The sequence below is a fragment of the Haliotis rubra genome, unplaced genomic scaffold (assembly GCF_003918875.1).
Source record: "Haliotis rubra isolate DU_JTF1 unplaced genomic scaffold, ASM391887v1 Scf90, whole genome shotgun sequence".
NCBI lineage: Eukaryota > Metazoa > Mollusca > Gastropoda > Lepetellida > Haliotidae > Haliotis > Haliotis rubra.
In genome coordinates this window covers 109,497-397,854 of record NW_025767635.1, presented here as the reverse complement: position 1 = coordinate 397,854, position 288,358 = coordinate 109,497, and the positions used below count along the sequence as shown (strand labels likewise).

General features: G+C 43.0%; 8 protein-coding genes and 3 long non-coding RNA genes across 13 annotated transcripts; 5 read left to right on the top strand and 6 right to left on the bottom strand.

The window, feature by feature from the left end:
- Nucleotides 1-27,206: 27,206 nt before the first annotated feature.
- LOC124263946 (insoluble matrix shell protein 4-like) lies at nucleotides 27,207-27,749 on the bottom strand. The gene has a single exon (XM_046698673.1). The coding sequence runs from the start codon at nucleotides 27,747-27,749 to the stop codon at nucleotides 27,207-27,209; it is 543 nt and encodes a 180-aa protein (XP_046554629.1).
- A 23,477-nt stretch (nucleotides 27,750-51,226) lies between these two features.
- On the top strand, nucleotides 51,227-88,221 carry LOC124263971. 2 transcript variants are annotated; one of them, XM_046698701.1, is made up of 13 exons: nucleotides 51,227-51,337; nucleotides 53,388-53,599; nucleotides 53,728-53,903; nucleotides 55,424-55,782; nucleotides 56,880-56,983; nucleotides 57,300-57,437; nucleotides 61,988-62,127; nucleotides 70,228-73,561; nucleotides 74,294-74,540; nucleotides 79,463-79,641; nucleotides 80,559-80,772; nucleotides 84,101-84,178; nucleotides 88,104-88,221. In XM_046698701.1, exons 2-13 carry the CDS (start codon nucleotides 53,417-53,419, stop codon nucleotides 88,151-88,153), a joined length of 5,202 nt encoding a protein of 1,733 aa, XP_046554657.1. In that variant the 5' UTR covers nucleotides 51,227-51,337; nucleotides 53,388-53,416; the 3' UTR covers nucleotides 88,154-88,221. The 2 variants fall into 2 exon arrangements, 1 of the variants encoding a protein (XP_046554657.1); XR_006895004.1 differs by lacking the exons at nucleotides 80,559-80,772; nucleotides 84,101-84,178; nucleotides 88,104-88,221 and having other exon boundaries at nucleotides 70,228-73,569.
- Nucleotides 88,222-94,683: 6,462 nt separating this feature from the next.
- On the top strand, nucleotides 94,684-110,884 carry LOC124263975 (lysine-specific demethylase 4A-like). The gene is made up of 5 exons (XM_046698705.1): nucleotides 94,684-94,857; nucleotides 97,994-98,164; nucleotides 107,375-107,494; nucleotides 107,886-107,978; nucleotides 110,079-110,884. Exons 1-5 carry the CDS (start codon nucleotides 94,684-94,686, stop codon nucleotides 110,178-110,180), a joined length of 660 nt encoding a protein of 219 aa, XP_046554661.1. The 3' UTR covers nucleotides 110,181-110,884.
- Nucleotides 110,298-113,150, top strand: LOC124263945. The gene is made up of 3 exons (XM_046698671.1): nucleotides 110,298-110,318; nucleotides 110,493-111,186; nucleotides 111,385-113,150. The coding sequence occupies exons 1-3, from the start codon at nucleotides 110,298-110,300 to the stop codon at nucleotides 111,468-111,470; spliced, it is 801 nt and encodes a 266-aa protein (XP_046554627.1). The 3' UTR covers nucleotides 111,471-113,150.
- Nucleotides 113,151-117,692: 4,542 nt separating this feature from the next.
- LOC124263944 (phosphatase and actin regulator 1-like) lies at nucleotides 117,693-136,820 on the bottom strand. Its single transcript, XM_046698670.1, has 5 exons — nucleotides 136,743-136,820; nucleotides 123,838-123,975; nucleotides 120,187-120,257; nucleotides 120,028-120,105; nucleotides 117,693-117,708 (listed from the first exon to the last, which is right to left on the bottom strand). The coding sequence occupies exons 1-5, from the start codon at nucleotides 136,818-136,820 to the stop codon at nucleotides 117,693-117,695; spliced, it is 381 nt and encodes a 126-aa protein (XP_046554626.1).
- On the bottom strand, nucleotides 123,939-233,166 carry LOC124263972 (phosphatase and actin regulator 4-like). The gene is made up of 12 exons (XM_046698702.1): nucleotides 233,009-233,166; nucleotides 221,606-221,647; nucleotides 186,455-186,613; nucleotides 183,384-183,488; nucleotides 155,192-155,416; nucleotides 142,433-142,597; nucleotides 140,427-140,733; nucleotides 139,038-139,219; nucleotides 137,974-138,127; nucleotides 137,666-137,722; nucleotides 136,743-136,804; nucleotides 123,939-123,975 (listed from the first exon to the last, which is right to left on the bottom strand). The coding sequence occupies exons 1-9, from the start codon at nucleotides 233,154-233,156 to the stop codon at nucleotides 138,048-138,050; spliced, it is 1,413 nt and encodes a 470-aa protein (XP_046554658.1). The 5' UTR covers nucleotides 233,157-233,166; the 3' UTR covers nucleotides 123,939-123,975; nucleotides 136,743-136,804; nucleotides 137,666-137,722; nucleotides 137,974-138,047.
- LOC124263974 (syntenin-1-like) lies at nucleotides 221,654-245,216 on the top strand. 2 transcript variants are annotated; one of them, XM_046698703.1, is made up of 7 exons: nucleotides 221,654-221,742; nucleotides 235,664-235,739; nucleotides 236,332-236,550; nucleotides 236,801-236,962; nucleotides 238,100-238,275; nucleotides 238,406-238,669; nucleotides 243,776-245,216. In XM_046698703.1, the coding sequence occupies exons 1-7, from the start codon at nucleotides 221,684-221,686 to the stop codon at nucleotides 243,825-243,827; spliced, it is 1,008 nt and encodes a 335-aa protein (XP_046554659.1). In that variant the 5' UTR covers nucleotides 221,654-221,683; the 3' UTR covers nucleotides 243,828-245,216. The 2 variants fall into 2 exon arrangements, with proteins under 2 accessions (XP_046554659.1, XP_046554660.1); XM_046698704.1 differs by lacking the exon at nucleotides 221,654-221,742 and adding an exon at nucleotides 234,162-234,296.
- On the bottom strand, nucleotides 229,180-230,721 carry LOC124263976. Its single transcript, XR_006895005.1, has 3 exons — nucleotides 230,587-230,721; nucleotides 229,733-230,194; nucleotides 229,180-229,630 (listed from the first exon to the last, which is right to left on the bottom strand). It is a non-coding gene; the product is annotated as an uncharacterized LOC124263976 (long non-coding RNA).
- Nucleotides 245,217-250,495: 5,279 nt separating the features above from the next.
- LOC124263943 (ankyrin repeat domain-containing protein 29-like) lies at nucleotides 250,496-288,052 on the bottom strand. The gene is made up of 8 exons (XM_046698669.1): nucleotides 287,963-288,052; nucleotides 287,543-287,641; nucleotides 285,155-285,253; nucleotides 281,970-282,167; nucleotides 279,366-279,464; nucleotides 266,786-266,881; nucleotides 265,431-265,529; nucleotides 250,496-252,214 (listed from the first exon to the last, which is right to left on the bottom strand). The coding sequence occupies exons 1-8, from the start codon at nucleotides 288,050-288,052 to the stop codon at nucleotides 252,050-252,052; spliced, it is 945 nt and encodes a 314-aa protein (XP_046554625.1). The 3' UTR covers nucleotides 250,496-252,049.
- On the bottom strand, nucleotides 267,222-269,310 carry LOC124263915. The gene is made up of 3 exons (XR_006894984.1): nucleotides 268,923-269,310; nucleotides 268,792-268,793; nucleotides 267,222-267,429 (listed from the first exon to the last, which is right to left on the bottom strand). It is a non-coding gene; the product is annotated as an uncharacterized LOC124263915 (long non-coding RNA).
- LOC124263914 lies at nucleotides 285,746-286,301 on the top strand. The gene is made up of 3 exons (XR_006894983.1): nucleotides 285,746-286,074; nucleotides 286,119-286,185; nucleotides 286,225-286,301. It is a non-coding gene; the product is annotated as an uncharacterized LOC124263914 (long non-coding RNA).
- Nucleotides 288,053-288,358: the final 306 nt, after the last annotated feature.

Below are 288,358 nucleotides of genomic sequence, written 5' to 3'. Positions count from 1 at the left end.
ACGTGTGATAGGGACGTGTGATGGGGGATGATGATGGGGACATGTGATGGGGACGTGTGATAGACAGACGTGTGATAAAGGACGTGATATAGGGACGTGTGATGGGGGACTGTGATAGGGACATGTGATGGGGACGTTTTGTGGGGAACTGTGATTGGGGATTTAGATAGGGAAGTGTGATAGGAACGTGTGATTGGGACGTGTAATAGGGACATGTAAGGGGGACATGTGATAGGGATGTGTGATGGGGACGTGTGATAGGGACGTGTGATGGTGACGTGTGATGGAGGACTGTGAGTGAGGACGTGTGATAGGGGACTGTGATGGGGGATGTGTGATGGTGACGTGTGATAGTGACGTGTAATGGGGACGTGTGATAGGGACGTGTGATGGAGGACTGTGAGTGGGGACGTGTGATGGAGGACTGTGAATGAGGACGTGTGATAGGGGACTGTGATGGAGGGGATGTGTGATGGGTGACGTGTGATAATGACGTGATAGGGTCGTGTGATTGAGGACTGCGAAGTGGGGACGTGGATGGGGACGGCGGATGTGTGATGTGGGACGGGATGTGATAGTGACGTGATAGGGACGCGTGATTGGGACTGTGATGGGGACGTGAGAGAGAGTGACGTGTGATAGTGACGTGTGATGGGGACGTGTGATGGGGGATGCATGATGGGGACATGTGATAGGGACGTGTGATAGAGACATGTGATAGGGACGTGTGATGGGGACGTGTGATAGTGACGTGTGATGGGGACGTGTGATGCAGGACTGTGAGTGGGGACGTGTGATGGGGACGTATGATAGTGACGTGTGATAGGGGCGTGTGATGGAGGACTGTGAGTGGGGATGTGTGATGGGCATGTGATGGGAACGTGTGATATGTGAGTGGGGACGTGTGATGGGGATGTGATGGGGACGTGTGATAGTGACGTGTGATGGGGACGTGTGATAGTGACGTGTGATGGGGACGTGTGATGAAGATATCTGATGGGGACGTGTGATGGGGACGTGTGACAGGGACGTGTGGTAGGGACGTGTGATGGAGGACTGTGAGTGGGGACGTGTGATGGGGATGTGATGGGGACGTGTGATGGGGACGTGTTATGGGGGAAAGAAACTGTGCATTGTCAAAATATTATCCCAATTGATAAGTACGATAACAATGTCAAAGGTACATATAAACTTTAATGGAGGGATCATGAGACCATAACAAGTCGGGAGAATTTCAATTGAAAAGTCAATCACAATGACGTCACGAGTCCACAAGCGGGACAGGGGTCAAACGACCATGTCACAAGCTCAATAACGGGTATGTCCACCATCGGCATTGAGAACAGCAGTGCATCGACGACGCATAGAGCCTATCAAACGTGCAAGGAAGGCTTGTGGGATGTCACGCCAGATTCTCTCAAGTTCTGTTGCAAGGTCAAGGACGTTATCTGGCGGATGAGGAAGACGGCGTAGACGTCGATCCATCTCGTCCCAAACATGCTCTATCGGGGAGAGATCCGGTGAATTTGCAGACCAAGGCAGTAAGTCAACGTTGTGGTGTTGCAAGAAATCCATAGCAACCCTTGCCGTATGAGGGCGGGCATTGTCCTGTTGGAATGTTAACCCAGGGCCATGACGTTGAAGAAAAGGAATTGCCACAGGTCGAAGAGTCTGATCCCTGTAGCCCACACCAGTTAAGTTGCCCTGAACAGTCACCAAAGGAGTTCTTTGGCGTGCTGATATTCCACCCCAAATCATCACGGAACCACCACCAAAGCGATTCCTCTCCAAGACACAGGCCTGTGCATAACGTTCTCCCACGCGTCTATAGGCACGTTGACGTCCATCACTATGGGAAATGTTAAACCTGGACTCATCTGTAAAAATAACATTTCTCCACCAAAACAAGGGTCTGCGGACATGATTTCAGCACCACATTCGGCGAGTTTGTCGATGACGTTGTGTCAGGATAGGCCGTATGGCGGGACGTCGTGGTCTGATCCCGTGATGACGTAAACGTTGTCGAACTGTGTTGGGGTGGATACGGCGAAGTCCTGGGATAGTTCGGGCAGTCATCACTGCAGTCTGAAACCTGTGGCGAAGATGGGTCACCCTTATCCATATGTCCTGTCTTGGCGTTGTTACACGTGGACGTCCAGAACGTGGCCGATCGATGACGTCATTTGTGGTCTGGTAGCGTCTCACCAGTGCAGGAATGGTGTTCCAGTGGCAGTGGAAATGTGCAGCCACTTGTCGTTGAGACATTCCCCCACGAACCATACCAATGGCCTCATGACGTTGTGCAGACGTGAGCCTTGGCATGCTATGCGTTTCAATAGCCGTTTAATTTTTTGAACGATTGCAAGGGCAGGGGTTGAGCTTGCCAAAGTGACAGTATTGTGTGGCATTCATTTGCTCTGTTTCTCTTTCCCGGAATGCATGTGCAGCAACGTATTGCACGTCTCAAGGACGAACCCGCTGACGTCACGGAACGTGGCACGTGCATGCATGTTGGATACATGTCACTTATCTCTGAGTTTAAATCCTTATGTGTCTACACAGGTTTGATAAATTTAGATTTTAAATTTTTGTATGCACAGTTTCTTTATGTGCCTAGTATATATTCCTCCATGTAAAGTGAACCAATGTAATGTCACACACAGAAATGTTCCAACTATATTCCACCATGTAAAGTGAACGAATGCAATGTCACACACAGAAATGTTCCAACTATATTCCACCATGTAAAGTGAACGAATGCAATGTCACACAGAGAAATGTTCCAACTATATTCACCATGTAAAGTGAACGAATGCAATGTCACACACAGAAATGTTCCAACCATATTATATAATCTTTGTATGCAAAGTTTCTTTATGTGCCTAGTATATATACCTCCATGTAAAGTGAACCAATCCAATGTCACACACAGTAATGTTCCAACTATATTCCACCAAGTTAGGTGAACCAATGTAATGTCACATACAGAAATGTTCCAACTATATTCCACCATGTAAAGTGAACGAATGCAATGTAACACACAGAAATGTTCCAACTATATTCCACCATGTAAAGTGAACCAATGCAATGTCACATACAGAAATGTTCCAACTATACTCCACCATGTAAAGTGAACGAATGCAATGTCACACACAGAAATGTTACAACTATATTATATAATTTTTGTATGCACAGTTTCTTTATGTGCCTAGTATATATGCCTCCATATAAAGTGAACCAATGCAATGTCACACACAGAAATGTTCCAACTATATTCCACCATGTAAAGTGAACGAATGCAATGTCACACACAGAAATGTTCCAACTATATTCCACCATGTAAAGTGAACCAATGTAATGTCACACACAGAAATGTTCCAACTATATTATATAATCTTTGTATGCACAGTTTCTTTATGTGCCTAGTATATATTCCTCCATATAAAGTGAACCAATGTAATGAGCATGTATATTCCAACATGCAGAATGCTTTGTTAATGTCGGTTCATAGTCTTTTTGTGGTTCAGCTGATGGGGAATGTGTGATCCAGTAATCAAAGTGTTGTGAGAGAAGAATACTAACTTGTTAGTTAAGGATATGTGTTAGTGTCAACTTCCTACCCCCACACATAACACAGAAGCAACATCCTTCCCATACATATAACAGCAGCAACATCCTTCCCCCACACGTTACACAGCAGCAACATCCTCCCCACACATATCACAGCACGTAACATAGCAGCAACATCCTTCCCCCACACATTACACAGCAGCAACATCCTTCCTCCACACATAACACAGCAGCAACATCCTTCCCCACACGTAACACAACAGCAACATCCTTCCCAACACCTACCACAGCAGCAACATCCTTCCCCCACACGTAACACAGCAGCAACATCCTTCCCTCACACCTAACACAGCAGCAACATCCTTCCCATACATATATCACAACAGAAACATCCTTCCCCCACACCTAACACAGCAGCAACATCCTTCCCCTACACCTAACACAGCAGCAACACCCTTCCCATACATATATCACAACAGCAATATCCTTCCCCCACACGCAACAGAGCAGCAACATCCTTCCCCCACCCGTAACACAACAGCAACATCCTTCCCCAACCCCTAAATAAGCAGCAACATCCTTCCAATACATATATCACAACAGCAACATCCTTCCCCCACACCTAACACAGCAGTAAGTGGGGGAACCACACCTAACACAGCAGCAACATCCTTCCCCCACACCTGACACAGCAGCAACACCCTTCCCACACACGTAACACAGCAGCAACATCCTTCCCCCACACCTATCACAGCAGCAACATCCTTCCCACACACATATCACAACAGTAACATCGTTCCCTCACACATATCACAACAGCAACATCCTTCCCACACACATATCACAACAGCAACATCCTTCCCACACACATATCACAACAGCAACATCCTTCCACCACACCTAACACAGCAGCAACATCCTTCCCTCACACATATCACAGCAGCAACATCCTTCCCCCACACATACACAGCATTTCCCACAACAGCAACATCCTTCCCACACACTTATCACAACAGCAACATCCTATTCCACACACACAGCAACATAACACAGCAGCAACATCCTTCCCCACACATAACACAGCAGCAACATCCTTCCCATTCAAATATCGCAACACAGCAGCAACATCCTTCCCCACATATCAAAGCAGGAACCCTAACACAGCAGTAAGATCCTTCCCTCACACCTAACACAGCAGCAACATCCTACCCCCACACATATCACAGCACGTAACACAGCAGCAACATCCTTCTCCACACATATCAAAGCAGGAACATCCTTCCCCACACATATCACAACTGCAACATCCTTCCCTTACACATCACAGCACGTAACACAGCAGCAACATCCTTCCCCCACACATATCACAACAGCAACATCCTTCCCCCACACGTAACACATCAGCAATATCCTTCCCCACACGCAACACATCAGCAACTTCCTTCCCCACGCATAACGCATCAGCAACTTCCTTTCCCCACACATAACACATCAGCAACATCGTTCCCCCACACATATCACAGCGGCAACATCCTTCCCCCACACGTAACACAGCAGCAACATCCTTCCCCAACCCATATCACAGCAGCAACATCCTTCCCCCACACATATCACAACAGCAACATCCTCCTCCAACACGTAACACATCAGCAACATCCTTCCCCCACACTAATAACAGAATGGAACGAAAATTTACCTCCATCTTACAGTCAATGAGGAGGTTTAGGGATGTGACTGCAGCTGGAATTTTATTTTTTTCATGGTTTATCCAGGCAGTTCGTTACAGTGAGATTTGGATAAGTTCCTATGCCATGGTTAAAGGTAACATATTGATACTTTGGAATCTAGTTCCATTGTTATGAGGATGTGTTTTTGTTGGTTATAATGTCACATTGACTAACGTTTGGTTGTTATGGGTCACAAAAGTTTGAATCGCTGAATGTGGATTTGAACTCGCACCTTGAACTTAGGCTGTGTATTTACACCTGTTAAGAGTGGGCTGGGGAGTTACCTCCCCTTTGTTTTGCTTCCGGTCGGATTATGGAAGCTGTGAGTAATTTCAAGATGGTTGTAGTATGGCAGGGTTTTTGTTAGAATTCACTAGAAGTGTATAATAGGTATATAAGGGATGGTGGCTGAGATGTATGAGGGGACTGCTACTTTGGAGTTACGCTCATCTATTTGCTAACATCAACGTTTCAAGACGATCTCTCAAGAGGCCTCCTCTACATTAAACATTTAACTAGTACATGTTTAATATATAGTGAAAGATTTAATACATAAGATTCGTTCTTACTCGTTAAAATATGGACGAAAGCTTTCAATGGTGGCATCCCTATCAAATACTTTTTCTTTTTTTTCTTCGAAGGTCACTATAAAATTGACACGAACACAAATTTTCATTTCATTTCCTATTTCTACATCGCATAATGGACAGATTCGTTTCGATTTTTCAATGGATTTTTCTTCGTTCATTTAGAAAAATGTCTAATAAACCTAGAAGATATTTAATACAATGTTTCCTTAAGTCATAGGTCGTGAGTATTGAGTATTGAAAGTTTTGTAATAAACATGTCGTGACCTATCCTCGAAAGTGGAATGCCATCACTGGTAAAACGTATTTACAGACCGAGTTCTAACTTCTTTAAGAAACATACCTACACTTCCAACTGACTTACATAACAACATAAAACCATAACCATGGTTAAATACAAGATTCCGTATATACAATCTCCATGTCATTTTCCCCATGTTGTCTGAATGTAAAAGACTGTACATAAGCTAATTGGGGAGACGTGGTTGGGGAATTTTGAACAAGTATTTTAAACATCTAATTTGGGAATTAATACATAATGGGTGTCTAGGGCTTTCACCATACACCATACAATTTGGTGTAGAGGATCCAACACAAAGGATTGTTTTACATGCTAATAATTGAACCTTTTCCAAACAGTGACACTGCTGAAATGCCCATACTTCCGAGCCATATAATAAAATTGGTTGTATCTAGGTATTAAAGAGCTAAAAGAATATATTAGGTGCCATGGTTCCAATTTTGTGGATAATAGACATTACACTTATTAAAGCTTTCTTTCCACGCAATGATAAATCTTGGGCACATTTTTTCAAGTTCATTGTGCATGAAAACTAGATTCATAAATATGAATAATGACCCACTACACTGACTTACTGGCCAGCAAATAACCTTTTTTTATTCAGTGCTATATAGCACCACCTTTTCTAAAAATGACAATCTTAGTCTTCTCTAGATTCACTGATAATTTCCATTCTTTTATGTATGTATTTAGAATAGTTAGTTGTCTTTGAAGAGTATCTGAAACTAAAATGACTTTGTCTGCAAACTGTAACAAAACTTCTGTTGGGTCTGGAAACATTTTGATACCAAATTTACAATTTACAGCTATATCAATATTTAATTCATTGACGAAAAATGAAAAACAATAGCACTCAAAATACAGCCTTAACCCAAAGGACAATCAAAGAAATCTGTTTCACAACCTTGCTACTAACACACCACTTCACATTCACATTACAGTATATTGCTTATATAATAGCCAACATTTACCCTCGTAGTCCAACTACCCCAGTGTTAGGTGTGTTCTATATATCTGTGTTGGGGGAGGGAGGGTGTGGTATTAGGTGTGGTCCCCCATCTCCAACTTCTTCACTAAATGTTGAAATATCGAGCGTGTGCTCAGAGGGTCTTGTTTCCGAGCGAAGATGGACTTCCACACCTCGGAGACCTCATTAACGTGTAAAATACATCTCAGCCGTGGTCCTGGGTTCGATAGTTGTTTACAGCACAACCCGAATTTCAATTGAATGACTGCACAGATAACTGAGTGCTCGTTTTTACGTTCCGGTCTAAAACTGAACTTGTGTAGTTTCTGCCTACACGGGACGACTAATATGGGTTAGAAACATTCTTTGAAGTTTGAGATGATGAACCGCCATAGAAGACAACATGGCGTTTCCTGGACAGCAATATCAATTACAACTTACATGACGGGGAAACATCTTCTAAGGGAAGAATACAATGAAAGAGCTAATAACAAACTAATAAAGATGATTAATTGTTTTAGATAAAGTACATCCGCTTTTAAATCGAATATTTTCATTTCAGTGTAAGGTCCGATGTAGGGGTGTGATGGAGATGGGTGAGTGAGTGAGTTTAGTTTTTACGCCGCCATCAGCAATGTTCCAGCTGTATGGCGGCGGTCTGTAAATAATCGAGTCTGGACCAGACAATCCAGTGATTAACAGCGTGAACATCGATCTACGCAATTGGTGTGACGGAGATGGCAGTATCAAGTACTTGATGGGTGTGAAATACAATCTTCTAAACACTGCCTAGTTGTCCCGAAGAATTGGTACCTATTTCTATTAAACCTGAAAATACTGAGTGATTTTCCACTAGTGCAGATATCACTATGTACAGTGTATGATTCAAGTATTCGCGTCATTGGGATATTCTTGTGGTGTTAGGTCGGAAAGATGTCACACTCAAACCGACATCTTAGCTAATGACCTTTGACACTGGAAACTTGTGTTGTTTCTGTGTTGGGTGTATGATCCGGGCAGGAGACATCAAAAGTATTCTGCATAAGAAATGATATCACGTATATGTGTCACACTCACAAAACTAAGAATTCATGTATTATTCTTGAACGACAAGTTTCACAGGCCATCATCAATATGCAATATCTTCGGTAAATGCAAACATGCTGGTAATGTCGTAAAACCACGATGACACACACGTTAGTCTACACACACGTTAATCTACACACACGTTAATCTACACACACGTTACACGTTAATCTACACACGTTAATCTACACACACGCACACAGACACGCCATCATCACTCCGCCCGAACCCCTTCACCACCTCCCCTCTACCGCCTCCCACTGAATCAATCGGGGTGTTCTTCGAAATTCAAATTATTTCACTCCAAATTCTTCCCCAAACCTCTCAAAGCCGAACACGTCAGAGGTATTTTACATCCGCCTCGGCTACATTCTCAAAGAACTGGATCGACTAACGCTAAATCTCTGAATAATTGTATATTATTTCAACAAGAACAAAATACTCCACTTAGTTGAAAAGGAGAACCAGTGAGCTCGGAGATTCGGATCCTGGAGAAGGAAATCTAGACTTCCTTCATCATGAGCTTTTGCGTCGCAGACAGGACTTGGCAGCCAGTACGTCAAACAGTAATCATATGGCAGTCAATCATCTAGCAAAATCAACACCAATGCCTGTATTTGCTGTGTACTGTGATCTCCATAGTCCTTACTATTGTTATCAAAAAGAAAGTATTAGACATATATTTTTATAGGAATGGTCTATTGCGCCGGTTTATATAAATGTTTATGAGATCTCCGTCAAGTTGCTGATATAAATGCCTGTAGCGTCTGTCTGTATCTGGTATGGACCACACAGTGTACGTTGTTGATATAGATGCCTGAAGCGTCTGTCTGTATCTGGAGTGGACCACACAGTGTACGTTGTTGGTATAGATGCCTGAAGCGTCTGTCTGTATCTGGTGTGGACCACACAGTGTACGGTGTTGGTATAGATGACTGAAGTGTCTGTCTGTATCTGGTGTGGACCACACAGTGTACGGTGTTGGTATAGATGCCTGAATCATCTGTCTGGTGTGGACCACACAGTGTACGTTGTTGGTATAGATTCCTGAAGCGTCTGTCTGTATCTGGTGTTGACCACACAGTGTACGTTGTTGGTATAGATGCCTGAAGCGTCTGTCTGTATCTGGTGTGGACCACACAGTGTACGTTGTTGGTATAGATGCCTGAAGCGTCTGTCTGTATCTGGTATGGACCACACAGTGTACGTTGTTGGTATAGATGCCTGAAGCGTCTGTCTGTATCTGGTGTGGACCACACAGTGTACGGTGTTGGTATAGATGCCTGAAGCGTCTGTCTGTATCTGGTGTGGACCACACAGTGTACGTTGTTGGTATAGATGCCTGAAGCATCTGTCTGTATCTGGTGTGGACCACAAAGTGTACGTTGTTGGTATAGATGCCTGAAGCGTCTGTCTGTATCTGGTGTGGACCACACAGTGTACGTTGTTGGTATAGATGCCTGAAGCGTCTGTCTGTATCTGGTGTGGACCACACAGTGTACGTTGTTGGTATAGATGCCTGAAGCGTCTGTCTGTATCTGGAGTGGACCACACAGTGTACGTTGTTGGTATAGATGCCTGAAGCGTCTGTCTGTATCTGGTGTGGACCACACAGTGTACGTTGTTGGTATAGATGCCTGAAGCGTCTGTCTGTATCTGGTGTGGACCACACAGTGTACGTTGTTGGTATAGATGCCTGAAGCGTCTGTCTGTATCTGGTGTGGACCACAAAGTGTACGTTGTTGGTATAGATGCCTGAAGCGTCTGTCTGTATCTGGTGTGGACCACAAAGTGTACGTTGTTGGTATAGATGCCTGAAGCGTCTGTCTGTATCTGGTGTGGACCACACAGTGTACGTTGTTGGTATAGATGCCTGAAGCGTCTGTCTGTATCTGGTGTGGACCACACAGTGTACGTTGTTGGTATAGATGCCTGAAGCGTCTGTCTGTATCTGGTGTGGACCACAAAGTGTACGGTGTTGGTATAGATGCCTGAAGCGTCTGTCTGTATCTGGTGTGGACCACACAGTGTACGGTGTTGGTATAGATGCCTGAAGCGTCTGTCTGTATCTGGAGTGGACCACACAGTGTACGTTGTTGGTATAGATGCCTGAAGCGTCTGTCTGTATCTGGTGTGGACCACATAGTGTACGTTGTTGGTATAGATGCCTGAAGCGTCTGTCTGTATCTGGTGTGGACCACAAAGTGTACGTTGTTGGTATAGATGCCTGAAGCGTCTGTCTGTATCTGGAGTGGACCACAAAGTGTACGTTGTTGGTATAGATGCCTGAAGCGTCTGTCTGTATCTGGTGTGGACCACACAGTGTACGGTGTTGGTATAGATGCCTGAAGCGTCTGTCTGTATCTGGTGTGGACCACACAGTGTACGTTGTTGGTATAGATGCCTGAAGCGTCTGTCTGTATCTGGTGTGGACCACACAGTGTACGTTGTTGGTATAGATGCCTGAAGCGTCTGTCTGTATCTGGTGTGGACCACAAAGTGTACGTTGTTGATATAGATGCCTGAAGCGTCTGTCTGTATCTGGTGTGGACCACACAGTGTGTACGTTGTTGGTATAGATGCCTGAAGCGTCTGTCTGTATCTGGTGTGGACCACAAAGTGTACGTTGTTGGTATAGATGCCTGAAGCGTCTGTCTGTATCTGGTGTGGACCACACAGTGTACGTTGTTGGTATAGATGCCTGAAGCGTCTGTCTGTATCTGGAGTGGACCACAAAGTGTACGTTGTTGGTATAGAGATGCCTGAAGCGTCTGTCTGTATCTGGTGTGGACCACACAGTGTACGTTGTTGGTATAGATGCCTGAAGCGTCTGTCTGTATCTGGTGTGGACCACACAGTGTACGTTGTTGGTATAGATGCCTGAAGCGTCTGTCTGTATCTGGTGTGGACCACACAGTGTACGTTGTTGGTATAGATGCCTGAAGCGTCTGTCTGTATCTGGTGTGGACCACACAGTGTACGTTGTTGGTATAGATGCCTGAAGCGTCTGTCTGTATCTGGTGTGGACCACAAAGTGTACGTTGTTGGTATAGATGCCTGAAGCGTCTGTCTGTATCTGGTGTGGACCACACAGTGTACGTTGTTGGTATAGATGCCTGAAGCGTCTGTCTGTATCTGGTGTGGACCACACAGTGTACGTTGTTGGTATAGATGCCTGAAGCGTCTGTCTGTATCTGGTGGACCACAAAGTGTACGTTGTTGGTATAGATGCCTGAAGCGTCTGTCTGTATCTGGTGTGGACCACACAGTGTACGTTGTTGGTATAGATGCCTGAAGCGTCTGTCTGTATCTGGTGTGGACCACACAGTGTACGTTGTTGGTATAGATGCCTGAAGCGTCTGTCTGTATCTGGTGTGGACCACACAGTGTACGTTGTTGGTATAGATGCCTGAAGCGTCTGTCTGTATCTGGTGTGGACCACACAGTGTACGTTGTTGGTATAGATGCCTGAAGCGTCTGTCTGTATCTGGTGTGGACCACACAGTGTACGTTGTTGGTATAGATGCCTGAAGCGTCTGTCTGTATCTGGAGTGGACCACACAGTGTACGTTGTTGGTATAGATGCCTGAAGCGTCTGTCTGTATCTGGTGTGGACCACACAGTGTACGTTGTTGGTATAGATGCCTGAAGCGTCTGTCTGTATCTGGTGTGGACCACACAGTGTACGTTGTTGGTATAGATGCCTGAAGCGTCTGTCTGTATCTGGTGTGGACCACACAGTGTACGTTGTTGGTATAGATGCCTGAAGCGTCTGTCTGTATCTGGTGTGGACCACAAAGTGTACGTTGTTGGTATAGATGCCTGAAGCGTCTGTCTGTATCTGGTGTGGACCACACAGTGTACGTTGTTGGTATAGATGCCTGAAGCGTCTGTCTGTATCTGGTGTGGACCACACAGTGTACGTTGTTGGTATAGATGCCTGAAGCGTCTGTCTGTATCTGGTGTGGACCACACAGTGTACGTTGTTGGTATAGATGCCTGAAGCGTCTGTCTGTATCTGGTGTGGACCACACAGTGTACGTTGTTGGTATAGATGCCTGAAGCGTCTGTCTGTATCTGGTGTGGACCACACAGTGTACGTTGTTGGTATAGATGCCTGAAGCGTCTGTCTGTATCTGGTGTGGACCACAAAGTGTACGTTGTTGGTATAGATGCCTGAAGCGTCTGTCTGTATCTGGTGTGGACCACACAGTGTACGGTGTTGGTATAGATGCCTGAAGCGTCTGTCTGTATCTGGTGTGGACCACACAGTGTACGTTGTTGGTATAGATGCCTGAAGCGTCTGTCTGTATCTGGTGTGGACCACACAGTGTACGTTGTTGGTATAGATGCCTGAAGCGTCTGTCTGTATCTGGTGTGGACCACACAGTGTACGTTGTTGGTATAGATGCCTGAAGCGTCTGTCTGTATCTGGTGTGGACCACACAGTGTACGTTGTTGGTATAGATGCCTGAAGCGTCTGTCTGTATCTGGTGTGGACCACACAGTGTACGTTGTTGGTATAGATGCCTGAAGCGTCTGTCTGTATCTGGTGTGGACCACACAGTGTACGTTGTTGGTATAGATGCCTGAAGCGTCTGTCTGTATCTGGTGTGGACCACACAGTGTACGTTGTTGGTATAGATGCCTGAAGCGTCTGTCTGTATCTGGTGTGGACCACACAGTGTACGTTGTTGGTATAGATGCCTGAAGCGTCTGTCTGTATCTGGAGTGGACCACACAGTGTACGTTGTTGGTATAGATGCCTGAAGTGTCTGTCTGTATCTGGTGTGGACCACACAAGTGTACGTTGTTGGTATAGATGCCTGAAGCGTCTGTCTGTATCTGGTGTGGACCACACAGTGTACGTTGTTGGTATAGATGCCTGAAGCGTCTGTCTGTATCTGGTGTGGACCACACAGTGTACGTTGTTGGTATAGATGCCTGAAGCGTCTGTCTGTATCTGGTGTGGACCACACAGTGTACGTTGTTGGTATAGATGCCTGAAGCGTCTGTCTGTATCTGGTGTGGACCACAAAGTGTACGTTGTTGGTATAGATGCCTGAAGCGTCTGTCTGTATCTGGTGTGGACCACACAGTGTACGGTGTTGGTATAGATGCCTGAAGCGTCTGTCTGTATCTGGTGTGGACCACACAGTGTACGTTGTTGGTATAGATGCCTGAAGCGTCTGTCTGTATCTGGTGTGGACCACACAGTGTACGTTGTTGGTATAGATGCCTGAAGCGTCTGTCTGTATCTGGAGTGGACCACACAGTGTACGTTGTTGGTATAGATGCCTGAAGCGTCTGTCTGTATCTGGTGTGGACCACACAGTGTACGGTGTTGGTATAGATGCCTGAAGCGTCTGTCTGTATCTGGTGTGGACCACACAGTGTACGTTGTTGGTATAGATGCCTGAAGCGTCTGTCTGTATCTGGTGTGGACCACACAGTGTACGTTGTTGGTATAGATGCCTGAAGCGTCTGTCTGTATCTGGTGTGGACCACACAGTGTACGTTGTTGGTATAGATGCCTGAAGCGTCTGTCTGTATCTGGTGTGGACCACAAAGTGTACGTTGTTGGTATAGATGCCTGAAGCGTCTGTCTGTATCTGGTGTGGACCACACAGTGTACGTTGTTGGTATAGATGCCTGAAGCGTCTGTCTGTATCTGGTGTGGACCACACAGTGTACGTTGTTGGTATAGATGCCTGAAGCGTCTGTCTGTATCTGGTGTGGACCACACAGTGTACGTTGTTGGTATAGATGCCTGAAGCGTCTGTCTGTATCTGGTGTGGACCACACAGTGTACGTTGTTGGTATAGATGCCTGAAGCGTCTGTCTGTATCTGGTGTGGACCACAAAGTGTACGTTGTTGGTATAGATGCCTGAAGCGTCTGTCTGTATCTGGTGTGGACCACACAGTGTACGTTGTTGGTATAGATGCCTGAAGCGTCTGTCTGTATCTGGTGTGGACCACACAGTGTACGTTGTTGGTATAGATGCCTGAAGCGTCTGTCTGTATCTGGTGTGGACCACACAGTGTACGTTGTTGGTATAGATGCCTGAAGCGTCTGTCTGTATCTGGTGTGGACCACACAGTGTACGTTGTTGGTATAGATGCCTGAAGCGTCTGTCTGTATCTGGTGTGGACCACACAGTGTACGTTGTTGGTATAGATGCCTGAAGCGTCTGTCTGTATCTGGTGTGGACCACACAGTGTACGTTGTTGGTATAGATGCCTGAAGCGTCTGTCTGTATCTGGTGTGGACCACACAGTGTACGTTGTTGGTATAGATGCCTGAAGCGTCTGTCTGTATCTGGTGTGGACCACACAGTGTACGGTGTTGGTATAGATGCCTGAAGCGTCTGTCTGTATCTGGTGTGGACCACACAGTGTACGTTGTTGGTATAGATGCCTGAAGCGTCTGTCTGTATCTGGTGTGGACCACACAGTGTACGTTGTTGGTATAGATGCCTGAAGCGTCTGTCTGTATCTGGTGTGGACCACAAAGTGTACGGTGTTGGTATAGATGCCTGAAGCGTCTGTCTGTATCTGGTGTGGACCACAAAGTGTACGTTGTTGGTATAGATGCCTGAAGCGTCTGTCTGTATCTGGTGTGGACCACACAGTGTACGTTGTTGGTATAGATGCCTGAAGCGTCTCTGTCTGTATCTGGTGTGGACCACACAGTGTACGTTGTTGGTATAGATGCCTGAAGCGTCTGTCTGTATCTGGTGTGGACCACACAGTGTACGTTGTTGGTATAGATGCCTGAAGCGTCTGTCTGTATCTGGTGTGGACCACACAGTGTACGTTGTTGGTATAGATGCCTGAAGCGTCTGTCTGTATCTGGTGTGGACCACACAGTGTACGTTGTTGGTATAGATGCCTGAAGCGTCTGTCTGTATCTGGTGTGGACCACAAAGTGTACGTTGTTGGTATAGATGCCTGAAGCGTCTGTCTGTATCTGGTGTGGACCACACAGTGTACGTTGTTGGTATAGATGATGCCTGAAGCGTCTGTCTGTATCTGGTGTGGACCACAAAGTGTACGTTGTTGATATAGATGCCTGAAGCGTCTGTCTGTATCTGGTGTGGACCACACAGTGTACGTTGTTGGTATAGATGCCTGAAGCGTCTGTCTGTATCTGGTGTGGACCACACAGTGTACGTTGTTGGTATAGATGCCTGAAGCGTCTGTCTGTATCTGGTGTGGACCACACAGTGTACGTTGTTGGTATAGATGCCTGAAGCGTCTGTCTGTATCTGGTGTGGACCACACAGTGTACGTTGTTGGTATAGATGCCTGAAGCGTCTGTCTGTATCTGGTGTGGACCACACAGTGTACGGTGTTGGTATAGATGCCTGAAGCGTCTGTCTGTATCTGGTGTGGACCACACAGTGTACGTTGTTGGTATAGATGCCTGAAGCGTCTGTCTGTATCTGGTGTGGACCCACACAGTGTACGTTGTTGGTATAGATGCCTGAAGCGTCTGTCTGTATCTGGTGTGGACCACACAACGTTGTTGTATAGATGCCTGTCTGTCTGTATCTGGTGTGGACCACACAGTGTACGTATAGATGCCTGAAGCGTCTGTCTGTATCTGGTGTGGACCACACAGTGTACGTTGTTGGTATAGATGCCTGAAGCGTCTGTCTGTATCTGGTGTGGACCACACAGTGTACGTTGTTGGTATAGATGCCTGAAGCGTCTGTCTGTATCTGGTGTGGACCACACAGTGTACGTTGTTGGTATAGATGCCTGAAGCGTCTGTCTGTATCTGGTGTGGACACAGTGTACGTTGTTGGTATAGATGCCTGAAGCGTCTGTCTGTATCTGGTGTGGACCACAAAGTGTACGTTGTTGGTATAGATGCCTGAAGCGTCTGTCTGTATCTGGTGTGGACCACACAGTGTACGTTGTTGGTATAGATGCCTGAAGCGTCTGTCTGTATCTGGTGTGGACCACACAGTGTACGTTGTTGGTATAGATGCCTGAAGCGTCTGTCTGTATCTGGTGTGGACCACACAGTGTACGTTGTTGGTATAGATGCCTGAAGCGTCTGTCTGTATCTGGAGTGGACCACAAAGTGTACGTTGTTGGTATAGATGCCTGAAGCGTCTGTCTGTATCTGGTGTGGACCACACAGTGTACGTTGTTGGTATAGATGCCTGAAGCGTCTGTCTGTATCTGGTGTGGACCACACAGTGTACGTTGTTGGTATAGATGCCTGAAGCGTCTGTCTGTATCTGGTGTGGACCACACAGTGTACGTTGTTGGTATAGATGCCTGAAGCGTCTGTCTGTATCTGGTGTGGACCACACAGTGTACGTTGTTGGTATAGATGCCTGAAGCGTCTGTCTGTATCTGGTGTGGACCACACAGTGTACGTTGTTGGTATAGATGCCTGAAGCGTCTGTCTGTATCTGGTGTGGACCACACAGTGTACGTTGTTGGTATAGATGCCTGAAGCGTCTGTCTGTATCTGGTGTGGACCACACAGTGTACGTTGTTGATATAGATGCCTGAAGCGTCTGTCTGTATCTGGTGTGGACCACAAAGTGTACGTTGTTGATATAGATGCCTGAAAGCGTCTGTCTGTATCTGGTGTGGACCACACAGTGTACGTTGTTGGTATAGATGCCTGAAGCGTCTGTCTGTATCTGGTGTGGACCACAAAGTGTACGTTGTTGGTATAGATGCCTGAAGCGTCTGTCTGTATCTGGTGTGGACCACACAGTGTACGTTGTTGGTATAGATGCCTGAAGCGTCTGTCTGTATCTGGTGTGGACCACACAGTGTACGTTGTTGGTATAGATGCCTGAAGCGTCTGTCTGTATCTGGTGTGGACCACACAGTGTACGTTGTTGGTATAGATGCCTGAAGCGTCTGTCTGTATCTGGAGTGGACCACACAGTGTACGTTGTTGGTATAGATGCCTGAAGCGTCTGTCTGTATCTGGTGTGGACCACACAGTGTACGTTGTTGGTATAGATGCCTGAAGCGTCTGTCTGTATCTGGTGTGGACCACACAGTGTACGTTGTTGGTATAGATGCCTGAAGCGTCTGTCTGTATCTGGTGTGGACCACACAGTGTACGTTGTTGATATAGATGCCTGAAGCGTCTGTCTGTATCTGGTGTGGACCACAAAGTGTACGTTGTTGGTATAGATGCCTGAAGCGTCTGTCTGTATCTGGTGTGGACCACACAGTGTACGTTGTTGGTATAGATGCCTGAAGCGTCTGTCTGTATCTGGAGTGGACCACACAGTGTACGTTGTTGGTATAGATGCCTGAAGTGTCTGTCTGTATCTGGTGTGGACCACACAGTGTACGTTGTTGATATAGATGCCTGAAGCGTCTGTCTGTATCTGGTGTGGACCACACAGTGTACGTTGTTGGTATAGATGCCTGAAGCGTCTGTCTGTATCTGGTGTGGACCACACAGTGTACGTTGTTGGTATAGATGCCTGAAGCGTCTGTCTGTATCTGGTGTGGACCACACAGTGTACGTTGTTGGTATAGATGCCTGAAGCGTCTGTCTGTATCTGGTGTGGACCACACAGTGTACGTTGTTGGTATAGATGCCTGAAAGCGTCTGTCTGTATCTGGTGTGGACCACACAGTGTACGTTGTTGGTATAGATGCCTGAAGCGTCTGTCTGTATCTGGTGTGGACCACACAGTGTACGTTGTTGGTATAGATGCCTGAAGGTCTCTGTCTGTATCTGGTGTGGACCACAAAGTGTACGTTGTTGGTATAGATGCCTGAAGCGTCTGTCTGTATCTGGTGTGGACCACACAGTGTACGGTGTTGGTATAGATGCCTGAAGCGTCTGTCTGTATCTGGTGTGGACCACACAGTGTACGTTGTTGGTATAGATGCCTGAAGCGTCTGTCTGTATCTGGTGTGGACCACACAGTGTACGTTGTTGGTATAGATGCCTGAAGCGTCTGTCTGTATCTGGTGTGGACCACACAGTGTACGGTTGTTGGTATAGATGCCTGAAGCGTCTGTCTGTATCTGGTGTGGACCACACAGTGTACGTTGTTGGTATAGATGCCTGAAGCGTCTGTCTGTATCTGGTGTGGACCACACAGTGTACGTTGTTGGTATAGATGCCTGAAGCGTCTGTCTGTATCTGGTGTGGACCACACAGTGTACGTTGTTGGTATAGATGCCTGAAGCGTCTGTCTGTATCTCTGGTGTGGACCACAAAGTGTACGTTGTTGGTATAGATGCCTGAAGTGTCTGTCTGTATCTGGTGTGGACCACACAGTGTACGTTGTTGGTATAGATGCCTGAAGCGTCTGTCTGTATCTGGAGTGGACCACACAGTGTACGTTGTTGGTATAGATGCCTGAAGCGTCTGTCTGTATCTGGAGTGGACCACACAGTGTACGTTGTTGGTATAGATGCCTGAAGCGTCTGTCTGTATCTGGTGTGGGCCACCACACAGTGTACGTTGTTGGTATAGATGTCTGAAGCGTCTGTCTGTATCTGGTGTGGGCCACACAGTGTACGTTGTTGGTATAGATGCCTGAAGCGTCTGTCTGTATCTGGTGTGGACCACAAAGTGTACGTTGTTGATAGATGATCCTGAAGCGTCTGTCTGTATCTGGTGTGGACCACACAGTGTACGTTGTTGGTATAGATGCCTGAAGCGTCTGTCTGTATCTGGTGTGGACCACACAGTGTACGGTGTTGGTATAGATGCCTGAAGTGTCTGTCTGTATCTGGTGTGGACCACACAGTATACGTTGTTGGTATAGATGCCTGAAGCGTCTGTCTGTATCTGGTGTGGACCACACAGTGTACGTTGTTGGTATAGATGCCTGAAGCGTCTGTCTGTATCTGGTGTGGACCACAAAGTGTAATCGTTGTTACGGTGTTGATATTGATGCCTGAAGCGTCTGTCTGTATCTGGTGTGGACCACACAGTGTACGGTGTTGGTATAGATGCCTGAAGTGTCTGTCTGTATCTGGTGTGGACCACACAGTGTACGTTGTTGATATAGATGCCTGAAGCGTCTGTCTGTATCTGGTGTGGACCACACAGTGTACGTTGTTGGTATAGATGCCTGAAGCGTCTGTCTGTATCTGGTGTGGACCACACAGTGTACGTTGTTGGTATAGATGCCTGAAGCGTCTGTCTGTATCTGGTGTGGACCACACAGTGTACGTTGTTGGTATAGATGCCTGAAGCGTCTGTCTGTATCTGGAGTGGACCACACAGTGTACGTTGTTGGTATAGATGCCTGAAGCGTCTGTCTGTATCTGGTGTGGACCACACAGTGTACGTTGTTGGTATAGATGCCTGAAGTGTCTGTCTGTATCTGGTATGGACCACACAGTGTACGTTGTTGGTATAGATGCCTGAAGCGTCTGTCTGTATCTGGTGTGGACCACACAGTGTACGTTGTTGGTATAGATGCCTGAAGCGTCTGTCTGTATCTGGTGTGGACCACACAGTGTACGGTGTTGGTATAGATGCCTGAAGCATCTGTCTGGTGTGGACCACACAGTGTACGTTGTTGGTATAGATGCCTGAAGCGTCTGTCTGTATCTGGTGTGGACCACACAGTGTACGTTGTTGGTATAGATGCCTGAAGCGTCTGTCTGTATCTGGAGTGGACCACACAGTGTACGTTGTTGGTATAGATGCCTGAAGCGTCTGTCTGTATCTGGTGTGGACCACACAGTGTACGTTGTTGGTATAGATGCCTGAAGCGTCTGTCTGTATCTGGTGTGGACCACACAGTGTACGGTGTTGGTATAGATGCCTGAAGCGTCTGTCTGTATCTGGTGTGGACCACACACTGTACGTTGTTGGTATAGATGCCTGAAGCGTCTGTCTGTATCTGGTGTGGACCACACAGTGTACGTTGTTGGTATAGATGCCTGAAGCGTCTGTCTGTATCTGGTGTGGACCACATTTACAGTGTACAGTGTACGGTGTTGATATAGATGCCTGAAGGGTCTGTCTGTATCTGGTGTGGACCACACAGTGTACGTTGTTGGTATAGATGCCTGAAGCGTCTGTCTGTATCTGGTGTGGACCACACAGTGTACGTTGTTGATATAGATGCCTGAAGCGTCTGTCTGTATCTGGTGTGGACCACACAGTGTACGTTGTTGATATAGATGCCTGAAGCGTCTGTCTGTATCTGGTGTGGACCACACAGTGTACGTTGTTGATATAGATGCCTGAAGCGTCTGTCTGTATCTGGTGTGGACCACACAGTGTACGTTGTTGATATAGATGCCTGAAGCGTCTGTCTGTATCTGGAGTGGACCACACAGTGTACGTTGTTGGTATAGATGCCTGAAGCGTCTGTCTCTATCTGGAGTGGACCACACAGTGTACGTTGTTGATATAGATGCCTGAAGCGTCTGTCTGTATCTGGTGTGGACCACACAGTGTACGTTGTTGGTATAGATGCCTGAAGCGTCTGTCTGTATCTGGTGTGGACCACACAGTGTACGTTGTTGGTATAGATGCCTGAAGCGTCTGTCTGTATCTGGTGTGGACCACAAAGTGTACGTTGTTGATATAGATGCCTGAAGGGTCTGTCTGTATCTGGTGTGGACCACACAGTGTACGTTGTTGGTATAGATGCCTGAAGCTTCTGTCTGTATCTGGTGTGGACCGCACAGTGTACGGTGTTGGAATAGATTCCTGAAGTGTCTGTCTGTATCTGGTGTGGACCATACACTATATGTTGTTGGTATACATGCCTGAAGTGTCTGTCTGTATCTGGTGTGGACCACACAGTGTACGTTGTTGGTATAGATGCCTGAAGCGTCTGTCTGTATCTGGTGTGGACCACGCTTCAGGCATCTATGCCAACAGTGTACGGTGTTGATATAGATGCCTGAAGCGTCTGTCTGTATCTGGTGTGGACCACACAGTGTACGGTGTTGGTATAGATGCCTGAAGTGTCTGTCTGTATCTGGTGTGGACCACACAGTGTACGTTGTTGATATAGATTCCTGAAGCGTCTGTCTGTATCTGGTGTGGACCACACAGTGTACGGTGTTGATATAGATGCCTGAAGCGTCTGTCTGTATCTGGAGTGGACCACACAGTGTACGTTGTTGGTATAGATGCCTGAAGCGTCTGTCTGTATCTGGTGTGGACCACAAAGCGTACGTTGTTGGTATAGATGCCTGAAGCTTCTGTCTGTATCTGGTGTGGACCACACAGTGTACGTTGTTGGAATAGATTCCTGAAGTGTCTGTCTGTATCTGGTGTGGACCATACACTGTATGTTGTTGGTTTACATTCCTGAAGTGTCTCTCTGTATCTGGTATGGACCACACAGTGTACTTTGTTGGTATAGATGCCTGAAGCGTCTGTCTGTATCTGGTGTGGTCCACACAGTGTACGTTGTTGGTATAGATGCCTGAAGTGTCTGTCTGTATCTGGTGTGGACCACACAGTGTACGGTGTTGGTATAGATGCCTGAAGCGTCTGTCTGTATCTGGAGTGGACCACACAGTGTACGTTGTTGGTATAGATGCCTGAAGCGTCTGTCTGTATCTGGTGTGACCACACAGTGTACGTTGTTGGTATAGATGCCTGAAGTGTCTGTCTGTATCTGGAGTGGACCACACAGTGTACGTTGTTGGTATAGATGCCTGAAGCGTCTGTCTGTATCTGGTGTGGACCACACAGTGTACGTTGTTGGTATAGATGCCTGAAGCGTCTGTCTGTATCTGGTGTGGACCACACAGTGTACGTTGTTGGTATAGATGCCTGAAGCGTCTGTCTGTATCTGGTGTGGACCACAAAGTGTACGTTGTTGGTATAGATGCCTGAAGCGTCTGTCTGTATCTGGTGTGGACCACAAAGTGTACGTTGTTGGTATAGATGCCTGAAGCGTCTGTCTGTATCTGGTGTGGACCACACTGTACGGTGTTGGTATAGATGCCTGAAGCGTCTGTATCTGTATCTGGTGTGGACCACACAGTGTACGGTGTTGGTATAGATGCCTGAAGCATCTGTCTGTATCTGGTGTGGACCACACAGTGTACGGTGTTGGTATAGATGCCTGAAGCGTCTGTCTGTATCTGGTGTGGACCACACAGTGTACGGTGTTGGTATAGATGCCTGAAGCGTCTGTCTGTATCTGGAGTGGACCACACAGTGTACGTTGTTGGTATAGATGCCTGAAGCGTCTGTCTGTATCTGGAGTGGACCACACAGTGTACGTTGTTGGTATAGATGCCTGAAGCGTCTGTCTGTATCTGGAGTGGACCACACAGTGTACGTTGTTGATATAGATGCCTGAAGCGTCTGTCTGTATCTGGAGTGGACCACACAGTGTACGTTGTTGATATAGATGCCTGAAGCGTCTGTCTGTATCTGGTGTGGACCACACAGTGTACGTTGTTGGTATAGATGCCTGAAGCGCGTCTGTCTCTGTATCTGGTGTGGACCACATAGTGTACGTTGTTGATATAGATGCCTGAAGCGTCTGTCTGTATCTGGTGTGGACCACACTGTGTACGTTGTTGGTATAGATGCCTGAAGCGTCTGTCTGTATCTGGAGTGGACCACAAAGTGTACGTTGTTGGTATAGATGCCTGAAGCGTCTGTCTGTATCTGGAGTGGACCACACAGTGTACGTTGTTGATATAGATGCCTGAAGCGTCTGTCTGTATCTGGTGTGGACCACACAGTGTACGTTGTTGATATAGATGCCTGAAGCGTCTGTCTGTATCTGGTGTGGACCACACAGTGTACGTTGTTGGTATAGATGCCTGAAGCGTCTGTCTGTATCTGGTGTGGACCACACAGTGTACGTTGTTGATATAGATGCCTGAAGCGTCTGTCTGTATCTGGTGTGGACCACAAAGTGTACGGTGTTGGTATAGATTCCTGAAGTGTCTGTCTGTATCTGGAGTGGACCACACAGTGTACGTTGTTGGTATAGATGCCTGAAGCGTCTGTCTGTATCTGGTGTGGACCACACAGTGTACGTTGTTGGTATAGATGCCTGAAGGGTCTGTCTGTATCTGGTGTGGACCACAAAGTGTACGTTGTTGATATAGATGCCTGAAGGGTCTGTCTGTATCTGGTGTGGACCACACACTGTACGTTGTTGGTATAGATAATTCTGAAGCGTCTGTCTGTCTATCTGGTGTGGACCACACAGTGTACGTTGTTGGTATAGATGCCTGAAGCGTCTGTCTGTATCTGGTGTGGACCACACAGTGTACGTTGTTGGTATAGATCCCTGAAGGGTCTGTCTGTCTGTATCTGGTGTGGACCACAAAGTGTACGTTGTTGGTATAGATGCCTGAAGGGTCTGTCTGTATCTGGTGTGGGCCACACAGTGTACGGTGTTGATATAGATGCCTGAAGCGTCTGTCTGTATCTGGTGTGGACCACACAGTGTACGTTGTTGATATAGATGCCTGAAGCGTCTGTCTGTATCTGGTGTGGGCCACACAGTGTACGTTGTTGATATAGATGCCTGAAGTGTCTGTCTGTATCTGGAGTGGACCACACAGTGTACGTTGTTGGTATAGATGCCTGAAGCGTCTGTCTGTATCTGGAGTGGACCACACAGTGTACGTTGTTGATATAGATGCCTGAAGCGTCTGTCTGTATCTGGAGTGGACCACAAAGTGTACGTTGTTGATATAGATGCCTGAAGCGTCTGTCTGTATCTGGTGTGGACCACAAAGTGTACGTTGTTGGTATAGATGCCTGAAGCGTCTGTCTGTATCTGGAGTGGACCACAAAGTGTACGTTGTTGATATAGATGCCTGAAGCGTCTGTCTGTATCTGGAGTGGACCACAAAGTGTACGTTGTTGGTATAGATGCCTGAAGCGTCTGTCTGTATCTGGTGTGGACCACAAAGTGTACGTTGTTGGTATAGATGCCTGAAGCGTCTGTCTGTATCTGGTGTGGACCACACAGTGTACGTTGTTGATATAGATGCCTGAAGCGTCTGTCTGTATCTGGTGTGGACCACACAGTGTACGTTGTTGATATAGATGCCTGAAGCGTCTGTCTGTATCTGGAGTGGACCACAAAGTGTACGTTGTTGATATAGATGCCTGAAGCGTCTGTCTGTATCTGGAGTGGACCACACAGTGTACGTTGTTGGTATAGATGTCTGAAGCGTCTGTCTGTATCTGGAGTGGACCACACAGTGTACGTTGTTGATATAGATGCCTGAAGCGTCTGTCTGTATCTGGTGTGGACCACACAGTGTACGTTGTTGGTATAGATGCCTGAAGTGTCTGTCTGTATCTGGTGTGGACCACACAGTGTACGTTGTTGATATAGATGTCTGAAGCGTCTGTCTGTATCTGGAGTGGACCACACAGTGTACGTTGTTGATATAGATGCCTGAAGCGTCTGTCTGTATCTGGTGTGGACCACACAGTGTACGTTGTTGATATAGATGCCTGAAGCGTCTGTCTGTATCTGGTGTGGACCACAGTGTACGTTGTTGGTATAGATGCCTGAAGCGTCTGTCTGTATCTGGTGTGGACCACACAGTGTACGTTGTTGGTATAGATGCCTGAAGCGTCTGTCTGTATCTGGTGTGGACCACACAGTGTACGTTGTTGGTATAGATGTGAAGGGTCTGTCTGTATCTGGTGTGGACCACAAAGTGTACGTTGTTGGTATAGATGCCTGAAGCTTCTGTCTGTATCTGGTGTGGACCACACAGTGTACGTTGTTGGAATAGATTCCTGAAGTGTCTGTCTGTATCTGGTGTGGACCATACACTATATGTTGTTGGTATACATGGCTCAAGTGTCTGTCTGTATCTGGTGTGGACCACACAGTGTACGTTATTGGTATAGATTCCTGAAGCGTGTGTCTGTATCTGGTGAGGACGATACACTGTACGGTGTTGGTATAGATGTCTGAAGTGTCTGTCTGTATCTGGTGTGTACGTTGTTACCTGAAGTGTCTAGCGTGTCTGTATCTGGTGTGGACCACACAGTGTACGGTGTTGGTATAGATGCCTGAAGTGTCTGTCTGTATCTGGTGTGGACCACACAGTGTACGTTGTTGGTATAGATGCCTGAAGCGTCTGTCTGTATCTGGTGTGGACCACACAGTGTACGTGTTGATATAGATGCCTGAAGCGTGTCTGTATCGGTGTTGTACGTTGTTGGTATAGATGCCTGAAGCGTCTGTCTGTATCTGGTGTGGACCACACAGTGTACGTTGTTGGTATAGATGCCTGAAGCGTCTGTCTGTATCTGGAGTGGACCACACAGTGTACGTTGTTGGTATAGATTCCTGAAGCGTCTGTCTGTATCTGGTGTGGACCATACACTGTATGTTGTTGGTTTACATTCCTGAAGTTGGTTTACATTCCTGAAGTGTCTCTCTGTATCTGGTATGGACCACACAGTGTACTTTGTTGGTATAGATGCCTGAAGCGTCTGTCTGTATCTGGTGTGGTCCACACAGTGTACCTTGTTGGTATAGATGCCTGAAGTGTCTGTCTGTATCTGGTGTGGACCACAAAGTGTACGTTGTTGATATAGATGCCTGAAGTGTCTGTCTGTATCTGGAGTGAACCACAAAGTGTACGTTGTTGGTATAGATCCCTGAAGTGTTTTCTGTATCTGGTGTTTACCATACACTGTAAGTTGTTGGTATAGAGGCCAGCGGCCCCTTTTCACAAAGCTCTCGTAGGCATAAGATCTCGTAATTTTTCTCGTATCATTCCTACTTCGTATGTTACAGTATAGGAGGTACGAATGCTTCGAGAAAAGTTACGAGATATAAGGCTAACGAGAGCTTTGTAAAACGGGGCCCTGAAGCGTATGTTTGTGTTTGGTATGTCTGGTGTCTAGTATAAATGCCTAGTATGTCTGTGTCTGGTATGTCTGGTATCTAGTATAAATGCCTAGTATGTCTGTGTCTGGTATGTCTGGTATCTAATATCAATGCCTAGTATAACTGTGTCTGGTATGTCTGGTGTCTGGTATAAATGCCTAGTATATCTGTGTCTGGTATGTCTGGTATCTAGTATAAATGCCAAGTATATCGGTGTCTGGTATGTCTGGTATCTAGTATAGATGCCTAGTATATCTGTGTCTGGTATGTCTGGTATCTAGTATAGATACCTAGTATATCTGTGTCTGGTATGTCTGGTATCTAGTATAGATGCCTAGTATATCGGTGTCTGGTATGTCTGGTATCTAGTTTAAATGCCTAGTATATCTGTTTCTGGTATGTCTGGTATCTAGTATAAATGCCTAGTATGTCAGTGTCTGGTATGTCTGGTATCTAGTATAAGTGCCTAGTATGTCTGTGTCTGGTATGTCTTGGATCTAGTATAATTGCATAGTATGTCTGTGTCTGGTATGTCTGGTATGTCTGGTATCTAGTATAAATGCCTAGTATGTCTGTGTCTGGTATGTCTGGTATCTAGTATAAATGCCTAGTATGTCTGTGTCTGGTATGTCTGGTGTCAAGTATAAATGCCTAATATGTCTGTGTCTGGTATGTCTGGTATCTAGTATAAATGCCTAGTATATCTGTGTCTGGTATGTCTGGTATCTAGCATAAGTGCTTAGTATGTCTGTGTCTGGTATGTCTGGTATCTAGTATAAATGCCTAGTATGTCTGTGTCTGGTATGTCTGGTATCTAGTAAAGATGCCTAGTATTTCTGTGTCTGGTATGTCTGGTATCTAGTATAAGTGCCTAGTATATCTGTGTCTGGTATGTCTGGTGTCTAGTATAGATGCCTAGTATATCTGTGTCTGGTATGTCTGGTGTCTAGTATAGATGCCTAGTATATCTGTGTTTAGTATGTCTGGTGTCTAGTATAAATTCCTAGTATATCTGTGTATGGTCAGGACTAAATTGATAGCCGAGGTAGGAAGAATTGAGTCACCTGTTCAATTAAGGCTGCACGAGTTCTGTCCCTTCTCACCTGTTCGTGCTGCCTCGAATCTGTCACAAACCTGAACCATCAATCCCTAACAATACATCGGTGGCTGCTGCCATTGTCGTGTTTGTTGGTACTGCTGCCATTGTCGTGTTTGTTGTTACTGCTGCCATTGTCGTGTTTGTTGGTACTGCTGCCATTGTCGTGTTTGTTGTTACTGCTGCCATTGTCGTGTTTGTTGGTACTGCTGCCATTGTCGTGTTTGTTGGTACTGCTGCCATTGTCGTGTTTGTTGGTACTGCTGCCATTGTCGTGTTTGTTGGTACTGCTGCCATTGTCGTGTTTGTTGGTACTGCTGCCATTGTCGTGTTTGTTGTTACTGCTGCCATTGTCGTGTTTGTTGGTACTGCTGCCATTGTCGTGTTTGTTGGTACTGCTGCCATTGTCGTGTTTGTTGGTACTGCTGCCATTGTCGTGTTTGTTTCTAGTCCTTGTGGTTGTGTTCCTGTTCTTGCTGCTGCTTACGATGATGTTTCTAGTCCTTGTGGTGGTGTTCTTGTTGTTACTGCAGATTACGATGATGCCTCTAGTGCATAAGGTGGTGTTCCTGTTGTTAATACTGCACATGATGATGCTTCTAGTGCTTAAGGTGGTGTTCTTGTTGTTACTGCTGGACATGATGATGCTTCTAGTGCTTGTGGTGGTGTTCTTGTTGTTAATACTGCACATGATGATGCTTCTAGTGCTTGTGGTGGTGTTCTTGTTGTTAATGCTGGACATGATGATGCTTCTAGTGCTTAAGGTGGTGTTCTTGTTGTTACTGCTGGACATGATGATGCTTCTAGTGCTTGTGGTGGTGTTCTTGTTGTTAATGCTGCACATGATGATGCTTCTAGTGCTTGTGGTGGTGTTCTTGTTGTTAATGCTGCACATGATGATGCTTCTAGTGCTTGTGGTGGTGTTCTTGTTGTTAATGCTGGACATGATGATGCTTCTAGTGCTTGTGGTGGTGTTATTGTTGTTAATGCTGGACATGATGATGCTTCTTAGATGCTTGTGGTGGTGGTTTCTTGTTGTTAATGCTGGACATGACGATGCTTCTAGTGCTTGTGGTAGTGTTCTTGATGCTACTGCTGGACATGATGATGCTTCTAGTGCTTGTGGTAGTGTTCTTGTTGTTAATGCTGCACATGATGATGCTTCTAGTGCTTGTGGTGGTGTTCTTGTTGTTAATGCTGCTGGACATGATGATGCTTCTAGTGCTTAAGGTGGTGTTCTTGTTGTTACTGCTGGACATGATGATGCTTCTAGTGCTTGTGGTGGTGTTCTTGTTGTTAATGCTGGACATGATGATGCTTCTAGTGCTTGTGGTAGTGTTCTTGTTGTTAATGCTGCACATGATGATGCTTCTAGTGCTTGTGGTGGTGTTCTTGTTGTTAATGCTGGACATGATGATGCTTCTAGTGCTTGTGGTGGTGTTATTGTTGTTAATGCTGGACATGATGATGCTTCTAGTGCTTGTGGTGGTGTTCTTGTTGTTAATGCTGGACATGACGATGCTTCTAGTGCTTGTGGTAGTGTTCTTGATGCTACTGCTGGACACGATGATGCTTCTAGTGCTTGTGGTAGTGTTCTTGTTACTGCAGATTACGATGATGCTTCTAGTGCTTGTGGTGGTGTTCTTGTTGTTAATGCTGGACATGATGATGCTTCTAGTGCTTGTGGTGGTGTTCTTGTTGTTAATGCTGGACATGACGATGCTTCTAGTGCTTGTGGTGTTCTTGATGCTACTGCTGGCTGTGACACATGATGCTTCTAGTGCTTGTGGTGGTGTTCTTGTTGTTAATGCTGGACATGATGATGCTTCTAGTGCTTGTGGTGGTGTTCTTGTTGTTAATGCTCGACATGATGATGCTTCTAGTGCTTGTGGTGGTGTTCTTGTTGTTAATGCTGGACATGATGATGCTTCTAGTGCTTGTGGTGGTGTTCTTGTTGTTAATGCTGGACATGATGATGCTTCTAGTGCTTGTGGTGGTGTTCTTGTTGTTAATGCTGGACATGATGATGCTTCTAGTGCTTGTGGTGGTGTTCTTGTTGTTAATGCTGGACACGATGATGCTTCTAGTGCTTGTGGTAGTGTTCTTGTTACTAATGCTGGACATGATGATGCTTCTAGTGCTTGTGGTGGTGTTCTTGTTGTTAATGCTGGACATGATGATGCTTCTAGTGCTTGTGGTGGTCACTGATGATCTTGTTTGTTATTGCTGGACACGATGATGCTTCTAGTGCTTGTGGTGGTGTTCTTGTTACTGCAGATTACGATGATGCTTCTAGTGCTTGTGGTGGTGTTCTTGTTGTTAATGCTGGACATGATGATGCTTCTAGTGCTTGTGGTGGTGTTCTTGTTGTTAATGCTGGACACGATGATGCTTCTAGTGCTTGTGGTGGTGTTCTTGTTACTGCAGCTTACGGTGATGCTTCTAGTGCTTGTGGTGGTGTTCTTGTTGTTATTGCTGGACATGATGATGCTTCTAGTGCTTGTGGTGGTGTTCTTGTTGTTACTGCTGGACATGATGATGCTTCTAGTGCTTGTGGTGGTGTTCTTGTTGTTACCGGAGCTTACGATGATGCTTCTAGTGCTTGTGGTGGTGTTCTTCTGCAGATGATGCTTCTAGTGTGGTGGTGTTCTTGTTGTTAATGCTGGACATGATGATGCTTCTAGTGCTTGTGGTGGTGTTCTTGTTGTTAATGCTCGACATGATGATGCTTCTAGTGCTTGTGGTGGTGTTATTGTTGTTAATGCTGGACACGATGATGCTTCTAGTGCTTGTGGTGGTGTTCTTGTTGTTAATGCGCGACACGATGATGCTTCTAGTGCTTGTGGTGGTGTTCTTGTTGTTAATGCTCGACATGATGATGCTTCTAGTGGTGGTGTTCTTGTGCTGTGATGATGCTTCTAGTGCTTGTGGTGGTGTTCTTGCTTATTGCTGCACATGATGATGCTTCTAGTGCTTGTGGTGAGTGTTCTTGTTACTGCAGCTTACGATGATGCTTCTAGTGCTTGTGGTGTGTTCCTGTTGTTAATGCTGGAAACGATGATGCTTCTAGTGCTTGTGGTGGTGTTCTTGTTGTTAATGCTGCACACGATGATGCTTCTAGTGCTTGTGGTGGTGTTCTTGTTGTTAATGCTGCTCGACATGATGATGCTTCTAGTGCTTGTGGTGGTGTTCTTGTTGTTAATGCTGGACACGATGATGCTTCTAGTGCTTGTGGTGGTGTTCTTGTTGTTAATGCTGCACATGATGATGCTTCTAGTGCTTCTGTGGTGGTGTTCTTGTTGTTAATGCTGCTCATGATGATGCTTCTAGTGCTCGGGGTGATGATGCTTCTAGTGCTTGTGGTGGTGTTCTTGTTGTTAATGCTGCACATGATGATGCTTCTAGTGCTCGTCGTAGTGTTCTTGTTACTGCAGCTTACGGTGATGCTTCTAGTGCTTGTGGTGGTGTTCTTGTTGTTAATGCTGGACACGATGATGCTTCTAGTGCTTGTGGTGGTGTTCTTGTTGTTAATGCTGGACACGATGATGCTTCTAGTGCTCGTGGTGGTGTTCTTGTTGTTAATGCTGGACATGATGATGCTTCTAGTGCTTGTGGTGGTGTTCTAGTTATTACCGGAGATTACGATGATGCTTCTAGTGCTTCTGGTTGTGTTCTTGTTGTTATTGCTGCACATGATGACGCTTCTAGTACTTGTGGTGGTGTTCCTGTTCCTATTGCTGCACCTGATGATGCTTCTAGTGCTTGTGGTGGTGTTCTTGTTGTAAATGCTGGACACGATGATGCTTCTAGTACTTGTGGTGGTGTTCTTGTTGTTAATGCTGCACACGATGATGCTTCTAGTGCTTGTGGTGTGTTCTTGTTGTTATTGCTGAACACGATGATGCTTCTAGTGCTTGTGGTGGTGTTCTTGTTGTTAATGCTGGACACGATGATGCTTCTAGTGCTTGTGGTGGTGTTCTTGTTGTTAATGCTGGACATGATGATGCTTCTAGTGCTTGTGGTAGTGTTCTTGTTACTGCAGATTACGATGATGCTTCTAGTGCTTGTGGTGGTGTTCTTGTTGTTAATGCTGGACACGATGATGCTTCTAGTGCTTGTGGTGGTGTTCTTGTTGTTAATGCTGCACATGATGATGCTTCTAGTGCTTGTGGTGGTGTTCTTGTTGTTAATGCTGGACATGATGATGCTTCTAGTGCTTGTGGTGGTGTTCTTGTTGTTATTGCTGCCATGATGATGCTTCTAGTGCTTGTGGTGGTGTTCTTGTTGTTAATGCTGGACACGATGATGCTTCTAGTGCTTGTGGTGGTGTTCTTGTTGTTACTGCTGGACATGATGATGCTTCTAGTGCTTGTGGTGGTGTTCTTGTTGTTAATGCTGGACATGATGATGCTTCTAGTGCTTGTGGTGGTGTTCTTGTTGTTAATGCTGGACATGATGATGCTTCTAGTGCTTGTGGTGGTGTTCTTGTTGTTAATGCTGCACCTGATGATGCTTCTAGTGCTTGTGGTGGTGTTCTTGTTGTTAATGCTGGACATGATGATGCTTCTAGTGCTTGTGGTGGTGTTCTTGTTGTTAATGCTGCACATGATGATGCTTCTAGTGCTTGTGGTGGTGTTCTTGTTGTTAATGCTTGACATGATGATGCTTCTACTGCTTGTGGTGGTGTTCTTGTTGTTATTGCTGCACATGATGATGCTTCTAGTGCTTGTGGTGGTGTTCTTGTTGTTATTGCTGGACATGGTGATGCTTCTAGTGCTTGTGGTTGTGTTCTTGTTGTTAATGCTGCACATGATGATGCTTCTAGTGCTTGTGGTAGTGTTCTTGTTACTGCATCTTACGGTGATGCTTCTAGTGCTTGTGGTGGTTTTCTTGTTGTTATCGCTAAAATAACCTTGTTCGCAGATCTGTAGCCAACACGCAACAACAACTTATAGAACTTTGAATGTACCTTTTCAGTATTCTTGTTTTTGATAATACCCCATATTTCAGAACCGTACAACAAAATTGGTTGAATTTTTCCATCAAACAGTTTAAATGGTGCATGGATCGGTAATTCTTTATATTTACATATGAATTTCTTTATGACATGTAGGGCTCGTTCAGCCTGCATAGATAATGTTTCACAGGCTCTGGAAAATATATTTCTACAAGAAAATACAATGCCTAAATATTTGTAATATGATACCACCTCCAATTTTTGGCCATTAACGAACCTTTTTTCACTTTTAGAAAAATGTTCCCCATTTTTAAAAACCGTTACTTTAGTTTCATTAATAGTCACCTGAAGACCCCATTTCAAACAATATCTGAGTACCAAGCGGGATTTCGAGAAGAATACTCAACTACGGACCATATATTTACCCTCAATAGTATTATCCATAAATATCTGCGGAAGAAAGGTTCCATCGTTCACACATGTAAGAAGGGATTACATGGTTCACACAGAAGAGAAGGCGTTCCGTAGTTCACACATGTAAGAAGGGATTCCATGGTTCACAGAGGTAAGAAGGATTCCATAGTTCACACATGTAAGAAGGGATTACATACTTCACACATGTAAGAAGGGTTTACATAGTTCACACAGGTAAGAAGGGATTACGTGGTTCACAGAGGTAAGAAGGGGTTCCATAGTTCACACATGTAAGAAGGGATTACATACTTCACACATGTAAGAAGGGTTTACATAGTTCGCACAGGTAAGAAGGGGTTACATGGTTTACACAAGTAAGAAGGGTTCCATAGTTCACACATGTAAGAAGGGTTTACATAGTTCACACAGGTAAGAAGGGGTTACATGGTTCACACAGGTAAGAAGGGTTCCATAGTTCACACATGTAAGAAGGGATTACATCGTTCACACATGTAAGAAGGGATTACATACTTCACACAGGTAAGAAGGGTTTACATAGTTCACACAGGTAAGAAGGGGTTACATGGTTCACACAGGTAAGAAGGGGTTCCATCGTTCACACATGTAAGGAGGGATTACATGATTCACACATGTAAGAAGGGACTACATGGTTCACTCAGGTAAGAAGGGGTTCCATCGTTCACACATGTAAGGAGGGATTACATGATTCACACATGTAAGAAGGGACTACATGGTTCACTCAGGTAAGAAGGGGTTTCATCGTTCACACATGTAAGAAGGCGTTCCATCGTTCACACATGTAAGGATGGATTACATGATTCACACATGTAAGAAGGGATTACATGATTCACACAGGTAAGAAGGGACTACATGGTTCACACATGTAAGAAGGCATTACATACTTCACACATGTAAGAAGGGACTACATGGTTCACACAGGTAGGAAGGGGTTTCATCGTTCACACATGTAAGAAGGCGTTCCATCGTTCACACACGTAACAAGGGTTTACATCGTTCACACAGGTAAGTAAGGGTTCTATCGTTCATACATGTAAGAAGGGTTTAATATCGTTCACACAGGTAAGTAAGGGCGCCATCGTTCACACAGGTAAGAAAGGGTTCCATAGTTCACACAGGTAAGAACGGTTTACATGGTTCACACAGGTAAGATGGGGTTACATAAACAAGCCAGGGTCCCGTTTCACAAAGCTCACAGATCTCGTAACTTTCCTCGAAGCATTCCTACCTCCTATACTGTAACATTGACTTACGGTAGTCGTAGCGTTATGAGAGCTTTATGAAACAGGGCCCAGGGCCTAGATTTTCGAAGCTCTCTTAGCACTAAGATAGCCGTAAGTCCCATACATTAACATTAACTTACGACTATCTTAGCGCTAAGAGAGCTTCGAAAATCTGGGCCAAAGCCTCTACATATTGTTCTCTCTAGTTTCGGGCCACATATTTCGGTTAAATGCCTCTGAGTTGAGTTTTTGTCCTTTAATTCCAATATAGAGCCCTCCACACCTAACAAGCATATACATATTATACAAGGTTATGGATAGTAATACTTTCTTGTAAGAGTATGTTTGTTTCACCTATATGTCGGCATGGGATTAATCACAACCTTCTGATGAATCAGTTCCCCGCCGGAATCAGGCGAGGTTTCATTTAACTTGTATCTGGTTCTGTCTGAATTGTAGGATCTAATATTTAGTTCTAGCTAAATAGTTATACGGAGAAGTTATATTTACAAACAATTTTGATGTCCAGTCAAGGCGATCAACAAAAAACATTTACGTACGAGAAGAACATGATCTCTTATTGGAAACAATTAGGGATAGCTGAAAATAAAAACTGATAGATCAAACATAACAAAACATAATAATGATATTGTATTGTCACTCCATAAACAGTCTAAGATAGGGAAAAACAAAGCGCCTTTGAGCAGCTGAGCTGAGCTGGATATCGGCGCTATACAAATGTTAGTATGTATGTAAGATGCTGCATGCAAAACTCCCCGGGGGACGGGCTAACAGGCCTGCTTGATATAGACAATAACCTTTCAGGGTGGCGAAGAAGTACATAACAAGGCTCGGACATTGTGTATTAAGGTGTATACAGGTGTATACAGGTGTCAGTCAATATTAGCACTCTTGCAATGTCAAATGTCCACAGATTTGTAACTATTTACTTGTCACTGTACATCCATTCACCATGCTTTAGTACAGTAGGAGCTGACCGATGATACAGGCTAGTAACTGTCTGCCTGTCACTGTACATCCAGACAGTAAGAAGAGACCCAAGACACAGACCGCTATATCATCACGAGCCCGTGCCTCCCTCTTCCGCCTCCTTTCGAGATTTAAGGGGAGACTTCAAAGTCAAGAAGAAATCCAATGTGCTTTGGACCGACATGTCGGTCAGATCGTTTGTTGCAAGTGTCGAGTTGTCTGCCTTACGTCTGTTTGTGGAAGACTGTTGCTGGAGGCTCTGATTGAACAGTCGTGTCTTCGCACCCGAGTTGCTGGTAGGGGACGGGACGTGTCCAGTAGTGCCGGGAAGTTTACAGGACCCAACTAGCCCTGATAATGTGACATCGTGGTGCGTCTGTTCACCTGACAAAAAGTTTAATTGTCGCCTACGGGACTGCCTGTGAACGTCTGGGTGACACGAATCCACGTCAGCTTGATTATCGGGCCTATGTCTGACATGTACAGTCGACACATGTAAGTCCCCGCGGCCACAATGACAGTCCTCCAGAAGATCAGGAGCCTGTTGATCCATCTCAAAGAGATGCTTAACATCCCACTCTTGCGTCATGGTACTCGGCAAACATCTACTCGGAGACATGCCACTGTGGAAAGACATCGACAGTTCTTCCTCATTGAAATGATCGTCGGACTCTTCTTGACCATCCACTGAAATCAAATCAGAAAGCCAAACTGTTGCCCCGATAGGCGTGTACATAGAGTGTTGCCGTTTGTTGTATGATACAACTTTCACGTGATTGGCTCCACTGATGATGGCCTCGTCGGAGCTGTAGAGATTGGAAACACTGAGACTGGAGTGTATGTTGGAGCTTTCACAGCTACGGGTCTCGTCACCACAAAATCTGCACGGGTCAACATTCCCACAGCTACGGGTCTCGTCACCACAAAATCTGCACTGGTCAACATTCCCACAGCTACGGGTCTCGTCACCACAAGATCTGCACGGGTCAACATTCCCACAGCTACGGGTCTCGTCACCACAAGATCTGCACGGGTCAACATTCCCACAGCTACGGGCCTCGTCACCACAAGATCTGCACGGGTCAACATTCCCACAGCTACGGGTCTCGTCACCACAAAATCTGCACGGGTCAACATTCCCACAGCTACGGGTCTCGTCACCACAAGATCTGCACGGGTCAACATTCCCACAGCTACGGGTCTCGTCACCACAAGATCTGCACGGGTCAACATTCCCACAGCTACGGGTCTCGTCACCACAAGATCTGCACGGGTCAACATTCCCACAGCTACACAGCTCATCAGAATGACGGATATCGGCTTCATGCAGAACAAAGCTTGGGTCAGTAGCGCCTAAAACGTTGAAGTCATTCAGTTTCCAGTTACACGTCCTGTTGCCAAGCAACATATTGTCTACATCTGGACTGCACCACTCTTCCCCCAAATTATGAACGTGCTTACAGTCGGGGGAAGAACAGTCCAAGTTGTTTCTTACATCAGACCAGGTGTCAAAACTCCTGAGTTCGGCCCATTGTGGCAAAATATCTGCCATCTTTGTCAGAAAATTCTGATCCTGATGTGTTTCAGTTCTGCCAACTGGAGACTGTTGGACAACGTCGTGAGTACTGACATACGATTCACCTACACTAGGATTGTGGGATGTTAGCCCTATCTCATCAGCAATCCCACACTGCCCTGCACCTTCTGTGTCAACACAAGGCAGAGCGGGAGCCGAAAAACGGCCGATCTTAGAAAGAGTTCCTTTAATAACCTTCTCACAGTAGTCAGTAAAAACATCGATATCATCACAACTACCCACGTCGTCCTTCTCTTTGCCATCCACGTTGTCGAAGCCAAAGGAGAGTTGAAGATTATGATGATAATTAAAATAGAAATCATCATCAACATCGTCAAGACCAGTATTGGCGTCGTCGTCTTCTGCGGGGCATTCTACCAAAGGATGCCCGCGTGTGTTCAAGGCTGGGAGGTCATCTGCTGTGTCGTCGGAAATGTACTGGGCAAGAAGCCCAACAACAGCGGTCGCTATTCGGTCTTTGGACTGAAGATGCCCACTCTGACATGTCGTCGAGTCATGTGTTGTGCTCCGGAGGTGTAATGATGACTTCGTTCCCTTCGATACATTTAGCCCTTTCTTCCTTACACTTGACGAATCACGTTCCTCAAATATTCCTATGGACAAATCAGGCTCCTTTACCTTAACTGGCGACGAATCAGGCACGTTATAACATTTGAGATTTTGCTTTGGTTCTTGATCCTCTCTGATTGATGAATCTTGTACCTGGAAACAAATGACAGAGGGAGTCGGTTCCTCACCATCGGCGCTGTTCGAAACTGGTTCCTCTTTAACAAGCAATGTGTCACTCTTGATCACAGCATCTTCTGGCTCAGCAGGTACAGCTGGTTCATCATCTGACCTCCCAGTGAGCACATTGTTTATGGTACGTTGTTTCCCACCAGCCTGGCAGTGTATACCTGCCCACTGATGTGCGCTTTCCCTGGGCTTCCTCTGTGTGCCTACACTGGGACTGTGTTCACTTGTCGATATAATCCTGCATCCCTCATGATCAATCATTGTTCCCCAATACTGTCTATATGACCTCAACATTTCCCTTGCTTTGTCCTTCACTGAAACACCATCAAGTTGCCTAGTGTCCTCGTCCTTGGGCCGAACAGATAGTGCTGGACAAATGTTACTATGTATATGTGTTGCCGCCACTGGGGCTCCTGCTGTTGTTGTCGCTGTTAAAGCTGTTGTTGAAGTTCGTGTTGCTGCCGATGTGATTTCAACTGGTAAGAGGTCTTTTATCGTCCTACTATTGGGGTTTGCGTCTCTATAGTCATAGGCATAGCCTGGTCTGTTGGAGTCTCGTTTTGCTGCTTCCAGTTGAAACTGTGTTTGTGCAATTGCCCGTTCTCGCGCTGTCGCTCTGGTGTTGTGCATACTTTTGCACAGAGAATCACATGGTGTCTTCCCTCTCATCGCTGGATCCAAATAGGATTCTGTGAGTTGTCCAGGTGTGAATTTATCAACCTTAGCAAAAGCATCCCGAGACATTTGTTTTTGTGATGACGATCGTGTGGTCAGAGGTCTTCGTGTCGCTGAAAATGTTTTTAGAGTATCTCTCTGGTTGGTTATCACGGGTCTCCTGCAGGAACTTTCTACTTTCATTACTCGATTTCTTGTGCATGTAGCTGAGGCTGTACCTGTAGCTGAGGATGTAGCTGTAGCTGTGGATGTAGCTGTAGCTGTGGATGTAGCTGAGGATGTAGCTGTAGCTGAGGATGTAGCTGTAGCTGAGGATGTAGCTGTAGCTGTGGATGTAGCTGTAGCTGTGGATGTAGCTGAGGATGTAGCTGTAGCTGAGGCTGCAGCTGTAGCTGAGGATGTAGCTGTAGCTGTGGATGTAGCTGTAGCTGTGGATGTAGCTGTAGCTGTGGATGTAGCTGTAGCTGAGGCTGAGGATGTAGATGTAGCTGTAGCTGTGGATGTAGCTGTAGCTGTAGCTGAGGCTGCAGCTGTAGCTGAGGCTGAGGCTGTGGATGTAGCTGTGGATGTAGCTGTAGCTGTCGATATAGCACATTTCCGTCCACACGCATGTTTTTTTCGTATCCCTTGAGTACTTTCTACTTTTTCATTTGAATCTTCTTGTAACCAGTGGACACAGTGTTCTGTGCTACCATCTTTGTAACATTGTCGCCCATTCTTACCTGCTGTTTTGAGGCGTTCTTTTGTGCTGGTCATTTTGTCAGTGTGCCCTTCCTTCTTGTTGCTCCTGTCACGAGTTTCCATATTTATAAATTTTTTCATTGATAAACTCTCGCAAAAAGTATTATCCGAAGGAATATGTTCTCTTGTTTATAGGCAGCCATATTTGTGAAACGATGATCTGACGTCAAGGAAAATTTACAATTGTCCGGTGACGTCATGGTTTCATTTTAGAACGTGGTGACGTCATTATACAAAAGGTGCCTTTCTCATAAGCTGGTTTTCGGCTCCCTTTGCGCGCGCTAACCATTGCGATATGCGAGACGAGGCCCAGCTTACCTTTCTCACTACTTGGGAAATCACAGATCGTGTCATCCTGACCCACTCGTGTTATTCCGGGACAAGCCGAATACCGTATTCTTGGAGGTTACGGAAACGGGCGAGTGGTGACGAATGGGAAAGGGGCGAGTGGTGACGAATGAGATCGTGTACGGCATGCCATAGTTTCACAGGGGAAGTGAACTTTTTCCTGTGTAAGGGGTAAGTCTGCAAACATATCATTTTCCTGTATTTCTTACGTACAACACGTTTTTGACGCTGAAAACAACATAAAACACAAAAAAATAAAACTAACGGAAGCCGCGGAAGCTGACTTTGTGTGCGATTTTAGATAAGATAATTCTATCACTGCTTTTCAACTTTTCCTCCTACACTTTCTGGCCAGTTTGCATTCATTATTGAACCATGGTTTACGAATATGTGGAGCTGCCGAGGACTGTGGAATTGTTTTGTCAGCAGTGTTGTTATGTATATCCGACAACGGCTGTACAGGAGCCTCACTGTTGATGAAAAGGTCATGATGCAAGTGGTCACTACACTGGATAGCTGGATGTATTTGATTCATCGTTAAATTTACAGATGTTATTCTCTGAAATAGATTCCTCAAGGATTTTACCTTCATTGTTAGTATGGACACTTCCCCAAAGCGGGTTGTGTCCGTTCAGATCGCCCATGATGAGACATGGTTTGGGAAGTTCATCACACAGATCCTAACCAAGTACCTGAAATAAGTACATTAATCTGCATATTTTCCCATTTTGGTGACCGTATTTTGGCGGAAAGTTGAGTATGTATAAAACGCAAAACAATTGTATTTTGTTTTTCTATTTGTATAACGAAAAACACATTCTAATGAACTTACGTCGTCAAAATTGGGACCAAGAAAAAAAATCATCTGACCTCGCACTTCGCCGAATTGGCAGGGGAGCTGCCTTACCACTGGAGGTCGCCATAATTAAAAGGACGTGACTTTACAAGTAATGTGAATGATTCAACCACTAAACCATTTACTCAGCTTCATTCACTTCTATACTGCAAGTCTCTATCTTGAACAATAAGAGAGATTTTTTTTTTTTAAGTACCCGTCCCCAAAAAGGGACAATATGCATAAATGGGTTAATTACCAGTTGTTCAACAACGAAGTTGATAATGGTACAAAAGACATTCTATATCGCTTGGATTTGGTATCAAACGAGCGAAAGCGAGTTTGATACTAAATCTTTCATAAGTTTACTAAAAATGGTATTTCACGGAAGTGTTTAGTTAGTTTTTATTTATTTATTTATTTATTTATTCTTTGTGTACTCATTGTCAAAGAGTAGATTGATGATGGCTGTTTCATCGGGGAACTTGAATCTAGAACAGTTAGTTTAAGAAGTGACACAATCATTAGTATACAAAGTGAAAGGTACTGGAGACAACACCCATCCTTGTGGAGCACCGGTATGAGAAGTGACACAATCATTAGTATACAAAGTGAAAGGTACTGGAGACAACACCCATCCTTGTGGAGCACCGGTATGAGAAGTGACACAATCATTAGTATACAAAGTGAAAGGTACTGGAGACAACACCCATCCTTGTGGAGCACCGGTATGAGAAGTGACACAATCATTAGTATACAAAGTGAAAGGTACTGGAGACAACACCCATCCTTGTGGAGCACCGGTATGAGAAGTTACACAATCATTAGTATACAAAGTGAAAGGTACTGGAGACAACACCCATCTTTGTGGAGCACCGGTATTAACACATACAGTCTGAGATGCCTCGTCTCGCTCTATACGCGAAGGATCTACGCGAGTATTGTCATGATTTAGGAGCACAAACAGCACAATACGTTCAAAACACTTCCTTGCAACTGAAGTGAAAGCAACTGGTCTAAAGTCATTACTAACTGTAGGTTTGTTCTCCTGGGTAGAGGTATTATTTCGGGTAACTTCCAGGATCTGGACATGATATGAGTGGCCAAAGAGAGCTGATAACTTTTACAAACAATCGATGATAATTGTTCTCTGCATTATCACACCAGAACACCACTCAAACAATCCGGGCCTGATGATTTCCTTATCACACCAGAATACCACTGAGGTTAATGACAGCCACGACTAGTGTATGTATAGAGAGGTGAATAAAAGCCACGACTAGTGTATGTATAGAGAGGTGAATGACAGCCACGACTAGTGTATGTATAGAGAGGTGAATGACAGCCACGACTAGTGTATGTATAGAGAGGTTAATGACAGCCACGACTAGTGTATGTATAGAGAGGTTAATGTCTGCCACGACTAGTGTATGTATAGAGAGGTGAATGACAGCCACCACTAGTGTATGTATAGAGAGGTGAATGACAGCCACGACTAGTGTATGTATAGAGAGGTTAATGTCAGCCACGACTAGTGTATGTATAGAGAGGTTAATGACAGCCACGACTAGTGTATGTATAGAGAGGTGAATGTCAGCCACCACTAGTGTATGTATACAGAGGTTAATGTCAGCCACGACTAGTGTATGTATAGAGAGACGTTAATGTCAGCCACGACTAGTGTATGTATAGAGAGGTTAATGTCGGCCACGACTAGTGTATGTATAGAGAGGTGAATGACAGCCACGACTAGTGTATGTATAGAGAGGTTAATGTCAGCCACGACTAGTGTATGTATAGAGAGAGGTTAATGTCAGCCACGACTAGTGTATGTATAGAGAGGTGAATGACAGCAACGACTAGTGTTTATATAGAGAGGTTAATGACAGCCACGACTAGTGTATGTATAGAGAGGTGAATGACAGCCACGACTAGTGTATAGGTATAGAGAGATTTTAATGTCAGACACGACTAGTGTATAGAGAGAGGTGAATGTCAGCCACAACTAGTGTATGTATAGAGAGAGGTTAATGTCAGCCACGACTAGTGTATGTATAGAGAGAGGTGAATGTCAGCCACGACTAGTGTATGTATAGAGAGAGGTGAATGACAGCCACGACTAGTGTATGGATAGAGAGATGTTAATGTCAGCCACCACTAGTGTATGTATAGAGAGGTGAATGACAGCCACGACTAGTGTATATGTATAGAGAGACGTTAATGTCAGCCACGACTAATGTATAGAGAGAGGTTAATGTCAGCCACGACTAGTGTATAGAGAGGTAAATGTCAGCCACGACTAGTGTATGTATAAAGACGTCAATGACAGCCACGACTAGTGTATGTATAGAGAGGTTTATGTCAGCCACGACTAGTGTATATGTATAGAGAGAGGTTAATGATAGCCACGACTAGTGTATGTATAGAGAGGTTAATGACAGCCACGACTAGTGTATATGTATAGAAAGGTGAATGACAGCCACGACTAGTGTATATGTAGAGAGAGAGAGGTTAATGTCTGCCACGACTAGTGTATGTATTGAGAGGTGAATGACAGCCACGACTAGTGTATGTATAGAGAGGTTAATGTCAGCCACGACTAGTGTATGTATAGAGAGGTTAATGACAGCCACGACTAGTGTATGTATAGAGAGGTGAATGACAGCCACGACTAGTGTATGTATAGAGAGGTTAATGACAGCCACGACTAGTGTATGTATAGAGAGGTACACGCCACTAGTGTGTATGTATAGAGAGGTTAATGACAGCCACGACTAGTGTATGTATAGAGAGGTTAATGACAGCCACGACTAGTGTATGTATAGAGAGGTGAATGACAGCCACGACTAGTGTATGTATAGAGAGGTTAATGTCAGCCACGACTAGTGTATGTATAGAGAGAGGTTAATGTCAGCCACGACTAGTGTATGTATAGAGAGGTAAATGTCAGCCACGACTAGTGTATAGAGAGAGGTTAATGACGGCCACGACTAGTGTATGTATAGAGAGGTTAATGTCAGCCACGACTAGTGTATGTATAGAGAGGTGAATGACAGCCACGACTAGTGTATGTATAGAGAGGTTAATGTCAGCCACGACTAGTGTATGTATATAGAGAGGTTAATGTCAGCCACGACTAGTGTATGTATAGAGAGGTGAATGACAGCAACGACTAGTGTTTATATAGAGAGGTTACTGACAGCCACGACTAGTGTATGTATAGAGAGGTGAATGACAGCCACGACTAGTGTATAGGTATAGAGAGATTTTAATGTCAGACACGACTAGTGTATAGAGAGAGGTGAATGTCAGCCACAACTAGTGTATGTATAGAGAGAGGTTAATGTCAGCCACGACTAGTGTATGTATAGAGAGAGGTGAATGACAGCCACCACTAGTGTATATGTAGAGAGGTGAATGACAGCCACGACTAGTGTATATGTAGAGAGAGAGGTTAATGTCAGCCACGACTAGTGTATGTATTGAGAGGTGAATGACAGCCACGACTAGTGTATAGGTATAGAGAGATTTTAATGTCAGACACGACTAGTGTATACAGAGAGGTGAATGTCAGCCACGACTAGTGTATGTATAGAGAGGTTAATGTCAGCCACGACTAGTGTATGTATAGAGAGAGGTGAATGACAGCCACGACTAGTGTATGTATAGAGAGGTTAATGTCAGCCACGACTAGTGTATGTATAGAGAGAGGTTAATGTCAGCCACGACTAGTGTATGTATAGAGAGGTGAATGACAGCAACGACTAGTGTTTATATAGAGAGAGTTACCGACAGCCACGACTAGTGTATGTATAGAGAGGTGAATGACAGCCACGACTAGTGTATATGTATAGAGAGGTTTAATGTCCAACGACTAGTGTATGTATTGAGAGGTGAATGTCAGCCACAACTAGTGTATGTATAGAGAGAGGTTAATGTCAGCCACGACTAGTGTATGTATAGAGAGGTGAATGACAGCCACCACTAGTGTATATGTAGAGAGGTGAATGACAGCCACGACTAGTGTATATGTAGAGAGAGGTTAATGTCAGCCACGACTAGTGTATGTATTGAGAGGTGAATGACAGCCACGACTAGTGTATATGTATAGAGAGATTTTAATGTCAGACACGACTAGTGTATACAGAGAGGTGAATGTCAGCCACAACTAGTGTATGTATAGAGAGAGGTTAATGTCAGCCACGACTAGTGTATGTATAGAGAGAGGTGAATGTCAGCCACGACTAGTGTATGTATAGAGAGAAGTGAATGACAGCCAAGACTAGTGTATGGATAGAGAGATGTTAATGTCAGCCACGACTAGTGTATGTATAGAGAGGTTTATGTCAGCCACGACTAGTGTATGTATAGAGAGAGGTTAATGATAGCCACGACTAGTGTATGTATAGAGAGGTCAATGACAGCCACGACTAGTGTATATGTATAGAGAGGTGAATGACAGCCACGACTAGTGTATATGTAGAGAGAGAGGTGAATGACAGCCACGACTAGTGTATGTATTGAGAGGTGAATGACAGCCACGACTAGTGTATATGTAGAGAGAGAGGTTAATGTCTGCCACGACTAGTGTATGTATAGAGAGGTGAATGACAGCCACGACTAGTGTAGAGGTAATGACAGCCACGACTAGTGTATGTATAGAGAGGTGACAGCCACGACTAGTGTATGTATAGAGAGGTTAATGTCTGCCACGACTAGTGTATGTATAGAGAGGTGAATGACAGCCACGACTAGTGTATGTATAGAGAGGTTAATGTCTGCCACGACTAGTGTATGTATAGAGAGGTGAATGACAGCCACGACTAGTGTATGTATAGAGAGGTTAATGTCAGCCACGACTAGTGTATGTATAGAGAGGTTAATGACAGCCACGACTAGTGTATGTATTGAGAGGTGAATGACAGCCACGACTAGTGTATATGTAGAGAGAGAGGTTAATGTCTGCCACGACTAGTGTATGTATAGAGAGGTGAATGACAGCCACGACTAGTGTATGTATAGAGAGGTGAATGACAGCCACGACTAGTGTATATGTATGAGAGAGGTTAATGTCAGCCACGACTAGTGTATGTATAGAGAGGTGAATGACAGCCACGACTAGTGTATATGTGGAGAGAGAGGTTAATGTCTGCCACGACTAGTGTATGTATTGAGAGGTGAATGACAGCCACGACTAGTGTATATGTAGAGAGAGAGGTTAATGTCAGCCACGACTAGTGTATGTATAGAGAGGTTAATGTCTGCCACGACTAGTGTATGTATTGAGAGGTGAATGACAGCCACGACTAGTGTATATGTAGAGAGAGAGGTTAATGACAGCCACGACTAGTGTATGTATAGAGAGGTGAATGACAGCCACGACTAGTGTATATGTAGAGAGAGGTTAATGTCAGCCACGACTAGTGTATGTATTGAGAGGAGGTGAATGACAGCCACGACTAGTGCACATGTATGTAGAGAAAGAGTGTATGTATTGAGAGAGGTGAATGACAGCCACGACTAGTGTATATAGTAGAGAGAGGTTAATGTCTGCCACGACTAGTGTATGTATTGAGAGGTGAATGACAGCCACGACTAGTGTATATGTAGAGAGAGAGGTTAATGTCTGCCACGACTAGTGTATGTATAGAGAGGTGAATGACAGCCACGACTAGTGTATGTATAGAGAGGTTAATGTCTGCCACGACTAGTGTATGTATGGAGAGGTTACTGACAGCCACGACTAGTGTATGTATAGAGAGGTGAATGACAGCCACGACTAGTGTATGTATAGAGAGGTGAATGACAGCCACGACTAGTGTATATGTAGAGAGAGGGGTTAATGTCTGCCACGACTAGTGTATGTATTGAGAGGTGAATGACAGCCACGACTAGTGCATATGTAGAGAGAGAGGTTAATGTCTGCCACGACTAGTGTATGTATTGAGAGGTGAATGACAGCCACGACTAGTGTATGTATTGAGAGGTGAATGACAGCCACGACTAGTGTATATGTAGAGAGAGGTTAATGTCTGCCACGACTAGTGTATGTATTGAGAGGTGAATGACAGCCACGACTAGTGTATATGTAGAGAGAGGGTTAATGTCTGCCACGACTAGTGTATGTATTGAGAGGTGAATGACAGCCACGACTAGTGTATGTATAGAGAGGTGAATGACAGCCACCACTAGTGTATATGTAGAGAGGTGAATGACAGCCACGACTAGTGTATATGTAGAGAGGTGAATGACAGCCACGACTAGTGTATGTATAGAGAGGTGAATGACAGCCACGACTAGTGTATGTATAGAGACGTGAATGACAGCCACGACTAGTGTATATGTAGAGAGAGGGGTTAATGTCTGCCACGACTAGTGTATGTATTGAGAGGTGCATGACAGCCACGACTAGTGTATGTATAGAGAGGTTACTGACAGCCACGACTAGTGTATGTATAGAGAGGTTAATGACAGCCACGACTAGTGTATGTATAGAGAGGTTACTGACAGCCACGACTAGTGTATGTATAGAGAGGTTAATGACAGCCACGACTAGTGTATATGTAGAGAGAGAGGTTAATGTCTGCCACGACTAGTGTATGTATTGAGAGGTTAATGTCAGCCACGACTAGTGTATGTATAGAGAGAGGTTAATGTCAGCCACGACTAGTGTATATATAGAGAGGTGAATGACAGCCACCACTAGTGTATATGTAGAGAGGTGAATGACAGCCACGACTAGTGTATGTGTAGAGAGAGAGGTTAATGTCAGCCACGACTAGTGTATGTATAGAGAGGTGAATGACAGCAACGACTAGTGTATATGTAGAGAGAGAGGTTAATGTCTGCCACGACTAGTGTATGTATAGAGAGAGGTTAATGTCAGCCACGACTAGTGTATATAAAGAGAGGTGAATGACAGCCACCACTAGTGTATATGTAGAGATGTGAATGACAGCCACGACTAGTGTATGTGTAGAGAGAGAGGTTAATGTCAGCCACGACTAGTGTATGTATAGAGAGGTGAATGACAGCAACGACTAGTGTATGTGTAGAGAGAGAGGTTAATGTCAGCCACGACTAGTGTATGTATAGAGAGGTGAATGTCAGCCACGACTAGTGTATGTATAGAGAGAGGTTAATGTCAGCCACGACTAGTGTATGTATAGAGAGGTGAATGATAGCCACGACTAGTGTATGTATAGAGAGGTTAATGACAGCCACGACTAGTGTATATGTAGAGAGAGAGGTTAATGTCTGCCACGACTAGTGTATGTATTGAGAGGTTAATGTCAGCCACGACTAGTGTATGTATAGAGAGAGGTTAATGTCAGCCACGACTAGTGTATATATAGAGAGGTGAATGACAGCCACCACTAGTGTATATGTAGAGAGGTGAATGACAGCCACGACTAGTGTATGTGTAGAGAGAGAGGTTAATGTCAGCCACGACTAGTGTATGTATTGAGAGGTGAATGACAGCCACGACTAGTGTATGTATAGAGAGGTGAATGACAGCCACGACTAGTGTATGTATAGAGAGAGAGGATAATGACAGCCACATCTAGTGTATGTATAGAGAGGTGAATGACAGCCACGACTAGTGTATGTATAGAGAGGTTAATGACAGCCACGACTAGTGTTTAGAGAGGTTACTGACAGCCACGACTAGTGTATATGTAGAGAGAGAGGTTTATGTAGGCGAAGACTAGTGTATAGAGACCGGTTTATTTGAGTCACGACTAGTGTATATGTACAGAGAGGTTAATGTCAGCCACGACTAGTGTATGTATAGAGAGGTTTATTTGAGTCACGAATGGTGCATGTATAGAGACGCCAATGTCAGCCACGATTAGTGTATGTAGAGTGAGGCTTATTTGAGTCACGAATGGTGTTCCTGTAGATTGTTTCCTGTCAGGCATGAAGGCAGTGTATGTAGAGAGGTGAATGGCAACTACGAATGGGGGCTACGTGCCTTTGTTTGCAGTGGAACAGTTATAAGCATTTATCAATATTCATTGGAAGCCAAGATCTATAGTTAGTTGAGTATGTTCCATACGCTCTTCAATATTGGCAATATTACACTCATGCAGCTGCGGCAAAAACAATACAAATATACTAAATTGCTTTGTGAACGGCTTCAAAGCCAAACCGCTTGTCCCCTTGTTTGAGAAACGTTTGAAGAAATATTCGCCAAATCGTCACCAAATAAAACATGCAAAATACACGTGTAAGTAAGCGCAAAAGCTTTTGGTATCGATCACTATAAAAAGGCAAACGTTGTGTTTAATTTTGTCATTCGTTTTTGCCTGGAAATCATCATGCCACGACCCAGTGCTGCCAATCGAGACATCGCCATAGGCCGCCTTGAAGCTGGGGAGTCGCAGTATGCAGTTGCCCGACATTTCATCAGAGCGCCAAAACTCGCCTTTGGGGTCGTTTCCTGCAGACCAATTACGTCCAAGCTGGCAAGAGAAGAGGCCGTCCAAGCAAGTCAGCGAGCCTGACCACCCGATCCCGTTAGTCGCCTCCACACGCCTCCTACGACAAGCAAGTTACTGAAGACCAATTCTAACCCGGATCCCCACGGGTGGAACATCTATAAGATGCAATCGATCGATGTGTACGTCAACGTCAAAACACGCCTCCTACACTTCCACGACTGGCCACCGTATTGCAGGAGGAGTAGGGAAGAATTCCGCGACTTCAGGCATCCAGTCTGTGCTGAGACGCTGCCGGTCAGTAATTGCTGCCAATGGTGGTCATACAAAGTACTGACTTTGACGCCATCTTGTGGACTCAAGTAAACGGAAACACAACAATAAAGGCAGTTGTTGTGTTGGCGAACTCTTTGGCTTTTTACCATTGAAATTACATGTAATAATTACTCTTAAACTACCGCCATAAATTCGTCTAAAAATGGCGTATATTTATTTATTTATTTATTTATTTATTTATTTATTATTTATTTTTGAAGGGTGTATTTCATAAATCACTGTTTCGTGGATCGAGTTGTGAAATCAATGTGTTTGCGCAGATCTGCCGTATTTCAGTTGCAGCAGAGAGGGATGAGGGCCCACTTGAATACAGCGATGTCATCAGCACTGTCACTGTGTATGGGAGATGCAGTGTCGGCTGGCTTATTGGTGTCTTAGTCTTCAAACGTTACGTGAGAGATGTTTAAAAAATGACAACAAACCCCAAAGTGTATGTATCCCTGTAAACAAATGGCTGAGTGAATATTGCTCAGAGCCTCGTCACCAAAAGCCCACAGCTCTCAGCAGAGGACTGAAGATACGTTGTTTGTCTCGTTCACTTCTCGGCATCCTCGAACGGGGTAGCATCTTGCCTTGTCCAGTGTATCTACGCTCTGCTGTGGCCAAGTCAGGTTTAAAGCATTATTAGCCTGACAGTTTTTAAGTTTCACTTTTAAGTATTTGTATATAGCGATTGAATAGTTTATAGGTGTCAGCTTTTATCTTTACAGATAAAATATAACAAACCTGCTGAGTTAAATGTATCCCTGCACTTATGTAATTACTCATTAACAAGAGCCACCCTACTGGGTCAGGCCAGCTTCTGACCCATGCGCATACACCCTGCACAGGTTATAGATCGGGAAAGCCACATTTAAGAAAAATAGAGTTGAAAGTAGTGTGGCTCAACCGGCAATGGGCATGGTTGAGTGATCGTATGAATGTGGCTCTCCCGGCAATGCGCTATTAGCTAATCCATGTTACCGTAAATAATGGGTATCAAATAAGGATATATTCATTATGTAAAATCAAGAAATCTAATTGAATTGTTCGTGAAGAAAAGTCCAGATCACGCAAACTAGCTGCCTCACGTAGGTACTCAAACACCTTTTATGATTATATTTATGATCTAGGATTAACGCCGCGAAAGCCACAAGGTCCTTTTGTCCTTCTGCCTCAGTTTGTCTGGTCAGCTTGCTTTCACACATAACTTGTGGACAGTAATATAGATGACTTCTGGAGGATCACTACGATTTATCTAGTTGTGTGGCACTTTTGGATGTGATGAGGGTTTCATTATCCAGAATAACCGATGATCCTTGACCGCATAAGTGAATGCTAAATTCATTGCCACACAGCGGGTTACTGAACATTCCTATTGAATGGTTGTTATCAATGTACAAAACATACTTGGCTGTCATGTGTAAACACTAGTAGCGCTGTGTGTGCGCCACCCACCAACATTCACCCCACATCCGATACTACATTATAACGCATTTATCTTGCTCTGCGTCAGTAATGAGACTTGGGTTCGAAGCCCCGAATGTTCATGGGTTGAGTATCTCGATCAGGATGAAAGTGAAACACATATTGGACCCAGGTACGCTTAATAACAGTGTATGAAATAAGGCCCGTCCGACTGCCCGAGACGGGCTACATCTCTGAAGGACGGTCTAAATTTACAGCCAGCCAGCCCGATGATCTGGTAAAACTTTTAGATGTTCCATACATATCTTGGTGTCTGGTCTGGTTAAATCCATATTGGGCTGGTAACATTTTGAAGTTACCAGCCCTGATGTCTGACTGGGTTTTTTGGTTTATTTCATACACTGTTAATAATCATCGATTATAAGAACATCCTCAGATTAGAGGAATAGTCGATTTTATATGTGTATATACAACTGGTATGTAAACCCTTAATACTTAATAAACCGCTTACACATCATATTTATCAATTAAATATTGCAATAAATTTTACGAACATTAGCAAACGTTTACGACGTCGATTGTGACGTCGTAAGTTTCACACAATGTGGTGACATAACGAAATAAACCATGAGGTCACCTATGACCGATATGTATTTAATAAAATAGCTTATACTTGAAAAATATCTCCTGCAATATGTGTCCCTGACAATATTATCTTCAGCTTGGAAATCCCCTATCCCATAAGGCAGTATTGACCCACTGCCAAATGACATGGAAGCTGCTTGTAAATCTGATTCACATGCATATAACCCAGAACATGTGGATAAGATACACGATTAACAATTCCTTGTTTTAATTAGTATCTTCATCGCTTTTAGTCTGCATTTTACAATACCTGTTCAGTTTAGAAACTTTTATGTACACAATATACGTGTGTGACCTATTTGCTACGGGATGCACGCTCTTAAACGCTCTTAACATGCATAAGACTTAAATTTGCTTTCAGGAAGACATGTAAGGAACGTATTTGTCATACTGACTAATTTATCCCAATTTCAGGACTTTAGATTCAAACGTTTTTTTCCACACATATTGTTTACTAAGCAGACAGTTATGATATTTTCGGAACAGACTATAGAAATAGCTGAGCATAATGATATGCGATTTGTGTTTTTTTCCCACTGAAGATTCCTGCGCAGTTTGCGATTATGAAAGTGCATTTTATCCTTACACTGTATACTGCAAAGGTGGGGTTTTAGCGTTCTACATGAAAATACACTTTCAAATCAACTACTCAGAGCACTTCCCCTATCCAAAAATCAAGGGACTATTTCTCAAAGCGGAAGGATAAATATCATTGCAACATTGCGGTCAAAACATGCAAACTGCACGTAGCAAACAAAGTGTGGAAGAAAATCTAGTGTTTTGAAACGTTTGAGGTAGGTTTCATTAATTAGAGGATAAAGACAATTTTCTCCATGTCTATACTTGGTGATAGTGTATTCAAAGGCGCTGTTAAGGGCTTGTTGTTTGTGCCTGCAGAGGTAGTGTCTCCGTCACCCTCCTCTGACAGTCACTTCTTCTCATGTGAACCGATAAGTAACCCAACAAATTTTGTGATTCGGTGAATGTCTGATTCTATCTGTATGGTTTATTTCCTTTTTTGGATTCTATGTCAATTAATTGCAACGTTTTAAAATCTGACATTGCTTGATTTTTGTCAGAGATGTGTAATATCTCAGTTAGTATATTTTTGGAAGTCAACACCATCTTGTCGGCACCTGACGCCATATTGTTGTCCGTGAGACGGAAGTCGAAATTGGGTGATGATAATAGCTGTTCATTTGTGTTTTTGTTGATTTTTGATATTTAAAACGTGACTATGGTGAGCAACTTCAATAGAGACGTGTTGATTTCATAAGATTCTGTCATTTAAACAGATTTTGACTTGGTTTACCGCTTTTCTCAATAGTTTGAAACACGGCATAATCATCGGCTCTCGCGAGTGGAACTACTTTCTTACTACCATAAGCGTTGGGCAGTACGCGTATAGTAGTAGATGTGAAAGATACGACTGCAAGGTGTTTATTGACTGTTGGTAATTGACATTGAAATGTCTAAACTTTAGTTACTTTGTCATGAATAAATGTATCATGTGGAATGACTCTCTACAAGTCTTGTAAGCGTTAATATGACATTTACGGGATTCATAGAATGTTATATGCATATGAGTCGTCGGCACAAGGGGTACTGGACATTTTGTACACCCGGAGATCCGTATCCAACCTGTTCAGGTAGAATCGTACACATATGGTGAATAACGGGGGGATTTCAATTTGCAAGGTAGATGACCGAACTCGGACAGTTTGAAGCTTAGCTTGACTAATGAGTTCGTCTAAGTAACCTACACCAGAGCAAGTCATCAACACCTGATTGTTTACTTTTCATGTCAACTTTAGCCAAGTTATTGAAGTAGCTACCGTTGCCAATATACTGCACGCAGCATTTTATTCCACATTACAACATTTGCAATAACTCGTATAGGTGTCCTTGACTCAAGGATAATGTACTCACAATAATCAGGCTAATCAGTGGTGTATAATGTCAGGTCTCGCTTCTGTGATATCCTAAACTTATCTGTTTCTCACAAAGGTCATTGCATTGCCTTATACAGATTGAAAATTTATATATTTCGATTATAATCAACAATCATTCTTCACAAGTCCTCCGATAATCGATAGTGGATTTGGTTTCCGATTCTCCACACTAAACCCTGCTGAGCAGGGCTTCAGTGTCCTATACAGAATACACACAGCAAGGTGTAATAGATTTTACAAGAAAAGACTGAATAACATGATGCTTTTGAACTTATATGCTCGTGATACAGCAAACATTCGATTTCTGGAAGAGTATCAGCACCTTCCGCAATAGAAAGAGGAAGATTTAATGGTATGATTTTTTTTTTTTGGAAATTACATTGTGTCAGTGTCACAGGCTGATCGCGCTGCTCATGTGTGTCACCAAGTTTGTTGTGGAAGAAAATTGCACGACAAATATCATTACATTTGACATTCAACCAATATAACTTGTTGAAATTTTCAAGACAAGTCTCTACCATTATGGTGGATATGAGTGACTTTGTCCTTGTTGGTCCAGCTACCTTCACATGCTCCCATTTGCTGTTTGTTTTGGAGCTGAGGCTTCATACTGCCCGTTACAGTGTCTCAACAATTTCTCATAGAAATTCATTCTGATTTATAACTTGACAAAAAATAATTCTTCTTAAGTAAGGTGAACTATGGAGCCTTGTATCTATTTACTCACTCATCATTACAGACCGCCACCATATAGCTGGAATATTGCTGAGTGCGTCGTAAAACTCGCTCACTCCTCGCTTATCGTATATGCCATCAACATAGATATATTGAATGTGCACATGCTAATTTGTTAGTAATAATGTTTTGATTGAGCTGTTGCATTCTGTTTCAGGACGAGTTTTGTTTGTGTTTGATGGCAACATGGAGTCGTCAAGTGGAGGATCGAGTGCAACGAGTGGAACGTCTAGTGGAGGATCCAGTGGCGGATCTAGCAGTATTCCCAAGATCATGGTGTTCAGACCCACCATGGAGGAGTTCAGCAACTTCCCAAAATACATGGAATACATTGAGTCACAGGGGGCTCACAAGGCGGGCCTGGCCAAGGTAACATGCTACTGTTGTAGACAACATTTTGCAGGGTTGACCTAACATTAATGATTATTTTGTAATTACCACAGGAAAGAGGTACATTCTGTTTGTGTTAAGAAAAGTCTTACCTCACTGTGTAACAGGTGATTCCTCCCCCGGAGTGGAAGCCACGGAGGAATGGCTATGATGATGTCAACATCACCATCCCTGCCCCCATCACACAGATGGTGACCGGCTGTCAAGGGCTGTATACACAGTTCAACATTCAGAAGAAATCACTGACTGTCAGAGAATTCGAGAAACTTGCAAATAGTGACAGGTACAGTGACATCATCATCTTTTATACTCTTATCTTTTGCCTTGTCCAGTGTTTACAGACAGGGATGACACTGACGTGGCTGTCCCTTTTGTCCAGTGTTTATAGATAGGGATAACACTGACATGGCTCTTCCTTGTCCATGGTTTCTACCATATCTTGCCCTGAAGGAGAGACAAGTGAATAGTACAAATCAGGACAAGTATAAAAATAATATTTTTACTTTTTGTGACTATTGATATGAAAATGATGTCATCGCTAAATTCTAACAGTAAATACTTTGATAAAATATAATTTTATTTTGTCATCAAAACTTACAAAGTTAATCTTTTTTAATGGGCCAATGGATAGCCCTAGTTCTTTTAGAGTCGTTGGCTGTGCATCTACAATATACCACCTCTTTTCTCTTTCTAAGCATAGAGATGAAACCACCATCACCCAAATATCTGCCATTACCGAGATTTCAGTTAGGTAAATGAAGTTCAGAAATAGTTCTTAATGACCACTGTATAAGTGCACTGTGATTCACCAACTGCTAATGCCTATAACTAAAGGTCTTGACGACAAGGTTCTGCAAGGGATTTTCTCTGATATGGTCCGCTAGACTGTCTGCTAGGATTTGGGTTTCTATTTTTGAAAAGATTCTATTTTTCAATGACGTTGAGCTTGACTTGAACTGAAAATGATGTTTGATTGAGTTTCTGGAGTAAGATCTCCAGAGCCGTTGGTAACCAGATCAATCTTGGGATGGACTAGTGCCTCTTGATAAAGCATTCAACAGTACTATTCTTTATTCACTGAAGGTATCCTAAGGCACTCAGGCCTGAGTGTGCTTCCTGTATATTTAGTAAGGCTGTAACGATTCACTCGCATATTCGAAGAATCGAACCGTAGCCCTTCATGAATTCAATTCGTTATTCGTGGTCATAAGAACCGAATATTCATGAATATTTACAATTTTTATAAGGGAGTGTGTTTTACTTGAACCCTATGTCCTTTTTCAAAACGAGATATGCAAGAATGCAATATGTACTAGCCTTGTAGTAGCCCAAGTCATGTTAGTTTGCCAAGGGCGGACATGTTACTGTCAACTATAACTATTACATACAAAATGTAGGTGTCATGAGATGACTGGTTATTGATGAGACAAATTAACACTGTCAACATTGGCATTCAATATTGTGCATCAATCATTTAACTACAATATTGTATTCATGAATAATTATTCGTATTCGTTACCTAATATTCGTGATACGTATCATATTCGCAACATAGTGTATTCGTTACAGCCCTAATATTTAGTGTTTACTTGGTGATGATACCATCTCCCTACGGGAGTCTGTTTTATATCATAAGAAGTACATAACGTATCACGTAACAAACATAGAATTTAAACATTACTAAAACATACTTAACAGGTTACAGAACGAGTCACAGATATGCACAGTCATGAAAAATGTCACATTCTACTACTAGTACTAGTCCTGATAGCAGAAGCTGACAGGTGTAGTGTTTGTTGCCAGGTACAAGACTCCTAATCACTTTGACTATGAGGAACTAGAGAGGAAGTACTGGAAGAATGTCACGTTTGGATCACCAATATATGGCTCCGACATTTCGGGTTCTCTCTATGACGAAGATCAAAAGCTGTGGAACATTAATAAACTTGGCACCATCCTGGACTATGTAGCTGGTGACTATGGAATCCACATTGAGGGAGTCAACACTGCATATCTCTATTTCGGCATGTGGAAGACCACATTTGCCTGGCATACAGAGGATATGGATCTGTACAGTATAAACTATGTACACTTTGGGGCCCCCAAGTCATGGTATTGCATCCCACCTGAGCATGGCCGCAGACTTGAGCGATTGGCTCAAGGTAAGAAATGAAGGCGGAATGTGATAGCTAATGTCCTGTGTCATGAATTTATCTTTTGGTAGTGAAAATATTTCGTATAAAGAACTGGCTAATTCAGTCAGATAGAATTCATTCTTTTCACTGGAAAATGGAAATTCAGTCATATTCAGTTTCTGCAGTGGCTTACACTTTCCAGGGGTCATTTGGACCCCCTTAACCCTAAAATTTGGGATCCTTCAAGACATTAAGGTGTTCATTTACAGTATTATAATATAGCTTGAAATAAAAGAATACTACGGGTCTGAAAAGTCAGGAACATCCACAATTAGGGAAAGTGAGAGAAGAGAGACATATCCTTCTAGGGTGCAATTTCACAATTTGCAGCTTGCACTGGTATATGTTAATAATGGCTGGTACAGGTTACCTTTAGTAACAGGTTGCACAACAAATCCTCCAACGTCTTACAGCTGTCATCGTGTGGTTTAATTGGGAAGGAAGTGACTGGAAGTAATATGCTTCTCTCTAAGTGACTTGTTACAAGCAGAAATATTTGTGTACTCATTAATCAGTTACGTAGCAGATTATTTTGTGTGTTTGTTGTCATGGTAGTAAGTGCGGAACACTGAAGTGACCTTTAATGGCAGTTCAGGGTTTACTGTGCTATACATCATCAATAATGGTTACCTGACTTTTCAACTGCAGAAATGATAAGGTGATAAGTAGTCCGGTGTTAGAAATAATCCATTGAGTTATTCTTTTGATAACATTGTCAGTATTCCATATAGTACTGGTTCATTCGTGGCGTTACCAAGACCTCACGTGTTATGTTGGCGTGTTCCAAGTAATATTGGATGGTGGGGTAGTCTTAGTGGTCTAAGTGTTCGCTCGTCACAGTGAAGACCCAGGTTTGATTCCCCACATAGGTACAATGTGTGAAGCCCATTTCTTGTGACCCCGCATGATATTGTTGGAATATTGCTAAAAGCCATGTAAAACCATACTCATCCACCCTCTCCAAGTAATATCAGTTTTGTGCAGTATTGTTATTCTTTTTGATTAGTACCAAGTCTCAGTGGCCATACTAGGACATGTATTGACTTCCAGGTTTTCTATTCCAGGATTCTTCCCAAGCAGCTTCCAGGCCTGTCCAGCCTTTCTACGTCACAAGATGACACTAATTTCCCCGCACATTCTCAAGCAGTACTCCATACCATATAACAAGGTCAGTCTCATCACAACATGACCCTCATGTTCCTGCATACAGTTGTGTCTTACAGTAGGTCGGTCTTACAAGATGACCCTCTTTCTTGTACATTCTCAAACAGTTTTGTAAACTGTAATACACCATATCATGTAAAAAGGTTGGTGACACCACAAGAAGACCGTCATATCTCTACACACAAACAGTACTCCATACCATGTAATATGGTCTGTGGATAACTACTCTAATTTTTCTGACTGATGTCTTAAGTGATGATGGTATTCTTTGTTTGCTAACTCAGTGTACTGTTAATGGATGATGGTCTTCCTTCTGTTAGATTACACAAGAAGCAGGGGAGTTCATGATCACCTTTCCATATGGATACCACTCGGGATACAACCACGGCTTTAACTGTGCAGAGTCCACAAACTTTGCTACAGAGAGATGGGTTGAATATGGAAAGAGATGCTTGCAGGTGAGACACAGCAGGGATTGACATTAGGGCACGTCCGAACGACATTGTCTAGCAAATAGCTGGTCCGTTAAAATCGTATCTGGCTAGCCTGACTAGTAGGGTAGATATTGAATGAATGCTGTTTCAAATCCCCGTATTTGTTTATTTTCAATTTTAAAATGTTTTGCACAGCATCATCTTTTTTCAATATCGAGTAGGAAATCCAAAATCTGTTATTAGACGTGATGTTGTATGCAGTAAGCGATCCGATTGGTGCAGTCATCCCTCGGCAAAACACAGGTATTGGGGTCCATGGATGACCCCCTGAGTTATGAGACATCCGCTTCATACATAACATGGAACAAAGGCCAAGTAAAACCATATTTTCCATGGTCATAGCAGAACTGCAATTTTGTGTATTGTCAAAACTATGTCATGTTGTCGGTGGTGAAAAAAGACTTTTAAATGAAAATAGATATATGTATAGGAAGTAGAGCTGTGTATCGGTGCCTAAGTGGCGAGACGATATATCCTGATACCAGTTTAATGAGGCGAGACGATATATCATGAAAGCAGTGGCAAGGAACCTGTGAGACGATTATCATCACGATACAGTGATACGATACGTATCCCGATACTTTACAATTCTAAAAACAGGACATATATGATAGATAATATGACTGAATCTTTATTTGTTATACAGCAGAATACGTGTTACATTCACATACACACTTAAAAGGCTGTTCATGTGATAAAGTTTCAACATTTAATGCTTAAAGTACAATCAAACATATGCAGTATATCTTGATCTAAGTTTCCCTTGGAAAGTTGTGTTTCTGCACCAATGCTTTCACAGACAATGCAATGTAATTTATACCAGAATCACTGAAAAAAAACTTAAGTATGCTTTCTAAATTTTATCTTCTCTTTCTTAACAAAGCTAAGACTTATAGTTGTTAATAAATGGTGTTATTTGTCAAACAACTAAAACATGTTTCAATTACTTAAAGACAAGTCTTTTACAGTTCACAGAGATTGAAAAATGTTCAAGAACCACTAAACTTTGTTTGATGGTGTCACCATGCACAGATTTCCACAGGATCCCCGCAGTTCGTAAGGCTAAATGGGTTATGTTTGTAAGCGTGTTTAGGCGTTGTGGAAGCCTGAAACGATATCTTACTTGTGTTCAGATCGCTTCACGGAAGTTAAAAGAATCAAGACTACTTACTACTAGTTATAGTAAAATATGTATATGATTGATGACCATAAAGATTTTCCATAACACAACTTGTAACATAACGATTTCTTCCCGGAAGTGAGGTTGTGGTCAAGTAACAATAATATTGTAAGTAGTATTATATTGACATCCACCTCGCGCTGCCAGGAGAGAAATTGTTATGTTATATATGTCATGCAAAAAAATCCTATTGGCCATCAATAAAATACATATTTTACTAATTAGTAGAAAGTAGTTTTGATTTTGTAACTGCGTGAAAACAAACCTAAATAGCATTTATCCACAGACTGGCGGATGTTCTCGACCAGGGCCTTCATTTTGAAAATCGCAGAAAGTCTGTTAGAATTAATGAGATTATAGTTTGTTTTCATCAAGTTAGAAAATCAAAACTACTTTCTACCAGAAGTTAAATATGTATTGGAATCATAACCAAAAGGGTTTTGCATGACACAACTTATAACATAACGATTTCTTCCACGGAAGCGAGGTGGGGGTCGAAGTCACAATACTATACGATAAATTTCTTTGCTACATTCACATGGTTAATGTCCACTCACCAGTATGTAGATACTAGTCAATGTATAAAGCCTTTAAATTTGGTCTTATAATCCCAATTAGTTTATTATCATACTTTTTTATGCATTTTGAAACTAAATAAAAAGCTGACGCCATCTGCTGATACTTATAGTGAATTTATAACAGAACTGTAATATCTAGACATTTTATAGTTTGCCAATGTGAATCATAATTCGCGACACACACCTAGTGTATGTTGTCTGTCTCATTACACTTCACGGCGAAAACAATGATTCTGTTGAATGCTACGACAAATGATTAAAAACAAAATGCAAATATTAAAATTAAAACAGATTAAAGTTATAGGAACAATATCAGGCCATTACCTTGTTTGAGGAATGTATCCATCAATATCCACAAAACTGTTCCAAAATGATGTGTCTTTTAACAGTTTAATATACTCTAAAAAGTGATAAATCTTTTCAGGTATTGGTGTATAGTCTCTCATTGGTCACCCAAGATAGCACAATCGGGCAACTAATTGCATAATGTCCGCCTTTCATTAAAAACAGTAATTTAGTTAGCCAATAATGGGCAATCAATCAATGTATTGCCGGTTAATCCTTTGAAAGAAGGACGCTTGTTTTTACGCGAGACACCGATTAACGGCAGAGTGTATTCAGTATAGATTAGTAAATCTACATACATAAACACTACCTTTTGACAATTCCGCTGTAAGATAAAAGTAATTAATCAATCAGCGCGTTATCGGGTTAATCCTTTGATCGATGTTCATAATGTTGAATATTTACTCCAGACACAAGAAATGCCAAATGGGAACCTTTGTCGGGTAATCTAAGTGTTACCACTAATTATACCTGTTATAAATTCATTAACTGACCATCAAGTGAATGATGATGCAAATAACATGTGTAGGTTTATACCACCTAACACGGGTTACAAACAAGGAGTATTAATTGCTGTATTGCATGTGAAAACTTACGGGCCGACACTGTTTTGAGAATACAAACAGATTTTTGGCATTACATGATTAAATATCGAGGTAAAACAACACAGAAATGGGATCAATTTGATCAGTCATTATACAAATAGGGCCTAACTAATACCAATCAATTGTGACAGAAGCGCCTATGAAAACAAGTTGTAACTCGAAACTAGGCAAAGCAGGAGACAAAATTAATGACAGTAGATTGTGAGAACATATAGCTTTCTTATTTTCCACAACAATTGTCACGATTTCAGGTTTATACAAGCCTGTAAACAAGATAATTTTACCCCCCTAAAATGTAGATGAATTCTGCATCGCCCTCAAAGCTATTCCTCATATGACGCCACAGAGTTCGCTACCGCTTGATTGGTTGAAATTTCGTCGGCGGGTGAGAATTGTGCACTGTTGTCAAAAAGGTCGATTTAAGTCAATTAAAGGTCGAAATGAGTAGTTTTCTTTCACATTCTTTCACTGATACACCAACTCCTTTGCTCATGTAACAAAGATGGCAGACACAAACAAATTCCCATAAGGTTCAGTTTGTTTTTAAAATTTAGAAGTATTTCAAAGAGATTCCCTTCCTAATCCTAATGCAATACTCCTTACAACTTTAAGTAGTATTTAAGTAATACCGGGATATATCGTCTCTTGTGGCGATACATCGATGTATCATGGACCCTTGCAATATACATATCCTGATATATTGCCTAAATGTGTTTTGCATTGATGCCAGGGGTGGAAATACCTTTAAAATTGATAGTGTACTCTAGTACAGTGGCACATGTAAAGTCACTTGCCCTGATAATTTGTCCACTATACCGACCGTTTTCTTGCTGATTATTTAAATAAACAACATAATTAACATTGGAAGGTCAACTGGACACCGGTACAGTGTGATATACAAATTTGCTTGCCCGACAGAAAAAAACACTGGATTCGGACGTCGGCCAATGGGTTATTTCCACCCCTGGATGCACTTGTATTGCGTAGTTGACGATGCAAACATCGATACTATCGATGAATCGCTACACCACTAATACGAAACTTGCAATCAATTATCACAAGACATAATTCAATTGTCCTTTTGTGATTGATGTATGCTTATACATTGAATGAATATTAGAGAAAGATTACTGTACTGCAGTGTGAATCATTACTAGTGTGTACTCTACTGCAGTGTGTGTCAGATGACGTCTTCTGTGCACTGTACTGCGGTGTGTCAGATGGCATCTTGTGTGTACTGTACTGCAGTGTGTCTGACGTCTTGTGTGTACTGTACTGCAGTGTGTATCAGATGACGTCTTGTGTGTACTGTACTGCTATGTGTATCAGATGACGTCTTGTGTGCTCTCTAGTGCAGTGTGTGTCGGATGATGTCTTGTGTGTACTGTACTGCAGTGTGTGTCAGGTGATGTCTTGTGTGTACTGTACTGCAGTGTGTGTCATATGATGTCTTGTGTGTACTCTAGTGCAGTATGTGTCTGATGATGTCTTGTGTGTGATACTGCAGTGTGTGTCGGATGATGTCTTGTGTGTCGGATGATGTCTTGTGTGTACTGTACTGCTATGTGTGTCAGATGACTTCTTGTGTGTACTATACAGCAGTGTGTGTCAGTTGATGTCGTGTGTACTGCAGTGTGTTGGATAACGTTTTGTGTGTACTGTTCTGCAGTGTCGGATGATGTCTTTTGTGTACTGTACTGCAGTGTGTGGCAGATAACGTTTCGTGTGCACTGTACTGCAGTGTGTGGCAGATGATGACTACTGCCTTGTGTGTTTAGGGAACTTATTCTGTGTACTCTGCTCCAGTGTGTGTGTCGGAAGGATGGGGTCAAAATCAGCATGGACACATTTGTGAAGCGGTTTCAGCCAGATCGATATGACCTGTGGAAGGCTGGCAAGGACATTGCCCCACATCCAGAGGAGGACAAGAGCAGGCTTTCCAAATAGTGAGTATCTGTGGAGATATGACTGGCAGGGTATGATTTTGTTGTTTTTCCAGGACCTGCACCGAGTGCAACCTGGCTTAAAGGTTTGACTGCGCCATCAAACTTTTGGTTGCACCATAAAATTATGTCACTGGTTCTAAAAAGTAACATGAATAATTGTTTAGATTTTCATAGTATCAGATACATTCAACAGAACCAGACCCCATGATGATAAATGATGAATGATTCTGTTTCAATTTTGCTTTGTTTATTTGTCAGTCTAAGTAAACTTAGGCTCAGTATTATTCGTTACACTGCTATACTGAGTCTAACAAAACCTAGTAGGAGGTCGCGTCAGATAACCTTTTCAATTGACCAATCAGAACACAGCTTACCAAATCGCGAAAGTTGACATTCACACATACCTTTTAAATTTTTACCTCAAAAAAGTTTGTACCCGAATGATTCAGAATGCTATTTTCTGTACGATCGCTTCTGAGTGATGCACATGGAGCATGTCAAAACAGTGAGTAAACAGTCGCTGAAAATAGCATTTTGTCAGTATTCAAGGATGTCAGCTTGTGGGAATATTAGCTACTGATAACCATGACAACAGAAACCCCAAAGCGTATATACTGCAGGTCAAATATCTGTGTTTTATGGGGTGTTTCGTTTGTTGGGAGATCAGTGTTGGACGGTCATAGGTTGCTGAAAGGTTAGCTGACGCGACCTTCAACAAGGTTTTGTTAGACTCAGTATAGTAGTGTAACGATTAATAATGAGCTTAAGTTTATTTAGACTGATTTATATGTAAATCTTAAATTTTCCTTATCCTGACTCATACGTTATTGCTTATCTTCCTTTTCTTCCGAGGTATAGATTAAACCTCTGTCCTATTGTTCCCAAATGAACAGTCTAAAAATAGCTCACCCCAAACGTGCCTCTAACCTTCCCGCGCCAGTGTCCTGAGTGATCACTGGCTATGTGTCACTCTCTCCATTTTCGCCCTACCTGATGGATGGGTGGAACCGCAGAGGCCCAGATAAGCTGCGTATCTGGGTAAAATACACATAGAAAATTTCCAATTACACATTGAAATATAATTGTTGCGTAGCAATTACGCATTTAAAATGTTAGATACGCAAAAAGTTTAAAACAAATGTGTACGGAATATATTTATAAAAATCGCTTGCGTGATGAAAAAGACATCGATTGCTATCAAGTTGTACTGTTAGTATAGGACAAGTGTTGTACTGTCAGTATAGGATGAGTGATTTTTTTATGAAATCATTTCCATTATATTTAAGTTGGTTTTGATTAGGTATGACATAAGGCAGAACATATCTGCTTAGTAAACTTACTCAATGACATATACTTATGTGAGTAAAATGACTGAAATATGCACATATTTGAAAGCAGTGGGTAACAGAAAATGAAATACCCACTCAACATTCATAATACCCACTCCAAAAAAATACAGTGGGTACAGTACCCACATGAGCTAAATCTTATCTGGAGCTCTGATGCCTCTTGTCCGTTTTTCAACTACTACTCTTACATTTCGGCATATATAATAAAATTATTGTGTACACAGGTATCCTAGGTCCCTTGGTCATCATATTCATGGGTTATATTTGTTGATCACTAGCTAAGCTACGAAAATTTTCTGAATTTTGGATTCAGATCGATGTTGTGTATGCAGATGCAGGTTATCCAAACACGATCAACACCCTGTGTGCTTCACTTGCTGTTCTTCTTCCTGCAGTCTTACTGCTAGGTGTAACGGTTGTGCTCATTTATCAAACACTGAGTTTGATAATTGTTTTGTCCTTTTGAGTAAAAAGATACAAGATCAGCTGGTGACAAGTCCCATATGCAACCGGAACGTGAGTTCGTTCCTTTACTTTCTCTTGGGGATAAAGTTATCCCTTTGATTATTAATGATACTTCATTCCAGTCCTCTATGGAGGTTCTCTCACAGGATTTTCAGGTGTTAGCAGAGAACACCGAACCCCCTGCGCAGTCAGTCTGTGTTAAGAGAAAGTCCCTGGCAGGGGCAGGGGCCTGGGCAGGGGCCTATCTCCTTAAGCTGGTGAGGCTGGAGAAAGCCCCCCTTAAAAAGGTGGTGTAGACCTCTTCTAAGATAGCCGGCGCGCAGTCTCCTCAGCAGTCGATCGACTACAAGGCTGAAGACAAAGAGTTCGCGCTACCTCCACCGGTCCTGGAGCCAGATGTCATTGTGAGGCAGATGCCATCAGCGCTGAGGATCCAACAGGCGCCTGGATCATCTAAGCTGACGGTGTCTGCAGGCGCAGATGATCCCGCAGAAGCAGACCTTCGTGCAGTTGATGACCCAGACGCCGGCCTTCATGTAGGGGACAGCCAGTCAGATTATCCGAGCGTTGTCGCAGATTCCTGCCTTCGCGCAAACGAGGTTCCAGCTACCCTCTTTTGGTCTTCAACAGCCGCAGATGCAGCACGAATGTTTGCGCAAATGCAGAATACTCTGTTCGCGCAGGCTCAACACATTGCTCAGCAACCGATGATTGCAGACACAGATGCAAGGGTTTGTGCAAGCAGAGAACCCCATACAGCAGTTGGATTTGGTGGTTTCCATTACACAGCAAGTTCTTATGGCCATGCAGCAGCAGCAGTTACTTGCATCTATGGAGATGGGTAGACTGATCAGCCAGTCTTTTCTTTCACCTTTGGTTGACAGGGATTTCCAGCAGGACAATCTTAGCAGCTTTGCAGCTTATGAAGTAGATGATTTCTCCTTCACGTAGCTGTCTTTGGGTTTAGAATCTGAAGTAGTAGGGTTGCAGTCTCTGTCAGCTCCAGAAGACGACCTGAGCGCAGATGCAGATCTTTCTTCAACCACAGTCGGGCAGACATCAACCCAGACTCCAGCCTTTGCACAGGGTATCGCCAGTCAGATCATCCGGACTTCAACACAGATAGACGTTCCAGCAACCCTCTTCTGGTCACCTGCAGCCCCGGGTGCAGACGTTTGCACATGCACAGCCTTCTCCTTTAATGCTTTGTGCAACAGTCGTGATGCAGACGTAGATACAAACTTTTGTGCAAACTTCACGCAGCAGCCGAACTGGGTGGCATTTATCACCAAGCAAGGCGTTGACGTGCAGCAACATGTATGGATGTAGACAGAGTGCAATGCCCTTGTGCAGACGTGATTTACATATCATGTGTCAGCAAGCTCCAGGGGCTACAAGCAACTCGTTGTGTGCGAAGTGACTTAGACTACAGCCCGAAGATAATGTGCAACTTTAATTTATCATCATCATGGGAATCCTAAGAGCTCCCACAGCCTTGACAGTGATTAGACGACAGTATGTCTTACTGTGCAGATCAATGGAAGTTTACACAAGTGGTCTGCCCTGATTGAACAGACATTGAGGGCAAACGAAAAGAGAAGAATGGTGTATTACCATTGCATATGTTGACATCCCATGCATGGTTTCATCAGCTCTTCATTGAGTTTATACATCAACAGTGGGCAACTGTACTTACGAAGAGAGCAGCGAAGCGGGAGCCAGGCAGCATTATAGCGAGACAGTAACCCTGCCTTAGCACGTGTTGCTCTACGGCGGAAGGGCAACACCTGATAAACTGATTTCCCGTCAATTACAGAAGAATTTTAAGAATTCTGAAGTGGTCCACCAGCATGAGAGACGCTATTGGCAGGGATCGTATGGCAAGCATAGTTCTACAAGATGCGTATCTACACATACCCATTCATCAGAGCCGAACTACAATCTGCATTTGTTTGTAGACACTTCGTATCAAGGTTGGGGAGTTTTCTTCAACTCACAAGTAACAGCAAGGACCTGGTTTAGAGAAGAAGAATTTCTTCACATCAACTAACTAGAGTGCAAGAATGTCAGAAGTCCAGATACCATCAAGTACCAGAAGATTGATGACTGAAGATCCAAGTTTGCCTCCCTCAAGTGCTCAGTTTCGAATATGGCAGGAGATCCTTTGTCTACTTATGTCAGCGAAGGCTAATACTCAGAGAGGCAGACTTCAGCTGAGGCTCATTCAGAGGTTCCTGATACCATACCTAGATCGCCAGGATATTACAGTAACATTACCTCTACACCTGAAGAGGTACACGAAGAGGTACCTCCAGTGGTGAATGGTCGAAGGTTCGCAAAGGCACCTATTAGCAAGAACCAGTCTACAATCTACATCTTTATGTAGACACCTCACTCCAAGGCTGGGGAACCCACTTCGGTGCAGAAGTAGCTGCAGGTTCCTGGTCCAGGGAAGAATGAGATCTTCACATCAACCAGCTGGAATTCGAGGCAGTCATCAGAGCTATCCGGCACTGGTCCTGTCTCCCCAGTAACCCATTCCTGATGATATCAACGGACAATGCAGCAGAAGCATTTTACATCAACCTGCAAGGCACGACAGGATCGGCACACCTGCTAGAACTAACCTTCCTACTCTTCGAGCTAACACTCTCAACGTGGAGGTCAGGGCTGCCCACTTGAAGACCTCTTTGTGACAAGATTAAGCAAACAGATAAAGACCTTTCGTCTCACTGGTTCCAGATCCACTAGCCTGGTCACTAGACGTCCTGGCCATATCTTGAGAAGGTTTCCTACTCATTCCCACCTACTGTACTACTACCATGAGTCATAAGGAAGATCGTCCAGACGAAGATCTCGTTACTGACTTTGGTAGCGCCTTCGAGAACGCGCCTTCCATACCTCATCAGACCTCTCGGAGAGCCAAGTCTACGACTTCCGAACTGGCCCAGTCTACTGATTCATCCGCACACAAGACATGTTCACGCCAATCCCAAAGGTTTCCAGCTATGCGCATGGAACGTATTGCGAGCTGCCTCACAAGAAGAGGGTATTCTACTAGAGCAGCCATGGCTGTCACCCTAGTTCTCAGACGCTCTACCAGAAATCTCTATGATGACAAGTGGAAGAGCTTTTACCAGTTTGCAACATGCAAAGGTGTTCTCACCAATCAGGGCTATGCATCCTCCAGTTGCAGAATGCTTGGTACCTAGCGGCCATCAGTTCAATCCTCACCACGAATTTGTGAACTCGTACACTGCTCAGATCTTTTAAACTGGAAGATCAGCAGAGGACGTTTAAGGCAGTAGCATGGGACTTGAACATAGTCATTCAACACCTAACCAGCTATGATTATGAGCCATTGCATCAAGCAGACTATGAGTTGCTAACGCAGAAGACGCTGTGCCTCCCCACACTTGCTACAGCTGCCAGGATGTCAGAAATCCATGCTATAGACTACAGCCGAACTATGTTTGATACACGTGACCAGCCAGCAGTTCATCTTAGGCTTAGATGGGACTTCATCGCAAAGAACCAGCTACCAGGACAACCAGATAGACATCCACATCCCGGTGTTATCATCCATCCTCTGATCAGACGACACTCAGGATTAGTCCTTATGCCCAGTGAGAGCCTTGAGAATGTACCTGCAGAGAACTGCTGTGAGGAGAAGATTCAAGTGACTCTTCATCCTGCTATCACCCGCTACGTGTACTGAAGTCTCCAGAACAACAATCTCCTTCTGGCTGGTGGGGGTAATCCTGAGGGTTTACAAGGTAGCAGGACTGGGCCATTTACAAGGCAGCAGGACTGGATCTGCTTGGAGTCTCCAATCCCCATGAGGTTAGAGCCATTGTGTCCACTTTAGCTCTACACGGCAACTGCTCCATCTCGCCAAACACTATCTCAGGGACATTGCCACTGAAGATGTTCCCGGTATCCACTAGTTTGGCACTCAAGTTGTGGCACAGCAGTTGACAGTCCCAGCCAGGCAATAATTACAAATAATCACGTAGACTCCTAGACGTCAGGTTACTGTTCCATAACCACCGACAGAGTCCATGCCCTTCTGCTTTACTAGATAAAGCAGCGCATGAGTGATATGATTCAGTTAAGTTTACGACCTATTCTTAACATATGGATTGGATCAAGACAAGCAAGAATCTAAAGTACTGTCGGAAATAGAAAAAAACTGTTTTTAGTCTGTTACTCTGTATCTCTAAAATTTACACAACTGCAAATAGCATATGTCGGAATAACCCACTTCGGCCTTACTGGTCGTTCAGTGGGATGCGTAATAGGATATCCAGAAAAGCATGTTTACTCGTAAAATCGGGCAATACTTAGACAAAATACGAATAGCTGCTGAAAACAACAGATTAGACTATAGATCGCAATTAGGTCGCTCAGCCAGGTATGACGACAGACCGTCGACTCACCTGGCATGAAATGCATGTGCTGCCTACAGGCACAAGGGGTCATCTCAAAGATATTTTGTGCTTTTTCATATGGATGCCTCATCTATTGATTAACATCTTACGTGTCATTCTTTCATAAAGTTTATGTTGAGATATGTAAAAGAGTATGATACCTGATAACCATAGAAAGGCATCGTATTAAATGTTCAAAATATATAGGTGGCATGACCACCTGATCGCTAAGATCGGCAGGACGGGATATTATTTGTAAATTGTTATGACATGCCCAGTATAATTGTCCTAAAGGAATATCTTATCTTAGCTGATATCGCTATCCCTCAGCCCGACCCCAACGATCGTCTGTGACACCCATCCAGGTTTTGCTTTTGAGACGAACCCTCCTATCTGTTTCTTTTTATAGTGACAGTGAAACTCCATGGTAGCTACATCCTTAATAGTTTCAGCATGAAAGTTATTATTTTTTACGCCAGCTATCGTTTATAATGAAGCTACGTCTAATTTCAAATTGGGCATTTAAAAAGTGTCCTTTGTAATACAATATCGTTGCACACTAATTTGCATAAAGCCATGGTCTGTTCCAAATAAATTGTTTTGGACTTAGAAAAACCCTGCATTGCTCATTTCTGCACTAATGTCTCCTCAGTAAAGTCCTTTTTCTACGTTTCCTATTTCCCAACCACTGAGACTGTCGTTAGGCCGAACTTATTTTAACAGATATTTCACACTTGCACATATCAACTACATAAATTGTAGAGATAAATGAGAAAATACTTTTTTTCTATTTCGGACAGTACTTTAATACTCTGCGACTTTTTGCGAGTCTTAAAAATCCAAAGAATCTTATGATTCACTTCTTTTACCCAAAAGAAGGTGGTCCCCTTTGTATAGCTGCAGTGTCAGAAGATTGAAGAGATGCCAGGGGGTGGATCAAACAGTATCAGAATCCAAATAGATGGCTGACCCACCACCTGTCTGTCAGATTCAAGCAATAACATGTTAGTCAGGATTAAGAAAAATATGTAATTTTTATGATAAAATTGATATATCTGAGGGCCCTCCCATCTGTCCCCTCTGATACACTATTTGGCTTCGGTCATGATAGTTGGGCGTTATTGGAGACAGTCACACATAGCCAGTGATCACGTGGACGCTGGCGCGGGAAGGGAACAGGCCCGTTTAGGGTGAGCTATGTTTAGACTGTTCGTTAGAGAACAATAGAACAGAGGTTTCCACTTTAACGCAGAAGTTAAGGGAGATAAGCAATAACGTACGGGTCAGGATAATCATAAAATATCAATTTTATCATTAAAATTACATTTATATGATTACTTATACACAACTGATTTATGAGTACACAAATGTTTATGCTTGTTACAAGTCATGCGGAGTGAAACAAATTACTTACAGTCGCTTACTTCCCAAGTGAAACACATGATGACTGCTATAAGATGCACCGAGTGCAACTGTTACCGAAGGTAACCTGCACCAGCCATTTTTAACATGCTCCAGTGCAGGTTGTAAATAGCGAAATTGCTTTGATTGGATGACATAGGTAGAAGATGGATGTTACACAGTGCACTGTGTAGGTAGAAGTGTAAGATATTGCACTGTAAGATATTGAGCTGGTGTAAATATGAGTGTTAAACTGAGCAAGTGCTAAGCAGGGGGAAGATAGGAGTTTCAGAGGGCACTCATCAGGCAGAAATACAGGTGTTGTTGGGGTCACTATGTAGAAAGATAGCTTAATCTTTACAATTCACATAACTGAACTTGAAATGGTTTTGATAAGCTAATTTTATGTTGACAGGTTTCATATACAATGTCTAATCATCACATGTTGCTTTCAGTGATTCAAGGAAAATACAAGCTAACAGAGCAGGAACTGTTTGCACAAAACGTCACCCTGTATCTAAACTGGATGATGTGAACAAACGTGGACGGAAGAAAAAGACTAACCCGGAGAAGGAAGAACAGGCTGAAGAGAAGTCTGGAATTGTTGATGTCAAGGTAGAAGAGAAGCCTGCCACCGTGGACGAAGAAGAAAAGAAGAAGAAAAAGAAGAGAAAGAAAAAAGACCCTCAGGATCAAAAGAATAAGTTCCTGGGTTTGTGGGGAGATGAGGATATGACAGAAGAAATGAAGGAGGAGTTAAATAAACAGGAAAGAAAAATGGAGGCTGAAGCTGCTGCTCGAAGGAAGATAGAGTTTTATCTTAAAGATGTGAAGAAGCAAGAGGGTGAAGCCGAGGCACAGGCTGTCAAGAAAGGACCTACTTCGTTCCAGGCTGCATTTGAGCAGTTATTGAATGAACCACCGAGTAGTATGCCAGAAAGCCCGGAGCCAATCACTAAGAAGATGAAGAAACCAAGCCAGTCTCCAAGTTCGGATGGAGAACCGCCAGCTAAAAAAAAGAAAGCTGGGCAGGCTGTTCATTCTGTGATTCCACTGGATCAGATCAAAGCTCTAACAGCTGCTGGTGACAAGATAGGATTCCTACAACAACTCAATGACATGGAGAGGAAGAAACTGCCCAAAAGTCAACTCCAGTCGTACCTTCAACAAGGAAATAACATAACAGAGCTCAGACACAAAATAGAACAAATAGCAGCTACTAACGAACAGTTCAACAAGACAATTTCTGCTAGCTCCTCCTCCTCATCACTACATCAGGGATCCTTAATTCAGAACGGTCATGATGCATACTCACTACCACATCACACAGGTGCTTCCAACTGGTCAAGTCCTCCATCTACAACTGGCAATGTTGGGTCTGCTGGACTTGGCAGTCAGCAAACCCATAATGGGGTGCCGTCTGGAATAAGGCCTATAGAGGCTGTCTATAAGAAATCACAACAGAAACGAACACTTTCCAATATACACAAAAAGCCGGCCAAAGTTATTCCACTTGCTAATATCTCACATATACTTGGTTGTCGAAGTATTTCAGAAGTTGTTGGTAGTGGGGTTTCTGTACAAGCTGATGTCCCCGACTTGAAGACTGTATCTGTTTGTCAGACGTCAGTCCACAGCAGTGACATGGTGTTTTCGTCCTCGCCCAGTAACAACATGCATTCATCTCACCTTCAGCAACAGCTGCAACAACATCATGCACAGTCATCACCACAACCACCTAAACTGCAACCAGTACAGAACCAACAGTGTCCACAAGACACCATTCATGAGCATCCCCCTCAACTGTCACCCTCACAGCCACCGGTTCTGTCTCAGCAAGCTGGCTTATCCCACCTATCTCAGCAGCTCCTGCTGCAAAAGATGAACCCTGAGGAACTTCTTCAGCAGTACCAGCTTAAGCAGCAGAAGAGCAAGTCTCAGCTGGAAAGGCAGCAGCAGCTTTTGCAGAGGATCCAGGAACAGCAGCAGTCACCTTTGCTCAAGTCCCCAGCGTACAAAGATTCCAATAAAACATATCACCACCAGTCAGCTGTACAGATGACAGCCAGTCAGTTGTTGGCTTCCAATGGACAGACAATGAAGTCTAGTGTTACATCTCCAAATCAGCAATATCCAGTCCTTCACAAGGCAGTGTCGCCTCAGCAGCAGAGTAGTACATACACCGTCCAGAATGTCAGTCCATCACTGGCCTCACAGTACCACCCTCAGACCACTTTGTCTGATGGTAATATGTATCCCACTCAATCTGCTGGAGTCACTGTGTCGGTACCTGTCATGAATCACTCACCTCCTAGAACCGCCATGCAAACAACACAAGTAACACCTGTGTCCTTCTCTCCACAGCAGCTGTTGAAAGCATTGTCTGCCCAGGCAGCACAACAGCAACAGGCAAATGTTGTAAATGTCCCTAATATGGGTGGACAACAAGGTCAGAAATCGGTTCAAAGAAATATTGTCAGCCAGTCGCAACAAATGTCAGGTGTTCAGCCAGTGACTAATGTGCTTCGCGTTTTATCTGGTGTCTCACAGCCACAAATAGTGGCCAAATCAGGCAAACAGCAGAAGTCCCTGCTGTCTCCATCTCAAGCAGCTGCCATCAAGCAGCAGCAGGCTCAGTTCATACTCCAGGGAGTTTCGCAGATTCACCCTACAGGTACTGCTGTGACAACCAAACACAGGACTGTTGTGGGGACTTCAAGCACAGTGCCACAGGCAACTATGTTAAGGACACCTAATCCACCAATACTTGCTACCTCTCATACTTCCAATGTGAAATCTGTGCCAGGAGTACACACTCAAGTGTCCTTGAACAATAAAGCTGGTACCACATTAAATATTCCCAGTGTGATCCCCAGCATCAGTGCTCAGCAGAGTGTCCATCAGTCCTCAGCCCAGCAGCAGCATGGAGCAAAGCAGGGCTCATCATTTACCACCAGCTACATATCTGCTAGCTCCACTCCTGGAACTACTGTGCTGTCTCCTGTCCAGATCCAGATACCTCAAGCTGAGGCAGTTTTACCAGGATCATATGAGTCCCCTGCTGCATTCCTTGCTAGTGCTAATCCTGTACTCCCAAATGATGGAGGGAGTCTCTCCCTGCTTGCAGGAGCATCCATGCGGTCTACCTCAGATGCCATGTATAACATGCAACATGATGGATCAACACTTAGCTTGCATTCTGCTTCTCAAAGAGACATATCAAATGTGAACTCTATGTTAAATGTTAGTAGTATCCATCAAACCAACTCCTCGATGAGTTCAAGATTCCCTTCTCAGCAGACTGGCGGTGTCGGTAGTTCCATGTCCTCTTTCCTCTCATCATCGAACAGTGACTTCCAGTCACCTCCGAAACTAACTTGTGTCAATAACCAATTATCGAATATATCTCATGGAGTTTCAGTGTCTGAGCTCTCTAGTAGAAGTTCCATGCATCAGCTCGTTCCCCAGCCTATTGTCCCCGCAACACAGGTTTCACCAACCACCCACTCCTCAGAGCCTGTCATGCCCACCCTGTCACCTCAGCTCCACAGCTATGCTTTACCACCTTCCTCCACTAACACTGTAGCGAAGAGGAGCCTCCACTCAAGCTTGTCTCAGATGCAGCCGTCTTCACTTGCTGGTTACAGTGGTGTTGGAGACCACATGTATATGTCCCAGTTGCCCATTGCTCGGTCAAGTGATGAGTACACTTCTGGTGATGACAGCCTGCTTGGGCGTGGTTTTTTTTGGATGGACGAGGCGATGGTATTATGCAGTCCCCATTCTCAGGTAACAAGGTATATGTTGCAACTTTCTTCAGCATTTTTGCAGAATTTGTCAACTGGGAGGTAAGAGAGCTTTATCAGGTTACAGAAATTTTCATATTTTGCCAAATTCCATATCTTGGCATGCTTACTGGAGGGTTTTTCAGAATTATCAATTTGGTCACTCACTCACATCTGATAACGGAAACAAAGATGTGACATTGATAGTTATTCCTGATCGTAATATGAGCAATGGAAAGAACAGGTACTGATAAACATTCTGTGGTAGTGTCTCCACTGCTAGGCCTGATACAGCGTCTTCCCAGTTATACTGTGTTTTCATATCTCATGCTCACAATGCACTGATCATGTTGATAAAGAAGGAACAGTTTATTTGCTGTGATATAGGTGATGAGTTCAATGCAAACCTCTGCAGAAATGCTTTCTCTATTAATGTTGGTGTGTCAAGTGTGGACATTAATCCTCAGTTTTTGTGGGAGTACAGCAGCATGCTGGTCAACTACAGTGATGTTCAGTGCATGATGAGAAAGCAGATTTAATCATTGTACATGCATGCAAATGATTAACATGAGTTATTTTGTGGCTTTAAGTTACTTTTCATAATCACAATAATAATAATGTTTAGTGTTTGAGAATATTGTGCGTGGTCAGTGTGTTGTGTAGTGTTGCATGTATTGTGTGATTCTGATCCCTGTGACTGTCCAACTACTTCAGGTTGCTGTTACCTCTGTTTCAGGATTCTTCCAGTGGTACTAATGGTACTGATTCCATCGCATCGTCTGACAGCTCGGATACAACCATTTGTACAAAGAAAACTAATAAACATAAAGCTAGTAAACCTAACAATAAGCTAGAATCACAGAATGACACTCCACTATCACTTACATCGTTACTTTCATCCAAGAAAGAGTCTGATATCAGTAAACCAACAAGAAAGAAGAACTCTTCTGTTCCTAAAACAGCCAACCCAGAAGAATGTTCAGGTAAATAGTTTTGTCTGTATTAAGTTGTTTAATGTTTAGTTAACTTTTTCTGGAAAAGCTAGTTATGTACACTGATCTTTTCACAAGTTGGTCTGTCACTATTCTGTAGGTGTAAGTCACAGTAGTGCTTACGAATACGTCCCTCTAACGTTTGATTGCCTTATTTCCTTAAACTTGTTTCTGATCTACAGGTTTAACTTACATTGAATTTTTAAACATCCCTCATCTTGTGTTGTCTTACCTGAGCATATCCCTCGAACCCTCTGAACTGAACTCAGCCACATACTCTTTCGAAGAAATAGTCATAGCCCTAAGTTTTGTTTCCGGATTCAATGCCGATGATGTCAGATCATGAGGAAATTGCGTCTGTTCAAGACCCAGGAGAAACTAAACCTTCACAATCATCATTTCAAACCAGTATGCTCAAGGACTTAAATGAAGACATTAATTGATTGACGAATCTAGATCGACTTTAAAGTCGGCGTTAAAAGGATCAGACTTGTGTGCGTCTGTTCAAGTCGAGCACCTTGTGATTTGAGATAAGCAACATACAGGGACTCAACTACTAGAGTACTTGCTCCCTAACATGCAGCTGATGACCCTTCATCTGTGAAGTCGGAGACACATCCCTGATGCTTCCTGGGTATCTAGACAGCATGGCTAAGGTAGTGTTCTACTCTCAAGCCTCGTTACTCCCAACCACTTGGCGCACTGGAAGTCCTCCGTCTGAGGAAAGTTTCACAGTGCCGTAACTTCAGTATCCTCTTTGCACAGAGTTGATTTATGGCAAGACAATATGAGCAAGCCCAAGATCCCAGCCAGAGGTTACGGCAAGAGTTTCATAGCCAGGGCCCCTATTCTTGAAAGGATCCTAGCCCTAGGATATCCTAACTTTGATCCTACGGTCTATGATAGGTGTCCTACCTTATTCTCGAAAAGTATCCTAGTGCTAGGATATCCTAACTTAAAACAAATACTAGGACAGGTTCTGACTTACCCTCAGTCTATCTTGGTGGAAATCAGCATGGTGTGGTACTTGTTTGTTCACCAATTTTGACATTGTCAAACAAAATGACAATGTCAAAATTACATTTGAATTTACAAGAACACACAGTTTTGATGATCTAAGAAGCGTTTTTAGTTTATATTATCAATTTATCGGCAATGAATAGACATACTTGTTTCAATACACATATTCTTTAGATCTTCAAAAGAGATTTGTTCAATTCGTACCTATTCTATCCCTTTTTTCCACAACATTGCTCTTTTCTGACACATTGCTGTGAAATGTAAATGTCAAGGCCAACTTGACAAGGGAAATAACTGTGAATTTTCACTTTTGAGATGGACGCATAATGAGAGTTCAAGTCATGATTTTCATAAAAAACAAAATTAAGATGTTGTTTGCACATATCTTACTGCATTTTTTTGCAGACTTTCAAACTCTGAAGTAAAATTTATACCTCCTTGCTAAATAAATAATTCTTTTTTAGAAGAAGTCCTCCTTGGGGTACATACAAGCATTAAAATGTCCATTTTAAAATCCTACGACAGTTGTAACAATATTTTAATACAAAATAACAAGTTTTTGTCTTGTGAGACCACCCCTACATTCCCACCCAGGGCCCCCTACAGCCAAGAGCAGGTAACTCTCGCCATCTACCTCGTACCTCACTTTTCATGCTGAATGTGATCAAACAGAATGTGGGGAGGTGGGTGGCCTTACCCCAAAGAGGGCTTTCTTCCAAGAATCAGAAACCTCTACAGGTTTGTTCGATTCGTTTTCAGAAGAAGTCCTCCTTGGGTTACACATAAGCATAAGACAGACTCCCATGGCATAGATAGTGAGTCGAGAGTGGCATTCTGTCTTTTGGTCTCCTTTTCCGATTTCTGGTTACCAGGAAGGATTCAACAGAACTTAGAATTATCATCTACCTGAAGATCCTTAACTGAGAATAAGTGAGAAGAAAACTGAAGTTTCAGATGGAATCTATGTGGAATCTCAGACAGACCTATTTCCATAATGGACCCAATGATCTCCATAGATCTACATGAACCTATGCATCTTCTGGACTCACATGGGCACAATGTGTGAAGCCCATTTCTGGTGTCCCCAGCCGTGATGTTGCTGGAATATTGCTAAAAGCGGCGTAAAACCAAACTCAGTCAGTCAGTCAGTCTGGACTCACAGAAATATCTATGCTATGCTTTCAATGGGAGACTATTCCAGGGTAGAGTTCTACTGTTTTGAAAATCAGTGTCTCCCTGGCTATCCATGATGATAAGATCCCCGGTACTGGTGTATTTAATAATAATAGTAGTAGTTCATTTATATAGCGCCTAGTATCCATCTGACTTGTTGCTCACTGGACACTGTAATCAGAATCTAATTATTTTTACCCTGGATAATCCAAGCTGCCTGTGAGGCGCTAGAAGGTTTATATTCACATGACTTATCTCACCGGGTACCCATTTTCTGCTGGGTGAACAGAGGCAATTTTGAATAAACTCACTTGCTTAAGGTGAGATCACATGTGCTTCTTTCTGGAGCAGGACTGAAGTCTTCGAAACTCTCAGGAGACAAGCTGCCAAACACGGTCACCCATCCAAGGACTTTCAGCGCTCGACCTTGCATAACTTCAACTGATTCATAACCTGAGCTTTACGCACAGGAGCACACACCACCAGAATTTGTTAGATGACTCCCTATATCAGAGCGATTTCTTATGGGGTTCCTATTGCATCCAGAAAAATCAGAACATCAGCCCAAGAATGTACAGAAGTACATAGGGGCTGTATTTGACACTCTGCAAGTAATTGTTTACCCACCGTTGGAATGCTATAAGGATGTCACAACCCTTATCAGTTCTCCACATGTTCACAGCAATGGATGTCGCTATTAGAAGCACTTGCATGTATGCAGGTTATAACATTCTGCATCTCAGATTCATTCAGAATTGGATCAGTCAACATCTAGGGAAACAACTAGACTCTGTCATGATACCCTTGGATCTTGTGTTCAAGAACCTTGCATGACGCATGAATCCCAGCAACAGCATCCGTCAGATTTCAATCAGGATGCTGTTACCAGATCTCTTCACTCACTCATAGGATGGTAATCTCGAAGACAAGATGGCATCATGTCTTTGGGAGTTAGATATGATCAGTCCATATCATCATTTTGGAGAATAGAGTGGTCTTACTAGCCATCCAGCACTGTGCATCAATCCTCAGGAAGTCTTCACTACAGAATGCCAAGGTAACATGCCCTTGCCATACTAAGAGGTATCCATTCTCAAGTCTTCATGTAACTTATGAGAGAACTTTACAACCTAGTGGACAGTCTGGATTGCAACCTCACATAGACTTGTTCGCAGCATTACTCAACAATCAGTTGGCAGCTTATATCAGTTCTGTCCCAGGTCCTCAAGCATACGCAGGGGATGCCATGTTAACATCTTGGGAGTGAATGATTGAAACAATTTACATGGTCTTTTGAAGGTTATTGCTCAGCTATTTGAACTAAAGGAAATCTAAAAACAACATAACTACGATTTCAGAACTGCATGCCCTGGATGTTAGATAGCTTTCATTCCTGAAAAATCCTTCCAGAGTTATAATAAGGGCATAACCAGAATTCCTTGTCAAGAATCAAAACTTTGCAATGGGATCTCTTGGACAATGGGTTTTCACTATCCTTTCTCTGGCTCCTACATTGGATAGTGATCTTCTGGACAGACTCTCATGCCCAATAAGACCTCAAGCCATACTTACACAGGACTGAGGCACTTCATATAGTGATCTTCTGGACAGACTCTCATGCCCAATAAGACCTCAAGCCATACTTACACAGGACTGAGGCACTTCATATAGTGATCTTCTGGACAGACTCTCATGCCCAATAAGACCTCAAGCCATACTTACACAGGACTGAGGCACTTCATATAGTGATCTTCTGGACAGACTCTCATGCTCAATAAGACCTCAAGCCTCACTCCTGCAAAATAAGATAACACAACATTTTACTTGAGGTATGTGACCCAAGACATTCCGGGATTTGGGAAGGGGGCAGAGAAAATTGTATATGCCAAATGTGTTTGTCACTTTGAGAAGTGATATCAGGGATGTTATTCAAGTTCAACCTGTGGATCAGAAACAAGTTTCAGGAAATAAGGCAATCAAGTGTTAAAGATAGTATTCTCAGAATTGTTATCATTTTGATAAAACTTCAAGTTTGTTATTCGTGGCAGGTTCACTCGCTAACTCTCTTTGTTATCCCCTGCCTTGAAGTGGATATGGGGACGTCAGAACAATCTTTATTCATCTATGTTTCCCTTGGTCTGTCCATCCATGTTTGTGTTTCCAACCTTGCATCTGTTTGCTTATCATTGCACATGAATTTCAAGAAGTGAAAATTTGCATAATGGTGTAACTGGCTACGATCTATAATGGGTTTAAAATTTTGTATTAAATTAATGTTTTGCAGATTGATGGCATTTGCAACCTAGTGCATGAAAGTGATAGTTACGCAAATGAAAATTTGTATGCTTAAGGCAAAGATAATAGTGAAACCTTAGAAAGTGCGGCCTAAAACAATATCTTTCTGAGATTCTTCTTTTTCTGTATGTTTCTTAATCTTGAAAATACACAATGACAGACATTGTGTCTGAATTGGAACAAGTATTCTCAGAAACTACACAAGACTCTGAGAAGTGGCCTTTTGTATGTATATATTTTGCATTCAATATTTTAATATGATGTGAAACTATAGGTTATCACCCAAGTTTCTTCTTAGGACTTTTTATGACTCCATTGTGTATAGTTAACAAGTACTTCCTTATTATTCTTTACTATATGAACAAACATAATGTTTTAAGTGCCCGCTGAGGGGGATAACATTGTTTTCATTTTCATATGTACAGAGAGTTCAAGCGATTCCAAGCCCCAAGCTACTGTGGCACTCACAGAGCCATGGGCTGCACCCATTCGAGCACTTTGGCATGAACAACCCCTCAATTTTGAAGCTGAGAAGAACTTCAACAAGTTTCTGTCCCACAGAACCCCACACTGTGCAATATGTGCAGTCTTCAATCCTGTAGAGGTGAGTCATGCTTCTGTGTATTCTTCACCCCTGTCTTTACCTCTCTATAAGCTGGGGTGGTCGGGTAGCCTAGTGGCTAAAGCGTTGGTTTGTCACGCCGAAGACCCGGGTTCGAATCCCCACATGGGTACAATGTGTGAAGATTTTCCCCGCCGTTGATGTTGCTGGAATATTGCTAAAAGCAACGTAAGACCAAACTCAGTCAGTCAGTCTGTATAAGCTAGTGTTGTTTCAGTGTAGTCTTTACCCCCTTATAAGCTAGTGTTGTTCAGTGTAGTCTTTACCCCAGTGTAGACTAGTGTTGTTCAGTGTAGTCTTTGCCCAAGGATAGACTAGTGTTGTTCAGTGTAGTCTTTACCCCAGTGTAGACTAGTGTTGTTCAGTGTAGTCTTTACCCAAGGATAGACTAGTGTTGTTCAGTGTAGTCTTTACCCCAGTGTAGACTAGTGTTGTTCAGTGTAGTCTTTGCCCAAGGATAGACTAGTGTTGTTCAGTGTAGTCTTTACCCCAGTGTAGACTAGTGTTGTTCAGTGTAGTCTTTACCCAAGGATAGACTAGTGTTGTTCAGTGTAGTCTTTACCCAAGGATAGACTAGTGTTGTTCAGTGTAGTCTTTACCCCAGTGTAGACTAGTCATTCAGTGTGGTCTTTACCCAAGGATAGACTAGAGTTTTTCAGTGTAGTCCTTAATGCAGGTGAGTTTGGCCTCTCTGTAGTCCTCAACACAGCACTTACGGGGTACAGTGAAGCTGACTTTACAGTCAGACCAACTATTTGCCATTATGATCCATTTATGCAAACTGTTACATGTATATTATTGTGTACGTTTGTCACTCCTAGTTGACATCAATAAATGACCCTGTTCCTGTTATTATATATTTTGTCTTGATCTGTATATGTGAATTCTTCTCATTACAGAACGAATTCCAAGGACTAGATTTTGCTGATGTGTCCACTTTGAACAACAAAGTTATGACCACGATCCCTAACAGGTCCAAACCCCTTGTACCTGAGATCTGTTTCTCAGCCAGCAGTAATGACCCTAGTCCATTTGCTAGCAACCCAATCCTGGAGGCTGATGGTCAAAGCCCTCTCCTTGTGTGTCACAAGTGCAACATCTGTGTCCATGCCAGTAAGTATGGTGTGTGATCAGTGCTACATCTGTGTCCATGTCAGTAAGTATGGTGAGTGATCAGTGCTACATCTGTGTCCATGTCAGTAAGTATAGTGAGTGATCAGTGCTACATCTATGTCCATGTCAGTAAGTATATAGTGAGTGATCAGTGCTACATCTGTGTTCATGTCAGTAAGTATAGTGAGTGATCAGTGCTACATCTGTGTCCATGTCAGTAAGTATAGTGAGTGATCAGTGCTACATCTGTGTCCATGTCAGTAAGTATAGTGAGTGATCAGTGCTACATCTATGTCCATGTCAGTAAGTATAGTGTGTGATCAGTGCTACATCTGTGTCCATGTCAGTAAGTATAGTGTGTGATCAGTGCTACATCTGTGTCCATGCCAGTAAGTATGGTGTGTGATCAGTGCTACATCTGTGTCCATGTCAGTAAGTATATAGTGTGTGATCAGTGCTACATCTGTGATAAGTGCTACATCTGTGTCCATGCCAGTAAGTATATTGTGTGTGATCAGTGCTACATCTGTGTCCATGTCAGTAAGTATATTGTGTGATCAGTGCTACATCTGTGTCCATGCCAGTAAGTATGGTGTGTGATCAGTGCTACATCTGTGTCCATGCCAGTAAGTATGGTGTGTGATCAGTGCTACATCTGTGTCCATGTCAGTAAGTACATTGTGTGTGATCAGTGCTACATCTGTGTCCATGCCAGTAAGTATGGTGTGTGATCAGTGCTACATCTGTGTCCATGTCAGTAAGTATGTTGTGTGTGATCAGTGCTACATCTGTGATCAGTACTACATCTGTGTCCATGCCAGTAAGTATGGTGTGTGGATCAGTGCTACATCTGTGTCCATGTCAGTAAGTATATAGTGAGTGATCAGTGCTACATTTGTGTCCATGTCAGTAAGGTGATCAGTGCTACATCTGTGTCCATGCCAGTAAGTATGGTGTGTGATCAGTGCTACATCTGTGTCCATGCCAGTAAGTATGGTGTGTGATCAGTGCTACATCTGTGTCCATGTCAGTAAGTACTTTTGTGTGATCAGTGCTACATCTGTGTCCATGCCAGTAAGTATATAGTGAGTGATCAGTGCTACATCTGTGTCCATGTCAGTAAGTATATTGTGTGTGATCAGTGCTACATCTGTGTCCATGCCAGTAAGTATGGTGTGTGATCAGTGCTACATCTGTGTCCATGCCAGTAAGTATGGTGTGTGATCAGTGCTACATCTGTGTCCATGTCAGTAAGTACATTGTGTGTGATCAGTGCTACATCTGTGTCCATGCCAGTAAGTATGGTGTGTGATCAGTGCTACATCTGTGTCCATGTCAGTAAGTATATTGTGTGTGATCAGTGCTACATCTGTGATCAGTACTACATCTGTGTCCATGCCAGTAAGTATGGTGTGTGATCAGTGCTACATCTGTGTCCATGTCAGTAAGTATATAGTGTGTGATCAGTGCTACATCTGTGATAAGTGCTACATCTGTGTCCATGCCAGTAAGTATATTGTGTGTGATCAGTGCTACATCTGTGTCCATGTCAGTAAGTATATTGTGTGTGATCAGTGCTACATCTGTGTCCATGCCAGTAAGTATGGTGTGTGATCAGTGCTACATCTGTGTCCATGTCAGTAAGTACATTGTGTGTGATCAGTGCTACATCTGTGTCCATGCCAGTAAGTATAGTGTGTGATCAGTGCTACATCTGTGTCCATGTCAGTAAGTACATTGTGTGTGATCAGTGCTACATCTGTGTCCATGCCAGTAAGTATGGTGTGTGATCAGTGCTACATCTGTGTCCATGTCAGTAAGTACATTGTGTGTGATCAGTGCTACATCTGTGTCCATGCCAGTAAGTATGGTGTGTGATCAGTGCTACATCTGTGTCCATGTCAGTAAGTATATTGTGTGTGATCAGTGCTACATCTGTGATCAGTACTACATCTGTGTCCATGCCAGTAAGTATGGTGTGTGATCAGTGCTACATCTGTGTCCATGTCAGTAAGTATATAGTGAGTGATCAGTGCTACATTTGTGTCCATGTCAGTAAGTATTGTGTGTGTGATCAGTGCTACATCTGTGTCCATGCCAGTAAGTATAGTGTGTGATCAGTGCTACATCTGTGTCCATGTCAGTAAGTATGGTGTGTGATCAGTGCTACATCTGTGTCCATGTCAGTAAGTATAGTGAGTGATCAGTGCTACATCTGTGTCCATGTCAGTAAGTATGGTGTGTGATCAGTGCTACATCTGTGTCCATGTCAGTAAGTATAGTGTGTGATCAGTGCTACATCTGTGTCCATGTCAGTAAGTATAGTGTGTGATCAGTGCTACATCTGTGTCCATGTCAGTAAGTATAGTGTGTGATCAGTCAGTAAGTATTTTGTGCTGTGGTTATGGCTGTGCAAGTGAGTGAGTGAGTTTTACACTGCACTCAGCAATATTCCAGCTATATGGCGGTGGTCATCCAGTGATCAACAGCATGAACATCGATATGCACAATTGGGAACCGACGACATGTGTCAACCAAGTCAGCGAGCCCGACCATCCGATCCTGTTAGTCGCCGTCTTACGTCAAGCATAGTCGCCTTTTGTGGCAAGCATGGGTTGCTGAAGACCTATTCTACCCCGGATCTTCACGGGTCGGCTATGCCAGTAATTATGGGGAGCTATGTTTTTGTTGATACCCAAAGTATATTGTGAATGGTATGTTAGTGCCCATGCCAGTTAGTGTACTCTGCTGTAAGGGTTATTATCGTATCGTGTGCTGTTTGTGCTATGTTTGTGTCAATACCAGCAAGTATGGTGTGCTATTTTTTTCTGGATTTGGGGTAAGTGCTATATAATTGTCACCATATCAGAAAGAAGGTAGTATGATTTCAGAATTACTTGAAGAATTGGCTTCAACTCTTTAGTTAGGTTGTTGTTTTGGATGGTCCCAGTTGTTGGATGGTGCACTAACTAGTTGGGCAGAAGTTTGATTCTTCCCTGGCAGCAAAATAGTGATGTCACTTAGTGTTTCTCTTTTTTATGTTTCTTTGTTAAAGGGCCGGTGTGGTAGCCTAGTGGTTAAAGCCTTTGCTTGTCACGCCAAAGGTCCGGGTTCGATTCCCAACATGTACAATGTGTGAAGCCTATTTCTGGTGTTCCCCGTCGTGATATTGCTGGGATACTGCTAAAAGTGGTGTCAAACCCAATTCACTCACTCACTCACTCACTCTATGTTAAAATCAATGAAAGAAGAATGCAAAACATGTCAGTCAGAGTGGAACTTTTATGAATTGCAACTGAAACTAAATTCTACCTTTGTTTTTCATCAGGCTGTTATGGCGTTATTGAAGTGAATGCCGAGGAAGTTTGGCGTTGTTCACGATTGTGTCAACCACATAACACAGGCGGTAAGTAAGCAAATCTTTCAGCCAATAACACAGAAAGAAAGTAAATCATTCAGCCAATAACACAGAAAGTAAGTAAATCATTCAGCCAAATAACACAGAAAGTAAGTAAATCATTCAGCCAAATAACACAGAAAGTAAGTAAATCATTCAGGCAAATAACACAGAAAGTAAGTAAATCATTCAGCCAAATAACACAGAAAGTAAGTAAATCATTCAGGCAAATAACACAGAAAGTAAGTAAAAATAACACAGAAAGTAAGTAAATCATTCAGGCAATGCAAAGAAAGTAAGTAAATCATTCAGCCAAATAACACAGAAAGTAAGTTAATCATTCAGGCAAATAACACAGAAAGTAAGTAAATCATTCAGGCAAATAACACAGAAAGTAAGTAAATCATTCAGCCAAATAACACAGAAAGTAAGTAAAATCATTCAGTAACACAGAAAACAAGAAAGTAATCATTCAGCCAAATAACACAGAAAGTAAGTAAATCATTCAGGCAAATAACACAGAAAGTAAGTAAATCATTCAGGCAAATAACACAGAAAGTAAGTAAATCATTCAGCCAAATAACACAGAAAGTAAGTAAATCATTCAGGCAAATAACACAGAAAGTAAGTAAATCATTCAGCCAAATAACACAGAAAGTAAGTAAATCATTCAGGCAAATAACACAGAAAGTAAGTAAATCATTCAGCCAAATAAATAAGCACAGAAAGTAAGTAAGCACATCATTCAGGCAGTATAAGTAAGCATATCTCATTCAAATCATTCAGCCACATGACATGGGTAGTCAGTCAGTCAACCACATTACACAGACATCATGTAAGCTGGTATTCGAACACTTTGTGGACCAGGTTTGAAGCCGTGTGGTTCGTCTATAGATACACAAGCAGACATTGATGACCCGAGGCAGGGCGGTACGGTGTCTCCGTCTTCCCTGCAGGTTGCGTGGCAGTTTCTGCTCTGGTGAGACCAGTTCGCCATATGCTCTCCTAGGTTCTGTAGGATAGCCTAGTGGTTACAGCGTCCGCTCTTCACGCATAACCCGGGTTCGATTCCCCACATGGGTACCATGTATGAAACCCATTTCTGGTGCCCCCTGCTGTGATGTTACTGGTACATTGCTTAAAGCGGCGTAAAATCAAACTCACTGTTTATCTGCTGGGCACAAACAACGTTCATGCAGATCCACTTTCACGGTGTGTACTAGCCCTACACGAGTGGATGCTTGATCAGGGAATATTCAGGTTTGCTTCCCAGTTGTACGGGTCGTTACGGGTGGATCTGTTTGCCTCTGGGGTGACAAACCACATCCGGTGTTTGCTCCTGGATTCCGGATCCGAAGCTCGATTGGATAGACAGGGTTCTGTGGGTGTTTCCACCGACACACCTGGTTCCCAGGGTTCTCTCGCAGCTTGTCACCCAACCAGCTCGACTACTTGTACTTCTTTGGTCAGCGCAAGACCGGTTTACGGTAATCATCAGGTTGCTGCCTCAGCCTCCTGTTCCATTACCCTTTCAACCGGAACTGCTATCCCATGCGGAGCGCCCCATATGAATCCCAGGATTCAGTGGGTGGCTTGGCCTCTGTCCGGAATCGCCTCTAAGCAAGCAGAATTCCTGCACTAGTTGCAGACAAATTCTGGCTTCGCGGTGGGATTCGATTTAGACAGAGTATTGTTTTCCCCCGCAACGCGTTTTGCGGGGGGTATTAAAATGGACTCCGTCCGTGCGTCCGTCCGTCCATGCCCATTTGTCTTTTCCGGAAGCAGAAGTCTAAAACCGTTCAATGTTTCTTCACCAAAGTTGGCACATAGATAGATCTGGTGGTGTACTGGTGCCTTTTGGTAGTTTTGGAATTCTGAATAAAATATTTTTGGCGTTTCCATGGCAACAAGTTTCACTTAGACTGAAATTGGTGATAGTGCTCTTTTCTGGAGCAGAACTCTAAAACGTTTCAATACTCTCCTTCCACTTTTCTATATACACACCTAAATATTTGACATAATCATAACTCGTAGACATAATCATGAAGAGTATTTTGCCATGGGGATATTGATGAATTTGTCTTCTTGGTTTTTTTGCAATCTAGATGAGAAGCCGGCTTCGCCACTTCTTCTATCAGAGGCTACTCCACGGCTATTTCTGCTTTTCACACACCTGCCGATGGTGTACTGTCGGGGCACCACCTTCATTGTGCAGTGTGAGAATCCGACCGGCTGTCTGGCGGATTAGTCCCCAGTGGGACTTGTCAATTGTTCTTGACTGGATGTCCAGTCCTCTCTTTTTCGATTTGTCAGCTTTCTCTCCAGCTGTTAAGTTGGAAGGCAGCTTTCCTTGTGACGGTTTTGTCTGGCAGATGGGTCGGCGACATTCATGCATGCAATGTCAGCGGATCCTGAGCTGACCTTCTTTCACAGGGATAGGGTCAGCATTAGATTGCCAGACTCTTGTAGCCCCTCTTTCACGTAACGGCGCCTATCGATCTGTGGCTTTTACTCAGCCTCCTTTGTCCAGTACCTCTCTACGACGTGATGCACCTCTCTACGACATGATGCATTTCGGCGAGCAAGCAAACCAGGTCTCTCGTCTCTGCCATGGTTTGGTCTATATTCCCATGGGTTTAATTCCCCAGATGGGTTTTAAACTCATTCGGATAGTGCAGTGACCATATCAAAGGCGTATGACGCGGCACTGCCCATTGTGAAGATCTGCTCAGCTGCTATTTAGAGCCGTCCAAACATGTTCATCCTTGCCTATCAGCTGGACAAACACTCACGTGCACGTGCTCGATTTGGCCAGACTGTTCTCCACACAGTGGGCGGAGTTGTAACTCTTTAGCTGTTTGAGCTCTCGAGATTACATCATTCTGCACTTTCTGGTGTTGGGTTATGTCATTTCTCATTTTATCGGTTATGGTATTTGGTGGTGATATTTTCCTGAACTTTAATTTGGCTTTTACGGAGTTGTAATGGCTTCACTCGTAATTTCCACCCCACCACGCTTCGCTGGCTGGGTGTATGTTACTGTAAATATTGTTGTTAAGTCCCCCATACTGTTCCAAATTGTTGGTTGGGAGGTGGGGTTGATTGATATGCTTCTAAGCCAATCAGCGTATGAGCTTGGCATTTCTACTCCCTGCCCTAAACCAATTGACATTGGCGGTCAGGTGAGTTTAAGTGTATCTCCTCCGGTCGGTGGTAGATTCCATTGGAAAATGGGTTTAGTTTTGTCAGACAGAATGCCACTCCCGACTCACTATCTATGGAAGTCTGTCTTATGCTTATATGTACCCCAAGGAGGACCTCTTCTAAATAAAAGAATCTAACAAACCTGTAGAGGTTTCTGATTCTTGGAAGTAAAGTCCTCCTTAGGGTAAGGCCACCCGCCTCCCCACATTCTGTCTGATCACGTTCAGCATGAAAAGTGAGTGAGAGGTAGATGGCGAGAGTTACCTGCTCTTGGCTGTAGGGGGCCCTGGGTGGGCCTGTAGGGGTGGTCTCACAAGACAAAAACGAGTTTTTTGTTTTGTAAATATTTTTTATAAAAATATTGTTACAACTGGTGTAGGATTTTAAAATGGACATTTTAATACTTATATGTACCCCAAGGAGGACTTTCTTCAAAGAATTAGAAACCTCTACAGGTTTGTTCGAATTTATCCACAGTACACAGACAGTAGATGCTATCATCAATAAGAAATAAGTCCACCATGCTACACTGACAGCAAGTAGACACAAATAAGTAAAGTTTTGATTGGGCAAACAAGTCCACAATATTACACAGTACATTACATGAATGTTACATAGACACAAGTTGGCTGAAGGTCCTGTTTTCATACATACAGTGTAAGTAATATATATGTGTCCCTCATAATGTCATATAAGCTTGGTGTCATGCTTGAGGCTTTCCCTTATACAGGACTGTGGCTTGTGTTTCCTGCGAGGTGGTGCACTGAAGCCCACTACTGATGGCCGCTGGGTACACATTGCTTGTGCTCTCACCACCTCCGAGGTCAAGTTCCTTGAAATCGAGAAAAGAGAACCTGTTGATATTTCAAAGATACCTCTGCAAGATTCAAACTGGTAAGAAGACAATGTACAAGTATTCCGATTGAAACTTTGTGAACTCACAGAAATCTGTCTTGATAAATTAAAATTATTTTCTCATCCTGACTCATACATTATTGCTTATCACTGGTTAGATGGATTTCCCCTCATCCTACAAGCTACCGCTCTGTTATTTCAACCCATATTTCCAAATTTATGCTTGTCTCCTGTTTTAATCTTATATCCTGTTTACACGATGGGTTATATTTGTTAAAGTGCGGCTATTTAATTAATAATTTCTGACTTGTCAGAACGTTGTTTACATATGAAAACGTGCTGTGTGTGCAGATACAGAATCTCAGTTCATGATTCACTTCCTGTGTGCTCTTCATGCCGTAATTATACCTGTAACTTAAATTCAAGGTGTAATTTTTGTGCCCATTTAGAAGAGTCCTTTCAATTGTTATTTTGTGTCATTACTGAGAATAAAGATGGACCTAAAAGGCGGGAAAATCCCAGATTGTCGACCAATGCTGTGTCACCGAAAGATAAGGCTTACAAGCAATCTGCAGAATGTGTGTTCATTCCTTTACAGTCCCCTTGGGGCAGTATTATGTCTGATACTATATAGATTCCTTTCAGTCGGCTGGTGAGTTTCCTGCGCAAGGATTCTCAGGTTGATATAGTATACTCAGATACTATTACGCAGTTTAGCCGATCTAAGAGAAAGTCCCCAGTGGAGCACAGGCCCTCGTGTCTTTGCGAAGATAAAAGATTAAAAAAAATTATTTTTTTTAGATGACTCCCGACTCTAAATGCTACACAGTACAATATATTATAACAAGGCCGGACACTAATGTGTAACCTACCCGCCTGCTTTGCCGATCGCTACGCTACCATCGCATGCAATTGATTAAAATGTAATGTGAACATAACGATGGATGATTGGCCTATTGATCTCCACTCATGACACCTACCAATTCCTTATTGTTATTTCTGCAAGTTGATTGAAACCCGATTTTGACTCTCAACTAAACAATCTTGCCCATAATCACATACTAGTAGACATCAGGTTACTGTTCCATAACCACCGACAGAGTCCATGCCCCTCTGCTTTACTAGATAAAGCAGCGCATGAGTGATACGATTCAGTTAAATTTACGATCGACCAAGATAAGCAGAAATGTAATTCCTTGAGAGTCTTAAAAATCCACTAAATCTTATGATTTACTTCTTTTATCCCCCTGGCATGTAATGTGGGGGGATATAGTCCACGCCTCGTCCGTCCGTAATCATTTTGTTTCTGGAGCATAACTCAAAAACCGTTTAATATTTTTCAACAAAAATTGGTAGATATATCAAACAGAACCTAAGATGGTGCCTTTTGCTATTTACAGATTTTTGTCATTTATCTTTTTCTCGGGTTTCCATGGAAACGATTCGGACTTAGTCTCAAAAGGGAGGGGTGGGTTTCGTTTCTGGAGCACAACTGGAAAACTTCTTAATATCTTTCAGCAAAACTTGGCAGATATGTGAGGCAGATCCCAAAGTGGTGCCTTTTGCTATTTGGCATATTTTTGGCATATTTATTTTTCCCAGTTTCCATGGAAACGATTAGGACTTAGTCCCAAAAGGGAGGGGTGGGCTTCATTTCCGGTGCACAAGTAGAAAACCATTCAGTATCTGTCAACAGAACTTGGCAGATATATTAGGCAAATTTTGAAATGGTGCCTTTTTGCTAATTACAAATTTTTGGCATTTCTCATGATGTCCATTGAAACGATTTGGACTTGGTTTAAAAATAAGTCAAGCTGGACTTTAAGTAAATGTCATATGATTTGTTCTTTCACATATGTAGGGGCCGGGGGGATATTTCATCTTGTGATGACTCTTGTTTAAATAAAGGAGGTGGTCCCCAAATTTGTCCGCAGTAATCTGAAGAGTGAAGAGTTCCTAGCAGGTGGATTGAACAGTTATTGTATCCAAATAGATGGCTGACCCACCACCTATCCATTGGATGCAAGCAATGTCAGGATAAGGAAAAAATATGTATTTTTCATGATAACAATGATATATTGTAGACTCATAGTCTAGGTGACCACTCAAATGTCCCCACCTCTCCACTGTTTGGCACATGTCAAAAATACCTTCGGCCCATTTGGTTAGAGCTATTTTTATCCCCCCCCCCGCAGCAAGTTTTGCAGGGAGTATTAAAATGGACTCCGTCCGTAATCATTTTGTTTCCGGAGCATAACTTCAAAAAAAAAAAAAAATCAATATTTTCAACAACAATTGGTAGATATATCAAACAGAACCTAAAGTGGTGGTGCCTTTTGCTATTTACAGATTTTTGGCATGTTTATTTTTCTTGGTTTCCATGGAAACGATTTGAACTTAGTCTTAGAATGAGGGTGACCTTGTTTCCGGAGGACAACTCGAAAACCGTTCAATATCTTTCTTCAAGACTTGGTAGATATATCAAACATAAGCTAAAGTGGTGCCTTTTGCTATTTGCAGATTTTTTTGTATTTTATTTTCTTGGTTTCCATGGAAACGATTCGGACTTAGTCTACAAAAGGAGGGATTGGTTTCATTTCCGGAGCACAACTCGAAAATCTTTCAATATCTTTCAACAAAGCATGGTAGATATATCAAACAGAATCTATTTTTATTTTTATTGGTTTCCATGGAAATGTTTTGGACTTAGTCTCAAAAGGGAGGGGTGGTTTTCCTGTTTCATCACGAAATTTCATACATAGGTAGGTCTAGTGGTGAACTGGTGCCTTTTGCTAGTTTTGTATTTCTAAATAAAATGTTTTTGGTGGGTTTTTTTCATTTCCATGGCACTAATTTTGTCTTCAACTGAATTTAGTGGTAGTGCTCCTTTCTGGAGCAGAACTTAAAAACCTTTTAATACTCTCCTTCCACTTTGCCATATACACACCAAAATATTTGACATAACCATAACTAGTAGACATATTCATGAAGAGTATTTTGCCATTGCGGGGGATATTGATGACTTTGTCTTCTTGTTGACTGTTCATTAGGGAACAGTGGGACAGAGGTTTCCACCTCGGAAGGAAAGGGAAATAAGCAAAAACGTATGAGTCAGGATAAGTATAAACTACCATTTTTATCATAAAAAATACATTTCCTTGTCCTGACTCATACTGCTTGTCTTTGATTTATGATGGAAACGCTGTGTTATGCTCCCTAAGAACATCTAACTCAAACGTACCTCTCCCCTGCTTGTGTGCACTGGCTCCCAACACAACCAGCTGGGGACTCATCACTCTCAAGCTTCATCCAAAGGGAAAGTTTGGGGAAGATGGCTGTGTTTTTCATCCAAGCCACCTTATCAAAATTGATATGTTTTTAAACAATTTGGTTTGGATTATCTTTTGTTAAGGTTTAGTTCATCATTTCTACAAGCGGTGATTAATTAGTTTGTGATAATATGTTTGACTTCATTACAACAGCCTCATCTTCTTAGCTCTGTTAATTTTATACACACTAGTAAGGCTGTAACGATTCACTCTCATATTCGGTGAATCAAACCGTAGCCCTTCATGAATTCAAATTGTTATTCGTGGTCACCAGTTCCGAATATTAATGAATATTTACGATTTTTTTAAGGGAGCATGTTTTACTTGAACCCTTGTGTACTTTTGGAAAGTGAGATATGCAAGGATTGAATATGTACTAGCCTTGCAGTACCGCAAGTCATGTTAGTTTGCCAAGGCCGCACATGGTACTGTCGATTATAACTATTACATACCAAATTTGAGTGTCATGAGATCACTGGTTATTGCTGTGACAAATCAAAACTGTCAACATGGGCGTACCATATTGTACATCAATAACTTAACTACAATACTGTATTCGTGAATAACTATTCGTATTCGTTACCCAATATTCATGATACGTATCATATTCGCCACATAGTGTTTTCGTTGCAGCCCTACACACTAGTGCGTCATGGCAACTGATATATCTGTTCCATCAAGGATTGATGTTTCTGGAAGTCTGATACACTCACTCACTCACTCGTCACAAAGAAATAAATTACGATGTAATTCAGAGTGAAGCGATTCATTTAAATGTATGACCTATTCTTAGCATGGATCATCCTAAAACGAGCAAGATTATAAGTTCCCTAGGAGTTATATGAACAGTACATGAATTTAAATTTATGTAGCAGATTCAAGCAAAGAATATGAGTCAGGATGCGGGAAAAGCTGTGTATTGTCTAGAGTAAAAGGATTACTTTATACTTATCCCTACACATGCGCTAAAGTACCCTCCCAGCATTTTTCTTGAGGTTAAGTGCTGCCTTTGGATGTCTATGGATTTTATATTTTTACACTTTTGTGTGTTGGTTTTGATAATGACAAGATGGGCTTTCTGAAAGTTCCTATATATTTGTTATACAAATCAGTCTTGTGGTGATGTGGCCCTTTTGAATGGGTTGGAATATATTTTCAAGGTCACCACGACCGTTTGACCACTTTTGAAACTATGTAAGTGCGATATCTCAAAAAACTTTACACCCAATGTCTTCAATTAGGTCAACAACATACATTGAGTGATTACGCAGACACCAGTCATTTCAGGGTGCCTTAACCTTATTTTCAAGGTCACATGACACTTCAAAATCTCTCCCATCTCAATATCCGGACCGTCATGATCATGTGACTAATAGATTAAACAATGTAGTGTGTTATTCTTTTATGATTAAAAGGTTGTATTGTCTTTGAAGATTTAGACATAATTTACAGTCAACTGTTTTGATTATAATATATGGTTATGGTATTGAAAAACTCCAAATTTTAGCCTCCTAGCTGAAGAATATATTGCCATTTCTTACAAATTTGATGTCAGGAATGAACGTAACGGGTATCAGGGTAGTGTAGGGTAATAGGGGTGGGGTACCTGGGTTGAAACTTAGAACGTGTCTCAGCTCTAATACACATTGATACTGACAATGGATATGTCCATCTGCATCTATACATTCAAATGTACTATATTCCTGAAATATTTTCAGAATTAGACTGACTGACTGACTGAGTTTGGTTTTACGCCGCTTTTAGCCAACTTTCCAGCAACATGACGGCGGGGGACACCAGACATTCAGAATTAGACTGACTGACTGACTGACTGAGTTTGGTTTTACGCCGCTTTTAGCCAACTTTCCAGCAACATGACGGCGGGCGGGGGACACCAGACATTCAGAATTAGACTGACTGACTGAGTTTGGTTTTACGCCGCTTTTAGCCAACTTTCCAGCAACATGACGGCGGGCGGGGGACACCAGACATTCAGAATTAGACTGACTGACTGACTGACTGAGTTTGGTTTTACGCGCTTTTAGCCAACTTTCCAGCAACATGACGGCGGGCGGGGGACACCAGACATTCAGAATTAGACTGACTGACTGACTGACTGAGTTTGGTTTTACGCCGCTTTTAGCCAACTTTCCAGCAACATGACGGCGGGGGACACCAGACATTCAGAATTAGACTGACTGACTGACTGACTGAGTTTGGTTTTACGCCGCTTTTAGCCAACTTTCCAGCAACATGGCGGCGGGGGACACCAGACATTCAGAATTAGAAGATTCTGAGAAGTGACCATGACTAAAAACTACATCACACCAAAGATAATCTTCTTTGTGACCAAAAGTTACAAACTAGTAAATATTTATTGTTTCATTCTTCTATAGCGGCAAGGGATATTGCCATGTTAGTGGCAAACACTTGTTTGTATTTGTGTTTGTCCTCATGACAAGTTTCACTTGCTTGTCTCCAGAGCATAACTCAAACAGTATGAAATATTTCCTGATGATTCTTGCTATCAAGATCACACTTGTGAATCAGTGCCCTTCGATGATTTGGGGTATTGAAAAGTACTGAATAGCATCATTTTATTCATTGAACTGAAGGTTTCAAATGCCACTAAACAAACTTTCAGACAACTTCTATTAATGTTCATCCTCCTGACTGATATAGCACCTGTAACCCTGCATATTAATGTCTGATGCCATCGACTGTAACCTAGATCAATGTCTGATATCACTTGTAACTCTGCATATTAATGTCTGATGCCATCGACTGTAACCTATCAATGTCTGATATCACTTGTAACCCTGCATATTGATGTCTGATGCCATCGACTGTAACCTAGATCAATGTCTGATATCACCTGTAACTCTGCATATTGATGTCTGATGCCATCGACTGTAACCTATATCAGTGTCTGATAGCACCTGTAACCCTGCACATTATGCCTGATGCCATCGACTGTAACCTATATCAATGTCTGATAGCACCTGTAACCCTGCACATTATGCCTGAAGCCATTGACTGTAACCCTGCACTTCATATACCTCTTTTATCATCTCCAGTAAACCTGTATTTCAATGTATGTTTCAGAAATGTGTGTACTGTTCACCTATGACAAAGAGCTGGAGTCGAGAAAACACTTGTGTCCAGTGTTCCAATGGTCGCTGCACCACAGCTTTCCATACAACATGTGCCTTCATTGCTGGAGTAGTGTTCGAGACAAGTGACTGGCCATACCCTGTTTACATAACTTGTCACAAACATGCAGCTGCCCCAAAGGAGAAGGTAGGAATCAGTTAATGACCTGTATCTGTCTGCAACTTTATCCTCTAGAACCTTGAGTCCGGTAAAGTAGGTATGGATAGAAAAATATCAGTTATAAACAATATGTTAAATTCTACTGAAAACACTCCCAAACCACATTTTTGGGCTTGTAGACAAAAATGGAGTAGAATATCTCATGTCTTTGTGGTCTTGACTAGACCACATGCAGTTTCCAACTTTGTAGCCAGATCCTTGACACATCTGAAACACATTGCTTGACCTCAAGCTTTGTCCTGGCAGTGGCCATTTCACAGCCTGCCCACTTTCTCTGCCTAATTTTGGTACTTGCTGAACAAATTGTTATGGTTTGATCCCTTCATTTCTTTGCAGTGTTGGGGCGGTGGGGTAGCCTAGTGGTTAAAGCATATCATGCCGAAGACCCGGGTTGAATTCCCCACATGGGTACAATGTATGAAGCCCTTTCCTGGTGTCCCCGCCTAGACATTGTTGGAATATTGCTAAAAGCGGGATAAAACCATACTCACTCACTCACTCACTCTCTCTTTGCAGTGTCAGCTTATTTCTTGTACAGACATCATTGGCTACTTTCCTTGTTGTTTCTTTTTCCTTTTGCCCTTTTTCAAGCATTTGTATTATGTGTATCCACACTTCAGTGTCCCTATGATGTCTCAAGGATCCATATTTACACCACAATGCCATTGCAGTGTGTATACAGTCGAACCCCGTTTACTCGGACCCCGTATATCCGGAAACCCCACCTTTCTAACGCTTTTTATGTGAAACTTACCTTCAGTAATTGTACTCGCTTAGCCGGACCCTGCGCTTCCGGACCCAGACGGAGAATTTTCAAACCATTCCATAGAATTCCATTGAAAAATGATCCTGTTATCCGGATGGAAAATATCTGTGCGCATGTGTATGTGGATGTTTACCGCACAACTAAGTATATTCTTTGTTAATCTCTCTCGGCAGGCGTTTGATGTGAATTGATTAATTACCCATCAAAACACTAGGGACGCATGTCACTTCAGTTGTTAATTAGGATTTGGCAGGTGTGAGAACATCTCATCAGTAATGAAAACACATGTTAAGTAGGATTAACTACATTGTAATTGTACTGTACATGAATAATGAATAAATTTAACCGGATGCCTCACTATCCTGACGATTTCCGAGTGTAACCAAAATGTCCGGATAAACAGGGTTTGACTGTACTACAAATCCCCACAATGTAGACACACACTACAGTGATCTAGTGACAGTATTAGCTACTGCACACAAAATCAGTTGCATAACCCACTCAGCCACTGTGGCTGCCACAAAATGATAATGAACTTATCAGAGGGGTACGCAAAGTCTGTGGTCTTGACTACTTTGTGGGCTGGCAATTAGGTGCTTGACTCTGAGAGTGTAGCTTCAAATCCCGGATGGGACACACACAAACAAAAGTACTATATCTGTACTTTACTGAGAAAGTGTAATCCCAAATGTAACATATTTACACATTGGGATTGTTATGGCCAAAGGGTTTTCAGAGAATTGCTATTGTTGACATGAGTGCATTAACTGTGGCTTACTGTCAAATGTTTTAACGGGTGGCACTTAAAGGGGAATATTTGCTGGGCAGTGATATGTTTTAAGTTGTGAAATATATGTCTCCTGCTTGCTATTTGAGCAGTTTTTATCCCCTGCAACGCATTTTGCGGGGGGTATTAAAATGCACTCTCTGTGTGCATGCGTCTGTGCGTCTTGGCACATAGATAGGTCTGGTGATGAACTGGTGCCTTTTGGTAGTTTTGACTGAAATTGGTGTTGGTGCTCTTTTCCGGAGCAGAACTTTAAAACCGTTTAATATTTCTTCACCAAACTTGGCAGATTGTTAGGTCTGGTGATGAACTGGTGCTTTTGGTAGTTTTGGATTTCTGATTATTATATTTTTTGCGTTTCCATGGCAACAAGTTTGACTTTGACTGAAATTGGTGTTGGTGCTCTTTTCTGGAGCAGAACTTTAAAACTGTTCAATATTTCTTTACCAAATATTCTTACATAGATAGATCTGGTGATGAACTGGTGCCTTTTGGTAGTTGTGGATTTCTGATTATAATATTTTTGGCATTTCCATGGCAACAAGTTATACTTTGATTTCTTCACCAAACTTGGCACATAGATAGGTCTGGTGGTGAAATGGTGCCTTTTGCTAGTTTTGGATTTCTGAATAAAATATTGTTTGTGTTTCCATGCCAACAAGTTTGGCTTCAACTGAATTTGGTGGTAGTGCTCCTTTCTGGAGCAGAACTTAAAAACCTTTCAATACTCTCCTTCCACTTTGCCATATACACACCAAAATATTTGACATAACCATAACTAGTAGACATATTCATGAAGAGTATTTTGCCATTGCGGGGGATATTGATGACTTTGTCTTCTTGTTTAGTGAGCTTTGACATTTTTTGCTAGTAAGAACTTTGTGTTTGATAGAATCGGCAGATTAGCAGCAGTTCTGGCAATATTCAGTACTGTTATTGGGTCAAGACTGTTTGCTGTATTCAAAAATGGATCACTTTGTAAAGGTTCTAAACATAGAATTTCACAAGTTCATTTCTTAGGGCTTTAAACTTATTAACTTAACACTAATAACAGTAAAAGGTTTTTTAGCTTACGGAAATATTGGTCATGTAAGTTGACTGTACATTTATCATTCTGTAAGGAGAAATATGACTGTATTGATGAAGCTGAATGCTTTAATGTTGTGATGGCATTATCCGCTTTAATGTTGTGATGGCATTATCCAGAACTCAAGATTACCTTATTCCTCTAATTATTGCAGTCAGTCTATAACAAGAAAAACTACATTTAGCTTATATCAAACTGACTTTTGACTTGAATCCAGTAAGAACAAGAGGCATGTCCTGTCAGCTTTATTCCCCACATTTACAGATTTCAAGTATGAAATTGCATGGCTTATGAGGATAAGTACTCAACGTCCCTCATACAGTTGGGATGATACTAAGTTGCAGGACGTAACAGACCAACAGCCATCAACCATAGATCTAGCTCGGGTTCCAACAGATAATTGGGATACACCTCTGCTATTGCTAATTACTGGCTGAAATTGCTGAATGTGCCCTGTTTTCAGAGCCGGATGCGTCCTGTGACTGAAGTCAATGAGGGTGACCGAGTGTTAGCAAAGCACAAGAATGGTCGGTACTATTGGTCTGAAGTGACAGACATAAAGAGACAGACATACTATGAAGTGGACTTTGAGGATGGATCTTTCAGTGACAACCTCTTTCCTGAGGACATTGAGGTAATAAGACAAAGTACTTCAGCAGTTTATTATTATTTTCCAATGTTATTTCCCTATAAATGTGGTAGTGGCCAGCAGGAACTGTTAGTGGGAATGGTGGCTGTATGTGTGTATGACAGGTTACACTGTGTATTGTGTGTCATTGGGTAGGCTGACTTTGTTTCGTGTGTGTGAAGGAGTAGGCTATCTCTGTTTGTTGTATTAGACCTTGCATTTCCGATTGCCTGATCCACCCTATGAAATGCTATGAAACAAGTTTTTTTACTGTTAATCAACTTGATTGACATTTGACTCTTCTTGGCGTGAGAGTTGACAAACAGGATGGGGTTTGGTTCACTCATGTCATCGTATCCCAATTGGGTATATACGACGCTCATGATGTTGATAACTGGATTGTCTGGTCCAGACTCGATTATATACAGACGGACGCCATATAGATGGAATATTGCTAAGTGCAGCATTAAACAACAACCAAACAAAACCATGGTTTTGTCTATGGCAATTTTCTCAGTTGTGGTGAACCTTTCCTTATGTGTCGATGAACATTTTGTTAGATCTATGCAGTGTAGGAGTTTTGAGAAAATGTTCTACTGTGTGCAGTTGATTGAGTTGTCACACATCTGACAAGTGTAGACAGTTCCACCTTACTTGACCATGTCCTTCTAATGTCAATTTCCAATTTCCCTCATATAGAAAGAATTATTGGTGAAAACATGCATGACGATAATGTTAGAACTGATGTCAAATGTTTGGTGCTACTTGTAATATTGGCTTGCCAACTGTGTAAAACGTGTCTCAGTGAGTAGGCTAACTATTTGTGTGTGTCACTAAGTTGGCTATGTACTGCAGGTCACAGAGTAGGCTGTGTACTGCAGGTCACTGAGTTGGCTATGTACTGCAGGTCACAGAGTAGGCTATGTACTGCAGGTCACAGAGTAGGCTATGTACTGCAGGTCACAGAGTAGGCTATGTACTGCAGATCACTGAGTAGGCTATGTACTGCAGGTCACAGAGTTGGCTATGTACTGCGTGTCACTAAGTTGGCTATGTACTGCAGGTCACAGAGTAGGCTATGTACTGCAGATCACTGAGTAGGCTATGTACTGCAGGTCACCGAGTTGGCTATGTACTGCAGGTCACTGAGTTGGCTATGTACTGCAAGTCACAGAGTAGGCTATGTACTACAGGTCACAGAGTTGGCTATGTACTACAGGTCACAGAGTAGGCTATGTACTGCAAGTCACAGAGTAGGCTATGTACTACAGGTCACAGAGTAGGCTATGTACTGCAGGTCACAGAGTTGGCTATGTACTGCAGGTCACAGAGTAGGCTATGTACTGCAGGTCACCGAGTTGGCTATGTACTGCAGGTCACAGAGTAGGCTATGTACTACAGGTCACAGAGTTGGCTATGTACTGCAGGTCACAGAGTAGGCTATGTACTACAGGTCACAGAGTAGGCTATGTACTACAGGTCGAAGAGTAGCCTATGTACTGCAAGTCACAGAGTAGGCTATGTACTGCAAGTCACAGAGTAGGCTATGTACTGCAGGTCACAGAGTAGGCTATGTACTGCAAGTCACAGAGTAGGCTATGTACTACAGGTCACAGAGTTGATTATGTACTACAGGTCACAGAGTTGGCTGTGTACTGCAAGTCACAGAGTAGGCTGTCTGTATTGTGTGTTCATGATTTGGCTAACACTGTGTGTTCATGATTTGGCTAACACTGTATGTTCATGATTAGGCTAACACTGTGTGTGTCGGTTGTTTCCCACAACCCCTACAGCCCAGTACCCCTACAATTAGCTGTTTTAACAAGCGACATTTACCTGTCTGACATCATGAACTGGCCCGAAGGTGAGATTACAGGGTAGAATTTACAGTGTGAGCTGCACAGAGTATACAGATGAGAAGGGAATAAGATTGTGCTGTTGTTATTAGGGTTTTAGTAATTCATTTTTAATAATTGAGATTAATTAAATGTTGAACTAGTTTTTTAGCTTCCTGATGTACATAGTGAGTACAAAGATTTTGCAAATCGTAATAATATCAGTTGTAATAGTGTTGGAGATAGTAAACTGAGATCAATAATTTGAGATGATTTGGTGTGGTATATAAGAGGGGCGTTCAAAAAGTAGTCAGCCTAACTATATTCACAATGTCCAATGTTTGAAAAGCTTCTATTTATTTTGAAGCTATCATATAAAATATGTTCAGTATAGTATTGGATGACTTCACGTCATCAACATTCAAAGCTTTGGACTGTTTGATTTACATTTAGACAGGGGTTGTTTTCCAAGGACACACCCATTTTGGGGTACCAAGATAAAAAGTCAAACAAAATGGGGATCGTGAGGCTGGAACATAGCAAAACCAAGTTGACAGATAATATGTAGAAAAAATACAGCATAAAGAAACATTTAAAGAAGAAAAACTTTGTTAGTTGAATATAAAGTGTGTGTGACAAGCTCGTCATTTTGCTGCTTTCCCGACGTCAACAAAAACATGCCGAATCGTTGCGTTGCAGTCAATTGCTTCCAGGGGTTGGGTGATGGTGTCACCATGCACAGATTTCCACCGGACCCCGCAGTTCGTGCTAAATGGGTTATGTTTGTGAGTGCTAAGTGAATGTTGTGGAAGCCTGGAACAATATCTTACTTGTGTTTAGATCGCTTCACGGAAGCATAAATCAAAACTATGTACTAGTTGTAGTAAAATATGTATTTGATTGAAGACCAACAGGATTTTGCATGACACAACTTGTAACATAATGATTTCTTTCACAGTGTTGTCAGACGGAACGATTCGATTCGAATATATGTGTGGGCGCTGCTTGGCGCGCAGTCGCAAACGCGTTCCGGAATTGTGGGTCAAGGGACGGCTTACGACGCGCAGAAACAGTTCGTGTCGAACGTTGAGGATGCCATCGCCAGACGGGTGGATTTACCGAGTGCCATCCGGCGTTACCAGGACACGTTGGAATACACCTGGTCAAAGTTCGACTACGTGTTCGGCGTGGGACTGTACATGGCTCCGAGCGACATGTGACTGAGCATCCACAAAGTGGTGGGCTACAACAACGAAATCGTCATCGCGACCGCCGATCAAAAGTTGGGCATCAATCACGATGTCAACGTGAGTCGAGTCCCACCACCCACGCATACCGGCGAAATGTCGGCGAAACGGGGATCGTGATGTCGCCACCAGCACCAGAGCCCAGTGTTCAACCATCACCACCACGCGAGGAGGTCAAACATCAGCAACACCTCGGTCTTTGTTGTTACGGAAGGGCATGTACCCGTACAAGTACATGGACGATTGGCCCAAGTCCGAGACCCAACTACCCCCCATCGACCGCTTTTACAGCCATTTGACCGAGTCCCCTATATCGCAGGACGATTATGACCACTCCCAGAACGTGTTGGAGAAACTGGGATGTCGACATTTAGGCGATTATCACGACCTCTACTTGAAAACGGACGTCTTACTGCGGGCTGACGTGTTCGAGACCTTCAGAACGACGTGTTTGAAACAGTATCAACTCAACCCAGAGTTAAACTGGAATTGCTCACAGATTACGACATGCACCTGTTCGTCGAGAAAGGCATGCGCGGTGGGATTTCCATGGTCTCCAAACGCTATGCGAAAGCCAACAACAAATACGTCAAAGGCTACGACTCAAACAAGCCCGCCAATCATCTCCTCTATCTCGACGCCAACCACCTGCACGGCTGGGCCATGAGCCAGTCTCTACCAAACGGGTGGTTCGCATGGTTGGACAATGAGATCCATTTCATGAGCATCGCACCGGATTCGAACAAAGGCTACATCCTCGAAGTGGACTTTGACTATCCCGATGAACTCCACGCTGCTCACAACAGCTATCCGCTGGCTCTCGAACGGTTGACGGTGAACCGAGACTGGATGTTTGACTATCAACTACTGTTGCTCGGGAAAAATAAGCTAGCCAACTTGGAAAAACTCGTCCCTAACTTGATGCACAAGAAAAAGTATGTCGTGCACTATCAGAATCTGCAACTGTACTTATCGCTGGGCATGAAGCTGACTAAAATACATCGGGTGCTCAAATTTAATCAAAGTCCCTGGATGAAACCTTACATTCGGTTGAACACCGAGCTTCAAAAACAAGCCACGAGCGACTTTGAGAAAAATCTCTACAAACTCATGAACAATTCGGTGTTCGGCAAAACCATGGAAAATTTAAGTGACGGTCAAACTCGTTCGATCTCAAGAGGAAGAAAAACTTAGGAAATTGATAGCCAGCCGGCCTTCAATCAAAGCAAGCTATTCGGTAATGACTTGGGGGCTCTCCACATGAACTAAAGCCATATCAAGCTCAACCGACCCATTTATGTGGGGATGAGCATTCTCGACCTGTCCAAACATTTAATAATAATGATAATAATGTCCACTTGTATGGCGCCGTTTCCACACACTAGTGTATGCTCATGGCGCTCTGTGTGTACAGCTAAAACCCCGATTGATGTACGATTTCTACTATAACCAACTCAAGAAGCAATACGGCGATCGATGCGAGCTGCTGTACACGGACACCGAATCCGTGTTGTTGAATATACGCACCGAGGACGTGTACGAGGACATGGCGAAACACATCGATTTGTACGACACCAGCGACTATCCGAAAGACCATCCAATCCACAGCCAAGCCAACAAAAAGGTCCTCGGCAAAATGAAGGACGAATGCGCCGGCACACCGATCGCCGAGTTCATCGGGTTGAGACCTAAGATGTAATGGAAGAAAGCCAATGATGACGAAATCAAAAAAGGGGTGAAGAAATATGTGGTGAAACGACACATCCAACACACCCTCTTCAAACAGGCTCTCTTCGATAAACGCACGTTCAAACACCCCATGAACCGTTGAGAAGCAACAAGCACAACATCTACGGCATCACTATCAACAAGACCTCGCTGTCGCCCATGGATACCGAACCATGGCATCCACACTTATAGCTATGGGTACCAACAGTTGACCTCAACGCGTTGGGAGTTTCCAAGACCCCCAATAAAGGAAACTCCACTCGATGCGTTGAGACAATTGAATGAACGATAGCGTGTATACATCATGGAGAAGGTTTACTACAGACCTCGGGGTTACTGGAAAAGTGTGAACGCCATCCTGAAGCTAGCCAAAGCCGCTCACGTCTCCAAGGATACTGCCAAAGCTTGGCTTAAAAAAACTGGCCATCTGGCAAGTGTACCTGCCAGCTCCCCGATACATCCCGAGAAGAAAGTTTGACATTTCCATACCCAATCGTACCCATCAAGCCGACCTCCTGTTTCTCCCGCATGACAGGGTGAGAAACAAAACGTACAAGTACGCCGTGACCGTCGTGGACGTTGCCAGTCGCTACAAGGAAGCCGTTAACGACCAAAGATTCGGGTCAAGTCGCTAAGGCCTTAGAACGCATCTACAAACACAGTCGCTTGACCTGGCCTGCCGTATTGCAAGTCGATCCCGGACGCAAGTTCATGGGAGCCGTGTCGCAGCTGTTATCGAAGCATAAAGTCCAGGTGAGACGAGGCGTGGCTGGAGCTCACCGAAGCCAAGCCATCGTCAAAAGATTCAACAGGACTTTAGCCGAGCTTTTGTTCGGACATCAGTATGCCCGAGAGATGGTCAACCCAGAAAAACGATCGACGGACTGGGTGGTACGCTTACCGCGAGTGGTGTCGGCGATCAACAACGAATTCACTCGACTCCTCGATAAAAGACCCGTCGAAGCCATTCGAATGAAATCTGTGACGACCAAATCGGCTGCGCCATCGCGTCACGGCCAAGAGAAAAAACTACCGGACCAGGTCGTTGTGAGGTATCTGTACCAGCCTGGTGAACTTGCGAGAGAGAGGGGATAAACGTTGTGCCACAGACCCCGTATGGTCCATGAAAACGTACTGAATCGACCGAGTGGACATCAAAGACGACAAACCGAATCTGTATTACTTGCAAGACGGACCGGGTAGGGGATTCGTCCGAGAGGAATTGATGATCGTCCCTCGTGACACGGTATTGCCCCCTTCTTATTAAAGATTCGTCTTATGTATCTCATTATCAACAAGTGGAGATTGATCAAGAAACGGTTGTTCAGATGTGTCGGGGTGGACGTCAGTGGCCTCGATATTTACGCCGCCCTGCGTCGTGTCATAAGTCGAGGGAAATTCACCAGCCTGTACAATAGTTTAGGTCTCGTGGGCACCTCGTGACAACCAGGGAACGCACCGCCACCGCCCGTACTCCACCTACTCCGTAGCTTACTTGGACGAGTTTATCGTAGACCCCATCCACAAAGTTGTCGCTCGACATTACGGATACCTTGCGTGAACCCTGGATTACGAGTCCAACGCTCTAACCATCACACTGGCGAGCCGGCTGATAACTCAGTGCTCGGAACTTTGGGTCTAGGCTGGAGGCACATCGAAGGATGGTTCTCGCTATTTTTTTAACGGGAGCTGGGAGGCTTAATTCACACAAATAAGCCTCTAAGCCTCATCTGCTGCAAAAACCACTCTAGTACTACTGCAGATAGTGTTTGGCACCTTCTCCTCAGCTCCCTGGTTGTTCGAGCAGATCTACACACTGCATGCTGAGTATCAAGGCCACATGTTCCAGTTTGTCATGTGTTTGCTGTCCTGGACTACACTGATCACGTCGCTGACCTGATCCACCTCCACATGAACCATCAATGTAAAACTCACTCACTCCACTCACTCCATCAATGTGACTTATCGGTGAACAGTCTGTGGCTCAAACATGTATTGTTATTTATTTATTATTTTTTTACCATGACTACGGTATCAGATGACCACTCACATTTCTTTGTTTTTCTTGTGTATTGAGAGTCCCGGGAACATTGAATTCAGTGTTCACTGTAGCTTGACCATTCCCGCGAAAGCGATACCTAAATTGAGGAGGTTTAGTCCAGATTTTGCTTTGCCAGGCCATAACCCCCTAATGTCCCACTGCGATTTGACAGAATCATCCATGAAAACAAGTTGTAACTCAGAAGCCAGGCAAAGCAGGTGACAAGATTAAATGACAGTTGATAGTGAAAACATAAAGCTTTCATTTTTCACAACAATTGTCAAGATTTCAGGTTTAGACAAACCTGTAAACAAGATAATTTACCCTCGGAAATGTACATGAATTCTACATAGCCTCTCTTATGTATACCTCACATTACTTCACGGAGACGCACCCCTCTGATTGGTTGAAATTTCGTTTGCGGGAGAGAATTGTGCACTGTTGTCCAAAACGTCGATTTAAGTTAATTAAATGTTGAAATGAGTAGTTTTAATGACAGTGTTTCATTTATAACGATGAACAATAAATGATTTATGTATTTGTACCCCCCTAGGGTATATGTGATCTTTAATGTTATGACCTTATGATATTAAAATAGGTTAATTAAACCTCAAGTTCAATATTATAGATCTTTTATTAAAAATATTTTTGTTATCATCCATTAAAACCATTCTCTCAAACTCTTAGTTTGCTTATTACTCATTAAAATCATTCTCTCAATTGTTAAGTGTTTGGGGTGGTCCATTGTATGAAATAGGTAACAGGCAGGAGATTAGCAGTGCACCCGACCATGAACTTTGTTGTTATAAGCTGTGGGGGTAATGGGATGTAGGGGTTTCGGGAGGTTTGCTGTGTGTCACTGAGTTGGCTAGGTACTGCAGGTCACAGAGTCTGTGTATTGTGTATGTATGATTAGGCTATCAGTGTGTGTGTGAGTCACTGAGTTGGCTAGGTACTGCAGGTCACAGAGTCTGTGTATTGTGTGTGTATGATTAGGCTAACAGTGTGTGTCACCGAGTTGGCTAGGTACTGCAGGTCACAGAGTCTGTGTATTGTGTGTATATGATTAGGCTAACAGTGTGTGTCACCGAGTTGGCTAGGTACTGCAGGTCACAGAGTCTGTGTATTGTGTGTGTATGATTAGGCTAACAGTGTGTGTCACTGAGTTGGCTAGGTACTGCAGGTCACAGAGTCTGTGTATTGTGTGTGTATGATTAGGCTAACAGTGTGTGTCACTGAGTTGGCTAGGTACTGCAGGTCACAGAGTCTGTGTATTGTGTGTGTATGATTAGGCTATCAGTGTGAGTGTGTATCACTGAGTTGGCTAGGCACTGCAGGTTACAGACTGTGTATACTGTGCCACAACAGGCTGACTGTATACTGTGTCTGGTGTGTCACAACAGGCTGACTGTATACTGTGTCACAACAGGCTGACTGTATACTGTGTCACAACAGGCTGACTGTATACTGTGTGTGGTGTGTCACAACAGGCTGACTGTATACTGTGTCTGGTGTGTCACAACATGCTGACTGTGTATACTGTGCCACAACAGGCTGACTGTATACTGTGTCTGGTGTGTCACAACAGGCTGACTGTATACTGTGTGTACTGTGTCACAACAGGCTGACTGTATACTGTGTCTGGTGTGTCACACAGGATGATGTGTGTACTGTGTCACAACAGGCTGACTGTATACTGTGTCTGGTGTGTCACAACAGAATGACTGTATACTGTGTCACAACAGGCTGACTGTATACTGTGTCTGGTGTGTCACAACAGGCTGACTGTATACTGTGTCACAACAGGTGTGTCACAACAGGCTGACTGTATACTGTGTGGTGAGTCACAACATGCTGACTGTGTATACTGTGCCACAACAGGCTGACTGTCACAACAGGCTGACTGTATACTGTGTGTGGTGTGTCACAACAGGCTGACTGTATACTGTGTGCACAACAGGCTACAGGCTGACTGTGTGTGGTGTGTCACAACAGGCTGACTGTATACTGTGTCTGGTGTGTCACAACAGGCTGACTGTATACTGTGTCACAACAGGCTGACTGTATACTGTGTGTGGTGTGTCACAACAGGCTGACTGTATACTGTGTCTGGTGTGTCACAACAGGCTGACTGTATACTGTGTCACAACAGGCTGACTGTATACTGTGTCTGGTGTGTCACAACAGGCTGACTGTATACTGTGTCTGGTGTGTGACTGTACAGTGTGTCACAACAGGCTGACTGTATACTGCGTGTGGTGTGTCACAACAGGCTGACTGTATACTGTGTCTGGTGTGTTACAACAGGCTGACTGTGTGTGGTGTGTCAGTGTACTCAAAGAGTTTCTATTGTTTTGCAACACAGAGTCGGGACTGCAGGCAGGAGGGTCCCCCGCTGGAGGGGCAGCAGGTTCAGGTGCGCTGGACAGATGGGGAGCTGTATGGGGCCGTCTTCAGGCAGGTCAACTGTCAGGACATGTACACTGTGAGTATTTCCAACACAAGCCGTAATAATTGCTTCTTAGATTTTAAATCTTCCAGAAACCTGTGATTACTGGTTTCACATCTGGTTCCCCTCAGATCATGGTTCAAGGTTTGTCAGCACCAAGCACATGGTTGTGGCTTTCACCAAAGTGATGAACATTTGAGAACTGCATCGCTTTTTGCTTTCCTCCCCTGACATATAACTTGAATACGGTTTGTTCAAGCCAAACCTACTGAATGCTGGATTGTGATGTACATGAAATTTAACTTTTGTTGGAAGAAACTAAAAGTCCTGAAGATGTGAGTATGTTGACATGGCCTTTGACTTGGCATGTAAATAGCCTCACCAGAACAGTTTCCTGTCCTTCCAATCTAATGCTTTGTATTTTCAGATTGAGTTTGAAGATGGATCTTTCATGACATACAAGCGCCAGGACCTGTGGGCCGATGGGGAGGAGCTGCCGAAGTATGTCAAGTCCAGGATGGTATGTACATCCATACAGCCACCTCAACCTCCCCTGTAGTACATGCAACCACGCCAACCTCCCCTGTAGTACATACAACCACCCCAACCTCCCCTGTAGTACATACAACCACCCCAACCTCCCTGTAGTACATACAACCACCCCAACCTCCCCTGTAGTACATACAACCACCCCAACCTCCCCTGTAGTACATACAACCACCACAACCTCCCCTGTAGTACATACAGCCACCACCACAACCTCCCCTGTAGTACATACAGCCACCTTAACCTCCCCTGTAGTACATACAGCCACCACAACCTCCCCTGTAGTACATACAGCCACCCTCAACCTCCCCTGTAGTACATACAGCCACCTTAACCTCCCCTGTAGTACATACACAGCCACCACCACAACCTCCCCTGTAGTACATACAACCACCCAGCCACCACCCTCCCCTGTAGTACATACAGCCACCACCACAACCTCCCTGTAGTACATACAGCCACCACAACCTCCCCTGTAGTACATACAGCCACCTCCAACCTCCCTGTGTACATACAGCCACCACCTCAACCTCCCCTGTAGTACATACAGCCACCTCAACCTCCCCTGTAGTACATACAGCCACCACCTCCCCTGTAACCTCCCCCCTGTAGTACACATACAGCCACCACAACCTCCCCCCTGTAGTACATACAGCCACCCCAACCTCCCCTGTAGTACATACAGCCACCACAACCTCCCTGTAGTACATACAGCCATCTTAACCTCCCCTGTAGTACATACAGCCACCTTAACCACCCCTGTAGTACATACAACCTCCCCTGTAGTACATACCAACTAAACCTCCCCCTGTAGTACATACAGCCACCCCAACCTCCCCTGTGGTACATACAGCCCTTAACCTCCTTGTGCCACCTTAACCACCCCTGTAGTACATACAGCCACCCCAACCTCCCCCTGTACATACATACAGCCATCTTAACCTCCCCTGTAGTACATACAGCCACCTTAACCACCCCTGTAGTACATACAGCCACCTCAACCTCCCCTGTAGTACATACAGCCATCTTAACCTCCCCTGTAGTACATACAGCCACCTCAACCTCCCCTGTGGTACATACAGCCACCTGTAGTACATACAGCCACCTCCCTCCCCTGTAGTACATACATCAAACCAGTACATACAGCTTAGCCATCCCCTGTAGTACATACAGCCACCTGTACTCACCCTGTAGTACATACAAGTACATACCTCCCTCCTGTAGTACATACAGCCACCTCAACCTCCCTGTACATAACACAACCTCCCCTGTAGTACATACAGCCACCTCCCAACCTCCCCTGTAGTACATGCACCACCACAACTCTTAACCTCCCCCTGTAGTACATTACAGCCACCTCTTTAACCACCCCTGTACATACAGCCACCTCAACCACCTCAACCTCCCCCTGTGTAGTACATACAGCCACCTTACATACAGCCACCCCCCCTGTAGTACATACAGCCTCCCCCTGTAGTACATACAGCCACCTTAACCACCCCTGTAGTACATACAACCTCCCCTGTAGTACATACCACCTCAACCTCCCCTGTAGTACATACCACCTCAACCTCCCCTGTAGTACATACAGCCACCACAACCTCCCCTGTAGTACATACAGCCACCACAACCACCCCTGTAGTACATACAGCCACCTTAACCTCCCCTGTAGTACATACAGCCACCTTAACCACCCCTGTAGTACATACCACCTCAACCTCCCCTGTAGTACATACAGCCACCTCACCCTCCCCTGTAGGTTTTCCTATCTTTCCCATGTTTTAAATTTGAGGCCAATATTTACTGTTATGAGGTTTTGTCAGTCTTCTCTACTGAACTAATCTGTACTGCTGTGGGGATTGAAGTGTCTGCTGGTAACACAACATGTAAAATGTAGTAAGGATTAGGTTGTCAGTCTCAGTGTTTGTTGATTACTGGTCATTCACAACTCTTTTGTCCTTGTGTGGAGTCGTATAGTTTTGGTGCCATGATATAACTTGAATATTGCTGATTGCTGAGAGTTTTATTGCTGACTTATATACATGTAAAATTACTGGTAATATTCTCATTTCAGTCGGCAGCCACAGAGAGGAAATATGACTGCTTTTATTCTGAGGTTGTGAAAGACAAGAGACGACCAAAACACAAGATATCTTATCTGAAGATGTTGGGATAACAAGTGACATTTACACATTCAAGTTGAATGGTGGTGATACTGGTTGACAGTATTTAGAATGATATGTTACAAACTGCAACATAGCATACCATGTGGACATCCTTGCAACTTGGGAATATGACTCTCACAAGTAGGAAAGTGATTACTGGTATGTAGTTGTGTTATCAGATCATCCACACAGGAAGCAAGGATTGGGTACCTATGTCGTCACAGCTCTTTATGCAAGTGCAGCTTCTTCTGAAGTCTACAGGTAATAGTGGGAAGTCGTCACACTGAACAAGTCAACTCAACAGGACCCCCCACCAACAATAGCTCATCTCGTATTTAAAGGCAGCATTAAGTATTGAGCTGTATCAGTCTTGCTGGCCCCCCAGCAGGGGGAGTCTGGTCCTCTCCCCTGCAAGACAGGGTGGCACCCAGCAGGGGGAGTCTGGTCCTCACCTGCAAGACAGGGTGGCACCCAGCAGGGGGAGTCTGGTCCTCTCACCTGCAAGACAAGGTGGCACCCAGCAGGGGGAGTCTGGTCCTCTCACCTGCAAGACAGGGTGGCACCCAGCAGGGGGAGTCCGGTCCTCTCACCTGCAAGACAGGGTGGCACCCAGCAGGGGGAGTCTGGTCCTCTCACCTGCAAGACAGGGTGGCACCCAGCAGGGGGAGTCTGGTCCTCTCACCTGCAAGACAAGGTGGCACCCAGCAGGGGGAGTCCTGGTCCTCTCACCTGCAAGACAAGGTGGCACCCAGCAGGGGGAGTCCGGTCCTCTCACCTGCAAGACAAGGTGGCACCCAGCAGGGGGAGTCGGGTCCTCTCACCTGCAAGACAAGGTGGCACCCAGCAGGGGGAGTCTGGTCCTCTCACCTGCAAGACAAGGTGGCACCCAGCAGGGGGAGTCCGGTCCTCTCACCTGCAAGACAGGGTGGCACCCAGCAGGGGGAGTCTGGTCCTCTCACCTGCAAGACAAGGTGGCACCCAGCAGGGGGAGTCCGGTCCTCTCACCTGCAAGACAAGGTGGCACCCAGCAGGGGGAGTCCTCACCTGCAAGACAAGGTGGCACCCAGCAGGGGAGTCCCTCTCACCTGCAAGACAGGGTGGCACCCAGCAGGGGGGAGTCCGTCCTCTCACCTGCAAGACAAGGTGGCACCAGCAGCAGGGGACAGGGTGCTGGTGGCAGTCCGGGGAGTCCGGTCCTCTCACCTGCAAGACAAGGTGGCACCCAGCAGGGGGAGTCGGGTCCTCCCTCACAGAGATTCGCATATGTATCTGAATGTACTCATGAAAACTGTAAGTGGTAAGACTCTTTTGAGGTATATTTTATCTTCTGTTTGATACATTAGGGACGTTGTTGGTGGAAATATGATGCTCAGGATCCAAACACCTGCCATGTTTTTTATTCCAGTCAAAAAGGTGTTGTTGACTTTTACACATTCATTGTTACACTGCTTTCTACTCCATGGCCCAACAGGAAGATGACGAGATGTATTCAGTGATGTTTGTTCAACCACCAAATATTTGTCCTGGGTACTGATAAAAATGTTTCATGCTTCATGTTCCTCTTAAAGGATTGTCTGGTTTTGCAATTTGTTGGATCGTTTTGAAATTCTAAATCCAGACTAACCCAGATTGGACTGACTAGTCTGTTCCAATGTTTCTGACTTAACCTTTCATGTTGATCACTTCCTGGCTGTGTGAAAACCAGTCCTAGTTCATGAACAAATAGTATTGTCCTATGTATACATGTTTAAAAGATATATTTCCAAAACTGTTAAATGTAACATTTCAGGCACTGTACAGACAAACATTGACTCGACTCCAGACATGTCAGATGGAATGTCATGTGACCAATGTTTCAATTTCTTGGGTAAAAGTTGTCAGTTTAGTTATGGTTTATATTAGATTTAGGGTGCAAGTTAGGTAATTGTTTGTAATAACAAACGTTGAAGATCATACTGTCAATATATATGGAAGCTGTGACAGCAGTACTCTGTTGCTGAACCTCATTGAAAAGCATTGTACATATCATTTCTATGATAACATCATTTGTATATAATGTGTTAGTATTTTGGTATATCTGTAGAAGTCCCAGCTTAGAGAGGCTGTTAACTACTCATGTTCCCTGTACATAGGCCAGTTTGTCTGAAAGACAATTCTCAACACACTGCCAAACTTGGAAGGAAATCATGTGTTGTAGTTAGCACCACCTAAATGTTTTTTGCCCAACTTGATACTGGTGTTTTCTTCTTCTTGAACAAACTGATGACACCTTTTTAAATATTTTTAAGAAGTTTTGAATTTGTATTGATTTTTTTGTATTGATGGTAAGGATTGGGAGGGAGAGGGGGAGTGCCAAAATGTTACAAACTTTTAAAAAACTGCTGTTTTGTCAGAAAATGTTTGTTCATCTTGAGTTGCCATGGTTACTAGCTCTATGAATGTTCATCTCCAACATTTAGTCCTCAAGGGAGGTGGTATGTACCCTTACAGCAGCGCTGTACTTACACAGCATAATATGTATCTAGTTACAGGTGGAAAACACCAATATTTCCTTTTGACAAAGAGGTTGAATTTGTCCTTTCATAATTCTACAAATCCAACTTTTCCACAACTAAATTTCTCCATCAAGGGGCAGTGTTCAAAGTATAACACAGCATATGATTTGGTAAGGAATTTTATATAATGTGATATTTATTTAAAAATTTACTGTTGTCCTTTGTAGAAATTCCTAATTTATTGTATGTAATTATGTTTGGAAAACTTGTTGATCAGTATTGTTGATAAATAGAGATTGTAAATGTGAATATAGCCCAGGTGAGATGGGGCACAGCATGTACATAAACCTACTTCATACACCAGAGTGACAACACTTATGTATGTTTCTGCTTCCATGTTGCACACGTTGAAATGGACAATGTTTGCATTTGCAATTCACATAATAATTTATGACCCTTTACCATATTAAATGTTGATTGATTCAATTGCTGTTGTTGGGTGTTTCTGTTTGCAAATTATTTTCCTGTCAATTAGCATGTGATCAAACAGAATGACTTGTATGGCCTCACCTGGATTGATTCTCTTCTTGGTTGGATTCAATTATATGACTTCAGTTCAGTTACCGTATACAGCCTATAGTCATGAAGCCTATGTAAGATTACTTGTAGCAAGTATGAGATCTAGAACAAAAACTGGTGAAGATAATTGTTTGATGTATGCTCAACCAATTGTTGCAATATATCCAAACTACTTAGTTACCCAGTGTGCCACTACTTGGTGCCGGACCAGTCATGTGATATTAGTTTCCGGTGATCAGATCATCGAAACTAATAAGTCAACACTGTTGCTGTTGTAGCTGCATTTTTATTCCACCTTTTTGAGGCACAGCACTTGGCAATCCCAATTCCTATGTACAATGCTCACACAGTACAGTGGCTTTCCCTTACAGCCAGTTGGCAATGCATTATGGGTAAGAGGTTTCCACAGAAATGGTAGAAATGGTTACAACCATACACATCAGGTAGAAAAAAGCTTTCACCATAGTTATAGCATCATACTTACATAGTTTACAATGGTGGCGGTATCCTCTACATACAAAAATATATACATATAGTGTGATCCACCGTGTTATTCATAACATGTACATATGTGCCCATGGGCACGTGATCTACAACAAATGTCTGTAGGAGACTTGCGAAGCACTGCAGCAACAATTTGACTCTCTTTTTCCCATTTCAAACTTGTACTAGACATGTCAACACTTAAAATTTCAACATAGACTTGGCACTAAAATTACAACTGGTAAAAAAAGGTATGAATATAATGAATCCTGCTTTAGGACTTGCATTGGTTTGATGGTAATGAGCCAGAGCTATCTGAAACTGGTCAAGATAATAACTTCAGATTATTGACCCCTCAAAGTCTAAAGTTATTATGTAAGCAGGTTCTGCACTTCCATCTTTGTCAGGACCCTGTTAATAAAGGCTGGAACTGTTTCTAAAGGGTGAAGATGAGCATGCAGTGATCACAGTGTATAAAATTACAAAGTCACACACAACATGGAAACAGGTCACACACTACACATTTTGTGAAATATTTAAGATAAAGACAAGTTTCCTTAATACAGCCAAATAAAAAAAAGTATGAGTGTACTACAGTGGACTGACTATACAAAGGGGCATGCAGGGCCACAGCTGTAGTGTGGAGAGAATAGTTGTGACAGGCACGCAGACAAGTAGCTTATCCACGACACTACACCAGCTATTACAGCAATACAGGAATGATCTGGCCAACCACTCCATTACAACAGTTACTTGACATCAAGGGGAAACAGTTGGAGGACATGATTCAAAACATTTCCTATCTTTCATCCCTTACAAAACCAGGGTGTAGTAGACACATTTTCTCTGCCAAATTCTGCCTCAAACACAGTTCTTATATCTAGGAAAGAAAACTATTGATTGTCATGGCAAACATGTACAGACGCATGAACAATGGGGCTGCCAGATGCACCTTCACCTGGTTACCAGACCAAGTTAAACAAAATAAGTACCTTCTAAAAACATTTAATTCACAGATGTTGCCATTTTATGACATATATTAAACAGTTAAAATAAGTACAGCTATATATATACACATAACAGTTTCCAGTAGAACAAAGAACGTACTAAGTGAGGTTTCTGTAATTGTCATTTCCTGTTTGTTTTAGTTTTGTTTCAACTCTTAAGCAGTACACGTTAGAAAATAAGAGATACAATGGTTATGACTTTTGAAACAGTACACAGTTTTTGTAAAATACAAAACAAAGTTTTTTGCACCTGATCAGGGAAAGCCCCACATTACAGTCCAGAACGTCACATGCTATTCTGGATTAACACTGGTAGCAGACACGAAAAAACATATCTTAAGATTTTCATAAATTATAACTAAATTACTGAACAATATTTTTAAAGAGACGTGAACAAAATCATCTGGTTAGGTATGAGATAATTACACAACCATCATTTCTGTCATCTGTGATATTGGTCAGTGAATACACCAGGGTCAGAACAACAAGACAATGTCCGTACCCCTTTGTTAGTCATAATGGTTTATTATACTAAAGAGCAACATAAGCAAAATTTTGTCAAAATAATATTGTACTACCACAAGACAGACAGGACTACTTTCTTCTTGATGTAATTTGATGAGCAAAGCAAGAAGTCTTGTCAATCAGATGATTACATCCAACTTAGAAAAGTGAAAAAGAAATTCATAAAATATTACGTTTGTTGAACTAGTTCATTCTAAAGGACAGTTCAATATGCACAGCTTTCACTACTGAACTTCAATGTGATATGAAAAATGAGGATTTGGAGCTGAGGCAGCTCAGTACAGTACAGCAAGCAGCATAATGATGATTCGGTTAGTACTGCCTTACAGCAAACAGCACAATGATGATTCGGTTAGTACTGCCTTACAGCAAGAAGCACAATGATGATTCGGTTAGTACTGCCTTACAGCAAGAAGCACAATGATGATTCGGTTTTAGTACTGCCTTACAGGAAGCAGCACAATGATGATTCGGTTAGTACTGCCTTACAGCAAACAGCACAATGATGATTCGGTTAGTACTGCCTTACAGCAAGAAGCACAATGATGATTCGGTTAGTACTGCCTTACAGCAAACAGCACAATGATGATTTGGTTAGTACTGCCTTACAGCAAGCAGCACAATGATGATTCAGTTAGTACTGCCTTACAGCAAGCAACACAATGATGATTCGGTTAGTACTGCCTTACAGCAAGCAACACAATGATGTATCACTTAGAAATGCCTATTAGTGAACTAGTCAGTTTGGTTAAACGTTGCTTTAACCAGTTTCCCAGTGATATCCAGTGTTTAAAACTCCCAAAATTCCAAGCCAAACAGCCGGACTGGTAACTTTAAAAAATTCCCAGTCCAGATACAAACTTGCCTGTCCGGTTTTGAACAATAAAAAACTGTGACTGCCATTTCCAACTCGTGCATGCTCCATTCACTGTTTGTAGGCATCGCAATGAACTACATAGCACTAACAGGCAATGCACCGAGTATAAGTAAACTGAAAGTACATGTGTTGTGATTGGTTATCGTAACAGAAACTGTCCAATCGTAAGTAGTTTAACATAATTTTCATAATACCTTAAACACCTCGAACCGACGACAAGAGAACCTGTCTGATATTATGAAATATTTACTCTTAGGGGTAAAAATATCTACCAGGCCACCGGACATGGCTATATTTGAAATTTGACCATCTGAGATGAAAATAGACCGTTCCGGGCAGGTGGGAATTTTAAACACTGTTATATCTCTGCCTTACAGCCAACAGCATAGTGATGTTCAACTTAGTACTGCCTTACAGCCAACAGCATAGTGATGTTCAATTTAGTACTGCCTTACAGCCAACAGCATAGTGATGTTCAACTTAGTACTGCCTTACAACAAGCCACACAGCACAAAATCAGCACTGTATAATTTTGTAAGGAATTATTTCAAAAGTTGATGACAAGCAACAGCACCACCGATGTGAGCAGGAACACAAACAGTTAATGAATGTTATCAGGGGAGGTAACTCATATCAGAATCATTATGGCCACCGAATTAATAGTATCAAGGGAGGCAACTCTGCAGAACACGAACTGACATAATTACTAAACTGCTGCCCCAACATGGGAATGTGTTGTCATATTCTCAGACAAATTTACATCCAATTATTCAATACAGGCAGCTGCACATACCACTTGGTACAGCAAAGAGCTTCCACTTTTGCCAGACTGTTTCAAACTCTACACAAAACATATATATCCTGTAACATGAGGTAAAAAAAAAAGTAACAATTTTCAAAAAAGTTGAAAAATAAGTCCCATATGATGCTAGTGAGGGTCTGATGTGATTCCTGTCTTCAGTATGGTTACCATGGTTACTGATAAGTTGGGAGTTGATAGCACCTGCGATGCAGGTCACATCAACTTCCAACTCCATGACAGTGGTTTGTGGCTTGAAGTGACATCCACAGCAATGGCCAACATTTTGTGAATAAGATCAGATACAGCGCAAAGCTCTTTTTCAAGTTCCTGTCCATCAGTTGGAGTGAAGATACCTTCCAAGCCCCAACCCTCACATATGTGAACAGTTCAACACACTCCCATCAATGCACCATGTATGAAGCCTCTGGGTCCAGGAAGTGAGTCTTCCAGCACAGGAGCTTCAACCATTAACACTCCCCAACACTGAACATTCTCTAGCACTAGAGATGATACATTTAAAACATTCAAGATCCTAGTAGAAACACACTGATGTAAAAACTCCATTTGTTCTGAAAATCTGTAGACATCTGGTCTCCAAGAAAACATAAGACTCGTATCACATGGGTTTATGGCCTGCAGTTGAGAGAGATGACTCTGACAAGAGTTTTGTGTCTGCAGACAGCTTGCTTATAGGTTAAATATATTGCAAGATCCTGACATTCAGTCTAGTGTAGTCCTGCATAGTGTGTATGGCATCAAGGTCGGTGAAATCTGAAATTGAATAAACATTCATCAATAATGAATCATGACCTGAGAATTGCTCCTTCAAAAGTCTCAAGCAAATTGGGATACAGTGTTAATGCTGATATATATAGTGTTAATGCTGAGATATATAGTGTTAATGCTGAGATATATAGTGTTAATGCTGACATATGCAGTGTTAATGTTGACATATACAGTGTTAATGTTGACACATACAGTGTTGATGCTGAGATATATAGTGTTAATGCTGAGATATATAGTGTTAATGCTGACATATACAGTGTTAATGCTGAGATATATAGTGTAAATGCTGACATATACAGTGTTAATGTTGACATATATAGTGTTAATGTTGACATATACAGTGTTAATGTTGACATATAGTGTTAGTGTTAATGCTGACATATAGTGTTAGTGTTAATGTTGACATATACAGTGTTAATGCTGATATAAACAATGTTGATGCTGATATAAACAATGTTGATGCTGAGATATATAGTGTTAATGCTGATATAAACAATGTTGATGCTGAGATATATAGTGTTAATGCTGAGATATATAGTGTTAATGCTGAGATATATAGTGTTAATGCTGACATATGCAGTGTTAATGTTGACATATACAGTGTTAATGTTGACACATACAGTGTTGATGCTGAGATATATAGTGTTAATGCTGAGATATATAGTGTTAATGCTGACATATACAGTGTTAATGCTGAGATATATAGTGTTAATGCTGACATATACAGTGTTAATGTTGACATATATAGTGTTAATGTTGACATATACAGTGTTAATGTTGACATATATAGTGTTAATGTTGACATATACAGTGTTAATGCTGATATAAACAATGTTGATGCTGATATAAACAATGTTGATGCTGAGATATATAGTGTTAATGCTGATATAAACAATGTTGATGCTGAGATATATAGTGTTAATGCTGAGATATATAGTGTTAATGCTGATATCAACAATGTTGATGCTGAGATATATAGTGTTAATGCTGAGATATATAGTGTTAATGCTGACATATACAGTGTTAATGCTGACATATACAGTGTTAATGTTGACATATACAGTGTTAATGCTGACATATACAGTGTTAATGTTGACATATACAGTGTTAATGCTGACATATACAGTGTTAATGCTGACATATACAGTGTTAATGCTGACACATATATGTTACATATAGTGTTAATGCTGACATAATAGTGTTAATGCTGACATATACAGTGTTAATGCTGAGATATATAATACAATGTTAATGTTGACATATACAGTGTTAATGCTGACATATACAGTGTTAATGCTGACATATACAGTGTTAATGTTGACATATACAGTGTTAATGCTGACATATACAGTGTTAATGCTGACATATACAGTGTTAATGCTGACACATAGTGTTGTTGACATATGATTATATATATACAATGTTAATGCTGACATATACAGTGTTAATGCTGACACATACAGTGTTAATGCTGACATATACAGTGTTAATGCTGACATATACAGTGTTAATGTTGACATATACAGTGTTAATGCTGACATATACAGTGTTAATGCTGACCCATTACAGTGTTAATGCTGACACATACAGTGTTAATGCTGACATATACAGGGTTAATGCTGACATATACAGGGTTAATGCTGACCTATTATACAGTGTTAATGCTGACACATACAGTGTTAATGTTGACACATACAGTGTTAATGCTGACACATACAGTGTTAATGCTGACATATACAGGGTTAAGGCTGACATATACAGTGTTAATGCTGATATATACAGTGTTAATGCTGACATATACAGTGTTAATGCTGACACATACAGTGTTAATGCTGACACATACAGTGTTAATGCTGACATATACAGGGTTAAGGCTGACATATACAGTGTTAATGCTGACATATACAAATGTGACCTACAAAAAAGTAGATATTGACAATTTTCCTACACCTAAAAAATACAACCTGCTCACCTCTCGCGCGATAAATCGTTCATTTCTATGCTATGAAATATTTCCTGCCGTTCACTGCTCCTACGGTGCAGTGACTGCCTGACTGTGTATGGTTTTACCGCTTTTTAGCAATATTCCAGCAATATGACTGACGGGGGGACACCAGAAATAGGCTTCACACATTGTACCCATGTGGGGAATAGAACCCGGTCTTCAACATGACGAAAGTGAACGCTTTAACCACTAGGCTACCCCCACCACCAATGATATGAAAAGGAAACAGAAAGGTTCCCTGTGGTACCCTTGATGATGTGTACAGATACACTGGCTGTGTTCTCACGGAGGAAACTGACCTTGTGAGGTGCTTGCTCTCCTCATGGACCTCCATTTCTTTACTCTTGAACTCATTCAGCTCCTTGCGTGATTGTTGCCTGAAATAGTCAGACACCAGTCAGACATGAGTGTACTACTGTGGGGCAGCGAAGCCTACAGAAATACAAAGCAGATCCTACCTGTCAGCCAGGAGAGCAACAATTGTCAGTATACTGAATGGAGGGCCACAGACAGAATTAAGTCCATCAGTCTTTGGGAAGCAACATTTGAAAGGAGACAGATACTGATGAGCTTCCAACATCACTAGAGCGGGGCCAGATACTGATGAGTTTCCTACATGATGAGCTTCCTACATGACTAGAGAGGGGCCAGATACTGATGAGTTTCCTACATGATGAGCTTCCAACATCACTAGAGCGGGGCCAGATACTGATGAGTTTCCTACATGATGAGCTTCCTACATGACTAGAGAGGGGCCAGATACTGATGAGCCTCCTACATGACTAGAGAGGGGCCAGATACTGATGAGCCTCCTACATGACTAGAGAGGGACAGATACTGATGAGCTTCCTACATCACTAGAGAGGGGCCAGATACTGATGAGCTTCCTACATGACTAGAGAGGGGCCAGATACTGATGAGCTTCCTACATCACTAGAGAGGGGCCAGATACTGATGAGCCTCCTACATCACTAGGGAGGGGCCAGATACTGATGAGCTTCCTACATCACTAGGGAGGGGCCAGATACTGATGAGCCTCCTACATGACTAGGGAGGGGCCAGATACTGATGAGCCTCCTACATCACTAGGGAGGGGCCAGATACTGATGAGCCTCCTACATCACTAGGGAGGGCCAGATACTGATGAGCCTCCTACATCACTAGGAGGGCCAGATACTGATGAGCTTCCTACATCACTAGGGAGGGCCAGATACTGATGAGCCTCCTACAAGGCTAGAGAGGGCCAGATACTGATGAGCTTCCTACATCACTAGGGAGGGGCCAGATACTGATGAGCCTCCTACATCACTAGGGAGGGCCAGATACTGATGAGCCTCCTACATCACTAGAGAGGGACAGATACTGATGAGCTCCCTACAAGGCTAGAGAGGGCCAGATACTGATGAGCTCCTACATCACTAGAGGGGCCAGATACTGATGAGCCTCCCACATGACTAGGAGGGGCCAGATACTGATGAGCTTCCTACATCACTAGGAGGGGCCAGATACTGATGAGCTTCCTACATCACTAGGAGGGCCAGACACTGATGAGCCTCCTACATCACTAGGAGGGACAGATACTGATGAGCCTCCTACATCACTAGGAGGGCCAGATACTGATGAGCTTCCTACATCACTAGGAGGGCCAGATACTGATGAGCCTCCTACAAGGCTAGAGAGGGGGCCAGATACTGATGAGCTTCCTACATCACTAGGAGGGGCCAGATACTGATGAGCCTCCTACATCACTAGGGAGGGGCCAGATACTGATGAGCTCCTACATCACTAGAGAGGGACAGATACTGATGAGCTTCCTACATGACTAGGGAGGGCCAGATACTGATGAGCTTCCTACATCACTAGGGAGGGCCAGATACTGATGAGCCTCCTACATGACTAGGAGGGGCCAGATACTGATGAGCTCCTACATCACTAGGGAGGGCCAGATACTGATGAGCTTCCTACATGACTAGGAGGGGCCAGATACTGATGAGCCTCCTACATGACTAGGAGGGGCCAGATACTGATGAGCTCCTACATCACTAGGGAGGGCCAGATACTGATGAGCCTCCTACATGACTAGGGAGGGCCAGATACTGATGAGCTTCCTACATCACTAGAGAGGCCAGATACTGATGAGCCTCCTACATGACTAGGAGGGGGCCAGATACTGATGAGCTTCCTACATCACTAGGAGAGGGATACTGATGAGCTCCTACATGACTAGGAGGGCCAGATACTGATGAGCCTCCTACATGACTAGGAGGGCCAGATACTGATGAGCCTCCTACATCACTAGGGAGGGCCAGATACTGATGAGCCTCCTACATCACTAGGGAGGGCCAGATACTGATGAGCCTCCTACATCACTAGAGAGGGCCAGATACTGATGAGCCTCCTACATCACTAGAGAGGGGCCAGATACTGATGAGCCTCCTACATCACTAGAGAGGGGCCAGATACTGATGAGCCTCCTGCATCACTAGAGGGGCCAGATACTGATGAGCCTCCCACATCACTAGAGAGGGGCCAGATACTGATGAGCCTCCTACATGACTAGGGAGGCCAGATACTGATGAGCCTCCTTCATGACTAGGAGAGCCAGATACTGATGAGCCTCCTACATCACTAGGAAGGGCCAGATACTGATGAGCTTCCTACATGACTAGGGAGGGGCCAGATACTGATGAGCCTCCCATCACTAGAGAGGGCCAGATACTGATGAGCCTCCTACATCACTAGAGAGGGCCCAGATACTGATGAGCTTCCTACATCACTAGGGAGGCCAGATACTGATGAGCCTCCTACATCACTAGGAGGGCCAGATACTGATGAGCCTCCCTACATCACTAGAGAGGGCCAGATACTGATGAGCTTCCTACATCACTAGGGAGGGGCCAGATACTGATGAGGCCTCCTACATCACTAGGGAGGGCCAGATACTGATGAGCCTCCTTCATGACTAGGGAGGGGCCAGAAACTGATGAGCCTCCTACATGACTAGGAGGGAGCCAGATACTGATGAGCTTCCTACATGACTAGGAGGCCAGATACTGATGAGCCTACTCACATGACTAGGAGGGGCCAGATACTGATGAGCTTCCTACATCACTAGGGAGGGGCCAGATACTGATGAGCCTCCTACATCACTAGGGAGGGGCCAGATACTGATGAGCTTCCTACATCACTAGGGAGGGGCCAGATACTGATGAGCCTCCTACATCACTAGTGAGGGTCAGATACTGATGAGCCTCCTACATCACTAGAGAGGGGCCAGATACTGATGAGCCTCCTACATCACTAGGGAGGGGCCAGATACTGATGAGCCTCCTACATCACTAGGGAGGGGCCAGATACTGATGAGCCTCCTACATCACTAGGGAGGGGCCAGATACTGATGAGCTTCCTACATCACTAGGAGGGGCCAGATACTGATGAGCCTCCTACAAGGGAGGCCAGACACTGATAGAGAGGGGCCAGATACTGATGAGCTTCCTACATCACTAGGGAGGGGCCAGATACTGATGAGCTTCCTACATCACTAGGGAGGGCCAGATACTGATGAGCTTCCTACATCAGTAGAGAGGGGCCAGATACTGATGAGCCTCCTCCATGACTAGGGAGGGGCCAGATACTGATGAGCCTCCTACATCACTAGGGAGGGGCCAGATACTGATGAGCCTCCTACATCACTAGAGAGAGGCCAGATACTGATGAGCTTCCTACATCACTAGAGTGGGGCCAGATACTGATGAGCCTCCTACATCACTAGGCAGGGGCCAGATACTGATGAGCCTCCTCCATGACTAGGGAGGGGCCAGATACTGATGAGCCTCCTACATCACTAGGGAGGGGCCAGATACTGATGAGCTTCCATCATCACTAGAGAGAGGCCAGATACTGATGAGCCTCCTACATCATTAGGGAGGGGCCAGATACTGATGAGCCTCCTACATCACTAGGGAGAGGCCAGATACTGATGAGCCTCCTCCATGACTAGGGAGGGGCCAGACACCAAGATGATGACACACTTACTGACATAATGCTGATGATGGTAAGGGAGTACTGAGAGTGTGAAACATCATCACATCACACTAGGTCAAACCAACCTTATCTTTAGGCGTCAGTCTGGTCCAAGGTTTGTCTGCACGACGATCATACATCTCTGCATCAGTGACTTCAACATAGTCGTTGAACTTTATGATTTTTCTTTCCTTCAACTCCTCAATGCTTGGCCGGAAGCTCAGCTGCAAGACGAAGCGGGTAATTATGTTAGGAATCTGATGAATGTCATGGTTAAAGTTATTCAGTTGCATGTCATTGCCTTCTTTTACATACAACATATACTAGGCACATAAAGAAATTGTGCATACAAAAATTTAAAATCGAAATTGATCAAACCTGTGTAGACACATAAGGATTTAAACTCAGAGATTAGTGACATGTATCAAACATGCATGCACGTGCCTGACGTCAGTGAGTTCGTCCTTGAGACGTGGCAATACGTTGTTGCACGTGCATTCGAGAAAAGAGAAACAGAGCAAATGAATGCCACACAATACTGTCACTTTGGATAGCTCAACCCCTGCCCTTGCGATCGTTCAAAACAAAAAATTAAACGGCTATTGAAACGCATAGCATGCCAAGGCTCAAGTCTGCACAACATTATGAGGCCATTGGGATGGTCCGTGGGGGAATGTCTCAACGACAAGTGGCTGCACATTTCCACTGCCACCGGAACACCATTTCTGCACTGGTGAGGCGCTACCAGACCACAAATGGCGTCATCGATCAATACGTTCTGGGCGTCCACGTGTTAAAACGCCAAGACAGGACATATGGATAAGGGTGACCCATCTTCGCCCAGGTTTCAGACTGCAGTGATGACTGCCCGAACCATCCCAGGACTTCGCCGTATCCACCCCAACACAGTTCAACAACGTTTACGTCATCACGGGATCAGACCACGGCGTCGTCAGCCATATGGCTTATCCTGACAAGCTCGCGAATGTGGTGCGAAATCATGTCCGCAGACCCTTGTTTTGGTGGAGAAATGTTGTTTTACAGATGAGTCCAGGTTTAACATTTCCCATAGTGATGGGCGTCAACGTGCCTATAGGCGTGGGAGAACGTTATGCACAGGCCTGTGTCTTGGAGAGGAATCGCTTTGGTGGTGGTTCCGTGATGATTTGGGGTGGAATAACAGCACACCAAAGAACTCCTTTGGTGATTGTTCAGGGCAACTTAACTGGTGTGGGCTACAGGGATCAGATTCTTCGACCTGTGGCAATTCCTTTTCTGCAACGTCATGGCCCTGGGTTAACATTCCAACAGGACAATGCCCGCCCTCATACGGCAAGGGTTGCTATGGATTCCTTGCAACACCACAACGTTGACTTACTGCCTTGGCCTGCAAATTCACGGATCTCTCCCCGATAGAGCATGTTTGGGACGAGATGGATCGGCGCCTCACGCCGTCTTCCTCATCCATCCAAATAACGTCCTTGACCTTGCAACAGAACTTGAGAGAATCTGGCGTGACATCCCACAAGCCTTCCTTGCATGTTTGATAGGTTCTATCGTCGTTGATGCACTGCTGTTCTCAATGCCGATGGTGGACATACCCGTTATTGAGCTTGTGACATGGTCGTTTGACCCCTGTCCCGCTTGTGGACTCGTGACATCATTGTGATTGACTTTTCAACTGAAATTCTCCCGACTTGTTATGGTCTCATGATCCCTCCATTAAAGTTTATATGTACCTTTGACATTGTTATCGTACTTATCAACTGGGAAAATATTTTGACAATGCACAGTTTCTTTATGTGGCTAGTATATATGGATGTTACAGTACAACCAGAAATTATAGAGAATTTAAGATTGTAATTTTTCATATTTTTTTCACTCATTACTCACGTATTAAATGTGAATATTAGCAGAACATAACTCCAGATTCAAAGACAGGTGAACAGTTAGTATTTTGTCAAGTCACCATAGGCAGCAATGCAGGCTGCAATGCGGCGGGGCATACAACTGATAAAAGAAGTTAGAAAGTCGTGGTCCATGCTGTCCCAGTATCAGACCACCTCTTCTTTCATTTCAGCAATATTTGTCAGATTTTTCTTATTGACACTTTCCTTCATAAGTCCCCAAACATTTTCTATTGGATTTCTATTGGAAAATCCAAACATTTCCATAGAACACGTGAGCAGATGGAAGTAAGTGTCCCTCGAGAATATCTGTGTCCCGCTCACTGTTCATATTCCCTTCAAATACACAGAGGGGCATTGCCCCTAACACAGATATGCCACCCCACACGTTAAATTTCGGACTGTACTTTGGGCGCTGATACAAAGGTTTTTCAGTTTGTTTGGTCCAGAATTTCAGTGTATTAGGAAACAGCCACACAGAACTTTCATCTGAGCAAATCACATTGTCCCAGTTAAAATTTCTATGCTGTAAGCACCAGTTCAACCTTCGCTCCTTTTGTTCAGGTTTCATGATCGGTGATGGAATTCCTCGACTTATCTGCCAACCCAATGCATGCATCTCAGTTCTAATTGTCTCCTTACAGACAACCACAGTTCCTCTATCGATCATATCCAGCCTTAAGTTTTCTAAACTCCTTCGTTTGTTTTTAGAAACAGGAATACCAAGCCACCTGTCACCCGACAGTCAATTTTCTGGGCCTACCTGCGTCTCCTGGTGCTCAATGCCATATCCATTTGTAATATTTTTCAAAACACGATAAACAGTAGACAAAGGGATGCCTGTTATACTTGAAATCACTTTAGCTGATCTGATGTCCTTGTTATAATACTCTAAAATCAACTTCCTCTTCTCTAAATCATCCATACTGAGGATCACTGAAAATGTCGTGTGCTAGCAAGTAAACAAAGGGGGGATAACTCTTCACAAACTAATGAAAAGGGATTAACGGAGTTGTGTCTCTTGAATGAAACCAAGCACTTGATAGCTGGTCAAGGTTGTTTATACTAGAAAAACAATTAAACATATTCCTAAAAGTCTCAATAATTTCTGGTCATACTATAAGTTTCCACAACATGAAATGAAGACATGAGACTGGCAACAGTGTGAAGCCCATGCTATGGACTCTAGATACACCTAGACTCTAGAGCCTATAATCATACAGGGAATATACAGTGTGCTTTCTATAGTAATACTGAATTGTGGAGCCTATAATCATACAGGGAATATACAGTGTGCTTTCTATAGTAATACTGAATTGTGGAGCCTATATATATATACAGGGAATATACAGTGTGCTTTCTATAGTAATACTGAATTGTGGAGCTTATATATATATACAGGGAATATACAGTGTGCTTTCTATAGTAATACTGAATTGTGGAGCTTATATATATACATGGAATATACAGTGTGCTTTCTATAGTAATGCTGAATATGTGGTAATACTGAATTGTGGATATATATACAGGGAATATACAGTGTGCTTTCTATAGTAATACTGAATTGTGGAGCTTATATATATATACAGGAATATACAGTGTGCTTTCTATAGTAATACTGAATTGTGGAGCTTATATATATACAGGAATATACAGTGTGCTTTCTATAGTAATACTGAATTGTGGAGCCCATATATATATACAGGGAATATACAGTGTGCTTTCTATAGTAATACTGAATTGTGGAGCTTATATATATATACAGGGAATATACAGTGTGCTTTCTATAGTAATACTGAATTGTGGAGCTTATATATATACAGGAATATACAGTGTGCTTCTATAGTAATACTGAATTGTGGAGCTTATATATATACAGGAATATACAGTGTGCTTTCTATAGTAATACTGAATTGTGGAGCCTATATATATATACAGGGAATATACAGTGTGCTTTCTATAGTAATACTGAATTGTGGAGCCTATATATATATACAGGGAATATACAGTGTGCTTTCTATAGTAATACTGAATTGTGGAGCCCATATATATATACAGGGGAATATACAGTGTGCTTTCTATAGTAATACTGAATTGTGGAGCTTATATATATACAGGGAATATACTGTGTGCTTTCTATAGTAATACTGAATTGTGGAGCTTATATATATACAGGAATATACAGTGTGCTTTCTATAGTAATACTGCATTGTGGAGCTATATATATACAGGGGAATATACAGTGTGCTTTCTATAGTAATAATGCATTGTGGAGCTATATATATACACAGGGAATATACAGTGTGCTTTCTATAGTAATACTGAATTGTGGAGCTTATATATATACAGGGAATATACAGTGTGCTTTCTATAGTAATACTGAATTGTGGAGCTTATATATATACAGGGGAATATACAGTGTGCTTTCTATAGTAATACTGAATTGTGGAGCTTATATATATACAGGGAATATACAGTGTGCTTTCTATAGTAATACTGAATTGTGGAGCTTATATATATACACAGGAATATACAGTGTGCTTTCTATAGTAATACTGAATTGTGGAGCCTATATATATACAGGAATATATACAGTGTGCTTTCTATAGTAATACTGAATTATTGGAGCCCTTATATATATACAGGGAATATACAGTGTGCTTTCTATAGTAATACTGAATTGTGGAGCTTATATATATATACAGGGAATATACAGTGTGCTTTCTATAGTAATACTGAATTGTGGAGCATATATATATACAGGGAATATACAGTGTGCTTTCTATAGTAATACTGAATTGTGGAGCTTATATATATACAGGGAATATACAGTGTGCTTTCTATAGTAATACTGAATTGTGGAGCTTATATATATACAGGAATATACAGTGTGCTTTCTATAGTAATACTGAATTGTGGAGCCTATATATACAGGGGAATATACAGTGTGTGCTTTCTATAGTAATACTGAATTGTGGAGCTTATATATATACAGGGAATATACAGTGTGCTTTCTATAGTAATACTGAATTGTGGAGCCTATATATATACAGGGAATATACAGTGTGCTTTCTATAGTAATACTGAATTGTGGAGCTTATATATATACAGGGAATATACAGTGTGCTTTCTATAGTAATACTGAATTGTGGAGCTTATATATATATACAGGGAATATACAGTGTGCTTTCTATAGTAATACTGAATTGTGGAGCCTATATATATACAGGGAATATACAGTGTGCTTTCTATAGTAATACTGAATTGTGGAGCTTATATATATATACAGGGAATATACAGTGTGCTTTCTATAGTAATACTGAATTGTGGAGCCTATATTCATACAGGGAATATACAGTGTGCTTTCTATAGTAATACTGAATTGTGGAGCTTATATATATACAGGGAATATACAGTGTGCTTTCTATAGTAATACTGAATTGTGGAGCCTATATATATACAGGGAATATACAGTGTGCTTTCTATAGTAATACTGAATTGTGGAGCCTATATATATACAGGAATATACAGTGTGCTTTCTATAGTAATACTGAATTGTGGAGCATATATATACAGGGGAATATACAGTGTGCTTTCTATAGTAATACTGCATTGTGGAGGACCTATATATATACAGGGGAATATACAGTGTGCTTTCTATAGTAATACTGAATTGTGGAGCTTATATATATATACAGGGAATATACAGTGTGCTTTCTATAGTAATACTGAATTGTGGAGCTTATATATATACAGGGAATATACAGTGTGTTTTCTATAGTAATACTGCATTGTGGAGCCTATATATATACAGGGAATATACAGTGTGTTTTCTATAGTAATACTGCATTGTGGAGCATATATATACAGGGAATATACAGTGTGTTTTCTATAGTAATACTGCATTGTGGAGCCTATATATATACAGGGAATATACAGTGTGTTTTCTATAGTAATACTGCATTGTGGAGCCTATATATATACAGGGAATATACAGTGTGTTTTCTATAGTAATACTGCATTGTGGAGCCTATATATATACAGGGAATATACAGTGTGTTTTCTATAGTAATACTGCATTGTGGAGCCTATATATAGACAGGGGAATATACAGTGTGTTTTCTATAGTAATACTGCATTGTGGAGCCTATATATATAGACAGGGGAATATACAGTGTGTTTTCTATAGTAATACTGCATTGTGGAGCCTATATATACAGGGAATATACAGTGTGTTTTCTATAGTAATACTGCATTGTGGAGCCTATATATAGACAGGGAATATACAGTGTGTTTTCTATAGTAATACTGCATTGTGGAGCCTATATATAGACAGGGAATATACAGTGTGTTTTCTATAGTAATACTGCATTGTGGAGCCTATATATAGACAGGGAATATACAGTGTGTTTTCTATAGTAATACTGCATTGTGGAGCCTATATATATAGACAGGAATATACAGTGTGTTTTTCTATAGTAATACTGCATTGTGGAGCCCTATATATATAGACAGGAATATACAGTGTGTTTTTTCTATAGTAATACTGCATTGTGGAGCCTATATATAGACAGGGAATATACAGTGTGTTTTCTATAGTAATACTGCATTGTGGAGCCTATATATAGACAGGGAATATACAGTGTGTTTTCTATAGTAATACTGCATTGTGGAGCCTATATATAGACAGGGGAATATACAGTGTGTTTTCTATTGTAATACTGCATTGTGGAGCCTATATATAGACAGGGAATATACAGTGTGTTTTCTATAGTAATACTGCATTGTGGAGCCTATATATAGACAGGGAATATACAGTGTGTTTTCTATAGTAATACTGCATTGTGAGCATATATATAGACAGGGAATATACAGTGTGTTTTCTATAGTAATACTGCATTGTGGAGCCTATATATATACAGGGAATATACAGTGTGTTTTCTATAGTAATACATGCATTGTGGAGCCTATATATATACAGGGAATATACAGTGTGTTTTCTATAGTAATACTGCATTGTGGAGCCTATATATAGACAGGGAATATACAGTGTGTTTTCTATAGTAATACTGCATTGTGGAGCCTATATATATACAGGGAATATACAGTGTGTTTTCTATAGTAATACTGCATTGTGGAGCCTATATATATACAGGGAATATACAGTGTGTTTTCTATAGTAATACTGCATTGTGGAGCCTATATATATACAGGGAATATACAGTGTGTTTTCTATAGTAATACTGCATTGTGGAGCATATATAGACAGGGAATATACAGTGTGTTTTCTATAGTAATACTGCATTGTGGAGCCTATATATATACAGGGAATATACAGTGTGTTTTCTATAGTAATACTGCATTGTGGAGCCTATATATATACAGGGAATATACAGTGTGCTTTCTATAGTAATACTGCATTGTGGAGCTTATATATATACAGGGAATATACAGTGTGCTTTCTATTGTAATACTGCATTGTGGAGCCTATATATAGACAGGGAATATACAGTGTGTTTTCTATAGTAATACTGCATTGTGGAGCCTATATATATACAGGGAATATACAGTGTGTTTTCTATAGTAATACTGCATTGTGGAGCCTATATATATACAGGGGAATATACAGTGTGTTTTCTATAGTAATACTGCATTGTGGAGCCTATATATATACAGGGGAATATACAGTGTGTTTTCTATAGTAATACTGCATTGTGGAGCCTATATATACAGGGGAATATACAGTGTGTTTTCTATATAGTAATACTGCATTGTGGAGCCTATATATAGACAGGGAATATACAGTGTGTTTTCTATAGTAATACTGCATTGTGGAGCCTATATATAGACAGGGAATATACAGTGTGTTTCTCTATAGTAATACTGCATTGTGGAGACCTATATATATACAGGGGAATATACAGTGTGTTTTTCTATAGTAATACTGCATTGTGGAGCCCTATATATAGACAGGGGAATATACAGTGTGTTTTCTATAGTAATACTGCATTGTGGAGCCTATATATATAGACAGGGAATATACAGTGTGTTTTCTATAGTAATACTGCATTGTGGAGCCTATATATAGACAGGGAATATACAGTGTGTTTTCTATAGTAATACTGCATTATGGAGCCTATATATATACAGGAATATACAGTGTGTTTTCTATAGTAATACTGCATTGTGGAGCCTATATATATACAGGGAATATACAGTGTGTTTTCTATAGTAATACTGCATTGTGGAGCCTATATATATACAGGAATATACAGTGTGTTTTCTATAGTAATACTGCATTGTGGAGCATATATAGACAGGAATATACAGTGTGTTTTCTATCCTACAGATATGGTCACTTCCAGCCAGGACTGAAATCATTTACAGGGGTCAAGGGATTAACAGTCCTCTGTGTTAATGACGCATTGTCCTAGCAGTGTACTGACCTTGTGTTATGGCTGACCTATCGACATGGTACACGGGGCTGCATGGCACTTTAGTCAAACAATGTTCACCTTGTGTATTACTTTGGCCACTGAGGTTGCTATTCCCACTATGGCCCTAAAGGTATTACAGTAAATACTGCCATGATGCCAGTATGGTATATGTTTGTGGCCATAAGCAACTCATTGTGTGTATGCCAAGTCAATGAAGGAGTTTTCATAAGGAAGTCATTGTGTGTATGCCAAGTAGATGAGGGAGCTCTCATAAGGAACTAATTGTGTGTATGCCAAGTAGATGAAGGAGTTTTCATAAGGAAGTCATTGTGTGTATGCCAAGTAGATGAAGGAGTTTTCATAAGCAAGTCATTGTGTGTATGCCAAGTAGATGAAGGAGTTCTCATAAGCAAGTCATTGTGTGTATGCCAAGTAGATGAAGGGAGTTCTCATAAGCAAGTCATTAGTTATTATGCCAAAATGATGAAGGAGTTCTCATAAGGAACTCATTGTGTGTATGCCAAGTAGATGAGGGAGTTCTCATAAGGAACTAACTGTGTGTATGCTGAAGTAGATGAAGGAGTTCGCAAAGGAAATCATTGTGTGTATGCCAAGTAGATGAAGGAGTTCTCATAAGGAACTCATTATTGTGTATGCTGTAGATGAAGGAGTTCGTGATAAGGAACTAATTGTGTGTATGCCAAGTAGATGAAGGAGTTCGCAAGGAAATCATTGTGTATGCCAAGTAGATGAAGGAGTTCTCATAAAGAACTCATTGTGTGTATGCCAAGTGATAGATGAAAAGAGTGCTTATAAGAAGTCATTGTGTGTATGCCAAGTAGATGAGGAGTTCTCATAAGGAACTAATTGTGTGTATGCCAAGTAGATGAAGGAGTTCGCAAAAGGAAATCATTATTATTGTATGCCAAGTAGATGAAGGAGTTCTCATAAGGAACTCATTGTGTGTATGCCAAGTAGATGAAGGAGTTTTCATAAGCAAGTCATTGTGTCATGCCAGAGCAGATGAAGGAGTTCTCATAAGCAAGTCATTGTGTGTGCCCAAGTAGATGAAGAAGAGAGTTCTCATAAGCAAGTCATTGTGTGTATGCCAAGCAGATGAAGGAGTTCTCATAAGCAAGTCATTGTGTGCATGCCAAGTAGATGAAGGAGTTCTCATAAGGCGAGTCATTGTGTGTATGCCAAGTAGATGAAGGAGTTCTCATAAGCAAGTCATTGTGTGCATGCCAAGTAGATGAAGGAGTTTTCATAAGCAAGTCATTGTGTGTATGCCAAGTAGATGAAGGAGTTCTCATAAGCAAGTCATTGTGTGTATGCCAAGTAGATGAAGGAGTTCTCATAAGCAAGTCATTGTGTGCATGCCAAGTAGATGAAGGAGTTCTCATAAGCAAGTCATTGTGTGTATGCCAAGTAGATGAAGGAGTTCTCATAAGGAAATCATTGTGTGTATGCCAAGTAGATGAAGGAGTTCTCATAAGGAACTCATTGTGTGCATGCCAAGTAGATGAAAGAGTGCTTATAAGAAGTCATTGTGTGTATGCCAAGTAGATGAAGGAGTTCTCATAAGGAAATCATTGTGTGTATGCCAAGTAGATGAAGGAGTTTTCATAAGCAAGTCATTGTGTGTATGCCAAGTAGATGAAGGAGTTCTCATAAGCAAGTCATTGTGTGTATGCCAAGTAGATGAGGAGTTCTCATAAGGAACTCATTGTGTGTATGCCAAGTAGATGAAGGAGTTCTCATAAGCAAGTCATTGTGTGTATGCCAAGTAGATGAAGGAGTTCTCATAAGGAACTAATTGTGTGTATGCCAAGTAGATGAAGGAGTTCTCATAAGGAAATCATTGTGTGTATGCCAAGTAGATGAAAGAGTGCTTATAAGAAGTCATTGTGTGTATGCCAAGTAGATGAAGGAGTTCTCATAAGGAAATCATTGTGTGTATGCCAAGTAGATGAAGGAGTTCTCATAAGCAAGTCATTGTGTGTATGCCAAGTAGATGAAAGAGTGCTTATAAGCAAGTCATTGTGTGTATGCCAAGTAGATGAAGGAGTTCTCATAAGGAACTAATTGTGTGTATGCCAAGTAGATGAAGGAGTTCTCATAAGGAACTCATTGTGTGTATGCCAAGTAGATGAAAGAGTGCTTATAAGAAGTCATTGTGTGTATGCCAAGTAGATGAAGGAGTTCTCATAAGGAACTAATTGTGTGTATGCCAAGTAGATGAAGGAGTTCTCATAAGGAACTCATTGTGTGTATGCCAAGTAGATGAAAGAGTGCTTATAAGAAGTCATTGTGTGTATGCCAAGTAGATGAAGGAGTTCTCATAAGGAAATCATTGTGTGTATGCCAAGTAGATGAAGGAGTTCTCATAAGCAAGTCATTGTGTGTATGCCAAGTAGATGAAGGAGTTCTCATAAGCAAGTCATTGTGTGCATGCCAAGTAGATGAAGGAGTTCTCATAAGCAAGTCATTGTGTGTATGCCAAGTAGATGAAGGAGTTCTCATAAGCAAGTCATTGTGTGTATGCCAAGTAGATGAGGAGTTCTCATAAGGAACTAATTGTGTGTATGCCAAGTAGATGAAGGAGCTCTCATAAGGAAATCATTGTGTGTATGCCAAGTAGATGAAGGAGTTCTCATAAGGAAATCATTGTGTGTATGCCAAGTAGATGAAGGAGTTCTCATAAGCAAGTCATTGTGTGCATGCCAAGTAGATGAAGGAGTTCTCATAAGGAACTTATTGTGTGTATGCCAAGTAGATGAAGGAGTTCTCATAAGCAAGTCATTGTGTGTATGCCAAGTAGATGAAGGAGTTCTCATAAGCAAGTCATTGTGTGTATGCCAAGTAGATGAAGGAGTTCTCATAAGCAAGTCATTGTGTGCATGCCAAGTAGATGAAGGAGTTCTCATAAGGAACTAATTGTGTGTATGCCAAGTAGATGAGGAGTTCTCATAAGCAAGTCATTGTGTGTATGCCAAGTAGATGAGGAGTTCTCATAAGGAAATCATTGTGTGCATGCCAAGTAGATGAAGGAGTTCCCATAAGGAAATCATTGTGTGTATGCCAAGTAGATGAAGGAGTTCTCATAAGCAAGTCATTGTGTGTATGCCAAGTAGATGAAGGAGTTCTGATAAGGAACTCATTGTGTGTATGCCAAGTAGATGAAAGAGTGCTTATAAGAAGTCATTGTGTGTATGCCAAGTAGATGAAGGAGTTCTCATAAGGAAATCATTGTGTGTATGCCAAGTAGATGAAGGAGTTCTCATAAGGAACTAATTGTGTGTATGCCAAGTAGATGAGGAGTTCTCATAAGGAACTAATTGTGTGTATGCCAAGTAGATGAAGGAGTTCCCATAATGAAATCATTGTGTGTATGCCAAGTAGATGAAGGAGTTCTCATAAGGAAATCATTGTGTGTATGCCAAGTAGATGAAGGAGTTCTCATAAGGAAATCATTGTGTGTATGCCAAGTAGATGAAGGAGTTCTCATAAGCAAGTCATTGTGTGTATGCCAAGTAGATGAAGGAGTTTTCATAAGCAAGTCATTGTGTGTATGCCAAGTAGATGAGGAGTTCTCATAAGGAACTAATTGTGTGTATGCCAAGTAGATGAAGGAGTTCTCATAAGGAAATCATTGTGTGTATGCCAAGTAGATGAAGGAGTTCTCATAAGGAACTCATTGTGTGTATGCCAAGTAGATGAAAGAGTGCTTATAAGAAGTCATTGTGTGTATGCCAAGTACATGAAGGAGTTCTCATAAGGAAATCATTGTGTGTATGCCAAGTAGATGAAGGAGTTCTCATAAGCAAGTCATTGTGTGTATGCCAAGTAGATGAAGGAGTTCTCATAAGCAAGTCATTGTGTGCATGCCAAGTAGATGAAGGAGTTCTCATAAGCAAGTTGTTGTGTGTATGCCAAGTAGATGAAGGAGTTCTCATAAGGAACTCATTGTGTGTATGCCAAGTAGATGAAGGAGTTTTCATAAGCAAGTCATTGTGTGTATGCCAAGTAGATGAGGAGTTCTCATAAGGAACTAATTGTGTGTATGCCAAGTAGATGAAGGAGTTCTCATAAGGAACTCATTGTGTGTATGCCAAGTAGATGAAGGAGTTCTCATAAGGAACTCATTGTGTGTATGCCAAGTAGATGAAAGAGTGCTTATAAGAAGTCATTGTGTGTATGCCAAGTAGATGAGGAGTTCTCATAAGCAAGTCATTGTGTGTATGCCAAGTAGATGAAGGAGTTCTCATAAGCAAGTCATTGTGTGTATGCCAAGTAGATGAAGGAGTTCTCATAAGCAAGTCATTATGTGTATTCCAAGTAGATGAAGGAGTTCTCATAAGGAAATCATTGTGTGTATGCCAAGTAGATGAAGGAGTTCTCATAAGCAAGTCATTATGTGTATTCCAAGTAGATGAAGGAGTTCTCATAAGGAAATCATTGTGTGTATGCCAAGTAGATGAAGGAGTTCTCATAAGGAAATCATTGTGTGTATGCCAACTAGACGAAGGCGTTCTCATAAGCAAGTCATTGTGTGTATGCCAAGTGAAGGAGTTTTCAACTCATTGTGTGTATGGGGCCATGCTGAGTGGGGCTGAAGTCAGAGACCCCAGACAAGGTCACACCAACCTTCCTTATGAGGTACCTCTTCTTTTCTTCCTTGTCCAACTCTCGCTCTTCATTTGTCTGATCTGAAGCATAAAACATCGTTGTATCGCTTCATCATTTCACTGACAGTCTCACACATTACATCTAGGACTTATGTAAAGGTTACAATTTCATCAAAAAAAATTATTGTGAAGAAATGGTACCATATCGCTTCATGTAAACAAAGAAATAAAATGACTTGGTCAGTGGAGATTTTACCAAGAGATATGTATTCCAGTATATATGCCATATATATGCCATTTTAATTGCAGGTTTTACTCCATAAACATACAATAATTATAGTCCTACTCTATAAACATACAATAATTATAGTCCAGACTATGGTTATGTGGCACTCTGTCAACTTCAGGTTGTTTCAAGATTTGAGTTGTAATAATGAATGACGTTGTTGCTGTGAATAATGTAGAATAATGTAAAACAGAAATTGTATGTATTGGAGGCACAGAATTTTGCAAATATTGATGTAAACATTACTGTATGAAATTCAGAGTAAAAGAAACGTTAGTCCACATATGCAATGAATATGTTTATTTCCATATAGTGTACCAACAGGATTACCTGGTGTAATTCAATTCAGACCGATGACTGATCACTCTACGATATATGATGTACATAGGTTGGTGGTCCACAAATGCCATTGTGTCACTTCCCACTAATAGCCTGCTGCTTTCTGGTATATCACTGGACATTCTGGAGGCTCCTGCTCCCTCCCCACTCTACACCTAACAGTAGAAGTGCTCTCCCTATCACTACAGCATCCCATGACTGGACTACATTTCCCTAAATATTTTAACAAGACAGCAGCTTGCAGAGCTGATGATTTTTCTTAATCTTGCCACATCAAATAATACTCCTGCAAAACAAGTGAACAGGAAAACACCTACTGTACAAAATATTCCTCTGTTCTAACTCCTCTGGTGTGGGTCGTAAAACTCAACCGCCTGTAAAACAACAAATTCAAAGATGAAGGCAAGTGTTAAACAATGGTCTTGGAGAGTTCTCCTACTGATGATCAGGTCCCTTCTCTCAGCATTTACATTTACATTGTATAAGTCACTGAAACCCCCTGTTTCACATGTTTGAGGTATGGTAACTTCTTGTGAAAGCTGGTAGCTCTCTGCTATGACTGGAGACAATACATCTGATAGCTAGTTGCAGTCCATTCACGCACATCCTTCATGTTTAATCTTACCTTGTCAATTTGGAACCAATGGCTTCCTGTGTCTGTTTGTTTTTCGTTCTCACTCTTGTTCGGTATGATATTTTTCAATGAGCTCTCTCGAGATGGTCTGTTGTTGAGGAGCGAGCCAGGCTGTCTTGTCTTGCCACCTTGGCAGCTAAGCCAGCTGAAACATACAGTACAAGATTAGTATCTAAGAAATGACTACACCAACTATTTAAACAAGTGGTACAGCATTACCCAGAAAGCAACCCTCAGTCATAGTGATGTACACCAAGACCTAGTCTCTGAATATATGTACATATCATTTTGACAGAAACAAATAATTCCATTTAAAATTATAAAGAAGCTCCATTGAGATTCGAACCTTCGGAAATCTAGACTTGCTTCATAAAGGGCTTTACCAATGGAGCATTGCTGGGTGGAAGGGAAAATAATGTGGTTCAGGGACTGTGAGACAGACTAATAATGGAAAGGTGATCCTTCTCTGAATCTTAGAATAAAGGAATATAAAGTATCATGGCATTACAAGAATACAATGTATTGTGGTGTATGAAGAATATAATGTGCAATGGGGTACGAGAAAAAACGTGCCAAGGTATATGGGGAATACAATAGTGTCATGGTGTACAAGGAATACAATAGTGTCATGGTGTACAAAGAATCCAATAGTGTCAAAATGTACAAGGAATACAATAGTCTCATGGTGTATGAGGAATAGAACAGTGGCATGGTGTACATGCAATACAACAGTGGCATGGTGTACAAGGAATACAACAGTGGCATGGTGTATGAGGAATACAATGGTGTCATGGTGTACAAGGAATACAAGAGTGGCATGAAGCATGAGGAATACATTAGTGGCATGGTGTATGAGGAATACAACAGTGGCATGGTGTATGAGGAATACAATAGTGTCATGATGTACAAGGAATAGAATAGTGTCATGAAGCATGAGGAATACAATAGTGGCATGGTGTATGAGGAATACAATAGTGGCATAGTGTATGGGGGATGAGAACTGTGTCATGGCGTATGTTGTACACGTGTTTTCACATGCAGGTATTCCCACTTACTGTTACAATCATCATCTTTATAGTGGATTTCCTCATCAGAAGAATCAGAGTCACCGGGGATGTTGTCATAGTCCCCCTGTTGATGCAACGCTGCCGCTGCTGCCAAAGCTGCTGCCGCTGCTGCTGCTGATGCCGCCTGATGTGACTGTGTCATCATAGGGATGTTTTCCTTATCACTTTCACTGCAACAAGCCACAGTCAGAAGTCGGATATGAACTTCTTTCAAGGATTGGTGGTAAACAGAAGGCAGCAAACTATGTTAGGAAATAACAACGGCACATTTACAACAAATACCCACTTGTAACAAACTGATAGACTGACTGACTGAGTTTGTATTTACGCCGCTTTTAGCAATATTCCAGCAATATCACAGCGGGGGACACCAGAAATGGGCTTCACTCATTGTACCCATGTGGGGATTCGAACCCGGGTCTTTGGCGTGACGAGCCAACGCTTAAACCACTAGACTACCCCACCGCCCCCAAACTGATAGATATACAATATACTTTTTCTTAATGGATATAATGAACAAGCTTATAGCGAACTGACAGATACTGTGAACTAACGTTGAGGAATTGTGTGTCCTCTGTCTGTGCTGAACATGGAAAATATTCTGAGATATTTTTAAACGTTTTGAATTATTCACTGAGTGAATAGATCAAAACGTTTAAACATATTGAGTTGGAATATGTTCCATATTCAATGTCCATGAGTTTTGTGATCTATTTATTACACACAGGACGGGAAGACAGTGTCATCCATGATGACAAATCCAGTAAACAAAAACAAAAGGGAGATAACTCTGTCACGACTACATTATAGATGAAAATAAACAAATATAAATATTCAACTGAAAAATAATACTTATCCTCAGGACACTGAAATAGAATGTTAATTATCCACAAACCTAATGTTTTTTTGGTTGACATTTTGAGCTATAATGTTATTTAAATATATTGAGGTGGCAACAGAAAGTTTGGCATTATGACATCACTATTATTGAATAACCTAGTTTGGTTACACAACACTCGTTGCTGATAACTTTCAACTGGTTACACAACACCTGTTTCAAGTAGCCAATATTATCTCATAAAGATATTCAGAACATGTGTCTAATAACGGTAGCTATCCATTGTCATCCTGTGAGTACTTACCTACACCATGAGGTATGACGAAGACTTTTTAAAGTTTTATCAGAGTTTTCCTTTTTGTTCTAAAAAGAAAGACCTTAAACAGACAGGCAATTAATGCCATGACATAAGTTCTCTTGAAACCTATTGTCTTTTGACAAACAGGAATAGAAAAACAAATATACCATCAAACTGATCTCAAAAAAGAAATGTTAAGCAATTTTAGAACAGGAATGATTTACTGCTCTCCTCCACTCACTCGGCTGCTATGGTGACATGGGCTCTTGGAGGCCCTGGTTTTCCCATTGGTGTAGGGAGTGGTGATATTTTAGGTTCTCCTGAAATGCCTGCAGCAGAAGTGTTCATTGGCCTGGCTAAACTTGACGTTTTTTTATGTGAGATCGGTTTGGGTGCTGGGATTGGTGGAGCCTGGCCATTCTTGAGTTTGAGAGCACTTTTGCTGGGTCTTAGAGAGAGATCAGGTTCTGAGGCTGGGATGGTTTCATACGCTGGTGGGCCACTGTTGGACTCCTCAGAGCGGCCTGCTACTTCCTCCTCATCATAGTCTGAAACAAGAAATGGATACTGGACATAGACAAACTGCAAACACTGACTTTTTCATGATATATGTGACAGTTATTATTCAAACTGGGACACAATGTTTCCACAAAGATGTCCTTCAAAGATTTCACAAAGATACTCTTGAAGATACATATTCTTCAAATTGGACACATCATTATGCTTACCGTTCAAACTGAACACACTGACTAAGACCATCATAAATTCAGACCTACTTACAGAAGGAACTATCTGTGTGACCCTGTGTGCAGTGTTTACCAATAGAGGGAATTATCTGTGTGACCCCGTGTGCAGTGTTTACCAATAGAGGGAATTATCTGTGTGACCCCGCAGCAGTGTTTACCAATAGAGGGAATTATCTGTGTGACCCTGTGTGCAGTGTTTACCAATAGAGGGAATTATCTGTGTGACCCCGTGTGCAGTGTTTACCAATAGAGGGAATTATCTGTGTGACCCTGTGTGCAGTGTTTACCAATAGAGGGAATTATCTGTGTGACCCTGTGTGCAGTGTTTACCAATAGAGGGAATTATCTGTGTGACCCTGTGTGCAGTGTTTACCTATGGAGGGAATTATCTGTGTAAACCTGTGTGCAGTGTTTACCTATAGAGGGAATTATCTGTGTAACCCTGTGTGCAGTGCTTACCTATTGAGGGAATTATCTGTGTGTCCCTGTGTGCAGTGTTTACCTATAGAGGGAATTTTCTGTGCGACCCTGTGCGCAGTGCTTACCAATAGAGGGAATTATCTGTGTAAACCTGAGTGCAGTGTTTACCTATAGAGGGAATTATCTGTGTAACCCCGTGTGCAGTGTTTACCTATTGAGGGAATTATCTGTGTGACCCTGTGTGCAGTGTTTACCTATAGAGGGAATTATCTGTGTGACCCAGTGTGCAGAGTGTTTACCTATAGAGGGAATAATCTGTGACCCAGTGTGCAGTGTTTACCTATAGAGGGAATTATCTGTGTGACCCTGTGCGGAGTGTTTACCTATAGAGGGAATTATCTGTGTGACCCTGTGTGCAGCGTTTACCTTTAGATGGAATTATCTGTGTGACCCTGTGTGCAGTGTTTACCTATAGAGGGAATTATCTGTGTGACCCTGTGCAGAGTGTTTTCCTATTGAGGGAATAATCTCTGTAACCCTGTGTGCAGCGTTTACTTATAGAGGGAATTATCTGTGTGACCCTGTAGACGGAATTATCTGTGTGACCCTGTGTGCAGCGTTTACCTATAGAGGGAACTATCTGTGTGACCCTTTGTGCAGTGCTTACCTATAGAAGATGAAATTATCTGTGTGACCCTGTGCGCAGTGCTTACCTATAGGAGAAGAAATGATCTGTGTGGTGAGGTGCACAGTGCTTACCTATATGAGAAGAAATTATCTGTGTGACCCTGTGTGCAGTGCTTACCTATAGAAGAAGAAATGATCTGTGTGGTGATGTGCGCAGTGCTTACCTATAGGAGAAGAAATTATCTGTGTGACCCTGTGCGCAGTGCTTACCTATAGAAGAAGAAATGATCTGTGTGACCCTGTGCGCAGTGCTTACCTATAGAAGAAGAAATTATTTGTGGGATGAGGTGTACAGTGCTTACCTATAGAAGAAGAAATTATCTGTGGGATGAGGTGCACAGTGCTTACCTATAGGAGATGGAATTATTTGTGTGACCCTGTGCGCAGTGCTTACCTATAGGAGATGGAATTATTTGTGTGACCCTGTCATTGAACTGGACCAAAGAATTTTGTGCTTCTGCGGTAGGGGGATAGCTAGGGGGAGGTGGCTGCATCAACTCCATAGGTGGTACCACCGAAGGGGGCACCACGACTGGCCGCACACTAGCAGAGGACGATACTGCAACAGAACACCATCACGATTAGGAAGCTGACAAATGTACACTAGTATTTTATCACTGCCATACCTTGTATTTGGGCTGCAAACCTAATCTTCAGATTTTTATCAGACATGTACTGGTTGACCCAGAGCAGCGCTTTCATTTGTGGGAAGTATATACACAAGTATATACACAAGTATACAAGTATATACACAAGTATATACACAAGTATATACTCAAGTATACAAGTATATACACAAGTATATACACAAGTATATACACAAGTATACAAGTACATACACAAGTATATACACAAGTATACAAGTATATACACAAGTATATACACAAGTATACAAATATATACACAAGTATATACACAAGTATACAAGTATATACACAAGTATATACACAAGTATACAAGTATATACACAAGTATATACACAAGTATACAAGTATATACACAAGTATACAAGTATGTAATTTTTGGAGTAAAATTGATATTTTATACTTATCCTGACTCATGCTCTTTTGCTTGTCTTCTTCTTCTTCTTGCGAACATAGTGGAACACTTGTATCTCCTTATTTGAAGCTCCCTTCAAAGTAAAATCACTAATTGGTACTCACCACGAGCTGCTCCCCTTTGGTCCCCCTGGCGGGAAAGGTGTCGCCACCCTCTTGCCATGTGCTTCACTCTCTCCTGATTTTGGCGAGCCCAACACTTGGACTTACAGGAAATCCAAAGTGTTATGTGGGGAGGATGGGAGGAGCTAACCTCATGAGTCAGGATAAGTATAAAATATCAATTTTACTCCAAAATTACATATTTTCCTTATCCTGACTCATGCTCTTTGCTTGTAGAATCCCTAATGAAACGGAGGTGGGAGTAACAGAATACTTTGGATTTATAATTAGTGATTTTGTATAGATGTAACTGTAATATCCCCTCACGGGAACTTCATGAAGGCATAGACTTAGGATATTTCCTGTATTAAAACCATGGGTTTGATAATGCCATTAAAAGGGGAATTACATTATTAATATATTGAACAATACATATAATATATATATATATAAGTGACTCTAATAGAGGCACTGAAACTGAACATATCATAGTATAAGCTTAAGGCTGAATAACTTAAGCTGAATATATATACATAGCCCTAATAATTCAGAGTTATAAGCTAGATAAGTATGTATATAATACATATTAATCTTGTGAGGGTACAGTTAACGCCTACGAGGGACTGTCAGTTGCTGAGCGAGGGACCAGTGGTCCGAATGGTGAATGCTAGAGACATCTTCTGTAGTGATGTCTCTCAGGTAGTGATTCATGAAACACTATGTTAGATTTCCAATAGCATCCTTCCATGTCGTGTTCAATGAACAGTTACCATGCAGGGCTGCAGGTGGAGGCCAGTGCCCTGATCTCATGTGGATTTGATGCTGTTGGTGGGTCCAAGCCTGCTGCCTTGTAGGCACGGGAGGATGACAGTCCTTATCCAAATAGATATTGTGGTCCGTGACACTTCTGTTTGATTAAGTGAGGGCGATAAGGGGATGAATAAACGTTTGAGAAATCTTCTCCTTGTTTTGGATAAATCAAGTAAATAAACTTTGAGAGCTCTTACTGGACACAGTGATAAGTCTTGTGTATCTTGTGATCCGAGAATAGAGGATAAGCGCCGGGATGTGGAATAATCTGTCTGGTTGACCTGGCAGTTGATTTTAAGCGATGAAATCCCATCTTAGTCCGAGTGCTGTGTTATGATTGTCATCAAACTGTATCCTCGTAATCTAGAGCGTGAATTTCGGACATTCTTGCTGCCCATGGCTAGAGATATTACAAATAGTGTTTTCTGTGAGAGAAATTCAAAGTTGTCGATTCCAATGGTTCATAAACCTCACTAGTGAGGTGTTGTAACACTATATTCAGATCCCAAGCTGGAAGTGGAACTTCGCTTTTGGTCCTCCAATCGGAAAGCCCGTAGTAAGGCCAGTAACTCTGGAGATCTTGTCAACTTGACCCCGTTCTCATGGTGATTACAGAACTAAGCGCGGCAAGATATGTTGATATCGTTGAACCTTTTCAATGTTTGTTTTGGCGAAGGTAACACAAATAGTCTGCCACTTGAGGTTGTGAAGCCTCTCTCGCTGTAAAACCTTTCTTTGCTGCATAATTTTGAAACTGTGCCACTTGTCGTGCGTACAGAGTTACGAGTTGAGTAACGTAAGGCAAGCGTGACTGCTTTTGCCGCCCTGGCAGAATATCCTCTCTTGTTTAAACACATTTGTATACAGTCCATACGTGTAGTTGGAACACTCCTGGGTTTCATGCACTTGTTTGGTGTGAGGATGAATTAACAGGTTTGGCGCTTGGTAGCTCCAGTGCTGGTTGACCGACTTTCTTGAATTAGTATGGAAACCGTTCTGGCTAGACCAGTAGAGGCGCGACCAAAGTGAGTTGTAGGCTCTTTGTTTGTCTGATTTTCTGTAATACTTGAGGTATTATTGCTGGCGGCGGAAACGCGTACGCATTGAGGCCTTCCCATGATAGACTTAGAGCGTCCGTTGCCCAAGCTTGAGGGTCTGGGACTGATGACACGAATGTCGGTAGTTGATTGTTGAATCGTGTGGCGAATAGATCTATTAGCGGCGCTCCTAATTGCTTGATTATCTGTGCAAATATTTCCCTGTTGATCATCCACTCTGTCGGTGATGGTAGATGAGGCCGAGAGAGAGCGTCTGCTAGTACATTTCTGGCTCCGGGAATGTGAACTGCTCTGACATGTAGATTTAGATCTTGTATTAGATCGAACAGTTGAAAGCTTAGGTTCAAAAGGTTCAGCGATCTCGTTGAGCCTTGCTTGTTTACGTAGAACGCCACTGTCGAATTGTCTGTATGGATCATTAGGTGCGCATTTTGTAGAAATGTGCTCCAATGTAGGATGGCGTTGATTTTGCTTTCTTGCTGATTCCATAATCCTGATATCGTGTGGTTGGCGAGATGAGCTCCCCAACCTTGGAGTGACGCGTCTACATATAGATGGGTTTTGAATTCCTGCTCTGCTAAACAAATCCCTTCGCAGACATTCGATTTCTTGGTCCACCATAGTAGATGAGGTCTGAGATGTTTCGGTAGACTGAATGGTTGTACATCGTTGAGATGTGCGTTGATGAGGACCTGTAGGGGACGTAACTGTAATCTGCCTGTGACAGTCCTAGTAGGCTCTGCCATTGTCGAAGTGGCAACGGAGAGAGTAGAGCTGGTGGAATGGTCTGTTGTATCTTGAGCCAACGGTCTTCTGGTACAACGATACGGTTGCGATTTGTGATGAATCGAATACCTAGGAACTGTAGGTCTTGCGATGGTACTAGGTCCGACTTGCGTAAGTTTACTAACCATCCTAGTTGTGTTAGTAGCTTTATGATGTAATTTAACTGTAGTTTGAGACGCTGTGGATCTTGATCTACTTGTATCCCGTCGTCGAGGTAAAATGCACTGCGTAGCCCTTGACGATGTAGAAAGGTGATAATCGGTTTCGTTATCCTCGTGAATAGCCAGGGGCTGATGATATTCGAATGGGGAGTACTTTCCACTGGTAATGTAGCTCTTCTAGAGTAAACCGTGGGTATTTCCTGGAATCGGGATGAATGGGGATGTGCAGGTAGGCATCCTGTAGATCTATGCTGCCCATGTAGTCCATAGGGATCGAATCATCTGGCGTAACTGAGGTAAATGTATCATCTTGCGAAACCCGATTGGTTTGTGTAGATAATTCTTGTTGAAAAAGCTCATGTTGTAGATGAGTCTGTATTTCTCCGTGGAGTTTTTCTTGGGAACTAGGAAAACTGGGGAGTAGAAACCTGGTTCGATGTTTGCTTGATCTATTACTTCTATGGCCTGTTTGGATAGGAGTGATGAAACAGCCTCTCTTAACTTTGGTAGTTGTTGCGCTTGTAAATCGAACTTGAGGGGTTTGATTGTCAGCGGAGGCTTGGCCTGTAGTGGGATACGAAATCCGTGTTGAAGAATGTTGGAGACGTAAGGGTCTTGCAATATTCCCCAGTTTTCCCAGTGTAGTTGGAGGCGTCCACCCACTTGTGCTGGCTGTACTGGAACGGCTGGGGGTGGAAGACTCCAGTCGTTCCGAACCTGTGTTTCAGCGTCTATAGTTGCGGGAACCTCTGGGTGTCCTGCCTCTTCCTGACCCTCCTCTATAGTTGCCATATGGGCGTCGAAAAGAATCTTTACCTCTAGAGCTGGCTATCTTCCTGTCTCTTGCTCTTTGTAGGCCCGTGAACTTAGATCTGCCTGAGTATCTTTGTGAAGTCTGACGAATGACGCTGGCTAGTGTGTCCATCGATTTAATCATAAGGACTTCCCTGGAATCCTTAGAGACTTCCTTGGCGACTTTGTCAATTTCTCCGTCAAAGATGGATGTTGTCGACCACGGGGCTGTATAAAGTGGGGCTGTAAAGTTCTCACCCCAATTGCAGGAAGCGAGGAGGCCTTGACGACGAGCTAAGGTCAGTGCTGCTGAAACAGATGTAAGATGATCCGTTAAGAACTGCTGATCTTTCTTTTGCATAAGTAAGGCAGAGTAAATCATTCTATCATCTTCAGTCGTGGAATCACGGAATCTAGTAATAAGAGTCTCATTGATCGTCCTAGATCTATTTAGCCCAAAGAACATACGTCTCGTCATGGTTTCTATATGAGCCAACTTGCGATCATCCATCTTGTAAATCTTGTTCTTGACATCGCTGATGATCTTATAGTTCTCATCGATGTCCTGGGCTTTGTAGAAGGGGTCCATGTTATGCGTGGAGAACTTCTTGGCATGAAAGTTTGGCAGATGTGGTGTCTGAACTTTCGTAGCTTTCTGGAAAGCTGCATCTAGATTCTGTGGCACTGCCGCGATCGGGTCGATCGGGGGTAGTGTGATCGCATCTGGATCGTCTTCTTTCATCAAATAAGTCTGCGCTGTATTGCCACTTTTAGATGGTGATGAGAGATCTAGGTTATTGACCATCCAATACCGTATCTCTGCATCGGAGAAAATGATTCCTCCATCATCCTCAATACCATCATCATTAACGAATGGTTGATGCTCTTCGGGACTGCGTGTAGCTGTCTGTATGTCCGATAATGCTTGTGGCGATCTAATTGACTTGTGCGCAGCTCTATGTGGTGACCTGACGGGTGATCGACATGGTGATGAACGAAGCGGAGATCGTCTATGGGATGATCTTCTTGGCGACTTGTGAGGCGAACGTTGATAGCTTCGCGAAGCTCTTCTATAGTCCCTCGATGTCCTTCTAGATGATGAAGATCTGGAATCATGTGCCCTTCGCGAATGCCTTCGCGAAGCTTCATTTGCGTCCGGTCCGGGGGATCGATGATATGACCTTCGCGAAGGCCTCCGTGACGTCTGATGGTCCGAGTCCATATCTAGGGATGAAATCGAAGATGGTGATGATCTGTCCAGCGAAGACCTTAGCGAAGGCTGTACATCTAGGTCCTTCGTCAAAGGTGGTCCGGGACTTCCTTCCAGCGAAGGTGACATCGTCTTAGCTGCTACGTTGACGGGGGTGCCTCTGGGGTGCTGTCTACGTTGGAGCCTTCAGCGAAGGCTTCGGACCCTGCTTCTGCAGTTTGTAGTGGTCCTCCATGATGTTCATAATTTGCCGCATCATGTCTTCTGGGATGATCTGTGGCCGAAGTCGTCGGCGTCTTCTCTGCGATGGGGTCCACATCAATAGCGTCCGGCGTCAGTGTAGAGGCATCAGGCTGCATGGTGATCTCTGCAGAAGTCACAGTCGCTGACACCCGGTCGCTTCTTGTGCCGTAAGTCGGGGATGATTATCGGCTGATCATCGTAGAGGCCCAATTCTGCTGCTGGAGCGATCTCGGCTGAGAAAGTTCTCGCTGTCTTAAATGATTTCCCTTTGGAAGTCTGCGCTGCCCTGGGGTCCTAAGTCTGCGTTGAGAAGGCGTTGAGGCCCTCTTAGACTTGGTCTGCGATGGCCGGGGATGTCTGGGGAGGCGGTCGTTTCTTCGAGGTAACGGACTGCGTCCCGTTCCTCTACCGCAGGGGTCTCTAGCAGCACACCAGGCGGGAGAGAATTCGATCGCTAGCAGCTGACTGGATGGAATATCTGGACTATCTGCCATGTTTTGCCCTTGTTTGCGTGACCTATCTGCAGCACGTCTTAAGGCCTTAAAGATGATATTTATTAAATGCAGAATGAGATAGATTAATGCAGTAACTGCAGCGTGAATCAAAGCGCTGCGGCGTAGAACAACTAGGGCATATTACATGCGGATCAGAGGCGGAAAAAGCGTAATCTACAAATAGTACAGATTTTCATCAGCGTAAAGCTAGCTGAACAATCCGCGAATACCGTGAATAAACAGTAGAAATCACGATAAATAATCAATACAAATTAGTAAAGGATACTAGCTATACCTCTATAGTAGCCTAAGAGAGGTAAAACTAAGAAAATATCAAAGGATATGGTGTGTAAGGAGACACGAGGCTCTCACATCCTGCTCACTGGGCGAAGAAGGAGAGAGTGAAGCACATGGCAAGAGGGTGGCGACACCTTTCCGCCAGGGGACAAAGGGGAGCAACTTCGTGGTGAGTACCAATTAGTGATTTTACTTTGAAGGGAGCTTCAAATAAGGAGATACAAGTGTTCCACTATGTTAGCAAGAAGAAAGAAGACAAGCAAAAGAGCATGAGTCAGGATAAGGAAAAATAAGTTAATGAGGTCAAGAAAACAAAGAAAGACATGCAAACATTATTTAGCAACCATTATTATGAACTTACAAATTTGCACTTCACAAACACAAACAAATGACCCCAAATATGTTTTCAGTAACCTTTCAGCTGAAGCATGAGTGGTGAGATGACCACAGAAGCTACCATGAGGGGCTGGATGCTTCATTTAGCAATATTCCAGCAATATCAATGTTGGGGGACACCAAAATGGGCTTCACACATGATGACAAGTAATATTTTCAACATTTTGGGTAAAAGATAATATTTCATGGAGTTCTTTCACCTAAATCTAGGTATCACAGATGCTAATTTCAGAATTGATCAGCTAGGTGTGGTCCTGTAAAACACATCATCCACAACAAGCAGGAGTTACATGTTGGCTGTGACAGTCGTCTTACTCGGACTATGTCCTTATGGTGGAAACAGCTCCTGGCGGTCATCTGGCTGTCAGCCACTGCAGGGGTTGCCTCCCTTACTTCCCACCAGCCCCTCAAGGCACTCACTATAACAACAACCCCAAAACTCAAACCTCTCTGAACCTTTCCACCTAGCTGAATTACATCTATGGGCTCAGCATTCAGTACAGGCTAGATACAGGCTGGCATTCACTCAAACCTCACAACATTCAGTATAGCCTTGGAGCAAGGCTAGATACAGGCTGGCATTCACTCAAACCTCAAAACATTCAGTACAGCCTTGGAACAAGGCTAGATACAGGCTGGCATTCACTCAAACCTCACAACATTCAGTACAGCTTTGGAGTAAAGGCTAGATACAGCTGGCATTCACTATTCAGTACAGCTTTGGAGCAAGGCTAGATACAGGGCATTCACTCAAACCTCAACATTCAACATTCAGCAAGGCTGCAAACAGGCTGGCATTTACTCAAAACCTCACAACATTCAGAGAGCAAGGCTACATACAGGCTGGCATTCCTCAAACCTCACAATCTGATTCCAGTGATATCTACAGCCTGGAGCAAGGCTAGATACAGGCTGGCATTCAAAACCTCACAACATTCAGTACAGCCTTGGAGCAAGGCTAGATACAGGCTGGCATTCACTCAAACCTCAAAACATCAGTACAGCCTTGGGAGCAAGGCTAGATACAGGCTGCCATTCACTCAAACCTCAAACCTACAGCACAACATTCAGTGGAGCCTTGTACAGCCTTGGAGCAAGGCTAGATACAGGCTGGCATTCACTCAAACCTCACAACATTCAGTACAGCCTTGGAGCAAGGCTAGATACAGGCTGGCATTCACTCAAACCTCAAAACATTCAGTACAGCCTTTGGAGCAAGGCTATACAGGGTGACATTCACTCAAACCTCACAACATTCAGTACAGCCGTGGAGCAAGGCTAGATACAGGCTGGCATTCACTCCACTCAAACCTCAGTACAGCATTCAGGCTACAAACCTCACAACCAGTTTGGAGCAAGGCTAGATACAGGCCTTGGATAAGGCTACATAGCAGGCTGGCATGGCATTCACAGGCTGGCAAACCTCACAACATTCAGTACAGCCTTGGAGCAAGCTAGATAATGGGTGACATTCAGTACAGCTTTGGGAGCAAGGCTAGATACAGGGTGGCACTCACTGACACCTCACAACATTTAGTACAGCCTTGGAGCACTAGATACAAACCTCAAACCTCAACATTCAGTACAGCCTTGGAGCAAGGCTAGATACAGGCTGGCATTCACTCAAACCTCACAACATTCAGTACAGCCTTGGAGCAAGGCTAGATACAGGCTGGCATTACACTGGCAACCTCTAAACCTCACAACATTCAGTACAGCTAGATACAGGGTGGCATTTGGAGCAGCCTTGGAGCAAGGCTAGATACAGGCATCTGACATTCACTCAAACCTACATACAACATTCAGTACAGCCCAGGGAGCAAGGCTAGATACAGGCTGGCATTCACTCAAACCTCACAACATTCAGTACAGCTTTGGAGCAAGGCTACGAAGGCTGGCATTCACTAGATACAGGGAGCAAGGCTGATACAGGGTGACATTCACTCAAACCTCACAACATTCAGTACAGCTTTGGAGCAAGGCTAGATACAGGCTGGCATTCATTCAAACTCAAACCTCACAGTACAGCTTTCAAGTACATACAGGCTGGAGCAAGGCTAGTATACAGGCTGGCTAGATATTAGGGCTGGCATTCACTCAAACCTCACAACATTCAGTACAGACTTGGAGCAAGGCTACATACAGGCTGGCATTCACTCAAACCTCACAACATTCAGTACAGCTTTGGAGCAAGGCTACATACAGGCTGGCATTCACTCAAACCTCACAACATTCAGTACAGCTTTGGAGCAAGGCTAGATACAGGGTGGCATTCACTCAAACCTCACAACATTCAGTACAGCCTTGGAGCAAGGCTAGATACAGGCTGGCATTCACTCAAACCTCACAACATTCAGTACAGCCTTGGAGCAAGCTAGATACGGGGTGACATTCAGTACAGCTTTAGAGCAAGGCTAGATACAGGGTGGCATTCACTGACACCTCACAGCATTTAGTACAGCCTTGGAGCAAGGCTAGATACAGGGTGGCATTCACTCAAACCTCAACATTCAGTACAGCCATGGAGCAAGGCTAGATACAGGCTGGCATTCACTCAAACCTCACAACATTCAGTACAGCCTTGGAACAAGGCTAGATACAGGCTGGCATTCACTCAAACCTCACAACATTCAGTACAGCCTTGGAGTAAGGCTAGATACAGGCTGGCATTCAACTCCCAATCAATCTGTGCAAACCTCAGGGCAGATATTCAGTGATTATTCACTTAAACCTCACAGCCTTGGAGCAAGGCTAGACACAGGTTGGCATTCACTAAAACCTCACAACATTCAGTACAGCCTTGGAGCAAGGCTAGATACAGGCTGGCATTCACTCCAAACCTCACAACATTCAGTACAGCCTTGGAGCAAGGCTAGATACAGGCTGGCATTCACTCAAACCTCACAACATTCAGTACAGCCTTGGAGCAAGGCTAGATACAGGCTGGCATTCACTCAAACCTCACAACATTCAGTACAGCCTTGGAGCAAGGCTACATACAGGCTGGCATTCACTCAAACCTCACAACATTCAGTACAGCCTTGGAACAAGGCTAGATACAGGCTGGCATTCACTCAAACCTCACAACATTCAGTACAGCCTTGGAACATTATCTTCTCACCTGTTGTTAAAGTACATTGGGGACATTATCTTCTCACCTGTGGTTATAGTACATTGGGGACATTATCTTCTCACCTGTGGTTATAGTTCATTGGGACATTATCTTCTCACCTGTGGTTATAGTACATTGGGGACATTATCTTCTCACCTGTGGTTATAGTACATTGGGGACATTATTTTCTCACCTGTTGTTAAAGTACATTGGGGACATTATCTTCTCACCTGTGGTTATAGTACATTGGGGACATTATCTTCTCACCTGTGGTTATAGTACATTGGGGACATTATCTTCTCACCTGTGGTTACAGTACATTGGGGACATTATTTTCTCACCTGTGGTTACAGTACATTGGGGACATTATCTTAACACCTGTGGTTATAGTACATTGGGGACATTATCTTCTCACCTGTGGTTATAGTACATTGGGGACATTATCTTCTCACCTGTGGTTATAGTACATTGGGGACATTATCTTCTCACCTGTGGTTATAGTACATTGGGGACATTATCTTCTCACCTGTGGTTATAGTAAATTGGGGACATTATTTTCTCACCTGTGGTTATAGTACATTGGGGACATTATCTTCTCACCTGTGGTTATAGTACATTGGGGACATTATCTTCTCACCTGTGGTTATAGTACATTGGGGACATTATTTTCTCACCTGTTGTTATAGTACATTGGGGACATTATTTTCTCACCTGTGGTTATAGTACATTGGGGACATTATTTTCTCACCTGTGGTTATAGTACATTGGGGACATTATCTTCTCACCTGTGCTTATAGTATATTGGGGACATTATCTTCTCACCTGTGGTTATAGTACATTGGGGACATTATCTTCTCACCTATGGTTAAAGTACATTGGGGACATTATCTTCTCACCTGTGGTTAAAGTACATTGGGGACATTATTTTCTCACCTGTGGTTATAGTACATTGGGGACATTATCTTCTCACATGTGGTTATAGTACATTGGGGACATTATCTTCTCACCTGTGGTTTATAGTACATTGGGGACATTATCTTCTCACCTGTGGTTATAGTACATTGGGGACATTATCTTCTCACCTGTGGTTATAGTACATTGGGGACATTATCTTTCTCACCTGTGGTTATAGTACATTGGGGACATTATCTTCTCACCTGTGGTTATAGTACATTGGGGACATTATTTTCTCACCTGTGGTTATAGTACATTGGGGACATTATCTTCTCACCTGTGGTTATAGTACATTGGGGACATTATCTTCTCACCTGTGGTTATAGTACATTGGGGACATTATCTTCTCAATGTGTTGTTATAGTACATTGGGGACATTATCTTCTCACCTGTGGTTATAGTACATTGGGGACATTATCTTCTCACCTGTGGTTATAGTACATTGGGGACATTATCTTCTCACCTGTGGTTTATAGTACATTGGGGACATTATCTTCTCACCTGTGGTTATAGTACATTAGGGGACATTATCTTAACACCTGTGGTTATAGTACATTGGGGACATTATTTTCTCACCTGTTGTTATAGTACATTGGGGACATTATCTTAACACCGGTGGTTATAGTACATTGGGGACATTATCTTAACACCTGTGCTTATAGTACATTGGGGACATTATCTTAACACCTGTGGTTATAGTACATTGGGGACATTATCTTAACACCTGTGGTTATAGTACATTGGGGACATTATTTTCTCACCTGTGGTTATAGTACATTGGGGACATTATCTTAACACCTGTGGTTATAGTACATTGGGGACATTATTTTTCACCTGTGGTTATAGTACATTGGGGACATTATCTTCTCACCAGTGGTTATAGTACATTGGGGACATTATTTTTCACCTGTGGTTATAGTACATTGGGGACATTATCTTCTCACCTGTGGTTATAGTACATTGGGGACATTATTTTTCACCAGTGGTTATAGTACATTGGGGACATTATCTTCTCACCTGTGCTTATAGTACATTGGGGACATTATTTTTCACCTGTGGTTATAGTACATTGGGGACATTATCTTCTCACCTGTGGTTATAGTACATTGGGGACATTATTTTTCACCTGTGGTTATAGTACATTGGGGACATTATCTTCTCACCTGTGGTTATAGTTCATTGGGGACATTATCTTCTCACCTGTGGTTATAGTACATTGGGGACATTATCTTCTCACCTGTGGTTATAATACATTGGGGACATTATTTTTCACCTGTGGTTATAGTACATTGGGGACATTATCTTCTCACCTGTGGTTATAGTACATTGGGGACATAATCTTCTCACCTGTGGTTATAGTACATTGGGGACATTATCTTCTCACCTGTGCTTATAGTACATTGGGGACATTATCTTCTCACCTGTTGTTAAAGTACATTGGGGACATTATCTTCTCGCCTGTGGTTATAGTACATTGGGGACATTATTTTAACACCTGTTGTTATAGTTCATTGGGGACATTATCTTCTCACCTGTGGTTATAGTACATTGGGGACATTATCTTCTCACCTGTGGTTATAGTACATTGGGGACATTATTTTCTCACCTGTTGTTATAGTACATTGGGGACATTATCTTCTCACCTGTGGTTATAGTACATTGGGGACATTATCTTCTCACCTGTGGGATTAATACTTGTGGGTGTTATTTCTGCCTGGGTGGTGATGGTGGTAGATGTTGATGATTCTGCTGGCTGTTTTGATGCGACAACTTCTGCAGTTAGTCTACTTATTGTGGTTGTCGTCGTAAAAGCAGGCGGTAAGTCGTCACTGATGTTGGCCAGTTTCGTCCTCTCTGCAGTTTTATCTTCAACCGTTTCCTCTTCGGCAGATTCTTTCACAGACTCTGAAACCATAAACTATTCACATAAAAATCGTGCTCAATCACTGAGATGACCTTGTCTTGGGGATTGCGGCATGTTTGGTAGAAGTTTAATGTTTCAGGTTGGTTTGATCTCTGGGAACAGTCTGATGTTTGCGATAGTTGGGAGTAGTGAAATGGCTGAAAAAATAGGATAATCGGATGGTAGGGAACAGTATAACATCTGGGACAGACAACTGTTAGCGGATAGTTAACAGTAACGGAAAAGTAGAACTGGGATAGTCAGATGTTAGGGACAGCACTGATACTGTCATCATCACCAACTACAGCTCTGATACTGTCATCATCACCAACTACAGCACTGATACTGTCATCATCACCAACTACAGCACTGATACTGTCATCATCACCCACTACAGCTCTGATACAGTCATCATCACCCACTACAGCTCTGATACTGTCATCATCACCCACTACAGCTCTGATACTGACATCATCACTTACTACAGCCCTGATACTGCCATTATCACCCACTACAGCCCTGATACTGTCATCATCACCCACTACAGCCCTGATACTGTCATCATCAGTCACTACAGCCCTGATACTGTCATCATCACTCACTACAGCCCTGATACTGTCATCATCACCCACTACAGCCCTGATACTGTCATCATCAGTCACTACAGCCCTGATACTGTCATCATCACTCACTACAGCCCTGATACTGTCATCATCACCCACTACAGCCCAAATATTGTCATCATCAGTCACTACAGCCCTGATACTGTCATCATCACCCACTACAGCTCTGATACTGTCATCATCACTTACTACAGCCCTGATACTGTCATCATCACCCACTACAGCCCTGATACTGTCATCATCAGTCACTACAGCCCTGAAACTGTCATCATCACTCACTACAACCCTGATACTGTCATCATCACTCACTACAGCCCAAATATTGTCATCATCAGTCACTACAGCCCTGATACTGTCATCATCACCCACTACAGCCCAAATATTGTCATCATCAGTCACTACAGCCCTGAAACTGTCATCATCACTCACTACAACCCTGATACTGTCATCATCACTCACTACAGCCCTGATACTGTCATCATCAGTCACTACAGCCCTGATACTGTCATCACTCACTACAGCCCTGATACTGTCATCATCAGTCACTACAGCCCTGATACTGTCATCATCACTCACTACGACCCTGATACTGTCATCACTCACTACGACCCTGATACTGTCATCATCACTCACTACGACCCTGATACTGTCATCACTCACTACGACCCTGATACTGTCATCATCACTCACTACGACCCTGATACTGTCATCACTTACTACAGCCCTGATACTGCCATTATCACCCACTACAGCCCTGATACTGTCATCATCACCCACTACAGCCCTGATACTGTCATCATCAGTCACTACAGCCCTGATACTGTCATCATCACTCACTACAGCCCTGATACTGTCATCATCACCCACTACAGCCCTGATACTGTCATCATCAGTCACTACAGCCCTGATACTGTCATCATCAGTCACTACAGCCCTGATACTGTCATCATCACCCACTACAGCCCAAATATTGTCATCATCAGTCACCACAGCCCCGGATACTGTCATCATCACCCACTACAGCCCTGATACTGTCATCATCAGTCACTACAGCCCTGATACTGTCATCATCACCCACTACAGCCCTGATACTGTCATCATCACCCACTACAGCTCTGATACTGTCATCATCACTTACTACAGCCCTGATACTGTCATTATCATCACCCACTACAGCCCTGATACTGTCATCATCACCCACTACAGCCCCTGATACCGTCATCATCAGTCACTACAGCCCTGATACTGCTCATCATCACCCACTACACCCAAATATTAAGTCATCATCGTCACTACAGCCCTGAAACTGTCATCATCATCACTACAGCCCCTGAAACTGTCATCATCACTCACTACAGCCCTGATACTCGTCATCATCAGTCACTACAGCCCTGATACTGTCATCGCCTCACTACAGCCCTGATACTGTCATCATCACTCACTCACGCACCCTGATACTGTCATCACCACTACCTAATGCACTCTGATAATGTCATCACTCACTACAGCCCTGATACTCGTCGCCACTCACTACAGCCCTGATACTGTCACTCACCACAGCAGCCTTGATACTGTCAATATCACTCACATAGGCTACATCAACTATAAATGCCATCAGGGTGCGTGTTGTCTCACTGAAAGACCAACCCTGACACCATGCTCCCCATATACGTATCCTCCATCCCCACAGGTTGACATGTTCAAAGTCATATGTGATATCCAACAGTTTCAATCACCAGTATTAAATATTCCTCCATCCCAGACAACAGTTTTATCCCCACAGAAGTACTGTACATTTGACAGCTCTCTACGCTCCCATAACACCTCAAGGACTCAGCATGTTTAGAAATGCGACTCAACATACCTGTAAATGGTAGGATGCAAGAGTTGTGTACACTGCCTGGAATCTGAGGCTGTGAGGGAAGCCTCCAGTAAACATGTGTAAAGCTATATATAGCCCACACTGCAGGGCACAGACAGCAGGATTACTCCACACCCTACAACCACAATTCTCCAGCACCAAACCCTTCCTTCTCCAAAGGCCATGATGAAGTAATTATATCATATTTCATGTCTGACTGTTTGATCTCTTAGCTTGATCTCTTACCTATTTCATAACCTCATCCTTACTTCATTACTCATCTGTCTCACTCCATAACCCCATCACTGTCTCACTCCATAACCCCATCACTGTCTCACTCCATAACCCCTTTCTGTCTCACTCCAAAACCCCTTTCTGTCTCACTCCATAACCCAATCACTGTCTCACTCCATAACCCCTTTCTGTCTCACACTATAACCTCATCACTGTCTCACTCCATAACCTATCACTGTCTCTACCTCCATAACCCCTATCACTGTCTCTCTCACCATAACCCTATCACTGTTCTCACCTCATAACCCCATCACTGTCTCTACCTCCATAACCCTATCACTGTCTCTACCTATCAACATCATCACTGTCTCACTCTATAACCCCTATCACTGTCTCACTCCATAACCTCTCATCACTATCACTGTCTCACCCACTTAACATCATCACTGTCTCTACCTATAACCCAATCACTGTCTCTACCTTCCATAACCTCATCACTATCACTGTCTCACCCATAACATCATCACTGTCTCACTCCATAACCCAATCACTGTCTCACTCCATAACCCGATCACTGTCTCACTCCATAACCTCATCACTGTCTCACTCCATAACCTCATCACTGTCTCACTCCATAACCTCATCACTCTCACTGTCTCACCCATAACATCATCACTGTCTCACTCCATAACCCCATCACTGTCTCACTCCATAACCCCTTTCTGTCTCACTCCAAAACCCCTTTCTGTCTCACTCCATAACCCCATCACTGTCTCACTCCATAACCCCATCACTGTCTCACTCCATAACCTCATCACTGTCTCACTCCATAACCCCATCACTGTCTCACTCCATAACCTCATCACTATCACTGTCTCACCCATAACATCATCAGTCTCACTCCATAACCCCATCACTGTCTCACTCCATAACCTCATCACTGTCTCACTCCATAACCTCATCACTGTCTCACTCTATAACCCCATCACTGTCTCACTCCATAACCCCTTTCTGTCTCACTCCAAAACCCCTTTCTGTCTCACTCCATAACCCAATCACTGTCTCCCACTCCATAACCCCTTTTTGTCTCACACCATAACCTCATCACTGTCTCACTCCATAACCCCATCACTGTCTCACTCCATAACCCCATCACTGTCTCACTCCATAACCCCATCACTGTCTCACTCCATAACCTCATCACTGTCTCACTCCATAACCCCATCACTGTCTCACTCCATAACCTCATCACTATCACTGTCTCACCCATAACATCATCACTGTCTCACTCCATAACCTAATCACTGTCTCACTCCATAACCTCATCACTGTCTCACTCCATAACCTCATCACTATCACTGTCTCACCCATAACATCATCACTGTCTCACTCTATAACCCCATCACTGTCTCACTCCATAACCCCATCACTGTCTCACTCCATAACCCCATCACTGTCTCTATCACCCCATAACCCCACCCACTGTCTCACTCCATAACCCCATCATCTTTATATATACCCCCCACACACACACACACAAACTCTCTATATAACCCCTCTCTGCCTCTCTATATAAACACACACACCCCCACCACCTCTATATAACCCCTCTCTGCCTTTCTAAAACCCTCTCTGCCTCTCTATATAACCCCCTCTCTCTGACTCTCTATCTAACCACATCACCACCCCCCCTCACCTCTCTATAACCCCTCTCTGCTCTCTAATCCACACATATAAACACCACCACACACACACACACACACACACACACCGCTATACCTCTATAACCCTCTCTGCACACACACATATAACACACACACACACACACACTCTCTCTATATAACCCCCTCTGCCTCTATATAACCACCACCACCCCTCACCTCTCTATATAACCCCCTCTCTGCCTCTCTATATAATCCACACACACACAGACACACACACCTCTCTATATAACCCCTCTCTGCCTCTCTATATAAACACCCCACCCCCAGCACCTCTATATAACCCCTCTCTGCCTCTCCATATAACCACTACCACCCCCTCACCTCTATATATAACCCCTCTCTGCCTCTCTATATAATCCACACACACACACTATATAACCCCCTCTCTCCTCTCTATATAAACACCCCACCCTCTGCCTCTCTCTATATAACACCCCACACACACACACCTCTCTATATAACCCCTCTCTGCCTCTCTTTATAAACACCCCACCCCTCAAGACCTCTATATAACCCCCTCTGTGCCTCTCTATATACCCACACACACACACACACACACATCTCTCTATATAACTCCCTCTCTGCCTCTCTATATAAACACACACACCCCCTCACCTCTATATATAACCCCTCTCTCTGCCTCTCTATATAACCCACACACACACACACACAAACCTCTCTATAACCCCTCTCTGCCTCTCTATATAAACACCCCACCCCCTCAAGACCTCTCTATATAACCCCTATCTGCCTCTCTATATCACACACACACACACACACACACACACACACACACCTACCCTCTATATAATCCCTCTCTGCCTCTCTATATAACCACCACCACCCCCTCACCTCTCTATATAACCCCCTCTCTGCCTCTCTATATAATCCACACACACACACACACACACACCTCTATATAACCCCCTCTCTGCACCATAACACCTTTTCTCAATAATATCTGTTAAATGCAACTATATGTTATGAGGTGTCTGTACATGCAGTATGGTTGGAGGTGTGAGATAGCCACACATGACCTCGACATGTGGCTGTTGATAGGAAGGGGTGGGATGGAGTGAGTATACATTCTCCCACCACATCACAGTCAGGTGAGATCAGTTTGTACCTATCAAACAAACCCTCTAGCCTGAACAATCCCTGCACCTTCCTTTCATTAACTGGGTAAACAAGGATACACCTTGTTACAGTCCATGATGCAGTGCACATATAACATGGTATTACAAGAAGACACCTTGTTACAGTCCATGATGCAGTGCACATATAACAAGGTATTACAAGAAGACACCTTTATCAATGAAAGTGTTATAACTGTAACAAGTGATATGATACTGGGGCGGAAACAGAGACAGACAGAGGAGGCTACACAGGTAGACTGCTGCACAATGTCATACAGGTACAAGGCTACACAGGTAGACTGCTGCACAATGTCAAACAGGTGAAACAGAGACAGACAGAGGAGGCTACACAGGTAGACTGCTGCACAATGTCAAACAGGTGAAACAGAGACAGACAGAGGAGGCTACACAGGTAGACTGCTGCACAATGTCAAACAGGTGAAACAGAGACAGACAGAGGAGGCTACACAGGTAGACTGCTGCACAATGTCAAACAGGTACGAGGCTACACAGGTAGACTGCTGCACAATGTCATACAGGTGAAACAGAGACAGACAGAGGAGGCTACACAGGTAGACTGCTGCACAATGTCAAACAAGGTGAAACAGAGACAGACAGAGGAGGCTACACAGGTAGACTGCTGCACAATGTCAACACAGGTGAAACAGAGACAGACAGAGGAGGCTACACAGGTAGACTGCTGCACAATGTCATACAGGTACAAGGCTACACAGGTAGACTGCTGCACAATGTCAAACAGGTGAAACAGAGACAGACAGAGGAGGCTACACAGGTAGACTGCTGCACAATGTCAAACAGGTGAAACAGAGACAGACAGAGGAGGCTACACAGGTAGACTGCTGCACAATGTCAAACAGGTGAAACAGAGACAGACAGAGGAGGCTACACAGGTAGACTGCTGCACAATGTCATACAGGTACAAGGCTACACAGGTAGACTGCTGCACAATGTCAAACAGGTGAAACAGAGACAGACAGAGGAGGCTACACAGGTAGACTGCTGCACAATGTCAAACAGGTGAAACAGAGACAGACAGAGGAGGCTACACAGGTAGACTGCTGCACAATGTCATACAGGTACAAGGCTACACAGGTAGACTGCTGCACAATGTCAAACAGGTGAAACAGAGACAGACAGAGGAGGCTACACAGGTAGACTGCTGCACAATGTCATACAGGTACGAGGCTACACAGGTAGACTGCTGCAAAATGTCATACAGGTGAAACAGAGACAGACAGAGGAGGCTACACAGGTAGACTGCTGCACAATGTCATACAGGTACAAGGCTACACAGGTAGACTGCTGCACAATGTCATACAGGTACGAGGCTACACAGGTAGACTGCTGCACAATGTCAAACAGGTGAAACAGAGACAAACAGAGGAGGCTACATAGACTGCTGCACAATGTCATACAGGTACGGGCTACACAGGTAGACTGCTGCACAATGTCATACAGGTACGAGGCTACACAGGTAGACTGCTGCACAATGTCATACAGGTACAAGGCTACATAGATAGACTGCTGCACAATGTCAAACAGGTGAAACAGAGACAGACAGGGGAGGCTACACAGGTAGACTGCTGCACAATGTCATACAGGTAATGAGGCTACACAGGTAGACTGCTGCAAAATGTCATACAGGTGAAACAGAGACAGACAGAGGAGGCTACACAGGTAGACTGCTGCACAATGTCATACAGGTACAAGGCTACACAGGTAGACTGCTGCACAATGTCATACAGGTACGAGGCTACACAGGTAGACTGCTGCACAATGTCAAACAGGTGAAACAGAGACAAACAGAGGAGGCTACATAGACTGCTGCACAATGTCATACAGGTAACGAGGGCTACACAGGTAGACTGCTGCACAATGTCATACAGGTACGAGGCTACACAGGTAGACTGCTGCGTAATGTCATACAGGTGAAACAGAGACAGACAGAGGAGGCTACACAGGTAGACTGCTGCACAATGTCATACAGGTACGAGGCTACACAGGTAGACTGCTGCACAATGTCATACAGGTACGAGGCTACACAGGTAGACTGCTGCACAATGTCATACAGGTACGAGGCTACACAGGTAGACTGCTGCACAATGTCATACAGGTACGAGGCTACACAGGTAGACTGCTGCACAATGTCATACAGGTACAAGGCTACACAGGTAAGCTGCTGCACAATGTCATACAGGTACGAGGCTACACAGGTAGACTGCTGCACAATGTCATACAGGTACGAGGCTACACAGGTAGACTTCTGCACCACAATGTCATACAGGTACGAGGCTACATAGGTAGACTGCTGCACAATGTCATACAGGTACGAGGCTACACAGGTAGACTGCTGCACAATGTCATACAGGTACGAGGCTACATAGGTAGATTGCTGCACAATGTTATACAGCTATGAGGCTACACAGGTAAACTGCTGCACAATGTCATACAGGTACGAGGCTTCATAGGTAGATTGCTGCACAATGTTATACAGGTATGAGGCTACACAGGTAAACTGCTGCACAATGTCATACAGGTACGAGGCTACACAGGCAGACTGCTGCACAATGTCATACAGGTACGAGGCTACACAGGTAGACTGCTGCACAATGTCAAACAGGTGAAACAGAGACAAACAGAGGAGGCTACATAGACTGCTGCACAATGTCATACAGGTACGGGGCTACACAGGTAGACTGCTGCACAATGTCATACAGGTACGAGGCTACACAGGTAGACTGCTGCACAATGTCATACAGGTACAAGGCTACATAGATAGACTGCTGCACAATGTCAAACAGGTGAAACAGAGACAGACAGGGGAGGCTACACAGGTAGACTGCTGCACAATGTCATACAGGTACGAGGCTACACAGGTAGACTGCTGCAAAATGTCATACAGGTGAAACAGAGACAGACAGAGGAGGCTACACAGGTAGACTGCTGCACAATGTCATACAGGTTCAAGGCTACACAGGTAGACTGCTGCACAATGTCATACAGGTACGAGGCTACACAGCTAGACTGCTGCACAATGTCAAACAGGTGAAACAGAGACAAACAGAGGAGGCTACATAGACTGCTGCACAATGTCATACAGGTACGGGGCTACACAGGTAGACTGCTGCACAATGTCATACAGGTACGAGGCTACACAGGTAGACTGCTGCGTAATGTCATCCAGGTGAAACAGAGACAGACAGAGGAGGCTACACAGGTAGACTGCTGCACAATGTCATACAGGTACGAGGCTACACAGGTAGACTGCTGCACAATGTCATACAGGTACGAGGCTACACAGGTAGACTGCTGCACAATGTCATACAGGTACGAGGAGGCTACAGGTAGACTGCTGCACAATGTCATACAGGTACGAGGCTACACAGGTAGACTGCTGCACAATGTCATACAGGTACAAGGCTACACAGGTAGACTGCTGCACAATGTAATACAGGTACGAGGCTACACAGGTAGACTGCTGCACAATGTCATACAGGTACGAGGCTACACAGGTAGACTGCTGCACAATGTCATACAGGTACGAGGCTACATAGGTAGACTGCTGCACAATGTCATACAGGTACGAGGCTACACAGGTAGACTGCTGCACAATGTCATACAGGTACGAGGCTACACAGGTAGACTGCTGCACAATGTCATACAGGTACGAGGCTACATAGGTAGATTGCTGCACAATGTTATACAGCTATGAGGCTACACAGGTAAACTGCTGCACAATGTCATACAGGTACGAGGCTACATAGGTAGATTGCTGCACAATGTTATACAGGTATGAGGCTACACAGGTAAACTGCTGCACAATGTCATACAGGTACGAGGCTACACAGGTAGACTGCTGCACAATGTCATACAGGTACGAGGCTACACAGGTAAACTGCTGCACAATGTCATACAGGTACGAGGCTACATAGGTAGATTGCTGCACAATGTTATACAGCTATGAGGCTACACAGGTAAACTGCTGCACAATGTCATACAGGTACGAGGCTACATAGGTAGATTGCTGCACAATGTTATACAGGTATGAGGCTACACAGGTAAACTGCTGCACAATGTCATACGGGTACGAGGCTACACAGGCAGACTGCTGCACAATGTCATACAGGTACGAGGCTACACAGGTAGACTGCTGCACAATGTCATACAGGTACGAGGCTACACAGGTAGACTGCTGCACAATGTCATACAGGTACGAGGCTACACAGGTAGACTGCTGCACAATGTCATACAGGTACGAGGCTACACAGGTAGACTGCTGCACAATGTCATACAGGTACGAGGCTACACAGGTAGACTTCTGCACAATGTCATACAGGTACGAGGCTACATAGGTAGACTGCTGCACAATGTCATACAGGTACGAGGCTACACAGGTAGACTGCTGCACAATGTCATACAGGTACGAGGCTACATAGGTAGATTGCTGCACAATGTCATACAGCTATGAGGCTACACAGGTAAACTGCTGCACAATGTCATACAGGTAAGAGGCTACACAGGTAGACTGCTACACAATGTCATACAGGTACGGGGCTACACTGGTAGATTGCTGCACAATGTTATACAGGTATGAGGCTACACAGGTAAACTGCTGCACAATGTCATACGGGTACGATTGTACCCAGTTGCACACAATGATGTCTCACTTTATAACCAACTTTCGTTTTGAAATTACAACACATTCGTTGTCTCACTTCATAACTATCTGACTTCAATTTATTCGGCATACCTTATCTTTCAAGTGCACTATGGGCAACAAAAACAACTTGTGAGACAGAAGACAATTAGTTACTTCCTGCTGCTCTGTAGTGTTTGTGACAGGATTAGAAACAAACCTCTCTTAAAAAATGCAAGCTCTTCTTTGAACGACCAGGTTACAAACACAACCAGGTAACTTTGTCAGCCATTCAGGTAATAATGACAATATGAATAAGCTGTTGAAGCACACCTCACAGAGATTCATGAAAGCCTACTGAAGCCCACCTGTCGTCTCCTACCTTAAACATTCCCATCTGTATGACAACACCAGCAAACTTCCATGTCACTGTCTGAAGGCTTACCAACAGCTAGAAGTATTACCAGAGGTACTGGTGTCAACAGTGGGAAGAAAAGATGCTTTTGCTTCTCACAGTGTGAAACAAAGAGCAGGACCAAGTGGGTATCCGTGGTAACAGAAGATCATATACAGGCCAAATATGTGCCTGCATAGCATGGCACAATGCCAAAGACTCTGGCACAGCTTGCCCTCATTGAAAGTCTCCGCGTATCGTATCAAAATAAGCTGGGATGCTGGCAAAAGCAACGAAACATATAGTTCCCAAGGTCTAGAGAAAAAACAGAAACTTTTAAACAGACACAAAAACAAAAACAAATTCAAATAAACAAATAAAATCTATCTAAACTTTGACATGTCTGAAATGTAAGCCTTGAATCACATCATGTGCTTACATAAACATCATGCCTCCCCACCTGTAGGTAGTTCTGTACACCTCCCCTCCTGTAGGTAGTTCTGTACACCTCCCCTCCTGTAGGTAGTTCTGCACACCTCCCCACCTGAAGGTAGTTCTGTACACCTCCCCACCTGTAGGTAGTTCTGTACACCTCCCCACCTGTAGGTAGTTCTGTACACCTCCCCACCTGTAGGTAGTTCTGTACACCTCCCCACCTGTAGGTAGTTCTGTACACCTCCCCACCTGAAGGTAGTTCTGTACACCTCCCCACCTGTAGGTAGTTCTGTACACCTCCCCACCTGTAGGTAGTTCTGTACACCTCCCTCCTGTAGGTAGTTCTGTACACCTCCCCACCTGTAGGTAGTTCTGTACACCTCCCCACCTGTAGGTAGTTCTGTACACCTCCCTCCTGTAGGTAGTTCTGTACACCTCCCCTCCTGTAGGTAGTTCTGTACACCTCCCACCTGTAGGTAGTTCTGTACACCTCCCCACCTGTAGGTAGTTCTGTACACCTCCCACCTGTAGGTAGTTCTGTACACCTCCCACCTGTAGGTAGTTCTGTACACCTCCCCACCTGTAGGTAGTTCTGTACACCTCCCCACCTGTAGGTAGTTCTGTACACCTCCCTCCTGTAGGTAGTTCTGTACACCTCCCCTCCTGTAGGTAGTTCTGTACACCTCCCCACCTGTAGGTAGTTCTGTACACCTCCCCACCTGTAGGTAGTTCTGTACACCTCCCTCCTGTAGGTAGTTCTGTACACCTCCCCTCCTGTAGGTAGTTCTGTACACCTCCCCTCCTGTAGGTAGTTCTGTACACCTCCACCTGTAGGTAGTTCCTGTAGGTAGTTCTGTACACCTCCCTCCTGTAGGTAGTTCTGTACACCTCCCTCCTGTAGGTAGTTCCTGTACACCTCCCACCTGTAGGTAGTTCTGTACACCTCCCACCTGTAGGTAGTTCTGTACACCTCCCTCCTGTAGGTAGTTCTGTACACCTCCCCACCTGAAGGTTAGTTCTGTACACCTCCCACCTGTAGGTAGTTCTGTACACCTCCCTCACCTGTAGGTAGTTCTGTACACCCCCCACCTGTAGGTAGTTCTGTACACCTCCCCTCCTGTAGGTAGTTCTGTACACCTCCCACCTGTAGGTAGTTCTGTACACCTCCCTCCCTGTAGGTAGTTCTGTACACCTCCCTCCTGTAGGTAGTTCTGTACACCTCCCCACCTGTAGGTAGTTCTTGTACACCTCCCACCTGTAGGTAGTTCTGTACACCTCCCCTCACCTGTAGGTAGTTCTGTACACCTCCCCACCTGTAGGTAGTTCTGTACACCTCCCCACCTGTAGGTAGTTCTGTACACCTCCCACCTGTAGGTAGTTCTGTACACCTCCCCACCTGTAGGTAGTTCTGTACACCTCCCACCTGTAGGTAGTTCTGTACACCTCCCTCCTGTAGGTAGTTCTGTACACCTCCCACATGGTAGGTAGTTCTGTACACCTCCCACCTGTAGTTAGTTCTGTACACCTCCCTCCTGTAGGTGTTCTGCACACCTCCCTCCTGTAGGTAGTTCTGTACACCTCCCACCTGTAGGTTATTCTGTACACCTCCCCACCTGTAGGTAGTTCTGTACACCTCCCCACCTGTAGGTAGTTCTGCACACCTCCCCACCTGTAGGTAGTTCTGTACACCTCCCACCTGTAGGTAGTTCTGTACACCTCCCCCCTGTAGGTAGTTCTGTACACCTCCCCACCTGTAGGTAGTTCTGTACACCTCCCCACCTGTAGGTAGTTCCTGTACACCACCCCCACCCTCCCCACCTGTAGGTAGTTCTGTACACCTCCTCCTGTAGGTAGTTCTGTACACCTCCCACCTCTCCTGTAGGTAGCAGTTCTGTACACCTCCCCTCCTGTAGGTAGTTCTGCACACCTCCTATGAGGCAAGCTACTCCTGTAGGTAGTTCTGTACACCTCCCTCCTGTAGGTAGTTCTGTACACCCCTCCCTCCTGTAGTTCTGTACACCTTCCCCACCTGTAGGTAGTTCTGTACACCTCCCCACCTGTAGGTTATTCTGTACACCTCCCCACCTGTAGGTAGTTCTGTACACCTCCCACCTGTAGGTAGTTCTGTACACCTCCCTCCTGTAGGTAGTTCTGTACACCTCCACCTGTAGGTAGGTCTGCACACCTCCCCACCTGTAGGTAGTTCTGTACACCTCCCTCCTGTAGGTAGTTCTGTACACCTCCCTCCTGTAGGTAGTTCTGTACACCTCCCCTCCTGTAGGTAGTTCTGTACACCTCCCCACCTGTAGGTAGTTCTGTACACCTCCCCTCCTGTAGGTAGTTCTGTACACCTCCCACCTGTAGGTAGTTCTGTACACCTCCCCACCTCCTGTAGGTAGTTCTGTACACCTCCCCACCTGTAGGTAGTTCTGTACACCTCCCCACCTGAAGGTTATTCTGTACACCTCCCCACCTGTAGGTAGTTCTGTACACCTCCCACCTGTAGGTAGTTCTGTACACCTCCCACCTGTAGGTAGTTCTGTACACCTCCCACCTGTAGGTAGTTCTGTACACCTCCCCACCTGAAGGTTATTCTGTACACCTCCCACCTGTAGGTAGTTCTGTACACCTCCCCACCTGAAGGTTATTCTGTACACCTCCCACCTGTAGGTAGTTCTGTACACCTCCCCACCTGAAGGTTAGTTCTGTACACCTCCCACCTGTAGGTAGTTCTGTACACCTCCCCACCTGTAGGTTATTCTGTACACCTCCCACCTGTAGGTAGTTCTGTACACCTCCCCACCTGTAGGTTATTCTGTACACCTCCCCCTGCACCTGTAGGTAGTTCTGTACACCTCCCCACCTGAAGTAGGTAGTATTCTGTACACACTCCCCCACCTGTAGGTAGTTCTGTACACCTCCCCACCTGAAGGTTATTCTGTACACCTCCCACCTGTAGGTAGTTCTGTACACCTCCCCACCTGAAGGTAGTTCTGCACACCTCCCCACCTGTAGGTAGTTCTGTACACCTCCCCACCTGTAGGTTATTCTGTACACCTCCCCACCTGTAGGTAGTTCTGTACACCTCCCCACCTGTAGGTAGTTCTGTACACCTCCCCACCTGTAGGTAGTTCTGTACACCTCCCCACCTGTAGGTTATTCTGTACACCTCCCCACCTGTAGGTAGTTCTGTACATCTCCCCACCTGTAGGTAGTTCTGTACACCTCCCCACCTGTAGGTAGTTCTGTACACCTCCCCACCTGTAGGTAGTTCTGTACACCTCCCCACCTGTAGGTTATTCTGTACACCTTCCCACCTGTAGGTAGTTCTGTACACCTCCCACCTGTAGGTAGTTCTGTACACCTCCCACCTGTAGGTAGTTCTGTACACCTCCCACCTGTAGGTAGTTCTGTACACCTCCCCACCTGTAGGTAGTTCTGTACACCTCCCACCTGTAGGTAGTTCTGTACACCTCCCCACCTGTAGGTAGTTCTGTACACCTCCCCACCTGTAGGTTATTCTGTACACCTCCCCTCCTCCCACCTGTAGGTAGTTCTGTACACCTCACCTCCCCACCTGTAGGTAGTTCTGTACACCTCCCCTGTACCTCCCCACCTGTAGGTAGTTCTGTACACCTCCCCACCTGTAGGTAGTTCTGTACACCTCCCCACCTGTAGGTTGTTCTGTACACCTCCCCACCTGTAGGTAGTTCTGTACACCTCCCCACCTGTAGGTTATTCTGTAGTTCTGTACACACCTCCCACCTGTAGGTAGTTCTGTACACCTCCTCACCTGTAGGTAGTTCTGTACACCTCCCCACCTGTAGGTTATTCTGTACACCTCCCCACCTGTAGGTTATTCTGTACACCTCCCACCTGTAGGTAATTCTGTACACCTCCCCACCTGTAGGTAGTTCTGTACACCTCCCCACCTGTAGGTAGTTCTGTACACCTCCCCACCTGTAGGTAGTTCTGTACACCTCCCCACCTCCCACCTGTAGGTTATTCTGTACACCTCCCCACCTGTAGGTTATTCTGTACACCTCCCACCTGTAGGTAATTCTGTACACCTCCCCACCTGTAGGTAGTTCTGTACACCTCCCCACCTGTAGGTTGTTCTGTACACCTCCCCACCTGTAGGTTGTTCTGTACACCTCCCACCTGTAGGTAGTTCTGTACACCTCCCCACCTGTAGGTAGTTCTGTACACCATTCGGAAAACTTCGTAACACTCGGAAACCTTGATGATTGTGGCAATTAGGGTTGTAACGATGCATCAAACTATCGACGGATTGCAATTGTTGAGTCTCTGATGGCAATTAATCAATGGCAGAAATGAAAAACTATCGATGCATCCATAGCATGTGTGACTGTAGATAGTTTAGTACTTGGCACCTGTTGATAAATGTGCAGAGCAAAATACAGGAAGTACCTGAGATTCATTCACGTTGAAATATTTATGTTGCTTTGCATTTTTTTATCGTTTGGGTTGCAGACTTGCAGCTGATCTGGGTTTCACTTTTCTTGTCAGTTATCAAAAGCGACTGAAACTTGTTTTTATTTCATATAAACTATACATTCATTTGGGAAATGACTTCAAATGAGACAATTCAAGGAGAGAAAAAACTATTGCAATAGTATTGCAATAGTTGGTCGCAATAGACTATCGCTATCACAATAGTATGTTGCAGTAGACTATCGCTATCACAATAGTATGTCGCAGTAGACTATCGCTATCACAATAGTATGTTGCAATAGACTATCGCTATCACAATAGTATGTTGCAATAGACTATCGCTATCACAATAGTATGTTGCAATAGACTATCACTATCACAATAGTATGTTGCAATAGACTATCGCTATCACAATAGTATGTTGCAATAGACTATCGCTATCACAATAGTATGTTGCAATAGACTATCGCTATCACAATAGTATGTTGCAGTAGACTATCGCTATCACAATAGTATGTTGCAGTAGACTATCGCTATCACAATAGTATGTCGCAATAGACTATCGCTATCACAATAGTATGTTGCAGTAGACTATCGCTATCACAATAGTATGTTGCAATAGACTATCGCTATCACAATAGTATGTTGCAATAGACTATCGCTATCACAATAGTATGTCGCTATCACAATAGCAATAGACTATCGCTATCACAATAGTATGTTGCAATAGACTATCGCTATCACAATAGTATGTTGCAATAGACTATCGCTATCACAATAGTATGTTGCAATAGACTATCGCTATCACAATAGTATGTTGCAATAGACTATCGCTATCACAATAGTATGTTGCAATAGACTATCGCTATCACAATAGTATGTTGCAATAGACTATCGCTATCACAATAGTATGTTGCAATAGACTATCGCTATCACAATAGTATGTTGCAATAGACTATCGCTATCACAATAGTATGTTGCAATAGACTATCGCTATCACAATAGTATGTTGCAATAGACTATCGCTATCACAATAGTATGTTGCAATAGACTATCGCTATCACAATAGTATGTTGCAATAGACTATCGCTATCACAATAGTATGTTGCAATAGACTATCGCTATCACAATAGTATGTTGCAATAGACTATCGCTATCACAATAGTATGTTGCAATAGACTATCGCTATCACAATAGTATGTTGCAATAGACTATCGCTATCACAATAGTATGTTGCAATAGACTATCGCTATCACAATAGTATGTCGCAATAGACTATCGCTATCACAATAGTAATAGACTATCGCTATCACAATAGTATGTCGCACAGACTATCACTATCACAATAGTATGTTGCAATAGACTATCGCTATCACAATAGTATGTTGCAATAGACTATCGCTATCACAATAGTATGTTGCAATAGACTATCGCTATCACAATAGTATGTTGCAATAGACTATCGCTATCACAATAGTATGTCGCAATAGACTATCGCTATCACAATAGTATGTTGCAATAGACTATCACTATCACAATAGTATGTTGCAATAGACTATCGCTATCACAATAGTATGTTGCAATAGACCATCGCCATCACAATAGTATGTTGCAATAGACTATCGCCATCACAATAGTATGCCGCAATAGACTATCACTATCACAATAGTATGTTGCAATAGACTATCACTATCACAATAGTATGTATGCAATAGACCATCGCTATCACAATAGTATGTTGCAATAGACCATCGCTATCACAATAGTATGTTGCAATAGACTATCGCCATCACAATAGTATGTTGCAATAGACTATCGCTATCACAATAGTATGTTGCAATAGACTATCGCCATCACAATAGTATGTTGCAATAGACTATCGCTATCACAATAGTATGTTGCAATAGACTATCGCTATCACAATAGTATGTTGCAATAGACTATCGCTATCACAATAGTATGTTGCAATAGACTATCGCTATCACAATAGTATGTTGCAATCGACTATCGCTATCACAATAGTATGTTGCAATAGACTATCGCTATCACAATAGTATGTTGCAATAGACTATCGCTATCACAATAGTATGTTGCAATAGACTATCGCTATCACAATAGTATGTTGCAATAGACTATCGCTATCACAATAGTATGTTGCAATAGACCATCGCTATCACAATAGTATGTTGCAATAGACTATCGCTATCACAATAGTATGTTGCAATAGACTATCGCTATCACAATAGTATGTTGCAATAGACTATCGCTATCACAATAGTATGTTGCAATAGACTATCGCTATCACAATAGTATGTTGCAGCCATATCACAATAGTATAGACCATCGCCATCACAATAGTATGTTGCAATAGACTATCGCTATCACAATAGTATGTTGCAATAGACTATCGCCATCACAATAGTATGTTGCAATAGACTATCGCTATCACAATAGTATGTTGCAATAGACTATCGCTATCACAATAGTATGTTGCAATAGACTATCGCCATCACAATAGTATGTTGCAATAGACTATCGCCATCACAATAGTATGTTGCAATAGACTATCGCCATCACAATAGTATGTTGCAACAGACTATCGCCATCACAATAGTATGTTGCAATAGACTATCGCTATCACAATAGTATGTTGCAATAGACTATCGCTATCACAATAGTATGTTGCAATAGACTATCGCTATCACAATAGTATGTTAGCATGTAGACAATCGACTATCGCATCACAATAGTATGTTGCAATAGACTATCGCTATCACAATAGTATGTTGCAATAGACTATCGCTATCACAATAGTATGTTGCAATAGACCATCGCTATCACAATAGTATGTTGCAATAGACTATCGCTATCACAATAGTATGTTGCAATAGACTATCGCTATCACAATAGTATGTTGCAATAGACTATCGCCATCACAATAGTATGTTGCAATAGACTATCGCTATCACAATAGTATGTTGCAATAGACTATCGCTATCACAATAGTATGTTGCAATAGACTATCGCTATCACAATAGTATGTTGCAATAGACTATCGCTATCACAATAGTATGTTGCAATAGACTATCGCTATCACAATAGTATGTTGCACTAGACTATCGCTATCACAATAGTATGTTGCAATAGACTATCGCTATCACAATAGTATGTTGCACTAGACTATCGCTATCACAATAGTATGTTGCAATAGACTATCGCTATCACAATAGTATGTTGCAATAGACTATCGCCATCACAATAGTATGTTGCAGTAGACTATCGCCATCACAATAGTATGTTGCAATAGACTATCGCTATCACAATAGTATGTTGCAATAGACTATCGCTATCACAATAGTATGTTGCAATAGACTATCGCCATCACAATAGTATGTTGCAATAGACTATCGCTATCACAATAGTATGTTGCAATAGACTATCGCCATCACAATAGTATGTTGCAGTAGACTATCGCTATCACAATAGTATGTTGCAGTAGACTATCGCTATCACAATAGTATGTTGCAATAGACTATCGCTATCACAATAGTATGTTGCAATAGACTATCGCTATCACAATAGTATGTTGCAGTAGACTATCGCTATCACAATAGTATGTTGCAGTAGACTATCACTATCACAATAGTATGTTGCAGTAGACTATCGCTATCACAATAGTATGTTGCAATAGACTATCGCTATCACAATAGTATGTTGCAGTAGACTATCGCTATCACAATAGTATGTTGCAATAGACTATCGCTATCACAATAGTATGTTGCAGTAGACTATCGCTATCACAATAGTATGTTGCAATAGACTATCGCTATCACAATAGTATGTTGCAATAGACTATCGCTATCACAATAGTATGTTGCAATAGACTATCGCTATCACAATAGTATGTTGCAATAGACTATCGCTATCACAATAGTATGTTGCAGTAGACTATCGCTATCACAATAGTATGTTGCAATAGACTATCGCTATCACAATAGTATGTTGCAGTAGACTATCGCTATCACAATAGTATGTTGCAATAGACTATCGCTATCACAATAGTATGTTGCAGTAGACTATCGCTATCACAATAGTATGTTGCAGTAGACTATCGCTATCACAATAGTATGTTGCAATAGACTATCGCTATCACAATAGTATGTTGCAGTAGACTATCGCTATCACAATAGTATGTTGCAGTAGACTATCGCTATCACAATAGTATGTTGCAATAGACTATCACTATCACAATAGTATGTTGCAGTAGACTATCGCTATCACAATAGTATGTTGCAGTAGACTATCGCTATCACAATAGTATGTTGCAGTAGACTATCACTATCACAATAGTTGTTTCCCCCTCAATAATCACCCTTAGTGGTAATGGTGGTGGGAATGATCGTGGTGACAATTACATTTAACTGGATTGTTAAGTTCGGTTTGAAGTGTTTTGCAATGTGTTGGATCTGAACGTTATATATATATTTACTTATTATAATGACCAGTGATCTCTGATATGTCCTGACCAGGTCAAGTTGCTGTCTAAAATCTAAAATTTCTGAGAGTTGAGAAAGTAGTTCAAAGTAGTAACCACTGTGTAGATGTTAAATTGTTCTTTTCCTAGTTTGATTTGTGCCAAATATTATTTACATTTTTTATTTTGTGATGATTACAAGTTTTTATTAAAGCTTAATCAAGCATAGTGATTTTGTTGTGTTTTTGCTTTATAAATCAAGCAAAATCTTAGTTTTTTTGTTGAAAAAAACTTCTGGCAACATATTGCAAAACATATTGCAATATAAACTTTCGCATCGCAATATATTGCAATATGAAAATTCTCTGTGATACCCACCCCTAATTATGACTATGATGATGGTGGCGATTTACCAGAACAATAATGGATGGCAGTATAGAGGGATATTTGAGAAGCCTTTGAATTACTTTGTTAGTAACAGGTATATAGATAACTGCTTGAAAACATTCCTAATTATGTTGCTGGTATAATATAACACTCCCAGTACAACCACTTTGCAGAAACAGTACTCTGTGTACAACTCTCCAAGTGCAACAATTCTGTAAACAACAATTAAACAACAATCCCACAATGTAAGGCTCCATTGCCTTTAACATGAGGTCTGTGTACCTGGTCCATGCAGGTAACACAACATCAGCAGGAACTCTCCACCTTGGGAAGCAGTACCTAAGGATAACTTCCACTGCCTTTAGATGCTAGCACTAAACTCCACTGCCTTGTACATGAGGTCTAAACTCCACTGTGTACCTGGTCCATGCTAACACTAAACTCCACTGCCTTTTACATGAGGATCTGTGTACCTGTTCCATGCTAACACTAAACTCCACTGCCTTTTACATGAGGATCTGTGTACCTGTTCCATGCTAACACTAAACTCCACTGCCTTTTACATGAGGTCTGTATACCTGCTCCATGCTAACACTAAACTCCACTGCCTTTTACATGAGGATCTGTGTACCTGTTCCATGCTAACACTAAACTCCACTGCCTTTTACATGAGGTCTGTGTACCTGCTCCATGCTAACACTAAACTCCACTGCCTTTTACATGAGGATCTGTGTACCTGTTCCATGCTAACACTAAACTCCACTGTCTTTTACATGAGGATCTCATGAGGTCTGTATACCTTACATGAGGTCTGTATACCTGTTCCATGCTAACACTAAACTCCACTGTCTTTTACATGAGGTCTGTGTACCATGAGGTTCGAGTGTTCTTTGTCTTCCCCAATATCAGTGTCGACAAGGGCTAGGTCCAGGCAGAAGTCAGTATCGAGCTCTCAGAGATAGCTCCTCTAATGTAAGATTAAGAACTACCCTCAGCACCTATATTGTAGGATTTAGAACTACTCTCATCACCTATATTGTAGGATTTAGAACTACCCTCATCACCTATATTGTAGGATTTAGAACTACTCTCATCACCTATATTGTAGGAATTAGAACTACCCTCATCACCTATATTGTAGGAATTAGAACTACCCTCAGCACCTATATTGTAGGATTTAGAACTACCCTCAGCACCTATATTGTAGGAATTAGAACTACCCTCATCACCTATATTGTAGGATTTAGAGCAACCATGATAATTTTAGTATTTAAAACTACCCTATTAATTGTCGGATTTAGAAGGCAGTTGTTGTTTAAACTACTCCCATTAATTCTAGTTCTTGAGCATTTAGAAGGCAGCTGTTGTCTAGCCGCCATGTTGTTCTTGAGCAAATACTTGAGGTAATGAAATTTCTTTGTCGTATCCTAGGTTCCAACATTGCTTGTTATTGCTTGATTATCTAGTGGTACCCAGTGAATATCTAGTGTTACTGAGTGGGTGTCTAGTGGTACCAAGTGAATATCTAGTGTTATTGCTTGATTATCTAGTGGTACCCAGTGAATATCTAGTGTTACTGAGTGGGTGCCTAGTGGTACCCAGTGAATATCTTGTGTTATTGCTTGATTATCTAGTTGTACCCAGTGAATATCTTGTGTTATTGCTTGATTATCTAGTGGTACCCAGTGAATATCTAGTGTTACTGAGTGAGTGTCTAGTGGTACCCAGTGAATATCTTGTGTTATTGCTTGATTATCTAGTGGTACCCAGTGAATATCTAGTGTTACTGAGTGGGTGTCTAGTGGTACCCAGTGAATATCTTGTGTTATTGCTTGATTATCTAGTGGTACCCAGTGAATACCTAGTGTTACTGAGTGGGTGTCTAGTGGTACCCAGTGAATATCTTGTGTTATTGCTTGATTATCTAGTGGTACCCAGTGAATATCTAGTGTTACTGAGTGGGTGTCTAGTGGTACTCAGTGAATATCTTGTGTTATTGCTTGATTATCTAGTGGTACCCAGTGAATATCTAGTGTTACTGAGTGAATGCCTAGTGGTACCCAGTGAATATCTTGTGTTATTGCTTGATTATCTAGTGGTACCCAGTGAACATCTAGTGTTACTGAGTGGGTGTCTAGTGGTACCCAGTGAATATTTAGTGTTACTGGAGTAAGTGTCTAGTGAATATCTAGTGTTACTGAGTAAGTGTTATTGCTTGATAGTGGTGGTACCCAGTGAACATCTAGTGTTATTGAGTGAATATCCAGTGTTACTGAGTGAGAGTCTAGTGGTACCCAGTGAATATCTAGTGTTATGGCTTGAATATTTAGAGGTACCCAGTGAATATGTAGCATTATTGGGTGAATATCCAGTGTTGCTGAGTGAATATCTACTGTTACTGAGTGATTGTCTAGTGGTACCCAATGAATATGTAGTGTTATTGCCTGATTATCTATTGGTACCCAGTGAATATGTATTGTTATTGCTTATCTATTGGTACCCAGTGACTATCTAGTGTTATTGAGTGAATATCTAGTGCTACTGAGAGTCTAGTGGTACCCAGTGAATATCTAGTGTTACTGCTTGATTATCTAGTGGTACCCAGTGACTATCTAGTGTTATTGAGTGAATATCTAGTGCTACTGAGTGAATATCTAGTGGTACCCAGTGAGTGTCTAGTGGTACCCAGTGAATATCTAGTGTTATTGCTTGATTATCTAGTTTTACCCAGTGACTATCTAGTGTTATTGAGTGAATATCTAGTGTTACTGAGTGAATATCTAGTGTTACTGAGTGTCTATTGGTACCCAGTGACTATCTAGTGTTATTGAGTGTCTAGTGATACCCAGTGAATATCTAGTGTTATTATGCAAGCATATTTTTCCGGCTACCTGATTGGTCTAGAGGCGGTCACGTGACCGTCGACAGAAAAGCATATTGACTCCAACCCAGGTCCAACCAAAAGTCATATTGACCTGAGTTACTATGACGTCAAGCTATGACGTCATTCACGTCAAGCTATGACGTCATTCTATTGTTTACATGTCACAGTATTGTTGACATAACGTTATTGGTTTGTAGTGAAAATAAAATTACTTTTCTTGACTAAATGGACATGTTTTGGATTTTAGAAGCTTTTTTTCGGTAATTACATAATAAAACAATTATAGACTGAGTGAATTGATTCAATCAATACCTGTTTTATGGATTCCACGAAAAAGCATTATTGACCTCGACTTCGTCCTCTGTCAATACTGCTTTTCGCGGGTCCATAAAAACAGGTATTGACCTCATCACCAGTCTATAATTGTATATTATTGAGTGAATATCCAGTGTTACTCAGTGAGTGTCTAGTGGTACCCAGTGAATATGTAGTGTTATTGAGTGAATATCTAGTCAGAGATTTACATGGAGTCCTGTATTTGAGGGTCCCTGGGACTCATACTCTTAATTTTCAGGGGTCCTGGACACTTAAATATTATTATTAATACTGTTATTGCATTGTGTATCATGATCATCACATTGTTACAGTAATTAAATTGCAAATAATACCATAACCGAGCTAGTAGGAAACTCAGTGATAATTTATTGTCACTTGATTGGAATTTTTACAAAAGGTATTTGGCCTTTTTGAGTCCCTGTGGATGCTCTAATAAATTTTGTTGCGTCCATTGTCAAGTTTATGCGTGTAGGATGCAGGAATTCGAGTCCTGTAAATCCCTGTCTAGTGTACTGAGTGAGTGTCCAGTGTTACCCAGTGAATATCTTGTGTAAAGTAGTACTCCCCGAAGTACGTATCGTTACTTGGGAAGAACCTACTATAACTGTCTGAATACCAACAGTTCCGGTGTTACACGATAAGTCAGTTCTCTACTGAGTTCTTCAGAACACTGGCTATAAGCTGGGTATTGACTATCAAGCACCTGTTAGAGATGATCCTCACAGCTCACCTATGACCACCACATATTACTGAACAGCATGGATTTGAACATTACACAATGGCTGCTAACCTGCCTACCATGTCGACCATTACACCCCCCCAACCTACTGACCACTGGAACCACAAGACAACCAGTATGTTGAGATGTGGGTTACTGCTCCTGAAGATCACAGCCAACAACATGCTGGCTCATCCATTACACCCCCCCAACCCACTGACCACTTGAACCACAAGACAACCAGTATGTTGAGATGTGGGTTACTGCTCCTGAAGCTCACAGCCAACAACATGCTGGCTCATCCATTACATCCCCCCAACCTACTGACCACTTGAACCACAAGACAACCAGTATGTTGAGATGTGGGTTACTGTTCTGAAGCTCACAGCCAACAACATGATCCATTACACACCCCCAACCCACTCCACTTGAACCACAAGACAACAATGTTGAGATGTGGGTTACTGCTCCTGAACCTCACAGCCAACAACATGCTGGCTCATCCATTCCAACTATTTTTAGACACTCAGCATCAGTCAGAGAAGCGTGAGTATAATACTCCTGTTGATATTATACATTTTTGAACACTCAAAACCAAGGAGAGATAACTCTCTTGGCACCACTGCAGTACACGCAGTAATCCTTTAGTTCAGAGTGCATAATACCTTAAGATGTAGTATTCCATCTGCAGCTTACAGACTCTCTAAATATAGTTGCTGGCAGCTGTACACTCCCCCTTTGTTGTGCTGATTTGAAAACAGGTCACTCATAATGTTTCCAGTAGGTTGAAAAATGGAGAAGTTCTAATACAGCGGCATATGACAGTGGGAGAAATTGAAACAATTCAAGTAAATGAATCAATATGGTTGAATACAATCAATCTTCCAAACTGACAGCTATTCAGTTTACTGACTGGTAAAAATGATATTGATATAAGTAAATGAAGTGACATTCGAACAATTTAACCTCTGTTATAGTATTGAAAAATCCACAAAACATCAGTAAACTGGCTTCTCACAGCATGAAACAGACAAATGATACTTGCAGTTGCCATGGTTCAGTTCCCAATGACAGCCACATCAGTAGATAAGACACAAAGTTCAGGTCTTCACCAGAAAATATATAAAAGGTTGTCCCCTTACAGGTCAGGTTAATAGGGTGAACAATTTTCTCATTTTTATGTGCAGACATGTGGAGAATTCATCAATTACTGAACCCAAGAAAAACTACAGCCCTGTGATTACAGTCTGTATGTGGGAGTAGGTATATACACACATTGTGATCCACTACAGCCCAGCGATTACAGTCTGTATGTGGGACTATACACACACACATTGGGATCCACTACAGCCCTGTGATTACAGTCTGTATGTGGGAGTATACACACACACATTGGGATCCACTACAACCTTGTGATTACAGTCTGTATGTGGGAGTATGTACACACACATTGGGAACCACTACAGCCTTGTGATTACAGTCTGTATGTGGGAGTATGTACACACACATTGGGATCCACTACAGCCTTGTGATTACAGTCTGTATGTGGGACTATACACACACACATTGGGAACCACTACAGCCTTGTGATTACAGTCTGTATGTGGGAGTATGTACACACACATTGGGATCCACTACAGCCTTGTGATTACAGTCTGTATGTGGGACTATACACACACACATTGAGAACCACTACAGCCTTGTGATTACAGTCTGTATGTGGGACTATACACACACACATTGGGAACCACTACAGCCTTGTGATTACAGTCTGTATGTTGGACTATACACACACACATTGGGATCCACTACAACCCTGTGATTACAGTCTGTATGTGGGAGTATACACACACACATTGGGATCCACTACAACCTTGTGATTACAGTCTGTATGTTGGAGTATACACACACACATTGGGATCCACTACAACCCTGTGATTACAGTCTGTATGTGGGAGTATACACACACACATTGGGATCCACTACAACCTTGTGATTACAGTCTGTATGTGGGAGTATGTACACACACATTGAGATCCACTACAGCCTTGTGATTACAGTCTGTATGTGGGAGTATACACACATACATTGGGATCCACTACAACCCTGTGATTACAGTCTGTATGTGGGAGTATACACACACACATTGGGATCCACTACAGCCTTGTGATTACAGTCTGTATGTGGGAGTATACACACACACATTGAGATCCACTACAACCCTGTGATTACAGTCTGTATGTGGGAGCATACACACACATACGGTATTGAGATCCACTACAACCCTGTGATTACAGTCTGTATGTGGGGAGTATACACACACACACATGGGGATCCACTACAGCCTTGTGATTACAGTCTGTATGTGGAGTATACACACACATTGGGATCCACTACAGCCTTGTGATTACAGTCTGTATGTGGCATATACACACACATTGGGAACCACTACAGCCCCAGTGATTACAGTCTGTATGTGGGAGCATACACATCACACATTGGGGAACCACTACAGCCTTGTGATTACAGTCTGTATGTGGGAGTATACACATTGGGAACCACTACAGCCCAGGATTACAGTCTGTATGTGGGACTATACACACACATTGGGATCCACTACAACCTTGTGATTACAGTCTGTATGTGGGAGACATACACACACATTGGGATCCACTACAACCCTGTGATTACAGTCTGTATGTGGAGCATACACACACATTGGGATCCACTACAACCCTAGTGATTACAGTCTGTATGTGGGGATACACACACACATTGGGATCCACTACAACCCTAGGATTACAGTCTGTATGTGGGAGATATACACACACATTGAGATCCACTACAACCCTGTGATTACAGTCTGTATGTGGGAGTATACACACACACATTGGGATCCACTACAACCTTAGTGATTACAGTCTGTATGTGGGAGTATAATACACACATTGGGAACCACTACAGCCTTGTGATTACAGTCTGTATGTGGGAGTATACACACACACATTGGGATCCACTACAACCCTCAGATTACAGTCTGTATGTGGGAGTATACACACACATTGGGATCCACTACAACCTTGTGATTACAGTCTGTATGTGGGAGTATACACACACACATTGAGATCCACTACAACCCTGTGATTACAGTCTGTATGTGGGAGTATACACACACACATTGGGATCCACTACAACCTTGTGATTACAGTCTGTATGTGGGAGTATGTACACACACATTGGGAACCACTACAGCCTTGTGATTACAGTCTGTATGTGGGAGTATACACACACATTGTGATCCACTACAGCCCAGCAATTACAGTCTGTATGTGGGAGTATGTACACACACATTGGGATCCACTACAACCCTGTGATTACAGTCTGTATGTGGGACTATACACACACACATTGGGAACCACTACAGCCTTGTGATTACAGTCTGTATGTGGGAGTATGTACACACACATTGAGATCCACTACAACCTTGTGATTACAGTCTGTATGTGGGAGTATACACACATACATTGGGAACCACTACAGCCTTGTGATTACAGTCTGTATGTGGGGAAAACACGCCGCACGCACGCACGCATGCACGCACGCCATTGAGAAGCCCATTGTGGTCAGCCTGTAGTAGACTTCTCAACTCACCTATCTTTGGTACATGGTTCTGCACGTTGTCCTCAGGCTCGCGTAAAACTCCTTTTCGTATTAACTCTTCTCGACTTGTCCGCATAGATATTTTTCTCTCTAAATCTGGAAAATTCAACATGCAGTCATGACAATGCTGCTCACATGCCTGTAGGACATAAACGTTTGATAACAGACAATCCTGATGTGACTACTACACAATTTAACAAAACCTGTCAAATATCAAACTTATTTCACTGTAGTGGCTATAGTATAATATACATACCTTCCATACCAGCCTGTAGTGGCTATAGTACAATATACATACTGTCCATACCAGCCTATAGTGGCTATAGTGTATTATACATATTGTCCATACCAGCCTATAGTGGCTATAGTACAATATACATACTGTCCATACCAGCCTGAAGTGGCTATAGTACAATATACATACTGTCCATACCAGCCTATAGTGGCTATAGTACAATATACATACTGTCCATACCAGCCTATAGTGGCTATAGTGTAATATACATAATGTCCATACCAGCCAATAGCGGCTATAGTACAATATACATACTGTCCATACCAGCCTATAGTGGCTATAGTGTAATATACATAATGTCCATACCAGCCAATAGCGGCTATAGTACAATATACATACCAGCCTATAGTGGCTATAGTACAATATACATACTGTCCATACCAGCCTATAGTGGCTATAGTGTATTATACATACCTTCCATACCAGCCTATAGTGGCTATAGTACAATATACATACTGTCCATACCAGCCTATAGTTGCTATAGTACAAAATACATACTGCCCATACCAGCCTATAGTGGCTATAGTACAATATACATACTGTCCATACCAGCCTGTAGTGGCTATAGTGTATTATACATACTGTCCATACCAGCCTATAGTGGCTATAGTACAATATACATACTGTCCATACCAGCCTATAGTGGCTATAGTGTAATATACATACTGTCCATACCAGCCTATAGTGGCTATAGTACAATATACATACTGTCCATACCAGCCTATAGTGGCTATAGTACAATATACATACTGTCCATACCAGCCAATAGTGGCTATAGTACAATATACATACTGCCCATACCAGCCTATAGTGGCTATAGTACAATATACATACTGTCCATACCAGCCTATAGTGGCTATAGTACAATATACATACTGTCCATACCAGCCTATAGCGGCTATAGTAATAACATACATACTGTCCATACCAGCCAATAGTGGCTATAGTACAATATACATACTGTCCATACCAGCCTATAGTTGCTATAGTACAATATACATACTGTCCATACCAGCCTATAGTTGCTATAGTACAATATACATACTGTCCATACCAGCCTGTAGTGGCTATAGTGTATTATACATACTGTCCATACCAGCCTATAGTGTATTATACATACTGTCCATACCAGCTATAGCGGCTACAGTGTATTATACATACTGTCCATACCAGCCTATAGTGGATATAGTACAATATACATACTGTCCATACCAGCCTGTAGTGGCTATAGTGTATTATACATACTGTCCATACCAGCCTATAGTGTATTATACATACTGTCCATACCAGCTATAGCGGCTACAGTGTATTATACATACTGTCCATACCAGCCTATAGTGGCTACAGTGTAATATACATAGTGTCCATACCAGCCTATAGTGGCTATAGTACAATATACATACTGTCCATACCAGCCTATAGTGGCTATAGTACAATATACATACTGTCCATACCAGCCTATAGTTGCTATAGTACAATATACATACTGTCCATACCAGCCTGTAGTGGCTATAGTACAATATACATACTGCCCATACCAGCCAATAGTGGCTATAGTACAATATACATACTGTCCATACCAGCCTGTAGTGGCTATAGTGTATTATACATACTGTCCATACCAGCCTATAGTGTATTAATACATACATACCGTCCATACCAGCCATAGCTGCTATAGTGTATTATACATACTGTCCATACCAGCCTATAGTGGATATAGTACAATATACATACTGTCCATACCAGCCTATAGTGGCTATAGTGTATTATACATACTGTCCATACCAGCCTATGGTGTATTATACATACTGTCCATACCAGCTATAGTGGCTATAGTGTAATATACATACTGTCCATACCAGCCTATAGTGGCTACAGTGTAATATACATAGTGTCCATACCAGCCTATAGTGGCTATAGTACAATATACATACTGTCCATACCAGCCTATAGTGGCTATAGTGTAATATACATACCGTCCATACCAGCCTATAGTGGCTATAGTGTAATATACATACTATCCATACCAGCCTATAGTTGCTATAGTACAATATACATACTGTCCATACCAGCCTATAGTGGCTATAGTGTATTATACATACTGTCCATACCAGCCTATAGTGGCTATAGTACAATATACATACTGTCCATACCAGCCTATAGTGGCTATAGTACAATATACATACTGTCCATACCAGCCTATAGTGGCTATAGTACAATATACATACTGTCCATACCAGCCTATAGTGGCTATAGTACAATATACATACTGTCCATACCAGCCTATAGTGGCTATAGTGTAATATACATACTGTCCATACCAGCCTATAGTGGCTATAGTACAATATACATACTGTCAATACAAGCCTAAAGTGGCTATGGTGTAATATATACATACTGTCCATACCAGCCTATAGTGGCTATAGTACAATATACATACTGTCCATACCAGCCTATAGTGGCTATAGTGTAATATACATACCGTCCATACCAGCCTATAGTGGCTATAGTGTAATATACATACTGTCCATACCAGCCTATAGTGGCTATAGTGTAATATACATACCGTCCATACCAGCCAATAGTGGCTATAGTGTAATATACATACCGTCCATACCAGCCTATAGTGGCTATAGTTCATATATTTATATTGTCCATACCAGCCTATAGTGGCTATAGTGTAACTATTCATACTGTTCATGTACCAATACCTGTATTGATCTAAACACATAATTCTCATCTATATGGGAGGTCAAAGGTCACTCACCTACTGCTGTCTTTTCTATTTTTTCACTCTTTTTCTTTCGCCTCCATTTCCAAGGCTTGAATATTTTACCTAGAGCTGCAAACTTGCTGCTTTTTCTTTCAGGCGGAGGAGTATTAGTACCTAGTGACCCCGACTTTAGCTCGCCATTTCTTCGTGAATCTGCAAAAGACCACGAAGACATTAGAGTTCTGTTTGTAGTTGAGTTCATCATGGTTGGATCGCTTCGGTGTGGCAGCTGTGCAGCGGCATCCTGGTGACATCTGGACAGATCAAGGTTACCTTTAGTGAATGGATAACAACCTGGCAGGAATACAACCGAGATTGTTGATACACGAACAGACTGCATTATAGGTTGAAGGTTACTTCAGGTTAACCATGTGGCAGTAAGTATTAACTATAAGACCTAACACTGGTGATGCTGTAAGATGTGTGGCAGTAAGTATTAACTATAAGACCTAACACTGGTGATGCTGTAAGATGTGTGGCAGTAAGTATTAACTATAAGACCTAACACTGGTGATGCTGTAAGATGTGTAGCAGTAAGTATTAACTATGGTAAGACCTAACACTGGTGGTGCTGTAAGATGTGTGATGCAGTAAGTATTAACTATAAGACCTAACACTGGTGATGCTGTAAGATGTGTGGCAGTAAGTATTAACTATAAGACCTAACACTGGTGATGCTGTAAGATGTGTGGCAGTAAGTATTAACTATAAGACCTAACACTGGTGATGCTGTAAGATGTGGCAGTAAGTATTAACTATAAGACCTAACACTGGTGATGCTGTAAGATGTGTGCAGTAAGTATTAACTATAAGACCTAACACTGGTGATGCTGTAAGATGTGTGGCAGTAAGTATTAACTATAAGACCTAACACTGGTGATGCTGTAAGATGTGTAGCAGTAAGTATTAACTATAAGACCTAACACTGGTGATGCTGTAAGATGTGTGGCAGTAAGTATTAACTATAAGACCTAACACTGGTGTAAGCTGTAAGATGTGGTGATGCTGTAAGATGTGTGTATTAACTATAAGACCTAACACTGGTGATGCTGTAAGATGTGTGGCAGTAAGTATTAACTATAAGACCTAACACTGGTGATGCTGTAAGATGTGTGGCAGTAAGTATTAACTATAAGACCTAACACTGGTGATGCTGTAAGATGTGTGGCAGTAAGTATTAACTATAAGACCTAACACTGGTGATGCTGTAAGATGTGTGGCAGTAAGTATTAACTATAAGACCTAACACTGGTGATGCTGTAAGATGTGTGGCAGTAAGTATTAACTATAAGACCTAACACTGGTGATGCTGTAAGATGTGTGGCAGTAAGTATTAACTATAAGACCTAACACTGGTGATGCTGTAAGATGTGTGGCAGTAAGTATTAACTATAAGACCTAACACTGGTGATGCTGTAAGATGTGTGGCAGTAAGTATTAACTATAAGACCTAACACTGGTGATGCTGTAAGATGTGTGGCAGTAAGTATTAACTATAAGACCTAACACTGGTGATGCTGTAAGATGTGTAGCAGTAAGTATTAACTATAAGACCTAACACTGGTGATGCTGTAAGATGTGTGGCAGTAAGTATTAACTATAAGACCTAACACTGGTGATGCTGTAAGATGTGTGGCAGTAAGTATTAACTATAAGACCTAACACTGGTGATGCTGTAAGATGTGTAGCAGTAAGAATAAGACCTAAAACCAGAGCTCCAGATAAGATTTAACTCATGTGGGTACTGTACCCACTGTATTTCTTTGGAGTGGGTATTAAGAATGTTGAGTAGGTATTTCATTTTCCGTTACCCACTGCTTTCAAATATGTGCGTATTTCAGTCATTTTATGTATTATGGAATTGAGTAAGTTTACTAAGCAGGTATGTTCTGCCTTATGTCATACCTAATCAAAACCAACTTAAATATAATGGAAATGATTTCATAATGAATCACTGATCCTATACTGACAGTACAACACTTGTCCTATACTAACAGTACAACTTGATAGCAATCGATGTCTTTTTCATTATGCAAGCGATTTTTATAAAAATATTCCGTAAGCATTTGTTTTAAACTTTTTGCGTATCTAACATTTTAAATGCGTAATTGGTATGCAACAATTATTTTTCAATGCGTAATTGGAAATTTGAGTCCTGGCGATATGGAGCCTTACTCTGAAAGAGTGGGTTCAAATCCCAGGTGGGACTCAACCTCCGAAAAAGTACTAGAATCTGTCCTTTCCTGGGAAAGTGGAATCTCAAATACAAAACATAACATATATGTTGCATTTTATACTCTTTCTAAAAGGCATTGTCTATCCTTGGAAAGCTCATTTGACATACATCATGCTCCACAGAAAGTCTATACTTGTTATGCTGCATCAGTCATCTGGTGCGAGGGAGGGATGGGTCTCCACTGGGGGGACCCTATGTGTTGAAGTACTAAGTAAAACAATGACATCAACTTGAGCAGTGGGTAAAAGGCACAAGTGTGACAATATTTGTGTTTAGCATCAGGTGCACGAGACATTCTCCACCACAGTGACTGTGGTACTTGGTGAGGCCGTGTGACCAGGAAGATAATGGCTACTGAGGTTGTAGCCCCAAAAGTGCTACATTCCTCACACTTCAAACAGGCGTTTCCTGCACTCACTACATGAAGCAATGCTAACAAATGCTCAGAATATTCAAAGTAAATATAAAAAAATTATAAATGAAATTGATCCGTATTCGAAATATTCATGAAAAGAAAAACTCTTTGTGTGTGCATGTGTGTGTGTGTGTGTGTGTGTGTGTGTGTGTGTGTGTGTGTGTTCGTGTTCGTATGTGACTGCCTTCATCTTCTGTGTTTTATGCTTTGACTGTATGTGTATGATTGTGACAGGGTGTTTGACACTGTACTCGACAATATTCCAAATGTAATGAAGCTACTCTGTCAAAAGTCTTGGCCATACAACCCAGGGATTAACACCATTAGCATGACTTTACATTGTTGGGATACAAGGATATGCATCAACCAAGTAAGCCTGACCTGTGACCAAACTGGCTTAGTAGCCTCATAACACAAGCATGGCTTCATGAAGAACAATTCTAAACCAGATCTTTCGGGAGGGACTGCATTTATGACTGTCAGTGTTAGTGAAAGAGTGTGTCTTGGAACAAGATCTCACCTGAGACCCTGATTATATGTCACAACTTCAAGATTTGATTACTGACTGACTGAAGTACCTTGGTTATAGTTCGAACACCAGCAAGACGTAACAACAACATTGAATACTAAATATATATCCATGTGTTCATGAGCAAATTTCTGAGTGAACATCCACTGAGGGATTTTAGTCAATATGTATCAACAGCAGTCAGGGTGTGCGACCTTGATTTAACTCAAACACCATGCGAGGCCATGTTCCTGACAGTCACCACAAGGGGAGACAGATATCTACCCACACTACTTATATAATGATGTTTAAACATCTACATTAAATAAAGAATAAAAAGCCTATGCAGAATTGAACTAAAGCATAAAATGTTGAAGTATAAGGAACAAGTAAACACTCTTCAACAAAACTGTTTACCCAAACTGTGAATTTTACAGGGTGACGCTATCTTGGGCATTACGTGACCTTCAGGGCTACCTACTGTTGGATCATCACAAGGTGACTCTCCTCCATTGATTGTTCCCCTCAATAAATACCCGCTCAATCAGAACTGGGTTCAGTGACGTAATGGCAGTCCATATTGACTAATACACCTCCATATACACAGCATAGCAATGCAAGCCTTTATAAGTTATCAATCATTAAAACAATACAAGAACCCTGTGGAATGGTGGGTGGGTATGGAGAGCACGGTCTATATCCTGGATCAACTTTATAGGTATTATTGCTGAAGCTAGGGTCAAGATCTAAACTGTAACATGTTCTTAAACAATACTTTGATCAATACTGGATCAGGATTACTTTCCCAGCCCTTGAGGTCAAGCTGACTTATGGTCAAGTAGGCAGTCAACTTCACCAAACAGTGTTATTGGTGATACGCCAAGGCGGACACCAATATACCTACACCTTCTCACAGTGACATAGCTGGTTGTCACCAATATACCCACATCGTCTCACAGTGATATAGCTGGTTGTCACCAATATACCTACATCATCTCACAGTGATATAGCTGGTTGTCACCAATATACCCACACCGTCTCACAGTGATATAGTTGGTTGTCACCAATATACCCACATCGTCTCACAGTGATATAGTTGGTTGTCGCCAATATACCCACATCATCTCACAGTGATATAGCTGGTTGTCACCAATATACCTACATCATCTCACAGTGATATAGCTGGTTGTCACCAATATACCCACACCGTCTCACAGTGATATAGCTGGTTGTCACCAATATATACCCACATCGTCTCACAGTGATATAGCTGGTTGTCACCAATATACCCACATCGTCTCACAGTGACATAGCTGGTTGTCACCAATATATACCCAAATCGTCTCACAGTGATATAGCTGGTTGTCACCAATATACCCACACGGTCTCACAGTGATATAGCTGGTTGTCACCAATATATACCCACATCGTCTCACAGTGACATAGCTGGTTGTCACCAATATACCCACATCGTCTCACAGTGATATAGCTGGTTGTCACCAATATACCCACATCGTCTCACAGTGATATAGCTGGTTGTCACCAATATACCTACATCATCTCACAGTGATATAGCTGGTTGTCACCAATATACCCACATCATCTCACAGTGATATAGCTGGTTGTCACCAATATACCTACATCATCTCACAGTGATATAGCTGGTTGTCACCAATATACCCACACCGTCTCACAGTGATATAGCTGGTTGTCACCAATATACCCACACCGTCTCACAGTGATATAGCTGGTTGTCACCAATATACCCACACCGTCTCACAGTGACATAGCTGGTTGTCACCAATATACCCACATCGTCTCACAGTGATATAGCTGGTTGTCACCAATATACCCACATCGTCTCACAGTGATATAGCTGGTTGTCACCAATATACCCACATCGTCTCACAGTGATATAGCTGGTTGTCACCAATATACCCACATCACAGATCTCACAGTGATATAGCTGGTTGTCACCAATATACCCACATCGTCTCACAGTGATATAGCTGGTTGTCACCAATATACCCACATCGTCTCACAGTGATATAGCTGGTTGTCACCAATATACCCACACCGTCTCACAGTGATATAGCTGGTTGTCACCAATATATACCCACATCGTCTCACAGTGATATAGCTGGTTGTCACCAATATACCCACACCGTCTCACAGTGATATAGCTGGTTGTCACCAATATACCCACACCATCTCACAGTGATATAGCTGGTTGTCACCAATATACCCACATCATCTCACAGTGACATAGCTGGTTGTCACCAATATATACCCACATCGTCTCACATTGACATAGCTGGTTGTCACCAATATACCCACATCGTCTCACAGTGATATAGCTGGTTGTCACCAATATACCCACATCGTCTCACAGTGACATAGCTGGTTGTCACCAATATACCCACATTATCAGCTGGTTGTCACCAATATCTCACAGTGATATAGCTGGTTGTCACCAATATACCCACACCGTCTCACAGTGATATAGCTGGTTGTCACCAATATAACCACACCGTCTCACAGTGACATAGCTGGTTGTCACCAATATACCCACACCGTCTCACAATGATATAGCTGGTTGTCACCAATATACCCACATCGTCTCACAGTGACATAGCACGTTGTCACCAATATACCATAATCGTCTCACAGTGATATAGCTGGTTGTCACCAATATACCCACACCGTCTCACAGTGATATAGCTGGTTGTCACCAATATACCCACACCGTCTCACAGTGATATAGCTGGTTGTCACCAATATACCCACATCGTCTCACAGTGATATAGCTGGTTGTCACCAATATACCCACACCGTCTCACAGTGATATAGCTGGTTGTCACCAATATACCCACATCCATCTCACAGTGACATAGCTGGTTGTCACCAATATACCCAATACCGTCTCACAGTGATATAGCTGGTTGTCACCAATATACCCACACCGTCTCACAGTGATATAGCTGGTTGTCACCAATATACCCACATCGTCTCACAGTGACATAGCTGGTTGTCACCAATATACCCACATCGTCTCACAGTGATATAGCTGGTTGTCACCAATATACCCAAGTCGTCACACACTCACAGTGATATAGCTGGTTGTCACCAATATATACCCACAACGTCTCACAGTGATATAGCTGGTTGTCACAAATATACCTACATCGTCTCACAGTGACATAGCTGGTTGTCACCAATATATACCCACATCGTCTCACAATGATATAGCTGGTTGTCACCAATATACCCACACCGTCTCACAGTGATATAGCTGGTTGTCACCAATATACCCACACCGTCTCAGTGATATAGCTGGTTGTCACCAATATACCCACACATTGACATCTCACAGTGATATAGCTGGTTGTCACCAATATACCCACACCCGCCTCACAGTGATATAGCTGGTTGTCACCAATATACCCACATCGTCTCACAGTGACATAGCTGGTTGTCACCAATATACCCACACCGTCTCACAGTGATATAGCTGGTTGTCACCAATATACCCACACCGTCTCACAGTGATATAGCTGGTTGTCACCAATATACCCACATCGTCTCACAGTGATATAGCTGGTTGTCACCAATATATACCCACATCGTCTCACAGTGATATAGCTGGTTGTCACCAATATACCCACATCGTCTCACAGTGATATAGCTGGTTGTCACCAATATACCCACACCGTCTCACAGTGATATAGCTGGTTGTCACCAATATACCCACACCGTCTCACAGTGATATAGTTCGTTGTCACCAATATACCCACACCATCTCACAGTGACATAGTTGGTTGTCACCAAGATATACCCACATCATCTCACATTGACATAGCTGGTTGTCACCAATATATACCCACATCGTCTCACAGTGATATAGCTGGTTGTCACCAATATACCCACATCGTCTCACAGTGATATAGCTGGTTGTCACCAATATACCCACATCGTCTCACAGTGATATAGCTGGTTGTCACCAATATACCCAAGTCGTCACACACTCACAGTGATATAGCTGGTTGTCACCAGTATATACCCACAACGTCTCACAGTGATATAGCTGGTTGTCACAAATATACCTACATCGTCTCACAGTGACATAGCTGGTTGTCACCAATATATACCCACATCGTCTCACAATGATATAGCTGGTTGTCACCAATATACCCACACCGTCTCACAGTGATATAACTGGTTGTCACCAATATACCCAAGTCGTCTCACACTCACAGTGATATAGCTGGTTGTCACCAATATACCCACACCATCTCACAGTCATATAGCTGGTTGTCACCAATATACCCACACCGGCTCACAGTGATATAGCTGGTTGTCACCAATATACCCAATTCGTCTCACAGTGATATAGCTGTTTGTCACCAATATACCCACACCATCTCACAGTGACATAGCTGGTTGTCACCAATACACCCACACCGTCTCACAGTGATATAGCTGGTTGTCACCAATATACTCACATCGTCTCACAGTGATATAGCTGGTTGTCACCAATATACCCACACCATCTCACAGTGACATAGCTGGTTGTCACCAATATACCCACATCGTCTCACAGTGATATAGCTGGTTGTCACCAATATACCCACATCGTCTCACAGTGATATAGCTGGTTGTCACCAATATACCCACACCGTCTCAGTGATATAGATGGTTGTCACCAATATACCCACACCATCTCACAGTGAAGACTAGCTTTGATACATGATAAATCTCTATCACAGGGTCTAACTTTGATACATGATAAATCTCTATCACAGGGTCTAGCTTTGATACATGATCAATCTCTATCACAGTGACTAGCTTTGATACATGATCAATCTCTATCACAGGGTCTAGCTTTGATACATGATGAATCTCTATCACAGGGTCTAGCTTTGATACATGATGAATCTCTATCACAGGGTCTAGCTTTGATACATGATGAATCTCTATCACAGGGTATAGCTTTCATAAATGATAAATCTCTATCACAGGGTCTAGCTTTGATACATGATGAATCTCTATCACAGGGTCTAGCTTTGATACATGATCAATCTCACTCACAGGATCTAGCTTTCATACATGATAAATCTCTCTCACAGGGGCTAGCTTTGATACATGATGAATCTCTATCACAGGGTCTAGCTTTGATACATGATACATTTCACTCACAGGGTATAGCTTTGATACATGATAAATCTCTATCACAGGGTCTAGCTTTGATACATGATCAATCTCTATCACAGGGTCTAGCTTTGATACATGATGAATCTCTATCACAGGGTCTAGCTTTGATACATGATCAATCTCACTCACAGGGTCTAGCTTTGATACATGATGAATCTCTATCACAGGGTCTAGCTTTGATACATGATGAATCTCTATCACAGGGTCTAGCTTTGATACATGATAAATCTCTCTATCACAGGGTCTAGCTTTGATACATGATGAATCTCACTCACAGGGTCTAGCTTTGATACATGATGAATCTCTATCACAGGGTCTAGCTTTGATACATGATGAATCTCACTCACAGGGTCTAGCTTTGATACATGATGAATCTCTATCACAGGGTCTAGCTTTGATACATGATGAATCTCTATCACAGGGTCTAGCTTTGATACATGATCAATCTCACTCACAGGGTCTAGCTTTGATACATGATGAATCTCTATCACAGGGTCTAGCTTTGATACATGATGAATCTCTATCACAGGGTCTAGCTTTGATACATGATCAATCTCACTCACAGGGGCTAGCTTTGATACATGATGAATCTCTATCACAGGGGCTAGCTTTGATACATGATGAATCTCTATCACAGGGTCTAGCTTCGATACATGATCAATCTCTATCACAGGGTCTAGCTTTGATACATGATGAATCTCACTCACAGGGTCTAGCTTTGATACATGATAAATCTCTATCACAGGGGCTAGCTTTGATACATGATGAATCTCTATCACAGGGTCTAGCTTCGATACATGATCAATCTCTATCACAGGGTCTAGCTTTGATACATGATAAATATCTCTCACAGGGTCTAGCTTTGATACATGATGAATCTCACTCACAGTGACTAGCTTTGATACATGATAAATATCTCTCACAGGGTCTAGCTTTGATACATGATGAATCTCACTCACAGGGTCTAGCTTCGATACATGATGAATCTCTATCACAGGGTCTAGCTTTGATACATGATGAATCTCTATCACAGGGTCTAGCTTTGATACATGATAAATATCTCTCACAGGGGCTAGCTTTGATACATGATGAATCTCTATCACAGGGTCTAGCTTTGATACATGATGAATCTCTATCACAGTGACTAGCTTCGATACATGATGAATCTCACTCACAGGGACTTGCTTTGATACTTGATAAATCTCTATCACAGGGTCTAGCTTTGATACATGATGAATCTCTATCACAGGGGCTAGCTTTGATACATGATAAATCTCACTCACAGGGGCTAGCCTTGATACATGATGAATCTCTATCACAGGAGCTAGCTTTGTTACATGATAAATCTCTATCACAGGGGTTAGCTTTGATACATGATCAATCTCACTCACAGGGGTTAGCTTTGATACAGGATAAATCTCACTCACAGGGGCTAGCCTTGATACATGATGAATCTCTATCACAGGGTCTAGCTTTGATAAATGATAAATCTCACTCACAGGGGCTAGCTTTGATACATGATCAATCTCACTCACAGGGGCTAGCTTTGATACATGATAAATCTCTCTCACAGGGGCTAGCTTTGATACATGATAAATCTCACTCACAGGGGCTAGCTTTGATAGATGATAAATCTCACTCACAGGGGCTAGCTTTGATACATGATAAATCTCACTCACATGCATTTTATACTCTTTCTAAAAGGCATTGTCTATCCTTGGAAAGCTCATTTGACATACATCATGCTCCACAGAAAGTCTATACTTGTTATGCTGCATCAGTCATCTGGTGCGAGGGAGGGATGGGTCTCCACTGGGGGGACCCTATGTGTTGAAGTACTAAATAAAACAATGACATCAACTTGAGCAGTGGGTAAAAGGCACAAGTGTGACAATATTTGTGTTTAGCATCAGGTGCACGAGACATTCTCCACCACAGTGACTGTGGTACTTGGTGAGGCCGTGTGACCAGGAAGATAATGGCTACTGAGGTTGTAGCCCCAAAGTGCTACATTCCTCACACTTCACACAGGCGTTTCCTGCACTCACTACATGAAGCAATGCTACAAATACTCAGAAATATTCAAAGTAAATATAAAAAAACTATAAATGAAATTGATCCATATTCGAAATATTCATGAAAAGAAAAACTCTTTGTGTGTGTGCATGTGTGTGTGTGTGTGTGCGTGTGGTCGTGCGTATGTGACTGCCTTCATCTTCTGTGTTTTATACTTTGACTGTATGTGTATGATTGTGACAGGGTGTTTGACACTGTACTCGACAATATTCCAAATGTAATGAAGCTACTCTGTCAAAAGTCTGGGCCATACAACTCAGGGATTAACACACTTTACATTGTTGGGATACAAGGATATGCATCAACCAAGTAAGCCTGACCTGTGACCAAACTGGCTTAGTAGCCTCATAGCGTTTGTCGGTCGTGGACTCCAACGTGATCTGAAAAGCCAGTCGAGTCGTGCCGGGGACGATGACGTCGTTCGCGCCTAGGTTGGGGAATCGAACCAGCAGCATTTGGTTTTGATCGAATGTGCTCGGATTGTTGGTGATGGTCACCGACTGACGCTTTGACACTGAGCGGCTCTAGATTTTCGGAAAGGATCTAGCTTTCGTCCATAATGCGACATTGTTTATATTGAAACTATGTATATTATAAGTTTAATATAAAAAAAAAGTGGCGGACGTTATTCTCATGGACGATTTAGACGTACTCCAGCTGAACGATGACGATGATGCAGCAGCCATGGACACCTCGTTCATGGCGGACACTGTGGGCAACGAGCTTTTAAAGCAGGCTGTGGACGAGTATTACGATGCTTTAAAGCATGATAAAAATTAAGTCGAACCATTGGGTCGCGACTATCCGAAGTTCAAATTCGACAACGAAGGGACTCTGCGATTGAAAGCTCATCCGGAGGTCGATCTCATGAACAAACACACGAGAAAAACGCTCGCCCTGTCGACGCTATCCAGTCACCATGGTGGTAGTCAACTGATCAGTGATGAACTAAACCTGCGAGATTACGGCGGCGCACGACCCAAACAACTTCCGCCGAAGGTCGTCCGAGATCTGCAAAACATAAGGACCGAACTCGGTTACGCTAGCGCTGCTGATCCAAGAGAAATGCCCCAGTGCACCAAAGAAACTTCGGACTAAATCGAAAAAATATTGGTCACGTACTCGAACGAACCCTTGCCCGGTTCCGAATTTCCTCTTAGGGAACTTCGGGGTCTAGACGAAGCCTTGAAAAACGAGCACGGAAAACTCATGAACAACATGGGTAAACTGAAAGAAATGAACGAGCACATCGCTCGCGAGAAAGGAAAACTCAGGATGGTGGACGACGACGATGAAGCCACGAAAAACATCATCGAGAAAAGATTGCACGACCTGGAAGACAAGAGACGGACCAGATTGGAAGCCGCTTCCTCCAACCAGGAAGTCTTCCGATCACAAATCATGGACCGAGTCTTGAACGAGGACACCACGTTGGCCAACAGGATCCGAATTCTGTTCCGGGAACAAGGAATAACCATCGCCAGCGTTCTGATGGCTTTGGGCTTCATCATATCGACCCTGGTCGTATCGCTGATGGGCAGTGGTGGTACACCACCACCAAGCCCATCATCATCATCAGGCAACAACGTCAGATACTGGATAAAAAAACATTTGAAATCTCTCCAACATTTGAAATCTCTCGGCAAAGCCCTGGCTAAACTGGCTGGTAAAGCTGCAGAAGCACTTCCTGGCATCTTGGGAAGCATCGTTTCCTGGTTGTTAGGCTTCTTGTCGAAAACCGTCGCTGTGGCAGGTCTGGTGTACGTCGCGGCTAAAGAATTTTTAACTAAATGAGGCACAGTCCAACCGCGATCCCGCCGACCACCATTGCCGTTTTGCACTCAACGTGCCGCTGATTGTTTGCCTGCACGTGTGGGGGTAGCTGCTGCTGCTGTTGTTGTGGTGGTGCTACTTCTACTTCCGGTGTTGGTGCCACGATGCCCGTTGTTGGTGACACGACTCGACTCGCGTTATTGACGTCCTGGTTCAAGCCAAACTTTTGATCAGCGGTAGCGATGACGATTTCATTGTTGTAGCCCACCACACGGTTCACCCTCAGTCGCATGTCAATCGGAGCCATATACAGTCTCGCGCCGAACACGTAGTCGACTTTCAACGGGGCGTATTCTAGTGCGTTTTCATAGCGTTCGATGGCACTCGGTAGATCAACCGGTCTAGCAATGGCATCCTCGACGTTAGTCATGAACTGTTTCTGCGCGTCGTAAGCCGTTCCTTCACGACCCACGATGCTGGAACGCGTGTGCGTCTGAGCGCCCAGCACGGCCCACACGTACATTTGAATCGACTCGTTCAATCTGACGACACCGGCACGAGTAAACCCTTTCGAAGTGTCCAGCATGAACATTTTCCAATCGTCCGTGGGTCCCTGCTCAAACCTCCAAACACGGTAATCCTTGCTGTTGTTGAAAGCCATGTAATTGTCATTCCACTAGTTAGTCTTGACGTAATGATACGACTTGTAACCCCAATCTTTCACTAGCTGTATGCTGGCTTCCGCGAGAGACATGTTGTGAACAATGGGAATGCCAAAACCGTGGTTCGGACCCGGCAAACGCCAATCGACCGTCTTCGGATCTAGTTCGAATTCACTGCAAACGCGTTCGTACGCACGTCGATCGTATGGATTGTTTATGGCATTCCACGCCTTGTCCTGCGGAATCGGGGCGCTGATTTCTTTCAGGATACGTCTGATCTGGTAGTACAAGTGAAACGAGAATACAGACCGACTCAGCTCATCACGACGAGTGTCGTTCAACGTCAGACCGCACCCGGTCGTCGCGCTCAACACAGCGAAATTGAATTGATTCTGCCAGAACTGCATCGGGTTGTGGAACTAAGCGTGCACCGTTTTCTCATTCGTGACCAAAAATCCGTAATTTTTTAAACTAGTCAATGAACCGAACCATCAAATGTAAGCCATCCTTTGCATCGACCACAAAATTCGGTTGCGTGAGATAAGTAGCACTTATATTATCACTTTTAGAATATAACACTCCCAGTTTGTACATATTTGAATTGTTATATATTTTAGTATACTTTTTCAATATGTACGTGACGCTTCCGGGAATCACGAGCGGCGAGTCCATGCAACTGCTGCACGTGATCGATAACACGTCTGGTAAGCTCGAAGTCGCGCTCTGCGATATCACCTAGTACCCGCGATGGACCAACATCAACGGCAAAAACAACAGGCTGTTCGTCAATAACGCCCAGAACCAAATAACGGACGGCTACGACAGCGTGTGCTCACTCAACGAAGAAATCTTTAAACCCGTGGGAGCCGAACTCAAAATGAAAGACTCGAACGTCACGGTCATGTTAGCCAACAACGGAAAAAACGACTTGAGACTCAATCGGTTGTTGGCTAAAACGCTTGGGTTTACGTCAAACGACATACCACCGGAAACCACCGTGACAGGCACGAAATTACCCGATCTCGTTCCGTATCGCGAACTGTGCATTCATCTCGATCAGCTGAGCGGAAAAGTACACGACCGACAATGTTCAAGGCTAATCCAAGAAACATCACGACCTTCCACACTGCTAAGAGCCGTGGTCGGGTGAAAACGACTATCAAATCACACACCACGCTTGTAATAGATGTCTATCTCATGGCGGCAGGAAGTCAGAACGTAACGGTAATACACTGGTTCACCAGAATTGTTTTCGTGACCAGGATCGACACCCTAATAAGCCTGGATGGATTAATCCGAATAAACATCTAAACCTTATCAGCCTCAAATACATCGATTGACAATAACGAAAACCAATTAAATATTATTTTATAAAAAATATATATATACACACACACAGGATGGGACTGTACCCAGTCGTGGATGAAGTAGCAAAAACACAGGAAATCGCAGACTGGTTTCGTTTGCGACAGATATGTGAGATCAAACAACAACTAGAATGTGAAAGCGATACGCGGTCGCGATACAGGGCCGTCAATTCCGTGGACGGTGTTGACAGCGCTCTGGTTTCAGTCAGCATGGGATGAGGCGTAGCAGGCATCAGGGTATCATCCACCATCGCACCCGTGGTGCTAGGCATCGAAATAACAGCCGGAGTGGTAGGGTTGATGGGAATGACCCTTAAGTACGTGTCTCACAGACCGCAACGTAAAGCATTGAAACACGACGAAATTAGAATTCTAGCCGAAGTGAAGTTAAACACGATAGACAATTTCCACCGCGCTCACCGACTCTAAAATCTCCAAAGAAGAGTTTCGTTTGGTGCTATCAGAAATCGCAAAATATCACAGAATGAAACAAGAGATTCGGACCAAGTCTCGTAGCATGTAATTTGCAAAGACTAGAAAAAAAAATCCATAAAACAAGGAAAGCACAGGCCCAACAAGCCTTCATTACGACAACCAAACAAATCATAGAAGGAGATTCACAATAAACTGTTTTGCAGACATCAATATAACGTAGCCAGCCATCTCAGCGAGCTGTGGGTAAATAGCCGAGCCGAGACATACACACTGCGACTCGCCCACAGCGCTCGCTCAATGCTACTGAGACTGCAGCGAGTCACCCCAGGGGAACTGCCGAGAGATGCAGTATGATTTAGTGGAAATCAACATAACGTTGCCAGCCAGCCAGTCGGCTGTACAAGCCGAGCCGAGCCACACACTGCAACTCGCCCACAGCGCTCGCTCGGTGATACCAAGACGACGACCTGGGAGGAAACTGCTGAGAGATGTGTTTCATTCACTTTCAGACATCTGTAGCCGCGCTAGTCAGTCGGCCGTGCATCATCATCATAGCCGAGCCGAGAGACACACACACTTATACTCGTCCACGGCGCTCACTCAAAGCAACCCCCGAGACGGTAGCGAGGTGATGACTTCCGAGACCTGCATTTCATTCAGCTAAAAACACCTCTCGCCTTGATAATATATAACAAGTACGACAATACGCTGGATTGTTAGCCTTTCGCCAGACTGACCCCATGCTCACTAAAAAGTGATTATTTCCTAAACTATTTGACCGATTTTCGTGAAATTTTGCATTGGGAACACTCTCGATGACTTCATTAGATTAATTAAGACTTAATTACGACAAAAAGTTGGACATTTTGCCTTTCCCCGACCGACCCCATGCTCACTTAAAAGTCAATATTTCAGAAACTATTCGACCGATTTTCATCAAATTTTGCTTGCATCTCAGTAGTAGTATACACAATGCATCCAAGCTGCAGATTATACATACAACTTATCTCATGCAGCCTACTTCTCCTCCCCTGCATCCAAGCCACAGATTATCCATACAACTTATCTCATGCAGCCTTCTTCTAATCCCTGCATCCAAGACACAGTTAATACTCTGTGTTCAGTTAACAAGAGTGGTATGGTCTTTGGTCGCTTTTTATCTGGTTAACATAATATTTTGATAATTTCTGTATCCTGGGCTTGTTGCAAATGGATTTTGAAATGATGCACTTCATGCCCCTGGAATTGTAGCAAATCGTATGCAGGTAACCATGCATTGCTACACTGAGTTCTGGCTTCTTACTGCATTTTCACTCTTACTGATGCTGTGTTGGCTCTATCATGATTATTTAAATTTGCTGACATCTCATGAGTTTCTCTCATTTCTTTTCGTAACATTGTTAAATGAATCCAACTCTGTTTATTGACAAAGACAAGACAAGTGTGCCAGGAGTAGATTAGAACAGCCTTTCAATTACCCTGCCCCTCTAGGCAGCAATGAGTTGCCTGGCTGAACTGTCTATGTAACGTCTGTGTCTGTATTTAGCAAGAATGGAATTCCCTGATCATACTCAGCCAGATCTAACTTTCCTTTAAACACTGTTGAATTAAGAACAGATCTTGCCATCTGAAGGGATCAAAGATGCACATACACAAATAGACTTGCAAACACACACACGGGGTATCCCCAGGGGCTGAGGCAATGGAGGTGCTGGGGGTACACCCAAGCCCTGAGTCCACCAAGGCATTGGGTGTGTCTCCTTGTCTAAAGTCAACAGAAGTCTTGGGGGTATCCCCTAGTCCTAAATTCTCAGAGGAGTTGTCCAAGCCAGGATATACCTGGCTGTCGGAATCTCCCTCCACCTCCGTAGTGCCGCCCGTAGTCAGCTGCCTGGTAGACAAGCAATCCAATAATAAACACAGCCCTCCCCCACTTGTTAAACTCCGTACCACACAGTCAGTGTATACCGTGTTATCTCATAGCAGACAGAGAGATCAACAGAACACTGGCCAAATCACTGACAAAACAAACTGTCCTACACCTTGTGCTGTCCACTGTAAGTGAAGTCACTAGCACACCCTCAGGGTAAATGTCATCTTCGAAGGGTTGGTTGAATCAGGTCACATGACCAGTGTTGCTGGCTGTAGCGAGGGTGAATGGCAGAGGGAGAGTCAGACAGAGATAGGAGCATCCACTACAGCTAAGGTAGGTCACACTGTGTGCTGGAATGTAGTGCTGGCCACGCTCAACTGCCTTTGTGGGCTCACAAGTCTAGCTGCCACAGCCCACAGGTCTGTCCATCAGTTACCCCTGCAGGGAATGTGCATGTTCCGGGGCCATGTTTTCCAATGAACAAGAAGTAAGATAAACACCTGAGCACTGACATAGGTAGGTCGCATGTAATCTCCCGACATGTATGTATTGCAGGGGCCATCACATACTGATCAGCCATTGACCCGGTTCTCCTCCCACTGATGGGGAGCACGGATTACTGCCCATGTTGGTGTTACTTCAGTACTTGTCTTCACAATGGGAACAGATCAACGTCTAATGTAGAGGGAGAATCTTTTCATAAGTAGGAAAGTTTGATATTTAAAAGTTTTCAAATTATCCCACATGATGACCATTAATTCCGACGTTATATAATTATAACATTAAGGTAGTTTATCTCATTATGCTGCACAGTTGCAACTGATCTACAGCAAGTGTCCAAGTAGGCCAAGATCTTACATGGATAGGCCAGTAGTCAGGCAGTGATTAGTATATATACTTCCTTCATGTTCAGGATCAGCAGGCAGTATATACTATACTACAAAAAGATCAGCAACTTTATTATTGTTCTACCATGACTCAACAGTGCTGGAATTGTGTTTCGGTGGATCAGCAACTTTATTATTGTTCTACCATGTCTCAACAGTGCTGGAATTGTGCTTCAGTGGTAATGGAAATGCACAGCCACCTGACATGGAGACATTTCCTCTGGATCAAGTTCCCAATACCCTCATGACGCTGTGCAATCGTGATTTGTGGCATGATGTGCAGCTCATTTGCTGTTTTTTGAATGATGAAATATCCAACAATTAAGCTTACATAAACTATGTAGTTTTGGAGATTCATGAATAGCACAAGCATGTTTCAAATGCCCATGCCGAAACAAATGAAACCTAGCACATTCATATGTGTTCAATTCAATTCCCTAATTACTGTGTTTATATCTTTATTTTTACACATGTAGTTCCAATACATATTTTGATTTCCTATGTGAACAGTTTTTTTATTGTACATTGTATACATCATATCCTTGGTGTTCAGAAACTGTAGGCAAGCCACTTCATACTCAGTCCTCGTGTGTTCAGAAACTGTAGGCAAGCCACTTCATACTCAGTCCTTGTGTTCAGAAACTGTAGGCAAGCCACTTCATACTCAGTCCTTGTGTTCAGAAACTGTAGGCAAGCCACTTCATACTCAGTCCTTGTGTTCAGAAACTGTAGGCAAGCCACTTCGCTGTACTCAGTCCTTGTGTTCAGAAACCTGTGGGCGTTTTCCACTTCATACTCAGTCCTTGTGTTCAGAACTGTAGGCAGGCTTCACTTCATACTCAGCCTTGTGTTCAGAAACTGTAGGCAAGTACTTCATACTCAGTCCTCCGTGTTCAGAACTGTGGGCAAGCCCTGTCACTCATACTGAGTCCTCGTGGTTCAGAAACTGTAGGCAAAGCCACTTCATACTCAGTCCTGCGTGTTCAGAAACTGTAGGCCGAAGCCACTTCATACTCAGTCCTGCGTGTTCAGAAACTGTAGGCAAGCCACTTCATACTGAGGTCCTGCACTCAGAAACTGTGGAGGCAAGCCACTTCATACTCAGTCCTTGTGTTCAGAAACCAGGAGCCAAGCCACTTCATACTCAGTCCTTGTGTTCAGAAACTGTAGGCAAGCCACTTCATACTCAGTCCTTGTGTTCAGAACTGTGGCGCCGCACTTCATGCTCAGTCCTTGTGTTCAGAAACTGTAGGCAAGCCACTTCATACTCAGTCCTTGTGTTCAGAAACTGTGTAAGCCACTTCACTTCATACTCAGTCAAGCCGTGTTCAGAAAACTGCAGGCAAGCCACTGTCATACTCAGTCCTCGTGGTTCAGAAACTGTAGGCAAGCCACCTTCACCTGACTGAGTCCTGGCGTGTTCAGAAACTGTAGGCAAGCCACTTCATACTCAGTCCTCGTGTTCAGAAACTGTAGGCAAGCCACTTCATACTCAGTCCTCGTGTTCAGAAACTGTAGGCAAGCCACTTCATACTCAGTCCTCGTGTTCAGAAACTGTAGGCAAGCCACTTCATACTCAGTCCTCGTGTTCAGAAACTGTAGGCAAGCCACTTCATACTGAGTCCTCGTGTTCAGAAACTGTAGGCAAGCCACTTCATACCCAGTCCTCGTGTTCAGAAACTGTAGGCAAGCCACTTCATACCCAGTCCTCGTGTTCAGAAACTGTAGGCAAGCCACTTCATACTCAGTCCTCGTGTTCAGAAACTGTAGGCAAGCCACTTCATACCCAGTCCTCGTGTTCAGAAACTGTAGGCAAGCCACTTCATACCCAGTCCTCGTGTTCAGAAACTGTAGGCAAGCTACTTCATACCAGTCCTCGTGTTCAGAAACTGTAGGCAAGCCACTTCATGCCCAGTCCTCGTGTTCCAGAAACTGTAGGCAAGCCACTTCATACTCAGTCCTCGTGTTCAGAAACTGTAGAGCCAGGCCACTTCATACTCAGTCCTCGTGTTCAGAAACTTCACCTACCAGGCAAGCCGCTTCATACCCAGTCCCTCGTGGTTCAGAACTGTAGGCAAGCCACTCACCAGTCCGCACCAGAAACTTCATACCCAGTCCTCGTGTTTCAGAAACTGTAGGCAAGCCACTTCATACCCAGTCCTCGTGTTCAGAAACTGTAGGCGAAGCCACTTCATACCCAGTCCCTGTTCAGAAACTGTGTAGGCAAGCCAGTCCTTCATTACCCAGTCCCACGTGCTCAGAAACTGTAGGCAAGCCACTTCATGCTGAGTCCTTGTGTTCAGAAACTGTGGGCAAGCCACTTCATACTGAGTCCTCGTGTTCAGAAACTGTAGGCAAGCCACTTCATACTCAGTCCTGGAGTGTTCACAGAAACTGTAGGCAAGCCACTTCCCACTCAGTCCTGTTGGTTCCAGAAAACTGTGGCAGTGCAAGCCACTTCATACCCAGTCCTCGTGTTCAGAAACTGTAGGCAGCCACTTCATACTGAGTCCTGGTGTTCAGAAACTGTAGGCAGCCACTTCATACCTCAGTCCTCGTGTTCTGAAACTGTAGGCAAGCCACTTCATACCCAGTCCTCGTGTTCAGAAACTGTAGGCAAGCCATTTCATACTCGGTCCTCGTGTTCAGAACTGTAGGCAAGCCACTTCATACTCAGTCCTCGTGTTTCAGAAACTGTAGGCAAGCCACTTCATACCAGTCCTCGTGTTTCAGAAACTGTAGGCAAAGCCACTTCATACCCAGTCCTCGTGTTCCAGAAACTGTAGGCAAGCCACTTCACTTCACCCAGTCCTCGTGTTCAGAAACTGTAGGCAAGCCACTTCATACTCAGTCCTTGTGTTCAGAAACTGTAGGCAAGCCGCACTTCATACTGAGTCCTCGTGTGTTCAGAAACTGTAGGCAAGCCGTACTTCATACTCAGTCCTCGCGTGTTCAGAAACTGTAGGCAAGCCATTTTCATACTCAGTCCTCGTGTTCAGAAACTGTAGGCAAAAGCCACTTCATACCCAGTCCTCGTGTTCAAGAACTGTAGGCAAGCCACTTCATACTCAGTCCCTTGTTCAGAAACTGTAGGCAGAGCCACTTCATACTCAGTCCTCGTGTTCAGAAACTGTAGGCAAGCCACTTCATACCCAGTCCTCGTGTTCAGAAACTGTAGGCAAGCCACTTCATACTGAGTCCTTGTGTTCAGAAACTGTAGGCAAGCCACTTCATACTGAGTCCTCGTGTTCAGAAACTGTAGGCAAGCCACTTCATACTCAGTCCTCGTGTTCAGAAACTGTAGGCAAGCCATTTCATACTCAGTCCTCGTGTTCAGAAACTGTAGGCAAGCCATTTCATACTTCATTCTCAGAATCAGAAGGAATTAAAACTCCATATTATACTTTAGGCTCCACTGATTGAATACCTGGCACAATCAAACAACACTGAAGGAATCCAAGGTGCATTGATGCTGCACTGAAGGAATCCTTAGGAGATTTAAGCCACACTGAAAGATCCCTGGGACATTTAGGACACACTGAAGGAATCCCTGGAAGATTCTGGCTACACTAAAGGAATCTAGGACATTCAGGTGACACTAAAGGAATCCCTGGGACATTCAGGCAACACTGAAGTAATCCCTGGAAGATTCAAGCAACACTGAAGGAATCCCTAGGAGATTCAGGCAACACGAAAGGAATCCCTGGAACATTCAGGCTACAGTGAAGGAATCCCTGGGACATTTAGGCCATACTGAAGGAATCCCTGGGAGATTCAGGCTACACTAAAGGAATCTAGGACATTCAGTTGACACTGAAGGAATCCCTGGGACATTCGGGCAACTATGAAGGAATCCCTGGGACATTTGGGCAACTATAAAGGAATCCATGGGACATTCATGCAACACTGAAGGAATCCCTGGGACATTCAGGATTCACTGAAGGAATCCCTGGGACATTCAGGCAACACTGAAGGAATCCCTGGAAGATTCAGGCTACACTGAAGGAATCCCTGGGACATTCAGGCAACACTGAAGGAATCCCTGGGAGATTCAGGCAACACTGAAAGAATCTGGGACATTCAGGTGACACTGAAGAAATCCCTGGGAGATTCAGACAACACTGAAGGATTCCCTGGGAGATTCAGGCTACACCAAAGGAATCTAGGACATTCAGGCTACACTGAAAGAATCTGGGACATTCAGGTGACACTGAAGAAATCCCTGGGAGATTCAGACAACACTGAAGGATTCCCTGGGAGATTCAGGCTACACCAAAGGAATCTAGGAAGGCTACACTGAAGGAATCCCTGGGAAATTCAGGATTCACTGAAGGAATCCCTGAGGAATTCCAACACTGGGGAATTCATGGAGATTCAGGCAACACTGAAAATCCCTGGGAAATTCAGGATTCACTGAAGGAATCCCTGGGAAATTCATGCAACACTGAAGGAATCCCTAGGAGATTCAGGCAACACTGAAGGAATCCCTGGGAAATTCAGGATTCACTGAAGGAATCCCTGGGAAATTCATGCAACACTGAAGGAATCCCTGGGAAATTCATGCAACACTGAAGGAATCCCTAGGAGATTCAGTCAACACTGAAGGAATCCCTGGGAAATTCAGGATTCACTGAAGGAATCCCTGGGAAATTCATGCAACACTGAAGGAATCCCTGGGAGATTCATGCAACACTGAAGGAATCCCTGGGAGATTCAGGCTATACTGAAGGAAGCCCTATTAGATTCACATGACACTGAAGTAATCCCTGGGAGATTCAGGTGACAATGAAGTAATCCCTGGGAGATTCAGACAGCACTGAAGGATTCCCAGGGAGATTCAGGCTAAACCAAAGGAATCTCTGGGAGATTCAGGCAACACTGAAGGAATCCCTGGAAGATTCAGGCTACACTGAAGGAATCCCTATTACATTCAAGGGAGATTCAGGCTACACTGAAGGAATCCCTAGAAGATTCACATGACACTAAAGGAATCCCTAGTAGATTCAGGCTACATTGAAGAAATCCCTAGAAGATTCAGGTGACAATGAAGGAATCCCTAGTAGATTCACGTGACACTAAAGGAATCCCTAGTAGATTCAGGCTATACTGAAGGAATCCCTAGAAGATTCAGGTGACAATGAAGGAATCCCTAGTAGATTCAGGCAACGCTGAAGGAATCAATGGGGATTCCCCTCAGCTAAGACTAACTCTTACATTTCCAACAGTGAATCCTGCATATGTAAACATCACTGCATTTGAACATACCCAAAATTTGTGTAAATAATAAAAATGTGTAATTCTGTGGAAAAAATATGGTATGAAAATCTTTTGTATTGGACAGAATGTAATGTCTTCCCTGGTACTAGAGAGTTATTAGTTAGAGAGTTATTCCAAGCCACTGTTTACTGAGTGGGTGCAAGGATTACACAGGCTAATCTCTGACACAGCAACCTGTCAACAGCATGAGGTCATCTGTACAATAGCTCAGCACTGGCCTTGTACATCAGGCCAATATGAGGTCAGATGTCAGGTGAGACAATCTATGTTACAGTCATAGGGGTGATTTTCACAGCTTGACTGGAATGAACAGTGAGGGTGTATATCAAAATCCCAGAGTGAAAGTGAGGGTGTTGCTGAATGGAGAGTCAGCTGTGTATACCAACTAGATCCCAGGGTGAAATTGAAGGTGTTGCTGAATGGAGAGTCAGCTGTGTATATCAATAAGATCCCAGAGTGAAAGTGAGGTCGTTGCTGAATGGAGAGTCAGCTGTGTATATCAACCAGATCCACGAGTGAAAGTGAAGGTGTTGCTGAATGAATAGTCAGCTGTGTATATCAATAAGATCCCAGAGTGAAAGTGAGGGTGTTGCTGAATGGAGAGTCAGCTGTGTATATCAACCAGATCCCAGAGTGAAAGTGAGGGTGTTGCTGAATGGAGAGTCAGCTGTGTATATCAACCAGATCCCAGAGTGAAAGTGAGGGTGTTGCTGAATGAATAGTCAGCTGTGTATATCAATAAGATCCCAGAGTGAAAGTGAGGGTGTTGCTGAATGGAGAGTCAGCTGTATATCAACCAATCCCAGAGTGAAAGTGAGATCCCAGAGTGAAAGTGAGGGTGTTGCTGAATGAATAGTCAGCTGTGTATATCAACCAGATCCCAGAGTGAAAGTGAGGGTTTTGCTGAATGAACAGTGAGGGTGTATATCAACCAGATCCCAGAGTGAAAGTGAGGGTGTTGCTGAATGAATGTCAATATCAGTCAGCTGTGGGTGTATATCAATAGTCAGCTGTGTAGATCCCAGAGTGAAAGTGAGGGTGTTGCTGAATGAATAGTCAGCTGTGTATATCAACCAGATCCCAGAGTGAAAGTGAGGGTGTTGCTGAATGAACAGTGAGGGTGTATATCAACCAGATCCCAGAGTGAAAGTGAGGGTGTTGCTGAACCAGTATGTTAGGAACATACATTTCTTAGGGTCTTTAAGATAAATTCAATCATGACTTGGACCGAGCTTGTAGTGCTCAAGAAATGTAACAGACAAAACCAACCTTGTGAAAAATATTGTTAATGCAAAGGGTGTTCCAGAATTGTTTGTGTTCGATTATGAGAACACATGATCGATTGCTCGGTCGTTTAGTGACTGCGACCAATCTTCGATTATTTCAATTAATCGGACCACCACTACTGAGCTGATTGGTCTACTACCTGGATTTTATTTTATTTTGTGTTTAGACTCACTGGTATCCAGAAGATTTGTACTTTGAAATGATCCACAGGCTGTTTCAGCAAGTTGGACAGAGTGTGAAAACAACATGATATGTTTACAAAATCAATAGTGAACATACATTAGCAGTGTCCAATATGAACAGGGCTGAGGAGTCGGCTTCCCACCGACTCTGTATTACAGCAGGCAAACAAACAAAACCCTGGTTTGCAACCTGGATTCTTGAGACTACCCTTTGGCAAAGGTCCCTACTCACCCTAACCATACCCTCAGTTGCAACAACAGTCATATCCACTATTTCATCAGTTCCAACAATAGTCATATCCCCCATCTCATCAGTTGCAACAACAGTCATATCCCACATCTCATCAGTTGCAACAACAGTCATATCCCCCATCTCATCAGTTGCAACAACATTCATATCCCCTATCTCATCAGTTGCAACAAGTCATATCCCCGATCTCATCAGTTGCAACAACATTCATATCCCCTATCTCATCAGTTGCAACAAGTCATATCCCCCATCTCATCAGTTGCAACAACATTCATATCCCCGATCTCATCAGTTGCAACAACAGTCATCTCCCCCATCTCATCAGTTGCAAAAACATTCATATCCCTATCTCATAAGTTGCAACAACAGTTATATCCCACATCTCATCAGTTGCAACAACACTTATATATCCCCTATCTCTTCAGTTACAACAAAATTCATATCCCCTATCTCATCAGTTGCAACAATAGTCATATCCCCCATCTCATCAGTTGCAAAAACATTCATATCCCTATCTCATAAGTTGCAACAACAGTTATATCCCACATCTCATCAGTTGCAACAACACTTATATATCCCCTATCTCTTCAGTTACAACAAAATTCATATCCCCTATCTCATCAGTTGCAACAATAGTCATATCCCCTCTCTCATCAGTTGCAACAACATTCATATCCCCTATCTCATCATGTGCAACAACATTCATATCCCCCATCTCATCAGTTGCAACAATAGTCATATCCCCTATCTCATCAGTTGCAACAACAGTCATATTCCCCCATCTCATCAGTTGCAACAACAGTCATATCCCCTATCTCATCAGTTGCAACAACAGTCATATCCCCCATCTCATCAGTTGCAACAATAGTCATATCCCCTATCTCATCAGTTGCAACAAGTCATATCCCCATCTCATCAGTTGCAACAACAGTCATATCCCCATCTCATCAGTTGCAACAACAGTCATATCCCCTATCTCATCAGTTGCAACAACAGTCATATCCCCATCTCATCAGTTGCAACAACAGTCATATCCCCATCTCATCAGTTGCAACAACAGTCATATCCCCTATCTCATCAGTTGCAACAACAGTCATATCCCCATCTCATCAGTTGCAACAACAGTCATATCCCTATCTCATCAGTTGCAACAATAGTCATATCCCCTCATCTTGCAACAACAGTTGCATCCCCATCTCATCAGTTGCATAGTCATATCCCTATCTCATCAGTTGCAACAACAGTCATATCCCCTATCTCATCAGTTGCAACAATAGTCATATCCCCTATCTCATCAGTTGCAACAAATAGTCATATCCCCATCTCATTGCTCATATCCCCCATCTCATCTGTTGCAACAACATTCATATCCCCCATCTCATCAGTTGCAACAATAGTCATATCCCCCATCTCATCAGTTGCAACAACAGTCATATCCCCTATCTCATCAGTTGCAACAACAGTCATATCCCCTATCTCATCAGTTGCAACAACAGTCATATCCCCCATCTCATCAGTTGCAACAACAGTCATATCCCCTATCTCATCAGTTGCAACAACAGTCATATCCCCCATCTCATCAGTTGCAACAACAGTCATATCCCCCATATCTCATCAGTTGCAACAACAGTCATATCCCCTATCTCATCAGTTGCAACAACAGTCATATCCCCCTATCTCATCAGTTGCAACAACAGTCATATCCCCAACAACAGTCATCTCATCAGTTGCAACAACAGTCATATCCCCCATCTCATCAGTTGCAACAACAGTCATATCCCCTATCTCATCAGTTGCAACAACAGTCATATCCCCTTTCTCATCAGTTGTATAAAAAATTAGAAATTTGATATAATACATTGTTGGACCTAATGACTTACCATTTAAATAGCATTTCCTGTGTTGCCAGGTTTTCTGTTCTTGCTATTGTTGTGTATTTCCTTATCAAACTAAGCAGGACATCAGTTGTACACATGTTTACCCAATCTACTGGGTGGCGGGGAAGCCTAGTGGCTTGACTCCTCACATGGATACAATCGAGCACAAGCAGGACATCAGTTGTACACATGTTCTCCCAATCTACTGGGTGAAGGGGTAGCCTAGTGGCTTGACTCCTCACATGGATACAATCGAGCACAAGCAGGACATCAGTTGTACACATGTTCTCCCAATCTACTGGGTGAAGGGGTAGCCTAGTGGCTTGACTCCTCACATGGATACAATCGAGCACAAGCAGGACATCAGTTGTACACATGTTCTCCCAATCTACTGGGTGAAGGGGTAGCCTAGTGGCTTGACTCCTCACATGGATACAATCGAGCACAAGCAGGACATCAGTTGTACACATGTTCTCCCAATCTACTGGGTGAAGGGGTAGCCTAGTGGCTTGACTCCTCACATGGATACAATCGAGCACAAGCAGGACATCAGTTGTACACATGTTCTCCCAATCTACTGGGTGAAGGGGTAGCCTAGTGGCTTGACTCCTCACATGGATACAATCGAGCACAAGCAGGACATCAGTTGTACACATGTTCTCCCAATCTACTGGGTGAAGGGGTAGCCTAGTGGCTGGATTCCCCACATGGATACAATCGAGCACAAGCAGGACATCAGTTGTACACATGTTCTCCCAATCTACTGGGTGAAGGGGTAGCCTAGTGGTTAAAGCATTGGTTCATCACGAGACCCGGGCTCGATTCCCCACATGGATACAATGTGTGGAGCTCATTTTTTGTGACATGCCGTGATATTGCTGGAATATTGCTAAAAGAGGAGTAAATCCATACTCACTCCCAATCTACTTTGGATTCAACAAACAATTCATTAGAATATCTTTTGACTTTTGATGCATAAATTTCATGTGCACTTGTTAGTCTACCAGGAACAATACACTGCAATCTGTGAGCTACAATGTTTACCACATATAACCACAACAATCTCTCTAACACTGTTTTCAAGACATTAACAGCGGTGATCTGTTAGTATATTTAACTGAGATTGTAGATCACTCCTTTGAAGTTAATGTGATCAATAGTGAATGAAACAAAACATTTTTTAAAGTGTACTTCAAACAAAGATATAGATGTCTTACAACCAGTGTGTGTAATAACGTCATCAACACAACCATCAGTGCAGTAAGGGGCCTTGGTAAAATACCAAAGCTTATGCTATTATGGGTGTCCTCCCATTTGTGAGAACTCCCAGTTGTGAGACACATTAATTAATGGTTCAGTGCACATAGGTGGTGTTTCCACATCCCTACAATGAAAGTGGGATCTGCCCAGTTGTTGAAGAGTACCCACAGGAGTCATTGATGACTAGATTAATGAACAAGAGTCATCAGAAGATGACATATCCCCCCGGCCCCCACATCTTTGAAAGAACAAATCATCTGACAGTTACTTAAAGTCCAGCTTGATTTTAGACTAAGTGCAAATCGTTTCCATGGAAATCATGAAAAAAATAAATGACAAAAATCTGCAAATAGCAAAAGGCACCACTTTGGGATCTGCCTCACATATCTGCCAAGTTTTGCTGAAAGATATTAAGAAGTTTTCGCGTTGTGCTCCGGAAACAAAACCTACCCCTCCCTTTTGAGACTAAGTCCAAATTGTTTCCATGGAAACTGAGAAAATAATAAATCACAAATATCTGCAAATAGCAAAAGGCACCACTTTGGCATCTGCCTCACATATCTGCCAAGTTTTGCTGAAAGATATTAAGAAGTTTTCCAGTTGTGTTCCGGGAACGAAACCCATCCCTTCCTTTTTGAGACTAAGTCCGAATCATTTCCATGGAAACCGACAAAATAATAAATCACAAATATCTGCAAATAGCAAAAGGCACCACTTCAAGATCTGCCTCACATATCTGCCAAGTTTTGCTGAAAGATATAGAGAGGTTTTGAGTTATGCTCGAAAGCGAAGCCCACCCCTCACTTTTGGGATTAAGTCCGAATCGTTTCCATGGAAACCGGAAAAATAAAATGACAAAAATCTGCAAATAGCAAAAGGCACAACTTTAGGATCTGTTTGATATATCTACCAAGTTTTGTTGAAAAATATTATACGGTTTTTGAGTTGTGCTCCGGAAACGAAAGCAATCCTTACTTTTTGAGACGAAGTCCAAAATGTTTCCATGGAAACCAAGAAAAATAAAAATGCCAAAAATCTGCAAATAGCAAAAGGCACCACTTAAGGTTCTGTTTCATACATCTACCAAGTTTTGTTGAAAAATATTGAACGGTTCTTGAGTTATGCTCCGGAAACGAAGCCCACCCCTCACACTTGGGATAATGCTGAATCCTTTCCATGGAAACCGGGAAAAATAAAAATACCAAAAATCTGCAAATAGCAAAAGGCACCACTTAAGGTTCTGTTTGATATATCTATCAAGTCTTGTTGAAAAATATTGAACGGTTCTTGAGTTATGCTCCGGAAACGAAGCCCACCCCTCACTTTTGGGATTAAGTCCGAATCGTTTCCATGGAAACCGGGAAAAATAAAAATACAAAAATCTGCAAATAGCAAAAGGCACAACTTTAGGATCTGTTTGGTATATAAACCAAGTTTTGTTGAAAAATATTGAATGGTTCTTGAGTTATGCTCCGGAAACGAAAGCAATCCTTACTTTTTGAGACTAAGTTCAAAATGTTTCCATGGAAACCGGGAAAAATAAAACTGCCAAGTTTTGTTGAAAAATATTGAACGGTTCTTGAGTTATACCGGGAAAAATAAAACTACCAAGTTTTGTTGAAAAATATTGAACGGTTCTTGAGTTATGCACCGGAAACGAAGCCCACCCCTCACTTTTGGGACTAAGTCCGAATCGTTTCCATGGAAACCGGGAAAAATAAAAATGCCAAAAATCTGTGAATAGCAAAAGGCACCACTTTAGGATCTGTTTGATATATCTACCAAGTTTTGTTGAAAAATACTGAACGGTTCTTGAGTTATGCTCCGGAAACGAAGCCCACCCTTCTTTAAGACTAAGTCCAAAATGTTTCCATGGAAACCGAGAAAAATAAATATGACAATAATCTGTAAATAGCAAAAGGCACCACCGTAGGTTATGTTTGACATATCTACCAATTTTGGTTGAAAACTATCGAACGGTCTTTGAGTTATGCTCCGGAAACAAAATGATTACGGACGGACGGACGGACGGACGGACGGCCGGCCGGTGGGATAAAAAGCTTATCAAAGATTCTATTTACACAGAAGAAATAGTTCATTAAATATTTTATGTATTCAGAAGAATATGTAATTATGATAACACACTTTTATTGACTATTATGAAGTTTGAAAGTCATTTTGGTTTAAGCATATTTTATTATTAGAAAAGTATAATACTTTATAGATAACAACTTCTTTATTTCTTATGATGCGACGTTTCAGTATAGCTTCTTATAATGTAAGTACATATAAATATGTGGATGGATTCAACTATTTTCTGGTTTATTAGACAACAGGAGTAAACAACAAACCATTGTTTCAATCATGAGAAGGTTGTTGAAATGGTATCCAGGTTATAATCGTGGATTCAACTAGTGGTTTACACAAGGAGTAAAACAAAGTTTCCGCGGGTAAAAAGTGTGGTTAAAAGGGTTTGGCATATGAGGCAGTTCAACTGTAAACTTGTATTTTAGAGTTATTTCTTAAACTATATCTTGTAGTTTCGGAGACGGATGTAAATCTGAGTAGGTATATTAATTTCTCTTTCAAATGATCACGAAGTTACCTACACAAAGTGTTTCATTTTTAAAGACATTTACCTGAGTATGTTAATCAATTTATCTTATAAAGTTTCATTAAGACTTCCACAAGATTCAGTTACATAGCAAATCAGTAATTAGCTAGGGTTAATCCATTCTATCAGACAGGGGAGTATGGTGTGTTTTCTTTGTTAATTACCTACTCCTCTGTCTCATAACTGGGAGTCTCACAATTGGGAGTTCTCACAAATGGGAGTAGACCGCTATTGCATGGATGGGATATATTCCAGTTTGTGTATTTCACACAGATAAACAACAAACCAACATATGTTACATTTGGGATTACACTTTCTTATCTTAGTTGAATACATGACGTTTTATGGATAACAACTTCTTTTTATTCTTTATACAAAGTTTCAGAGCTAATTCTTTCTCCTTTATCAGGTGAATGATGAAGAAGCCAGAATTAGCTCTGATATGTCATATAAAACATAAAACCAAGTTGTCTTCCATAAAACGTGTCATGTATTCATGTTCATCCAACTTCTAAATACCTTTCAAGAACCACAAACTAGTTTCATGTAAAAAACACTCTCCTAAAAATATTTGGAAATAATTAATTCTAGTGACCCCAAATAATTAATTGAATTCATAAAGGGATATGGTTCAATTCACTGAATACGCAAGTGAATCGAAACAGGAGTAATGATCACAAGTAACCTATTTCCATTTTACAGATGAAGTGGTCACAGAGAGGCATTGAGGTAACTGACAAGTTTCCCCCTTGTTCAACTGTTTTCACTTGTGCTTTGGCATATATATATGTCTATGTATAGTCACACTCCAAACAATGTCACACACGTCTGGGGATTCTATGCACATTTCAGTACCAGATTTTTTACATTTTCAGGCTCCCTTATCAAGAGAAATTTCGTTATGTCTTTATGCGTGTTGGTGAGATCACTTTTTAAGGTAACACCTGTTTTATTACAACACAGACCTTGATCATCAATCAGATCATGCTGACTGGCCATTGATGGGTGAAGCAAGTGATATGAGAGGCCATATTTGTCTGAATCCAGCCTACTTCCACAAGGGTGGAACTGTACTTGTTGTTAACTCCCTGGCCTGGGGAGGATTGAACTTTGAAAATGATTGGCTGATTTTTTGCAGATGATGTTATATGAAAATGACATTGATTGATTAGAGAGAAGACATGTGAAGAATCAGTAGGAGCTGAAATGATTGGAAGAATAAATTAATTCTACTCCTCTAAACACAAAGCACATTCATCCTGCCTGTTGACAAGCATCTTCTGTACATTAATGACGATGAGGCAAATATCTCAGTAAACAACATCTCCATGCAAGATCCTGTGATCCTGCATTTGGCAACCATGGCAGCATGTGGGACCGCTATGAAGCAAAGGCAGGTTACTCATGCTCACTTTATTCAGTAAGTGGTCAATGTATGGGGCAAGGGAGGTTACTCATGCTCACTTTATTCAGTGAGTGGTCAATGTATGGGGCAAGGGAGGTTACTCATGCTCACTTTATTCAGTGAGTGGTCAATGTATGGGGCAAGGGAGGTTACTCATGCTCACTTTATTCAGTAAGTGGTCAATGTATGGGGCAAGGGAGGTTACTCATGCTCACTTTATTCAGTGAGTGGTCAATGTATGGGGCAAGGGAGGTTACTCATGCTCACTTTATTCAGTAAGTGGTCAATGTATGGGGCAAGGGAGGTTACTCATGCTCACTTTATTCAGTGAGTGGTCAATGTATGGGGCAAGGGAGGTTACTCATGCTCACTTTATTCAGTGAGTGGTCAATGTATGGGGCAAGGGAGGTTACTCATGCTCACTTTATTCAGTGAGTGGTCAATGTATGGGGCAAGGGAGGTTACTCATGCTCACTTTATTCAGTGAGTGGTCAATGTATGGGGCAAGGGAGGTTACTCATGCTCACTTTATTCAGTGAGTGGTCAATGTATGGGGCAAGGGAGGTTACTCATGCTCACTTTATTCAGTGAGTGGTCAATGTATGGGGCAAGGGAGGTTACTCATGCTCACTTTATTCAGTGAGTGGTCAATGTATGGGGCAAGGGAGGTTACTCATGCTCACTTTATTCAGTGAGTGGTCAATGTATGGGGCAAGGCAGGTTACTCATGCTCACTTTATTCAGTGAGTGGTCAATGTATGGGGCAAGGGAGGTTACTCATGCTCACTTTATTCAGTGAGTGGTCAATGTATGGGGCAAGGGAGGTTACTCATGCTCACTTTATTCAGTGAGTGGTCAATGTATGGGGCAAGGAGGTTACTCATGCTCACTTTATTCAGTAAGTGGTCAATGTATGGGGCAAGGCAGGTTACTCATGCTCACTTTATTCAGTGAGTGGTCAATGTATGGGACAAGGGAGGTTACTCATGCTCACTTTATTCAGTAAGTGGTCAATGTATGGGGCAAGGCAGGTTACTCATGCTCACTTTATTCAGTGAGTGGTCAATGTATGGGGCAAGGGAGGTTACTCATGCTCACTTTATTCAGTGAGTGGTCAATGTATGGGACAAGGGAGGTTACTCATGCTCACTTTATTCAGTAAAGTGGTCAATGTATGGGGCAAGGCAGGTTACTCATGCTCACTTTATTCAGTGAGTGGTCAATGTATGGGGCAAGGGAGGTTACTCATGCTCACTTTATTCAGTGAGTGGTCAATGTATGGGGCAAGGGAGGTTACTCATGCTCACTTTATTCAGTGAGTGGTCAATGTATGGGGCAAGGGAGGTTACTCATGCTCACTTTATTCAGTGAGTGGTCAATGTATGGGGCAAGGGAGGTTACTCATGCTCACTTTATTCAGTGAGTGGTCAATGTATGGGGCAAGGGAGGTTACTCATGCTCACTTTATTCAGTGAGTGGTCAATGTATGGGGCAAGGGAGGTTACTCATGCTCACTTTATTCAGTGAGTGGTCAATGTATGGGGCAAGGGAGGTTACTCATGCTCACTTTATTCAGTAAGTGGTCAATGTATGGGGCAAGGCAGGTTACTCATGCTCACTTTATTCAGTGAGTGGTCAATGTATGGGGCAAGGCAGGTTACTCATGCTCACTTTATTCAGTGAGTGGTCAATGTATGGGGCAAGGGAGGTTACTCATGCTCACTTTATTCAGTGAGTGGTCAATGTATGGGACAAGGGAGGTTACTCATGCTCACTTTATTCAGTGAGTGGTCAATGTATGGGGCAAGGGAGGTTACTCATGCTCACTTTATTCAGTGAGTGGTCAATGTATGGGGCAAGGGAGGTTACTCATGCTCACTTTATTCAGTGAGTGGTCAATGTATGGGGCAAGGAGAGTTACTCATGCTCACTTTATTCAGTGAGTGGTCAATGTATGGGGCAAGGCAGGTTACTCATGCTCACTTTATTCAGTGAGTGGTCAATGTATGGGGCAAGGGAGGTTACTCATGCTCACTTTATTCAGTGAGTGGTCAATGTATGGGGCAAGGGAGGTTACTCATGCTCACTTTATTCAGTGAGTGGTCAATGTATGGGACAAGGGAGGTTACTCATGCTCACTTTATTCAGTGAGTGGTCAATGTATGGGGCAAGGGAGGTTACTCATGCTCACTTTATTCAGTGAGTGGTCAATGTATGGGGCAAGGGAGGTTACTCATGCTCACTTTATTCAGTGAGTGGTCAATGTATGGGGCAAGGGAGGTTACTCATGCTCACTTTATTCAGTGAGTGGTCAATGTATGGGGCAAGGGGAGGTTACTCATGCTCACTTTATTCAGTGAGTGGTCAATGTATGGGACAAGGGAGGTTACTCATGCTCACTTTATTCAGTGAGTGGTCAATGTATGGGACAAAGGGAGGTTACTCATGCTCACTTTATTCAGTAAGTGGTCAATGTATGGGGCAAGGCAGGTTACTCATGCTCACTTTATTCAGTGAGTGGTCAATGTATGGGGGCAAGGCAGGTTACTCATGCTCACTTTATTCAGTGAGTGGTCAATGTATGGGGCAAGGCAGGTTACTCATGCTCACTTTATTCAGTGAGTGGTCCAATGTATGGGGCAAAGGGAGGTTACTCATGCTCACTTTATTCAGTAAGTGGTCAATGTATGGGGCAAGGCAGGTTACTCATGCTCACTTTATTCAGTGAGTGGTCAATGTATGGGGCAAGGGAGGTTACTCATTGCTCACTTTATTCAGTGAGTGGTCAATGTATGGGGCAAGGGAGGTTACTCATGCTCACTTTATTCAGTGAGTGGTCAATGTATGGGACAAGGGAGGTTACTCATGCTCACTTTATTCAGTGAGTGGTCAATGTATGGGGCAAGGGAGGTTACTCATGCTCACTTTTATTCAGTGAGTGGTCAATGTATGGGGGCAAGGGAGGTTACTCATGCTCACTTTATTCAGTGAGTGGTCAATGTATGGGGCAAGGGAGGTTACTCATGCTCACTTTATTCAGTGAGTGGTCAATGTATGGGGCAAGGAGCAGGTTACTCATGCTCACTTTATTCAGTGAGTGGTCAATGTGTATGGGAGCAAGGCAGGTTACTCATGCTCACTTTATTCAGTGAGTGGTCAATGTATGGGGCAAGGGAGGTTACTCATGCTCACTTTATTCAGTGAGTGGTCAATGTATGGGACAAGGGAGGTTACTCATGCTCACTTTATTCAGTGAGTGGTCAATGTATGGGGCAAGGGAGGTTACTCATGCTCACTTTATTCAGTGAGTGGTCAATGTATGGGGCAAGGGAGGTTACTCATGCTCACTTTATTCAGTGAGTGGTCAATGTATGGGGCAAGGGAGGTTACTCATGCTCACTTTATTCAGTGAGTGGTCAATGTATGGGGCAAGGGAGGTTACTCATGCTCACTTTATTCAGTGAGTGGTCAATGTATGGGACAAGGGAGGTTACTCATGCTCACTTTATTCAGTGAGTGGTCAATGTATGGGACAAGGGAGGTTACTCACTCTCAGTTCGGCCGATTGTGTTGGTACTCCAGCTGGCATCAGCTGCAAAAGACAAAAGAGAAAAACACACAATTTATAATGTACTTTACACCAGGAGTCCAAAACAGGGTTTTAATAAGATCACATTCAAGATTGAGGCAAGTATATAGCAAGTACTTGCACATGTGTTTGTGTTGCTGGAGAGTCTATACAAATGATAACACTAGTAATGAAGATACCTTGTAATAGTTTAATATGAAGAGTCTGGACAAATGAGAATTCTAGCCTGCTGAGATAGCATACAACAGTTTCAGGGTTGGAACTTAACTTTTTAAAGCACAAGCAAAAGACTGCTTGTGACTTTTTAAGCTACTAGCTAAATGAAATTTCAATAAGCAAAAACATAACGATAATTCCAAAATCAATAACCTATATTTTTCACAACCTTAACTTAACATTTTAAAATGACATAAGTCAACAACTATTTTCATAAAAAATTCAAGAATCAAGAAAAACACAGGACTCTAAAATAGTCAGCCTTTACTAGAAAATTGAACGCTTTTATAAATAGTTTGAAGCATTTAGCATATTGTTGTCCGTAAATATCGACCTCTGACATGAATAGTCCGGAAAAATGATAATACTAGCATACCGAAATACCATGCAACAGTTTAACATGAATACCCAATCAACTCAAACAAGTCCTTCTTTCAACCTTTCTTTCTCTGCACCAGGCAGGATCTTTTAATGTCTTTTGGAACGACGGTCTCTCTCTGCACTGTAGGCAGATGCTCTCACCATCGGGCTGGGATCAGTCCATACTCTCAACATCACACTGGGACAGTAATATACACTCAACACCGCACTGGGAAAGTAATATACACTCAACACCGCACTGGGACAGTAATATACACTCAACACTGCACTGGGACAGTAATATACACTCAACACCGCACTGGGACAGTAATATACTCTCAACACTGCACTGGGACAGTAATATACACTCAACACCGCACTGGGACAGTAATATACACTCAACACCGCACTGGGACAGTAATATACTCTCAACATGCACTGGGACAGTAATATACACTCAACATCGCACTGGAACAGTAATATACTCTCAACACCGCACTGGGACAGTAATATACACTCAACACCGCACTGGGACAGTAATATACACTCAACACCGCACTGGGAAAGTAATATACTCTCAACACCGCACTGGGACAGTAATATACACTCAACACTGCACTGGAACAGTAATATACTCTCAACACCGCACTGGGACAGTAATATACACTCAACATCACACTGGGACAGTAATATACACTCAACACCGCGCACACCGGACAGTAATATACTCTCAACACCGCACTGGGACAGTAATATACACTCAACACCGCACTGGGACAGTAATATACACTCAACACCGCACTGGGACAGTAATATACTCTCAACGCCACACTGGGACAGTAATATACACTCAACATCACACTGGGACAGTAATATACACTCAACACCGCACTGGGACAGTAATATACACTCAACACCGCACTGGGACAGAAATATACTCTCAACACTGCACTGGGACAGTAATATACACTCAACACCGCACTGGGACAGTAATATACACTCAACACCGCACTGGGACAGTAATATACTCTCAACACCGCACTGGGACAGTAATATACACTCAACATCGCACTGGAACAGTAATATACTCTCAACACCGCACTGGGACAGTAATATACTCTCAACACCGCACTGGGACAGTAATATACACTCAACACCGCACTGGGACAGTAATATACACTCAACACCGCACTGGGACAGTAATATACTCTCAACACCGCACTGGGACAGTAATATACACTCAACACCGCACTGGGAAAGTAATATACTCTCAACACCGCACTGGGACAGTAATATACACTCAACATCACACTGGGACAGTAATATACACTCAACACCGCACTGGGACAGTAATATACTCTCAACACCGCACTGGGACAGTAATATACACTCAACACCGCACTGGGACAGTAATATACACTCAACACCGCACTGGGACAGTAATATACACTCTCAACGCACGCAATCTGACTGGGACAGTAATATACACTCAACACCACACTGGGACAGTAATATACACTCAACACCGCACTGGGAAAGTAATATACTCTCAACACCGCACTGGGACAGTAATATACACTCAACACTGCACTGGAACAGTAATATACACTCAACACCGCACTGGGACAGTAATATACTCTCAACACCGCACTGGGACAGTAATATACTCTCAACACCGCACTGGGACAGTAACATACACTCAACATCACACTGGGACAGTAATATAAACTCAACATCGCACTGGGACAGTAATATACACTCAACACTGCACTGGGACAGTAATATACACTCAACAACGCACTAGGACCAATCCATACCCTCAGCATGACACTCGGACAATTATATACTCTCAACATCGCACAGGGACAATTATATACAGTCAAGTCTTGTTAATCCGACACCGTCTGTTGCGCAGCAAATTGTCGGATTAATGAGGATGTCAGATTATCGAATTCTGAGTATCGATCACGCTCATGGTAAAAAACAGGACAGTCATGATTCATATTAAGCGTGTGTGTGTAATTAGTGTTGGCAATCGACTTCTTAAACCATAATTGATTATCGACTTTAGATCACAAGTCTTACAGCTAAACTATACGTACGTCAAGATATTTGTGTGTTTGAAAACTGAGAAAGTAGAACTCTAGATCAATGTGTCGACTTTGACGCAGAAATCAGAATAGAATGGCTGTAGATCTAAGAGTAGATGTAACAAGTATCAATATGATAAACCTATGTATTTCCATCCTTGTTCGTGAATTCAATGAGAACTGAGCCTTTAGCAAATACCAAATGTTTTCTTGAAGCGAACATGTGCAGGGAAGCAGGCATTTTGTTGACAGTCTTGTCAGCCAATCAAGCTGCTTGTTTCAATCATGTGTTAATATTCTTAAGGAGTATTCATTGTTTCCAAAACCAATTCATATTTTCATTAACCATTTACGAAATCTTCATCAATGGTTGCATTTAAACATGGGTCTAAAAAATAAAACGACAGAACGGCTACTCTCTTGGCAAGCTATAAATATACTTGACTTCCAGTTTTACGGCAGTTATACGATGTTCAGGGGATGGCAGAATTTGTGTTCATAGCTCCTCACGTATCATAACATCTTGAGTGACACGTGGCAGTGTATTTACGGGTAATTGATCACACGTGTTGCCAATCTCAATGTCGGATTAACAGGACTAATTACTAAGTGATTACGACAGTTGGCTGTAATTGAGGCTGTCGGAGTTGGAATGCGGGACTGTTGGATTAATGAGTCTAAATTACGTTTATTCAATTGTTACCAACAAAAGTGTCAGTTAAAGCCAATTGTCGGATAGACTACAGCGCCCAGGCACTCCCCAGTCAAGGTGATAGTCAAAGACAGTGCTGGCCTAGACTCGTAACAATCACATTTACTGGCAGATAGTGTTGTAATCTTCAAGTCCGGGATGGAGGCTTTAGGTGTTGTCGGATCAGCACAGACAGTCAGGGATGGTGGGTTGAGGTGATGTCGGAACAGCACGGACAGTCAGGGATGGTGGGTTGAGGTGATGTCGGATCAGTACAGACAGTCAGGGATGGTGGGTTGAGGTGTTGTCGGATCAGCACAGACAGTCAGGGATGGTGGGTTGAGGTGATGTCGGATCAGCACAGACAGTCAGGGATGGTGGGTTGAGGTGATGTCGGATCAGCACAGACAGTCAGGGATGGTGGGTTGAGGTGATGTCAGATCAGTACAGACAGTCAGGGATGGTGGGTTGAGGTGTTGTCCGGATCAGCACAGACAGTCCGGGATGGTGGGTTGAGGTGATGTCAGATCAGTACAGACAGTCAGGGATGGTGGGTTGAGGTGATGTCGGATCAGCACAGACAGTCAGGGATGGTGGGTTGAGGTGATGTCAGATCAGTACAGACAGTCAGGGATGGTGGGTTGAGGTGATGTCAGATCAGCACAGACAGTCAGGGATGGTGGGTTGAGGTGATGTCGGATCAGCACAGACAGTCAGGGATGGTGGGTTGAGGTGATGTCAGATCAGTACAGACAGTCAGGGATGGTGGGTTGAGGTGATGTCAGATCAGTACAGACAGTCAGGGATGGTGGGTTGAGGTGTTGTCGGATCAGCACAGACAGTCAGGGATGGTGGGTTGATGATGTCGGATCACGACGGACAGTCAGGGATGGTGGGTTAAGATGATGTCGGATCAGTACAGACAGTCAGGGATGGTGGGTTGAGGTGATGTCGGATCAGCACAGACAGTCAGGGATGGTGGGTTGAGGTGATGTCGGATCAGTACAGACAGTCAGGGATGGTGGGTTGAGGTGTTGTCAGATCAGCACAGACAGTCAGGGATGGTGGGTTGAGGTGATGTCGGTTGACATGTCGCACACAGACAGTCAGGGATGGTGGGTTGAGGTGATGTCGGATCAGTACAGACAGTCAGGGATGGTGGGTTGAGGTGATGTCGGATCAGCACAGACAGTCAGGGATGGTGGGTTGAGGTGATGTCGGATCAGTACAGACAGTCAGGGATGGTGGGTTGAGGTGATGTCGGATCAGCACAGACAGTCAGGGATGGTGGGTTGTGGTGTTGTCGGTTCAGCACAGACAGTCAGGGATGGTGGGTTGAGGTGATGTCGGAACAGCACAGACAGTGAGGGATGGTGGGTTGAGGTGATGTCGGATCACGACGGACAGTCAGGGATGGTGGGTTGAGGTGATGTCGGATCAGCACAGACAGTCAGGGATGGTGGGTTGAGGTGATGTCGGATCAGCACAGACAGTCAGGGATGGTGGGTCGAGGTGATGTCGGATCAGCACAGACAGTCAGGGATGGTGGGTTGAGGTGATGTCGGAACAGCACAGACAGTGAGGGATGGTGGGTTGAGGTGATGTCGGATCACGACGGACAGTCAGGGATGGTGGGTTGAGGTGATGTCGGATCAGCACAGACAGTCAGGGATGGTGGGTTGAGGTGATGTCGGATCAGCACAGACAGTCGGGGATGGTGGATCAGCACAGACAGTCGAGGTGATGTCGGGATCAGCACAGACAGTCAGGGATGGTGGGTCGAGGTGATGTCGGATCAGCACAGACAGTCAGGGATGGTGGGTTGAGGTGTTGTCGGATCAGCACAGACAGTCAGGGATGGTGGGTTCGAGGTGATGTCGGATCAGCACAGACAGTCAGGGATGGTGGGTTGAGGTGTTGTCGGATCAGCACAGACAGTCAGGGATGGTGGGTCGAGGTGACAATTAAACCATACCACCGCACCTTGATGACAAACATACCAGTACCACTACACCCTGATGACAATTATACCAGTACCACTACACCTTGATGACAATTATACCAGTACCACTACACCTGGATGACAATTATACCAGTACCACTACACCCTGATGACAATTATACTATACCACTACACCTGGATGACAATTATACCAGTACCACTACACCCTGATGACAATTAAACAATACCACTACAAATGGTTCACAATTATACCAGTACCACTACACCCTGATGACAATTAAACAATACCACTACACCCGGAAGACAATTATACCAGTACCACTGCACCCTGATGACAATTATACCAGTACCACTACACCTGGTTCACAATTATACCAGTACCACTACACCCTGATGACAATTAAACAATACCACTACACCCAGAAGACAATTATACCAGTACCACTGCATCCTGATGACAATTATACCAGTACCACTACACCTGGTTCACAATTATACCAGTACCACTTCACCCTGATGACAATTAAACAATACCACTACACCCGGAAGACAATTATACCAGTACCACTACACCCTGATGACAATTATACTATACCACTACACCTGGTTGACAATTATACCAGTACCACTACACCCTGATGACAATTAAACAATACCACTACAAATGGTTGACAATTATACCAGTACCACTACACCCTGATGACAATTATACCAGTACCACTACACCTGGTTCACAATTATACCAGTACCACTACACCCTGATGACAATTATACAAGAACCACTACACCTGGATGACAATTATACCATACCACTACACCCGGAAGACAATTATACCATACCACTACACCTGGATGACAATTATACCAGTACCACTACACCTGGATGACAATTATACTATACCATTACACCTGGATGACAATTATATTATACCACTACACCTGGATGACAATTATACCAGTACCACTACACCCGGATGACAATTAAACAATACCACTACACCTGGTTGACAATTATACCAGTACCACTACACCCTGATGACAATTAAACAATACCACTACACCCGGAAGACAATTATACCAGTACCACTACACCTGGATGACAATTATACTATACCACTACACCTGGATGACAATTATACTATACCACTACACCTGGATGACAATTATACCAGTACCACTACACCCGGATGACAATTATACCAGTACCACTACACCTGGATGACAATTATACCAGTACCACTACACCCTGATGACAATTAAACAATACCACTACACCCGGAAGACAATTATACCAGTACCACTGCACCCGGATGACAATTATACCAGTACACCTGGTTCACAATTATACCAGTACCACTACACCCTGATGACAATTATACCAGTAGTACCACCACTACACCTGGATGACAATTATACCATACCACTACACCTGGATGACAATTATACCAGTACCACTACACCTGGATGACAATTATACTATACCATTACACCTGGATGACAATTATATTATACCACTACACCTGGATGACAATTATACCAGTACCACTACACCCGGATGACAATTAAACAATACCACTACACCTGGTTGACAATTATACCAGTACCACTACACCCTGATGACAATTAAACAATACCACTACACCTAGAAGACAATTATACCAGTACCACTACACCTGGATGACAATTATACTATACCACTACACCCTGATGACAATTATACTATACCACTACACCTGGATGACAATTATACCAGTACCACTACACCCGGATGACAATTAAACAATACCACTACACCTGGTTGACAATTATACCAGTACCACTACACCCTGATGACAATTAAACAATACCACTACACCTGGTTGACAATTATACCAGTACCACTACACCCTGATGACAATTAAACAATACCACTACACCCGGAAGACAATTATACCAGTACCACTGCATCCTGATGACAATTATACCTGGTTCACAATTATACCAGTACCACTACACCCTGATGACAATTATACCAGTACCACTACACCTGGATGACAATTATACCAGTACCACTACACCTGGTTCACAATTATACCAGTACCACTACACCCGGAAGACAATTATACCATACCACTACACCTGGATGACAATTATACCAGTACCACAACACCTGGATGACAATTATACCAGTACCACTACACCCGGATGACAATTATAGCATACCACTACACCCGGAAGACAATTATACCAGTACCACTACACCCTGATGACAATTATACCAGTACCACTACACCTGGTTCACAATTATACCAGTACCACTACACCCGGATGACAATTATACCATACCACTACACCCGGATGACAATTATACCATACCACTACACCTGGATGACAATTATACCATACCACTACACCCGGAAGACAATTATACCATACCACTACACCTGGATGATAAATATACCATACCATACTGACAAGTACCTCCATACTCCATCCTGTGTCATACTGTCAAGTACCTCCATACTCCCACCTGTGGCATACTGTCAAGTACCTCCATACTCCCACCTGTGGCATACTGTCAAGTACCTCCATACTCCCACCTGTGTCATACTGTCAAGTACCTCCATACTCCCACCTGTCATACTGTCAAGTACCTCCATACTCCCACCTGTCATACTGTCAAGTACCTCCATGTTCCCACCTGTCACCTGTCATACTGTCATACTGTACCTCCATACTTCCCACCTGTCATACTGTCAAGTACCTACCTGTGTCATACTGTCAAGTACCTCCATACTCCCACCTGTGGCATACTGTCAAGTACCTCCATACTCCCACCTGTGGCATACTGTCAAGTACCTCCATACTCCCACCTGTGGCATACTGTCAAGTACCTCCATACTCCCACCTGTGTCATACTCCCACCTGTCATACTGCATACTGTCAAGTACCTCCATACTCCCACCTGTCATACTGTCAAGTACCTCCATACTCCCACCTGTCATACTGTCAAGTACCTCCATGTGTCATACTGTCAAGTACCTCCATACAGCAAAACAGGATATTCATCAGGATATTCATGGACTCTCCCAGCAATGCAAGACATTTCACCTGTACTTATCTACAGCCAGTGCCTGTAGGGAATTTCATATTTTAGTGACGTGGATGCAAGACATTTCACCTGTACTTATCTACAGCCAGTGCCTGTAGGGAATTTCATATTTTAGTGACGTGGATGCAAGACATTTCACCTGTACTTATCTACAGCCAGTGCCTGTAGGGAATCTCATATTTTAGTGACGTGGATGCAAGACATTTCACCTGTAGGTATCTACAGCCAGTGCCTGTAGGGAATTTCATATTTTAGTGGCGTGAATGCAGGACATTTCACTTGTACTTATCTACAGCCAGTGCCTGTAGGGAATCTCATATTTTAGTGACGTGGATGCAGGACATTTCACCTGTACTTATCTACAGCCAGTGCCTGTAGGGAATTTCATATTTTAGTGACGTGGATGCAGGACATTTCACCTGTACTTATCTACAGCCAGTGCCTGTAGGAGTGACATGGATGCAAGACATTTCACCTGTACTTATCTACAGCCAGTGCCTGTAGGAGTGACGTGGATGCAAGACATTTCACCTGTACTTATCTACAGCCAGTGCCTGTAGGGAATTTCATATTTTAGTGACGTGGATGCAAGACATTTCACCTGTACTTATCTACAGCCAGTGCCTGTAGGGAATTTCATATTTTAGTGACGTGGATGCAAGACATTTCACCTGTAGGTATCTACAGCCAGTGCCTGTAGGGAATTTCATATTTTAGTGGCCAGTGAATGCAGGACATTTCATGCATTTATCTACAGCCAGTGCCTGTAGGGAATCTCATATTTTAGTGTGACATGGATGCAAGACATTTCACCTGTACTTCTATCTACAGCCAGTGCCTGTAGGGAATCTCATATTTTAGTGAGACGTGGATGCAGGACATTTCACCTGTACTTATCTACAGCCAGTGCCTGTAGGAGTGACGTGGATGCAAGACATTTCACCTGTACTGATCTACAGCCAGTGCCTGTAGGGAATCTCATATTTTAGTGACGTGGATGCAAGACATTTCACCTGTACTTATCTACAGCCAGTGCCTGTAGGGAATTTCATATTTTAGTGACGTGGATGCAAGACATTTCACCTGTACTTATCTACAGCCAGTGCCTGTAGGGAATTTCATATTTTAGTGACGTGGATGCAAGACATTTCACCTGTACTTATCTACAGCCAGTGCCTGTAGGGAATTTCATATTTTAGTGACGTGGATGCAGGTTGGTAATGCCAACTGCCCTTCTCCACTAACTAAGCCAGTGTGTGAAATTTTACGCTGGTCCTATGATCCCTGGCTAGTAAAAATTCATTAGGACCACTAAATGATAAGTTTGCAGTGGTCCTGATGGCCAGTGAATTTTGTATTGATAGTTAAGTAAATCTACAAATATTATTTTGGACCAGTGAAGTATAGGCAGGACCACTAATTATTGTCAGCTCACTGGTCCTGTGGTCTAGTGTGAAAGTTTTCTTTCCCTGTAAGCCACTTTGAACCTTCTTGTAATAATCTGGGATTCTTATGGCTGCTTAGACTTAACAATGGCACACATCAACTACATCATGATATATCATGAGTACTAGATACCAGCCAAACTTATTTCACAGCAATATCTGTGACCTCAATAATGCTTCCTTCCTCCTGTGGCATAGCTCTACAACTGAAATGAAATCTACTGAAATGACTCCCACACTAATGTAACTAGCTGCATATTTGTATTTGCTAATGTATAGGGAATACCCACAACTGCTTTGCTTTACCTAGTTTGATCTAATGAGCAAAATCATCCTCTTATCATTTGGCAATAGCCAAGCCCATAAAATGATAAATTATAATGGTTTGCAAATGGTTTCATTCACAGGAAGGCGACGTTTTAGTTTTAGCTTTTTGCACGAGGGCAAAACACGGTACCCCTTGATGTTTAGTGTTGTTGCAGTAATGTTCATGTAAGGGCTTACTTGGAGATTAACAGAGGATTAGCGTAAGGGTTGAGACTAAAATTTGTACTAATTTCTATGTGAACACAGTTTTTGGTGAACTGTTATTTACAGTTGATTGGCAATCATAAGAATTGTGAGTTCATATCAATCGCATCAAACAACAATGTCAACAGTTTTATATAAATATGCCGATAAAAGAGTCATCATAAGTACTCGATTTTCTGAGACATGGCAAATGCACAGCTACAGTACAAGTATCTACCTACAGCTGGTGGTGGAAGGTATTTGGTATTTTTTTTCGTTTCAGGCAGTGCATCTGGAGACGGACACAAAACCTGGGGGCAGAGCTACAGATAGGTTTTTTGGTCATTGAGTTATGTACTCGCTTGTGTTCATCTCAATTTCTCTACGGGCTCCTTTTCATTGTAAATGGGATTATTTGTTCCTTTCAAAACTGTATATATTCAGAGACTAAGCGTTAGTTTAGAGGTGGCAATTACAGAGTGGGATTTCTGAACAATATGATTGTGTCCGATAACAGACTTTAGGAAAACACAGTCTGGAAGAATTTGCGTGGACACAGAATGATACACACGGAATGACACTTGATGTGACTGAGAAAGGTATTCCCATTTCATTATGAAATTACACACAGTTTCCCAACACTCCCCACAGTACTGAACACGGATATCGATGTATTTTACTCGTGCCGCAAGACAGGCACCTGCTCACGAACTTGCTGACCTGATCATTATCTCTCAGCATCAGCAAATTGGTAATAAAATCATCCAATACATCAATACAACACAACAATTGCAGTCTGTAAATGCCCAGACATACATGCACGAAGAATGCGCCAACAGCCAGTTGGTGAGCTGGGTTACCTTTGAACTCCCAACAAAACCTTTCAAACCTGGACATTTTATGAGCGACTGCTTGTAAACAGTTCAACTTTAGGGCGTGGGCTTTTACGGCAGGGTGGGGCGGTTGTTCGAAATTTAAGGGGAGTTTTAGGTAAATACCTTTATCGGTGTTTAGAGCGTTTAGAACATCAACTGCCGGCTGTGGATCGCTGTTACTTCTCTGTCGGTTATAACTCGGTCTTTCAGTCGCTCCGTCTGTTTTGGTGGCCATGATCGAAGTTCCTCTACGAGAAGCTACTTCCGGCATTGGGTCACAGATGTCAGAATGTGTTTTTATTTTATTTATGTTTGCTGTCCATAACTATTGTGTTCATTTTCAATGAAATAAAGATTGTAATTTAAAAGTATTTAACCATTTAAAGGAATATATGTTGTAATAATTACAATTGTTTTCTATTTATACTTTAAACTATTAGCCTAAAGACTATTTAAAGTAACATGGATGTGCAGTCACCCTTTGATTTTTGTCCAGATAACGTGTTGGTAAACGTGAACTTTAACATTTATTTAGAAATATCAAAAGAAAAGACTATATATAAAGATATATTTCAGTAGATATATAATTCATAAAGGAAAACATGTGTATCCTGCATGTGTTACTGTGGTCATGACAATGACAGATACATGTGTTGTTTCACAAGGCATGGGGAATCTCACTGGAAAGTGAGTCTACATGACTGGGAGACATCCCATATATAGCTGTCATATAGCTCAGGAAGCACTTTGAGCATATCCCTGTGACGTGGAAAGGCGCTATATAAATGGCCTATTATTATTATTATTATTATTATTATTATTATAATATACCAGTGTATGAAATAAGCCACATGCCAGACATCAGGGCTGGTAACTTCAAAATGTTACCAGCCAAAAATGGATTTGACAGACCAGACAATCCAAAGAAAATAACTTAATTTTTAGTTACAATGAATAAGTTTATGAAACTGAGACATATGTATTTACTGTCTAACAGTCTATTCACAACAATCCGACTCTGAGCTTGCAGAACCCCGCGCATAGATAGGTGTCGCTGTTGTAGTGATATTATATGTCAACGCAGTGCTTTGAGCTTGCGATACCATAGTTCAATGTTCAAACAGTAATTGTCAACTAATTTCAAGTCTAACTATTTCGAATTTATATATGAGAAAATATATAATTTGATATGTCTCAGGGGATTAGACTATTAGATATTGAATCTCCATGAGAAGTCCATTGAAGGGTCCACGAATGAATATAGTCGTTAGGAAGCCACTCGGTCTCGTATCTTGTGACTGATGTCACAGGCATATGACTTGTGACGTCATTCAATAGTATCCACATAAATATAAGGTGGGATTGTGAAACAACATCGTCAAATATACAATTCTTTACAGGGATATATCTGGTAAGTGAAACTCAACTTCATTAGATTTTAATCGGACAGAAACAAAGACAGATGTGAAGTCAATGGAGACGTATATAGAGATTGTCTAATGGCTGCTAAATGTTGTTATGTTTTCGGAGCCCTAATAACTTGAGCAGGGTTATGGTAACTCCATAAAACACGATCCTCCAAACAAGCCCTTTATGATAAGGCCCAGCAATGTATGTATGCCGATTATATTAACTCGATAAAGAAACACTGATTTTATGACATTGGTCTATAATCCTGCCTGAACCAATCGTGACCTCAGCTGTGACGAATCAAGTTCCCCAAAGAAGAAATGGACACTGTTTCCGTATAATTAATGTGATTTGAATCTAGGTGTATTTTTGATTGAAACATGTCAATATTGTTGAAGCGAGGCATCAGCTGATGACAATCAACTGTTTATCTAATACTGTAGAGAAGTTGCCTCTGTATTGTTGGGAAACAGTGAAAGTAGTTGGGCTGTGAGGTGTTGTGTCATTCATATGAGAGTAAGCAGGATGTGACAACTTAAATCTTTTCCTGATGATTTCACTGTCAGGTGATCTTGGCCAACAAGTCTGACAAAGCAGCTGCAGCAGACACCATTGCCTTCATCCACTCCAAACTACAGTCAATATTATCATGCTCTTGTGACGTCAATTCTTTTTCGTGATAGCGGTGACTCAGTGTTACTCTTGTGAAATAACTAACTGGCATAATAACATGTTTAGTTGGAAATTGACAGAGATTACCAAAGATGCTCATAGTGGTGGCTAAAAGCAGGAATATTATGAATACACCAGTCTTACTTATGACTGTAAACATGACTGTTTCCGAATCCTTAATTGACATTTGAGGATGATCTCATGTAGAATAACTCACTGACAGGGAATTAAGAACTTACAATGATCAAATATTCATCTCATGATAGAATCTTACTTGTAATTATTTGCAGCTAAATAATACTTATTAACTATACATATGCTCTCATTGATCCCATAATACATTGGAGCAGACAAACCTATGTATACTTCAACAGGGTATGCAGTATTCTATACCTGATTGCATTGTGCTTGTTTTGGGGGCCAAAGTAGGTGTAGGTGAAAGTAAACAGAATCAGCAAAGATATCTCCACACAGGCTTAATATCTCTTCTTTGTGTATTTGTCATGGCAAGACACTGATAATGCAAATCATCTGAGATTAGATGAGCATCTGTATACAAATAATTGCATAACATATTAAATTACTGAACTAAGATACAAAGATGCTTTAGTTATGATGTTAATAGTATTAGCAGCTTTTGAAGGATTATTGAAGAATTACTAATCAAACTTGTTTGTGTTTTTTTAATTTTTTCAGAAGAAGAACAAGTCTAAGCACAATGTCTCATATTTACCCATCACTTGAGGACATGAAGGTTGGCCAGATGGCGCAGGTACAATTAACTGTTATCATGCTTCATAATCATTGCTAATATTTGGGAGGAAATATGAAGTTTGGTACCCTTGCCATACTGAATTCAGTCTAGCAGATCTAGATGTCCACAAGTGGCCTTGTCCTTGTCTGGATTGATGTTGTTCCATCTGAGCATGTTCTCTTGATTAGCTGCACCAGGATGGCTGTATAGTTAGTGTTAGTTACCACAGTTCATGTGATGAAAGGGCCAGAAGTTCACCTAAAACAGGGCCGGTAGGGTAGCCTAGTGGTTAAAGAGTTTGCTTGTCACGCAGAAGATCCAGGTTTGATTCCCCACATGGGTACAATGTGTGAAGCCAATTTCTGGTGTCATTACATTACAAAGAATAAAGAAGTTGTTATCTGTGAAAAGGTTCAAGTGTTGCCTTACACCTATACCCTAACCATGTGACGATATGTGACGGGGATACTAAGTACTATTAGTTGATTTGTTGAATGAACCGCTTGGACAACGCATGTTTAAATAAGAAATCATGCTATAAGAAAATGCAGGATTCATTAGTTTATAACTTTCTTCAGGATTGATAAACAGATTCATTATTCTTCTTCAGGCTCAGGCCCAATATGAGCAACAGACGTCAGTTCAGCCAGCTGTTACATACCCCCACCCTCCAGGAGCCTACCCACCCCAGCAGCCACCTGCTTACACTCCACACCCCACCCCCAGTGCAAGCGGCTCCATGTACCCGTCTCTTCAGGAGTACATGGGACTACAGATCACACCCGAGATGACTGCTGCTATGGCTGTTGTACCTGCCAACCCAACACAGGTACAATCAAATAATACACCTAACCGCAAACAATAATCACTTTTGTCCAAGGTAGTGTAGATTTTCTTCACAGTAAGACCTTGGTTCGGTGTAACATTCTCACAAGCAACAAAATTGATTAGATTATGGCCATCTTTGATTTTCTAAATAAAATTTTCCTGAAAACAAGGTGCCAATGGGGCTGAAACTTTGTATTGATGGTGGACTTATTGTGAATCAGCTGTCTTACTGTCATGCAAACCTGTTTCAGGTGGCAGTGCGACAGAGTGGATCGGGCAGCATGCAGGTTGCCCCTGTCACAGGAAACAATCGAGGATTGGCAAGGGCTGAGATCAAGCAGGGCATCCGAGAGGTGGTCATGTGCAAAGATGGCACAGGCAAAGTTGGACTCCGTGTCAGACATGTGAACAACGTAAGTAGGTGCATGTTACCAGGCGCTCCATCACCAGTTTCAGTTGTAAATAGGTTTCTTGATAACACGCTAATATACCTACTTGTTGATGTAAATAAATAGAATTAAGGCATAAAAGTTGTAAACATGTCAAGATCTAGTCAATAAGTCCAATCAAAACTGAAGCCATAGATGTTTGTTTGTTGTTGATGTTTTTTGTTTGTTGGATGTTTTTGGGTATGAGTGTTGGTTTTCATGTTTTTTAGTGTGTCTACTATTCCAAGGTTTGTATGTCTGCTGGAGGTGTGTTTGATCCAAGGTTTGTATGTCTGGTGGATGTGTGTTTGTTCCAAGGTTTGTATGTCTGGTGGAAGTGTATTTGTTCCAAGGTTTGTATGTCTGGTGTGTATGTTCCAAGTTTGTATTTGTTCCAAGGTTTGTATGTCTGGTGGATGTGTATTTGTTCCAAGGTTTGTATGTCTGGTGGATGTATATTTGTTCCAAGGTTTGTATGTCTGGTGGATGTGTATTTGTTCCAAGGTTTGTATGTCTGGTGGAAGTGTATTTGTTCCAAGGTTTGTATGTCTGGTGGATGTGTGTTTGTTCCAAGGTTTGTATGTCTGGTGGATGTGTGTTTGTTCCAAGGTTTGTATGTCTGGTGGATGTGTGTTTGTTCCAAGGTTTGTATGTCTGGTGGATGTGTGTTTGTTCCAAGGTTTGTATGTCTGGTGGATGTGTGTTTGTTCCAAGGTTTGTATGTCTGGTGGATGTGTTTGTTCAAGGTTTGTATGTGGATGGATGTGTTTGTTCCAAGGTTTGTATGTCTGGTGGATGTGTATTTGTTCCAAGGTTTGTATGTCTGGTGGATGTGTGTTTGGTTCAAGGTTTGTATGTCTGGTGGATGTGTGTTTGTTCCAAGGTTTGTATGTCTGGTGGAAGTGTATTTGTTCCAAGGTTTGTATGTCTGGTGGATGTGTGTTTGGTTCAAGGTTTGTATGTCTGGTGGATGTGTGTTTGTTCCAAGGTTTGTATGTCTGGTGGAAGTGTATTTGTTCCAAGGTTTGTATGTCTGGTGGATGTGTTTGTCCAAGGTTTTGTATGTCGATTGGATGTGTTTTTTCATGGGTTTGTTCATATGGTTTTGTGTGTTTGTTTCAGGGTTTGTTTGTTTGTCTGGTGCAAGACAACTCGCCAGCAGCTTTGTCCGGCTTGAGGTTTGGGGATCAGATCCTACAGATCAACGGACAGACTGTGGCAGGCTGGGACACTGACAAGGCCCACAAAGAGTTGAAGAAAGCAGCAGCTGAGAGAATCACCATGGCAGTGAGAGACAGGTGTGACAAATACACTACCCACTTTTGTACCCTGGCTGGGAAATTTGTCTATATATGTATCCATTCCACTGTTAACCTGTGCTGGTTTTTCAGCTGATCTCTTGTTCACTTTCCATCTCTATTGCTGCAGACCGTTTGAGAGGACTATCACTATGCAGAAGGACAGCAATGGCTACATCGGCTTTGTGTTCAAGGATGGGCGTATCAAGTCTATTGTAAAAGACTCATCTGCTGCACGTAATGGAGTGCTGACTGACCATCAACTGACAGAGGTCAACGGTCAGAATGTAATTGGGCTGACAGATAATCGTGTTGGAGATATCATCGACGCTGGTGGCAGGACCGTCACCATCACACTGGTACCCTGTATCATCTATGATCACATCATCAAGTGGTGAGTTGTCTCCTCTTGACTTTCTCAAGTTGTCTTACACTGCTCTTGCATTGATGCTAAATGGATCAGTTAGCAGCCTGACTGATCCGCCACTTTCTTGTTTTGCTGCATTTTGTTGGCCATACAGGAAGTAATTGGGTTAAATGAGGAAGCTCTTGAAATAAATCAAAGCTAAATAAGTGAATTTATGTTTAGTTTTAAGCAAAGTACAGATGGTGAATTCATGAATGCCTATTGTGGGTTATCAGGTGTTACCATAAGAATACATGCATCAAGATACATATGTTGAAAGGCCCTTTTGTTTCGAAGAGATGAAGATGACAATACTTTCTCTTGCATGTGACTAGTTGTTGTAACTAATGTAGATGACTCGTTTTTATAACTAATACAGATCACTAGTTCTTGTAACTCAATATATGACTAGCTCTTGTAACTAGTGTAGATGACTTGTTCTTGTAACTAACGTAGATGACTTGTTCTTGTAACTAAAGTAGATGACTTGTTCTCACAACTAACATGGATGACTAGTTCTTGCAACTGATGTAGATGACTTGTTCTTGTAACTAACATAGATGACTTGTTCTTGTAACTAACATAGATGACTAGTTCTTGCAACTAACGTAGATGACTAGTTCTTGCAACTAACATAGATTACTAGTTCTTGCAACTAACATAGATGACTTGTTCTTGCAACTAACATAGATGACTTGTTCTTGCAACTAACATAGATTACTAGTTCTTGCAACTAATGTAGATGACTAGTTCTTGCAACTAACATAGATGACTTGTTCTTGCAACTAACATAGATGACTTGTTCTTGCAACTAACATAGATTACTAGTTCTTGCAACTAACATAGATGACTTGTTCTTGTAACTAACATAGATGACTAGTTCTTGCAACTAACATAGATGACTTGTTCTTGCAACTAACATAGATGACTTGTTCTTGTAACTAACGTAGATGACTAGTTCTTGCAACTAACATAGATGACTAGTTCTTGTAACTAACATAGATGACTAGTTCTTGTAACTAACATAGATGACTAGTTCTTGCAACTAACATAGATGACTAATTCTTGTAACTAACATAGATGACTAGTTCTTGTAACCAACATAGATTACTAGTTCTTGTAACTAACATAGATGACTTGTTCTTGCAACTAACATAGATGACTAGTTCTTGCAACTAACATAGATGACTTGTTCTTGCAACTAACATAGATGACTAGTTCTTGCAACTAACGTAGATGACTAGTTCTTGCAACTAACATAGATGACTAATTCTTGTAACTAACATAGATGACTAGTTCTTGTAACTAACATAGATTACTAGTTCTTGTAACTAACATAGATGACTTGTTCTTGCAACTAACATAGATGACTAGTTCTTGCAACTAACATAGATGACTTGTTCTTGCAACTAACATAGATGACTAGTTCTTGCAACTAACGTAGATGACTAGTTCTTGCAACTAACATAGATTACTAGTTCTTGCAACTAACATAGATGACTAGCTCTTGCAACTAACATAGATGACTTGTTCTTGCAACTAAGGTAGATGACTAGTTGTTGCAACTAACATAGATGACTTGTTCTTGCATCTAACATAGATGACTTGTTCTTGTAACTAACATAGATGACTAATTCTTGTAACTAACATAGATGACTCGTTCTTGTAACTAACATAGATGACTAGTTCTTGCAACTAACATAGATGACTAATTCTTGTAACTAACATAGATGACTAGTTCTTGTAACTAACATAGATTACTAGTTCTTGTAACTAACATAGATGACTTGTTCTTGCAACTAACATAGATGACTAGTTCTTGCAACTAACATAGATGACTTGTTCTTGCAACTAACATAGATGACTAGTTCTTGCAACTAACGTAGATGACTAGTTCTTGCAACGAACATAGATTACTAGTTCTTGCAACTAACATAGATGACTAGCTCTTGCAACTAACATAGATGACTTGTTCTTGCAACTAAGGTAGATGACTAGTTGTTGCAACTAACATAGATGACTTGTTCTTGCATCTAACATAGATGACTTGTTCTTGTAACTAACATAGATGACTAATTCTTGTAACTAACATAGATGACTAGTTCTTGTAACTAACATAGATTACTAGTTCTTGTAACTAACATAGATGACTTGTTCTTGCAACTAACATAGATGACTAGTTCTTGTAACTAACATAGATGACTAGTTCTTGCAACTAACATAGATGACTAGTTCTTGCAACTAACATAGATGACTAGTTCTTGCAACTAACATAGATGACTAGTTCTTGCAACTAACGTAGATGACTAGTTCTTGCAACTAACGTAGATGACTCGTTCTTGCAACTAACATAGATGACTTGTTCTTGCAACTAACATAGATTACTAGTTCTTGCAAGTAACGTAAATGACTTGTTCTTGCAACTAACATAGATTACTAGTTCTTGTAACTAACATAGATGACTCGTTCTTGCAACTAACATAGATGACTTGTTCTTGCAACTAACATAGATGACTAGTTCTTGCAACTAACGTAGATGACTAGTTCTTGCAACGAACATAGATGACTTGTTCTTGTAACTAACATAGATGACTAGTTCTTGCAACTTACATAGATGACTTGTTCTTGCAACTAACATAGATTACTAGTTCTTGCAACTAACATAGATGACTAGCTCTTGCAACTAAGGTAGATGACTAGTTCTTGCAACTAACATAGATGACTTGTTCTTGCATCTAACATAGATGACTTGTTCTTGTAACTAACATAGATGACTAATTCTTGTAACTAACATAGATGACTAGTTCTTGTAACTAACATAGATTAGTAGTTCTTGTAACTAACATAGATGACTTGTTCTTGCAACTAACATAGATGACTAGTTCTTGTAACTAACACAGATGACTAGTTCTTGCAACTAACATAGATGACTAGTTCTTGCAACTAACATAGATGACTAGTTCTTGCAACTAACGTAGATGACTAGTTCTTGCAACTAACGTAGATGACTAGTTCTTGCAACTAACGTAGATGACTCGTTCTTGCAACTAACATAGATGACTTGTTCTTGCAACTAACATAGATTACTAGTTCTTGCAACTAACGTAAATGACTTGTTCTTGCAACTAACATAGATTACTAGTTCTTGTAACTAACATAGATGACTCGTTCTTGCAACTAACATAGATGACTTGTTCTTGCAACTAACATAGATTACTAGTTCTTGCAACTAACATAGATGACTAGTTCTTGTAACTAACATAGATGACTAGTTCTTGCAACTAACATAGATGACTAGTTCTTGTAACTAACATAGATTACTAGTTCTTGTAACTAACATAGATGACTCGTTCTTGCAACTAACATAGATTACTAGTTCTTGCAACTAACGTAAATGACTCGTTCTTGCAACTAACATAGATTACTAGTTCTTGTAACTAACATAGATGACTCGTTCTTGCAACTAACATAGATGACTTGTTCTTGCAACTAACATAGATGACTAGTTCTTGTAACTAACATAGATGACTCATTCTTGTAACTAACATAGATGACTAGTTCTTGCAACTAACATAGATTACTAGTTCTTGTAACTAACATAGATGACTCGTTCTTGCAACTAACATAGATGACTTGTTTTTGCTTCTAATATATTCCTATAGTCCATTTGGCTCAAAAGGAGAACTCGAAAACTAATACACCTATAATAATCAATGAAACGCTGATCATAATCAAGACATCAGACCAACTCTGATTTTTTTGCAGAATTTATGTCCTAAGCATTAAAAGGTTTTTTAATAAACTGTCAATACGAGGGAGGAGTGCAAAGCGAGGAACAGCTGGGTGTGCGTGAAGCACGTGCACAAATGCCGACAAGTCATTGATTCATTTACCTGTGAAGGTTCTTTCTCAAAACCAGTGAAAATAGAAAAGCTTGATTCATTTAAAAAAGAACTCGTTTGGAATGCTATTTGGAGGTTATATGGCCAAGATGAATTCTTTACTTTGCATGCTTTGACAAAGCTATTGGAGACTGAACCTTCCCTTGTAACATCCAAATGTCAGTTATGGTTATTGCTAAACAAATTTGGGTTACGTTATATAAAGATAAGTGGGGAGACTAGACTTGTTCTCTGTGAATGATCCGACATTTTGCTAACAAAATAGCTTCTTGCGAGCAATTAGTCAAAAACATAATTAAGGTTTCGAACCTGTTTTTCTGGATGAAAAGTGGGTGAATGCCAGTCACACCGTAGGTACTCAGTGGGTTGCCAGTACATCATCAGAAACATACACGAGAAAACTTACAAGCGGCAAGGTTGAACGTGTGATTGTGTTACATGCAGGATGTAGAGGTCAGGGGGTTTGGCCTGGTTGTTTGTTGGTATTTAAGCCAAAGACAATCAAGTGGAGTCTGAAGTGGGAAGTAATAACACTATCTTCAAACTTCGTGATTTACAGAAACATGTACAGCAGTCCGTCAGTAACATATCGCAAGAAACACGCCAGAGGTGTGTTGAAAAAGGATAATGAAACTAAATACTGGCAAGAGAGTGGTTTAGACCATGCCACCATTAGACCAATCATAACCACAATGGACTCTGACAGCAGTTGTTCAGAATCAGAGTTGCATTCAGACGATCTCTCTGATGATGACTTTTGAAACATCCCCCGGCCGTCTACCTCCTTTCTCATACACCTGACTGTTCCTCTCTGTGCAATCCTCCCTCGTAACAAATAGTTATTTTTAGGACATGAATTCTACTAAAAAAAATCCGAGTTGATCTGATGTTATGATTATAATTAGTGTTTCAGTGAGTATTATAGGTTTGTTAGTTTTTGAGTTTGATTGGAATTCATCGGTCCGCTTTTGAGATGAACTGACTTAGATGGACAGCAAAATATACAGGTGTGAATTTACTTCAGATATGTAGGAAACAAAGCTAATAAACACACTTCTGTTGGATAAACACACTTCTGTTGGATAAACACACTTCTGTTGGATAAATACACTTCTGTTGATGATCTTACATCATACATGTGCTGAGGATTTTATGAGTGCTCCCTGCATGTCAACTGTTTTCATTGTTTCAGCATGGGAGGTTCTCTCTTCAAGAAGATGGACCACTCTATCCCCGAGGTATAACCTGTGATGTTGTAAACAGACTGATTGGATGATGCCATGCCCACCTTGGGAAAACAGTCTTGGATTTCTGCCTACATCTGTATATATAACGTGCATGGCGATAGAAGGCAAGGACGACGTCTGTTTCATGGTGGAAAGATGTGAATAGCTGTGTAAATAGGCCTGTCATTTCATAAGGGGCCAAATGCTTAAAACCAAACCTGAGAAAATAAATATACATAGTGTTATGTATAAGCTATATCAAAACAGATTATTTATGAATGTGGTAAAGTTACATGTATTGATTTTGTTACACCTCTTGAAATCGAAACATTGAAATAGTTTAAGATACACATGTATTTGATATGCTTGTCTTTAGTCAGTTGTACATAAATCTGTGATTTTAAACTTAATGTAGTGTTCTGTTTTTTCTCCCATGTTTTAACATTTGTTTTCGAGTTACACTTTGGATATCTGTTTTCCATGTTTCATTTCTATTTTTAGTTCTAGTCACATGAAATAGGATATGGTTTCATCATTTGTATCTCAGTGTGCTAGATTCATTTGTTACTTGGGAAAGATTTCCCTCACAAAATATTTCATCAACAGATCTGATTGGAATTTGCCCCACTTGATGACTTAATACTGAACTTGCAGAGTAATTACAGGCTATTATCTTTGGTAATGTTGAATAACTATTTCACTGTATGACACTACACTCAGCTATTGTTAGAAGAGGATTAATTGCTTATCTTAGTCATTTCAAGTACGTTCAAGCCATCACATTTCTGAGAATAATCTGTGCCTTTTACATTCACCTGTATATTTTGCAAGAGAGAATGGGGGTAAGTTCGTCTACAAGGAACTTGTTTGCATACTTAGAGTACTATGTGTCCATGACTTCCAGCACAACAGATCAATGTCACTTGTGTGTTATGTATGGAGTCAGCACATTATCAGGTCAAAGCTCAATGTGGGAGTTCACCTTCAGTTTGGTCACATTGATCACTGTCTGTTCCAAATCAGTCACTCGAGAGTGTTTGGACCGTCGTTGGTGTTTAGAATCCACCTTGTGATGCACAGTCACAGTTCTAATAACTGCAACTTGTAGAAATCTTGGCACCAACAGAAACATAGGGGAATTTGGGCGATTTGTGATATACATTTTGTTGACATTAGCTTGACCTTGTCTGTGCAGCTTATCACAGTTGTGCAAGTTTTAATTTAAAGTTTTAAATTTTCTTAAGATTTGATGTTCTCTTTTTCGCCAGTGCTATATGTGCTTTTTTTTAAAGAATAATATATAATGTATGGTCATTTTGAAATTGACTTTGTTAAACCATTGCATAACTTTTTCATGCAACATTTTTATGTAGCTATGCTCCAGGAGAGTAAAATTATTAACAGCTGTATCCGTGTTATTGTTATCAGTGTGTGGCTAACAGTGGGGGCAACTGTGTATGGGTGACAGTGCGTAGCTAACAGTGGGGGCAACTGTGTATGGGTGACAGTGCGTGGCTAACAGTGGGGGCAACTGTGCGTGGCTAACAGTGGGGGCAACTGTGTATGGGTGACAGTGCGTAGCTAACAGTGGGGGCAACTGTGTATGGGTGACAGTGCGTGGCTAACAGTGGGGGCAACTGTGCGTGGCTAACAGTGGGGGCAACTGTGTATGGCTGACAGTGCGTAGCTAACAGTGGGGGCAACTGTGTGTGACTAATAGTGGGGGCAACTGTGTATGGGTGACAGTGCGTGGCTAACAGTGGGGGCAACTGTGTATGGGTGACTAACAGTGGGGGCAACTGTGTGTGGCTGACGGTAGGGGCAACAGTGTGGGTGACAGTGGGGGCATCTGTGGGTGAGGTGAGCTGAAATTGGGTTTCGCTCATATGGTGACGTGCATGCGTGTGTTTGTGTATGTGCGGAAGTTTGTACTAGCCCAGACTTAAGCTGGTTTTATAGTGCTAGTCCACTGAGATACCATGCCGCAGTGAAGCATGTTTACCCCACTCAGACACATTATACTGACTCCGAGCCGACCAGTCCTTGTTGTACCCATTAATGCCGAGCGCGGGGCAGAGACCAACAATTACTAATTTTAACGTGTTTTGGTACGACGCAGTCGGTGGTCGAACCCGCGACCTTTCGGCTCTTCGGGTGGAACTGTGTGTGTGTGACAGTGGGGGCAACAGTGTGTGGGTGACATTAGGAGATTAGGAGCAACGGTGTGTGTGGCTGACAGTAGGGACAACGTGTGGGGGTGATAGTAAGGGGCATTGGGGGCAGTGGTGTGTGTGTGGCTGACAGTACAGGCAAAGGCGTGGGGGTGATAGTTGGGGCAGTGGTGTGTGTGGCTGACAGTAGGGGCAACAACAGTGTGTGTGTAGTGGCAGTGGTGTGTGATAGTAGGGGCAGTGGTGTGTAGTGTGTGTGGCTGACAGTAGGGGCAACAGTGTGTGTGTGTGGTAGTAGGGGCAGTGGTGTGTGTGGCTGACAGCAGGGCAACAGTGTGTGTGTGGTAGTAGGGTGGTGTGTGTGGCTGACAGTGGCAACAGTGTGTGTGTGTGGTAGTAGGGGCAGTGGTGTGTGTGGCTGACAGTAGGGGCAACAGTGTGTGTGTGGCTGACTGACAGCAGGGTAGGGGCAGTGTGTGTGTGGCTGACAGTAGGTGTGGTGGCTGAGTGGTGTGTGTGTGGCTGACAGCAGGGGCAACAGTGTGTGTGTGGTAGTAGGGGCAGTGGTGTGTATGGCTGACAGTAGGGGCAACAGTGTGTGTGTGGCTGACAGCAGGGGCAGTGGTGTGTGTCGGTGATAGTAGGGGCAGTGGTGTGTGTGGCTGACAGTAGGGGCAAAGGTGTGTGGCTGACAGTAGGGGCAACAGTGTGTGTGTGGTAGTAGGGGCAGTGGTGTGTGTGGCTGACAGCAGGGGCAACAGTGTGTGTGTGGTAGTAGGGGCAGTGGTGTGTGTGGCTGACAGTAGGGGCAACAGTGTGTGTGTGGCTGACAGCAGAGGCAAAGGTGTGTGGGTGATAGTAGGGGCAGTGGTGTGGGTAGGGGGCTGAGCAGCAGTGGGGCAACGGTGTGTCTTGTCTTCATACTTGTTTTCATAAATATACCTGACAAGTCATGATGGTAGAAGCAGAAAGTAGAAAGGTAAGTGGAAAAGGTGTTGACATTAGAAAGCTTCAATGACAAGTGCATCCATGCTACCTGCATGGCAAACCTGCTACAAATGAAACCAGTTGTGAGATTGCTTCCAGTTAAACAGACCAGCATGCCACACTAAAAAAGACAAAACATTTACAGCTGCACAAATTCAAATTTATTTCATTCTGACCTATCCAAGCAAATTTGTTAGTCCACAAATCAAGAAGGTGAAATATCTTGTGGAATTAAATGTCAGCAATGTTGAGAAGTAGTAATGGAAGCAGAGCATGTGAGACAACTGCCTTGCTGTGAGGTGGCTTCTTCTAGGCAACAATACCAGATAGCGTACAGATATTGACAAGACTGATATATAGTTACGTCAAAGCAGTCTTGTACTTGTATATTTTTGGAAATATACTTTAAGAACAGTGACTTTGACTTTCCTTCAACAAGTCAGAATCTAACATAACATGTTATATTGGGATAACAATTTCTTAGTAAAGTACAAATTCTAGTACTTATTGGGGTTGAGTCCCATCCGGGATTCGAACCCACACCCTTGGAGTCAGGCACCACATTGCCAGCACACAAAGTCAGACACCTAACCCACTCAGCCAACGCTACTTCCACAAAAATGGAAGTGAGACAACTGCTAGTCTAAACTGCTGACTTGGTGTACCCCTCTGATAAGTGTTAGTTGGCACGGCTCCCACGGCTGAAGCTATGAAATACACAATGCCATTTAGAAAGTGGTCAAATGTAACGTTCTATATTTGGGATAACACTTGTCTGACTGTGTGCTGGACAACTTGTGTTATCCCATATATAACATGTTAGATTTGGCCACTTTCTAAGTGGCATTGTGTAATCAAAGTCAGAATCATCTGAGTTTGTAATTTTGGAATCAGGTTGTGGAGTTGGTTGAAGTCCATAAAGAAGACTGCTTCTTCATGGATCAGAAGATGGATATTTCACTACAGCGGCATTTCACTGACAAAGCTGCTATTCAAATTATTTACAGATTTAGACGAAGATGAACAGTGCTATGGCTGTGTGGAGGCAGTAAGATTGACGAGGATATCATTCCAATCCTGATATAAGTGAGCACTTCCCTTCAGTGCCTGTACAGATGTTTTATGGGTAATATGGAACATAATGCTTTGCAACTCCTTCACAATGAATACAAACTACCGAGATGAGTCTGTATCAACATAATGGCTAATAAAAGAAACCTTCTCACCTGTCACCATCTTGCCAACATACCTCACAGCAATAAAATAAATACAGAAAATGTGAATCAAAATAAAGTTTTATAAAACCAATAAAAACAAAGGTAAAGAAGTTGACCTGAAGCTAAACAGAGAGGATGCCAGTTCATGAATTCCAATATTTCTGTGAAACACTGAACCTGTCCCCATTCCTTCATCTTGGCTACTGTTCAGTACTGACCAATGTTTCATTACAAATCATACCAAACCAATCCAGTGTCTTGACACAATCCAACACACAATGTGTCAGCCAATCCAGTGTCTTGACACAATCCAACACATAATGTGTCAGCCAATCCAGTGTCTTGACACAATCCAACACAAAGTGTCAGCCAATCACATACAATGAGGTAGAGCAGCCTGTTTTTTTTTCAAACAGATATTCACAGCACAGTCATATGCATGTTATATTGGAGGGATGCGGATTTTCACAGAACTTGCATTACAACATTCAGACTACATGTGTGGTCCTGCTGGCAAGTTATCTCACCATTAGCAGGCTTCTCAGGTCAGATACAGGATGTGTTTCACTGAATGTTACAACTCTAATCTCAAATGAATATAAAATCTACTCTTTCCTGCTACATAATAATACACTACATAAATCTAAGCAATGGAAATGGTAAGACAAAGCTAATGATATAGCCATGTGTTGTATGGAACTTTCTATTTGTTCATTGTGAGAATGGACCGACCGTATGGTTATTTGCACTGAGGTGACTGGACCAATCATGTCATAGCCAAGTCAACATCACAATGAGCTGGTTACAATCTGCTGGTAACCATTAGTCACTTGGTAACAATGTTCTCAGATGCTTACAATTCTCAGTCTGTAACACTGTACTCCGTTTCAAACAATGTCCTTATTTGGAAATTGTGAATACCTTGTACACTGTGAAAGTAGTACATTAATGTGTGAATTACATCCATTAACAACATAAAGTCTACATCCAAACTCTCGATTCAACACTTGAATATTGCACACATTGCTCAGATTTGGCTATAGAGTACATGCTGATGGTGGTTCATTTAACTCCTGAACAAATAAGATGTCATAGAAATAATACACTGGTTGCACAAGCAAGTAAAATAGCTGACAAGACAAAATTGCCACAACATATTAACCAATCTCAGCCCTATTAGTGTGTTCATTGGGGTAATCTACCTGACTGTGTCAGTCCTGTGTTGGGGGTAGTCTACCTGACTGTGTCAGTCCTGTGTTGGGGTAGTCTACCTGACTGTGTCAGTCCTGTGTTGGGGGTAGTCTTCCTGACTGTGTCAGTCCTGTGTTGGGGGTAGTCTACCTGACTGTGTCAGTCCTGTGTTGGTGGTAGTCTACCTGACTGTGTCAGTCCCGTGTTGGGGGTAGTCTACCTGACTGTGTCAGTCCCGTGTTGGTGGTAGTCTACCTGACTGTGTCAGTCCTGTGTTGGGGGTAGTCTACCTGACTGTGTCAGTCCTATGTTGGTGGTAGTCTACCTGACTGTGTCAGTTCTGTGTTGGTAGTCTACCTGACTGTGTCAATCCTATGTTGGGGGTAGTCTACCTGACTGTGTCAGTCCTGTGTTGGGGGTAGTCTACCTGACTGTGTCAGTCCTGTGTTGGGGGTAGTCTACCTGACTGTGTCAGTTCTGTGTTGGTAGTCTACCTGACTGTGTCAGTCCTATGTTGGGGGTAGTCTACCTGACTGTGTCAGTCCTGTGTTGGGAGTAGTCTACCTGACCGTGTCAGTCCTGTGTTGGGAGTAGTCTACCTGACTGTGTCAGTCCTATGTTGGTGGTAGTCTACCTGACTGTGTCAGTTCTGTGTTGGTAGTCTACCTGACTGTGTCAGTCCTATGTTGGGGGTAGTCTACCTGACTGTGTCAGTCCTGTGTTGGGAGTAGTCTACCTGACTGTGTCAGTCCTGTGTTGGGGGTAGTCTACCTGACTGTGTCAGTCCTGTGTTGGGGGTAGTCTACTCTGACTCATCAGGGCACCCCTCTCTCATCACCTCCAACACAGTCTCATCACCTGCACCCCACCTGCTCGGCTCTCTCATCACCTCTAACATCGTCTTGTCACCTGCACCCCTCTCTCATCACCTCCAACACAGTCTCATCACCTGCACCCCTCTCTCATCACCTCCAACACAGTCTCATCACCTGCACCCCTCTCTCATCACCTGCAACACCGTCTTGTCACCTGCACCCTTTCTCATCACCGAAGCAGTGATTTCCATCAAGTAAACTTAGATTATGGACAAAATCCTTTTGGTTGAGAAAATTCATATGTAAAATAAATCATACATACTGTTTTTATTAATTTACATATGCTTAATCCTATTATGACTCATGACAACAATAATCTTGGCAAGACTCTGATTTGACAAAAAGATACCTTTCATATGACAATAAGAAAATTATCCATTCACATCCTAAAAAGGGACACAACTCTCACAAAAGAAATGATCACAATACTCCATGATGTAGCAACCCTGATGTGGGAGAATCTGGCAGAATGAGAACAGACAGCATTAGAGAAGCATCTAGGATATTTCTGAAGAATATATTAATCAAGCATGGAGAAAGTTTGATTTCACTTCTGATGAACATAATAAACTATTAGCTGGAACCATAGTGATAGAGAACTGCTGGTGTGAGACTGACTGCTGTGTGAAGAGTGAGTGAGTAACTTTAGTTTTACACCGCTTTTGCAATTTTCCAGCAACATCACGGCGGGGGACACCAGAAATGGGCTTCACACATTGTACCCATGAGGGGAATCGAACCCAGGTCTTCGCGTGACAAGTGGACTTTTTAACCATTAGGCTACCCCACTGCGCAGCTGCATGAAGAGCTGTAGAACTGTACCTTACAGCACCACCAAGTCTTCTTCAGTATCTATATTCCAACATGTGTTCCCACCAGCGAATCTTACTAAAAAATCATAGACAATGTAAAAAAAAGTTTAAAACAATCCCTCTTTGAACAACTCACAAGCACAACATGATATTTAAAAGATGGCATGAGATACTATTGTCGTAACATAACACAGGTACTCAAGATAGCATCAGTCATGGTGTCATGGTAACTTCTATGACTCATTAAATAAAGAAAGAAGAATAACCCGAAATCTGGAACAACGCAGGTAACAGAAAACATTCTCTCTGTAGAAATATATTCAGATCTGGGATTTTGAACATTAGGTGAAAATATATTAACAGTTAAGTTAACAGGAAACTTAACTGGCACAGTAAGAAAAGAAATTTAAAATTTAATGTATAATGTTTATAAATAGCACATGTAGTTCATATCAGCATTTGTTACGTTCTGCTCAGTCTTCTTTGTGAGCCAATGTCTTTCCTCCTTCAATAGAAGAACAAGCTGCTGCCCAGTCTGGGTGATGCCTGCCAGTGTCCGGGAATCTCTACAGTAGTGATACAGTTGTGCTTCACTCCGGCTGAACATTGAATAAACAACTTTCCACTGGTGTTCAAAGTATTCACCATTCAGGATATGGGAAATACATGTACTCACAAACATTATCAGTAGTTCATATTTCACAGCAAGTCTGACAAACATCCTCAAAGTAATATTTGTGTTTGTCTAGAACAGGGATGGAGCAACAAGATGCCCACCAAGCTTCCACTTACAGACTTCTTCAACTGTGCGTAGGTTTCTGTTCTGGCAGAGTCGTGAGTACATGTTCATGTGTACACTACACAAAGCAGCAGACTGGTCTGGTTGGACATTAGAACAAGGTCAAGTTCAAGTAAGCAGCTTGAGACAAGTCGGGCTATAATTTGTTCACAACAGTCTGCAACGGTTTTATCTGGTCTGACATGATGCTACATCTGGAGTGTGACAGCTACATCGCTGTTTGAATGTGAGTCATCCATGATGTCAGCTGTCCCATTGTTGGTGATGGCTGTGGAGGAAGTCATACTGTCTATAACCTTGGCAATGTACTCATAACCGGCCTCCTTGGCAAGCTCAGATGCTGTCTGACCCTCCTGTAAACAATCAGAACAATACACTGAGTACATAACGTTCCTGTAAACAATCAGAACAATACACTGAGTACATAACGTTCCTGTAAACAATCAGAACAATACACAGAGTACATAACGTTCCTGTAAACAATCAGAACAATACACAGAGTACATAACGTTCCTGTAAACAATCAGAACAATACACTGAGTACATAACGTTCCTGTAAACAATCAGAACAATACACTGAGTACATAACGTTCCTGTAAACACAATCAGAACAATACACTGAGTACATAACGCTCCTGTAAACAATCAGAACAATACACTGAGTACATAACGCTCCTGTAAACAATCAGAACAATACACTGAGTACATAACGTTCCTGAAACAATCAGAACAATACACTGAGTACATAACGTTCCTGTAAACAATCAGAACAATACACTGAGTACATAACGCTCCTGTAAACAATCAGAACAATACACTGAGTACATAACGCTCCTGTAAACAATCAGAACAATACACTGAGTACATAACGTTCCTGTAAACAATCAGAACAATACACTGAGTACATAACGTTCCTGTAAACAATCAGAACAATACACTGAGTACATAACGTTCCTGTAAACAATCAGAACAATACACTGAGTACATAACGTTCCTGTAAACAATCAGAACAATACACTGAGTACATAACGTTCCTGTAAACAATCAGAACAATACACTTAGTACATAACGTTCCTGTAAACAATCAGAACAATACACTGAGTACATAACGTTCCTGTAAACAATCAGAACAATACACTGAGTACATAACGTTCCTGTAAACAATCAGAACAATACACTGAGTACATAACGTTCCTGTAAACAATCAGAACAATACACTTAGTACATAGCGTTCCTGTAAACAATCAGAACAATACACTGAGTACATAGCGTTCCTGTAAACAATCAGAACAATACACTGAGTACATAGCGTTCCTGTAAACAATCAGAACAATACACTGAGTACATAGCGTTCCTGTAAACAATCAGAACAATACACAGAGTACATAACGTTCCTGTAAACAATCAGAACAATACACTTAGTACATAACGTTCCTGTAAACAATCAGAACAATACACTTAGTACATAACGTTCCTGTAAACAATCAGAACAATACACTTAGAGTACATAACGTTCCTGTAAACAATCAGAACAATACACTTTACATAACGTTCCTGTAAACAATCAGAACAATACACAGAATACATATTTAGTTCCTGTAAACAATCAGAACAATACACTTAGTACATAACGCTTCCTGTAAACAATCAGAACAATACACTTAGTACATAACGTTCTTCTAAACAATCAGAACAATACACTGAGTACATAACGTTCCTGTAAACAATCAGAACAATACACTTAGTATAATAACGTTCCTGTAAACAATCAGAACAATACACAGAGTACATAATCGCGTTCCTGTAAACAATCAGAACAATACACTTAAGTACATAACGTTCCTGTAAAACAATCAGAACAAATAACTGAGTACATAACGTTCCTGTAAATCTTTCAGAACAATACACTGAGTACATTACGTTCCTGTAAACAATCAGAACAATACACTTAGTACATAACGCTTCCTGTAAACAATCAGAACAATACACTGAGTACATTGCGTTCCTGTAAACAATCAGAACAATACACTTAGTACATAACGTTCCTGTAAACAATCAGAACAATACACTTAGTACATAACGCTCCTGTAAACAATCAGAACAATACACTGAGTACATAACGTTCCTGTAAACAATCAGAACAATACACTGAGTACATAACGTTCCTGTAAACAATCAGAACAATACACTGAGTACATAACGTTCCTGTAAACAATCAGAACAATACACTGAGTACATAACGTTTCTGTAAACAATCAGAACAATACACTGAGTACATAACGTTCCTGTAAACAATCAGAACAATACACTGAGTACATAACGTTCCTGTAAACAATCAGAACAATACACTGAGTACATAACGTTCCTGTAAACAATCAGAACAATACACTGAGTACATAACGTTCCTGTAAACAATCAGAACAATACACTGAGTACATAACGTTCCTGTAAACAATCAGAACAATACACTGAGTACATAACGTTCCTGTAAACAATCAGAACAATACACTGAGTACATAACGTTCCTGTAAACAATCAGAACAATACACAGAGTACATAACGTTCCTGTAAACAATCAGAACAATACACTGGGTATATAATGAAACAAACCACTGAATTAGAATCTCCTAACACTACCACCACAAGCAGGGAACAAAAAAAACCACTGTAGGTAGGATCTCCTCACATGGCCAGGACAACCATGGATACAAGGAACTGACTGTAGGTAGAATCTCCTCACATGGCCAGGACAACCATGGATACAAGGAACTAACTGTAGGTAGGATCTCCTCACATGGCCAGGACAACCATGGATACAAGGAACTAACTGTAGGTAGGATCTCCTCACATGGCCAGGACAACCATGGATACAAGGAACTGACTGTAGGTAGAATCTCCTCACATGGCCAGGACAACCATGGATTCAAGGAACTAACTGCTGTAGGTAGAATCTCCTCACATGGCCAGGACAACCATGGATACAAGGAACTGACTGTAGGTAGAATCTCCTCACATGGCCAGGACAACCATGGATACAAGGAACTAACTGCTGTTGGTAGAATCTCCTCACATGGCCAGGACAACCATGGATACAAGGAACTAACTGTAGGTAGGATCTCCTCACATAGCAAGGACAACCATGGATACAAGGACCTGAATGTAGGTAGGATCTCCTCATATAGCCAGGACAACCATGGATACAAGGAACTGACTGTAGGTAGAATCTCCTCACATGGCCAGGACAACCATGGATACAAGGAACTAACTGCTGTAGGTAGAATCTCCTCACATGGCCAGGACAACCATGGATACAAGGAACTGACTGTAGGTAGAATCTCCTCACATCTCAACCATGGATACAAGGAACTAACTGGCCAGAATCTCCCTCACATGGCCAGGACAACCATGGATACAAGGAACTAACTGCTGTAGGTAGAATCTCCTCACATGGCCAGGACAACCATGGATACAAGGACCTGAATGTAGGTAGGATCTCCTCATATAGCCAGGACAACCATGGATACAAGGAACTAACTGCTGTTGGTAGAATCTCCTCACATGGCCAGGGCAACCATGGATACAAGGAACTAACTGCTGTAGGTAGGATCTCCTCACATGGCCAGGACAACCATGGATGCAAGGAACTAACTGTAGGTAGAATCTCCTCACATGGCCAGGACAACCATGGATACAAGGAACTAACTGTAGGTAGAATCTCCTCACATGGCCAGGACAACCATGGATACAAGGAACTAACTGCTGTTGGTAGACTCTCCTCACATGGCCAGGACAACCATGGATACAAGGAACTAACTGCTGTAGGTAGAATCTCCTCACATGGCCAGGACAACCATGGATACAAGGAACTAACTGCTGTAGGTAGAATCTCCTCACATGGCCAGGACAACCATGGATACAAGGAACTAACTGTAGGTAGAATCTCCTCACATAGCCAGGACAACCATGGATACAAGGAACTAACTGCTGTAGGTAGAATCTCCTCACATAGCCAGGGCACCCATGGATACAAGGAAGTAACTGCTGTTGGTAGAATCTCCTCATCTGGCCAGGACAACCATGGATACAAAGAACTAACTGCTGTAGGTAGAATCTCCTCACATAGCCAGGGCACCCATGGATACAAGGAACTAACTGTAGGTAGAATCTCCTCACATAGCCAGGGCAACCATGGATACAAGGAACTAACTGTAGGTAGGATCTCCTCATATAGCCAGGACAACCATGGATACAAGGAACTAACTGCTGTTGGTAGAATCTCCTCACATGGCCAGGACAACCATGGATACAAGGAACTAACTGCTGTAGGTAGAATCTCCTCACATGGCCAGGACAACCATGGATACAAGGAACTAACTGCTGTTGGTAGAATCTCCTCACATGGCCAGGACAACCATGGATACAAGGAACTAACTGATGTAGGTAGAATCTCCTCACATGGCCAGGGCAACCATGGATACAAGGAACTAACTGCTGTAGGTAGAATCTCCTCACATGGCCAGGACAACCATGGATACAAGGAACTAACTGCTGTTGGTAGGATCTCCTCACATGGCCAGGACAACCATGGATACAAGGAACTAACTGCTGTAGGTAGAATCTCCTCACATGGCCAGGGCAACCATGGATACAAGGAACTGACTATAGGTAGAATCTCCTCACATGGCCAGGACAAACATGGATACAAGGAACTAACTGCTGTTGGTAGAATCTCCTCACATGGCCAGGACAACCATGGATACAAGGAACTAACTGTAGGTAGAATCTCCTCACATGGCCAGGGCAACCATGGATACAAGGAACTAACTGCTGTTGGTAGAATCTCCTCACATGGCCAGGACAACCATGGATACAAGGAACTAACTGTAGGTAGGATCTCCTCACATAGCAAGGACAACCATGGATACAAGGACCTGAATGTAGGTAGGATCTCCTCATATAGCCAGGACAACCATGGATACAAGGAACTAACTGCTGTAGGTAGAATCTCCTCAACCATGGATACAAGGAACTAGCTGTTGGTAGGATCAACCATGGATACAAGGAACTAACTGCTGTAGGTAGAATCTCCTCACATGGCCAGGGCAACCATGGATACAAGGAACTGACTATAGGTAGAATCTCCTCACATGGCCAGGACAACCATGGATACAAGGAACTAACTGCTGTTGGTAGAATCTCCTCACATGGCCAGGACAACCATGGATACAAGGAACTAACTGTAGGTAGAATCTCCTCACATGGCCAGGGCAACCATGGATACAAAGAACTAACTGCTGTTGGTAGAATCTCCTCACATGGCCAGGACAACCATGGATACAAGGAACTAACTGTAGGTAGAATCTCCTCACATGGCCAGGGCAACCATGGATACAAGGAACTAACTGCTGTAGGTAGGATCTCCTCACATGGCCAGGACAACCATGGATGCAAGGAACTAACTGTAGGTAGAATCTCCTCACATGGCCAGGACAACCATGGATACAAGGAACTAACTGTAGGTAGAATCTCCTCACATGGCCAGGACAACAATGGATACAAGGAACTAACTGCTGTTGGTAGACTCTCCTCACATGGCCAGGACAACCATGGATACAAGGAACTAACTGCTGTAGGTAGAATCTCCTCACATGGCCAGGACAACCATGGATACAAGGAACTAACTGCTGTAGGTAGAATCTCCTCACATGGCCAGGACAACCATGGATACAAGGAACTAACTGTAGGTAGAATCTCCTCACATAGCCAGGACAACCATGGATACAAGGAACTAACTGCTGTAGGTAGAATCTCCTCACATAGCCAGGGCACCCATGGATACAAGGAAGTAACTGCTGTTGGTAGAATCTCCTCATCTGGCCAGGACAACCATGGATACAAAGAACTAACTGCTGTAGGTAGAATCTCCTCACATAGCCAGGGCACCCATGGATACAAGGAACTAACTGTAGGTAGAATCTCCTCACATAGCCAGGGCAACCATGGATACAAGGAACTAACTGTAGGTAGGATCTCCTCATATAGCCAGGACAACCATGGATACAAGGAACTAACTGCTGTTGGTAGAATCTCCTCACATGGCCAGGACAACCATGGATACAAGGAACTAACTGCTGTAGGTAGAATCTCCTCACATGGCCAGGACAACCATGGATACAAGGAACTAACTGCTGTTGGTAGAATCTCCTCACATGGCCAGGACAACCATGGATACAAGGAACTAACTGCTGTAGGTAGAATCTCCTCACATGGCCAGGGCAACCATGGATACAAGGAACTAACTGCTGTAGGTAGAATCTCCTCACATGGCCAGGACAACCATGGATACAAGGAACTAACTGCTGTTGGTAGGATCTCCTCACATGGCCAGGACAACCATGGATACAAGGAACTAACTGCTGTAGGTAGAATCTCCTCACATGGCCAGGGCAACCATGGATACAAGGAACTGACTATAGGTAGAATCTCCTCACATGGCCAGGACAAACATGGATACAAGGAACTAACTGCTGTTGGTAGAATCTCCTCACATGGCCAGGACAACCATGGATACAAGGAACTAACTGTAGGTAGAATCTCCTCACATGGCCAGGGCAACCATGGATACAAGGAACTAACTGCTGTTGGTAGAATCTCCTCACATGGCCAGGACAACCATGGATACAAGGAACTAACTGTAGGTAGGATCTCCTCACATAGCAAGGACAACCATGGATACAAGGACCTGAATGTAGGTAGGATCTCCTCATATAGCCAGGACAACCATGGATACAAGGAACTAACTGCTGTAGGTAGAATCTCCTCACATGGCCAGGACAACCATGGATACAAGGAACTAACTGCTGTTGGTAGGATCTCCTCACATGGCCAGGACAACCATGGATACAAGGAACTAACTGCTGTAGGTAGAATCTCCTCACATGGCCAGGGCAACCATGGATACAAGGAACTGACTATAGGTAGAATCTCCTCACATGGCCAGGACAACCATGGATACAAGGAACTAACTGCTGTTGGTAGAATCTCCTCACATGGCCAGGACAACCATGGATACAAGGAACTAACTGTAGGTAGAATCTCCTCACATGGCCAGGGCAACCATGGATACAAAGAACTAACTGCTGTTGGTAGAATCTCCTCACATGGCCAGGACAACCATGGATACAAGGAACTAACTGTAGGTAGAATCTCCTCACATGGCCAGGACAACCATGGATACAAGGAACTAACTGTTGTTGGTAGACTCTCCTCACATGGCCAGGACAACCATGGATACAAGGAACTAACTGCTGTAGGTAGAATCTCCTCACATGGCCAGGACAACCATGGATACAAGGAACTAACTGCTGTAGGTAGAATCTCCTCACATGGCCAGGACAACCATGGATACAAGGAACTAACTGTAGGTAGAATCTCCTCACATAGTCAGGGCACCCATGGATACAAGGAACTAACTGCTGTTGGTTGAATCTCCTCACATGGCCAGGACAACCATGGATACAAAGAACTAACTGCTGTAGGTAGAATCTCCTCACATAGCCAGGGCACCCATGGATACAAGGAACTAACTGTAGGTAGAATCTCCTCACATAGCCAGGGCGCCCATGGATACAAGGAACTAACTGCTGTTGGTAGAATCTCCTCACATGGCCAGGACAACCATGGATACAAGGAACTAACTGCTGTAGGTAGAATCTCCTCACATGGCCAGGACAACCATGGATACAAGGAACTAACTGCTGTAGGTAGGATCTCCTCACATGGCAAGGGCAACCATGGATACAAGGAACTAACTGCTGTAGGTAGAATCTCCTCACATGGCCAGGACAACCATGGATACAAGGAACTAACTGCTGTAGGTAGAATCTCCTCACATGGCCAGGGCAACCATGGATACAAGGAAGTAACTGCTGTAGGTAGAATCTCCTCACATGGCCAGGGCAACCATGGATACAAGGAACTAACTGCTGTAGGTAGAATCTCCTCACATAGCCAGGGCAACCATGGATACAAGGAACTAACTGTAGGTAGGATCTCCTCATATAGCCAGGACAACCATGGATACAAGGAACTAACTGCTGTAGGTAGAATCTCCTCACATAGCCAGGGCAACCATGGATACAAGGAACTAACTGTAGGTAGGATCTCCTCACATAGCAAGGACAACCATGGATACAAGGACCTGAATGTAGGTAGGATCTCCTCATATAGCCAGGACAACCATGGATACAAGGAACTAACTGCTGTTGGTAGAATCTCCTCACATGGCCAGGACAACCATGGATACAAGGAACTAACTGTAGGTAGGATCTCCTCACATAGCAAGGACAACCATGGATACAAGGACTTGAATGTAGGTAGGATCTCCTCATATAGCCAGGACAACCATGGATACAAGGAACTAACTGACTGTAAACAGGATCTCCTCACATGGCCAGGACAACCATGGATACAAGGAACTAACTGCTGTAGGTAGAATCTCCTCACATGGCCAGGACAACCATGGATACAAGGAACTAACTGCTGTAGGTAGAATCTCCTCACATGGCCAGGACAACCATGGATACAAGGAACTAACTGCTGTAGGTAGAATCTCCTCACATGGCCAGGACAACCATGGATACAAGGAACTAACTGCTGTAGGTAGAATCTCCTCACATGGCCAGGACAACCATGGATACAAGGAACTAACTGCTGTAGGTAGAATCTCCTCACATGGCCAGGACAACCATGGATACAAGGAACTAACTGCTGTAGGTAGAATCTCCTCACATGGCCAGGACAACCATGGATACAAGGAACTAACTGCTGTTGGTAGGATCTCCTCACATGGCCAGGACAACCATGGATACAAGGAACTAACTGCTGTAGGTAGAATCTCCTCACATGGCCAGGGCAACCATGGATACAAGGAACTGACTATAGGTAGAATCTCCTCACATGGCCAGGACAACCATGGATACAAGGAACTAACTGCTGTTGGTAGAATCTCCTCACATGGCCAGGACAACCATGGATACAAGGAACTAACTGTGTAGGTAGAATCTCCTCACATGGCCAGGGCAACCATGGATACAAGGAACTAACTGCTGTTGGTAGAATCTCCTCACATGGCCAGGACAACCATGGATACAAGGAACTAACTGTAGGTAGAATCTCCTCACATGGCCAGGACAACCATGGATACAAGGAACTAACTGTAGGTAGAATCTCCTCACATGGCCAGGGCAACCATGGATACAAGGAACTAACTGCTGTTGGTAGAATCTCCTCACATGGCCAGGACAACCATGGATACAAGGAACTAACTGTTGTTGGTAGACTCTCCTCACATGGCCAGGACAACCATGGATACAAGGAACTAACTGTAGGTAGAATCTCCTCACATAGCCAGGACACCCATGGATACAAGGAACTAACTGCTGTTGGTAGAATCTCCTCACATGGCCAGGACAACCATGGATACAAGGAACTAACTGCTGTAGGTAGAATCTCCTCACATAGCCAGGGCACCCATGGATACAAGGAACTAACTGCTGTTGGTAGAATCTCCTCACATGGCCAGGACAACCATGGATACAAAGAACTAACTGCTGTAGGTAGAATCTCCTCACATAGCCAGGGCACCCATGGATACAAGGAACTAACTGTAGGTAGAATCTCCTCACATGGCCAGGGCGCCCATGGATACAAGGAACTAACTGCTGTTGGTAGAATCTCCTCACATGGCCAGGACAACCATGGATACAAGGAACTAACTGCTGTAGGTAGAATCTCCTCACATGGCCAGGACAACCATGGATACAAGGAACTAACTGCTGTAGGTAGGATCTCCTCACATGGCAAGGGCAACCATGGATACAAGGAACTAACTGCTGTAGGTAGAATCTCCTCACATGGCCAGGGCAACCATGGATACAAGGAACTAACTGCTGTAGGTAGAATCTCCTCACATGGCCAGGACAACCATGGATACAAGGAACTAACTGCTGTAGGTAGAATCTCCTCACATGGCCAGGGCAACCATGGATACAAGGAACTAACTGCTGTAGGTAGAATCTCCTCACATGGCCAGGACAACCATGGATACAAGGAACTAACTGCTGTAGGTAGAATCTCCTCACATAGCCAGGGCAACCATGGATACAAGGAACTAACTGTGTAGGTAGAATCTCCTCATAGCCAGGACAACCATGGATACAAGGAACTAACTGCTGTTGGTAGAATCTGTGTGGTAGGTAGAATCTCTCACATGGCCAGGACAACCATGGATACAAGGAACTAACTGCTGTTGGTAGAATCTCCTCACATGGCCAGGACAACCATGGATACAAGGAACTAACTGCTGTAGGTAGAATCTCCTCACATGGCCAGGACAACCATGGATACAAGGAACTAACTGCTGTTGGTAGAATCTCCTCACATGGCCAGGACAACCATGGATACAAGGAACTAACTGCTGTAGGTAGAATCTCCTCACATGGCCAGGGCAACCATGGATACAAGGAACTAACTGCTGTAGGTAGAATCTCCTCACATGGCCAGGACAACCATGGATACAAGGAACTAACTGCTGTTGGTAGAATCTCCTCACATGGCCAGGACAACCATGGATACAAGGAACTAACTGTAGGTAGAATCTCCTCACATGGCCAGGGCAACCATGGATACAAGGAACTAACTGTAGGTAGAATCTCCTCACATGGCCAGGGCAACCATGGATACAAGGAACTAACTGTAGGTAGAATCTCCTCACATGGCCAGGGCAACGAGGGCAACGATGGATACAAGGAACTAACTGTAGGTAGGATCTCCTCACATAGCCTCAAAAAGCATTAAACATATGGGTCATTTAAAACGTCCCATCTCTGGGAAAAGAACCGAATCCTCCCCAAACCGATAATGTTTCTGATGATTACACAATGCCATTAGGAAGTGGAAGTTGCCGTGGATGAGTGGGTTAGGCGGCTGACTTTGTGTGCTGGTTATTTGGTGCCTGACTCTGTGGGTTCGAATCCCGGATGGGAGTCAACCCAAAAAAGTACTAGAATTTGTACTTTACTAAGAAAGTGTCATCACAAATATAACATATGTTATGTTTCCTATGGTTGAGCCACTGGAGGAGGATCTGGATCTCTCTCTGGTAAGAGAGACTTTCCTCCCCGTGTGCCCTTGCCTCCCCGTTTAAGCATGGAAAAGGACGCTCTTCTTCTATCCCCACCAGATCATCGGTCGCGACTTGTCGATCGGTTGGCTCGAAAAACCCTCATGAGGATGTCGGTATCGTTGTTGGGGAACGTTGTGCACCGGTTGGTGACGTACCGGTCGCTGGGTAGACGATATAATCAATTGTTTCTCGCTCTCCAGTGCGTTCTTGTCCAAAACTGAAGGAATGGCTCCATTGATTAAATGAGATGAAGTCCATTTTTCCTGGAAAAGCGGCCTAGTGTGCCATTCTGGGAGCTTAGAGATCATGAGAAATCCTTGTCGTCGGAGTTGAGTGACCTGCCCTGAGATATAAATAGTGTGTGCTAGTGCGTCTGAAGTCCACTTATGTGGCCATCGCCATCCGATCATCATCCGAGAATCCTTATCCTTGAAGAATTTAATGAGACAATCCATCACAGTGGAAACCATGGCCAATGGTAACAGTTGATGCCACGCTGCAGTGTCTACAGACTCTAAATGTTTATCCTCAGTCAGGTATGAAGTAGTGGTGGGAAACAGTAATGCCCAGTCAAGATCTTTAGAGACAGGAGCAGTATATTCCATCCCATAGATGGAAAACTTATGGCGCATCCCAGGTTTAGCAAATAGATGAAATGGTAACGCTGAGGCAAAAGACGAGTTCATGTCTGCAGGAAGTTTCATAAAAGATGACGGCGGAAAATGGAGTCTGGGGTATCACCAAGCTGAAAACCAGAACCAGAGTAGGGGTGGAGGTAACATTCAATGGCGAAGACGGAGTCGCATTAGGCACCATAGAGAACGATGAAGTTGGCTAAACGACAGGGTCGACAGACGGAAAAAGCACAGCACGCAATTGTGTCAAGATGTCAGCCAGTAAAGTAAGAGAGGGAGGAACTGACTAATTGGCGAGACATCAGGGTACACACTGGACGAAATAGTAGTCGCCATAGGAGGTCGACGTCGTGGAGAACGACTACCGTAAGTATGAGGAGAATGACAACATGGAGAAGGGTAATCCTCCTTGTAAGAATGCCCCAGGCCATAACGTGAAGGAGTAGCTGACCGTGACCTGTCACAATCATAACGAGTAGGGCGATCATACCGAGACGGACGAGAATAACCAAACTGTCGAGACGACTCAGTATCGGTTCTATCATAGTTGTCATAATGAATGCTCAGTATGGTCCCGTCAATCCGTTGGGTCGTAACGATCCGTTCGTCCGCATCGATCCTTTCGTACATATCGACCAACGAATGCTCCAAAAAGTATCCCGCTAACGTGATGAATGACTGCTCGCACGATAACGATCCGGACGAGAGGGTGTGTCGACACGCCCACTAGATTTTTCTTTGCTGGAGTAGGTATCGACGAAACCTCATTGCAATGAATCGCATCAAAAGTAGATCGCAATTCCACCGTGTCATTATTTTCATTCAACACGGGTGCTGTACGTTCCCTCTGTCGGACATCGTAATGATCATCACTTCCAATTGAGTTGATATCGCCTGAATCGGCAGTCAACAACCCACTTCTTGACCCCGATTCCGGTTGGTTGACAGACGATGAACCCGCCACAAGATGGCGAAGAGTCAGCTGGAGACAGCTCAGTCAAACTTTTGTCTCTGGACAATAAATCTTTGATGACGACAGCCTCCTTGCCTGATCTCGAGATGAAGCACGCTTCTCCTTATAACGCCGATCAGCCTCCCACTTAGCAATAGCTCTCAAATATGCACAGAAATCCTCCTCGGACAATTTATCACACATGATGCATTTCGGGTCAATTGAACATGGCAGGACGGACAACTACTGTGGGGGGGCTCAGCCTTAGAAAGTTTCTGTTGACATTTTAAACAAGTGGAAGCCATGCTTCATTCCAACAACACATGTTCACAAGATATTGTGCAAAAAGTGTTCAAGTTCACAGAAAAAAAGTTACCAAAGCAACAAGTATGTTTACACCAAGTAAAAAGGTAAGTAAAAACTATACTACTCAAACTCTATCAACACTTCAAAAAAAGAAAAAATATAGAGCTCTGTTCCACACGTCCTACAGGTACGAAGCGCAGGAAAGATTGGTGACAGGGAAGAGGAGGTAATTGCACAGGTGGGCTTGTTTTGTGTTTACACCTCGTTTCCACTCAACTTACAGTGGTAGCTTAACAGGTAGGTATAAGCATTAGTATGGCAGAATGTAAGCTAAAACAAAGTTTGACGAAAGTGTTACCCATAGATATGCTGACCCCCTTCTACAGGCTGCGTTTTTTCGTCTTCAAAATTTGGCTAGCCACAGTAATATATGGTTCCCATGATAATCCAAAGGCACATACATCTACTGTTGTTTGAAGAATGCACCTCACCTTGTTCTTGACATAGGGATCAACCCCTCTTGAGAGCAGTAACTTGATGACCTTGGAATGACCAAACAGTGCGGCGGCATGGAGGGGTGTTTCTCCATTCTGAAATGATATCCTTTACATTTGAAACCAAAGAAAAGGTTGCCCAGCGCAGTCATATTACCTAAGTACCTTGGCTACATTATGTAAAGTAGACCACAGAATAGCTCAGACTTGGCTACATTATGTAAAGTAGACCACAGAATAGCTCATACTTGGCTACATTATGTAAAGTAGACCACAGAATAGCTCAGACTTGGCTACATTATGTAAAGTAGACCACAGAATAGCTCAGACTTGGCTACATTATGTAAAGTAGACCACAGAATAGCTCAGACTTGGCTACATTATGTAAAGTAGACCACAGAATAGCTCAGACTTGGCTACATTATGTAAAGTAGACCACAGAATAGCTCAGACTTGGCTACATTATGTAAAGTAGACCACAGAATAGCTCAGACTTGGCTACATTATGTAAAGTAGACCACAGAATAGCTCAGACTTGGCTACATTATGTAAAGTAGACCACAGAATAGCTCAGACTTGGCTACATTATGTAAAGTAGACCACAGAATAGCTCAGACTTGGCCACATTATGTAAAGTAGACCACAGAATAGCTCAGACTTGGCTACATTATGTAAAGTAGACCACAGAATAGCTCAGACTTGGCCACATTATGTACAGTAGACCACAGAATAACTCAGACTTGGCTACATTATGTAAAGTAGACCACAGAATAACTCAGACCTGGCTACATTATGTAAAGTAGACCACAGAATAGCTCAGACCTGGCTACATTATGTAAAGTAGACCACAGAATAGCTCAGACCTGGCTACATTATGTAAAGTAGACCACAGAATAGCTCAGACTTGGCTACATTATGTAAAGTAGACCACAGAATAGCTCAGACTTGGCTACATTATGTAAAGTAGACCACAGAATAGCTCAGACCTGGCTACATTATGTAAAGTAGACCACAGAATAGCTCAGACTTGGCTTCATTATGTAAAGTAGACCACAGAATAACTCAGACCTGGCTACATTATGTAAAGTAGACCACAAGCATGGCTTAACAACATTATATAAAGAATGAGTGAGTGGGTGAGTTTAGTTTTACGCCACTTTTTAGCAATATTCCAGCAATATGACAGCAATATGACAGCGGGGAAAAATGCTTCACACATTGTACCCAAAGCTAACACTTTAACCACAAAGCTACTCAACCGCCCCCATTACATAAAGAAGACAAAAGCCTGGCTTGTGATTGACAACATTATGTTAAGTAGACCACAGCATAGTTTAACCATTGAAGATTACCTGCAGAAGACCGCAGCATGGCTTGTGCTTGAGCAGTTCATCAATGACCTCCAGATGACCCTTGTGACATGCCTTGAATAAAGGAGTTGCTCCATCCTTCAACAAACATTTGGTATAACAATATATCCACTGGCTCACACAACATTTTCTCATATGTTTGCTATATTACATAGCAGTTTGTAACAACTTTTGAATCCTGCTAGTGGACCCCTTCTGCCTAGTAAGTCCTCTAACAAACCCTTGACCCCTACTGCTAATGAAATCTCCTACAGCTGGGGTTCCCCAGGGATCAGTCCTGGGCCCCTCTCTGTTTATAGTATATGTTATTGCTGATGAACTAGATTGTGCTGCACGCTTGTTCGCAGATGATACATGAATGGGATTTTCATCTATCAATCACAGGCTTATGCAAGAGACACTCAATAGGAACCAACAATATTGTAGTGTTATCGTGTAGTACTGCCTGCTCGACTAGTCACGCCTTACAGCTACGCGCAACTAATGTCACGTGGTGTACAGCAGACGAAATAAAGATGGCAACCTAACACAACGCGCTTGTCGTCTGTCGTCCATAGTAGCGTGTCCCACGCCAGGTTCCAAAGAACCGCGATAGCATCTAGACGCTACACTGGTGTCAGAAGTGACTAGTCTTCGCAAGTGCTTTTTGTAAGGGGTTTGACTAGACGGTCTGACCTATCCTCTGTATGACGATTCTGGAGCGGTCCTGTCCCTTCAGCGGCTTCGTCGGACTCCGGTGAGATCGTTCTTAATCCCGTAACTGCACAAGAAGATATTGTCAGGAGCGTAAAATACTTGTTTACGATTAACCTTGTACTTATCTTTGAGTACAAATTGCTTTTCATTGACCATTTATTAGGATTTTCATTGAATCGACATTTGAACTGACAGGTTGTCAGAAATTTCTCTGCTGTGTTTTGGCGATCCGTCCCTGTTTCCGGTTATCTAAGAACTGTGCTCTGTTTGGACGATATGTTCATGTTCCCGGACATAAATTCGTGGTTTTAATGTGAATTTCTTGCATTGATCATACATTTTCTCAGAGTTACTTCGCAAATTGTGTTCATTGTTGTATTTGAATATGATTGGTGTACTTTTCAATACTATTTATCAACATTACATGCTAAATGAGTGTCCATGATTTATTTCACTTTGTGAACTCAAAATCCAGAGAGAAAGTGATACCGGTGTCTGAACCAAGCAGATTTGCAGTGCTTTTAAGTGACAGTAAAGGCTTCTACTTAAAACGGCTACTTAAATCTTCATCTAAGCTTCCTCTGGAATTTCTATGCATAAGTGGAGCAAATGCCGAAACATTAGTTGAACAGAAACAGAAAACAGCTATTGTGTATGTATGGATTGGCACTTGTCACGTAACCCAAAAGTGCAAGAGTTCAAAGATAATTAATGTGACCTGTTGGAATAACTCTACTGTAAACTCAGTGCATAGTGAGTTGTTAAGAGCTAGGGACATTGCATTGAAGCTAAACTGCAGAATCAAGTTCATTGGACTTCCCCCAGTATCTGTATCGGTTTGGAACGAAGTGAAGGCCAATCAGAGACAGCCAAGCTGGATACGCTCAGATACAGAAGTGGCAAGACAAACCAAACTGATTAATCGTCACATTGTCAACCTCAATACATCCCTTGGGAGGAACTCGCTACAGTTTCAACTTGACGTGTTCAAAACACGGAGAGGACGTCGTCCCCAGAACAACATTGGGAAGCTAACTATCGACGGGGTCCACCCTTGTGAAGTTCTAGCCAGGAAGTGGCTTAATCGTCTAGAGTTGGATGCAGTAGGCGAGTGTTTTGACCCACAGTTCCAAATTGCTGTGGACCCACAGGAGGTCCTAGCTGCTGCATTCTTGCAGGATGGCAAGTGAGGAAGATCCCACAACCAGCGAGGCTTGCAACACAAGCCATTCCTTCCAGGATGGCACTCTCAACAGCCTAGTGACGGAGTTCAAACAGCTTTTTCGTGACACGGCTGCTGAAAGACAAAGATGGCGTCAGGAACAGCAGGTGCAGCAAGCCTGGCTCCAAAGAAGGCTGGAGGAAGACCGAATGGAAGTAAGGCGTAGTCTTCAGGAAATGCATGAGACAGTGGCAGTAAGACTCACTGAGGTGGAAAAGATCAGAGAAGACTCCGTATATTCAAAAGGAGATGCTGCAGCACAACAAAGGAGCAGTACACCAAGGCATTCTGTATTCAATCCTGAATTGTCTGTGATCAATTCTTTCCAGTCATCTGTCCAACGGAACAGACAATTTCAAACATCTGATGCAGAGCAAATGAGCGTTCCACAAGCACCACTTGCGCATGGTGGAAGCTCAACACCGGCAGCTCGACAAGGCGGATCCTTTAGGAGTTCTGCCAATAACCGGTCTGTATTTGAAGATGTCCCGCGTCCTAAGCTAGCGGCATTTGACGGCCAAGAAGATTGGGAGGTTTTCTTTTATCCGTTTGAACGTATGGCTAGAAGATATCAATGGTCCAACGCCGAAAAACTCGAGCGTTTGCATGACTGTATGAGAAAAGATGCTGTTAAGTTCATCTGCACATTGCCAGTTGTCGTCCAAGACGACTATGATGCACTTGCCCAACATCTCTCTGACAGATTTGGACGTTCTGAGCCACCATCTACCTTACGCAAACAGTTGGCCGAATTCCGGCAAGGGAAAGAATCTCTCGAAGAATATGCGCAGGAGGTGAGAAGATTGGCAGCAAATGCATTTCCTGGTGTTCAATTGCAAATGCTAGAGGAGTTAGCAGCTGAGTTCTTTCTGAAAGGACTCTAAAATAGCATATGAGGCTATGAACCGAATGCCAAAAACAGTGTCAGCAGCTGTAGAGGAAGTTGTTCGGCTACAGCACAATTTTAAGGCCACGATTGGGAGGGATGGTGATAAACACTTACAGGCCCATGTGAGCCGTCTTGTCGCATTTGCCACAGATGAAGACAGTGAAGACGAGACTGTAATACAACGCACTTATAGTCCGAAGACCAGACCTAAATATGTGCCATTTGGTACTCCTCATTCAGACAAGAGCATTGAAAGCCGTCTTGAGAAAATAGAGTCTCTGCTGCTGCAGATTCCAAATCTTATCAAAAAGGATCAGCCAAAGAAGGACAGTAGTTGTTATAACTGTCGAGAAAGTGGACATTTTATGAGGGATTGCCATAAAGAAAAGAGACGTAGTCGTTCTAATAGTCCTCACCTGACAAGCAGGAATTTAGCAATGGAAGACAAACCGAAAATAGCACGGGTAACGATTCGCCGATTGCATAAGACATCAAAGAGCATCATTGTTGGAGCTTCAGTGAATGGAATCAAGGCTAATGCCTTAATTGATACAGGGGCCACCTCAATAGGAATCACGGGAGGCAGTACAAAGGCTGTCCTCTGCAATGCAGAAAATGGAGCTGAGATGGAGGCAGTAGGAGGAGTCACAGTGACACTTTCAATTCCAAACTCATCATGGGACTGGCCAGTATTTTCGTCGCGCCTATCAGGGATCCAATTTTAGTGGGGATGGATTTTCTGGAGGAATCGGACACAATGATTCTCGCGAGACAAGGTGACATCATTATAAATGGACTAGTAATCCCTGGAATATGCAAAGATGGATCAGCCCCTCCGACAGTTAGCCTAGATGAAAGGGTAGCGATTCCAGCTAGGTCAGAAAAAGTGGTGATTGCTCAGGTTACAGGAAGCATCTCAGACAGAAGATCAGCGTTGTTTGAACCAGTGTCAATTAACAAAGGAGTCTTTCCCGGTGCAGCATTGGTCAATTGGAAGGGGGATATCCCTATCAAAATCCTGAATCCAAACACTCAAGAAACAGTACTTGACAAAGGCACACACCTTGGCAAGTTATTAGACTTTGAAATTGCAGAGTCAAGCCAGGAGAGTCTACTGGACCAAAATAATGGACAGAATGTAACACTGAGGACCTGTGAAGTTAAAGAACAGCCAGGTAAGGAGGTCCCACTGCATCTAGCAGACCTAATAGAGAGAGCATCTGAACATCTGCAACAAAGTGAGCATCTCCAACTTAGTAATCTTTTGGTTGAATTCCAGGATGTGATTGCCAAGAGCGATGAGGATGTAGGCTGTTTTAAAGATGTCGAGCACACCATACCCACAGGCTCAGCAAAACCAATACGACAACCAGTACGAAGGACACCAATTGGGTTCCAAGCTGAAGAGGTGCAGCATCTCAAGAAGTTGCTGGACTGTGGAATCGTAGTTCCATCGACTTCAGAATGGGCAACCCCTATTGTTCTTGTACGGAAGAAGGATGGTGGATGGCGCTGGTGTATTGATTATCGAAAAATCAATGAAGTTTCGTCTAACACAGCAGTTGCAATTCCCAATATTGAGGAATGTCTGAATGCCCTCGAAAGGAGTGACCCTATTCTCAACACTTGATCTGCAGATGGGCTATCATCAGATTCAAATGTCAGAGGAGGACCAACCTAAGACAGCGTTCAACACAAGGTATGGGTTGTTTGAGTTTACGAGAATGCCGTTTGGTCTGTGTGGTGCACCAGGAACCTTCCAAAGAGCCATGGAGCTTGTCCTCAGTGGACTCCAGTGGAAACAAGTTTTGATCTACTAGGATGACGTTATTGTTTCAGGAAATTCCTTCAAAGATCACATGTCCAGACTCCATGAAGTCTTTAAGCGATTCAGTGACTACAACTTAAAGCTGAAACCAAGCAAGTGTCACCTCTTTCAAAGAAAGGTGCTTTTTCTTGGCCACTTAGTTTCCGCAGATGGCACTGAGACAAATCCAAAACTTGTCAAGACTGTCTCGGAATGGAAAATTCCCAGAAACGGCAAAGAAGTACAAGTGTTCCTTGGGCTTACGAATTATTACAGAAGGTTCATTCCACACTATACAGAAAAGGCCAAGCCACTCTATCATCTCACACAGAAGGGCTGCACTCATTCGCATGGCTAACTGAACAGGAAATGGCGTGCTCAGAGAGCTTCAAGCCAGCTTGATATCAGCTCCTGTTTTAGCTTTTCCCCTGGAGGAGGGTGAGCTTATCTTGGACACTGATGCTTCCAACTATGGCATTGGCGCAGTGCTACAGCAAGACCAAAATCAAACTGAGAGAGTACTGGCTTATGGTAGCAAGAAACTGACTAAAGAGCAGGAGAGATACTGTATCATCAGAAGAGAGCTTTTGGCCATCGTCTACTTCACAAACTACTTCAAGTATTACCTGCTAGGGAGGAAATTTACAGTCAGGACAGACCACAATAGCCTAACATGGTTGTTCAGATTCAAGTCACCACAGGGACAGCTTGCAAGATGGTTGGAGGAGCTTAGCCAATACACATTCACGGTGCAACACAGAGAGGGAACAGCTCATGGTAATGCTGATGCCTTATCAAGGAACCCCAGTATGTTGACATGTGAGTGCTACTCAGCTGGAACTTTGAAATCCCTTCCATGCGGAGGATGTAAGCATTGTGATAAAGTCTCGGGAGCTTGGGAACAGTTTGACACTGAGGTAGACTACGTAGTGCCGCTGGCAACAAGACGAGTGAGCAAGAAAATTGTTGAGACACAGCCATTCGAGAATTCATGGATAGGTGGATATTCTTGCAAGGAACTCGAAGTGGCACAGAGGAATGACCCAGACTTGGGCACAGTGCACATATGGATGGACAGTGCAGCCCCAACCAAGAAAGAGGATCTTCTACTTGAGAGCCAAGCACTTAAACATTACTGGCTATGTAGATCCCAGATTGAAAGGAAAGAAGGCATTCTTTACTACCGATGGGAAAGCGCGCATGAAAAGTCCAAGTGGTTGCTCTTAGTTCCCAGAAAGATGAAGGAGGAGGTGCTCAAGTCTTGTCATGAATCTCCTTTGTCAGGCCACCCAGGTATGACTAGAACAAAGGAGCGTGTTCGACAACTGTTCTTTTGGCATAGTCTATCGTCAGATGTAGAGGCGTTTGTTGCGAGATGCAACACATGTCAAGTCATGAAAAGGGAAAATCAAACAATCAAAGCTCCCTTACAAGAGTACCAAAGCGGGTCACCTTTAGATCGTTTACAGCTTGATATTCTTGGACCATTTCCAATATCTGCAAGAGGAAACAAGTACATCTTGGTCATCATGGACCAATTTACCAAGTGGGTCGAGGCATTTGCCCTTCCAAATCAAGAGGCTGAAATTGTCTGTAAGACATTCGTGAAAGAGTTTGTCACTAGGTACGGAGAACCATTTGAAGTACATACAGATCAAGGAAAGAACTTTGATAGCAACTTGTTCAAGCGTGTGTGCATTTTGCTTGATGTGGCTAAGACAAGAACAACTCCATATCATCCTTCCTCAAACGGACTGGTTGAAAGGTTTAATCGGACTCTTTTGCAAATGCTGCGGTGCTACTGTAGTCAGGACCAAAGCGACTGGGACGTGCATCTGCCATTTCTGACATCAGCTTACAGAAGCACACCTCACACAGCAACTGGGCTCACACCCAATATGCTCATGTTCGGGAGGGAAGTGTATGGGCCTGAAGCCTTGGTCCACAGGAGTGCTCCGGAGAAAAACAAAGACAAGCCTTTGCCATACCTTCAGCATCTGCAGGAGGTAATGGAAAACGATCATGACCTTGTCAGGAAAAAGCTTAAGGAAAACCAGAGGAAGCAGAAGCAAATTCATGATTTAAGAAGCATAGATAGAGCATTTGTCTTGGGAGACCTTGTTTTGGTTAAAGACTCAACAAAGACCAAAGGCAAATCTCCCAAACTGCAGGCACTTTGGAAGGGTCCATATGTGATTACAGCGGTGTTAGGACCAGTACTATATGAGGTGAAGGACCAGAAGAATCGGAACATAATGCATTTCAACAGGTTGAAACAGTACCAGAGTAACAACATTCCTTATTGGGTATCCAGAATCCGGGCCAACATCAGCAACGGTTTAGTGGCAGAATCACTGGAGCCACAGCGGCACAGTGAAGCTGACACTCCCCATGACAGGACGAGGAGCCAATCACCAGAACCACTGGCGTCACAGCGACACAGTGCAGCTGACATTTCCCAGGATTCCAGCCAAGAAAGGGTCTTGGATTCACTGGCGTCACAGCGGCACGGTGTAACCGATACCCCCGAATATCACACAGAGGAGGGAGTCATAGACTCACTGGCGTCACTGGAACACAGTGAGACAGACTACTCTAATAAGGCAGCAGGTGAACCAGATGCTGACATCTACAACTTCAGGACAATGAGACCAATATAGACCGGTCTCTACTGGCGGCTTCTCCAGTAGTACTCTTCAGCAGGAAAGGCCGGCAGATCAAGAAACCTGAAAAACTGAATTTGTAGTCACGTTAATTAAACAAAGTCATGATTGTCCATTCTTATTAAAAAGGGGGGCAGTGTAGTGTTATCGTGTAGTACTGCCTGCTCGACTAGTCACGCCTTACAGCTACGCGCGACTAATGTCACGTGGTGTACAGCAGACGAAATAAAGATGGCAACCTAACACAACGCGCTTGTCGTCTGTCGTCCATAGTAGCGTGTCCCACGCCAGGTTCCAAAGAACCGCGATAGCATCTAGACGCTACAATATTTATCGTGCTGGGCAAAACATTGGCTTGTGACATACAATCCCAACAAAACAGAAGCTATACTTTTCAGTCTTAAGAATAGTACTTCAATTCTAAATTTAGAATTTGAAAATCAGTGTGTATGTTTGGAAAAATCTCAAACATCTAGGAGTAACATTTTCTTCTGATTGTAAATGGAACACCCACATTGATAACATTGTAAGAACAACGTCCTTGATGGTTTCATCAATGAGAAAATTTAAGTTCATGTTAAACAGAGACACTCTAAATAAGATTTTTATTGTATTTATAAGACCACATCTTGAATATGCTTGTGAATTGTGGGATGGTTGTTCGGCAGATTTAACCGATAAATTGAAAAAGTTCAGTTTGAGGCCCCCAGGATAGTTACTGGTTTACCAAAATATGCTACTAGAGATACTCTAATGTATGAAACAGGTTGGCAATTGTTAAAAGAAAGAATAAGATGTCGTAAACTGTCTTTATTCTATAATATCTACAACAAAAATGTTCCATCCTACCTTTGTGATTTAGGACAAATCTAGGACAAATTATAATCTTAGAAACATTCATGATCTTTCCCTGTCTTATTCCTGCACAAATCTCTACAGTCAATCATTTTTCCCATCATCTTCACAACTTTGGAATAATCTCCCTTTATATGTTAGAGAATCAGTTTCCCTCAAAAGTTTTAGAACGCATATAAACTCGCGTAAGTCAAAAGCACCAGGATATTTCTCATTTGGTAATAGAAAACTCAATGTAATTCGTACCCAGCTAAGATATTCAAATAGTAGATGAAGTGGTGATCTATATAGGATTGGTCTTATAGAGAACCCCGAATGTCATTGTAAATTCACCTGTGAAAATTCTCAGCATTATTTTATGGAATGTTCTTTGTGTTCTAATATCAGACAGGAAGTGTTTCAAAATATTAGCAGAATTTGTAACATTAGAGCACCAACAAACCTAATCGTACTATTAAATGGCAGTGCAGATCTTCTGTACAGTGACAATATTCAAATTTTTAAAGAAGTTCAAAAATATATAGCAAACTCAAAAGGTTCAGTTATTGGATATAATGTTTATGATCTAAATAAATAATTCATGTATTAATTGTATTGTATATATCCTTTTGTATATATCTTTCTATCCCTGTACATATAGTTTGTTTCACTTTTCCATGTAAGCACTGTAAATAGGACAGGGTTTCACTAAATTGGCATAACTTGTACCCAAGTCATTCTCTTGAATAAATATGTTTAAATCAAATTAATGAGTGTGATCCTCCACCATCAATGACAAGCTACTGAGGCAGAGCTCCTCCAACAATCAATGACACCTTACTGATGCTGAGTTCCTCCAACCAGCAGAGACACCCTACTGATGCTGAGTTCCACCAACCAGCAGTGACACCCTACTGATGCTGAGTTCCTCCAACCAGCAGTGACACCCAACTGATGCTGAGCTCCTCCAACCAGCAGTGACACCCAACTGATGCTGAGCTCCTCCAACCATCAATGATGACCTACTGATGCTGAGCTCCTCCAACCAGCAGAGACACCCTACTGATGCTGAGCTCCTCCAACCATCAATGATGACCTACTGATGCTGAGCTCCTCCAACCAGCAGTGACACCCAACTGATGCTGAGCTCCTCCAACCAGCAGTGACACCCAACTGATGCTGAGCTCCTCCAACCAGCAGAGACACCCTACTGATGCTGAGCTCCTCCAACCAGCAGAGACACCCTACTGATGCTGAGTTCCTCCAACCAGCAGAGACACCCTACTGATGCTGAGCTCCTCCAACCAGCAGAGACACCCTACTGATGCTGAGCTCCTCCAACCAGCAGTGACACCCAACTGATGCTGAGTTCCACCAACCAGCAGAGACACCCAACTGATGCTGAGTTCCACCAACCAGCAGTGACACCCAACTGATGCTGAGTTCCTCCAACCAGCAGTGACACCCAACTGATGCTGAGCTCCTCCAACCAGCAGTGACACCCAACTGATGCTGAGTTCCTCCAACCAGCAGTGACACCCTACTGATGCTGAGTTCCACCAACCAGCAGTGACACCCTACTGATGCTGAGTTCCTCCAACCAGCAGTGACATCCAACTGATGCTGAGTTCCTCCAACCAGCAGAGACACCCTACTGATGCTGAGCTCCTCCAACCAGCAGTGACACCCAACTGATGCTGAGTTCCTCCAACCAGCAGAGACACCCTACTGATGCTGAGCTCCTCCAACCAGCAGTGACACCCTACTGATGCTGAGTTCCTCCAACCAGCAGTGACACCCAACTGATGCTGAGCTCCTCCAACCATCAATGACACCCAACTGATGCTGAGTTCCTCCAACCAGCAGAGACACTCTACTGATGCTGAGTTCCTCCAACCATCAATGACACCCTACTGATGCTGAGCTCCTCCAACCAGCAGTGACACCCAACTGATGCTGAGCTCCTCCAACCATCAATGACACCCTACTGATGCTGAGTTCCTCCAACCAGCAGAGACACCCTACTGATGCTGAGTTCCTCCAACCGTCAATGACACCCTACTGATGCTGAGTTCCTCCAACCAGCAGAGACACCCTACTGATGCTGAGTTCCTCCAACCAGCAGAGACACCCTACTGATGCTGAGCTCCTCCAACCAGCAGAGACACCCTACTGATGCTGAGTTCCTCCAACCATCAATGACACCCTACTGATGCTGAGTTCCTCCAACCAGCAGAGACACCCTACTGATGCTGAGTTCCTCCAACCAGCAGAGACACCCTACTGATGCTGAGCTCCTCCAACCAGCAGAGACACCCTACTGATGCTGAGTTCCTCCAACCAGCAGTGACACCCAACTGATGCTGAGCTCCTCCAACCATCAATGACACCCAACTGATGCTGAGTTCCTCCAACCAGCAGAGACACCCTACTGATGCTGAGTTCCTCCAACCAGCAGACACCCTACTGATGCTGAGTTCCTCCAACCAGCAGTGACACCCTACTGATGCTGAGTTCCTCCAACCAGCAGAGACACCCTACTGATGCTGAGCTCCTCCAACCAGCAGTGACACCCTACTGATGCTGAGCTCCTCCAACCAGCAGAGACACCCTACTGATGCTGAGTTCCTCCAACCATCAATGACACCCTACTGATGCTGAGCTCCTCCAACCATCAATGACACCCTACTGATGCTGAGCTCCTCCAACCAGCAGTGACACCCTACTGATGTTGAGCTCCTCCAACCAGCAGAGACACCCAACTGATGCTGAGTTCCTCCAACCAGCAGAGACACCCTACTGATGCTGAGTTCCTCCAACCAGCAGAGACACCCTACTGATGCTGAGTTCCTCCAACCAGCAGAGACACCCTACTGATGCTGAGTTCCACCAACCAGCAGTGACACCCTACTGATGCTGAGTTCCTCCAACCAGCAGTGACACCCAACTGATGCTGAGCTCCTCCAACCAGCAGTGACACCCAACTGATGCTGAGCTCCTCCAACCATCAATGATGACCTACTGATGCTGAGTTCCTCCAACCAGCAGAGACACCCTACTGATGCTGAGCTCCTCCAACCATCAATGATGACCTACTGATGCTGAGCTCCTCCAACCAGCAGTGACACCCAACTGATGCTGAGCTCCTCCAACCAGCAGTGACACCCTACTGATGCTGAGCTCCTCCAACCAGCAGAGACACCCTACTGATGCTGAGCTCCTCCAACCAGCAGAGACACCCTACTGATGCTGAGCTCCTCCAACCAGCAATGACACCCTACTGATGCTGAGTTCCTCCAACCATCAATGACACCCTACTGATGCTGAGTTCCTCCATCCAGCAGAGACACCCTACTGATGCTGAGCTCCTCCAACCAGCAGTGACACCCTACTGATGCTGAGCTCCTCCAACCAGCAGAGACACCCTACTGATGCTGAGTTCCTCCAACCAGCAGAGACACCCTACTGATGCTGAGCTCCTCCAACCAGCAGTGACACCCTACTGATGCTGAGTTCCTCCAACCAGCAGAGACACCCTACTGATGCTGAGTTCCTCCAACAATCAATGACACCTTACTGATTCTGAGTTCCTCCAACCAGCAGAGACACCCTACTGATGCTGAGCTCCTCCAACCAGCAGTGACACCCTACTGATGCAGGGGTCAGAGTAAACATTCAGACAGGATGCAGGGGTCAGGGTAAACATTCAGATAGGATGTGGGGGTCAGGGTAAACACTCAGATAGGATGCGGGTGATGGGATAAACACTCAGACAGGATGTACAGGTAAGGATTATCTTGCTAGTGCAGTATGCCAAGTTTGTTATCATAATCATCTTGGGGTCAGGGTAAACACTCAGACAGGATGTGGGGGTCAGGGTAAACACTCAGACAGGATGTGGGGGTCAGGGTAAACACTCAGACAGGATGTGGGGGTCAGGGTAAACACTCAGGCAGGATGTGGGGTCAGGGTAAACACTCAGACAGGATGTGGGGTCAGGGTAAACATTCAGACAGGATGTTGGGGTCAGGGTAAACATTCAGACAGGATGCAGGGGTCAGGGTAAACACTCAGACAGGATGTTGGGGTCAGGGTAAACACTCAGACAGGATGTGGGGGTCAGGATAAACACTCAGACAGGAAGTGGGGGTCAGTATCAACACTCAGACAGGATGTGGGGGTCAGGGTAAACACTCAGACAGGATGTGGGCTCAGGATAAACACTCAGACAGGATGTGGGGGTCAGGATAAACACTCAGACAGGATGCGGGTGTCAGGATAAACACTCAGACAGGATGCGGGGTCAGGGTAAACACTCAGACAGGATGTGGGGGTCAGGGTAAACACTCAGACAGGATGTACAGGTAAGGATTATCTTGCTAGTGCAGTATGCCAAGTTTGTCATCATCTTGATTGAACTCGCCACCCATTTCATCCCATTTCCCACATACTTCTCTGGTGGCATCCACTTCTGCTCCTGACTCCAGCATCACCTTGACAACTGGGGCATGTCCCATCTGTGCAGCTATCCACAATGGGGTGGCATGATCCTTGAATTGAGTTTGGAAGTATGTAGATATGATATAGAAAAGCATGAAAAGGATCACCAAAAGTAAGGTGGAGTTGGTTTATCACAACTATCTCACTGTCCTAACTGTCTCACTGTCCTGACTATCGAACATATGTAACTGTCTCACAGTCCTAACTGTCTCACTGTCCTAACTATCTCACTGTCCTAACTATCTCACAGTCCTAACTGTCTCACAGTCCTAACTGTCTCACTGTCCTGACTATCTCACGGTCCTAACTGTCTCACTGTCCTAACTATCTCACAATCCTAACTATCAGATTGTCCTAAATGTCTCACAGTCCTAACTGTCTCACTGTCCTAACTATCTCACAGTCCTAACTATCTCACAGTCCTAAATGTCTCACAGTCCTAACTGTCTCACAGTCCTAACTGTCTCACTGTCCTAACTGTCTCACTGTCCTAACTGTCTCACTGTCCTAACTGTCTCACAGTCCTAACTGTCTCACTGTCCTAACTGTCTCACTGTCCTAACTATCTCATAATCCTAACTATCTCACAGTCCTAACTGTCTCACTGTCCTAACTATCTCACAGTCCTAACTGTCTCACAGTCCTAACTATCTCACAGTCCTAACTATCTCACAGTCCTAACTATCTCACAGTCCTAACTATCTCACGGTCCTAACTATCTCACGGTGCTAACTGTCTCACTGTCCTAACTATCTCACTGTCCTTGCTTACCAACAGTCCAAGCTATCCAAAGAGCCAAGCTATCTCACAAAAATATCTATCAAACATACCTTACTATCTCACTGTACAAGCTACCCATAGTACTGACTCTCACTGTCCTAGCTATCTCACTGTACAAGCTACCCACAGTACTGACTCTCACCGTCCTAGCTATCTCACTGTACAAGCTACCGATAGTACTGACTCTCACCGTCCTAGCTATCTCACTGTACAAGCTACCCATAGTACTGACTCTCACCGTCCTAGCTATCTCACTGTACAAGCTACCCACAGTACTGGCTCTCACCGTCCTAGCTATCTCACTGTACAAACTACCCATAGTACTGACTCTCACCGTCCTAGCTATCTCACTGTACAAGCTACCCACAGTACTGGCTCTCACCGTCCTAGCTATCTCACTGTACAAGCTACCCACAGTACTGGCTCTCACCGTCCTAGCTATAACCCAGTTTGAGCTATCCCACAACCCAAACTATCAAACAGGTCCAAATATTTCAAGGCATAGCTATTTCCGGCTATCCCAGAGTTTGAGCTCAAAAGTCCAGCTATCTCACAGCCCAAGTTTTTATAATGTCCTTGCTATCTCCCAGCCCAAGTTATTATAATGTCCTACCCATCTCCCAACCCAAGTTATTATAACGACCTACCCATGTACAAGCCCAAGTTATAATAATGTCCTAGCTATCTACCAGCCCAAGTTATTATAATGTCCTAGCTTTCTCACAGCCCAGGTTATTATAATGTCCTACCTATCTCCCAGCCCAAGTTATTATAATGTCCTAGCTATCTACCACCATCTACCTGCCCAAGTTATTATAATGTCCTACCTATCTACCAGCCCAAGTTATGATAATGTGTTAGCTATCTCCCAGCCCAAGTTATAATAATGTCCTAGCTATCTCCCAGCCCAAGTTATAATAATGTCCTACCTATCTACCTGCCCAAGTTATTATAATGTCCTACCTATCTCCCAGCCCAAGTTATTATAATGTCCTACCTATCTCCCAGCCAAAGTTATAATAATGTCCTAGCTTTCTACCAGCCCAAGTTATTATAATGTCCTACCTATCTACCTATCTCACCCAAGTTATTATAATGTCCTAGCCCAGTTATTATAATGTCCTACCTATCTTCCCAGCCCAAGTTATTATGTCCTACCTATCTCCCAGCCCAAGTTATTATAATGTCCTACCTATCTCCCAGCCCAAGTTATATAATGTCCTAATCTCCCACCCAAGTTATTATAATGTCCTACCTATCTCCCAGCCCAAGTTATTATAATGTCCTACCTATCTCCCAGCCCAAGTTATTATAATGTCCTACCTATCTCCCAGCCCAAGTTATAATAATGTCCTACCTAGCTATCTCCCAGCCCAAGTTATTATAATGTCCTACCTATCTCCCAGCCCAAGTTATTATAATGTCCTACCTATCTCCCAGCCCAAGTTATTATAATGTCCTAGCCTATCTCCCAGCCCAAGTTATTATAATGTCCTACCTATCTCCCAGCCCAAGTTATTATAATGTCCTACCTATCTCCCAGCCCAAGTTATTATAATGTCCTACCTATCTACCAGCCCAAGTTATTATAATGTCCTACCTATTTCCCAGCCGTCCTACCTATCTCCCAGCCCATTATTAGTGTCCTAGCTATCTGCCAGCCCAAGTTATTATAATGTCCTCTCTATCTCCCAGCCCAAGTTATAATAATGTCCTAGCTATCTGCCAGCCCGTTATAGTAATGTCCTACCTATCTCTCTACACACGCATCTTACCTTCCTCTTCATGTTGATATCTGCTCCCTTCTCTAGTAGATACTTGAGCAACTTGACATGACCATTCTGTGCTGTGATGAAGAGGGGAGTCGCACCATCTATCATCTGTGCATGGATATCAGCACCATGTGCCAGGAGCTCTTCCACCACATCAAGGTGATTGCACTGGCAGGCCACAAACAGAGGAGTCCCTCCATCCTGCCCGTAAATAATGTTACGCATCAATAACATAACCATGGACAGCAATATAACCAATATGCCATGCAGACATGAGCAACAGGGAATACTAACGGGAGTGCAGGAGTGAGTTTAGCTTTACGCCACTTTTTGCAATAGTCCAGCGATATCACAGCGGGGGACACAAGAAATTGGCTTGACACATTGTACCCAAGTGGGGATTCGAACATGGGCCTTTGGCGTGATAAGTGAATGTTTTAAGAACTTGGCTACCACACCACACAGAATACTAACTGGAATACGGTGTCTTGAAAAAAAACACAGATGGGGATGTAGATGGGGACGTAGGTGGTGATGTAGATGGGGATGTAGGTGGGCATGGTGATGCAGATGGGGATGCAGATGGGGATGTAGGTGGGGATGTAGATGGGGATGTAGATTGGGATGTAGGTAGGGATGCAGATGGGTATGTAATTGGGGAAAGAAATCGCGATGTAGATGGTGATGCAGGTGGGGATGCAGATGGGGATGAAGATGGGCATGGGGATGTTGATGGGTTGTAGGTGGGGATGCAGATGGGGATGTAGATGGGCATGGGGATGTAGATGGGTTGTAGGTGGGGATGCAGATGGGGATGTAGATGGGCATGGGATGTAGATGGGGTTGCAGATGGCGATGTAGATGGGCATGGGGATACAGATGGGAGATGCAGATGGGGATGTAGATGGAGATGTAGATGGGGATGCAGATGGGGATGTAGATGGAGATGTAGATGGGGATGCAGATAGTGATGGCATGATAAGTGAATGTTTTAAGAACTTGGCTACCACACCACACAGAATACTAACTGGAATACGGTGTCTTGAAAAAAAACACAGATGGGGATGTAGATGGGGACGTAGGTGGTGATGTAGATGGGGATGTAGGTGGGCATGGTGATGCAGATGGGGATGCAGATGGGGATGTAGGTGGGGATGTAGATGGGGATGTAGATTGGGATGTAGGTGGGGATGCAGATGGGTATGTAATTGGGGAGAGAAATCGCGATGTAGATGGTGATGCAGGTGGGGATGCAGATGGGGATGCAGATGGGCATGGGGATGTTGATGGGTTGTAGGTGGGGATGTAGATGGGCATGGGGATGTAGATGGGTTGTAGGTGGGGATGCAGATGGGGATGTAGATGGGCATGGGGATGTAGATGGGGTTGCAGATGGCGATGTAGATGGGCATGGGGATACAGATGGGGATACAGATGGAGATGCAGATGGGGATGTAGATGGAGATGTAGATGGGGATGCAGATAGTGATAGCGTGATAAGTGAATGTTTTAAGAACTTGGCTACCACACCACACAGAATACTAACTGGAATACGGTGTCTTGAAAAAAACACAAATGGGGATGTAGATGGGGACGTAGGTGGTGATGTAGATGGGGATGCAGATGGGGATGTAGATGGGGATGTAGATGGGGATGCAGATGGGGATGTAGATGGATAGGTAGAGATGGGGATGCAGATGGGGATGTAGGTGGGGATGTAGGTGGGCATGGTGATGCAGATGGGGATGCAGATGGGGATGTAGGTGGGGATGTAGGTGGGCATGGTGATGCAGATGGTGATGCAGATGGGGATGTAGGTGGGGATGTAGATGGGGATGCAGATGGTGATGTAGATGGGGATGTAGGTGGGAATGCAGATGGGGATGCAGATGGGGATGTAGATGGGGATGGATGGGGATGTATGCATGGGGATGTAGATGGGGAGGTGATGTAGGTGGGCATGGTGATGCAGATGGAGATGCAGATGGGATGTAGGTGGGGAGTAGATGGGGATGTAGATAGGATGTAGGGTGAGGGATGGGGATGTGTAGGGGATGTGGGATGGGGATGTAGGATGAAGATGCAGATGGGCATGTAGATGATGCATGGGGATGTAGATGAAAATATGGGATACAGATAGGGATGCAGATGGGGATTGCATGAAGGGGTGTAGATGGGGATGTAGATGGGGATGTAGATAGGGATGTAGATAGGGGATGTAGGTGGGGATGCAGATGGGGATGTAGATAGGCATGGGGATGTAGATGAAAAGAAATGGGGATGTATATGAGGAAACAAATGGGGATGTAGATGGGGATGTATGGGAATACAGGATGGGGATAGTGAAACAGATGGGATGTAGATGGAAACAGAAGGGGATGTAGATGGGGATGTAGATGGGGATGCAGGTAGGGGATGCAGATGGTAGAAGGATGTAGGGTTGATGGGGATGCAGATGGGGATGCAGATGGGGATGTAGATGGGGATGTAGATGGGGATGTAGATGGGGATGTAGATGGGATGCAGATGGGGATGCAGATGGGGATGTAGATGTGGGATGGGGATGGATGCAGATGGGGATGCAGATGGGGATGTAGGTGGGGATGCAGGATACAGATGGGGATGTAGGTGGGCATGGTGATGCAGATGGGGATGCAGGTGGGGATGCAGATGGGGATGTAGTCAGGGATGGGATAGGGATGCAGATGGGGATGTAGATGGGGATGTAGGTAGGGATGAAAGATGGGGATGTAGGTGGGGATGCAGATGGGGATGTAGATAGATAGGGATGTAGATGGGGATGGGATGGGGATATAGATGAAAGAAATCGGGATGCAGATGGGGATGCAGATGGGGATGTAGGTGGGGGTGCAGATGGGGATGTAGATGGGGATGTAATTGAGGATGTAGATGGGGATGTAGATGGGGATGTAGGTGGGGATGCAGATGGGGATGAAGGTGGGCATGGGGATGTAGATGAAAGAAATCGGGATGTATATGAGGAAACAAATGGGGATGTAGATGGGGATATGGATGGGAATACGGATGAAGATGTAGATGGGGAAACAGAAGGGGATGCAGATGGGGAATTGAGATGGGGAAGCAGAAGGGGATGCAGATGGTGAAGGCTATGGGGTTGCAGATGGGGATGCAGATGGTGACTATCAAAGGCACAAACTTTCACTCACATAGCTAGGAAGGTCGACCTGCGCACCCTGCTCCAGCAGGAGCCTCACAATGTCCACAAAGCCTCCCTGGCTTGCAAAGAACAGAGCACAAGTCCCAGTCTGGAACAGAGACAGAGGTTCAGGGACAAGTCCCAGCAAACTGCCATCTGAGTATCACAGTGCAGCAGATATGAGAGAGGACATGAAAATTATGTGGCAGTGCTTTCCTTCACTCATATTCTAAGTAGTCAAAAATATTGGTCATTCCAATGTTCAGCTTAGACTTTAATCTCATTATTTATGTTTCTGTGCTTTTGTGAAATCAAACAGTTGTTACTGTGATTAATTCCTTTGAATACATTACCTCCATTACATGACAGAGTCACTGATCAAATGGGCAGTATCAAAACGGATCAGCTATACAAAAACAAGGCCAGGAATACACCACTTGGTGATGGATTATTTCTGATGTAATAGACATCCATATGTGCTCTCACTACAGGTAATACAGCATCTTCAGGATATGGTCCAAAGAGCTATGCCAACATCCATGTATGCAGACAACAGGTCCTATAGCATCTTCAGGATAATTGTGCAAAGAGCTGGGTCCTCCAGTATCTTCTGGTTATGGTCCAAAGAGCTGTGCCAACATCCATATCTGTCCTGATTACAGGTCCTCCAGTATCTTCTGGTTATGGTCCAAAGAGCTGTGCCAACATCCATATCTGTCCTGATTACAGGTCCTCCAGTATCTTCTGGTTATGGTCCAAAGAGCTGTGCCAACATCCATATCTGTCCTGATTACAGGTCCTCCAGTATCTTCTGGTTATGGTCCAAAGAGCTGTGCCAACATCCATATCTGTCCTGATTACAGGTGCTCCAGTATCTTCTGGTTATGGTCCAAAGAGCTGTGCCAACATCCATATCTGTCCTGATTACAGGTCTGTGGTCCAACTGTGCTCATCCATATCTGTCCTGATTACAGGTCCTCCAGTATCTTCTGGTTATGGTCCAAAGAGCTGTGCCAACATCCATATCTGTCCTGATTACAGGTCCTCCAGTGCCAACATCCATATCTGTCCTGATTACAGGTCCTCCAGTATCTTCTGGTTATGGTCCAAAGAGCTGTGCCAACATCCATATCTGTCCTGATTACAGGTCCTACAGCATCTTCTGGTTATGGTCCAAAGAGCTGTGCCAACATCCATATCTGTCCTGATTACAGGTCCTCCAGTATCTTCTGCTTATGGTCCAAAGAGCTATGCCAACATCCATATCTGTCCTGACTACATCAACTCTTAAAAACTCTTAAATAGGTACCTGAGTACCAGGTTCAACATATCTCAACCCTAAAAGATAGTAATAAAAATTTCTTGGCTGACAACCTATTACTTGAAGAAGAGTCAGCAGATTTCATCGTAAACCTTAACAAGCTGTACAAACTATTTGATAATGTTTTGCAACTGTTGCATTTGGAATTATGTTTGCATGAGCTCTTCTCTTCTCGCCTGCTGAGGGTTTTACTCACAAGTATTAAATATGCTGGTGAGGAGGACACTTGCTGATAATTTTTTTGTGTGTGATTAGAGTCAAAACAGAAATTAATGGCTTTTAATGTAGAGAGGCAGGGCATTCCAAGGAACTTTAGTGCAAATGGCAAACCTTGTGAGTTTCAAAATCATAAGATTGGGCTGCCTCATGCTGAGATCATGCGAAACTGTATAGGTTCTCCAAGCTGCTTAAAAGTTTGTTTGTTCAAAACCTTTAACAACTGCAGTTCAGCAGTTACTATGACATTTTTATGACTGAGAAATGGGTTGCGATTAGTAACATGCATCGTGGACCAAACAACAGCTAAGGAGCAAGAACTTTTACGATTATTATTATATACATTCACATAACAGATCAACTTAATTTTTTTACAGAGCTCCAAAGTGCAAAAATCCCCAAAGTAATAGATTAATTAAGCTAAGACTATAAGCCAAAGAAAGTTAGAGGTACCCGGTACATTCACTTTCTTTTTCTTCTAATACTCACACTTTAAGGTCACTTGAATATGAAATCTAACTCCACAATGTTTTAAACTGCTATCACAATAATCTTTATGCACATAATTTCCAGGTAGTTTGTAAAATGCCTGAATTATTAAGGGGTCGCAAAGATGCTTGCACTTCTCAATTAATTCCAAGACCAAACTGTTTTTCAATGTTGATCAGTGTGAGCATATCCCCTCATACTATGCACTTACAGGTTCCACCACAGAGGTCGTGAAATAGTCAAGTATTCTGAGATATCATCTAGGTTTCCACAGGAAAACAAACAATATTAAAAGCAACAACCAATCCCTTGGAACAGCTCTAGATCAGTGTCCCTGTATTCATGTTCAGCAGGTCGGTGCATCTTTCTCACCAGTCTCCTGGCTGCTGAGTCAGCGCCCTGTCGGAGCAGCTCCCTCACACACTCCAGGTGGTTGTTGGCTGCAGCTAGTATTAGTGGAGTTGTCCCCTCCTGAAACACCATCAATAATGCATTATTCATCATCATCATACATATTCATTTTATAGAGCACTGAAAAATATTACACACTGTCAAACAATGCAGTAATTGTTTCTGTTGAGATGCAGTGGAGGGCTGTACCGTGCAATGGTGTGCAGTTACTCTTTATAGATGACTTTGGGGTCAAGGATAGTCTGGAATCTTCTACAACATCCAGTCTAATCCTGCACAGGTAAGAAATGTCAGGCAGATTTTTAAAACTACACAAGGGGGAAAAAGGCATGCCTCTACTATCTCAAGACCAGCAGACATGTAAAGTTTATACTTTCAAACTTGTTCAGCTTTGTTGGAGGCGCGAGTGACCACCGTTGCTGCCAGCTGAATAACATTATCACTGACTTTATTTAAGAGTAGCTCTGCCATTATATTTAATACTGCGAATGTAACTAGACTGCCAATGTTACTGTACTACCAATGTAACTGTACTGCCAATGTTACTGTACTGCTGCCAATGTTACTGTACTGCCAATGTAACTGTACTGCCAATGTAACTGCACTGCCAATGTAACTGTACTGCCAATGTTACTGTACTGCCAATGTAACTGTACTGCCAATGTTACTGTACTACCAATGTAACTGTACTGCCAATGTAACTAGACTGCCAATGTTACTGTACTGCCAATGTTACTGTACTGCCAATGTAACTGTACTGCCAATGTTACTGTACTG

Bases quoted from the DNA above. Each gene is read 5' to 3' on its own strand.
- LOC124263946 (XM_046698673.1), bottom strand. From the start codon at position 27,749: ATGTGCAGTATTAACAACAGGAACACCACCTTATGCACTAGAGGCATC.
- LOC124263971 (XM_046698701.1), top strand. From the start codon at position 53,417: ATGGAGTCGTCAAGTGGAGGATCGAGTGCAACGAGTGGAACGTCTAGT. The intron at 55,783-56,879 runs GTAAGAAATGAA...TTTCTATTCCAG, and splicing joins ACTTGAGCGATTGGCTCAAG to GATTCTTCCCAAGCAGCTTC. The intron at 73,562-74,293 runs GTAACAAGGTAT...CCTCTGTTTCAG, and splicing joins TATGCAGTCCCCATTCTCAG to GATTCTTCCAGTGGTACTAA.
- LOC124263975 (XM_046698705.1), top strand. From the start codon at position 94,684: ATGACAAAGAGCTGGAGTCGAGAAAACACTTGTGTCCAGTGTTCCAAT. The intron at 94,858-97,993 runs GTAGGAATCAGT...CCCTGTTTTCAG, and splicing joins CAGCTGCCCCAAAGGAGAAG to AGCCGGATGCGTCCTGTGAC. The intron at 98,165-107,374 runs GTAATAAGACAA...TTTGCAACACAG, and splicing joins TCTTTCCTGAGGACATTGAG to AGTCGGGACTGCAGGCAGGA.
- LOC124263945 (XM_046698671.1), top strand. From the start codon at position 110,298: ATGACTCTCACAAGTAGGAAA. The intron at 110,319-110,492 runs GTGATTACTGGT...CACCAACAATAG, and splicing joins TGACTCTCACAAGTAGGAAA to CTCATCTCGTATTTAAAGGC. The intron at 111,187-111,384 runs GTGGCACCCAGC...CTGCAAGACAAG, and splicing joins CCTCTCACCTGCAAGACAAG to GTGGCACCCAGCAGGGGGAG.
- LOC124263944 (XM_046698670.1), bottom strand. From the start codon at position 136,820: ATGTTTTATGCTTCAGATCAGACAAATGAAGAGCGAGAGTTGGACAAG. The intron at 123,976-136,742 runs GTTGGTGTGACC...TTCGTCTTGCAG, and splicing joins AGAGGTACCTCATAAGGAAG to CTGAGCTTCCGGCCAAGCAT. The intron at 120,106-120,186 runs GTAGGATCTGCT...TGACTATTTCAG, and splicing joins GTTGCTCTCCTGGCTGACAG to GCAACAATCACGCAAGGAGC.
- LOC124263974 (XM_046698703.1), top strand. From the start codon at position 221,684: ATGTACTTTACACCAGGAGTCCAAAACAGGGTTTTAATAAGATCACAT. The intron at 236,963-238,099 runs GTAAGTAGGTGC...TGTTTGTTTCAG, and splicing joins GTGTCAGACATGTGAACAAC to GGTTTGTTTGTTTGTCTGGT. The intron at 238,670-243,775 runs GTGAGTTGTCTC...TCATTGTTTCAG, and splicing joins TATGATCACATCATCAAGTG to CATGGGAGGTTCTCTCTTCA.
- LOC124263972 (XM_046698702.1), bottom strand. From the start codon at position 233,156: ATGCCGGAAGTAGCTTCTCGTAGAGGAACTTCGATCATGGCCACCAAA. The intron at 186,614-221,605 runs GTGAGTAACCTC...GGTCTTTTGCAG, and splicing joins CACAATCGGCCGAACTGAGA to ATTCACGAAGAAATGGCGAG. The intron at 183,489-186,454 runs GTGAGTGACCTT...TGAATTTTCCAG, and splicing joins AATAGAAAAGACAGCAGTAG to ATTTAGAGAGAAAAATATCT.
- LOC124263943 (XM_046698669.1), bottom strand. From the start codon at position 288,052: ATGGCAGAGCTACTCTTAAATAAAGTCAGTGATAATGTTATTCAGCTG. The intron at 265,530-266,785 runs GTAATCTTCAAT...ATATCATTTCAG, and splicing joins CATGCTGCGGTCTTCTGCAG to AATGGAGAAACACCCCTCCA. The intron at 252,215-265,430 runs GTGAGGTGCATT...GATTGTTTACAG, and splicing joins ATCCCTATGTCAAGAACAAG to GAGGGTCAGACAGCATCTGA.